At 40.2% G+C, this 287,866-nt stretch overlaps 7 protein-coding genes across 21 annotated transcripts; 3 read left to right on the top strand and 4 right to left on the bottom strand.

Annotated features, from left to right (window-relative positions):
* Positions 1–15,994: 15,994 nt before the first annotated feature.
* On the top strand, positions 15,995–28,320 carry thap7 (THAP domain containing 7). Its single transcript, XM_071535237.1, has 5 exons — positions 15,995–16,036; positions 20,706–20,785; positions 21,991–22,128; positions 22,381–22,491; positions 26,145–28,320. The coding sequence occupies exons 2-5, from the start codon at positions 20,706–20,708 to the stop codon at positions 27,748–27,750; spliced, it is 1,935 nt and encodes a 644-aa protein (XP_071391338.1). The 5' UTR covers positions 15,995–16,036; the 3' UTR covers positions 27,751–28,320.
* Positions 28,321–45,495: 17,175 nt separating this feature from the next.
* On the bottom strand, positions 45,496–85,381 carry tpm3 (tropomyosin 3). Of its 10 annotated transcripts, none has more exons than XM_071535229.1 (10): positions 85,164–85,381; positions 82,540–82,665; positions 70,186–70,319; positions 68,468–68,585; positions 67,946–68,016; positions 60,527–60,602; positions 59,207–59,269; positions 57,551–57,620; positions 56,913–56,991; positions 54,484–54,963 (listed from the first exon to the last, which is right to left on the bottom strand). In XM_071535229.1, the coding sequence occupies exons 1-10, from the start codon at positions 85,275–85,277 to the stop codon at positions 54,960–54,962; spliced, it is 855 nt and encodes a 284-aa protein (XP_071391330.1). In that variant the 5' UTR covers positions 85,278–85,381; the 3' UTR covers positions 54,484–54,959. The 10 variants fall into 10 exon arrangements, with proteins under 10 accessions (XP_071391326.1, XP_071391329.1, XP_071391333.1 ...); XM_071535227.1 differs by lacking the exon at positions 60,527–60,602 and adding an exon at positions 66,103–66,178 and having other exon boundaries at positions 54,495–54,963; XM_071535225.1 differs by lacking the exons at positions 54,484–54,963; positions 56,913–56,991; positions 60,527–60,602 and adding exons at positions 45,496–48,493; positions 66,103–66,178.
* An 8,273-nt stretch (positions 85,382–93,654) lies between these two features.
* arhgef2a (Rho guanine nucleotide exchange factor (GEF) 2a) lies at positions 93,655–172,134 on the bottom strand. Of its 3 annotated transcripts, none has more exons than XM_071535222.1 (23): positions 171,918–172,134; positions 141,499–141,661; positions 137,652–137,719; positions 135,138–135,201; positions 134,796–134,928; positions 133,176–133,285; positions 132,040–132,183; positions 128,928–129,178; positions 126,126–126,251; positions 125,077–125,194; positions 124,075–124,151; positions 117,560–117,731; positions 116,661–116,737; positions 116,222–116,394; positions 114,798–114,865; positions 110,224–110,412; positions 106,566–106,652; positions 106,099–106,148; positions 105,136–105,168; positions 104,986–105,036; positions 103,893–104,219; positions 102,960–103,131; positions 93,655–96,152 (listed from the first exon to the last, which is right to left on the bottom strand). In XM_071535222.1, exons 1-23 carry the CDS (start codon positions 171,978–171,980, stop codon positions 96,082–96,084), a joined length of 2,787 nt encoding a protein of 928 aa, XP_071391323.1. In that variant the 5' UTR covers positions 171,981–172,134; the 3' UTR covers positions 93,655–96,081. The 3 variants fall into 3 exon arrangements, with proteins under 3 accessions (XP_071391323.1, XP_071391324.1, XP_071391325.1); XM_071535223.1 differs by having other exon boundaries at positions 134,796–134,922; XM_071535224.1 differs by lacking the exon at positions 171,918–172,134 and adding an exon at positions 156,350–156,444.
* A 40,361-nt stretch (positions 172,135–212,495) lies between these two features.
* On the bottom strand, positions 212,496–254,887 carry LOC139657413 (death-associated protein kinase 2). Of its 3 annotated transcripts, none has more exons than XM_071535241.1 (12): positions 254,652–254,887; positions 244,763–244,879; positions 241,589–241,810; positions 235,717–235,855; positions 233,997–234,126; positions 229,034–229,082; positions 228,276–228,302; positions 227,562–227,714; positions 216,590–216,635; positions 216,396–216,485; positions 214,423–214,509; positions 212,496–213,487 (listed from the first exon to the last, which is right to left on the bottom strand). In XM_071535241.1, exons 2-12 carry the CDS (start codon positions 244,822–244,824, stop codon positions 213,407–213,409), a joined length of 1,086 nt encoding a protein of 361 aa, XP_071391342.1. In that variant the 5' UTR covers positions 244,825–244,879; positions 254,652–254,887; the 3' UTR covers positions 212,496–213,406. The 3 variants fall into 3 exon arrangements, with proteins under 3 accessions (XP_071391342.1, XP_071391341.1, XP_071391343.1); XM_071535240.1 differs by lacking the exon at positions 254,652–254,887 and adding an exon at positions 254,114–254,293; XM_071535242.1 differs by lacking the exon at positions 254,652–254,887 and adding an exon at positions 254,114–254,293 and having other exon boundaries at positions 244,763–244,876.
* LOC139657407 (zinc finger BED domain-containing protein 5-like) lies at positions 249,707–252,673 on the top strand. Its single transcript, XM_071535221.1, has 2 exons — positions 249,707–250,485; positions 252,283–252,673. Exons 1-2 carry the CDS (start codon positions 249,707–249,709, stop codon positions 252,671–252,673), a joined length of 1,170 nt encoding a protein of 389 aa, XP_071391322.1.
* An 8,317-nt stretch (positions 254,888–263,204) lies between the features above and the next one.
* LOC139657404 (uncharacterized) lies at positions 263,205–283,953 on the top strand. Its single transcript, XM_071535218.1, has 9 exons — positions 263,205–263,297; positions 264,078–264,223; positions 268,965–269,074; positions 269,795–269,884; positions 272,289–272,457; positions 277,492–277,746; positions 281,768–282,089; positions 282,791–282,906; positions 283,295–283,953. Exons 2-9 carry the CDS (start codon positions 264,116–264,118, stop codon positions 283,295–283,297), a joined length of 1,173 nt encoding a protein of 390 aa, XP_071391319.1. The 5' UTR covers positions 263,205–263,297; positions 264,078–264,115; the 3' UTR covers positions 283,298–283,953.
* A 1-nt stretch (position 283,954) lies between these two features.
* Positions 283,955–287,635, bottom strand: ssr2 (signal sequence receptor, beta). 2 transcript variants are annotated; one of them, XM_071535220.1, is made up of 6 exons: positions 287,591–287,635; positions 286,783–286,940; positions 285,291–285,389; positions 284,920–285,028; positions 284,731–284,808; positions 283,955–284,605 (listed from the first exon to the last, which is right to left on the bottom strand). In XM_071535220.1, the coding sequence occupies exons 2-6, from the start codon at positions 286,938–286,940 to the stop codon at positions 284,495–284,497; spliced, it is 555 nt and encodes a 184-aa protein (XP_071391321.1). In that variant the 5' UTR covers positions 287,591–287,635; the 3' UTR covers positions 283,955–284,494. The 2 variants fall into 2 exon arrangements, with proteins under 2 accessions (XP_071391321.1, XP_071391320.1); XM_071535219.1 differs by lacking the exon at positions 287,591–287,635 and adding an exon at positions 287,394–287,568.
* Between the last annotated feature and the right edge of the window lie 231 nt (positions 287,636–287,866).

The following is a 287,866-nucleotide window of genomic DNA, read 5'->3' as shown; positions in this document are numbered from 1 at the left end:
GTTGTATCGGGGTTGGCCTAATAGAATATTAGTTTGTGATTATACTGTGTTTTTTGTATTGAAGAATACCGAAACCAAATTCTAACATACAGCTAATACACAGTGAAAACAATTACATTACATGAGGTTTACACAGAGATTCAAGCACCTCACCACAACATTATCAATTGTAATTCTCCTGGGAAGAGAGACTGCATCCTCTTTTGAGTTTTTTTCCCTCAGGTGTGCCTCGAAAGAATTCAAGATATGATGAGAACACATATTTATTCATGACCTTGACCCTCCCAAAGATGTCAAGCTCAGTCTGCTGGTCATGGTCAACGCCGTTCATAATCTGCTTAGATTTGACATAGAGGGCATTTTCCTTCGCAACAATGTGTTCCAACCAAACCTGTCTGTCTTGTCTTGCAAACTCAAAATTGTCAACAGTGCAGCCGTAGAATCCTCGTCTCAGACGTTCAGGCCAGGGGTGGTCAGTCACCATGGGATGGTCATCTCCAACAAAGGCTGTGCACAGGGGGCTATCACTGCCCCGTGAGCGACCGACTTCACAGCCTATGACACTCATGAGAAAGAGAGAGTAGGTTCGGAAGTTGCGCACAGATGCGGAAAACACCGCTGCCATGAAGTAGTGACCCCATTGTTCACAATTGTAGGTGCACTCCTGTAACTGGAATGTCTGGCGACAGAAGTCACTGAATTTGGACGCCTTGAGATCCTGTCTCAGCTCTTGGAGGGAGGAGAGATCCTTATGGTCATTGAAACTTAAGAGGAAATTTTCAACTTCAGCTTGATTGTTGGGGTTTATGAACTTGCCCGCCAGAGTGACATTAAGGTTTGTCCTCTGAATTTTGTAAATGCAGTCATTCAGAACATAGTAAAGGTCTGATGGAGCTTCTTGTCTTGCATTGTACCGGATCTCCACAAGTAGATCCTGAATGTTGGTGATATGCTTGAGAACGATGTCTTCTGCATTTGTCCCTGGCTCTGATAGCCAAATTGCCTTCAGGTCTTTTTGATGGTTCTCTGGGGCATAATCAGGAGCACGCCTTCTTTCATTCTCCTCAAAGAACAAGCTCCAAGTAAGCCCCTCTAGGCAGTCGATGGATGTATACTTTTTGCGCAATTCCTCAGGGACAAACATTTGAGGATGGTTCGGCCACTCCAAAGTCTGAAGGTACAAAGCATTACCTTGATAGTTGGGAAACACTTGTCCTCTAGGGCCAAGTTCCACTGTTGTCACTAGATTACCACTTCTGTCAAGTTCAGCAATGACCATACTGCTGTGGTCATAGTACCTCCAGACTCCATCATTTTTAGCCATTATCTCCCCATCAGGGCTAACAGAAATGACTGAGTTGTGTAGGTGCAGCTTAGTCTCCACATTGAAAGATTTGAGTGCTTGTAGCAGCCCCATCACAAAACGGATGTCATTTCCGAGGTTGCAGCTGATGAGGCTAATGGTGTGAACATGACCGTTTTCAGTCTTTATGGTTGACACAACCCCGGCAAGTTCCTCTGGCCCATAACCCGCTAGCTGGGCTACTCCACTGCTGCCCTTGCTGCCATGGCCAACCAGTATGACATGGTGATTTCTAGTAGAATGGCAAGGTATCCCCCTGAGAAGATGAAGCGCCCCTTTGTGGTACATCTGTAGAGTTGATACAGTAGGATGCCTCTCAAAAAGGTAAGTGGCTGACTCAATCACTACAGGGTCCTGCTCCATGATCACTATACTCTGGTGGTTATATTTAGTTTCACTGCCCCACAGGGTCATATTATGGTGGTAGGACATCATCCCTGCCTCAATTGCTCTATCATGGCTGAATCGAAAAGTGTCTGAAAGAGTCAAATAAATTGGCATGGCCACCTTAAAGAGACGAGCACATAAATTAATGATTACTAAAACAAGTCCTGAGAGACCTTTGGCAATATCTTTAAAACAAGCAGCTAATGTCGGATTCAAGGAACACATTACTTGAAAACCAGAATCCCAATGACTAAACCTGATGTAATCGCTATCACTGCTTCTCTCATACAGCGTCTTCTGTAATTTGGATGTAATCTGAGGTTCTGTACACCGTAGGTCTGCTCTATTACTGACTGCACACATTTGTTTGGACATGATGTGTTTGTCAGGATCAGGTGCACACACTCCACCATCTCCAGGATCCAGGGTTAGGCGGGCTGGGAAGAGGACAAGCTCAGGCGGAATCATTTCGGGATATGGCCTGTGCATAAATAAAGTTAGTAATGAGCAGGTAGATCAAAATCTCACATTTACTAAATAGAGCAGTTCTGATCAGGTAAATTAGAATTAATTCTGATGTGTTGTTTGATAGGCACAGCAAATTGTCTAGTTTTAAGTGTTGATTTAACAACACTGTGTTAACAGTGTTGAGTAGTTTGTCCACTCATAGAGCTGATATGGCTCTGGAATGACTCTTCAAAACTACATAAAGTGATGGGTGTAGACTGATAGAAACACTGGTATAATGGTGATTTTTACACTCTAAGTTAAATTACGACTGATGATTTTGCTGTGCCTGCCAAAAGGAATTATACATTTCAATAACATAGTTATTGCCTGTTGTAGATCATCATAGTCTAAATTGCCATGTCATATTAATCACATGAAAACAAGGTACAGTATAATGCAGCATGTGATGTCTCACCTATATCCTGTGTTGGACCCAAATGGCGCTTTCTGAATACTCCAGTCTATAATAAGCAGTGGTGGAAGAAGTACTGAGATCTTTTACTTAAGTAAACACAACACAACAATGTAAAGATACTCCATTACAAGTAAAAGTCTTGCATTCAAAATCTTACTTAAGTAAAAGTACATAAGTATTGGCAGCAAAATGTACTTAGAGTATCAAAGTAAACGTACTCATTATGCAAACTGTCCCCATTTAGAGAGTTATATTTTTCATAAATTATTGGAATATTAATACTGATTTATTGACATACATGTACATTTTAAAGTAAAGCTAATCTTAACAATTTAGCTATACTTTTGGGTAGTCTATAACAATGCTATTTTGTAGTTATTTTATAAAGATGATCAAATGTTTTAAATATAAAATATTGATCTGAAAAGTAACTAGTAACTATAGCTGTGAAATAAATGTAATGGAGTAAAAAGTACAATATTTCCCTCTAAAATGTAGTGGAGTATAAGTACAAAGTAGCATAAAATGGAAATACTCAAGTAAAGTACAAGTACCTCAAAATTGTACTTAAGTACAGTACTTGAGTAAGTGTACTTAGTTACTTTCCACCACTGATAATAAGAAAACACTGCAAATGTCTAATGCCCAATCCATCGGCTATAAGGCAGTTGGTATAAAATGCTGGTGATAATATCATTAGTAAGATAATCATTAGTTTAATGGTAATCAAGTAACTGATGCATGTATGTCATATGCTTGAGTTGGTAATTTCACAGCTCGTATGATGTTATATCACTGATTATGAATACTACCATTGTAAATGAGATTTGACTCATTTGTAATGAATCAAGAAATAATCAAATTAGGTGCAACAGGTAACAATATCAATTGATATATATGGTTAGGTCAACTGTCAAACTTTACAACTGTTCTTTAATCAGAATGAAAGTCTCTCTATCCTTAGCACAAGGCTTCACTGAAATGCCACATATGAGGAGAGACACTGGAACATCAGCATATCTGTCCACGTTGTCCTGAATTGAATGGGAAAAACTTCATGTCATTATCATCTTAAAATGCATTGATCTTACCTGAATTAGCCATTTCTGGGGCCAAAGACAGCTGAAAGATGAAAAAAACATAACCATAGGCTTTCATCATGGCTTCAAGGTTCTCTGTAAATGAGGTGCAGGCTCGAAAGAGCTCACTGTGGATTTGCCATGCAGAGCAGGTTGAAGTGATATCTCATGGCACATTTAACTAGATAAGAATGGAAATGACATATAAACTGAAGTTTATGACTGCATAGTTCACCTGACAGTTAGACATTACTAGCTGAATATTTATGTCACTCTTTGTAACTGTTCCATTTAAGTTAACTTGACATTTCTGATCTATTTTGACTAGCATGCTACTTTTTTTTTTACAAGGTGAACTAAGCCCAATTGTCATGCATGTGTATGACTATGTAAACATATGTAGAATAGCTGTGTTTGAGATTTTTAAATCTTAACCAGTCAATAATAATTACAGAGGGCAATTTATTATTCAGTGAAGTATAGTGCAAAATGGCAGTCCATGAGTCTGAGAGTGAGATTAAAGGGGGATACCACTCAGTTTAAGGATTTATAATATGCCTAGGTCTAGGAGAGACCAATCAATATTTGTGACCATGACTAACTCTCCCAAAGCCAGAAACAATACAGTTGAGACTTTAATGGCATGTAAAATTAAATAACAAATCTGTGTGTCCACAAAATTTGTTTTCAATTCACTTGTTGACAACAACCTTCTATTGTGAAAAGAATTACATTTGATTGTTTATTTAAATTTAAATAAATACATTTAAATGTATTTAAATTTATACATTTAAATACATTTTCACAATAAGCTTAGATGTTCTTATGGATGTAGCCGCCACAACCAATGACCAATGAATAGCCTACTACATTTCTACAAGCAATGCTACCTGGCTAACTCAGTAATCCTGCTTCCTGAAATACACCACACATAAGCACTTTTCCAGTAACACAAAAAAGTTTGGATAATAAAAAAAATGTTATGAATGTAGCCCCATTCCCCTGGAAGGTCAGCCTAGGCCCCCCTCCTTCCTTCTGGGAATCAAAGTGATTTTCATTACCCTTAATTCCCATTCAGTCAATCAGGATCCAACTTGAGTATATCTGTTTGTCTATTAGAAACTGTTACAGCGGTGGGTGGTGTAACAGTGATTCAGCAGAGCATCCTCCAGAGGGTCAGAAGTCAAACAGCAGGTTGTCTAGGTGGGCGGGGTCGACGGCCATTTTCTTTGTCCTTTTGCTGCTCTGGGCTGCATTCGGATCCACATTACCATGTCGTCTTTCCTTGATGTCTTCCCTTCAGTGAGCCCCCTAGTGATGAAATGTGTGAGGTACAAGTAAACCCTTCTGGTTCTCAGCAAGGGAAGAAAGATGAGGGATCAACACGAATCAACTATATAGAAAGGAAGTCCTATACATTTACTCTCAAATAAAACTGCAGCTAAAATGATTAAGTCTCTATAAATCAAATTATTTGAGGATACTGGGTTATTGAAATACATAAAACGCTGCATCTTGCCCACTTTTGAATGGTGCAGCATTATAAAAAACTGTAATGCAGACAGTGGTGGAAGAAGTACTCTGATCCTTTACTTAAGTAAAAGTACCAATACAGCAATGTAAAAATGCTCTATTACAAGTAAAAGTTCTGCATGAAAAATCCTACTTAAGTAAGTACATAAGTATTAGCAGCAAAATGTAGTTAAAGTATTAAAGTAAAAGTAGTGGTTTGGTCCCTCTGACTGATATTTTATTATATATGACATCATTAGATTATTAATACTGAAGCATCAGTGTGTAAGCAGCATGTTACTGTTGTAGCTGCTGGAGGTGGAGCTAGTTTGAACTACTTTATATACAGTTAGCTAGTTTAGTCCAGTGGTTCCCAACCTAGGGGTCGGGCCCCTCCAAAGGGTCACCAGATAAATCTGAGGGGCGTGAGATGATTAATGGGAGAGGAAAGAAGAAAAAACAAAGTTCTGATACACAAATCTGTTTTCAGTTTTTGGACTTTTTCTCTAATCTTTGATTTTTGCTGAAATATTGGATCATTTGAACATTTATTGAAATGAAACCATGTGACATTTAGAGGGAAAAATCACTATTTGGTGGAGCTGTTAACAACTCATAGACATCTGAAATGTGACCCCGACTACACACTGCTTTTTGTAAGACGTCAAAAGCCAAAAAGGTTGGAAACCACTGGGTTCATCTTTAACAATGTGTTGTATTTTAAAAGCTTGTTATATTATCCATTGTGTCAAATCTCCATCTGAAAAGTAACTGTCAAATAAATGTAGTGGAGTAGAAAGTACAATATTTCCCTCTGAAATGTAGTGGAGTGGAAGTATAAAGTAGCATCAAATGGAAATACTCAAGTAAATTACAAGTATCTCAAAATTGTACTTAAGTACAGTACTTGAGTAAATGTACTTAGTTACTTTCCACCACTGAACGCAGAAACTATATCAAAACTGGAATGTCAAATCAGCTTACCATTATAGGATATGCACAACTCTATCAGCTATCTGCATGCATTTTCTACCCTTTGTGGAGGGGAGGAAAAAACAAGGGAATGAGGGAGTATAAACGCTTCCTTTCTTTTTTTTTTTTTCCATAATCGTTTTTTTTTTTCTGCTTCATTTAGATAGTCACAGTGGAGAGAAGCAGGAAAGACAGGGCAGAGAGAGGGGATGATATACAACAAAGGGCACGGGCTGTTGAACCTGTGCTGCTGCGATAAGGACATTTGCCGCTCTACCAGTTGAGCCACTTTGGCGCCCCCAAATGCTCCCTTGTTTAACACAGTGGTTCTCAACGTGGGGTCCTGGGACCACCAGGGGTCCTTGAGGGGGTTCCAGGGGGTCCCCAGCAAATTGATGAATTGTTAAACCTCACCATTATTTCATTTACAAGAAGGTAACACAATTAGAGAATGTAGAAGAATGACAGTTTTGGTCATAGTTTCACTGTTATCTCTCTACCCACAATACAGATAGTCATGGAATTCTGGACAAATCATATCTAACAATAAAAATATTCTCAGATTTGAGTCTGAGAGACAAAATCTCATCAAATGGGGGTCTGTGGCCCTAATGTGGACTAAATTAGTGTCCTTGATATGAAAAAGGTTGAGAATCACTGGTTTAACAGAACTTGGAACCGACTCCCACTTTATTTGTCAGCCATTTTTCATCCTGTCATTTTGGGGATTCCCCTCTCGATTCAAGGAAGAAGAAGAAAGCATTTTACGTCGTGGAACTGAATGCAGCCCTGATGTCATGCAGGTCTTTGATGGAGGGGAGCTGGCAGCAGACTACCTGTCTCAGCTGTTGGAATGGCACTCTACAGTCTGACCTCTTCAGGAGGCGGGGCCAGACCAGACTGTGATGGAGGATGAGAGGAAGCTTTTGGTGATGGATCTGGAGGATGGGAACAGGCTTGGTTGAGACACGTAGAGCTAGTGATGTTAATGCAGGAAGGTAATAAAAATCAAAATGATCAGGTCACACTAATACAATCAACCATACCTTACGAAAAGCAATAAATATCTGCTGTAGTAATTTGTGGTTGATTTTAAATTCATACATTCTTGGTAAATACACCCAGCATCAGTGTCGACTAAACAAACAAGTGGTCGGATACGTCAGTCACTAGTTATTGGTCAGGGGAAAATCCCCCCTTTTTTTTCAGGGATTGGAGACACTCATGATTATCAAGATTGGAAAGACTTCAGTGTTTGGAGCCTGTAAAACTTGGAACTCTAAAACCTAGTAAGGTGTTTCGAGAGCTTATTTTCCTCAACTCCAAACACCACTTCGGTGTTTTGATGCCTTACTTTCATGGACTGAAAACACCACTGTGCTGTTCCAATAGCTGACTGTCAGGGAATCCAAACACCATTACAGTGTTTTGATTGCTTACTTTATGGCACTCCAGACCACTATGGTATATTTAACCCCTTTTACTCCAAAAACCACTATAGTGTTTATCCTTGACAGTAACTCTGTTTTACACCCTCATGTATCAACCAATTATTTTACCTGTTTGTCAAATATTGTTCAATGAGTTAAAATATCTTTACCTCAAATGAGGACAGAAAAAGATAACTTTTTCAGGCATTTGTATTTATGCTTCATTTATGCTTCATTTATGCTTCATGCAGTCACAAATAAATCTTAGTTTCATCAATAAACAATCAGCAGCATACAAGATATTGTATTGTTGTCACGTGTGGGGAAAACTTAGGGACTGGACCCAATTGCAATGACCGGCAGAGAGAGAACTTGGTAGAAGCAGAGCTTTAATAGCTGAAATTAAGCAGAAGAACAAAAACAAAGCAGGCGATCCAAAAAGGCAAAACTAAAACAGGCCGACAGGCAAATGGCAAAACAAAGACTCCAAACCTGGCAGAAGGTCTAAGCAGACTAACATGAAACACTGGTGACAAGGCAGGTAACAGAGCTGGTGACTAAACTGGAAACACGGGGAACACAACAAACGAACTGGCAAAAACAACTGAGAAACACAGTCCATAAAAACACACTGAGGCAAATTACAAACGGGGAACAGCTGGCTGGATAGGGAAAAGTCCGGGAGCTGATTGGCAGATGACAGGCAGGAGAAGGCAGAACAAGGACACAAGGCTAACAGGCTGATGACAGACAGGTGTGGTGGTACAGGAGGGGGGAAAGGTAATGAGGGGAAGTCAGATGACATCTAGTGTATGTCCACAGGATGGCAGGACTGGGGAGAGAATGGAATGATAGACCAGGACCAGGAACAGGGGCAGAACATGCAGACAGGGGCAGATCATGACAATTGTAAGGCCCTCCATGTCCACCTGAAGCAATGAAATACATCATATGTCCCTACGTTTCTAAGTAAAGTCAAAGATATTGTGTGACAATTATATTGTATACTGTATAGACAATTACACAATAATGAATAAACATTGGTTCAGTGGCATCCAAAATGTTGGACAGACAGATGGATGAACAGACAGGGACTGATCCATAGTATACATATATTATCTGTTAGGGTTAGGATTATGCAGTAGTTGAATCTGTATACATTTTGTGATACTGCTACCACAAAACAAAGTACGAGAAAGCAAGGGCAGTGAGGGCATCAGAGAAGTTGTGCACAGAAATAGCTACCAGCAAACTAAGGTGGATATCTTAGATACTAGTCACATACAAAATGTAATAAAACAGTCTCCAGCAACATACTGTAGCGTCCCAGGGGATAGGGGCGGGGAGAAGCCTCCCAGCATGCATTTGAATTGTTAGTTTGTTAGTCATGTTGTTGGTGTTACATGTTATTGCCACATTACTGTAGTGTTGCTAGTTATTCCTTGTTATTCCTTGTTATTCCTTGTTCCTTCTCTTGTGGTAGAGACTTTTATGTTGTATTTCATTTTCACACATTGTTAAACCATGATGAAGGGTGTGTGTGAATTTAGTGACCTGCCCTCAATGCAAATGGGGGGTGGGCTGTTTTGATGGTGAACTGTGTGTTGCTAAGCAATAAAGACACATTTAAGTAACAAAGGCATGTCTATTTGTTGTGTTAAAGATCCACTGCTCATTACAGTACAGTACCATTGCAGCATGTTTGTCCAATCCAATGTTAGATGTGGGTGAACTTAGCCTCTGTAGCAGCACGGCAGGAAGCAGAGAACAGAACAGTGCCAGAAAAACAAACACACCTCAAGCTAGCTCCGCCCACCTGAGATCCTCCATTTTCCAATTCACAGAGTCAAAGAAGATGAATGAGAGGTGTCCTAGTGCATCTGCTGTATTTTCTGGCTATAACAGTTTTGTTCACATTAGTAATATTTGAAAACAATACAGTAAAACAGGCCCATGTGATATACAGTGGGTTAGAATGCTCTAAAGCCTTGTTCTCCATCTACAAATCAAACTCTTCAAGAATGTAAGCGAAAATTTCCCAAATTTATATGGCCAAAACATCCAGATTGGGCATTTCATTGGTAATTGAAACTGAAATATTTGGTTCAGTGATCATGGTGCTATTTAAAGAAGGTCTCGTATAAACTGACTTTCAAACTTTCAAAACACTCTTTGTGTGTCTGCAGACTCATGTATTTGTATTGAAACACTTAAAACTGGGTATAGCTTTGAAACCCTCACTTTACTATTGATTTACCATGTTTTGTGTTTCAAAACCAAAATATTGTGTTTGAAGTGCTCCCAAACACTGATATTAGTGTTTCAACCTCAGCACCCCCCAAACACCAGTCCCAGTGTTTCAATGGCTGCATAGCACTGCTTCTGGTGTTTCAGAACCTGATAAGTGCTGTCTCCGTACGGATCATGGTCCCACGAGGCCCCTGGGCACATGTCCTTGGAGGCCCCCCCTCCCCTTCCAGTGGCAGATCTAGCGGTCAGCTCGCACTGTTTGTGCCCGAGGTGTCAGGGGCCCTAGTGGTCAGCTTGCGCTTTATGCGCCGAGGGGCCCTTGTGGTCAGCTTGCACTGTATACACCGAGGGGCCCTTGTGGTCAGCTTGCACTGTATCTGCCGAGGGGCCCTTGTGGTCAGCTTGCACTGTATGTGCCGAGGATCCTGGTTCAACATCCTTTGGCAGTCCGAGGCCCCGGGGCACTGGCCCCACTGGCCCGGTCCATAAACCAGCTTGTCTCCGTACTCCCTTTGACTTTGACTTTATTAATTAATTCATGCTTGCAATAGGGTATACTGAAAAAGCAGAATTTTACATCAATAACATTAAGATCATAAAACATGGACATAAAAAGGACACATTTGTACATATGAAACAAGACAAGGTTAAAAAAATACAAAAATACAAAAAATAAAATGGAAATATGTTTACATACAAGATTACTAGGAATAAGTGGAGCTCAGACTATATTTTAAAACATGACAATGTAGCCTCTAGAGAGCTGTTCAAAGTGATAAAACAAAAACATAAACAGTAAGTAAATAAATGTAAATAGTTACTTCCTACACAGTTTATCAAACAAGAGGCAAGAATACACAAACAAAATTCTCATCACCTGCTTCATAAAAAAAAAATTGACAAGCTCTTTTAAGATGCTTGATTAATTAGCCTAACTGCAGTATGCAGAGTTGAATTTTTCAGTCGGTTTGTTTTGGCCCTGAACTCCGCCAGTTTGTTTTGGTTTCTTAATGTTCTTTCTTTACTGCCTCTTCAATATGAGTGTCCCCACTGAGCTTTGAGTCTAGGTGATAGCCCAAGTATTTCGTCGTGGACACAACAGGTACCTCTTGTCCCCCCAGTATCAGAGGAGGAGGTTGTGGTGGGTCCCGTGCAAAGCACATCCGCAGCTCTATAGATTTCTTTCCATTTAGCAGCAGTTGTTCTTTGCTGCCCATTCATCCAGTCTCTGTGCCTCCAGGTGCACTGATGTGTCCTCCATGATATTGGATAGGGGAATCGCTCATGACAGCCCTATATCATCTGCATATCCAGTGTCTAGTGTGTCCTTAAACACAGCATCACGAGTGGCCATGTGGAGCAGAAAGAGGTACAGGGAAACCACACCCCCTTGTGGCACTCCAGATACATGACCGACTCTTCTGGCTGAAAGTTGATGAGAGGTTAAAAGCATCGCTTCTTTCTTTTGTAAAAACATTAATGTATTGAAAATCCCTGACTGTTTGTATAGGCAGCTCACACATACCCCACCAGACATGCCATCAGTGGTAACTACACCCAAAACAAATTTGAAACAACGTGCAGTGCTGTATAGAGCAATGGTTGAATGGAACTCCCTTCCAGGTCATATTTCTAAAACTCAGAATAAAGCTAGTTTCAAAAAACAAGTAAAGCAACACCTCATGGCTGTTTGCATCAGATCTTAGTGTGCATTGCTGACTTATTATTTTAATTTTATTCATTTATTTATTTTTTGTTACTTGTTTTTTTTTATTCTTCCTTGTCATATGTTTTGTGTTGACCCCAGGAAGAGTAGCTGATGTTTTCTGCATCAGCTAATGGGGATCCTAATAAAATCAAATCAAATCAAATGTCACATCAATCCAAGGTCTGTGAGCACCATTTGCCACCACCCTTTGTCTCCTCCCTGTGATGTAGCTGTGTAACCAGGCTGTCAACATGGGACACAGTTCTATGTCCAATATGTTTTGCATCAATTTTGTATGATCAGCTCGATCAAATGCCTTGGACATGTCAGCCAACAGTACCCTCACCATTGTTGGTTCAGAATCAGTTTCAGTGAGCCAGGTGTGGGTTGCCCTAACCAATGCCGCTGTTGTGCTATGCAGAGGTAAATATGCCTACTGGTGTTTACACACAGTAAGGATAGTGGGCATAAGCTTCTTCATGATGAATCTCTCTTGGATTTTTCCTACACAAGAAGTTAGAGCGATGGGTCGCCACTCTGAGACTGAGCCAGGGTTCGAGACAAATGTGTGCCCCAGGTATGGGGCACACATTTGACTGTTTCCAGGCCTCAGGAAAAGTCCCTTGATAATAAGAGCTGTTTATCAGATGTGCAATGACAGGAGCAAGGTCCTCTGCATGCTCTTTGAGTACCCAGTTTGGAATGTCATCGGGCCCACTCACAAGTGAGAGCCTGTTTCACTTGGCCTATGCTGCAGAGATCATTCTGTACATGGGGTTGAGGTAAAGGGAAAAAAGAGTGAGGTGTAGTTTTAGTCCATGCTTCTGCAAAGAAACTGTTTAGGGCATCTGCAACTTTATTGTCCTCAACTCCCTGAATTTGTATTTTCCCATCGTTTTCTCTCTCTTCTAACAATGTAGGACACCTTGGATCCATGAGGTGCTTTGCATCTAAAAAAAAACCCAACATGAATGGGGAGGTAAAGTGGAAGCCTCCCTAAAGTCTTTTCACCGTCTTTTCACTGTCTATCACCGTCTATCACGGGCTAACTTCAACCAATCAGATCAACGAACCATATAAACAAACTCTTGCCGAAGCCAGTTGGGAGAGGAGCAAAAACATCTTTTCCATCAAGAAAAGCCTTCAGTGCCGAAATAACTGATGTTATAGCTGCTATAACATCTAAGCATCTACGCTAGCCTCTTTAGGAGCCGCCATTGTTGTGAACGAACAGTCGCTTCTCGCTGACGTTACACCTAAACCATGCCCGTAGCTGCCCTCATAGGATGCTGATTGGTCCGCAACACTGTGGTTCGGCCACAAACACATAACTTGAAGCCTGGCAAGATGGATTCTCACATGATCATGATCTTGCGAATCCAGCGGCCTCGCAAGGTAACTCAAATTCTGTAAATGAGAACATATTCCAAAATCCTGAAATAATTTATGCTGTATGAAGTAGAAGAGTCGTTAGGCTACCGGCTTTCTTATCTTAGCTTTATAGCACTGCCTCGTAGCACCTATGTCCTGTTGGACCAGAACTTAGCTTTATAGCACTGCCTCGTAGCACCTATGTCTTGTTGGACCAGAACTTAGCTTTATAGCACTTACTCTCGTTGTTCTCTCCTAACTAGAACCTTGCTTGTGTTGTATGAAAATCTCATGTGTAAGTCGCTTTGGATAAAAGCGTCTGCCAAATGTGAAATTGTAATTGTAATTGTACCAGATGTGACGTTGACTTTACCTCCCTGTTGGTTCACACTTAGAGCCTTCTTTAAAACAAAGAAAAAAACAAGAGGAGGAAGAACAAATGTCAGGAAAAAGAAAATATCATGAGGTGTCTAAGTGGGGTGGAATAGGGTGCAAACTTCTCCTCATTGAAAACAATATATATAGCATTAATCCAGTCAGTATTTGACTATGGTAGTGTGTCTTATAGGTCAGCTTCTAAAACACTGCTTGAAAAGCTCAATAAGATTCAGGCGCAAGCTATTAGGCTGTGTTGTGGAGCAGTGAAAACAACACCTATCCCAGCCCTGCAAGTCATAGCAGGAGAGATGCCACTAGGATTAGAAGGAAACAGCTAATGACTTAACTACTGGGCTAATATTCAGGGACATGTTAAACATCATCCTACAAAAGCAGTTTTGCAAGAATGTTGGGAACATGCAAGAGGGCAAAAGTCAAGTTCTGGGTGGGCTGTAAACCGATATGCTAAGGAGATGGGTGTACTCAATATGAGGTTAAGCCCAACAGCAATCTCGGAACCCATCATCTATCAGTCTGACGACGACTAGACTCTGGGGGTTTCCATGGTTTCCTTGAGATGCGAGAATGGAGTTGGAGTTAAGAGACGACGTCTCATATGCAGATATCTGTTTATAGAGATTAGCCGAAATGTCGTCTGGACCTAAAACACCTACAAAAAGTATTGATGTTTGTGTATTGTGTGGAGAAACGTTCGACTCTCATGTCTCAAGTTGCTAATCGGACTGTAAACAATGACCGGGGCATGGAAGAGGAAGTCTTGGCCCCGATGTCCGCTGGCTACACCGGAAACCCCGAAATATTGGCCGTCGCCCCAGAGTCTAATCGTTGTCAGACCGATAAGACGATGGGTTCCGAGATTGGCCCAACAGTAGTCATCCCAGATGTTGAGCCATGGCTGCTAGCATCTCCACTGACCGACATGCACTTGTTGGAACATAAGATGACTGAGAAAGATGAAGTGGACTTGGTAACAGCTTGTTCATGTCACGTTAAAGAGCTTTACTCTCAGTTCCTACAGGTATATTCACAGATCCAAGGAGCCAGAACATAAGGCAACAGGGGTTGCATTTGTGGTTCCTGATAGGAAAATAGAAATAATGAAGCGTACATCAAATGTTCTGGGAGTTTACTCAGTGGAGATGCTAGCTGTGCTTTTGGTGCTGCAGTGGATTGAAGAGGTCAAGCCAGGAAATGTTTTAATATGCTCCAATCTCGGAACCCATCGTCTTATCGGTCTGACAACGATTAGACTCTGGGGCGACGGCCAATATTTTGGGGTTTCCGGTGTAGTCAGCGGACATCCAGGCCAAGACTTCCTCTTCCATGCCCCGGTCATTGTCTACAGTCCGATTAGCAACCTGAGACGCGAGAATGGAGTTGGAGTTGAGAGACAACATCTCATATGCAGATATCTGTTTATAGAGATTAGCCAAAATGTCGTCTGGACCTAAAACACCTACAAAAAGTATCGATGTTTGTGTATTGTGTGGAGAAACGTAGACTCTCGCGATGTCCGCTGGCTACACCGGAAACCCCGAAATATTGGCCGTCGCCCCCAGAGTCTAATCGTCGTCAGACCGATAGACGATGGGTTCCGAGATTGAATTTGCTCTGACTCAGAGCCTGAGATTCAAGTCTAGTCGTCAAGATATTTTATTCAAGGTGTTACAGGTGCATTCCAGAATAATACAGCAAGGTGTTAGATTGATGTGGGTTCCTGCTCATGCGGGTCCGAAAGGAAATGAAGAGGTTGATTTATTAGTAAAGCATGCCCTAAAAAGAAACAATTGAGGTAGATATAACATGACAAGTAAATCAGAAGTTAAAGGAATGATCTGAAGGAAAGCAGTGGATAAATGGCAAGAAAGCATCCAACCAGTCTATGCGATGACTGTCAGGTTGAAGAGACATTTGAACATGTAGGCTAATTATGCAGTGTGGAGAATACAGAGAACAAATGAAACAGGGATTCAGAAAGGCAGGAATTCAGGATTTTACATTGAAGACAATGAATTTATCACTTATCATTCAGCACATGTTGCAAAATACTTTTCTTATTGATTTTATTAGTCAAACAGGATTAAAAGGTAGAATTTAGTCTCTGGTCCACACTCCGAAGCAGAAGGTGGCGGTAATGACGCTGGTTGCCAACTGCCGTTAAAAGACGAGACGAAGAAGAAGAGAAAAGTCGTTGCGTAAAATTATAACGTTAAGCCCAAAAATAAAAGGAATTTATTTATCTCTCTCTGCTCTCTCTTGTAGGGATGATGTTAAAAATCAAAACTGGGACGTGTGTGTTAAGGAAAGATCATGTAGGCTAAAGCTTGATATGATTGTGACACTTATGTGATGCTTAATTGTAAAATCTATGAAGAATAAAAGAGTATTCTGAAAATAGGAGTTGGAAGCTTTAGATTTTCTTTGAAAACATTGGCGGGGAAAGAAAAACAGCATTATGAAGCTTTATGGAAGTTACAAAAATGTCAATCAAAACTTACAAAAGAGTTCCAGCAGAGGGCGATATGAGCGATACGCCGAAGCATCTAGACTGCCGCAAAGTAAAGTAAAAGAAGAAGAAGGAGTCGTTGCAAGGAAGGAAAGGACAGCCATCTTCGTGAGGTCGAAAGCTTCAGTGCAGAGGTAATATTTCAAATATTTAATTAATAATGCAATTATCAGAGGAGTTACATAGTTGACTCGCGGTGTCGATGTTTTGAAGTAGTACAGAAACTGAATTAATCTATACAGACGCTGCGCCAGCTGACGTTAACGACAGCTCAGCCATTTTACGTTAGCTATCGTGGCAAAGTTGGTCCGCTGCGGATCAATACTGCCATATAGCCTTTAGGAGTGAAAATGCGTCTGTACATTTTCGAACATTTAGTACAGTTATCAATATTTTACCGATTGTGAATGTAACTGTCAGTTATGTAAAGTCCAGCTGGGACGAGGAGGCTCTGTGCTTCACATCAGCTCCACCTATACAGTCATAACAAACCAAGCATCATCTCACTTTATTCCCCTCGTCAGTGAGTGTTTTTTTTTTTTTTAGAAACATTTATTCTGCATTATACTCAAGATACAAACAATCGATACAGACATGGCATGGAATAGTCTACAGACAAGTAAATTATAAAAATCGTTGCAATTACATAATACACAGTACAAGGGACAGTACAATAAATTACAGAGGTAGAAAGTAACTAAGTACATTTACTCGAATACTGTACTTAAGTACTATTTTGAGGTACTTGTACTTTACTTGAGTATTTCCATTTTATGCTACTTTATACTTCTACTCCACTACATTTCAGACGGAAATATTGCAGCCTACTTTCTACTCCACTACATTTATTTGATAACTTAAGTTACTAGCTACTTTGCAGATTCAGATTATTAATACAAAATATAATCAACTAATAAATTATGATGTATTATTATAGATTACTGTAAGCTACCCAGCAGTATATAAAGTAGTGGAAATCAGCCCCACCTTTTCCAGCTGCAACATTAAAGTGATGCTTATACATTAATGCATCAATAATTATAGTTCAATAATATATTCAGTCTTATTCTGAAATGGGCCATTCTGCATAATGGGTACTTTTACTTTTGTTGCTTTAAGTACATTTTGATGCTAATACTTTTGTACCTTTACTTAAGTAAGATTTTGAATGCAGGACTTTTACTTGTAACTGAGTATTTTTATACTGTGGTATTTCTACTTTTACTTAAGTAAAAGATCTGAGTACATCTTCCACCACTGAGAAATTAAATGAAGACCATATAGGCTATAGATTTCTACCTGAGATAAACTTTATAGCGTTATTATTGGCAGAAAACTCAACGGATTTAAAATACTGTTCAGGTTCCTTGGCAAACACTGAAAAGAGGTTGTCCTCTTGTATACTTAATTTTGCATTTAGTTACGTAATAATGATATTAGAAAGTATTGTTTTATATATCTACTGTTGTAAGGAAGCCGGTGAAAACATTTTGACCAAAAGAGAGAAATCCCTACGAATGTTGTCAATTATGAATCTAGAGATGTCTTTCCATAGATTTTTGTAAATGTGCAGTAGCAAGATAAATGAAAAATAGTCTTTGGATGTACCTCTTGACTTTTATGCAGACTTTAATTAATACATTTCTATTTAAGTCTGACTTTTGGAATTGTGGTTTGTGTATGTAATGTATAACCCCAATTTTGCTGTTTATATCCTATTCTTTTGATATATCTTATTACTGCTTGCAGTTGACAGCCAAACTTCCCCACAGAAATAAATATAGTTTCATCCAATCTAATCAAACTTTACAAGGTAGCCATTATTGTCTTTTAAAACTTTTAGTTGCTGTCGGACGAAAATACATGTCCTAAATGTCAACTTTTCAGTAATTAAGAAAAACAGCCTTGATTTTGCTTGACCACCGGGCATTTGAGAGTTCATCCAGTGGGTTTTGAAAGGGTTTCATACACAAAGGAGTCACAGTTTTATCAACCCATAGAGGACCATGTAATCCTTCAATTTAAGTTAAATCATGAAAATCATCAAAATTTGAATTACGAGGTTTTCACACAACAGTGATATGTTACCTGTTACCCACATCTAATTTTCAATAATATAAAGAACTTAAAATCAGTGGTGGAAAGTAACTAAGTACATTTACTCGAATACTGTACTTAAGTACAATTTTGAGATACTTGTACTTTACTTGAGTATTTCCATTTGATGCTACTTTATACTTCCACTCCACTACATTTCAGAGGGAAATATTGTACTTTCTACTCCACTACATTTATTTGACAGCTTTAGTTACTTTTCAGATGGAGATTTGACACAATGGATAATATAACAAGCTTTTAAAATACAACACATTGTTAAAGATGAACCCAGTAGTTTCCAACCTTTTGTGCTTTTGACGTCTTACAAAAAGCAGTGTGTAGTCGGGGTCACATTTCAGATGTCTATGAGTTGTTAACAGCTCCACCAAATAGTGATTTTTACCTCTAAACCTCACATGGTTTCATTTCAATAAATGTTCAAATGATCCAATATTTCAGCAAAAATCAAAGATTAGAGAAAAAGTCCAAAAACTGAAAACAGATTTGTGTATCAGAATCTTAGTTTTTTCTTCTTTCCTCTCCCATTAATCATCTCACGACCCCTCAGATTTATCTGGTGACCCTTTAGAGGGGCCCGACCCCTAGGTTGGGAACCACTGGACTAAACTAGCTAACTGCATATAAAGTAGTTCAAACTAGCTCCACCTCCAGCAGCTACAACAGTAACATGCTGCTTACACACTGATGCTTCAGTATTAATAATCTAATGATGTCATATATAATAAAATATCAGTCAGAGGGACCAAACCACTACTTTTACTTTAATACTTTAACTACATTTTGCTGCTAATACTTATGTACTTTTACTTAAGTAGGATTTTTCATACAGGACTCTTTTACATTGCTGTATTGGTACTTTTACTTAAGTAAAGGATCAGAGTACTTCTTCCACCACTGCTTACAGTGCACATCTGCAGCCATTATTCTCAGTATGTTCAATAGCCCCTATCACACATGGAACTTTACCAGTAATGTTACAATGTCTTGAGCAGTGAAATTTGGAGGAAGACATTTCAACCCTCGCTCCTATTCACACATGACCCCTGTGCCATTAAATTTACAGAGCAGGCTGCATGTGTGAAAGGGGCTAATACTGTATGTTGTGATGACTGTCTGTATTATCTTCAGTACTCTGTATGTGTATGTAGGCCTAGTATGTGTTGAAGTCTTGCCCACTGCCAAAACCTGCTTGGATCCGAGAAGACAGACAATGGCGGTTTACCATAGAGGAAAACCCCAAAAATTGTATCTTCTTATGAGCAAACAATGACACAACCTCACTACAAAACAATGTTTTTCATATGTAAGTCTACTATGGAAAATTATTGTTTTTAACAGGGGTTTCCCCAAATTTTTGAGTGGCCAGCTAAGCAAATTTTTTCCAGTTAATCTTTTTTTTTTTTCACTTTTTCTTTCAAATTAACAATGATAATGTTACGTAACGTAACGTAAAGAGTGTTGCACCTTACGTCACATAACAACCAGTTCTCCAGTCCGGTTCTGCTACACACTACTCGGACTAACCGAAACCGCTCTCAAATTTGGTAGTCAGTACCTGATTTTTTCAGGTAGTGAGTTCAGTTGTAGAATGTGGTTGTCACTCAAGTTAATAACTCAACTGTGTGTGAACTTAAAGGATAACGCTGGTGTTTTTTATTGCATTTCTTACCATCAACAAATCCCATGAAAATAACAAAATCAACAATGCGTTTGCTCTCCTCCCGTTACTTTCCGACTTCCCACGTACCGTCTTTAGCGTTCAACCCGGAAGTCATTGGCTCCAATTGTAAGCTAAAAAGCTTTAAATACAGCTCACAAAGACATAGTTTACATTTTAAAAATTGCTAACTGTTACCATGAAAAGTCAGGCTAGTGTAGTTATTACCAAATCAAATTCAAATGGGAACAAATTCTTCATTACGCCGGGGACTATTTTCGGTGCTGCGGGACTACTTTCCTGAGATCGCAAACGTGTTTACGGTCGGCTTATTAAGTTGTTTGAGGAAAAAGTCGGCCGGCCCGGTGCATCGTGATGATGAAATATGTTGCCAGAGCAACGGCATGGCTCTTTGACGTGTTTTTAATCTTTTTTTAATCCAATGGAGTTCTATGGCTGCTGGGACATGGCTTCATTACATGGACGAGACTTGTTGGCAAAACAAAATCATTGCTGATTTAGTTATTTTCATAGGATTTGTTGACGGTAAGAAATGCATTAAAAAACACCAGCCTTATCCTTTAACAGGATTGAGCGCTCCAATGAGGAGTGACAACCCTGTTTAGGTGCAGTTAGTACGTGACCATTTCTGGAGTTAGGGGGGAAGTCTAAAGAGGCTATTGACTGAACAGCGTGATGTTAATTCCATCCTGGTCCTTGATTTTGATGAAAGATCAGAGGGGCTTCTGTTTTAGGAGGGTGTGTTAAAGCCCCAGTATGCAAGTGTTATGACCATCATTCCATCATTATTGGATCTCAGTTCTGAGTGCAGTAGTACTCAGCAGAGAGATCCAGTCTTGCTCTGAGAAGACTAAAATATTATTTTAGTATTTTAGTGTTCTCCGCATTCTTGCATAGTGTTCTAATTGTTAAATACAAGATTTTGTGACATGTCTATCAAAATACTGAGCAGTAAGCAGAATACATGATTCACTACAGTTTTATCTCTACTCTGTATTGCTTTCCAGATGCCAAGACATTGTTCAGCAGGTGGCTGCAAATCTCGAGACAATCGTGAAACTCGCAAGGCTGGTATCACCTTCCACAAGTGAGAATTTTTTTCCCATTACATCCTCACTTGTAGTGCATAAGCAGGTTCACATCTAGGTTTTAAAGACTTACGCTGTAGCTGTCTGTTGTGCCATCTCTGTGGTATTCGACTTTTACAGGCGAGCATTGTCACGATACCAGAATTTGGATACCAGTGATTCCCACACAATGTTAATATTTGGACCCCATAAATGTCTTTGTTTTTTTGTTTTGATTCATTTCGGGTGCTGTAATGCAGTGATTCTCAACCTTTTTCATATCAAAGACCCTAATTTAGTCCCCATTAGATCCACAGACCCCCATTTGATGAGATTTTGTCTTTTTATTGTCAGATATGATTTTGTCCAGAATTCCATGACTATCTGTATTGTAGATAGAGAGATAACAGAGAAACTATGATCAAAACAGACATTCTTCTACATTCTCTATTTGTGTTAACTTTGTGTAAATTAAATAATGGTGAAGTTTCATAATTTCACAATTAATCAATTTGCTGAGGACTCCCTGGAATCCCCTCAAGGACCCCTGGTGGTCCCCGGACCCCACGTTGAGAACCACTGCTGTCATGCACGGGCGTCTGCGTAGACTATCCTTTAGTGTGAACGGGCTCAAGATTTCCAATTTAAGATAAGATAGCACTTTATCGGGTCGTCTGGCCCGATAATTTTTTCAAACACAATTGATTTTGGTCGGGCTTGTCTAGTGTGAAACCTGAAATCAGAGTGACACTGGCAACAGCCAATGGGAGTTTACAGGGAGAAGAAAATGAACCGGAAGAGAAGTCACGTTTAACAGCAACAGTGCCCACTCATGTAGATAACTTATATCAGCAAGATTCCCAACTCCTCTTGCTCAACTATTAATAAATTGCTATACAATTTCATTTGGAGGGTTAAATCTCTGTGTAAAACGATACAAGATATAAAATGCCAGCATGCCTGGATCCGAATATGCAAATACAAATTCAAGCTGCAATAAGCAACATTTTCTGACCACTAGAGGGCGACAGAAACTGCAAAAGCTTTTCTCAGACGGATCAAAAAAATAGAAAATTATTAAAATGGTACAGCTTGCGTGTGGGAAACACTGAGTATTCAGTTTTTTGCAACAGTATTGAAGTGGTATTGAAATTCTGATTATCATGACGACACTATTGCTGGGAAAAATGTCATTTTGTAGTCAATTTGCCAATATTGTGACCAGATTACCAAAGGGAACAACTCGGAGGAACCTATGGATCACCAATTCCCATCGCACGGACCTGTGGGATCCCCAGACAGACTTTGTCTACTTCTGTTCTAAACACTTCACCCCAGAAAGCTTTGAACTCACTGGATGCAGGTCTGTAGTGCCATGTTCCATTAGAGACATTTTTTGTGGTAAAACATTCACTTTTAATTGCAATTAGTGTTGGAGTTGGCCTTTCCAAACTCCAATGAAACCAGATGTTAATAGTTTAACTCGCATTCATCTCTCATTGACCATTAATACAAAATATGGACCTGCAGTATAATTATATTTGAGCCTTTACAATGGAAAGATATCAGACGAAAATATGTATGACAGACCTTCTTACCCATTATCTTTTCATAGTGGGATCCGAAGACTGAGGGAAGATGCGTTTCCAACAATATTTGAATCCTCTCCAGAGGCCAAACGCAAAGGACCATGGAGGCCTCGAAAACGAGAAAACATTCATGTCAGGTACACAAAACCGATACAGTCATATTTTCTCATTGCTCATGAGCAGGATTTGGTGATGAATAAATAAGGCTCACCCACCACACTGGCCAGTAACTTTTTGAGATAACATTTTAAATCCTTGGTTATATACCGTTATATACCGTTCTCCACCGTACATTCTCTCGATTGTCAGGCAGGCTCCTTCACAAAGCATTAGTGGCTAAACAGGGTTTCTGCTGTTGACATTCTGGTGTGGCACACCACCACACCTGTATTATTGCCCCCACGGACACAGACCCGGCCTGTGTTGCACATTTATTGTGTAATTTAACGGTACAAGAACTTTTGGTATGATGTGTCCTTTTTACAGCTTTTTTAGATTTTGTTGATTGCTAATTTGATTCTGATTACATGCATTTTTGCCTGTTGTTAATGTAGTGAAATTAGTGGTATCAACTACAGACATTAAAACCATGAACTTACATTTTATGATTTTATGATTATTTATTTATATTTTCGTCTGTCCTGAAAATGAATGGACAACAGGGTCCTCTGGGAATTCTATAGCCAGTTTGGAATTAAAATGGCCCTAAAAAAATAGTCTCATTTGATCAAACTCTCACTCTCATTTGATCAAAAAGTCCCAGAAGTGAATTTGCACTGGTTCATTGAAATGTAACTCACATTGTAGCCAGTCCCTGTCTGAGTAACAATGTGGGTGTTCCTTGTCAATGATCATTTTTATGCTGTGGGAGAAGGCCTTTGAATAGTTCACTGAAGTGGCTACACCACCAAATTCAGTGCGAACAATGCCATTTTTATGACGATTATGTGCACATTCACAAAGATCTTGTCTACAATGAACCAGTTTTCTTTTCCTTTTGGGACTTTTTTGTTATTACCATCATGATGGGATGTGCGCCCTATCAAATATTCAGAATCTGAGAGCGCTGTTGGCCGGTGTTCTATAGCCAGTTCAGAGCGAGTTTCCCCTTTGATATCCTGCAGTCTCTTCCTTTTATGAATCTGTCAACAAAGGCATTGCATACTGATGAATTGAACTGCCACTGATGCAGCTAACCCTTGTATGGATATCAGCTGTTTCTTGTCGATTGGTCCTAGTTACAGTGTGGGAAATGGCATCTTCATATTTCACTGAGCTTGACAAGTAAACTCAGCATGGAGGACTGCGAGTGCGAGCCAAATCTCTTCCGGGGGCGGGCTTCACAGGAACAACACTGGAGTGGTAGGAAGGCCGTGAAACGACAACAAAAACACACCCTCGGCCCACTCCTGTGTTTTTGAATGCAGAAATCTCTGCAGCGCGTGCGCCGTGAGCTGTTCACTTTGTTTCACTACCATTCTTGCCTGATATCAGACAGAATTGTCAACTCTTTACACTCCATTTCCATCTTCAGTCTGACATTGCCTCCACTCTAACCGATTTCCGTGGGGGAGGGGGATTCGATTTTCCTTAACCAGTCGCTAGAGACCAACGTATCTGCCTGAATCTAACGTCATTTTAAGTCGACACTGATGCGTAGCCATGACAACACCAGAGACGGTTCAGAAAGATAAGATAAGATATACTTTATTGTTCCGCAGGGAAAAGTATAGAGCATCTTTGAGAACATGGAGCGAAGTAAAAACAAAGTACGCTGTTGGGCGATATTGAGAAGACATGCCGTCTAAGCAGCGTCTATCTTGTCTATAGCGGTCGCCATTGTTGTTATTACTCCTTGGTTCCGGCGCACAGCTTGACAATGCTTGACAACAGCTTGACAACGCCGTTAGTCCCGCCCTTGGCGCTGATTGGCTAATCGTTAGTCCCCCCCGTTAGTCCTCATTGGACCGATCATTTTTCAACCGAAAAACCGCTGTTTCATGTCACGATGCCAGACCAGAAGCAGTCTGGTGGAACTGGTGGAGTGGGCGGATTCAAAGGTCTGGACCCAGGCAACTACCATTCAGCAATCCCTGATATTTACTAGTCATATTGTCATGTTCTTTTCATTTGGGTTAAATCCCAAAGTGTGCCCAGATCAGTTAAAGGTCCCATATTCTACACTTTCCAGTGTTTTATGTCTTGAGACCCTCTGTTCTGATTGGCTAACGTTTCAAGAGTGAAATGTGAGACACCACTGCACTGGCAGCTACAGGTAGGGAAAACTCTCAGGTTAATAAACAATGGCAATCGCTCAACTGCTTTGGAAAAAAAACTTTGTTAGCCTATTATTTACCTTTGTGACGCCACAAAGTTACGGAAGTCCAAACGGCTCGTTTAGAGGCTCGGTTTGTGTTTTGATACTTTCACAATGTTTAGATAGCACATCCAACTCCTTTATAATCAAAGAGACAAGGGAAATTCCGTTTTCCTCAATATGGGACCTTTAAGTCGTATGTGACTTTGTAAGGACATCCAAGTTGCTCACTATGCCACATTGCAATAACATTGGACCAAGGGAAAAGAGCATTTATAAACTTCAAAGGGTTTGTACGAACACTAAAACAGCATCTCACCTCTCCAAGACCATTACCAACTCATACACATTAGGAGATGCACACATTTTCATGACTGTACCTGAAATGGCACATATACCTGTTCAAATTCTTGCCACTTTTAAGCATTTTAGCAAATCACTGCAACACCACATGGCCAATCAGCACTATACTTGTGGCCATTAGGGCTGCCCTTCTATGACTACCAAGTTTTGGAAAACTTAGCAGGGCAGGTATGTCTGAACTGGAAAATGAGCTCTCCAGTTCCCGGCGTTGTTTGATTGGGCTGTTAATGGAGGGTTTACATTTTCTTGTGTCTGCTGATAGGCACACTAGGGCTGTGCAAAAAAATTGATACAGCTGAGTATTGCAATATTTTTTTCCATGATACTGTATCGATTTTCCAGCCCCCATGTGTATTGCACTGTATTGCAATATGTATTGTATCGCAATGTATCGTGATACAATCATATCGTGACCCATGTATCGTGATGTGTATCGTATCGTGAGGTCCTTGCCAATACCCAGCCTTAAGGCACACAGTTTGATGTTACGTGAATCTGTTCCGACATTATATGCCTTTTTGTGAGAGGCCATGCCCACCACCATGCCCCCTTTTGGCCAGTTGGTATGATAAGTTAATCAGTTCTTACTTGCCCCATGACCAATCTTTCCACAAAGTTTTGGGGAAATCCATCGATAACTTTTTGATATATCCTGCTAACAGACAAACAGACGGAAAGGGGCAAAAACATAATCCCCGTCCAACTCCGTTGGCAGAGGTAAAAATTGGCCCATGCCAATTTCTGCCTCAGCATATGTTACAATAATGTGTATTTTGAAAAGACAGATAGTATTCCCTAATATTACAATGCGTCATATCAACCTGGTAGCATCAAGTGGTAGCATCAGAACATACTGATACACTAACATGGCAGTAGTCATACTGATATGCTAATGGAACATTACTTTCAGTGTTTCCAAGTGGAAAGTTGGCCTTAATGTCAACTCCTGCCCTATGTACTGTATAGAATAATTGTTAGAGTTGAGCATATAGTTAACATTTCACAATGTGGTTTTTAAATTGGAGCTTATAAATTAGGTTCTACTGTAATCTGAATGAGTGTCTCTGGATGCATGTGTGTCACAGCACTTTTGTTTTTTGTATTTTTTAGGAAGAATCCCCACTCATTGAAACCAGAGCCAGGTGGCCAAGAGAGCATGCAAGAAGAGACTGAGGAGGCTCAAAATAAAGATGGAGAAAAAGTTCAAAAGTCAGTGCCAACATATAGGGGAAAGTGTGACCCAGATGTGGAGACTAATGTAAATATGCTTGCCTCTTCTCAAGTTACTTCAGAGGCTGAGAAGCTCTCCCAGCAGGAATGTTGTCCTTCACCCCCACCGGTCTCTCGTCCCCTTTCCCCATCTCGTTACATGAGGCGCCTGCCCCCTCCTCCAGGATTCTACTTGCCAAAAGAGCACAGTTATGCTCAGCTCTGCCCCCTGCTGTGGAGGAGACGTTATGACCAGGCTATTGACTGCCTGGAGAAGGCCTTACGTCAGTTGCATGCAGCTAGGCGTCGGGAAAACAGACTACGGAGCACCCTCTTGCGGCTCCGTGAGAAACGCCTGAAGCACACTCTCCTTATTTCACGAGATGGATCCAAAAGTAGGGGAGGTTGGTTACCAGCGGTGGAGAACAGACAATGCAGAGGAGGTGGAGATGCAACAGCTAGAGGTTCTTGCCTGGCTAACCAGGAGGAGAGCGAGATTGATGTAAAGTCTGAGGATATGGGGCTATTTGAGGACAGATCTGGGGAACAAATGGACTGGGGTGGGCGTTTTCTTACAACCGACACCAACAACTGGCCTGAGGAGGAGGGGGGATACTGCTTTTATTGTGGAAGAGGTCGAGAGCACAATGGGGGCCGAGAACCACACAGAGTTTCAAAGACTAGGAAAGATGGACAGCCTACAGTGCGCGATGGCTCATCGGGGTCTCATGTGAATGAGAGGGGTGAAGAGTGTGGAAAATTCCAACAGCTGCTGAAACGGTGTAAGGGTCAAAAGAAAGTACCCATGGCTAGTGAAGCAGGAGCATCAGAGGAAAGTGGTGATAACTACCATGATTCTTGTGGCATGGCTGAAAGCGCTGCAGATCGGCAGATAGTTGTTGGAAAAGATATAGAAACGACTTTAAATCTTCACAGCGGCTCAAACCTACCCATTCCCCAAGTCCTGCTGCAAACCCAAGGCCAAGGTGGCCTTCAGCAGATGACCCCTGCTGGACTGTCACTGCATGATACACTTGTTCAGTGTTTGCATTCTGGCCAAGGATCTCGACAAGAGCTGCTCCTCTCAGGCTTGTGTGCAGGGGAGGCTGAACACACTGGTCAGGAACATCATGAAGAATTGCAGCAGCAGCTATTTTGGATACAGGACAGCGCAGAAGGACAGGTACTTCTATTGCCTGTCCCTTCTGAAGATGGGTTAAAGAGTGTAGTCAGGATGGAGGGAGTGGATGAAGATGCACAAACCATATTGGTGTCAGAAATGGGTTTAAAAAGAGACTTTGGACACATGACAGAGGACAATGGAGACAAATGCTTAGAGAATCTGTCCAGAGAGCTGAGAGTTGAAATGGCCTCTGATAATGGGCATGGTGAACAGCATTCTAATATAAACAGTACACCTATAGAAATTAGAGAAGATGTGAGGGAGAAACTAAAGGAACACTTGGAGGGATTTCACCTTCAGCTGAGCAGTGAGTTTATTAACTGAAAATATGCTGTTATGTTAAGACTGATCATAACAGAATTACGGCCAAGTTATGCCTCTGCATTGAAGTGTTGCCGTCGTCTTTGCGGTGCCATTGTAGCCACCGCCATAGCTTATGTGCACCTCACCAAAATGTAACTGCTCGTAGGGCGACGCAAGACTGCAAGAACTGCTATTGGCCCGCTTCGATAGTCCAGCGATAGTGAAGACAACGGAGAAGATCAAAGAGAGACTAGCTATGAATATATTCATTTGTAGGACACCTCATGTCCGATTATAAACCGATTATGAAGACTACCAGATGTCACTGAATTTGTGGCAAGAAATATCGCAGAACACGAGTTTCAGCGAATGTAAACACTACTACTTCTGTTATTACTTCCTTGTTAACAAAGCACACCACTGCCATGTAGCATTTCGGTGGTCTACATGCAGAATCACAAACGCAGAACCATAAATTCTCGCACTGCCATAGGCACCTACGGCGGCACTTTAACGCAGAAATGAACCTTGGCCTTCACCCTGTTGTTCCTGAAAAGTAACATTGATCAGTTTGTCATTGTCATTTTGTTGCCCCAGATTAAATATTTTTCTCTGTATGTATAAATTGTGCAATTTGTATGCCAGTAGAACATAGTACATGTAATGTAGATGTGACAATGGATGAACTGAGAACATGTTGAGAGGTAGTTGGTAGGAATTTCAGAATATAGGGGTATCTAGGTTTAGCCCAATCTTCCTTACCACCTACCATGCGTTACCATCATCCCAAAACCTGCAAGAAGACCCCACATGTGTTCAGATACAGCAATATTTAAGATGCAAAATGCAATCTTAAATTCAGAGGCTCTGGCTGAAGTTGAGGCACCAATTTGGCAAATCAATTATCGCAATAAAGATGATGACAAATCATGATGGTGGATGCAGTAGCATAGGTTGGTAGGCATACAACATAATATAAATATGTTCTGTGACAGATTTTATAGTGGATTAACTGGATGATGTACCAAAAACATTATCCCATACAGCACTCCCATACAGTCTATGACCCCCTTGCCCTGGGGCAAATCTTCTCTTTCTGCAGAGGGGTGTGCCATGAGGTTATCATAAATGTAACTGTAAATTAGACTGTTCCCTTTTGTGGTGTTCTCTCTATGAAAGACACTATAGGGTAGCTGGCTAAGTCAGATCCCCAGGTAACGTTGTGTGACCTAAGAGCCAATCTCAGCCTAAAGTAGAAAAATAATTAGTTTCTTGGGATACCAAGACAGAACTTTAAGTCTGGGAAGTCAAGAATTGATTGTTGATCATGTCTTTTTGAGCCGATGATTCCAGAGTGAAGGGTTTGCCACCTGACAATGAATTTAAATTATGCCAGATAGGGGTTTGCCATGGTTTGTATTGTGTATGATATTGTTCCATATTGCAAAGTACATTTTCGACAATTTTGCCCAGAGAAGGCCATGTCCTGCTGAAACTATTGTCCTAACATATTTATATACATTTACATACTAACATTATATATTTACATATTTTCAAGAGAATGCATCTCTGGATCAAATCAGTAGTTTAAGGAGCGCAACACAAACAACCAGTGATTTAACTTTAAGTGTGTGCAGGACCAGCCGCCTTGACTTCTCTCTTTGTGGAATTGACCACTTAATGCGAGGTTGTTTTCCATTCCAAACAAATTAACAATGAATCAAGCTTCCAATAATTTGCTGGGGGTGACAATGGTAGCATCAAGCTCACAAATTTATATGTGGGAGCACATTCATTTTTATTGTGGCAATATGGGCCGGCACAGATGATGAAACAGGCATCCATCTGCCAAGATTGTTCTCAATCTTAAATACAGGAGTAGTTGTTCTTTGCTACTGCACAAACTGAGGAGAGACAACGGGAGTTGTAGCAACATAAGCAACTGATTTTATTTGCGCCCCATTAGACTTTTCTTTTGACTTTAGAGCTGGACACTCGTTTTTCCAGTGTCCTCTGCATTGGCAGTAATTGCAAACAGAAACATCCCTACAGCCAGTCTCACCATCATTACGCAGCTCACCAAAACTGTTCTTATGCATCAAGACAAATTTGTCAGCCAAAACCACTGCTTCACTAAGTGTTTTGACCTTCCAGTTAAGTGCCAGGTGCTCAAACAGTAAACACAATGTGTCCGGATCCTTTTCATTAAATTTTGGCAACAACCTTAAATTACTGATGATGTCAAAACTATTAGGATTTGTGGAACCACCACTTCCTCGACACGAGATATCAGACAAGTTCAAGTTCCTTTTGCTGTTTAAATTTCTCATGCTCCAGCTGCATCATCAACTCTTTTTACTGTTCAAAATTTAAACCCACTGTGGACTACAAAGAGGAAATGAAAATTCAGTCATTATCACTCCCCATGCCAGTAGAAAATCGGGTAAAGTTTGTTAATCCATACAACAGTCCCAGAGATCCCAGGAAGAAGTACATTAAAGCTTTCTCCAAAACAACTGAAGTTGCTGGTGACCTCTCTTCAGACTTCAAAAAATAATGTCTCCATGCAGCTCTTACAGCATACTTCAAGTCCCTTGATGTTTGATGTCATAATAATAATGAAAAATGGCATAAAATGTGCCATTTTTAATTATAAATGCTGCATGTATTACACTGTGCAGAATACATACAGAACAGAGTCTAAAGTGGACATCAAACATTAATATGGGTGCTCACTTATTGAATTTGATGATTAAATACAAAGTAATTGGTTTAAACAGTATTTCTATCTTTTTTCAAATCTCACGCTTTTATTTTGAAGGCTAAACTGCCAAACCGGAAATCTTGTTTCTGCTAATTCGAGCTAGTTTTACCTGTCGAGGCCAGGGTGCGGTGACGTATTTTGAACAGCTAGAGTGGCAATTTCTGCTAAAGGTGTAAATATTGGTGTTGTCAAGTCACTTTGGGATTTGTTGGCTTCAAGAGACTTGGAGTGAGGCATATTTGGGCAAGGCTGACGTCATTCGACTTACAAGGTCGATAGGCCTATACGTATATATGTTTGGATTGTGCCATTATTGCACCCTAGTGGTTAAAGATGAACCAACATGCATCATTTTTAATTAACTCATTACTGTATTAGAAACAATCAATGTGATTCTGAAAATGCCAGCTCACATCAGCATCATGCATTTTTCTACAAGAAGCGTCCAAAGCGCAATTACATTGTGGGAGGCAATTAAGGGCTACTGAGACATTTAGAAGAACAAAATAGATTCCAGCAATATAATGAAAATAGCAACATTAAATGCAATACAATTATTGCTGCTTACAAAAACACAACACAAGTACAAAAACACAATCTTTATTATTAAAATATTCTTAAACAAGAAAAACCAAACAACTGATAAATCAACTGAGTGAGCTAAAAAGTACAAGAGTCCTAAATTGTCAAGACAGCAACATGAGTTTGAATTATTATCCTACGAGATAGTTCAACCAAACTGACAACCCCTCATTTGAAGTGAACGTTCACACCAGCCCACTCTAAATCAAATTTCAGATCCTCACTGGAATTTACTGTTTCACTTCACTCATGATTCCATTCCACTGCAAACTGATATTACGGCAGTCATACTGCAAAAATGCAAATGAGTTACAGCACTAAGGCTTTGTAAGAAGAGCAACCCCGTTGATTATCTTAACCCTTTGTTTAAGCTCACAACGATTGTAAAATAATAAATGTAATCAATCAAACTGTCACATTTGGACAAAACAAGATATTAGGCCTAATACAAAAAGAAGAAAAAGGAAATAAGATAAGGGATTAAAAATGTCTGTCCCAACTCATGACCAGAACGCACTCTGTCCTTTCCTGGCGAGTTGGGAAATAAAATGTACTTATCAGGCGCGATCTGCGTCCTCCCAATGACGGAACCACGCTAGAGCTTCCCCACTCGGCGGGGAAAAAAAACATATAACATAAAAAACATAAAACATATTGTTTCAAAGTATTTGCAACAAAGTATAAAATCTCACCTTTGTGTGGCTTGCCCGAGTTGTTTATATATGGATGGCTGCCACTCTTCTTCTACGCCTCTTTGCTCTTTGCTGCCCCCTTTGGCCACTGGAAAAAAAAGTAGCTGGTCAGCGTGTGAAAACCGCAGATGCAACGGGCGTTACGGGTGCAGCAAAGAGCACGTTTTCCAGCTCGCCGCACAGGGAAGAGGCATAGAAGAGTGGCAGCCATTTCCAAGACATCCATATGAAAACAACTCGGACAAGCCACACAAAAAGTGAGATTTTATACTTTATTGCAAATACTTTAAAACAATATGTTTTACTCTTGTAACAGAAAAGTGTTCAAGGACGTCAGAAAGCAAACCAGAATAACCACTCAATGCAAATTAAATAATTTTCACATTGTCAGAAAGACAAGGAGAAACAGAAAGAGAAATGGGACAGAGGATAGAGGATATGAAATGTTCAAGTTCAAGTTCAAGTTTGTTTATTTATATAGCCCTTTATCACAAGCATGTCTCAGAGGACTTTACAGAGAATGTGCCGAGCTAGATCTAACTAAACCAATCAGTGGTGAACAAAAAGATATAGTACAAGCATAGCGAAAAACACAAGGTAGACAAGAGCAGATTTTAGCAAGACAAACAATCTACCTATTCTACTGTACATAGCCTAACCTACCCGGCACCCCCAGCCTTAGACCCTAAAGCACACAAGGAAAAACTCCCGAGAAAAACCTTAGTAGGAAAAACTTGGAAGAAACCTTGGGTGGGCTGAGGCAAATAGGGATCCCCCCCTCCCCCCAGGGATGGCAAAACATTGACAGAATCATGGGCAACAACAATGACAGGAGAAAACAGAGAAAGACAAAAAGAAAGAGAGGCAGCATGCGAAAACAAAACAACACAGTCGTTGAGACACATCCAGGAGGGAACAGCATCAGGGATGGGATCAAGGCCGGTGCCGATGACCACCAGGGCCGGAGCAACACCTGTCCACTGGCAGGTGGAACACTGCACCGGAGTCTGAGAAAGGGGAGAGAGACAGCTACGCACAAAGACAACGAACACACAGAGAGAGAGACATCCAGGTGGGAGCAGCAGCAGGGATGGGACTAAGGCCAGCACCGACGACCATCAGAGCCAGGGCAGTACCCGTCTGCTGACATATTTTGAATATTTGAATTTTTTTTTATATGATATTTAGGGCTGCAACTAACGATTATTTTCATTGTCGATTAATCTGACGATTATTTTCTCGATTAATCGATTAGTTGTTTGGTCTATAAAATGTCAGAAAATGGTGAAAAATGTGGATCAGTGTTTCCCAAAGCCCAAGATGACATCCTCAAATGTCTTGTTTTGTCCACAACCCAAAGATATTCAGTTTACTGTCATAGAGGAGTAAAGAAACCAGAAAATATTCACATTTAAGAAGCTGGAATCAGAGAAATTTGACTTATTTGTCTTAAAAAATTACTCAAACCGATTAATCAATTATCAAAATAGTTGGCGATTAATTTAATAGTTGACAACTAATCGATTAATCGATTAATCGATGCAGCTCTAATGATACAAAAGAGTGCTTACGTTGGGGAAGGTAATTGATCAAAGCATTTGTAGATTTTGCTCTGAGGAGGAGGAGGATGCCATGCATTTATTTTGGTACTGTCCACTTGTTGCATCTTTTTGGCAGCAGGTGGCAGATTGGTTATTTGTACAAGCAATTTCCTTACCTTTGTCCCCTCCCACCATTATTTGAGGTTCACGATGGCCAGAATACCTTATTGAATACAATTCTATTGCTTCGCAAACTTTTTTTATTTAATATTTCAAAAAAAACATTTATCACTGGCTTAATTTATTTCCTTCCTCAAACATCACTATTTGTTGGAAAGGATAATTATGAGGGGCAAAGGTAAAGGCTTTGCTTTCAGTAGCAAATGGGAGAAACTGTCAGTCGCGAAGGCATGGGATACTGACCTTTGATGAGTTATGTTATTTGTTTTTGTATTCTTTTCTTCTTTTCCACTTTCCTTTGTCTTTTTTATTAGCCTTTATTTATAGACTGTAGATGGAGTTTATAATATATTTCATTATTTACTAAACTTTTATGTAACTATATGTATGTTTATATACAGTATGTATATGCATATATGATTATGCCTGTATTTTCATATATTGGTCAGACTTTTTCTACTTTTTTTTTCATAATTTGGCTGTGATTTCTATTCTGTCTACTTATATATTTTGTTCGACAGTTGCTATGTTAATAGATTTTTTTTCTTCGCTTTCAAGCACGTTGCCAAATGTACTTGAGTAAGCAAAATGGAAAAAGAACTGAGCAATTAAATGATAAACAGTAACAAACCATAAAATATTTAGAAAATATGACAGATCTTGAATTTATTGCATGGACTCATGCACTCATCTCACCTTTCCTATAGCCTACCTTACAGTGTTATATAGTATTAATTAAATATTAGGAAATAACCAGTATGGATAACATTCTCTAAATGTCAAATCTTTATACACATCAGCTCTGTCCATTAAATCCGTTTGGGAATTCAGTTCAGTTCAGTTCAGTTCAATTCAAACTTTATTCAAGACTCATCTTAAAAAGAGGTCCATAGCAGATAAAAACAATACAAGATAATTACACATAAAAGAAAAAGACACACATAAAAAGAAAAGTTAAGAATACAATTTACAATAAAATTACATAAATGTATTTACAATAAAATTTACATAAAGTCTCTTGCGCCAGTGTTTCCACAAATCTGAGAATCTGGTACGGCTCATCATCAGGTTAATCAGAACCTCAATAATGCTATTCTCTGACTCACCCACACGATACATACATCTGTACATAAGATTTCTTATTACTGCTTCACAGGTAGGTACTCCAATATTAACAAACATATGGCTAGCACTGTGAAATCTTGGCACATTAAGTAGCAATAGCATCATTATATGGCACTTAAAGTCTCTTCTATTGACAATCTTAGTATCCTTTCAAAAGGATTCTGCCAATTTCCTTCCATGTTTCGGCAAAAGTCATGATGAATGAAGGGAAGGAAGGAAGGATGAAAGAATGAAGGGTACTTTAACTGTTGTACTGAGTGTGAAGCGATCGTAAAATTCATGCCAGAAGCAGCTGAGAATGTCTCAGATCCACTGCCTGCCTCTTCTTTGTTGTCTGGAAATATGCATCTCACATTTAGGGTTTTCTTCAAAATCTTTGCACCAGAGAAGGCAATAATCATGCCTTTTAGTGTTAGCATGATGTATGGTGATTGTTACCACATCTTCTGGATGAGGTAGACTGGTGGGCATACGAGAAGCCTCATAGATCAATGTGTCCTCTGCGTCTTCTTCAATCCGGTGAAGGAGACAACATTTCAGAAACAACAGACATTTCTAAGGCACACTAGTCTTCAATTACTCCTGCAAAATCACCCATGATATCTCACACTGGTAGTTCTGCTGTATTCATTTCATTGCCACTGTGTGCCGAGACAAGGACCACTTCACATCTGTCGCTTTGCTTGCATCATCTTCAAGTTGTTTTGGGTTGGTTGCCATGTAGAAGTGTAACAAGGTCAGCCTTGCAACCTCGTACATGGTGCCAGTGGATAGGCCAGTGTTATCAGTACGGTTGTTACTTCTTGTCACTTCTGTTTTAAGTCCCTCACCACAAAACCAGATTTTGATCCTTTAAGTTAAAGACCAATAATTGTATGTGGACCTTTTGCTAGACCTTGTTACAGAATGTCCACAGTGACTAAAGGGATATACTTTTTGGAGTCAGTGCCCAAACATGTGTTGATCAATTCTTATCTAATAGTTTTTCTAATTACTTAATTACCTATCTACCATATAGACAGCTGATGATAGAAATTTCTAAAATGCAATTGTAGCAACAATAGGCCCTTTTCACGTTCTGTTTCTCAATGCTTCTGCATTGAGAAACCGGTGCATTGCAACTTCCTGTTGCCAGCTATGACCTTCACAAAATCGCTCCACAACCTGCCCAAAATGTTTTATTTGTTTCATTATGTATCTAGTCCTAGTAACCATTACAGCTTTGTTGTTTTTGTTGGATTGGTTTCTCAATAAGTCGCAAAAATAAACTTGCCACAGGAATTTGTATGCACCGGTTTAGCTGTTACCAAGACAATGTGAAAAGGGCCTATAGCACAGAGACTCAGGTCAATGTAAGGTTGTTCACTCTGGAACCTCCCTGCTCCAGGCACACAAAGGACCTCTCACCTCTCAGGTTGTAAAAGTGCTAACATTGACACAAACCAAACCTGGGGAGTTGATTCTTCCACAACCAGAAGACATACCTATATTCTTCACTAGTTGTGTAAAGGATTAAGTCAGGGGCTGAGCGTGAGGTTCAATATTTTTCAAGCATCTGCTTAATGCCAAAAATGCACAATAGATCTTATGTGCTGTATGTTACAAGCTAGCAGACATTGTCACCACCTTCTGCGGATTTGAGCAGTCTGGGATGGACCCTTATTCTGGGGATTGGAGCAGTCTCGGATGAACTTCAACAACTGGGCAGACTGCTACCAGCTGCTGCAGAGGTCTGATCAGTGCCTGATGAATCTCCTTTCATGGCACCCTGTCCTCTTTTGCCAAACCCTTCTCCTCCACCTGGCCAGGTGACTGTCTAGCCTGAATCACTTCTCATTTATTTATTGTCTATATTCATTTGCATTTGGTCAATAATTATTTGTTTTAATAATGATTACTTTTGTTTTACAGTGGCAAGAGTTTGAGAGGGCAAGTCCTCCTTCATGGCTTCAGCTCACTAAAATTACAAATTAGATTCGGAAGAATTTGCATTCACTTACAGATGACTGGGCTCTTCCTTATCTACGTTATCTATTACAGTACCCACCAACAGCACAGAGGGACAGGTACCTTTGCTGCCAAATTTGCTGCTTTGCACAGTGCATTCCAATAGTTGCAATTCGTTCATATCTCCTGCTCATTGTATTTTCCTTGATTTATCTATGATCTTCTAATAACTGCATTGGGTTCTCAGAGAAAGAATGCCAGTCTGCCAGACTCCCTCACAGTTGCTGTTATATGATTCTTACTGCCTCGGCATAGCTACACATAGTAAACAACACTTCATGTGACAGTTACCGAATACAACAAACATTCCTCTCTGATTTCATACAGACAGTATATACATACATAGTATTTCTTACTGTTTTACATGCTTTATACATGCCCTCCTCCTCCTCCCACAAGCTGGTTAATAAGCATTAACTAATTAACTAATTAACAGTTAACTAATGTGTAATTTACTAATGGTGTTCATGTTAACTAGCATTAATACGCATTAACTAACCCTTAATTAATACCGACCATAAGTATACAAAAAGGAAGTCACACACTCTTCTCTGGATTTGCTGACATTGCCTTGATGAAAACAATGCAGCTACAACATGGACAGGTGTGTGTGGCTTCTCCAGCTATATTTAACCGTACCAGGTCTCCATCCCTCCCACACTGGCACCTGTGTCAGGGTCTCCTGCAGTTGTTTGTAATTGCTTTCTATAATGTATTTTTTATTTTTTTTTATGTTTTACAATGTTTTAGAATCTATGCTGCTGCCTGCTGGAAAGTGTGACTGAGTTCTGTCAATTTTCATGTATTGTTGTCTGGTCTCTCTGGAGAGAGATATTAATGAGACTACCTGCTTGAATAAAGGATTCATGAAAATGTAATCCCCAAAGTTCTTATGTAGTTTATACTTGTACAGATGAGTGAGTAAAAGTAACATACAAACTATCTTACACTTTATAATCTAGTTCGCTCATGCAAACTTTTTTTGGCCTAATGTGACATTAAAACAGGTAGTCTATTTAAAGACTGCAAATTGGTAGCCTATTGTGCAATTTTGATCTTTGCATCTGGATCAGAATGGTCCTGATATTTATTTTGAAAACCTCACTCAAAATCATGAGAGCATGCAAAAAGAGGGTTAGATGTGTATAAATCCAGATTAAAGATTTTGAAACACTGGGCCCAGATATAAAATGCTTGCATGAATTTAGTACCAAAAGATTTGCAAGATCTGTGCTTTTCATTTGGACTTTTTTTTTCAGCTGAGACATTTGTAGAGGCCAGGAAGAACATATGACCTGGGTAAGAAAAGGTGGAATTTGGTGAGCTAACTGGATGAGCATCAGCTCTGAAATCTCTGGTCACCAATGATTTCACCACACAGAGCTGAAAGTTTGCCAAATTAAGGCAAGCAGAAATTAAGACGCTGATTCAATTTTTTTTTATATTCTCTTCTATTCTTCTCTAATAAAATCTAATCTCTTCACTCTGGGAAACAAATCCCTCCATAATCTCAAAAATCCTCTGTATTTTTTTACTCAATGTTTTATCAATGGTTTTTAAAATGTTTTTATACACCATACTAAGCACCCTTTGTTAGAAAAAGTGGAATTTGGGCTGAAATTAGACAACTTGAGCCCCAGCTACAACCAGGCCGGGACCAGGCTCCAGCAGTCGCTAGCCTTCACCAGGCCGGGCCCAGGCTCCAGCTACCATCAGGCTACCACCAGGCTCCAGCTACCATCAGGCTACCACCAGGCTACAGCTACCACCAGGCTCCAGCTACCATCTAGGCCAGGCCCAGGCCCAGGCCCAGGCCCAGGCCCAGGCTCCAGCTACCACCAGGCTACAGCTACCACCAGGCTACCACCAGGCTACAGCTACCACCAGGCTACTACCCGGCTCTAGCTACCATCAGGCTACTACCAGGCTCCAGCTACCATCTAGGCCAGGACCAGGCCCAAGCACTACCAGGCCAGGCCCAGGCTCCAGCTACCCAACAACAACAACCCAAACTCCACACTCCCTGGAGACTGATTCGCTCGCTCGAACTTGACATCCAGCAGAGTGGATCAAAATCCGAAAAATCAAGTCAACGAGCTGAAAAGGTAAACTACTTTACATTTCAACTTCCACGTGGTGAAAGTATATAATCATCAAACCATGCAGTCACGGAAGATCACAGACTTTGCTGTACCTACTTCGAGTAAAAGAGCACGTTCTGAAGTTGAAAATGGAGAGGAAACTCCATCCGAGGAAGCACCGGCAACAATGGAGGTTGACACTAATTTGTTACAGTCTATCAACAACAGACTTGGCAAACTGGACATGTTAGACTCGATGATGCAGGTGATAAAGAGCCTCAAAGAAAGCTTGGAGTTCAGTCAAATGCAAATCGACGACCTGATCCGGGATAACATAGAGCTGAAACGTAAAGTAGAATTCATGGAAAACAAAGTGGATATGATTGAGATAGACAATAAAAAGTTAAAGGATTCTGTTCTTGATGTACAGTGTCGTTCCATGAGATTCAACCTGGTTTTCACTGGGATACCGGAGAAGGAGGGCACGAACTGCGAAGCAGTCATACGGGAGTTTATGTCAAACCGGCTAAAACTGCCTATGGAAACTGTTCAAAACATCACATTTTCTCGTGTGCACAGAATGGGGAAACCTTCAAGTGACAGACCACGGGCAATAGTGGCTCGTTTTGAACACTATCAGCAGAAGGAGCTGGTCAAAGGAAGGGGCAGAGAGCTGAGAAACACCGCCTTTGGCATGAACGACCAATTCCCTCCTGAGATCAATGACAGACGTAAGAAACTTTTTCCTATTATGAAAGAACATCGGAGTCAAAACAGACGTGTCGCCCTCGTATTAGACAAACTGTACATCAATAACCAACTGTTTCGAGACTCCAGCATCACTCCCTGGTTATTTTAATGTGACAAACCTAGCTAAATAGTAGGCCTGAGGCCTTCTCTAGGAGACATCTGTCAGAACAAACATGCTGGTTGACCTTCAGTTACCAACTAAAGGACTGCACTTGGCCCATATCAATGTGTGTAGCCTTCCCAACAAAGTGCATGAACTGTCTAGTTTGTTGAACCATAACAATGTCCATATCTTAGCTGTCACAGAAACTCACTTGGATGTATCCATAAACAATGGCCAAATACATATTGAAGGATACAGTTTACTAAGGAGAGACAGAAATAGGAATGGGGGGGGGTGTAGCTCTTTATATACAGAACCATATTCACTTCCACTGTCGGGATGATTTACATGTAAACCAAGTGGAAGTAATTTGGGTGCAGGTGCAACTACCACACCAGTCACCCATTTTAGTTGGTTGTGTTTATAGGCCTCCAAGTTCCAATGCAGCCTATTTGACCGACCTATGTGGAAGTATCGACAGAGCAACGGATGAGAACAGGGATGTTTTTTTACTTGGTGATTTTAATGTAAACTGGAAGGATGAAACTAATGTAAATAAGACAAAACTGTCAAAGTTTGCTATCTCTTGTAATATGACACAGATGGTGGATGGAGTAACAAGATTGTCCTCTAGGAGAGGAAAATGTGTAGAGACATGTATAGATTTGATTTTTTGTAACATACCAGAACAGAGTTCTAAAGCAAATTCTTTTCCTGTTGGCTGGTCAGACCACAATATAACAACAATCACGAAATCTACTAAAGTCCCTAGAAAACCACCACATGTCACAATAAAAAGGAGCTTCAAACATTTTAATAAGGAAGTATTTGAAAGTGATTTGGCTGCCATACCATGGGAGTTAATATATCTAGAGGACAATCTTGATCACGCAACTGAATGCTTCACAAAACTTTTAACTGATGTAATGGACCATCATGCTCCAGTGAAGAAGCGAACAATCAAAGCACGTTCCTCTCCTTGGATAGATGATGAACTTGTGAAGATATTTAGTGAAAGAAACAGAGCTAAAGTGATTGCCTCTCAGACAAAGCAGGAATCAGATAGACAAAATTACAGAAAGTTGCGCAATCATGCACGTAATATAAATCGTAGGAAAAAGGCATTATTTTATGAAAATGCTTTTAGCAAATGTAAATATGACTCAAAAGCAACGTGGAACACTGTTAAGGGCCTGCTAGGGACATCTTCATCAATATTCCCAACCAATATAGAAATCAATGGGGATATATTGACAAAACCAGCACAAATTTCTAGTCACTTTGCTAGTTTTTTTGAAAACAAAGTCAATGATCTAAGGTTGAAAGTTAACTATACAGCATCCGAGCACAGTACTGTACAATTGATAAAGGAAAACATTTTGTGTGACAAATCTTGTTCATTTACTCCTACATTGGTGACAACTAATGAAGTTGTCAAACTCCTTCAGTCACTGCCCAGTGGAAAATCTGCAGGTTACGACTTTATAGACAATACCCTGCTCAGATATGCTGCTTCCCAGATTGTGTGTTCCCTTACATACCTGTTTAACTGGTCATTAGAATCAGGGTATTTTCCAAAGGTGTGGAAACAAGCCAAGTTGTGTCCAATACCCAAAGACAACAAAAAAACAATTACCACTGACAACAGTCGACCTATCAGTGTTCTGCCAGCTCTTGGTAAAGTTTTAGAAAGCATAGTGAGTAATCAGATATGGGACTATGTGGAAAGGAACGACCTTATCTCTCCAAACCAACATGCCTATCGTAAAGACCACTCCACTGCAACTGCTCTAATAGAGATGAGTGATAACTGGCTGGATTATATTGCTAATAGTAAAGCTGTTGGTGTGTTATTTTTAGACTTCACTGCAGCATTTGACCTAGTAGATCATGAGATACTATTGATGAAACTTCTTCAATATAATTTTGATCAGAAAGCCATGAAGTGGATGAGATCCTATCTGTCTGAGAGAACACAGACCGTCTATACCAATGGTGCATTTTCTCCACCTTTCTTGCTTCAATGTGGAGTGCCTCAGGGCAGCTGTTTGGGTCCTTTGTTGTACACACTATACATCAATGATATATCTCATGTACTAGCTAAATCTGAAGCTACCATATTTGCAGATGACGTAACAGTGTATGCTACAGGAAACACCAACAGTGAAATAGAGGAAGCATTGAAGCTGGATTTCGAAAGCCTCATAGAGTGGGTCAGGTTGAACAAACTGGTGCTAAACATGAGGAAAACCAAAGTGATGCTAGTTGGCTCTAGGAGGAATAGGCCACTTGAATCCTCTTTACAAATCAGTGCAGATGGAGTAATGATAGAACAGGTGAAGGAGAACAAACTACTGGGAATACATCTGGATGAATGTTTGTCTTGGACATCTCATGTTTCTTATTTATGCAAGAAAATAACCGGAACTGCATGTATGTTACGTAGAGTGTCAAAATATCTTCCACTGAATATTTTAAAACAAGTAGCTCAGGCACTAATAGGGAGTCAAATTCTTACTGTGCAGAGGTTTGGGGAAGTGCTAGAAAGGGTGAAATTAAGAGGCTGCAGATAGCACAAAATAAGGCAGCTAGAATCATACTTAAATGCTCGTATGATGCGCCAGTTGTTGAGCGTCATAATGCCCTCGGCTGGTCATCAGTTAGGGATACAATTGATAGGTCTGCACTTAATCTTCTTCAAAAAGCATATTAAGACTCTTTAGACGGTTATTGGGACTAATTTGTGTACAATAAATTGAGTGTATTGGTATGTGTTAATGTTATGTATTGATATGTATTAATGTTGTTATGTTTTAGATGACTTATTGATATGTATTGAAATGTGTATGTAATAATGATGATGATTTACTGATATGTTTTAATGTTCAGGACTCTTGGAAGAGTAGCCATTGGCTAAAAGAGGTCCTAATAAAAACTCAAACTCAAACTCTATGACGTCTATAGACCTCATAACCTTTGTTAATAGTCAACAAAGACTATGCAAATCACCTTGCCAATACAAGTCAGTTGTCAGTGGCCATAATGATATATTCTGCATAGTTTAATATACAGTACTGTGCAAAAGTCTTAGGCACCCAAGAGTTTTTATATAAATTGTGTCTTAGATGTTTATTCTTTTTTTCTGCATTAGTGTATCAGTAGACTGCTCTTTATAGTAAATTTTTTTGATATTTAGAAACTTTTCATTTAATTATTTTTGGAAGCATCTTTGCTTTACTTTTTTTCTTTTACATGTGCTTAAGGCTTTTGCACAGTACTGTATATCCAACTATTAAAGTCATTTTTGGTATCTCCTCTTAAAAAAAAAAGATACCTATTGTTTAGAAAGGTCACATTTAAACTTGAGTTAAAGCTGCAATAATTCACATTTAAACTTAGTTCAAAGCTGCACTAGGCAAAATTTTTAATCAGCCTAACTCACAAAGTGGGGCTACAACTGATCCTCTCCACACAGGAAGTGACTCTTCACCACATCCACCCCACCACTGGGTAATGAAGTCCTTCAAACATTCAAAACCATCATTCACACCTATGAGCGGGACCTTCTAATGGAATACATGCTTTGAAGCAGGCCTCATTAATAATAATAATTACACAGAGCAATAAGTAGTAAAATATTTTAGATGAGGTAATTTCATAGATAAGGTCAAATTCTCTGGATATTGCTTACTCTTGTTCCGCCATGTTGGTTGGTGCACAGGAAATTACAATCACAAAGCATTCTGGGCAAGTCACGTTCCTGAAATCAGTAACACCCTCGGCCCTCAAAGGGTCGATCTCATAAAGTTCACTTGGGTTATCAGAGTAATAGAATGGCACTTAAGATGGCATTCCCGTGAGGAGAAGTGCCAACAGGAAGGAATGTCAATTTGTCATCTTCAGCACTTGCACTGCTGCACTTCTTTTAAAATGTTGTATTTTACTAGATTTTATGCATTCTGTGTAGAGCTGAACAATTAATCGAAATTTTATCGAAATCGCAATATGGCCTACTCAATTTTCAAATCGCAGGAGGTGCAATATTTGTTAAAGGTGAAATGTGTGTCAAAATAGCATTTTAAAGTAAATATTGTGGTGCTGCAGAGATGTCCTGGCCTACACATCATATTCTACAGACTTAAGAAAACATCTTTGTTTGGTACAGATCCCCGCAAAAATCACACCATAATCATTTTAATACGTGAGAATGAGAATAATGATGTAAAAATTATCATTCCCTCTAATATCGCAAATCATATCGCAATTGCAATATCAGTCAAAATAATCGCAATTAGATATTTTTTCAGAATCATTCAGCCCTAATTCTATGTACTCTTAACCATCTTATGTTATGCATTCCTCATTTTTATCTTATTTTTACTATTATTATGTGTTATATTATGTGGGTTTTATTCTCCATCTTATTTTACATTAATTATGGCATTCTATCCCTGTTTTTATGCTCATTCTATGTCTATTTTCATGTAAAGATGCATTCTATGTATTCTATTCTCATCTTTATCTTATTTTTACTATTATTATCAAGTTTTATGTGAAGCATGTAATTTCTTTGTTGTAAAGCACTTTGAGCTGCATTTCTTATATGAAAGGTGCTATACAAATAGTTTATTATTATTATCATTATTATTATTATTATTATTATCTTGGTCAGTGGCAGTGTAGTGTATAACCACAAAGCACCAAAAGAGGTTGTGAAATTGTAATTTAGATCCAGGAGTCAACAAAAACAGTCTTTGTACTTCACCAATGTAAATTTTGGGAAGGTTGTGGAGCGATTTAGTGAAGGCCAGAGTTGTAAAGCACCCGTTTCTCAATGCATTAGCTGTTACCATGACTGTGAGTGTGAAAAGGGCCTATATACCCTCCCTGACTTTCCCTTGGTGCTTGGTGATACGTAGCACCGTACATCGCACCAGTGGCCACTTGTAGAGCAGGGGGCGGTGTCCGAGGAGGAGCAGAGTATTTGAAACGGAGCACTTGCCCTTAAGTGGGCCTAATATTTAATAATAATTACACAGCAATGAGTAGTAAGATGTCACAGATCAGTTCATTTCAGTCTAAATCTGAACAAGCTGGTGAGGAAGGCCCGCTCTGTTGTTGGACACGAATTGGACAGTCTGGAGGCAGTGGCAGAGAGGAGGATGAGGGGAAAGATCAATGCCATCCTGGAGAACCCCCCCTCCCACACACACACACACACACACACACACACACACACACACCCTGCACAATAACTTGGACCTGGACACCCTGCACAATAACTTGGACCTGGACCCCCCCTTCCCCTGATACTAATACTAATAACTGAACTCCTTTCCACTGATTATGTATACTAGAATTTATACATAATTCTCCTTTTCTCCTCTCCTCTCTCCTCTCCTCTCCTCCATGGTGGGACACACAAACCGCTGTCCAATTATAGTAGTGGGATATACAGTACATATATACAGTATATGTATGCATTTATTATTGTTTGCATTATTATTTTCATTTTGCACTGTTTCTATAGTTTTATATTATGTACATTACCTTTATTTTTTTTTAAATCTTATTACCCCTTCTCTTTATTATCTTCTGTACTTATTTTTCCCTGGTACTGTTCTGCCAGTTGCTGCTGTGGCACCCGAACTTCCCCAAGTGATATCTTATCTCATCTAATCTTAAATCATCTAAATATGTGTACTTACACTTGTATATCACTTGTTGTGGTTCATGCACAGGAAATAACGATCACAATGCATTGTGGGCAACAAGGGCTCCTTGACCGCCTACATCGTTGACGACTCATTTCTTCGGCCCTCGAAGGATTGATCTCCAAAGAGTTATCAGAGTAATGGAACTGATGGCAGCAGGGGTTCCCCAAGAGGAAGTCAACAAGGGCAGGTTAACATGACAAATGAAACAGGGCCATAGACTCCATAGTCCAGAGGGAACTAAATTTATTTACCATGCGTTTCATAAAACTACTTTATACAGGATTTACTCTTCAGGCTTAAGATCTAGTCGTGGATTCATTTATATCTGGGAAACTGGCTCTACACATTTCATATAAGCCTATACACAAAGGAACAGTTCTATCAAGGATTGGCATTTCCTTTTAACATTTACATTTATCACACTATGTTGGTGTCCAATCAGGTGTGTAGTTTGGTGTCTCTTAGGATGTGTAGCAGCCTCATCATTTTGGCCGCTAAATTAATTCAAGAAAATTCATGTAAACATAGTCTCATAAGCAATCTGGGCAAGACCTCATTCAGTCTCACCACACACTATTGAGATTAACTGGGTAGACCCAAACACGTTTTAAAAATTTTGACAATAATTTTGTTATTGTTGCTATTAATGATCTCTTTAAAGTTGCTATTGTCACTTTTCCCCACTTGTGGTGATTTTGTGTTTTTAAAGGAATAGTTCACCCAAAAATGAAAAATTCACAGAAGTGGAAGAGATAGTGAAGATTTACGCTAATTGCATAAATATCGGTCTTTTCCACTCACTGTGCGATCGTGGGCTTCAGGAGACTTGGGTTATGCTGCATGAGCTGTATGGAGTAATTTTTTGGATATTTTTTGTTCTTTTTCTGCTCTTTTCAGAACTCTAAACATCAGTCCCCAAAGACCGATCCTTTGGAGAAGGTTGCTACGAAATGGTGCTGGCAAGCTCCAGCTGTGTTATATGGACTTACAAACTTCATCTCTGTTTCAGCTGGTATGAGGGTGAGTAGATGATGACAAAATTTTCATTTTTGGGTGAACTATTCCTTTAAACACCTATTTGTAATTGTGTTTTGTGTGGACCCCAGAAAGACTAGCTGTTACCTTGGTGACAGCTAATGGGGATCCTAATAAACTTAACAAAAAAAGTTGTTGGAATAACAGTAAAAATCTTGGTCTTTATTCTTCATCAAAAATCATTATATAGGAACAAGACCATGACAAAGTGAATATAGATTTGCTGCATATTTTCCAGTTCAAACCATGTTTGTAATTATTAAAGTGAAGTTATTTTATGTCTTCTGTATAAATTACATTATACTATAGTGCACTGGTAATTGGCCACTGAACTGTGAACATGAGCCCTATATTTAAAGGACAAACAGGCAAAACTGTCATGGCAAATAATCAATACAGAGCACCTCACCACTTGACATCCAAAAATTAAGTGGGTGGCCAGTAGTTAGTCTATCAGAAGAGCACAGTTTTTGGTGTACTGCCATTTGTGATAGTGACTATGAGTCAATTAAGGGAGTGGGTAAGAGCACACTCAAACTGAAAAAAAAAGCAACACATTTGTAAAAGAATTGAAAAAAACATGATCAAATGTATGTCCTTCATCAGTCTTAACTGACGTGGTTTTGGTCCCATACCATACCAGAGTAAAATGGACAACAAGTATCAGAATGAGCGTAGAGAAAAAAAAAAACCCCAGAGCCTAGTTCCATCTCTGCTGCTAAGCAGAGATGGAACAATGGATCAATTGATGTGAATTGATGCAAGTGATAAACACAATCACACTGAAATCTCCAACACAGGTTTCATTTCACAATGTCCTTACATGCTCTCATCAACATATGTCATTGACTACATTTACATGGACTGCAATAATAGAATATTGACCTTATTCTAAAGACAATATTTCGATTAAAGAGTAACTAAACCCCACCTAAATCCGTGGTGAAGCCTGACACCTAATGGTGAAAAGTAGGGTACTGCACTGGTCATCTGCTATTGGCTGGTCTCTGCCCTGTGATGTCACCATCTATTGAGTACAACAGGTGGTGACATCACTTGGCACAAAGACCAGCCAATAGGAGAAGGCCAGTTCAGTACCCTACTTTTCACCATTAGATGAGTCCGATTAATGACTGAAGACGCACGCCCACATTATGTCCCTACGTCCTACGTCGGAGTTTCCTTCTGGAATTTAACCTGAAACCCTTTCTGTCATGTTGCTGCCGCGGTCGGGACAAAATGTTGGGACTTCTTTTTACCGGTGGCAGTTATCTTTTCTTCTGTAAACAAGTTGCGCAACACTCGCTGGAAGCTAGAGCATGCGTCGTCAAGCAGTTGGATTGCCATATGTGTCGCAAAATGCTGTGAAAACTCTGATAGGACGTCATAGTGCGATTAAGGTGTATACATGTCTACAATGCACTTCAATAATGAGACTAAGATCGGTATACTCCACATCTTAATTCGACTATTGCTTACTCCGACTATGACTTTATTCGGGTTAAGGTAATCAGAAAATGCTGTTTACATGGCAGTGAATTCAGAGTATTGTCTTAATCGGGTTAATATCGGAATATTGCAGTCCACGTAAACATGCTGATTGATGGGAGGAGATGAGGAAAAGGGAGGGACAAATGAGTGAAATCTAATCCCTGGCTCATCGCAGCCCTAATTAACCAGTTAGACTTGTCAGATGGGCTAGGAGCAGATGAGAAAAAGTATCTGCTCCATTTAAAGATAAAGATCTATTCAGCCATGATTAGCTTTTGTATTAAATGTCAACACACAGAACAGTCTTTTGGTAACAAGTAAAACATAACTGTATAGCACTTAGCATAATCAAGGTAGCTTTGTTCATTAGAGTTTAGCTGAATAAACCCATCTATGATAGTCACATCAATGACCAATACTAGAGAGGTTTGCTGATGGAGTGCATGTGAAAGCTTCTAAACCTTGGAAAACAAGTCTTACTGGTTTTTAATGGCATTCTAGTCTAGTACAAGTTCCCGGGTAGATTCATACATTCAAATATAATAGAAGACAGTGGAAAAAAAATAAGGAAATGAAGAGGGGTGGGTAAGGTTGAAAGGCAAGACTGGGTTCCTCAGAAGCTGTTGAGCTCAGCCAGGGTCTGCTCCAGGGTGGCGTGAATCTTCACATTCTCTTCCTTGGCAAAACCCAGATTATCTGGGAGAGGAAACAAAAACATAGACTTTAAAGTCAAGCAAAATGGTGGCTCTAGATAGAAGGCCTTGCTTTGATGTTTACTGTTGACCTTTTATTAATTTTTTATTTTCTGGTCTCAAACTCCAGTTTGGCCATTGCCCACAGCAATGAGAAACATACACCAACAAAATGAGGCTAGAAATGCAAGGTACATTGGCAATAAGGCTGGGTATTGGCAAGGACCTCACGATACGATACGTATCACGATACATGGGTCACGATACGATTGATACATTGCGATACGATACATATTGTGACACATTGCAATACTCTACATAATTTGCTGAAAATTTAAAAATAGAGCTGAAAATACAACTTGCTGTGTACCACCTGGGTAGTCTAATATGTACATCAAATTATATTTATAACTCAGCGGACAAATTGAGTTAAAACTATTTAATTCAAAGGGATTTGAGGGAAATGTAAGGACATTTTAAATCTGTTTAAAACATGAATAATTTTTTTTAATGTATCAATACGAGGGGCTGGAAAATCGATACAGTATCATGGAAAAAAATATTGCAATACTCAGCTGTATCGATTTTTTTGCACAGCCCTAATTGGCAATAGCTGTTTTTTCAAACATTGTTAAGTGTTTTACGGTGGAATTTATCTTTAACTATCCCAAATACACCTTCAAGTACATGAATCATTTTGTCATATTCGCCTAGTTTTGGTTGAGGCAAACCTCAGGTGACATAGGGGCTTCTAACACAGCTGACCACAACCTGCTCAGTTATCCTGTTGCTGAAAGGTGACAAAAGGTCCAAGCTGACATTATAACAACTGAATAATTGTCACATCCCGAAACCACAGAAGATTTGGTAAATAGTAGGACGCAGAGGCTATTGTCCATAATCTGGATTTCCTCGCTTTGTCTCCCCCACTGGCGGCGAGAAGTACTTGAAACGATGTTCGGACTACAACCATGGAAGTACTACATGATCAAAGGTGTAGTGTGTCGTGTGCTGTCAGCTCAGCAGTAAACAGTTCCCATCCTAGCAAAAATAACATCCCCAGACCAGCTAATTTGACTTTCAAAGATTCCAGTTTCAAAGGTCCCATATTCTACTCTTTCCAGTGTTTTATTTTATGAGGTCCATTAAAAGCTGTTTCTGTGGTGTCATGTACCAAAAACACACTCAATCCATTTTTACACGTTCATTTTCCAGCATCTCTCTGAGCCTTGCCAAGAACAGGCTGTTTCTGTCGCTGTGCCTTTAAGGCTCATTAATATCAACAACCCCTCTGTTCCGATTGGCTTGGCTTCCGATTGGTTTCAAGAGTGAAACATGAGATGCCGCAGCCCGGCAGTTACAGGTAGGGAAAACTCTCCTGTAAAAAACAATGACAACCGCTCAACTGCTTTGAAAAAAACACTTTGTTAGTCTATTATTTCTTACAAAAATGATAATGAGCGAACCTTTGTGATGCCACAAAGTTACGGAAGTCCAAACGGCTCATTTAGAGGCTCGCTTTTCTGATATGGATTGTGTGGATTTAGTTGGCTACCATACATTTTGATACTTTCACAATGTTTAGATAGCACATCCAACTCCTTTATAATCAAAGAGGCAAGGGAATCCTGTTTTACACGATATGGGACCTTTAAGGTTTTATTCAGATTAATCTGTTTACAAGAACCTTTGATAGCCTGTTTTTAAGTATCTCTGTTGCCATAAATAAACAAGTAAATTGAATAGTTCTCCTCTGTCTTTGACTGAGCAATAGATTACTTATAATACAGGGGAAAGAAATGATGATCCCAATAGTAATAGTACGTAGGGGAGACCAGGGACAGTTGTCACAATTTCCTCAGTAATTACATAACAATTTTCACTAGAACAGCCAATTTGTTGTTATAAACTTGAGGGTATCTACAGCTTAAAGAAATAGTTCACCCAAAAATGACAATTCAGTCATGTGTGTGTGTGTGTGCACGCACCCTGGAAACTCCATGGGTAACGCTACCGTGAATGACCAGAAACAAGACTTCTGGTTTTGCCGTTTAGCCTTCAAAATAAAAGCGCGAGAATTTTAAATCGGTAGAAATACTGTTTTAAACCAATTACTTTGTATTTAATTGTCAAATTCAATAAGTGAGCACCCATATACATGTTTGATGTCATAATAATAATGAAAAATACCATAATATGTGCCATTTTAACTATAATGCTGCATGTATTACACTGTGCAGAATACATACAGAACAGAGACTACCACTTTAGTCTCTGTCCTGTCAAACATTAATATGGGTGCTCACTTATTGAATTTGACGATTAAATACAAAGTAACTGGTTTAAAAGAGTATTTCTACCGATTTATTTTGAAGGCTAAACGGCAAAACCGGAAGTCTTGTTTCTGGTCATTCAGTGCAGTAGTGTTACCTATGGAGTTTTTCAGGGCGCGTGCGCACACGTGACGTTTTTTGTAAACAACAGAGTGGTGATTTCAGCTAAATAATGGTGGAAATGTCGGTCTTTTCAAGTCAGTTTGGGATCGGTTGGCTTCAGGAGACTTGCATTACGCTGGACGAGCGGTATGGAGCCATTTTATGGTCATTTTCCGTTATTTTTTAAAGCCTGAAGTCTGAAACGGTCCCCAGCAACGTCAGTTGTTTTGGAGAGCTCTGCAACTTACTTCACCTGGAAACCCAAGGGAAGCTTGTATCAACTAAAAAACTTGACTGGATTTTCTACTGGCATGGGGGTGAGTAGATAATGACTGAATTTTCATTTTTGGGTGAACTATTCCTTTAAAGATGTAATCCAGGACTTTTTTCCAGTAATAAATAGCTATTTTGAACTGTGGAGTCCGGTTGCACAATACCAATTGGCAACCATAGACCACTCTGGAATTTTTTGGGCCGGGTAGGACCAGAGATGTAGTGGAGTGTATATGTAGGGATACACGTACACCAACCTCTGTGGAGAGGGATTTACCGTATACGCACCTAAAAATAGCGAGTGATACGTGTTGGTGTCCATCAATCAGACACCAGACAATAAGATCATATTTCACTGTGTTTTCGATTTAGCAACCCAGGTGGGCACTGAGTATTTTGATTTGACCATGACCGATTGTGGAGAGCACTCACATTATGTCCTATATGTCCTATCGCGATTTGTATAGCGAACGCATTCTTTTCTGTCCTGCCTTTGTTCTTTTTCCCGCTGGGTACGCACGCTCAACACTCTCCTCGCTATACAGATCGATATAATGTTAGGAGCTGGTCCCATATCAGTTATGAGGCGATCGCATCAAAGCACATTATTTGACTTCATTAATAAGCGCCAAGCTAGGTCTGCATGGCACTGACAGTCAAGTGGGGAGCCAAAGCCACTCTTCTGAGAAAACTATTTTTTTTTAAATTTAATTTAAGTTTTATTATGCCATTTCATAGTGATATCAGTTGCTCTGAAACTAGACTTACTTTAGTTTATGATCCTTTTTAGACATGGTAGTGATGTGTATGTGTATGTACTGAATAAAACTTTATTGTGTTAACTTATTGACACTTTTCCCCACTCTGACTCAGGCTCTTTTTTTAAAGATAAATGTGCACCGTCCGCATACACATGCATTAATATCTCTACGTCCACTGGATTAAAATGAAGGCTCTGCCTTTTATTTACCTGTTGCCATGGTGAATCATAGTATCGGCGCTCCATTGATGATGGCTTTTTATTGTCATCACGCACGCGCTTAACTCAGGGTGAACATACTCAGAGTTGATTGAACTAACTCAGATCAGCTGTTCTTGAACCGAAAACTCGCAGTTTCCTATCTTGGGGTTAATCAACTCAGAGTTCAGGGTTAGAATCAGAGTTTGTTGAACCTGCTTTCTGGAATGGACCCCAGGTGCTAAGATTTCTGGCTTTCAAAAACGGGAATTTCAAGACACTCCCATTGTCACCTCGCAAGACATTTCAGCTATGACGGCTAAAACGCCTTGTCCTCAAGCCAAAAAAGCAAAATGACATAGCAGTATTATTATTATTACAGTATTCTGAAGATGTTACCTCTTCACCAGACATTTCTGTTGGACCTTTGCTCTAATTAGCTAGCTCACTCCTCTCTACTGTGAAACTGTGACTTTATGGCCATTACCATAAGCTGTGCCAGGACCTGTATATACTGTTGCAATTCCTTGGTCACTGACAGAGACCAATAAAAGTCATAGATTACTTAATTCCCCTTTAATCCTACGTATTAAATGATCACAGCAGCAGCTAGGAAGCAGTCAAGCAGTCGCAAATCAACAGGAGACTATTTTCAATCTAACAGAGTTCAATACATTATCATAACAGTCTAGTACTGTCCTGATGGATAAGGAGATGCGCTGTACAATGTCTCTGTTATAGATGTTGGTGCATTGGGGATAGGACTGGTTGCTGCACAAGACTTGGCCTTATGCACTCATCATACTTGATTTTGTGAGGACTTTTAAGATTACTACGACTTAGATGTGCAGAAAAACCCAAAAGGAAAAGTTTGCATAGTTTAGCACTTGTCTAATGCCATCTGGTCTGTAGTAACGTGGGGTCCGGGGACCACCAGGGGTACATGAGGGGGTTCCATGGGGTCTCCAGCAAACTGATGAATTGTTAAACTTCATCATTATTTCACTTACAAGAAGTAGAGAATTTAGAAGAATGACTATTTTGATCATAGTTTCACTGTTATATCTCTACCTACAATACAGATAATCATGGAATTCTGGACAAAATCATATCTAACAATAAAAATATTCTCAGATATTCTCAGAAATCTTATCAAATGAGGGTCCGTGGCCCAAATGTGGACTAAATTAGAGGTCCTTGATATGAAAAAGGTTGAGAATCATTGGCCTAAATGACATATGGTGATTGATTTGTTTCACCAGTGACAAATTGGAGGATGGATTTGCCTCGATCAGTCCATCCATTCTTACTTGAGGTTTGGACTGAAAACACCTGCTAGTCATCCAGTCTTTGTTATCTCTGGTCTGCAGCTCTAGCATTAGACAACTTACTGCACAGTTTCTGCTGTGCCCTCCCCCACTTTAGTCACATGAAATAACAAAATACAATATGTGAACAGAGATGAATAAGATGCACACTTCTATTATTATGAAAAGCTGAGGAAGATAAACAGGAGCACTTAATTTGATACAGTGGCCATTATAAGAATCTAAAAAACTATTGATGAAATATATGACTATTATTTGTTAAACCTAAAACCAAGCGGTAATATATAGTTAATATAAAGGGTTTTAACAAGCTTGGGGAAAACAGATCATATTACATCAGTCACTACATTGGCTGCCATTCAGCTCCAGAATCCAATAAAAAAAAAAAACTTTTGTTGGTTTTAAAAGTATTTATCGGATATGCTTGTTCCATATAAGCCTTTTATCATTTTCTGGAACAGAAACACTGAAACTCTAGAGGCTTTTAAGAGAAATTTAAAAACACCTTTTTTTACTGCTGCATTTGATTGTTCTTTTAACCAAAGTTTATACTTGCACTACTTGCACTCTCAATACTTACACTTTGCGAACCTCAGAATCATATATTATATCATAGAATTACCCATCATGTATATTGTGTATATTGCACTGTACTATTATTGCACTACTATTAGTATCATATTAGCATCATAATGGGTATAGCTTATTTTTGCACTGTATGCCATACAATGCATACCTCTAAATCAGCACTGTTGCACTGTATGTTATATGTGTTTTTTTGTTTTTGTTTTTTTTTGTTTCTTGTTTATTGATAATTGTTTCTTGTAAATTATACTACTCTACGTGCCTCTGCAATTGCCCCTCGGGGACAAATAAAGTGAACTGAATTGAATTGAATAGAATATCAATGTATTCTACTGAAAAAACAGCCATCATCTCAAAATGACCAATCTCCACCATTACAGCCAGTCAGCAAGTCATGAAAATCTAATAATGTAACCCACTATGAATATTTTAGATAGAAATGTGAATAAAACAACCTGAGAAAAACAAAACAGACATGGACACATATACGCTGACACATGCATTTCTTCCCTCCCTTTGTTCAACATTTATAGAGAATCACGACTACAATGGAGAAAAATAAGCAAAGAACAGAGTGAGATCAGAGACAAAGAATCCTTGAACAGAATACATACAATGACCAATGACTATTAAGATGACTAGAGGCAGATTCAAAAAGGAGCAAGTTAGGCAGATACATCAAGAAAGTGCTAAAGAGAAAGTACAATGAGAAAACGTAAAGGAAACAGGATTTTAACAAACAGTAAAGGAATGAACAGACAGACAAGGCAGAGTAAAAAGGGAGGGAGGAATGGGGAAAGAGACCGACTAAGAAAGATGAAACCAAGATGTTCAGACAGAGTTGAGAGTCTTGAAACCACAACTTGAGAGAGCGGCAGACCTTCCAGACATTTATCTGAAAATACAAGGAGCGAGAAACGATGATGACGACAAGTTGAAGATGTTTACGTATTAAGTCGTAAGTTATGAAGGAGGCCTAACCGTGCTTCAGCAATACGAGCAACGCGATCAACAACTCACTGGGAGTCCATTCATATCATATAGAGCAGGGACCGGATTCAGAAAACCCACTTCAGAAAAAGAATCTTCTCAAGTGCCATTTTTTTCCTTAACTTTAGTCTTAAGAAAAAAAAAATAGGAAAAAATGCTATTCTCAAAAACAGTTCTTATATATTTTCTTAACTTATGTTTCTTCCTAAGAAAAAACTTACGAATAAATGGTATTCTTAAAATGAAAGTTCTCAAATTTGTTATTCTTAACTTTAAGACAGCCCTTCACCTAAGATTCCTACAGTGAAAAGGTAAGCCTCTAATATCATATATTTTAACAAAATTTTAGACAAGTAGGTTATAGTTCAAAGTCTTCATAGGTTCCCCTACACCTAACATTAAGATGAACATTTATTGTAAGGCTTTATTTGGTGTAGGGCCAGGTAGGCCTCTGTCTCATGTTTATTGAAAATAAGCTAGCAAATTTTACAGTTACCAACAGCAACCAATGTTTAAATCTTTTCATATACTTCATTAGTTGTAGTTGCTCTAAATAGGTTTTTACCCAATTGTTTTGTAGATGGAAGCACTTTGGGTTGCCTCCTAGCCTTGTCTCCTAGCCTCAATGGCAGTAAGCCTAAAGTTTATTAACCAGAATTAATTCAGGCCCTATTTTGAGAAGTTCTTAAGTCAGGAAATTAAAGATATTCGTAAGAAATGAGACTGTTACTAAGAAAATATTGAGGAATTGCACTTAAGAGCCTTCTTAAGAACTTCCTAAATTTTCCTCTTATGTCATTTCTTAAGATCTATTTTAAGAACACATTGGTGAATCTGGCCCCTGAGCTACAAGGAAAGTCAGCCAACGTGCAGACGGTCGACAAGCTCGTCGGCCAAGAAAAGTTCTCATCATCCATCAGCCAATGAGATTTCTATGCTTCCTCGTTTCCCTACCGATGTGATTATGTTTGGTGAACAATAGTTCCGCCTGGTGCAAAATTGATGAGAAGCTGATTACAGCCATTCGAAGCTTCCTACTCATCTACAATTATTATTTGAAAGACTACAGGAATAAACATCTCAAAGCGATGCTTGGAGAACAGTTGCGTCCATCGGTAATAAAAGGCAATACCAACGCAACACAAAATACATGATTTGCCTGTTCAGAACTTTGTAGCTGATGTCAAAATAGAGTGACCCATCAACCAAGTTGCTCGCAATGTGAATGCACGGTAACTCAAGATTTTTTGAAGCAATTAACCATCAAACCACAAAAGTTGACCATCCACTACAGCTACCAGACATGACAACATGCCTATGAGAACAACATAGACAACATTTTCACAGCATCTCCTGGATCAGTGTGGGGTGGCCAAAAAAAAAAGGTTCTGTCTTGTCTGAGTCTTGATTTTACACCAACTTAGGAGATGAAAGTGAAAATTCAGCAGCATTTTTAGGGTACTTTGATGCTGAAAATTAATCTGGCATAGGTTTTAATAACCAGTTTTAATAAATACAGCACAACTGTCCAACTTATTATATTGTTATGGCTAAAAGCAATTGTTACTGCTGCTGGGAAGAGATTTAATTGTTCATTAAGCATCAAACCACATAAACGTGCTACATGCATATGCCAATTCATCTGCGGCCTCAATTAAATCGAAAAGTTGTTTATTAGCTACATTAGTGAGATTTTTTTTTTACTCAAAAATATTAAACACAATGGCAACCAGGCATTTCGTTGTACAACAAAGTTCTTTTTAGTCGTGTAAAAAAAATGTTCATGCTACACTGGCAAACTCAATGTGCATGTCACACACACACACACACACACACACACACGTCACTATTTACATGGAGGTCATGTCATTGAGGGCGTGGTCCAATTCCTCACTAATGGCCTTGTACTTGAGTTTCTGTGCATAAAGCTCATCTGTGGATACATCCACAGACAGACCAGAGTGTGTTAGAAAGGAAAAGGGCAAAAACATAAAAAAAAGAAATACAGGGATAACATGGAGAGGTTGAAATCGTTCACACCGAAAGGTAGGGCTTATGATAATATATTTAAAGTGTAATTAAATGTTGTGCAAGAGTTAGGGCTGGACGATAATTCAATATTATCGTTTATCGTCTTTCAGTGGGATTATATTGTGATGATATGGTGATTTTGGGATGTCGAGACGCACAATTCTGCTGTCTGAACTGATGAGAACAAGCAAATTTTATTTAGAAATTCAGACAAAATGAAGTATGGTAGGAATATTAAGTGAAAATTTCAGTTTAGTTTGACATCACACCAAATATTACCATTCGGTTCAATATGATGAACATGAATTTGATTATTTTACGAGATTTCGCGTATGTGAGCCATATCGTCATATATATCGATATCGCAAAAAATCCTTATGATTATCGTGATATTGATTTCAACCATATCGTCCAGCCCTAGCAAGAGTATTGAAAAAAAGAAAGTAAAATCAAGATTGTACCTTCCAGATCGTCGATTGTCTTTTCCAGCTTGGCCACAGACCTCTCAGCAAACTCAGCACGGGTCTCAGCCTGATGATGACAAAGCACAAGGCAGTAGGGTTCTGATCAGACAGGTCACCAAAAAAAACAATGCCTCCCGGTGAACAATAATGGCCTAGACAGAACAATTAAGTCAAAGAAAACAGACAGTGGATTTTCTAGGCCTTGGTAGTCTAGAGCAGTGTTTCTCAACGTGGGGTCCGGGGACCACCAGGGGTCCTTGAGGGGGTTCCAGGGGGTTCCCACGCAAATTGATGAATTGTTAAACTTCAGCATTATTTCATTTACAAGAAGTTAACACAATTAGAAAATGTAGAGGAATGACTGTTTTGATCATAGTGTCTCTGTTATCTCTCTACCTACAATACAGATAGTCATGGAATTCTGGACAAAATCATATCTAACAATACAAAATATTTGCATATTTGGGGCCGAGACACAAAATCTCATCAAATGGGGGTCTAAGGCCCAAATGTGGACTAAATTAGGGGTCCTTGATATGAAAAAGGTTGAGAATCACTGGTCTAGAGGTTAAAAAGGTGCAATAAGTCAGACTTCCCCATAAAATGACCATATCATACAGTATCTGTTTGCATGGTTTTTGTTGAATACCTAAGAAACCTGCAGAACGGGGGCGTCCTAGTGGCTCAGTGGTCTAAGGCAGTGATTCTCAACCTTTTTCATATCAAGGACCCCTAATTTAGTCCATACTAGGGCCACAGACCCCCATATGATGAGATTTTGTCTCTCAGACCCAAATCTGAGAAGATTTTTATTGTTAGATATGATTTCATCCAGAATTCCATCGCAATTAGATATTTTTTCAAAACCGTTCCCTACTTTGAACTATCAAATAAAGGCGAAAATGCCCCAAAAAATAATCTGTAAAAAAATTTAAAAAACAAAGACATTGGGAAACAGTGTTTTAGCCAAAAGAGGAAGTAGGCCTGACTCAGTTTCCATTTCTGGAGAGCTGTGGATGTGGATGATGCGGCATAGCTTGTCTGTGCATGTGCCAAAATGACAGCCATAAGTAATTTTGTTTCATCATATTTCAGTTTAAGGATACCTTTACTTCTAACAGTCCAACTACTGTTTAAGAGAACGTAAGCTTATTCTTTAGCACATCTATACATGGTCATATTATGAATAGGAGATAGCTGTAATATTGGCAACACTTTACAATAAGGGTACATTAATTAAGGGTTAGTTAATGCTTAATAAGGGTTAGTTAATGCTTAATAAGCATTAACTAACCCTTAATTAACAGTTAACTAATGTGTCTGGTAATAATTTACTAATGGTGTTCATGTTAACTAAGGTATTAATTTATACATTATTTAATAGTCATCTTTCTAAACTATTAAATAATGTATAAATTAATACCTTAGTTAACATGAACACCATTAGTAAATGATTACCAGACACATTAGTTAACTGTTAAGGGTTAGTTAATGCTTATTAAGCATTAACTAACCCTTAATTAATGTACCCTTATTGTAAAGTGTTACCGTAATATTTTATGAGAAACTGAATACTTTCTTTAATTGAAACAAATGATTATACAGGATCAAAAGGTCGACATCCTTCCCTCATGCTCAGACTTGTCCACTCACCTCCTTCAGCTTGTCAGTCAGGATCTTGATCTCTTCCTCATACTTGTCCTCCTTCTGGGAGTACTGTGATCAGAAACAACACTAGTCAGACACAAGGCAGTGATTTGACAGCAACTACAATACAACACACACCAAACCAACTTCTTGGCACTTGCTTTCACACACACACACACACACACACAACATAGATTTACATTATTCCCACCTGTGTTGAAGATGATATCTACAGAAACATTCTTCAGCATTCCAACCACATGCTACGCTCAAACAAAAATAAAACAATGTACAAACCAGTCATAAAATGCCCCCAGTCACAAGCGTCAGTTGTATCGCATTACTGCTTAGCTAGTAAAACTGACAATATTCCAAAAATCTGGATTTCATTCAAAAATAAAATGCAGATAATCCCCTATTGCATGATAAGTTTAAGAAACCATAATTTATCTTTACATCGTAACTTCATAGCCAGGCATACCACTGGTCTGAATCAATCAGTCCAAATTAAGTTTCATATTTCCACACTAGCAGCAACCTCTGAGCCTGCAGAACACTGCTTCAGCATATTCAACAAGCTGTTAGTTGTTGTTTGCAAAGAAACAAATCTGGACTTGCAAATGTAGGAATGCAGCGATAACGGTAATGGAAACGAGCAGCTAAGTGTTTCGTCATGTAACCTGATTCAACTGTAGGCACACTCAGGCAACTCAGGTACATAGAGATGAAACAGAACCAGACTCAAGGAAATCACAAATGGAAATCAGCTGTGCTTTTACATAATCACAGAAAAGCTATGGTTAGGCGAATATATCGGGCTGATATAGGCCCTTCAACAAAAGATATTGGCCGGTCAATGTTACCCACTGCTGATAGGATGGAGGTGAGGATATAGTTTTGGTGACAGCCCCCAAATATATAACGCAAATGAAAACATATTGGTATTGGCCTTCAAAAACCCTAATCTAACCCTTCAGCTGGAAGCAACCCAGCACTGAAATCACAAGTGTGACCTTTCAGACAACTAAATGTCCATGTTAGAAAAGGGCACCAATGACAAGGCGCTGACTAAAATGCTTTATTGCAATTGAAAATTAAAAATCTATGGAGCATGAAAGACTGCAGATGCATTCTGGTGTACTCATGCACACACACAAGACGAGTAGACGGGCGTTACCTCGAGCACATGAACAAAAGATTCCATTACTTTAGAGTCCCCCTCCATACTGAACTGATCTTGGAGATGGACACACACTAACAAAAGCATGCCGACACACAGTCATGTACCATGCTGGTTCAAGCACCGGCCCTGTCACTCGGCCCTACCTTCTCAGCCTGGGCCTCCAGAGACTTAAGGTTATTGGTGACGTTTTTCAGTTCCTCCTCCAGCTCAGCACATTTACTGGAGCGGGTTTTGATTTCAGAGACAGGAGGAGAGAGAGAGACGAGGCAGCAGAAAAAAAAAGCAGATTAGCCACGAGAAACCTGATGCAACGCTAACAGGAGAGTAGCGGGGGAAAAGTTGCGTGGGCTGAAAGGTTACGTGCTGAATGGGGAAGAGGTGATTAGAAAGAGAGAGAAATTGCAGAAATTGAAGGGGAAAATGTGCAAGGGCTGCACCAATAATTTGTAAGAGAGAAAAATTAAACAATTTGTAAAAGCAAGATTTCAGTGACCAGTGCATTTTTCCAACAGGATAGGCATTCCGAAACTGCAGTAAGCAAATAGGTTATTGTTTGACAGCAAATCAATCTGTCACATTTGTAGGGCATTCTGTATTGTGTGACAGTGAAACAATTTCTCCATTTGAAATGATTTTTCCATACCCTGTGGATGTGCTCCTGATAGATCTGAAGTCAACATTTGGAAAAATTTTGGTGTAAAATTAGACATTTGGCTGGCCGACGTCTTAGCACACACAATGTTAGGGTTGAAGTCAATTCACACCCATGCCATGTGGATAACGTAATATGATGTCAAGCCACTGTAACTGAAAATATGAGAAAGGAAAACAAGTAAAGCTACCCTATTATTCTATCTGCTTTTAAGAGACATTTTAATAAACTTTGATCAATTGTTATTGCTCTTTTACATGCTAGTGGTATTTTATTTTTTTATACTTTATTGCAAGAGTTTACGTAAATTTACATTTGCTCACATATGATATTGTTCGTACTTATAGCATTCTTACAATATTTATATATTTTATAGTGAGAAAAAAATTATAATTAAAAAAAAAAAAGAATTATAATAATAGTATTGTTCATTTGATTTTGTCAAACGTGGTTTCTCTTTTTGCTGAGGCGGCTTTGATAAAAGCCATCTGGATCAGTTGTCATTTTGGTTTCAATTTGACGCTGTACTTGGTAGTTTACTGAACAACTGAGTGGATTTTCAAGTCTAGTAAATTTAAATAAATTAATAAATTAAATAAATTTGTGTTCTAATCAATCCAATTACATAGTCTATTATTTCTGTTCTGCAGAGCAAGGCCACAGTTGATTTTTGAAAAGCTTTTCAGTTTAAACAAAACAAAAAAAAAGTCTTCAGCCATTTGGAACAATACCTGGTTGTATGACCTATTTAAATGAGTATGACGCCTTTTTTTCTGCTGTTAAATTAATGTCCATTCAAATTTATGATCCATCATAACCTTGACAAAACATCACATAATAGGTCCTAGATTTTCTGTACAAATCTTACTGTTGCCAACCAGTGGCTGAAAAAGCTTTGACTGAATAGCGTCATTTTGGTGCTTTACAGAATTCTGAGGGCATAAATAATATCCAAGGTGTTTTGAAGGCTGTAAGTCAGGGCTATTCAACTGTGTGCCATCGAGTGCATGCAGGTTTTTGTTTCAACCAAAGACTACACCAGGTGATTTCACTCATTACTACACCTTCAACCAGAGAGGAGGAACCCAAAGAAGATATTTTGCTCACTCTGTGCAATTTCACACATTTTGACATTATTTGGCTCGTCGCACCTCTAGTATTGACATTTCAACATGTTTACAACACAACTTGGCAGCTCTGCGGCTCAGATTAAACTGTCTGCACCTGCCATTTGATTGCGTGTTTGTTTAATGTGGCCCAGTTTCCCAGTTGGGTGGAGTTTTCTGTCTTTAATTACTGTGAATGGCCTGAAGGTCCAAAAACCGCCCAGCCAGTAAAATTTGGCACAAAAAACAAACCAAACTACCGTATTTCCTCTAATAGTGGTCGGTAGTCAATTAAAAGCCGGGTCTCCAATAATGGCCGGGGCCGTGGTCGACACAAACAAATAAAGGCAGGCCCCAAATACAGGCCGGGGAAAAAAACAACAGTGGATACCGGTAAACTCCTGGTGCCTGTTATATAATGTAACTGTAGTTTGTAGTAACGTACAAGTGCCACAAGACGGCGAAGTCTCTGGAGCATGCCGTCGTCAATTACCGTAATTATCGGTAATGCATTGCGGTAACAAAAAAACGGCTACCTAACGAACCCCAACAGAAGCAGATCAGAAAACAAGGAGGCTTCGTACTAAAATATGAGCAAATATACTTATCAAACAGAGGGAATTAGAAATGAAGTCCTGTCTCTAATATAAGCCTGCTTCCAATAAAGGCCTGGTACCCTCTGCAGTTGAGGTAAATAAAGGCCCGGACCAATATTAGAGGAAATACGGTAGTTGTTTAAATGCCAAAAACATTGTGTAACCACACACACGTGTTCCATCGTCAAATTTACTCCTGGAACGCCGCTCTGATGCGTTCCAGCCCAATGCAGCTGCTGTAGTTTTGGATTGGAATGAAAAACCTGCATACTCTCCATGGCACATGGTTGGATATCCCTGCCTTAAGGAGAACTACGGATTAACAAAAAAACAAAAAAAACAACGGCCCTTAAAAACTGTCTGGAGGTTAGCAGATAGGGGCTAATGGGCTAATGATTTGTTTTATATCTTGTATCCTGTATCTTTTATTATCTGTACATACATACTTGTTTTAACTGATTGTTTTTTGTATCTTGTATCTTTTATTAATTGTACTTATATACTTGTTTGAATTGATTGTTTTCTTTTATTGTATTTTTATTATTTTATATCTTTATACTCGACATCATTGTAAATGAGGGCCAGCCCTCAATGATTTTCTCGAGTTTAAATAAAGGTAATAATGTGAAATATAGTATTGATTCATGTTAGATTACATCCGCATCGCATGCTTGAGGTAGCAGTGTTTATAGGCTGAACTCTCATACAACTTCAAACTACCGTTTCCAGACTGCTGCTTGGTAGCAAAAGAACTGGATTTGTCTTGCCTAAAATTGGAATTTATACTATGAGCCCTTTGAATAAATAGTAACATAAATGTGGCTGAATGGGATGCAGGAAAGGCAGTGGCCATGACAACCTGATTGTTTTGCAGCTGCTAAGGCACTGAGGTAACCCTTTGTATGCAGGTGGACTGAACTTTAAGGTGGTTGCAAGAGTCATGCAGACAGAGTAACAAGACATGCATGGACAGACGGGTCTGTGTTCAAATGCAGAGAGACGGTTGGGGGGGGGGTCGTCACTCTGTCCTGAGTGCAGGCACACGCACACACACACACACACACACACACACAGTCTCTGTTGATCTCTTTGCTGCACTGGACATCTCCTGCCAAGCCATATAGTTCCACTAGAGCTTGAGCAACTAAAGCTGACGAGAGCTCAGCATCATGTCATCTTCCCCTTCAGCCTGCTGCTGCTGTATTTCCTGCTGTACTTCCTCTTACTTTTTTTTCGGCAACAAGATTGGTAGCAGGCGTGTCCATCATTTAGTTTACTATATTATGCACTTCAGGAAACTGCATCTACGGTACAAGGTAGCTTAGAAGCAATGCAAAAATCACTGGAATTGGCACTGTGGGCAAAACTGCTCTTTTCTTTAAAATTTCAATATTAAATATTTCAAAAATGTCATTATTCAGAGGGTAATAGAACATAACAGAGACACTGCTGCCTGTTCATGATTGTGCAGTCACTGAGAAAGATTAGCCATAGTGGTTACAAACACACATTGTGATACGGACATTGGTCGAGTGAGGCGGAGAGAGAAAGAACTTAGCAGTCTCCTTAGCACTGGCCAAACCTGATGAACCTTTTCTGCAAAACACAGCTCTGCTAGCTCAATGTAGCTGGAACTAAAACATTTGCCACGTATGCATGTTCAGTTTCAGTGCATGGTGATTAGGGCTGAACGATTTTGAAAAAATATCTAATTGCGATTATTACTCATTTTCATTGAAAAATGTATTAAAAATGATTATGGTGTGATTTTTGCGGGGATCTGTACCAAACAAAGATGTTTTCTTAAGTCTGTAGAATATGATGTGTAGGCCAGGACATCTCTGCAGCACGACAATATTTCATTTAAAATGGTATTTTGACACACATTTAAAAAATATTGCGCCTCCTGCAATTTGAAAATTGCAGTAGGCCATATTGCGATTTCGATAAAATTTCGATTAATTGTTCAGCCCTATATCACACACACTCACATATTCTTCAATTCTAAATATTGTTGGCCCATAGATCTGGATGTAACACAGACGAAGTGCCTGGGGCATAGCAGAGGCTGAAGGTGTTCAATCAGAGCTTCAGTGCCCTGTGGCACACACTCCTCACAAAGGAGCCTTACTGTCATGACCACAAGGCTGGTAAACAACGAAACTTTTTGATTTGAATTTCATGAATTACAATGCAGTTTCATGATTATGTCTGGTATTCTCTTTTTCACAGAACATTCTACATTTGGTAGAAAGTAGTGATCCTGTTCATCTCGGCCGCACAATGCGAGAGAGGTTTCTCAGCACAAAAACCCAAGAACTTGCCTGGGTCCAGACCTTTGAATCTGCCCACTCCACCGAGTTGACTGATTCTGGTCTGGCATCGCGACATGAAACAGAGGTTTCTCGGTTGAAAAATGATCGATCCAATGAGCGCTGGGGAGGACTAACGATTAGCCAATCAGCACCACGGGTGGGACTAACGCCGTTGTCAAGCTGTCGTCAAGCTGTGCGCCGGAACCAAGGAGGAGTAATAACAACAATGGCGACCGCTATAGACAAGATAGACGCCGCTATCCAGGCTGTTCTAAATCGATTAAAAGTCGTTGTACTTTGTTTTTACCTCGCTCCATGTTGTCAAAGATGCTCTATACTTTCTGAACCGTCTCTGGTGTTGTCATGGCTACGCATCAGAACTCCAACTCCATTCTCGCGTCTCAAGTTGATAATTGGACTGTAAACAATGACCGGCACACGGAAGAGGAAGTCTTGGCCCGGATGTCCGCTGGCTACACCGGAAACCCCAAAATATTGGCCGTCGCCCCCAGAGTCTAATCGTCCTCAGACCGATAGACGATGGGTTCTGAGATTGTTCCAATCCCAGTATTCAGTTTGGATTATGGCTGTTTCACAACCACCTCTTCTGTGGATATATTTGTTTTCTCTCTGCAGTCTGCAGGGCAGGCAGGACTAGACTGAGCTATGTGCGTGTGTGATTGACAGGCAGTAGGTACAGCAGAGGCCTGATCTTCTCTCAGACCATTTGAATTACTGATAGCTGAAAAGGTGTTATGAAATTTTCACCAAATAATACAAAAAGAAAGTTGCATACCCCCGCTTTAAGTGTTTGTCAAGTGTAAGTCAAGTCGTACCTATCCTTTTAAAACCTCCATCACACACCACTCTGGTTAACACACAGCTTAAGACATTAAGACCAACTAGATCAGCCCAGGACTGAATCCAAGAATGGCTGGTAAGGAGTTCTTAGGATCCATAAGGCCAATTCCAGCCAGCCAACTGAAGTCAACCAGTCAAAATGTTTGGCCTCCAAGACGCTGCTAAACCCACAGACAGAAATGATTCTACCTTGTCCTCAGAGGCCTGCAGGGACTTCAGTGATTGGTCAAATCCTCTCAGTTCCTCGTCCAGCGTCCTGGCTTTGCTGTTAGCGGGGGGCAGGGCGGAGTCATGGACCGTCATGCCGAGCAGGGAGGGGTCAGGGTGGGGTCAGGGAGGGGGGGGGGTCGGGATGCAGCAGGGCCATGCGTTGGAATTTAGGACACACCCCACAAACATGCACAGACATGGAGAGAAAGGGGGAGGGCATTGTGTTGGTTAGGATCCACATCCATTCTTATGCTAATGTTATGCAAACATGCTGCTCTCCTCTAGTGACCGTGGGAATCAGATGATGTACAATATAGGAGGCACTGATATGCTGATGCTTCAAAAAGTGCCTTCACTCAATATGTAAAACCAGTGCACATCCTAAATGAGTCCATGTGATCAATATACTTAATAAATGTGATGCTTGCATGCTACCTGGGACTGTCCACTCTCATTTGATCAACAAATTCAACTGAAGAGGTCAAATTGGACCATCTAGACCAGTGTTTCTCAACATGGGGTCCGGGGACCACTAGGGGTCCTTTAGGGGGTTCCAGGGGGTCCCCAGCAAATTGATGAACTGTTAAACTTCAGCACTATTTAATTTACAAGAGCTTAACACAATTAGAGAATGTAGAAGAATGACTATTTTGATCATATTTTCACTGTTATTGCTCTACCTACAATAGTGATAGTCATGGAATTCTGGACAAAATCACATCTAACAATAAAAATATTCTCAGATTTGGGTCTGAGAGACAAAATCTCATCAAATGGGGGTCCGTGGCTCTGATGTGAAGTCAATTAGGGTCCTTGATATGAAAAAGGTTGAGAATCACTGCTCTAGACCAGCAATCAATAAAAAAACAGAAGAAATGAACAATAAAAAAAGTTTAAAACAATTTACAGCAGAGCTAATTCAAGTATTTGAGGAATCCAATCTAGAGTAGGACTATTGGAAATGGGTTGCAATATGCAAAAAGAAATGTCTTCAGTTGGGACACCCTACCTATTTATTTGTCCATGTGTGTGTGTGTGTGTACTGGAGATAGAACTATATGCAAAATTATCATTATCCAGAACAATTTTGTTAAAACATAAAAAAAAGTACCAAAAAACAAAGGTTGATGAATCTATTCTGGTGAGAATAAAATCCAGTAGCCCACAGGAGGAGAGGTTAGCCCAGTGATTCTCAACCTTTTTCATATTAAGGACCGCTAATTTAGTCCACATTAGGGCCACAGGGCCCTATTTGATGAGATTTTGTCTCTCAGACCCAAATCTAAGATAATTTTATTGTTAGATATGATTTTGAATTCCATGACTGTCTGTATTGTAGGTAGAGAGATAACAGCGAAAATATAGTCAAAACAGTCATTATTCTACATTCTCTAATTGTGTTAACTTCTTGTAAATGAAATAATGCTGAAGTTTAACAATTCATCAATTTGCTGGGGACCCCTTGGAACCCCCTCAAGGACCCCTGGTGGTCCCTGGACCCCACGTTGAGAACCACCGGGTTAGCCAACATACTCGCTCTTCTTTCAGGACTAAGTACAAGAATAAACCTCCTCGCCTTTTGCCACATCTGACAGTCTGAGTGTTTATTCGTTTAAATCTAGTCACAGAGTTTTTTTTGAGATTGAGGGCTAGTTCTGATTCAGCTCACCTTGGGACCAGGTAGCACACAGCCTGAATAACTCAAATTAAAAATTCAAATTTTAAACAATAGCAAACAACCTGCAAACAGCTGTTTCTAGCAATGAAAGGGTTGTCAATAGGTTAATACGAGTTATGAACAGGTCAGTAGTTGGATACTCACGCCTCAGCAAGCTCTGCCCTCTCCTCTGTACGCTCCAGCTCCCCCTCTACGATAACCAGCTTACGAGCCACCTGGAGAAATACATTATCCATTATATACTTATTATTAAGGCATTTTCCATTATAGATCCAACCAGAATGACTTACCGCAGGCAACATCCAGAGGCGCACAACACCAATTTTTCAGAACCTTTGCAAGTATGGAGGACTATATTATGTGGACTGGCCATATCAGAGTACCACTCAATTGTCATTCATTCATTCATGCCACCTAGAATTAGCCTATTATGAAACGATTACAGTAACGAGTGCTTAATTTGGTCAGAATATGCACTGAAAATGATGTCTTCAATCAAATAAAAAGACAATAATAATCGCAAAATGGAAAGTGAGCAGAATGGTCTTTCTCACAAACGATATTTCAACCTCTACATATTTCTATGAAAAATGCATATTAATTAAATAAATGAGTCATGGCAGTATTTTAGTTGATGTTGCGACAGTGGAGGACTGGTTGTCTCACCTCCTCATACTTGCGGTCAGCCTCCTCAGCGATGTGTTTGGCCTCCTTCAGCTGGATCTCCTGGAGCTCCATCTTCTCCTCATCCTTTAGGGCTCTGTTCTCAATCACCTTCATACCCCTACACACACAGACACACACACACACACCATTACTGTTAGAGGCTTGTAACACATATTTCACTACAGTTCATCTTCTTCAACTTTCTTTCAACTGTAGTAATTCCTACAGTACATATGTTTCAGAGTTTGCCGCATCCAAAAGAAAATCTCAGTCACTATGACACACAGCTGTAATGATGTGTGTGTGTTACAGTGAAAAGGTTGAATTGGAGCACTAGTGTTGAACAAACCTAACCTGACTTGCCAGATGGTTTGTTACACAGAACCATCTGGGAAGTCGTCATTGGAAACTGTTTGGAAAAGGGCAGGCACTTTCAAAAAATACTTGGTAGGTGATTGGATGAACCATCTGTCTATCACCGTCTATCACGGGCTAACTTCAACCAATCAGATCAATGAACCATACAAACAAACTCTTGCTGAAGCCGGTCGGGAGAAGAGCGAAAACATCTTTTCCATCTAGAAAAGCCTTCAGTGCCGTTCTTTGCTCTTCTTTCAATTAAGTAATACTCTCCAGGTCAGAATCCAGCTGCCTCGCAAGGTAACAACAAACCATCATAGCTCAAAAACTACAAATCCCATCACTTAGGTATTTACATTGTGAGAGAGAGTAGGACTGGCTGAACATTTGAATGTGTAATATATGGATGTAGTGTTAAAATTGTGGGAACTATTACAGTTTAAATTCTGTATGTGCAAAAAAAAAAAGCTGTTGAAAAAAGGCACAATTACTGTAAAGCATTGTGAGTGGCAGAAGAAGTAGCTGAACAGTTTGATGTATATGTGTAAATTGTGTAAAAATTGTATGAATTGTGACAGTTTAAAAAATGTGTGTATTCACAGCACAGCCTCTAAAGTCTGTGGAGTGCCTAGAGTGTGTGATGACATCATCCACTCTAGCAGACTGAACATTCCGCCAAAAAAAAATCACTTTTAAACTTAAATTGCGAAAAAAAACTATAAATCGTAAAGCTTATAAAAATACAAGCATTCCATTCCCCAAGTTTGAACGCCGTCAATAGCATAAACGGTTCAAAAGTAGTTACACTGCAAGTTTTGGCGGAAGAATAAGTAAAAGTAAGAAAGATTGTTTAAATAAAAAAAAAGAAACGTCCCATGAGTTTTCACATTAAAGCCCGCATCTTACACTGTTTTAAACACTGAATGTCCAGTCAGCCTAGCCATTATAATATAGTACATTATAATGTATTTTGTCTCCACCAGGAACATGGTCAGGAACATGGTCTTGGCCATAGTGAGATGTCTATAGAATACAAAAAGTAGGAAAAAACTGTACTTTCTCTTTGGAAATGAAATTATTTGTGGATTTTTACCAGAGTGATTCGTTCTCACATGAGGCTCATTTGCATAATCCCACTGCCACAAATCCTGTCATGCTGTGCGCACGGAATTATTCGCTTCTCATAGACTATAACTAGGGGTGAGCTGTTCGTCTGGTGAAATCACATCTGATGTGTTGTTAGCGTTACCTCTTTCTACAAAAGGCAAAAAAGTGGAATAGTGCAAGCGCAACCAAAAGAATAACATTATCCTATAATACCAAGGCTTTAGATGCACTAAAGCAGAGGAGGAAGTCACCTCTCGCTCTCATCAGCAGCCTTCTCCGCCTCCTCCAGCTTCTGCAGAGCTGTCGCCAGTCTCTCCTGGGCTCGGTCCAACTCCTCCTCCACCAGCTGGATACGTCTGTTCAGGGAAGCCACCTCCGCCTCAGCCTGAGCAAGCACAGGTAAATATGGATTGGATTGGATAGTCTTTATTCCACAAGGGGCAATTTGGTTTGCAAACAGTAGTCAACACAACCAATACACAACATAGAATAATAAATAAAAGACATAAATACATATAACATACAGTAGATGTCATCACATGATAAAGTTGCAATGAGATATAAAGCACTAAGAGTCAGCAACTAGGCCTACAGCTTGTTTAAAAACCCAACAGCTGACAGAACAAATGATCTCAAATATCTGTTTGATTTGGCCCTTCTAGGGAAAGAGTACTTCCTCCCTGATGGCAGGAGCTGAAACTTTGCATGAAGAGGGTGATGAGGGCCAGAATGACCTTTGCCCTCTGAGTGGCTCTAACTTGATAAACATGGCCAAGACCATTCAAGTTAGTGCCAATGGTCTTTTGGCAGAGTTTAACAATCTTTCCTAGCCTGTTTTTGGTAACCATGCTGAGGTTGCCAAACCAGCAGATCATTGCAAAAGTTAAAATTGACTCAATAAAAGATGAATAAAACATTTTCAAGAGCGATCTGTCAACGTTAAAACCCCTTAACTTTCTCAAGAAAAACAGTCTCTGATTGGCCGTTTTGCAGATGGAGTCAGTGTTGGCATCAAAAGTCATTTTGTCATCCAGGATGGTGCCCAAGTACCTATATTGGCTTACTGTCTCCACAGCTATGCCATTGATAAAAGTCTGATAAAAGTCCATTGATGAAAGTGTGGTGGTGACACATTCAGACAAACATGTTAGAAAAGTTTCCGAATGCTTTTTGGATATTCTTACAATGTTAGGTATCATCGATTTGTGATGTTCAATGCATTTCAGGAGTAATATTATGAAGTCCACTTTCCCTCAACCTGCCTCGTCTGCTTCTACTTCATTTCCTACAATTTGCAGAGAAGGGGCGCAAACTTGTAGCTTTCAGTCAAAGGTGGTGTAAGCCAGTGGTTCTCAACGTGGGGTCCGGGGGGTCCCCAGCAAATTGATGAATTGTTAAACTTCACCATTATTTCATTTACAAGAAGTTAGTACAAGTAGAGGATGTAGAAGAATGAGTGTTTTGATCATAGTTTCACGGTTATCTACAATAGAGATAGTCATGGAATTCTGGACAAAATCATATCTAACAATAAAAATATTCTCAGATTTGGGTCTAAGAGACAAAATCTCATCAAATGGGGGGTCCATGGCTCTAATGTGGACTAAATCAGTGGTCCCTGATATGAAAAAGGTTGAGAATCACTGGTGTAAGCAACTGTTTGTGAACATTGGGGCATGTCTATGATCATGACCATACACTGTTCATAACTGTAACTGTATTATACAGCATCACTTTGGCTTAGCGATTCAACATTTTAGCTGAAACTAGAAAAGATTAATGACTCAATGAGACGGACAAATGTCATTTGATCTGTGATATGATATTTCCATACACTAATTATTCTTACCGATACCCATTTTTGAGGTAATTCATGAGTGATGGCCACCACAACAACTGATGTTTGCTTTCAGTGATGCCGTCTTTGTTAGGGTGTAACCATGGCAACCATTTTTTTCTGCCTTTTCAAAATGGCTGAAATGTTGAGTTCTAAGGCAGTGATTCGCAACCTTTTTCATATCAAGGACCCTAATTGACCTCACCAGAGCAACGGACCCCCGTTATATAGATATATTTGAGATTTTGTCTCTCAGACCCAAATCTGAGAATATTTATCTGAGATATGATTTTGTCCAGAATTCCATGACTATCAGTATTGTAGGTAGAGAGATAACAGTGAAAATATGATCAAAATAGTAATTCTTCTGCATTCTCTAATTGCGTTAAGTTCTTGTAAATTAAATAGTGCTGAAGTTTAACAATTCATCAATTTGCTGGGGACCCCCTGGAACCCCCCTAAAGGACCCCTGGTGGTCCCCGGACCCCATGTTCAGAAACACAACATCAAAAATGAATTCTGAGTGTAAGAAAGGCAAAATATGCAAAATGAATGAATGAACTAATGAATGAAAATGCATAATTTCTGTCTCTCAGACATTAAAAAAAACATAAAAACGTCATAAAAGTAAGTTTAGATTTGTTTTTTCTTTGGAACATGTTATTTATATCCCAAACACTCGTGAGATGTAAAAAATTATCAAAATTGCAAAAAACCTTTTTTCTGATGGGTCTCAGGAGGATGAGTGGCTGTTTGGGATTCAAAAAAACCCTGCAAATTCTCAACCTTCCATAGCAGAGGGTTGCCCATCCCTTATGTAGACCAGTGGTTCTCAGCGTGGGGTCCGGGGACCACCAGGGGTCCTTGAGGGAGTTCCAGGGGGCCCCCAGCAAATTGATGAATTGTTAAACTTCACCATTATTTAATTGACACGAAGTTAAAACAATTAGAGAATGCAGAAGAATGACTGTTTTGGTAATAGTTTCACTTTTATCTCTCTACCTACAATACAGATAGACATGGAAGTCTGGACACATTTTCAGATTTGGGTCTCAGACACAAAATGTCATTAAATGGGGGTCCGTGGCCCCAATGTGGACTAAATTAGGGGTCCTTGATATGAAAAAGGTTGAGAATCACTGGACTAGACCAACGTACAACTCCACACAGTAACTCACCAGCCCACATACTCAATGGTAGGGAAACTGAGATACATGACTGCCTCTGAATGAAGCATGACTTTACAGGAAATGCTACTGACATCGGTCTAACCGTCTGGAGGATGAACAAACTCCTCACATCGAGGACTTCTTTTTCAGATATTCAACTGTTTGCCGGAAAAAGCTCACATCCGTCGTTGCAAAACAGACATGACTTTGCATTTGCTTTGAGAAAAGCTTTATAGTAGGACATCTCACCTACATTCCATTTAAAGCCACGATGTAACAAGTAGCCTACCAACAACGGGCCCTGTTGTGCAAAAAATTGAATCCCCTTAAAAATGTGTTTCCCCGCCTCGACTTTACGGCACGAAAGAGATGAACAAAAAATTGTGGATCGTTTTCCTATCGCTAACACATTTCGCGGCTAGCCTAAAGTAACCTACCTAGTTGTTTCGCTTGTTTGTGACCGTACTACCTCACAGTGATAGTAATGAAGTTGTCATTAGGCCTGTACCTGCTCTCTGGACCTCTTCTCTTCCTCCACTTGCCTCTGGAGGACCTCGGCTCTCTCTTCAGCTTCATTCGCCTGTTGCTGTAAAACTTTGATCTTTCTCTTCACGGCATCGATGCTGTTGGCTCCAGCCATCTTGCTGCTGCTGTTAAGACTAAAGTTTCAGCTCCACTCGTGTGACTTCAGCCTGATGAAAGCAGCTGGAAACCGGTCACGGTGAGGCTGTGCAATGCAACAAGGCCTACAGCTGAGAAAATAGCGCCGAACGACAGCTCTTCTCGGGAAGTAGGGAAGTTGCCTTTTCGTTAAAGCGCGGCAAGCTCCGGTTCATCAGTTTCCTTCGTGGGGAAATTTGATTTCTGGATTCCACGCAAAACACAATGGTTCAAACAGATGAATAAAGTTGCGTTGCCCCCGCAGTCCCTCCCTTCTCCAGCTCAAATCACGCTACACTCTCCCTCCTTCCGTCCTGCTCCACCCAGTCTGACACACAATACACTGAATCACTGATCCAGGGCCAGCCACTCAGCACGACTGTTGCCTCTCCAGACAGGAATAAAGCTGGTCTAGGGTCAGAGCAGCAGAGTTAGTTCCAGGAAAGGCACTCCTTGTTTTGCGTGTCCTGTCAGCCAGGTGAAGTGACGTCAACTTGATGAATCGCATTTCCACCCGGGCCCCGCCCAGCCTGGCGGCCCAGGTAGGAGGAATTTGTGGTTTATCATCTACGACTGGTTCAGCTGTGTCAAAACCAGTGTTTCTTAACATGGGGTCCGAGTACCACCAGGGGTCCTTTAGGGCAGTGTTTCTCAACATGGGGTCCGGGGACCACCAGGGGTCCTTTAGGGGGTTCCAGGGGGTCCCCAGCAAATTGATGAATTGTTAAGCTTCAGCACTATTTAATTTACAAGAACTTAACGCAATTAGTGAATGTTGAAGAATTACTATTTTGATCATATTTTCACTATTATCTCTCCACCTACAATAGTGATAGTCATGGAATTCTGGACAAAATCATATCTAACAATAAAAATATTCTCAGATTTGGGTCCAAGATACAAAATCTCAGATCTCAAATCTGAGAATATTTTTATTGTTACCCACGTTGAGAACCACTGGTCTAAACGATTTAACCTTACAGCCCAGTTTTCACAACAGAGCTTCAATGTGCAACACTGTTAATGCAAAGAACCAAACAGACTTTCAAAGTCTTGTCTAAAGAGACAAAATGCCGTGCTTAGATACAAAGTGCACAACTCTAACTCACAAGCTCACTTCTCTGAATATATCTTCCTCATATTAAATGCTTATTCACATGCTTATTACTACATATGCAGTTCACTAGATCAACTCAACATGTAATTTCAATCATGTCTCACTACTTCCAACAACATAGTCCAGGTTAGTAACGCTGCAACACAATTTCTAATCACTTCACAACATAAAATGCTGTTAGAAAACCTATATGGCTCTTTCTAAATTGCAAGAGCATTTTTGGTCACTATTAGCCCACTATTTGTGTTAATGGTTTTCTTTTGGTTGAACATCACTGTTGGTTACACATCAATACCAAAACCAAAAACTACAACATTACATTAAGTAATAAAAAAAATAAATCAAAATATTTATCCAAATAACCAATCACAACATCATCTTCTGAATCATTAATATTGGCTACAAATACCATACATCAATATAAAAGTCTACAATATTATATTGAGTATTTTGGAAGAAGGTCAAAATGTTTATCCAAATGACTGATGAACCCCTTGTATCCACCTGTGTAGTGGTTCAGTAATAAAAATGCTATTGCACAGCAGTGTGCATGTAGATTTTCCATTCTAGTCCTGCTCTTATCACTTTTCTTTATCTTTTTAATCTTCTTGCACAGTCTTTTTAAATGTGATTTTAATGCACTTTCACATATGTCTCTATTTTTCTTTTATTTATGTAAAGCACTTGCCGTTGTGTATGAAATGTGCTATATAAATAAACTTGCCTTGCCTTGCCTTGCCTTATCCTTTTGTACCTGCTAAGAAGACGGTGAAGAAGGTGTGCAGATATCTTGACCACTAGGCTGCTGTTACTGTAAAATAGTATTAAGTTTCTGTTTTGTGTACACCTTACAGTATTGTGCTGATATAGAAATGATCACTGTACTTTATTTGTACACATTTTGAGTAGATTTTGTATGTTACAGCGTCACTTAATCTTAAGTGATTACAGTAAATTTGAGTATAGAGATCAAAATTTCGAATGGTGTCTTTACAGTAAGGTCGATGCAGAACAGAGAATGAATAGTGCATTTGTACCGGTATACAGGATTTTGATATCACAGGGAATGCTTACAGTAGATAATTTTGTGAAGTTGAAAGGTTGAAAAACTCTTGCTCATTGCGATTTGGATAATCTAAATATTAGGAAATAGCCATTGCATATTCTGTTTCGATGAGAATTATTTTTATTTGACGGCATGATTTAATAATGGCCATTTTTATTTTAAAATGCAGCAATGACCAAAATTCAACAAGGAACAAATCCAATGTTCTGATGCTAGGATAAACGTGTTGCATGATGTACTACCTCATTTGATGAGTGAGTTATTTTTTATTTTCCATGCTATATGTGATTTGGAGCTCAAAACCAGGACTACTGAACATTAATTGAGTTTTGCACTTTGAGGCTCTCTTGTGAAAATTGAGTCAAAGTATTCATAAAATCTGTACATATGTCAGTGATCAGTAACTGGATCATTAATGCACGTATGTAATAGTAACTATAGTAAGTATATTACTTGGTCTCCAAAATATGTACAATAAATTTGATTGCCATTTTGATGTTGAATTGATGAATTTTGTGTTACTATCATTATCCACAACCACTATAAATATATACTCTATGTATATACATAGTGGTTGCATTAGCAAATGTGCATGAAATTCTTTTTGGCCTCAGTAGAAGGTCTTATCAACTTGTACAGATAAGAAAGATAAGAATCCGTTTGTTTTATGGTTGTATTGCACAACACATACACACACACACACACACACACATGCATGCATTTGTGTTATAACTTCCACTATGTACAGCATTGAATAATGTACTCAATCAATGGAATGAGGTTAATGTTTGGCTTTTGAGGACGTTCATTCTAGTTACATGGCTCATTTGTCACTGCTATATTCCTCTGTTGTCATTGGTAGCTTTGTATTAAAAGCTGATAGGTAAGTGCTTCCACCAGGCCAGAGAACGTGAAGGATTGAGAAATCCTTCTGTGATCATCACTTCCTGTCACTCCCTTCCTCTTTCTCACTCCATCATTCACAGGGTGAAGTCCAGGCTCCAAGTAGTACCAGCTCTTCAGCTGGTTTTTTCAACAGGGTTATGATCAGTTCACTTACAGTACAATACAATCAAAATCTAAATAGAACCTGTATGTCACCCACTCATGATATAATAGCCTTTATTCTCAATATTTCTTTCTAGAGTAGTTGTAAGACCATTTTATAGCAAACTGCAATAGCAATTTCAAATTTCTTATTTTTTTATTTTTTTTTTTTGAGAAAAATGCACTTTCTGAATTGACTGTGTTGAAAGTGAATGGAACCACCCCTCTTCTTCAGTATGTTGAATGTGAAAGCAGTCTGATAGTCAAATTCTGATAGGCAAAGGAATAATTTAAAAAAGAAAAACTATCAACAATTCTGTACAATATGAGATGGAAAAAAATTCAGGAAAACGCCATGATGGTAGATTGGTCAGCATTTGGGCTTCAATATGGTTGAATATAGGATGTTGAAACTGTATATTCTATATACATGGTATACAGCATTGATAGTACTTACAGACTGTCAGTAACAGTTAGGGTTGTGTGTTTCTAAACACTTTGCAGACTGCCATGGCAGCATACTGTATGTGGGTTGATTTCCAATCTTGACCACTAGATGTCACCATAGACTTGCTACAGGTTTTGATTATCTCTGACCTGCAGCACTAGAGCAGGGATGGGCAACATGGTCCACTGAGGTCTGCAGGTTTTCAATTCCACCAATCACTACTGCAGTTGATTTCATTAAAGAGGAGGAACTAATTAGTTAAATCAGCTGTTGTCCATCCCTGCACTAGGGGATTGGTTCATTTCAGCCACTCCAGTGAACTCAGAGCAGTTAGTCAGTCAGACCGAGCAGGAGCTGGTCTGAGATCTGTTCATTGTCCCCCACCAAAGGGGGACTATGGAACGGTCTCCGTCCGTTAGTTAGTTTGTTAGTTAGTCACACTGTAACGCTGACTTTGTGCCGCTAGGGGGCAACATTGACAATGAATGGGGACTCAGTGGTAAAGCAGGTCATACAGTTAAAGTTATCATAGGTAACATAATAGTCTACACACGCTACACACTTGGAGACATCAGACTGGGTTGATGTGTTGAAGTGAGAGTCAATGGAGAATTTTTGGGCAAACCTCTAACCACAACACACTGTAGTTATTGTACAGTTGTTGGACTGTTGTACTGTTATTGCATCATCACTGCACTACCACTGTGCCTCAGTGTTGACTACTTATATCATATTACCACTTACCTACTGTGCAATACCATATATCACTTATCATTTAGCATTTATATTATTCATAACACTCACGCTCCTGGTGTTGTATGTTTATTGTATATTGAATTATAAATTGTATTGTAGTGTACATTGTGTAATGTACGGATTGTATTTATTGCGTATTGTAGTTCTTATATTTTGTCCTGTATTGAGTAAAAACAGGACAATCACAGTTACTACATTTCAAGATATAACTTGTTAGCCTAATTCTGAGGAGAGTAGGCAACAGAAATATATGGTCAATCTGTCCTTTCATTGTCCCATACAAAAATGCTTATACAATTTCACTCATATTTCAAGTTCACTCAGCAATCACTGACTGACCCAAGGGTGGAACTACATCATTGGTGGGGGACAACATGTTTACTATTTGCTTGTTTTCACTTTGCTTTTTGCTCTGAATATATTGCGCATTGTGAACACAAAATGGCCAAGTTTCCTTCGCTTTTTGCAACTTGGTTTTCAGTGCTTAAAAATCACACGATATCAGTCTACTGGAGCACAGCAAGACTGGTGGATGAGGAAGAAGCTCCTGCTCTCCTTTATATATGGAATAAGAGCTGTCTACAAGGTAGAAAACATGAAGGCTTTCCTCCAACTTTCTGAAAGCCAGGAAACTTTGAGGGGCTTTGATAGACCCCTCTGCATTTCACAGGGTGAAATGTTGACCTGCAAAGTGATGAAGGTATACTCTCTCATTCTTACCCATACTGGCTCTATCACAGAAGGGGCACAGACAGAGACATACTCTAACAAAGAGAAGAAAAGGTCTAACGTTGATGAATCCATCTTCCTCTGGACAGAACACTTACTCGCTGTTTAGGAGACACTTCACTCTTAAGTTTCGATTCATCACTAGAGAAAATTTCCCATGAGTGACCATAAAGACACCAGAATTTAATTTGGGTAAGTATAGGGTTTCTTCTCAATCATGGGGCATCATGGGGACGCTCGATTGCAGCCCCGCTTTGTGATCTATTCTAGACTGATGGCTGGATTTTTACATAAAAATCTTACCTAGTGCAGCTTTAACAGTTAGCATTACACAGAGATGGAAGTAGTGTTAGTGAGTCCAGTAACAGCGATGACCTCAAGCTTGACGGGGCTCCAACTGATGAGGGAAGGCCCGAGCCAAATCCAAAGTTACAAGTGCTCATGAAGCTATTATGTCCATATCTTTCTTTGGAAGTTTTCGTTTTGCTTTGTTTGCTTGGTTTGCAAGTTATCCAAAATATTACCATATCCGTCAGTATGGACATTTCATTTCAAGAGTGACTTAATTTTGATTTATTGTATTCATATACATTGCTTGCTAAATGTATGACCAGATATTTATACTCCAATTTATGTGTCTCATCAGCCCATGTATCTGTTTTTTCTACATTGTGTGTTTTAATAAATCACCATTCACCAGACTTATATTGAGCCTTCCTCATTCATATTCTGGCATGCCCCATGATAGTCACCAGCTTATCCTAAATTCCTATGTAGTAGAGGTGTTTTGGTTTTATGCTTACTAATGAAATCAAATATGTTTAATTGTTGTCAAATTCCGCTCTGGCAAAATCGATGAAGCGAGCTAGTAAACTTGTAAACTTGCTACCTAGCTCTTCACTTGTGATTGTGGGACATGTGACCTTCAGCGGGAGAAAATTCAGTCAAAGTGAGACTGGTAACCGGCAAGGCTTCTCAGCATGGACGTTTAGCTTAGCTATTAGCATTTATCCTTCAATTTGTCCTTATAGGCCTCCGTAGTGCAGTAGCTTTGCTGTGCTAGTTACAGATGTGTTGCGGTTTTTGTTGCCCTCTAGTGGTCAGAAAAATTGCTTATTGCAGCTTTAATACAGGTGCATTGCATGGCTTTTTATTTATTTATTTTTCTTCATTTGGTGTTGCCATATCCTGCAGCCAACATCCTTTTAAAATTACCTTGCAAATACAGTAGAATAAGACGCCTAAAATTAGACTAAATACAATCTCTTGTCACTCTCAGGAACACTTTTGAAGGTCAAAAATAATTTTGTGGTGGATGAAATTTGGTCCATGGACCCAATTTTGGGCAGCCATCATATACAATTATGCACTTTTAAGATTTTGTATTTTTATGAATCCCAATAGTGTGTGCATTTTTTTGTGCATATTTGCTGTCAATATATCTGGTCCCGGCTGTAGATGTCATACATTTACTCTCTGACATTTACTTTCTGTATACACACAATATCACGTTCCTCACATATGATCACATATCATAGCAATATATTTTATGGAATCACTGGCATCTTACCATATGTTTATAAGGACTATATAATAAAGCCCTGGAACCAAACTTTTTTGTAGCACATATATGTGTTGATACAGTAAGTGGACTCATGGACCTGACTGATCACAGGATGGTGAACCAGTGAGATCATCACACAGGAACAAACCCTATCTATAAAATGCTGTGATGATGCTAATCATATTGACACGGGTAACACACACACACACACACACACACATAAAAGAAGACATACACTAACAGACTGCGAGTTCAAGCTCTCCAAGTATTTTGTCCTGGGCATTCTGTTCATTCTCTGTAGGCAGAACAATGGCTTTGGTGACAGCTGTACTTTCTATATACAGTATGTAGAGTCTGAAATAAATTCTTGCGCACTGACTCAGGATGAACTCAGTCACAGACAGAATGAATAAAGGACTAAGAGATTAAAGACTGGACAGTTTTAAATTATTTTCTCCAGTGGTTTTCAAATGGCACAAGAGAAGCTGTGCCGTTTGTTCAACAAAAGTGTCCAGCAAGCTTCCTTATGGCAGAAACAGGCATGGAGCTGACCCTAGGACAATATGATAGCCAAGGTCATTTTTTCTAATCATACATGTTTAAGGCACTCTGGGTTAGCTGGTAACACTTTACAGTAAGGGTACATTAATTAAGGGTTAGTTAATGCTTAATAAGCATTAACTAACCCTTAATTAACAGTTAACTAATGTGTCTGGTAATCATAATGGTGTTCATGTTAACTAAGGTATTATTTTATACATTATTTAATAGTCATCTTTATAAACTATTAAATAATGTATAAATTAATACCTTAGTTAACATGAACACCATTAGTAAATTATTACCAGACACATTAGTTAACTGCTATTTAAGATAATGATAAACAACTTGTAGTGTCCATTGTACTCATATACTCAGTGGTGCCATTCTCAAAACGAGTTGGGTGACAGAGGGAGATGGTAAAAATCGTGTTCTGGGTGTTTACAGTACTTACATCTTCAGTGTTTTAGTGCTAATTCACTTAGTGCAAATGGCAGAGTGTGCCTAAGGGGAGACAAAAGCTAGCACATACTGTGACCCTGGAGGAAGGGACGTTGTCCCTAAAATGGACTGGGACCATGGTTAAGCTAACTGTCAAGGCTGAGTGGCTGACATCATGGCCAAAATAGGGCTCTGAATCCCCCAACAGCTGCGACGGGTAAATGGAGACAATGAGGGGAATGGAAGGGAGGGGAGAAGCAAGGAATCAGCCCTCCTTGTTTTACGCTGGCAACTTCAGAGTCCTTATAGTGTGTATGTGTTCGGGGCTTTACTTACAGTGTGCCATATATGAGCAGGTACTGAGCCTGTGATATTTTGGAGTTTGCTAAGGGGGTCTTCCCGTGGCATTGCCTTCCACCTTCTTTGTTCCTCTACCATATAGGCTCACTTTAGTATTGCAGGATAGAAATGATAGAACAAAATGGACATCAGGAGGGGGAAAGCATGGAGAAATGTCTTTCCTCAGGCCTGTTCTATGTAATATTGTTGGTGAGTGAGGAAGGACAGACATTATGATCCCAACAAGCATGACCAAAATAAATGATGTGCTAATATGCTCCAACGTTGAACAATCATAGAGGAAGAAATCCATCGTAGAAGAGGCAGAGGTACCAATTTCCCCACCAACAGTAACCTCAATACATACACTAATTGAAGTAGAACTAGACGAGGCAGGTTGAGAGAAAGTGGTAGACCAAAAAAGTAATGATGACGATATCTACCAGTGTATGAGTATCAGAAGGTGAGTAAATGGTAAATTGGTAAGTGGTCAATATTATTTGTTCATAATATTCCTGGTGAAAGAAGGTTAAAAACCAAAACGAAATAAAAAAACTACATATAAGGTACCTCATATTATTACATGTGAACACATGTCGATGAATATGTGTATATATGTAGGTCCATACAGGATATGTGCCAATGTATGTTATATGTGTGTATGTATGCATGTATGTATATGATATGTGTGTGTCAGCAATTATGTGTTGTATTATTATGAATTATTGTGCTTAAATGTTTTTAATGTGGACTCTTGGAAGATTAGCCAATGGGCTAAAAGAGATCCAAATAAAATCAAAATCATATGGAGTACACATTCTCCAGCAAAACCTGGTCATGGTAGTCCTAACTAGACTTCTTCCCATGCTTCATCGCATCGAGTATTACTCACATCAGCGGCCTTCTTGTCGGCCACCTCCAGCTTCTCCTGGGCATCCTTCAGGGCCTCTGAGTATTTATCGAGCTCATCCTCTGTCCCCTTCAGCTTCTTCTGCATCTGCAGCAGCTCATCTTCATGCTGAGGGAGAGGGCGGTCAAACACACAGTCAGCAGTGATTGCTGATTACCTGCTTAATTTTTGTAATCAGTGAACGTAATGCCCTGGAATATTCAAATTCTTTTATGTATTCCACTTACTATGAGGCACTTTTGAGTAACTTTGAATATCCAGTTAAACAATTCCTTTAAGTAGCAATATACAGATTGTAATTTGTGTTATTATCATCAGCATCATCAATAACCAGTATCAACCACAGAGATGTAAATTCCTTGTCATAGTCATTGTCTAATCTTACAATCTCAATGTCTTTTTCCCTTCAAACATGCCTTTGAGTAATCTAATACATTGAGGTGACGTCTTTTATTATATTCTTTACCATTATAATATCGGTGTGCTGTTTTCTTTCAACTTTCAACAAAGTAGCCTGTTTCTATTTTGTAATCTAATACGTTATTGCACATTTTTCCTGTATCTGTAATGTAAGTATTCTGTTTTTACTGTAATTGTAATGGATTAGAGTTATGGTTTTGTAATGAGATCCCTGTAAACTTATAACATGTAATTCCCTACTCCCCAACCCAGGGAGTTAGAAAGGTGTACAGAGATTAAAGGTTGACGTTCAAGCTGAGGTGTGAAGTTTTGTTTATAATTGTAATAGACAATTTTTGATTCATGACAGGATGGCAACTTTATGTAAGTGTTTTTCACAAGCTCAGACTGTCCTCATCCAAATATTTATGTGTACGTATCAAGGTTATTATCATTAACGAAAACTAACGAAATAATGAAAACTAGGTGTGAAAAAACATTTTCGTTAAGTGAAATAAAAATAAAAACTAGGCTTTACAAAAAAAATGATAACTAACTGAAACTGTATTGTGTGTTTACAAAACTAACTAAAATAAACTAAAATTACAGAGAAAATGTCTTTAGTTTTCGTCTTTGTCAATTTATTTCATACATAAGCCTAGTATTTTGAATTTTTGAATCTCACCCCTGACAAATACCCCATATTACAAAATAAGACTAAAACTAACACTGAAACTAATAAAAACTCAACTAAAACTAAGCATTTTCAAAAATAAAAACTAAACTAAACTAGCAAACCCACTTTAAAAAGTAATTAAAACTAAACTGAAATTGAAAACAAAAAAGTCAAAACAAAATAAAAATAAAAACTAATGAAAAATGCAAAACTATAATAATAATAATATGTATATATATATGTTCGTCTCTCTAAATAGATCACAAATGTAATGAAGAAGCCGTTGATTGCAAATCAGCCCTTTACTTGTTCTACTTAAGTCATTGCTAACTATAATCCTTAGTTCAGCGCATCAATACATTTATCCAAAAAGTTCATCTTTCCCCTTGCTTCTTCCCCAAAACACCTGCAAAATAGTGCAAAGAAGCCATAGCTGATATTGCAGTATTCATTTACCATATTGTTTTATGCTGCCTCAAATCGATATCAGACCAGTCGCTGGCCATCACAAAAGAACAAATGAATATTTTCACAAATAACAGATTATAGCCTTATAAGGCTCATCTACAGTAGCTCGATGTGATAGTTTAACACAAACTCCTGCCAGTCTTTCTGTCACTCATATACACATGCAGGGGTGATGCACAAGCTGGAGAATGGCATATGGCTACAAAGCTGCCATTCAGATGTCTCAGTATCCTCTCTTAGCTACCATCTCTCTCCAGGCATAGGTGACTGCTGCATCACTTACCCTTCAACACCAGGTTCTGTCTCTGGAAACGTAAATAGCAGCTAGAGTTTCTGGTAGGCAGCACAAGCACTGGCATGGCCCCAGTTTTCCAGGTTACCCCCCCCCCCCTTCCCCTTCCCCACTTGGGACATGCAGTTGCTACAGATTGATGACAACACCGACCTATTCTTGAACATAGCCTTGATCCAATCCATTGTTAGTAACACGATAAAGGTTCAGTTTCTGAAATGTACCCTTATCTCGAGTCAGAGATGTGATTTATGCCTGCCCAATCAATTGTTTCAAAAAATGGCATTACTCATTTTCTTACTCTTTTTACAAGTTACACTGACAATAATTATATCCATGTAAATATTCCTCCACAATTTGAATAAGTCACTTTGGAAAGGGTAACCTAAGTGCCGTGTTGACAAACTGATAACAACTTTACGGAGTGGATCATAAGTTAGAGAGTGGACAAATACAGTTTTGGAAATGAACTCTAGATATCATAGATGCAGATATGACTAAATTATACATTTTAGATTAGGTAAAGACATACATTGCTGTGAAATTATCATTAAGACTCTGACACAAAGATTTAAACTCCCCAAACCCACCCACAGGTTGGTACAATGATTATATATGATCACTCTCTCCTCAGAGAACTCGTATCCTGGACCATTTTGCCTCACACCAATTGGATAAGATTATTCTGAAGTAACTGCAAGATGGAACATGTGCATTGCTGTGTTGTGGATCTTTAAAATCATGTTATGTGCGACCGTCATCATGGCCCACCTGCTTGCTCCTATCCTCAGCTGCTTTCTTGTCGGTCTCAGCTTGTTCAGCCTGGTCTAGCGCGTTCTCCTTGTCCAACTTCAGCATAAGCATCTTCTTTTTGATGGCCTCCATTTTGGTAGGGGTTTGTCGGGCTTATCGGCCGAGTGCAAAGAGTAGAGGGGGGGAGGACAAATGGATGGAGGAGAAATTACCTGAGAGCTCAGCAGGCTGGAGGAGAGACCAAACTCCGACAAGGATAGAGGGAGAGCCTTTATATCACAGAAGAAGAGACGGACACTCCCACTTCTAAGCCCCTCATCCTTTATCCCTAAGGCCACACCCACCTCTATCCTCCAAAATTACAATTCGTCTGGTTGCTATTTCCTGTGACACCCCCCACCCCTCATTCCACCCACCACCTCTGACTTTTGCACCATCTTACTTTTTATCAATACATTTTTTTTTTTTATTATTATCGCCAAAGAACTAACAGACTAGCTCTTTTTCTATCTAATTCCATTAGCATTTCCTTTCCTTGTGCTGTTCCAAAGTGAAGAAAAAGAGAGAATAGGAAGATAAGAAATAAAAGGAAGCTGACAGCAGCTTTGACAGTGACAGAAGGCACCATAAAACAAAGTGGGTCTTTCTATTTCCGTCCGACACACACACAGTACTCAAATTACAGATTGAATTAAGGATGGATGTGAGTGCTACAGGAGAAAAAAGGCACCTGTTAGATGTGATTTGGTGGTCGACACCCTAACTACACCAAAAGTGTTGACGTTTTTAGTTTCCAGGTGTATGATTTGTGTTGAGATCATGAGCAGATTCAGTTGTTGTGTTATCTCCAAGATGTTTTGAATTCATTTGGCATCCTGAATATCTAAAAACAAGAATGCACCACACCACCGTTCGACATAAGACACTTACCATCAATTCAAAGTGAATATTACAAAAATCCATTGTTAAAAATAGCCTTCCTATTTTATTTCTACTTCCTTCTTATGGTCACTATGCAGTTAAACAACAGCTGTTACTGCCATGGAGCGAGCACTGTTACAGTCACAAATCCATTTGACTCCATTTGACTCTCAAGTTGACAGCCAAAGACATAGGGGGTGGGGTTAAGGTTTTAGTGGCATCTAGCAAGGTTACCATAACTGCTAAAGGTCAAGTATGTGTCAAGATTGGAAGCAAGGCTCAGAGGTCTAGCAAACATTTAGTTTTGGAGGAAGAGCAAGAGTCATATTCAAAGATTGATGTACTCATTTAATAGGTTCCATAGGGCAACCTATTAAATTCCATCTTATGTTATGCATTCTTCATTTTTATCTTATTTTTTACTATTATTATCAATTGGGTTTTATTCTCCATCTTATTTTACAATAATTATGGCATTCTATCCCTGTTTTTATGCTCATTCTATGTCTATTTTCATGTGAAGAGGCATTCTATGTATTCTATTCTCATCTTTATCTTATTTTCACTATTATTATCAAGTTTTATGTGAAGCACTTGGTGCATGTAATTTCTTTGTTGTAAAGCACTTTGAGCTGCATTTCTTGTATGAAAGGTGCTATACAAATAAAGTGTATTATTATTATTATATTATTATTAATTGTGGCCAATTAATGCTATGTACTGAAAGTGCACTAAGTGTTTACTTTGCAGTGTTTGAGGTGTGCAAGAAATGGCTGAGATTTCACTTGAGAAAAAGCGGTGTTCAAGATTGAATATGCTTTAATTCATGACCGAAACCACAAGTCTGCCCTCAGGCATAATGTAGGTAGTAATGGCCAGAAGAGCCTATATTTGAGGAGTACCTCAGGCACTTGCTTTTTTATTAACAGTCCTGGTGAGACAGAAGAACCCATACAAACTCATACTGGGGAGAAATGCCTGTCCCGTAACTCTATTCCATCACCTGGCCTGCCATGCCTATAACTGGGTGTATCCTAGTGATGGATAGGGTACAGGGGGGCTGGGAATCACAGTAAAGGGCCAGGGGGGCGACTATGCCAGTTATTCCCCCCACTAGGCCCCACTTGGGATATTAATACACATCTCTTGGCTGACATTGTCCGCAGGATTAGAATAAGGGAGTGTGTGTGTGTGTGTGTGTGTGTGTGTGTGTGTGTGTGTGTGTATGTGTGTGTGTCTGTATGTGTGTGTAAAAGACACATGCAGACATGAACACAGAAATAGAGAAAGACAAAGAGTCAAGATGGTGGGAAGTGGCAGAAATGGTTGTAATTGGCTGCCTTAAAATATCGCAGAGCATGTTTCACTGGGGTTTGAGATCTGAACTACTGTCTCGGCGACAACACTGCCTCCCCCCAGCCTCTCCATCTCTACCACCTAGGTGAGAAGGGAGTTATGGAAGCTCCAGGCATGAGGCTGCAAGTCATGATTGCATTAGCAAGGTGTCAGCCAGCTAGCAGAGGTTCTCCAGCACCTCTTCAACCTCTCCCTGAGTCTGAAGAGAGTGCCTGCACTCCTCCTCCTGCCTTGTCCCAGTGCCCAAGAAGAGTTGCCCCAGTGTCTTGTCCCAGTTGCAATGACACATATAATGAATACCTATGATAGGCTGGTCCTGCAAGCAACTCAAAAACCCTGGTGATGGACTCCTTGGACCCCCTCCACAATTTGAATACAACATACACAGGTGTGGTTGATCTTATACCAACCCCAACAGCCTTATTCTCACCTGGAGATGCCAGGAAGCATGTTGAGAATCATGTTCTTTGATTTCTCCAGTGATTTCCAGCTGCTCCTGCTCAGGGAGGAGCTCAGAGTGATGCAAGTGGACAATACCATGGTGTCCTAAAATATGGGCGCTTTCACACCTGAGAGTCCACTTGCTTGGTTTGCACCTGATGCAAGAATGATACATCGTTTTGTATTCAGCTGGTCCGGTTCGCTTTCACAAAGCCAAAAATCAAACGGTCCAGAGCTTGAAAACAAAGCCATGTAGTTGAAAATATTGTTTGATTATGGGTCAGTTAGCGGGTAAAAATACAACAAAACCCTCGCAACTTCTGCTTATACTATATCTTACATCATGGAGCAACGTCAGGGAATGTCGGTCTTGATTTGGTGGCAGATCAGCAGACTCTGCGCATATGAACGCAAGAATTGGTCTGCACCTGGGTTCGATTAGGATGTTCACACTACCCCAAGCGATTCGAACCAAGGGGGTAAACGCTGCTTGGTTTGATTCAAATGGACTAAACGAGGCTGGTGTGAAAGCACCCTATATGTCATATAGTCCATATTCCAGGACACAGTTTGTCCGCCTCCAGAGCAGTGTGTTAGACATGCTGCAGAGTAACAGTTAGTGGAACTGTGCTGTCATCTTTCCTGTTCACCTTTTACCCTCTCCCCAGTGGTGCAGTCAGTAAGTCACCTTCTCTCGGGAGACAAAGGTCCAGGATTCGAATCCCCAGGTGGCCAAGTCCTACTTGCCAACAATGTAGCAATTCATGCATGTGGTATGTAAATAAATAAAAATGTAATCAATTTCAATTTGGACGGTTTGGTGGCTCAGTGGTTAGCACTGTTGCCTCATAGCAAGAAGGTCCTGGGTTCGAACCTCAGTCCGTCCCATGGCCTTTCTGTGTGGAGTTTGCATGTTCTCCCTGTGTTTGTGTGGATTTCCTCCCACCATCAAAGACATGTATGTTAGGGTTAATACTCCTGTCAGTGGCACCCCTGACCAAGGCACTGGCAAAAGAACTGGAGTTGGTCCCCGGGCGCTGTACTGCGGCTGCCCACTGCTCCTAGAGTGTGTATAGGATGGGTCAAATGCAGAGGACAAATTTCCCACAGGGATAATAAAGTATACAAATACAACTCTGACTTCAGATCCAACTCTGGGTCATGCCACCTCCAGAAGTTCTCTGATGACTCCTCTATTATGGGATGCATGAGTGAGGGCAATAAGGAGAAGTACGGGAGTCTGTTGGAGAGAGTCAGGTAGATCAAGGAGAACCATCTGCAGCTCAACACCAGTATCACCAAGGATCTGGTAGTGGATTTCCAACTCACTCCTGTCACCATCCAGGTTGAGTAGGTAGAGATGGTTCAGTGAAGTACCTGGTGGACTGGACTGATAACATGAAGGCACTGTACAAGAGATGGCAGGGCAGACTGTTCTTCTTGAGGAGGCTGAGGTCTTTCAATAAATGTAACAGACTACTTAACATGTTCTACCAATCAGTGGTGGCCAGTACACTCTTCTTTACTGTTGTGCGCCGTGGAGGCAATATTAAAGATGGGAATGCAGGCAGGATTAACAAACTGGTCAAAAGGCTGGCTCCGTTATGGACTGGTAAAACCAACTGGTCAAAAGGCTAGCTCTGTTGTAGACTGCAGGGCTACTCAGAGAGGGATCCCCCTACCAGGACTCACAGGCCTGCAATGGCTGCAGAGAGCAGGGTTTAAATATCACTATCAGCAGACCTCAACAGGATACAGGTAGGAGACAATACAAAGCAGGCCAATTAAAGGAATAGTTCACCCAAAAATGAAAATTCTGTCATCATCTACTCACCCTCATGCCAGTTGAAACACAGGTGAAGTTTGTCCATATAACACACAGGGAGGTTGCCAGCACAACTCCATAGCAGCCTTCTCCAAAATAACTGAAGTCAGTGGGGACCAGTTCTTCAGAGTTCCAAAAAGACCTACAGTATATTTACACCATCATTTAGTGCAAATCTTAACTACAGCTGATTGATTTTCAACAAATAATGGTGTATAGGTCTTTCTATTCACAGTTTGGCTGTTTTTGTTTTGGAACTCTAAAGAACAGGTCCCCATTGACTTCAGTTGTTTTGGAGAAGGCTGCTACCAAGTTGTGCTGGCAACCTCCCTGTGTGTTATATGGACTAACAAACTTCACCTGTGTTTCATTTGGCATGAGGGTGAGTAGATGATGACAGAATTTTCATTTTTGGGTGAACTACTCCTTTAAGGGTAATTTATGCTTCTGTGTCGAACCTACATCATAGGCATAGTATAGGTACAGCGTAGGTACAGTGTAGTCCGCAGAGGCAGCCACTGTGCAGCCCCCTTTGTATTTCCTCCTACCTGTATCCGGTTGATGTCAGCCAATAGCGAAGACAATGGAGCAAATATATTCATTTATAGGACACCTCATCTCCAAATTATAAATTGAATTTGTGGTGAGAATTATCCTAGAACATGAGTTTCAGAGAAAGTTAGGTTACTGAATAAATCATGGTTCTGTTTCGGCTTTTTTACTAGGTGGAGAGGTGGGTCAGTGCCCAGTGATAACTAGCCCTCCTTTTTACCAGCATGTCATCTTCACACAAAATTTCTATTTTCGGCTTTATGCCGATATAAATTCTCAGTGTAAAGACGGCTCCAAAAGTATAACAGTATAATCCAAATGTTCTGAAGTGAAACGACTGCACTGTGAGTCCAAAAGTCCAATAGTGTCAAAAAGTACATTGAGCACATTAAACATTTGGTTGGGGGGGGTGACAGAATACGGAAACTTAACCAAAGGGAAGCTTTTTGGATCCATCGACTGGATGCATTACAGTATCCTGGTCTCAATGAGGATATACGTAGACTTCACATGTTTTCTGTCATTTTTCTCTGTATAGGCTCTCCTTTTTTCTCACAGCCTATGAAAAACCTATTTATGGGTACCTATTTCCCGTTTATGATTACATGTAACATTTCTGTGTAATCTCATCTCATGTTATTTCGTTTTATTTATATATTTTTGTCATTATTTTCAATTTGTTTCACCTGTCATTATTATCTGGGTCATGTGACTGCCTCCCATTGGCTGTTGCTATATATAGGTGAGGCCACATCCGTGTTGTCTGTGTTTAAAGCTTTGAAGAAGACCTACAGTGGCCGAAACATGTTGGCTTTTTTAATGATTTAACCACTACAATAAAGGCTTTTTAAATATTTTCTGGAGTGCCTGGATTGTCCTTTTGTTTGTAGCAATCCAAAAAACTGTTAAATACAAATGGGAAAGTCTAATTTTACATGATAACCAAGATGCCAAGATGTGACATTCTCACTCTTTGTTGAACATTTAGCCGAGGTGTCACGCATATACAACTTTTAGCCAGTAAACTTAAAGGTCATAATATAAAACACTGGAAAGTGTAGAATATGGGACCTTTAAAATATCAGTTACAAAACTAATGTGAATATTCTCTTCTTCATTCTGCCATGCCAGCACAAGTAGCTGAAACCAACTGTACCACTTGGTTTCTAAAATAGTCAGCAAAAACAGCTACTTTTGTGTCAGGGTCTGTTTTGTTATTCCTCACTAAAAAGTATTTGAATACACAATGAGTTGTAATTACGACTGTTAAACTCGGAAAAACAAGCTGATGAGGAGCGCATGAAGGCAGCAAGACTTCCACCAGATCGCTGACAGCCAAAAAGCCTGCAAGAAATAGTTTCCTTTCTGTCGGCTTGGCTGTTAATAAAATGCATTTGTTGGATGATTGCACTCAGATTGAACTCAGTTGCTCATTCCCACTCACAGAGACAGACACGACCAACATCAATGACCAGGTGCACACAGTCTGGGAAAACAGCTCAAGCAAACTAAATTCCCATTAGCAGGAACGTGAGCTGGAACTAGCTAACTGCTAGCTAACTCTAAGAAGAGACATTTCCAGTAATAGGATGACCAAATGGGAGTGAAAATAAATAATTTAAGTCTGGGTTTAAAGAGAGCTTGCCTCTCTAATTGCAAACAGGCAACTGTTCTTAAGAAAGGGAGCACAGTAAGCAAAAGGGAGTCATTCCTATGTTACCAGGGTCCTATGTTCCCCAGCTCTATATAGCACATAATGGGAACCTGAAAAAGATGTTCCCCAGCTCTGTATTCGCTTAATATGGTTAGTTAGGGTTAGGGTTAGGGTTTAACATAGGACCCTGGGAACATAGGACCCTTTGTCATGTTCCCATTATGTGCCATATAAATCTGGGGAACATAGGACCCTGGGAACATAGATACGCTCCCAGAGAAAGCTTTTCTACCTGTGGTTTTCTTTTTGACTGGTGGGATAGATAGGTAGCCAGCATCTTGATCGCAGGGAACGTGTATATGGTGCAATGAGATCTGATGTTGGTGCTAGCCCGTGTAATATTTTATATGTTAGCAGAAGTACCCTGAAGTCACATCTGGCAGGAATTGGGAGGGAGGGTAGGATAGGCATTATGTGGTCAGGATTCTGGCAGCAGCATTTTGTATAGAGAGCAGGATGTTGCAGTAGTCAAGTCTCAATGATACAAATGCATGTACTATGATTTCGGCATCTGCCGTGGCAAAATCTTTGCAGTATTGCAAAAATGGTAAAACACAGTTTTAGTAATGGCCTTAATGTGCTGCTCAAATGTGAGATTAGGATCGAATGTATCACCAAGATAGCAGCACTCCGGGTAAACTGTGGTGGTCTCAAACTGATACCTGTGTCTAGCTGGTCCTATAACCAACATCTAATGTTTGACTTCAGATAAGCACACCTCTAAGTTTAAGAATTGGGAGTGGTCATTTGGTTTTTGCCCCCCACCAAAGGGGGGACTATGGATCGGTCTCTGTCCGTTAGTTAGTTTGTTAGTTAGTCACACTGTAATGTTTGCACAAAGTGCCGCCCCTAGCGGCACATTGACAATGAATGGGGACTCAGTGGTAAAGCAGGTCATGCAGTTAAAGTTATCATACAATGTGGGGTACAATGAATGGGGACTTAGTGGTAAAGCAATACAGTTAAAGTCATCATAGATCTACACACACTACACACTTGGAGACATCAGACTGGGTTGATGTGTTGAAGTGAGAGTCAGTGGAGAATTTTTGGGCAAACCTCTAACCACAAGACACTGTAGTTATTGTACAGTTGTTGGAGTGTTGTGCTGTTATTGCATCATCACTGCACTACCACTGTGCCGTCAGTTTTGACTACTTATATCATATTACCACTTACCTACTGTGCAATACCATATATCACTTATCATTTAGCATTTATGTTATTCATAACACTCACGCTCCTGGTGTTGTATGTTATATTGTATATTGTATTATAAATTGTATTGTAGTGTACATTGTGTAATGTACGGATTGTATTTATTGCTTATATTTTGTACTGTATTGAGTAAAAACAGGACAATTACAGTTACTACATTTCAAGATATAACTTGTAAGCCTAATTCACTCATATTTCAAGTACACTCAGCAATCACTGACTGACCCAAGGGTGGAACTACATCACTGGTGGGGGACAACATGTTTACTATTTGCTTGTTTATGAGTATATTGAGTTGAGTGTCGTCAGCGTAGCAATTAAAGTTAGTGCCAAATTTACTGATAATTTCAATCAAATCAAACAAATCTAAGGTGTCTTTAAGTGTAACCGCTGTCATGAGAGAGAAAATAAGTCCTACATTTAAATGTAATGTAATGATGTAATGGTGTGACATCTAAGCAACTGAGAGCCTTGTTTTGGATTTGACATTCACATCTTTAGTATGGCTTCATGTATACAGCAGCAACAGTATACAATCTTCAAATATAGTCATAAAAACACAATATAACTGTCCATTTCATTCTCAAGCAAGCCATCAAAATATAGTACTGTGAGGCAAAGGACAAAGAGAAATTACAAGTTGTACTGTGTCAATCTGGCATTTAAACAGGAACATTTAAAGCTGCATTAGGCAACTTTGCTTGTTGGTGGCTTCAAATGACAATGAGAGGTAGCCTAACAGTTCGAAAAATGTTAACTTCAATATCCAGAAATCCTGTAAGCACGCTCATATTTACCAACCCTGCATGTCCGTGATGCTCAAAGGATATCAAATGGATGACAGAGGCAAAAGATCTAATGTTGGTGAGTCCTGCTTTCTCTGGATGGAGCTGCTGTTCAGATTTTGGATATTACTCTTAAAGGGCATTAAAAAAATGTATGACTTTTATTGACCTCTATCTGTGACTAAGGAATTGCAACAACACTGACAGATCTCTGCCACAGTTTATGGTGGCCTGCAATTGAAAGAGATGTCACATTTTCACAATAGGGACGAGTAAGCTAGCTAATTAGAGCGATATACAACTGACACATTGAGAAACGTATATTATGGTCATTTTGTGCTCAGGGACAGTATTTTTACAATAAAATCTTGCACAGTACACCTTTAAAAGGGAACAACAGCCAATTTTTGGAAATCATTCTTCTGAAGGTGATAAAACCTGAGTAAAACTTCTGAAACCATATGTACTAAAAATAACATGTAGGACATACACTTACTAGTGTAAACTCTCAACACAAATGATATTTAGACTGTGATAGAATATTGATTTATGCTGCTTATTTATGGTAGCTCTGGGCTCCAGCCATTATGCTATTGGACCTACTTGACTTCATGTTGCTGCCACTGAGAAGAGGCAATGAATGTGTGAGCTTGTGAGGGCTACCGTCCATTCTCTAATTCTGATTCTAATTCTAATTTTTTATTTATTCTTTAATAGAAATTGGCCATTGTTACCCTAACAGATGGACAAAAATACATCAAAATGTATCTTATTACAAATTACAAATACTCCTTCAACAAATGTATCAAAATGAACTACAAAATACTTGCAGAAAGAGACATATGTAATACATGCATTTAGTAGTTTGGAAATACAAATTAGATCTTTTAAACAGAAATTTCTAAATATACATGAAAAAAAAAATCCTACCCATTGTCTCATGCCAAGTGAAAAACTTGGAAGCCAAACTCGGAAACCAGAAAGTGATATAAATTATTCTCTTTTATGGGACATATTGTTTTTAATGTCTACAGAGCTGAGCACCATATGAGCTCAATCAGTGGAGAGGCATGAATCCCATCTCCACTGGTGTGATCAGTTACTAGTCTTTCTCATTAGCCTGCTGTCATAGCACTGAACAGTGCTTGATACCTCCAAGGGCTTTGGCTTTTCTAAATACTATTATAAATACTATTTTGGTATTTTCAAAATACAAATATTGTATGGAGAAGTGCCTTGTTCCAAATTACATAATGATTTTTGACACTGCACTTGACCTGTGTCTGCAACATAAGACCGATTTCAAATGCCTCTATTGGAAACACTGCCCATCTGTGGCCACAATCACTAGTCCTCGTGTTCATTTGGTTCAGATCTGGAGAAAGATGCAATTCAAGAGTTTCAAAGCTGATTTTTTTTTCTTATTCCTCAAATATATTACAAAATGCCTGACAAAGTCTTTTAAAGAAAAAAAAGAAACATGTATTACTGTTAGTTTGCCTCTATGTACAACGGTCATAGCATTTTAATTATCTTGACAATTAAACTTGCGTAGGTATCTGTTATATGTTTTTATAATTTTCTATGTTTATTTAGACTGCAGCTTAGCATTCATTAGTAAGAGAAAACATACTGGGTATCTGCTTAAATAAAGGATGAATAAAAAGAAATGATCACCACATTAAACAGCATTGAAATTTGGATAACTCCATTTATAGAAATTAAAGAATTCAAGTGTCTAAATATCCATTTGTGTATAGACAGTACATTTTCTAAATCTTTGTCAGAATCTCCAGACTTAATGCAGATGCATTTAAAGGAAATGCCCCCTAAATAGCCCAAAGACAATCAGGTTTGGTCGATCATTTTCTGCATGTTGTTCTTTCTTGAATCATCTTTGCAATATCTTCCTCCTCCTGTTATCCACGCCCCTTTGGTCCAGCAATAAAAGGAAGTCATAGAAATCTAAACAAAACTTCAGCAAAACTGAAAATAAGGCAACACACTGCCACAAATCATGTACGTGCTCAAAAGCAAAGCAACCCAATAAATAATTGTGGACCTGCAGAAAGATGGATTTTGTTGTGCATTTTGGGGAATCAAGGGAAGATAGATAGAAGCTCATTAGCAATGTGACACATTAGCCTGTCGAGGTTCAGCTCCACTTTCACTCTCCTCTGGGATATCTTGAAGATCTGGAAAAGAGACAATAATTCAAATTTCACTCATCTCTAAACCTTCAGCCATTAAAGTCACAAGGAAATGACATCTTGATTGTGTCTGGCTTTCATAATTTAACACATTTTCGGTTGAAGGAGGATGCTGCGGGCGAGACATAATGTGGGGAGGGACTGTTCAAAAGTGGTCAAAAGTTGGAAATGCTTTGCTCATAATCTTGAGCTGTAACAAATTCTGGATTCTTCAAAATGACTACCAGCCTCCGGGATGCAATGATGGTGACTTAGGAAAAGGAAACAGAGTTTTCACCACTGCACCATGTTGCCACTGGTGTCATGTTTCAAAAATCTGTCCAAAAAAAAAATCTGTCATCAAAAATCTGTTACTGGTTGGAATTTTATATCTATCTATTACTGGTGCACCATGAAGTAACCACTAAAAACATACGGTTTTCCTGGAAGTAAAAGTAATGGGATATAAATACTAGAAAATATAAACAATTATTTTATATAAAAAATATGAGAAATTAAAAATGCAACACATTGTTTTGGCATTTATTGTTAAATAGGTATATGTTATGATATAGAGAATGAGCTAAAAAGGTGAAAAAGTATTTTTTTATTTCATTGTAACTCTACAGAAATATGCATGCAATGAATTCAGAAAATAATTTGTTAAATCATGATAGCATTAATGAGAAGATTGAAGGCGGTTTCACCTCTATGCGTCCAATATGTATTTAATTCATAATGGTGCATATTAATGCTTTAGCACACCGTGTGGGCTATGCTTAGGATGTGCTGAAAAACATTAGCATATATGTCATAGCACACTACTGGACAAAGAGAGCCTGTTTGCTTCTCATGTATTATCACTTTGTAATTGATGAAGGCTACACCACAGGTTTTTGTTTTTCAGGTTTTAGATGCTGTTGTTAATGAGTAACAGGCTTGTAACATTCAGTATTCAACAGCACAGTGATCTATTTAACTAATCAGTATATTTACAGTATTACATCCCTTAAGTGTCATCTATTGATCTAATTTTTAATATCAGTATTGAATAGTGATGAGTGTGATGAGAGAGAAGGACAAAGAGAGAGGGAGGGAGATGAGTGCAAACCCTGGAAAAAACATTTCCACCCACACATGGAACACAAAGAGAGCTGAACTGATGCTACACACACACACACACACACACACACACACACACACACATACAGAGAGTACAAGAGGTGAGAAGTGAGCCATTGTGTGTGTCTTTGTGAGAATGAGCCATTTTGTGCCTCATCGCAAAATCAATGCCTTATGTAAGCCTGTATGTGTGTGTGCGTGTGCGTGTGTGTGTGTGTTTAGCATTATGGAGAGGGCAAAGTAGGCACATCTGAGACTGAGTCTATTTTGGTGAACTGATAAGGATATTCCTGCTCTGGACATTCATTTTCCTCCATAGTCATGAAGCTGATGTTTCACTAGTTTATATCTGACTGGTTTATATCTAGTTTATAACGTGAGCCACCACTCTCTTCCACAGTCCATGTTTTCAGAACATATGTCCGTACAATAGTCTTTACAATACCATCCCTAAAACACTGCACACACAAAAATTCCATCTTTGTGACATTTCCCCAAGGAAATAAAATCTAGTTCTACTTGTCAAAGGCAAACCATTGCAGAGCATAGATAACTGTTAATATATAACAACCTATAAAAACCCAAAGCAGGCAAAGCATCTAAAATATTCCATAGTGGTGTATATTATGCAGATGAATAAATGTGGTTGCACATCCAAAGAATAAAGAGTAAGGCAGAGAGCTTACATTTCACTGTTTTACTACAATTACAATTACAATTTCCCATTTGGCAGACGCTTTTATCCAAAGCGACGTACACATGAGATTTTAATACAACACAAGCAAGGATCTAGTCAGGAGAGAAAATAGCAGTAGGATCACCAGGGGCACAGCAAGTAGCAATTGTAAAATCGCACGGCGTAAGACTTCCTTTGGGCAGTCAGCTTTTTCCATAAAGGGCTCTCAAATGTGGAACACACTACCAACTGAAATAAAATTAACTCAAGATATTAAGGTTTTTAATAAAAATGTTAAAGGTTGGCTGAAGCAAAATCAGAGCTGTATGCATTTTTAATTATTTAATGATTTGACTTTTCTTTTCTTTTTTTTCTTTAAATAATGTTCTATAATTGTATGTAACCTGGACAGGAGTTGGAAACTAGCAATAGCTATAATCTCTGTATGCAGAACATCAGTTACATCAACTTGTTTGTAATGAGTTGAAGTGGTACTATGTTAACTTGCATTGTCCCTATCAAATAAACCATATAATTAAATAAAATAAGAACAACGAGAGTAAGTGCCATAAAGCTAAGTTCTAGTCCTGTCGGACTAGAACTTAGCCTGGGTCTTTAGCCTTTTCTTAAAGATTGAGAGGGACTCTGTGGATCAAATGGAGTTTGGTAACTCGTTCCACCACTGAGGAACCACAATAGAGAAGAGTCTGGATAGAGACTTAGGGCCTTGTTGTGGCAGCACCAGGCGCCTCTCCTTGGCAGAGCGTAGTGGGCGGGAGGGAGCATAGACCTAAATGAGGGAGTTCACCTGAACGGTCGGGCCCGTTTTGGTTGCCGCTTTGTAGGCGAGCATCAAGGACTTGAACTTGATGCGGGCAGCAACTGGGAGCCAGTGGAGGGATATGAACAGCGGAGTGACATGTGCTGTTTTGGGCTGGTTGAAGACCAGACATGCCGCCGCGTTCTGGATCATCTGCAGAGGTTTGAGTGTACATGCTGGGAGCCCTGCCAGTAAGGAGTTGCAGTAGGCAAGGCGTGATATTACAAGAGCCTGTACTAGGAGTTGTGCTGCATGCTCAGACAGGTAGGGTCTGATCTTCCTGATGTTGTACAGGGCAAATCGGCATGACCGAGCAACAGAAGCCACATGCTCCTTAAAGGTTATGGTCATCAATCATGACACCCAAGTTTCTGGCAGACAGGGAATGAGCTGAGCTGATTCGAGCTGGATACTGATCTGTTGTTGTATAGAGGGACTGGCTGGGATGACAAGGAGATCAGTCTTTGACAGGTTTAGCTGAAGGTGGCGTTCCTTCATTCATGCAGAGATATCAGCGAGGCTGTGGGGTCTTCTGGCGGGAATGATAGGAAGAGCTAAGTGTCGTCAGCATATGAATAGTATGAGAAGCCATGTGAGTGGATGACTGCACCAAGTGAGGTGGTGTATACTGAAAAGAGAAGGGGTCCAAGCACTGAACCTTGAGGTTCCCCTGTGGACAAGCAGTGCAATTTAGACACTTCCCCCCTCCAAGACACTCTAAAAGATCTACCTGAGAGGTAGGACTCAAACCAGAGGAGAGCAGATCCTGAGAAGCCAAGCTCAGCGAGTGTGGAGAGGAGGATTTGGTGGTTAACCGTGTCAAAGGCAGCCGATAGCTGATCGCAGTGTTTTCACTACAGACAAGAGCGCAGTCTCAGTGGAGTGTCCGCGTTTGAAGCCAGACTGGTTAGGATCATACAGGTTGTTCTCAGAAAGGAATTCAGAGACTTGATTAAAGACTGTGTGCTCAAGTATCTTGGAAAGGAAGGTGAGGAGTGAAACCGGCCTGTAACTTTCAACCTGAGATGGGTTGAGTGTAGGCTTCTTTAGCAGCGGGGTAACCCGAGCTTGCTTAAAAGCAGTGGGGAACACACACGTTGTGAGGAGTTGATGATGTGCGTAACTGCAGGGACAAGTGTGGGCGAAATGGCCTGCAGGAGGTTGGAGGGTATGGGGTCCAACTGACATGTAGTGGGACGAGAGTCAAGCAGAAGCTTGGAGACTTGCTCCTCGGTAAGATGGGGAAATGAGAGGAGTGAGGTCCTGTTAGCTGGCGGCGGCAGACTGAGCTGGTCAGGCTCAGACTACAACTTATTAGGCTACTGATGGCAGAAACCTTATCAGTAAAGAAAGAGGCGAAGAGGTCAGCAGTGAGCAAAGTTGAGGGTGGAGGGTTGAGGAGTGTGTTAAAAGCTGAAAATATTTCTCAAGCGTCTTTGGCACTGCTGATTTTCTCCTGATAATAAGTGGTCTTGACACTTTTTAAATGGGAGGAGAATGCTGATAGGAGAGACTGATAGTCACTGAGGTCAGTGGGATCTCTGGATTTGCGCCATTTCCTCTCAGCTGCTCTGAGCCCCGCCCGTTGCTCTCTGATGACACCGGTGAGCCATGGACTGGGGGGGTTTTACGAGTAGGTTCGGATGAGAGGGGCAGAGATTGTTTAGAGAGGAGGCTAGTGAGGAGCAGAGTGTGTCTGTAGCCTCATTGACATGGAGTGAGGAGAATTCAATATGAGGAGGAATGGTAGCCGAGACCTCATTGGAAAGCTGAGCCGGTGTGAGAACTGAGGTTTCATCGGAAGGGGACCAATTGCGGCGGAACGTAAGGAAACCGTGAATTTAATAAAGAAGTAGTCTGACAGATGTAAGGGGGTCACAGTTGCTGTGGAGCAGTTCTGAGTCACAATCAGATCGAGTGTATTGCCCACTTTGTGTGTGGGAGGGGTGGAGATCTGTTTGAGGTCAAATGAGGACAGAAGTGAAAGGAAGTCAGCCGCTTGAGGTTTGTCAAGATGGATATTCATGTCCCCCATGATAATCAGTGGGGTGCTATCTTCAGGAATGGCTGAGAATAGCATGTCCAGTTCAACTACAAAGTTCCCCAGTAGCCCTGGTGGGCGATATATGACAACCACAAACAGCTTAACAGGAGCGGTAACCATGATTGCATGGTATTCAAAGGAGTTGTTAGGGGGCATGTCCACCAACCGACCTGTTGAGCGCTTGAAACGCTGGTGCTGAGCGCTTTGGCCTCATCTGGTGAGCACTGGAGCGGGGAGTGCTGAGAACATGTCTCCTGGTGTTGCTGCTATGCTAAATGTTAGTCTAGCTAACGCTAGCTATTAAACGTCAGGATGCCGGCTCTTGGTCCCGCCCCTGCTTCATCCTCATTCGTTGGTAGAACTCTGAAGTGACATTGACGATGGGTGCGCTTCAGAAAAGTTGACATTGTTTCAACTCCAGAACAGGTTCAGCGCTCAGCACTAAAAAGAGGTGAGGTACCTGTTTTGGGTCGTATGTTGGCTAGGACTGTGCTTGTAAAATTGGGTTATGTTTTCTGACTAGCCCTTTTCCATGTACTGAAATGTGTGAATGAGAGACTGGGAAACTGGACAAATTGACTACAGGTGATTGACTGTTCTTGGGGATCTCCTTGGGTGGTTTCTTTCCTTGTTCGCCCTGCCTCATCTTCCTTTTCCTCTTTATGGTTGGCTTTTGGGGTGGAGTGGGTCCAAAAAAGTTGCCCTTTGAGTGATCAATCAAGCACTCACTGTGCTTGATTGATCAAGTAATTGTTATAATGTACCTATGTTAACACACAATACAAATCAGATGTTTTGGCATATCCAATACAAATCGGGTATTTTGCCATGTGTGAACAGCAAAAAAACACATAGAATCCGACCTTTTCAAATCAGATACAAACTACTTTCATATGTGGTTTGAAATGTGATTCAAAACACATTTGTGGACGTGCCACTCAGTTTGACTGCTGCGATCGGATTCAGTGTTTCTCCCCCAGCACAATGCATGTTTGATGTCACATGCTGTGACATGCTGTGGTAAGCAACAAAAATGAACAGCAACATTGCACAGTGATGGCAGCACCAAACAGTGTGGTATAAATCAACCTCCTCCATCGCTCCAGGAAAGAACATATTTCTACCATACAAATTGATTATCATCTGTAATTTTTCAGATTTTTCTGATAATCAAATGAAACAACCTGAAAAGGGAACATGATGGAGGTCGCAAGGTCCAAAGCGGCATACGCAAGCTGTACCTCGACTAGAAACTGCCAACATATAAGAAGCCAAAATCAAAAAAGGTGAAACCATGGCTAACTTGCTACTGCCTGTAACATTTAGAGGGTGTCATTTAAAACATGACACTATTCTGCATAAGGACGCCTGCGTTGTTACTATGACAACTAAGGTAGCTATGGCTGCAAAGAACTGTGTTGCTAGAACACACAAATCCAATCTGGTCACTTCTTCACCTCTCTTCAGCACCTCTTCGGCTCCTGCTGTGGCCTGCTTGTTTGTGTTGGAATGAGGCCTTCTGCCATTGAGAAACTTTTCTCTCTTTGTAGTCATGGGGATCTCTCTGGTCATTTTTGAGTTTGTACTGTTTCAACTGTAGCTTGAATGTTTCCAATGAGATTTAGTTTCTCATTGCATTGAGTAACGGCATGAGATCTGGGCAGTTCATTGATTTTAGTTTCCAGATTCCTACTTTCTCTAGCTTTTTCTGTTGTTCTGATTTTGTCTTTTCAATAATAAGCACTTCTAAATCACCAGCGCACTTACATTTAAAATCTGCTCCCACCTCTGGGTCATCAGTGCCAAAAGATGGAACTTTATTGATGCCTATGCCACAGGGGATGCGTTGCTGGCATCTACATTCAGACAATCAATTCATGCCAGTGCAGTCTTATCTTGTGTTCTGATTGGATGTCCAGTATGCTTGACCATATATACAGTATACTCTGACCTTGTTATTGTGTGTAAGACGCAAAGTAAATCAGTGAAATGTAAGCTCTCTGCCTTAGTCTTTATTCTTTGGATGTGCTGCCACATTTATTCATCTGGACATTTGGTCTAAGCACTCTACGCTCTTTTGTTGAAGCAAACCTTTCCTACCCCCTAGAATTAATGGTGTGTGTTATGTTCAGTGTGTGTATGTGCACTGACCTCTGGGGCTTTCCGAGCGAGCCGATGCCATCCCATCGTCCTCGTCTGACGTCACATCCACTTCCACGTCACTGCAGTCCTGGGGACCTTCTGATTGGTAGAGGGATTCCTGGCTGGCCAGTGGTGCGTCGGCTCCAGGAGTGGCCTCAATTCCTGGCTGCAGGGATGGAAACTAAAGCAACAAAAAAGGAGAGGGACTGAAGAAACCCAGTGGAAGGAGAGTCAGTTCCTGAGTTACTGTGACTAGCAGTGCCAGTGAGCGAGGCACTGAACCCTCAGCTGCTCAGTGATCAGGACTGGAAGACTGCGGTTGTACTGGAAGGCTCCCAGCGGCAGACAGTGGAAGACTGTGGGTGCACTGGAAGGCTCCCTGTGGCAGACAGTGGAAGACTGTGGTTGTACTGGCCTCCGCTTGCAGCCTCCAAATGAACAAACAGGTGGGGATAACATATTATGCTATTAAATGATCAGGGTCCACAACTGCACATACAGCTTTTGGTCTAGTTCTCAAATATGATTTATGAATTGACTTTGCTTTTCAGCACTAATCGATCGGACAGCAACCACTAAAGAAGGCTAAATTGTAATTTAGTCACTCACTGCCCTGTTTTGTGAAAGACTCGTCGGAAATCAGTGCAACAAGAACGTGCAAAATATGGCCCAACTCCAACTGCCAGTTCCTATTCGCGCACGCTTTGAATTGCGCTTTACAGGTTAATTATTTACCATTAAATTAGCAAAATAAAATGTCAAAAATCGCCCAAAAAAATCTACCGGTGATGGACTCAGCCAATCGCCTATATATTCGTCCTATCGCCCAACCCTACTGGCCAGCTCTCAGTGTGAATGCAGGATGTTGCTGGAAAAGTGCATGGAGTTCAGCCAACCTTCCTTGGATAAACAAATGTTTCAACAAATAATAATGGTTCTTACCTGAGAAGAGTGCTCCCCCGGCTGGTGGGAGGCTGTGGCTGCAGGGCTGCTGACCTTCATGTGTCGGACTTTCTTCTCCAGCTTGGCCCGGGCCTTCTCGCTGTCCTTCAGCCGGCCCTCGGCGTCCCGCAGCCTCAGCAGCTCCTCCTGCAGAAGGCTGTGTTGTCTCTGCAGTAGGGCCAGCTCTCCGATGGCCGACCCCGCGCTGGCCTCCCCCATGCCGCCGTCTCGCCACAGGGGGCGCCACGCTCCTCCTGCTACCGGCACCATGGCGCCCTCTGGCCGCAGGACCAGCTCCAATATGGAGTCCTGTTTAATGATGGCACCCTGCAGGAGGTGAGGGAGGATCCACAGCTTCAATGTCTATGTTGCTAGCTATGCCCTCCTTTTTCCAAGATGATTCTGTGACTGAGCAGAAATTCATGCCGCGGAAGTCAGAAATTCCCAGCCGGTAAGTAATGCTGTGTAGTGTTTACAGTGTATGCTATCATGTTGACAACATTAGGGTCGAGAAATCTCTATGTGGAATTCCGACTTGAAAACCTCAATTCGGAATTTCCAACTTTCTGACGTGGTAGCAGCATTGGCTTTTCTGACGGGTTGGGAAAGATGCAATCGCTGTTTAATTCAGTTTTAAAGATGTCCACTATTAAGGCTCAATCCATTATGATGGTGTTAAAACTGAATACTGAAGCCGAGTAAAATGTTAATCCTGGTTGAGTATCAAGCAAATCTAACCTTTGAGTAATAATAATAATTTAAGATTCATTTTACATTCATGATAGGAAAATATACAAAACTCTCATAAAGCAAGAGGAAAATGTTATTCTCATCCACCATTTTCCTGGAAACAAGAAGATTTATTAGAATAACACTACTTGGGTTTGGGTGGTAATATGTTGGGTTGGGGCATGTTTATTGTGCTTCTACATTTGATTGTGTACAGTATGTGTTTCCTGTGTTTTTATGCTGCACCCTTCGGGGACAATAAAGATGTATTGAACTGAAACGAATTGAATTGAATGTGTTGTGTAGCTATACACGGTTGTATATGGATGCAGTATGTTACAGATGTGTGTAGGAACCTACTAACCTGGAGTGCATGGAGATAGGCACTGAGATTCATCACCCTCTGACAGATCTCCTGTAAAATCAAAGGCAAAATGAAGCCAGCACTGTAAAGACACACACACACACACACACACACACACACACAAACAATAAGAAACTTGAATCAACTTACCTCGCTCGGATTGTCTCGGCTCCCATTGCGATCCTTTAGATGTTAAAAAACATATAGATCAACCAGTGGAGAGGAGCATTATTTTTTTTTTGGAAGATACAGAAGATACACTTGAACAGAATACAATGGAATACCTTTACAGTATAGTAGAAAGTCATCAATAAATTCAAGTTCACCTGTCTAAAACCAAGCTGAATAAAAACTGTTTGTTTTCAGTGGCACTATTTGAATTACACAGAACTGTTAACTTTTCTGAATATTTAATATAACAAATTAGTAATTAAGTGAACATAAATTGATAATAGCTAAAAAAAAAAAATTCCATACATTGAATCATTCTGGCAACTCAAATAATATGTTGATGCATATGTAAATATTTCCCATCAGGAAAAGAGTGAATTGAAAACAAAATTCGAGACAGAACATAAGAGAACACTCTTTCTCTTTTTGACTTCACTTTAATGGAAACAATCTATTGATTAATTTACCATGATTATTTTAAATATTCTGGCTTTGGGTGCCAGAATTGTCCACATGAAAACAACTAACCAAATAGGATTGATCATGTCATATTTGATCATTATGAATAGATGAGAATGCTGTTTACAGATAATTTAAGTTTATTCAGTTATATTATGACTAGACACTTCTGAAGTGCAGTGTGTCTCCAAGTTGTTTTTGATGTTATTAAGAATAAAACAGGACATACAGGACTCTGCAGTGACAAAGATGGGCGATGAAGACTGTATATGTGTATATTAAAATCTGCAGTGCTTCACACCTAGTGTAAACTGATGTTAATAGTATCTCAAAGGCACAATCTTACCAACATTGTGCTGTAATGAGTATTTTACTGTACTGAGATAAACAGCTGCTAATCGTGAGCTTAGAATTATAAGGTTCTATCTGCCTTCAGGATAGTTCTGAGATATTGAGCTTCAAAAGTCCATGCAAAAGGCCAACCTTTGTTCCAAGGAATTCGTGGGCTCCGTTGACCAACAGCTCCTGACCATCTGAGCACAGACAAACACAAGAGTCACTCAGCATTTGTCAGTACTTAAATCAATGCGGAACAGTTGAAGTTTGAATTCTAAAATGCTATATATCCATTTTCAAAAAGAATTACCTATTTACCTGATATTATTTATTCAATATTTCATGAATATGGATGATGCCAGCCTTAAAAATGTTATTTGGTAAGCAAAGGTCTTGGATTGGCTAATAACTTCAGTAGTTTTCAATAATGATTTGTACTTTTATACTAATGATTTTTAAGAGAGGGTGCTCGAATAGGATAGCTCATTTTGGAGTGAAAACCTAATAAATGTGACATCTAAAAGCTAGGCTTCTGTAGAAGTCAGGGCTCATAGAGGCACAAAGTACAGGCTCGTAAAGACAACTTTGGGCAACAACACTGGAAGATGACTCACTGATGACTAGCACCCCCGTGTGGTTATGGTGGCAGGGCAGAGGGATTTCCACACTGGAGCCCAGAAGGAGCTCACTCAGCCTGTCCACTGAGGAAACGGACAGAAACAACAATCAAAACCTCACACATCCATATAACACTTAATGCTTCGCTTTGAATTCCTTCAATGCCCTATTCACTACATCAAGAATATGAAACAATTTACTAACTTGAAAACTATATTTGAAACCTGTATTTGACAAATAGTATCCCTCACTTGAGTCTTCAAGCCATGCCATCTTTTTTCATATTCATTATTCCACTAGACTGTGTTTAAACTACATGGATTGTTTTCTAGATCAGCGGTTCTCAATGTGGGATCCGGGGACCACCAGGGGTCCTTGAGGGGGTTCCAGGGGGTCCCCAGCAAATTGATGAATTTTTAAACTCCGTTATTTCATTTACAATAAGTTAACACAGTAAGAGAATGTAGAAGAATGACTGTTCTGATCATAGTTTCACTGTTATCTCTGCCTACAATAAAGACAGTCCTGGAATTCTGGACAAAATCATATCTAACAATAAAAATATTGTCAGATATGAGTCCGAGAGACAAAATCTCATCAAATGGGGGTCTGTGACCTTAATGTGGACTAAATTAGGGGTCCTTGATATGAAAAAGGTTGAGAATCACTGTTCTAGATGATATCACTGACGGACAAAATGACTGTCAACAGCTTTCAAACCAAATGACCGTGTACAATTTTGTGATATGTTTGAGATGTGCACAATACATACATTCAATATCAAACCACAGGAAAAGCTCTCACTGAAATGCACAGCTACCTACCATGAATTCAGTTCTTGTGCAATGCATACTGTAGTTTGTGGTTACATTCAGGGTTTAAAATTAACATCAATCTAATTCCAGTGACTTAGGCTGTTGTCGGTGAATTTGCTTACATAACAAGCTATTGTGCCAGGTGACGTGATTGGTAAGCTCTATTCTTTGAGTTTGGTTTGGAAAGATGCTGAAAGTTGCTATTGAATTTTGTGATGGAAGTGGGAATTTACAATTTACAATTTCACATTTGGCAGACGCTTTTATCCAAAGTGACTTACACATGAGATTTTCATACAACACAAGCAAGGTTCTAGTCAGGAGAGAACAACGAGACTAAGTGCTATAAAGCTAAGCTCTGGTCCAACAGGACATAGGTGCTACGAGGCAGTGCTACAAGGCAGTGCTATGAGGCAATGCATAGAGTGCATAGAGAGCATAGATGCAAATAATTTTTTTTTTTTTTTTGGTTGGTTTGGTTACACGGGCCATTAGGTGAGAAGGTATTCGCTAAAGAGCTGGGTCTTTAGCCTTTTCTTAAGAATTGAGAGGGACTCTGCGGATCGAATGGAGTTTGGTAACTCGTTCCACCACCGGGGAACCACAGAAGAGAAGAGTCTGGCTAGAGACTTAGGGCCTTGCTGTGGTGGCAGCACCAGGCGCCGCTCCTTGGCAGAGTGTAGTGAGCGGGAGGGAGCATAGACCTGAATGAGGGAGTTCAGGTAGGTCGGAGCCATTTTGGTTGCTGCTTTGTAGGTGAGCATCAAGGACTTGAACTTGATGCGGGCAGCAACTGGGAGCCAGTGGAGGGATATGAACAGCGGAGTGACATGTGCTCTTTTGGGCCGGTTGAAGACCAGACGCGCCGCCGCGTTCTGGATCATCTGCAGAGGTTTGAGCGTACATGCTGGGAGCCCTGCCAGTAAGGAGTTGCAGTAGTCAAGGCGTGATATTACAAGAGCCTGTACCAGGAGTTGTGCTGCATGCTCAGACAGGTAGGGTCTGATATTCCTGATATTGTATGGAGCAAATCGGCATGACCGAGCAACAGAAGCCACATGCTCACATGAAGCCACATGAAGAAACAGTACATTTTTTGTCCTGGTAACATTCTTTTAAGGAGACTGAGTATTGCAGAGAATGTACTGTTTTACACTACTGCAAATTATTTTCCTGTGCTTTTATCATGCTATAAGATATTTATTATTTTCCCCTCATCTTAGTTGTGTTTCAAAGTAAATATTTTGAAATAAATATTGTTTACATGTTACAAGGCTACTACCAGCAAAGAAGAGGGCAGCGATTTAAAGACGTAATTGTGTAAAATCAAGCTTAATTTTCCATTTAATTTTACAGATTATAGCTGGCAGAAGCACCTTGCTTTGGTTTGTCTGCTGGCTTGAATGGGTTGTGATTGACAAAGGGTGGGGCCTAACGTAACCGCAGAGAACGTTAGCTATTGCCTGAAAATTGGAAAATGCAGAAATCAGGAAAAAAATAACTAAATAAATAAGGTAAGCAGAAATAGTAAGCAGACGCTCCCTCCTGTCTCGTCTCGGATCTTCCCAAATGTGCGCATTTATATGAAATTATGACTGGAACGTCTTTCAAAATGTAAAAGATTTTGCCTGATATTAGTGCTCTGATGCAACTTTGCAAAACGTGATTGTTGGCTTCTGATTCTGATGGATAACCTTTACTGATCACATTCAAAGTCTCCAGAGTTGTTTTCTATGCCGTTTGGAACTGAATGGGAGTGAATGAGACCGAGAGGTTTGGCAAAACTGATTTCAAAATACCTTATATACAGTATATATAAAAGAACTATATATAAAAGAACTGGAGTTGGTCCCCGGGCGCTGTACTGCGGCTGCCCACTGCTCCTAGTGTGTGTATAGGATGGGTCAAAAGCAGAGGACAAATTTCCCCACGGGGATAATAAAGTATACAAGTAACAAACAAACAAACAAACGTATCGTGACATGAATTTAAAAACTGTCGCAATTAACATGAAATGGGTGGAAAATGTAAAAAATGAGCAAAAACTCACACTGGAATTGTCCTTTAAGACATTTAACAGATGTGCTGTGTGTGAATGCAACTGAAAAAAGGTGTGAGGACGTTCAAAACACACAGCCTTGGGCTGATAAGACATTTGCATTATTACATCAAAATGTTGCCTAGTGCAGCTATCTCTTGTAATTGTCTTTCTGCCACTCATTGTATTGTGCTATGTGGCAAAAACCACCCATCTGGGGCCGGATTCACCAATGTGTTCTTAAGATAGTTCTTAAGAAATGACATAAGAGGAAATTTTAGGAAGTTCTTAAGAAGGCTCTTAAGTGCAATTCCTCAATATTGTCTTACTAATAGTCTAATTTCTTATGAATTTCTTTAATTTTCCAACTTAAGGGGAACCTATGAAGACTTTGAACTATAACCTACTTGTCTAAAATGTGTTTAAATATATGATATTAGAGGCTTACCTTTTCACTGTAGGAATTTTAAGACAGGTAAGGGCTGTCTTAAAGTTAAGAAAAAAATTTGAGACAAAATTTGAAACAAATTTGAGAACTTTCATTTCAAGAATACCATTTATTTGTAAGTTTTTTCTTAGGAAGAAACATAAGAAGAAAGTTAAGAAAATATATAAGAACTGTTTTTGAGAATAGCATTTTTTCCTATTTTTTTTCTTAAGACTAACGTTAAGCAAAAAATGGCACTTGAGAAGATTTTTTTTCTTAAAAGGGTTTTGTGAATCCGGCCCCTGGAACCTAAGTAGGATAAAATAAACCATAGCAAATATTTTTAGACGAGATCAAACTTTTGTGTGCGTTACCCTCGACTGTGGCATCCAGAAGGAGTTTCTCTGCACGGGGAGCCTGGGGGGTGTCAGCCCGGAACAGGTAGCGGGTGTTGGGAGGCAGCGTGGCCTCTTGACCCCCCCTCACCTCCGCCAGCTCACAGAACAAAGTCACCCTCTCCTGCAGGAGCTCCAGCACCTCCCGGTCCTTCTGCTGGAGGTCAGCTGGGGATGGGGGGGCGGGGATGTGGGGAGGGAGGAGGGGGTGGAGAGAATTAACCTACCATTCACTTGACACACACCTAATACACTTAACACCCCTAATATACACACACCTAACCCACACAAAGAGAGAGAGGAGAGGCTGGAACTCTCTTGAACGGTAGTGTAGCCTACTTGTGCCTATATCTCCATTTTATTGCTTTCTTGTGTTTTGGCATACACTTTTATTTAAAGTTCCATCTGTATTTAATTGTATCTCTGTTTGTTTGTTTGTTTGTTTGTTTTTTTTAGTTGTACCTGTTTATCTCTTGTATTACCTTTTTTACCTATTTTTTATTTTTTAAAAATTCGGCACACACTTTTATGTTCGATCTGTTTTTAATTGTATCTCTGTTTGTTTGTGTCTTTTTAGTTGTACCATAAATTACCCTTTATTCCTATTTTCTATTTTTATTTTTCTATCATTCATTGTGGTAGTTTCACATCACTGCTTTTGGGTTTTATTGTATGTAAAGCACTTTGGAAACATTGGTTTTAGAAAAATGCTATACAAATAAAGTTATTATTATTATTATATCTTAATAATCTTAATTAATATATATATATATTTTTTTTAGAAATACACTGTTGGTCACATTTGCACCACAGAAGCAACCTACCAATGTCTTTACTGTTGTTGTTAATTAATACATGCACACTGATAAGAGAGAAAGAGAGAAAGAAAGAAAGAAAGAAAGAAAGAAAGAAAGAAAGAAAGAAAGAAAGAAAGAAAGAAAGAAAGAAAGAAAGAAAGAAATGCACACCACCACAACACTTAACAATGGCATCAAAATGGACAAATATGGCTGTAAATTCAGCAATCACAAATCTAGGGGGGGAGTTGTCCAAGGGCATTATGGGAAATGTAGGAAACCACTAAATGAATAGCACTAGACGAGGCAGGTTGAGGGAAAGTGGGTACAACAAAAAGGTAAATTACAACACTTCCTCAAAAAAATAACTCCTGGAACATATTGAACATCACAGATTGACAATAACAAAGAGTATCCGAGAGTGGAATTTTCCTTTAATGATTAATTACAAACAAAACAGATCGGGCTGATGAAAATTTTTGGCAGGTACATTTTTGTAGATTAGTGGCCTTTGGCAGGTGACCAGAAAAGTTAATTTCAGAGACAATAAATGTTACAACACCCCCCTGTGGAAAATTTCAGCAGATTCCATTGCAGAAATATGCAGCCTGCTGGCTCAGTGTACTGAGTCATTTTTTCGTTTCTAACAACCTTTATCACATGTCAACCCCTCCCTCCCCCCGCCACCCTCCCATCTTTCCTGTCAGTGTCTAGTAATGAAGCAAAAAATGCCATAAAATCATATTTATAAATAGCTAAGAGGGAAAAAAAAGAGTTGAAATTCAGAGAGAGACAGCAAGAGAAAGAGAGAGACATAGCGAGGCGGTGATGGATGGCTAGAGGATAGATAGAAAACTTGATGAGCTTTTCCACTCGGCCTGAGTAGGAGGGAGGCTTCACACTTGTCCTCCCACACTGAGAGAGAGGAAGATGAATGGTGGAGAGGAGAAGCAATAGACAGGATGATTAGGCCTGGCCAGGAAAACAACTATTGGTTTCGAATGTGCAGCATAAGCTGTAATAGAAAAGCTTAAATCACCACCTGCTTTGTTTATAATAATTTATCTACATTGTGTCTCTCAATCTGCATATACCTTATATATAAAGATACATCAATGGTCACAGAATTTAAAAAATTCCCTGTGACCCTCTGGGGTCACATGGTAGAAAAAAAAACTCGATGTGTAAACTTGTGCGAACGGATTTGTAAACTGTGCGCACGGATTTGTAAACCGTTTCACAATCCGTTCGCACAGATTACAAATCCGTGCGCACGGTTACATGCACTCTTCTGTTCTTCAGCGAATGGACCTGCCTTGCATGGACCGCAGTGACCATATCCACCAAGTAAATTCAATGTTATCTAGATTTAACGGCAGATTTAACGATAGTGAAATTAGTTAACTTGATTTAGCTTTGTGTTTTTGGAGTTTCACAGCTTTTATGTGTAATTTAGCATTTATTGTGCTTTTTTGTGAATCCGAGGGCACGGTTTTGAAATCCGTGTGCACGGATTTACACATCAAGTTTTTTTTTCTACCGTGTGACCCCAGAGGGGCTCCATAGGACAGTCACTGTAGAGAGACAGGAAAGACAGAGCAGAGAGAGGGATGACATGCAGCAAAGGGTACTAGGACTTAAAGCAATATTCCACTTAGTTTAAACATGGGGGTTATTCGGCACTTGACCGCCATGAAAACCAGAATATAAACTAATCACCAAGATCGGATGCGGCTGGACGAGTTTGTAACGTTTGTAGTTTTTGAAAGGATCTGCGGAATGGCTGCGGAATTGTAATTGTCTTTATCATAAAAAAAATAAATAAATCAAAAAGTGTTTAATTTTCGCACCTACACCAGTCATGTTATTTCATCCAAAAGATCAAAAATTCGAAATTAGTTTCTTTGACTAGCGGCAGCCCTGTGATCAGTGAAGTTTTGAACATCAGCTTGGCGGTACAGTCCATGGACTGTTTCTTTGCGGGCTGTTCGGGTAAAAGAGATGGTGATGGATGGAGAAATGTTACCAAAAAGAAAAGCAAACAAACATCGCTGCAAGAAGGGCTTCATATCTCGTTGCTTACCGAACTGCCAAAGCTAAAAAGCCCTTTACAATCGGAGGGGAGTTCATTCTGCCTGCTGCAAAAGACATCTGCCGTGAACTTTTGGGGGAAAAAGCAGCTAGCATGGTAGGAAATTACTGCCACTAAGAACAGACTTAGAAGCAGTATGATGTTCTTGTGGCCGGCAAACAAGCCCAGGGGTCTCACTGACACGAATATCAGTAAATTGATGCTCATTAATATTTGTAAAGCTAGCTTGATCTCTACATTTACTTTTAGAAATGATAGGCTGAAATCACTGTGTGAGTTGCGTATTGAAGTAATATCTTTAGTGCTGAAAAGGGGAAGAAATGTCTAATTCTGAAGCGGTCTGACCGTTGAAATAGGCTGTTATTTACATAACATTAGCCTTTGTTGCCACCCGCTGATGAGTAAATATATGCAACTAAAACCATTGTAAATTAACCATTGTGAAACAATAATAATAGCCTAATAATAGCCTACTTTTTAAAATGCACTTTTTTTTGCTACGATGCATATTAAAATTGTCCACCGGTCCGCGATTGTTTTTTTTATGTATGCAATAACGGTTGGGAACCCCTGTTTTAGAGTGTCTTGGAGGAGGAAAGTGTCTAAATCCCACTGCTTGTGCACAGGCAGGGGGTCAGTGCTTGGACCCCTTCTCTTTTCAATATACACCACCTCACTTGGTGCAGTCATCTGCTCACATGGCTTCTCATACCATTCGTATGCTGACGATACCCAGCTCTTCCTATCGTTCCCGTCAGACAGCAGAGGCTGGGGTGTTTACCTTGTGTTTCCCCGAGAATTTTATCTTACAGCAGCAGCACGGTCTGGGGGAAAACACTATAGCAGTTACTATAGGACTGAGTTATTATAGAAACACTGTAAGCACAGTTATTATAGGAAATGACTGAATGATATTAGAAATGGCAGCATGTCAACATGGCGGCGATCGTAAACCAAATCTTTTGGCCTCAACACGGCCCTTCACTTATGGGTGATGTCACACTCACTATGTCCATCTTTTTTTTGGCTGAAATGCGTGCGCTGCTGTGCAAATTAAAAAAATACACACTATGTGAGTGCAGACATTTTTCTATAGCTTATGTTTTGTTGAGTTGGCACCAAGGTTATTATAGTTTTGCATTTTTCATTAGTTTTTTATTTTTATTTCGTTTTGACTTTTTGTTTTCAATTTCAGTTTAGTTTTAATTAGTTTTTAAAGCGGGTTTGCTAGTTTAGTTTAGTTTTTATTTTTTGAAAATGCTTAGTTTTAGTTTAGTTTTTATTAGTTTCAGTGTTAGTTTTAGTCTTTTTTGTAATATGGGATATTTGTCAGGGGCGAGATTCAAAAATTCAAAATACTAGGCTTATGTATGAAATAAATTGACAAAGACGAAAACTAAAGACATTTTCTCTATAATTTTAGTTTATTTTAGTTAGTTTTGTAAACATACAATACAGTTTCAGTTAGTTATCGTTTTTTGTAAAGCCTCGTTTTTATTTTTATTTCAGTTAATGAACATTTTTTTTCACACCTAGTTTTCATTATTTAGTTAGTTTTCGTTTCGTAGTTTACGTCCAGTATGTAAACATAGCCACTGTGTGCCCGGTGAAGTGAAATATGGAGGCGTTCCTTTAAATGTGTCAGTAATGTTTTGTTTTCTGACCTTTGAGTCTCCTCAGAAGGGCCTTGTCCTCAGTCTCTATGAGGGGGAACTCCTCTCTCGACGGGCAACTGAACACACAAAACGACAAAACATGTCAGCAGTGATGTGATTCACATTAATGTTATGTGTGTTTTTAAGTTGACATTAGCCTAAAAGCAATGTGCCACACTGCCACCGGCATGTGTGCAGTCCGGCTCCACAGCAGTCACATCACGTTGGGGTTGTGGGTGTAACAGCGTTTACAGTGCAGATGCAGCAGAGCAATGACAGCCGGTCAGTTCAGGAAACTGAACTCTTGGCACAATAAAGAGGTTACTTTAGGCACAGAGTTGACATTCTCAAAAACAGTTCTTATATATTTTCTTAACTTTCTTCTTATGTTTCTTCCTAAGAAAAAACTTAGTAATAAATGACATGAAATGAAAGTTCTCAAGTTTGTTCTTGATTTTTTTCTTAACTTTAAGAAAGCCCTTCACCTGTCTTAAAATTCCTACAGTGAAAAGGTAAGCCTCTAATATCATATATTTAAACGCATTTTAGACAAGTAGGTTATAATTCAAGGTCTTCATAGGTTCCCCTACACCTAACATTAAGATTAACATTTATTGTAAAGCTTTATTTGGTGTAGGGCCAGGTAGGCCTCTGTCTCATGTTTATTGAAAATAAGCTAGCAAATTTTACAGTTACCAACAGCAACCAATGTTTAAATCTTTTCATATACTTCATCAGTTGTAGTTGCCCTAAATAGGTTTTTCCCCAATTGTTTTGTAGATGGAAGCACTTTGGGTTGCCTCCTAGCCTTGTCTCCTAGCCTCAATGGCAGTAAGCCTAAAGTCTATTAACCAGAATTAATTCAGGTCCTATTTTGAGAAGTTCTTAAGTAGGAAAATTAAAGAAATTCGTAAGAAATGAGACTACTACAAAGAAAATATTGAGGAATTGCACTTAAGAGCCTTCTTAAGAACTTCCTAAATTTTCCTCTTATGTCATTTCTTAAGATCTATCTTAAGAACACATTGGTGAATCTGGCCCCAGAGCAACTTGAGGAAAAAAGGCTGTTATCATTCATTCATTGGTTTCAATCAGGAAACTTTTGGCGCATAATATATTGACTTTCTATTTCTGTATTTTGTATAGATACAGCCACAAGTCAGGTGTCATAGTGTATTTTTACGCAGATGCAGGTGGCACCGGCAAAAATAGACCAGAATGTACATGTACATCTAAAAACCAGATCAAAAACACGTCTGGTGGACATTGGGTTACTTTAGGATTAGGAGTTGGGTTTGGGGGTCAAGATTAGGATTACGTAAGTGGAGAGGGTTAAGGTTAAATTTAAGGATTAAGGAATAAATGTTGTCAATGGATGGTCCTCACAAGTATAGTGAGACAAACTGTGTGTGCCTGTGTGTGTGTGCACCCACTTGCTGACAGTGTGCTGGATGTAGCGTATCCAAACGTTCTTGTCCTCCTTCGAGGCAGCATGGACCTCGTACATTTCGGGAGGGGAGGAGTCGCTGATGAGAAACATGCCTCGCTCCTGATTGGCTATATCCCTCACTATCAGGTTCTGAAGGGACAGCACTGGCGGTTTGTCCTGATGGATGGATGGATGGATGACAGAGAAGAAGGAATAAGGATGAGAAGGAGGGAGAGGTGGGGAGAGAAAGGGACCAAGGCAGAGAGAAAGACTGCATGAATGGTTGCCATCCTTTGCAATCAACAAATTATAATTGTAACAAATTATTGTGACAGTTTTATGTGAGATTCAAACTTCAGCCTGAAATTATGCATGTTAATTTATCATGTTTTGTTGTATTGTTGGGAAATATGTGTGTGTGTGTGGTGAGTGTGTTTTCTTACCAGACATGGGAAGATATACCTCTGGTCTTTCTCCTGCAGGAATACCAGGACGTCTGTCATCAGTAGGACCTGTACATCTATACATGCACACACAGATATGTGAGTGAACACACGTAAACCTAAAACCTAAAGTACATCCCTAAACTAAATCTAACCTAACCCTTATCCTAACCTAAACCTAATCCAGATTTTAATCTTCAACCCAAATCCTAATCCTAAACTAATCCCATGAAGAAGTGAGGACCAGTCAAAGGCTATGTTCACACTGCCAGCCCAAATCAGATTTTTATCATATTCAGATTGTCAGATTGCTTTTATCAAGTCTGTATAGAAAAAAACACATGAAAACCGATTTTTCAAATCAGTTTCAAGCCACATTTGTATGTGGTTTCAAATTTCTACAGATGCGTCTCAGTCTGACCACTCTGGCCACTGGTGCCAGCTGTGACTGCAGCACGAAACATTGTAGTATACTGTATATAAATCTCCTCCGTCACTGATGTTGTCTGCTGCGATGGAGGAATTCTGCACCGCAACTAGATAGTCCTGTGGCGTGAAGGCAAAGATTATACATCTCTTTGTTTTGGTTCTGTATTTGAAAAACCTGTCATCAGTTAATGTTCGTACACCCACCTACCTCATTATCACAGCAACCAATGCAGATAGTTTAACGGGGCTTGAAGACAAAAATCCAGCCTGATCACTTGCAAATAACAGTGTGCACAGTCAGTACTAAAGATCGGATTGAGAAACAAACGGATTTGCCTGCAGTCTGAACAAAGCCGGTGTACAACTCAAAGCGCAGGAGTTTCTGTAAGTACCGGTCTTTTCTTTATTCAGCCATGGTGGCTAATGCTGCTCATGCTAACTTAGACCAGGCCAAAATGTGTGTTGTGTACCTTTGAGCCTGGATCCGGGGTTTTTCCAGAGCAGGGTTCCTTCATGGACGAGCCTCCGGCGGAGCAACTCTCCAGCCCTGAACAGCCCACCATCCTTCACCTTGGCCTCGGCCCGTGGGTCCAGCCTGGCCTGGATCTCCTGCAGCCGCTGGGTCCTCTCCAGATCCTCCACCTGCCAACCAGGACAAAACAAAGTCATCTTCAATCAGGAGTCCAAAACAGGGTGGTTCTGAGTTTCCAAAACTTTATGAACTTTATACTAAATTCATCTTTGTTCCTTTAATTTATAGTGGAATAAGGGGGACCTTAGACCTTAGGAATCCAGCCCAGAGCTGATCATCTTAAATGTAAAATCCAGTCAAAAATCCATTCATTTTTCAAGACTGGTAAATTCAACATGATGAGTATTTGAAGGTGGAAAAATTAGCATTTCATGACCAAGCTAGAAAAGGGTTTGCTCCTCTCTCATAAAATGGGCTTCTTTTCTTCTGTCTTTTACAAACTGCCTATTTGGCCAGTATTTGTTGTTTAAAGTATGGTCAGACATGTAACTATTTGCATATCATTTGATATGTTCCTTTTTTTGTTTTTTCTGGACTGGTTCATATTCACAGATATTATCAGTGCTTGAAGATATTGCTGAATCCATTGATAAAAGCATTGATCATAATGCTGGTTGATGTAGAAACAAAGAGGTTTAAAGAATTCCGATATCAGATCATCTTCAAAACCTAAATTTGAATGAGCAATGTGAGAAAATGAAATACTACTACAAAGTCTACATTGGCAGATAGTGTCCATTTGCCTTATAGTACTGTATTGGAGAGCCACGCATGCACCCAGGCAAGCAAGATGTAAGTAGCTCTATATTGAAGCTGGTTCAGATCCTATCGGTCCAATAGAACCTTCTATATCGTAATAGACAATTCATTATTCTGAGCAGACTTCACCTGTGTGGTGCCGCAGGATTCAATTCTTGGCTCCATTCTCTTCACAATATCTGTTACCACTTGGAATCACTTGTAAACACTTTCCACTGTTATGTAGATGATACCCAGTTATATCTTCATTTAAATACACTCAAGAACTGCCATGCTGACATTAAGTGCTGGGTGTCTCAGAACATCTGTCATTTTTAACCAAAGACTTAGAGAAGGTCATCCATGCTTTTATTTAATTTTGTTTAGACTACTGCAACTACCTCTATCAAAAGTCTCCAGCTTGATAAGAATGCAGCTGCTAGGATTTTAACTGTGGAAAAATGGAGAGACCATATCTCCCCAATTTAACTTTCCCTACATTGGCTACCAATTAGTTTTAGAATTGATTTTCAGATCCTACTGATCACTTTTAAAGCACGGCATAGCCTGGTCCCTAGCTATATTGCAGATCTTTTAGTTCCCAATGAACCAGAATGCAGCCTGAGATCTTCAGGCAGGGCTCTTTTGACAGCTCCACAGGCTAGACCCAAGACCAAGGGTGACTGTGCTTTTGCTATTAGGGCCCCCAGATTGTGGAATGCCCTGCCTGAAGAACTTAGGCTTCCTAAAGTATCATTTGAATGGGTTTTTTTTCTAAGCTCTTTTTTAATTGTCTTCTAAATATTCTCTCCTTTTATGCTTTTACTATTCCTTGCTTGTAAAGAACTTTGTTATATTCTCAATGTGACAACCATTTCGTTTCACTTTTGTGACTGGTAGCCTATATTCCTTTTTTATTTCAATTCCAACCTTGGTGATGAAGCAATATTTTTCACCGGGTTGTCCACGTTTATATAGCCTGCATGAAACAACACGGTAAGAACGCACGGGGCCAACTGTCTAAGATGCTTTTAGTAGTCCATCTTCGGAACATTGTAGTTTCACACGGCAGACCCACGTCATTAACATCCGCTGTCGCATAATTACGTAGCCTAGTGTAAGTGCAGTCGGATTCTCTTAGCACCGCGGTTGTCATTTCCTAAGCCCTTATGAATTCTCCTTCACATCTTTCCTTGACCTCATGACGTTTTCCAACGAGGTCAAGGAAAAGTGGTTAGGAACAGGAGTTAGGACGTATTTTTTTGACTATTCGACCGCAGCCCATATATACTATCTACTTGAAGAAAACTATGTGTATAGTGAAGCACTTGCTATTTCCAGTGTTGGGACACAGGGTTTGAACTCCTGGAATGCCCAAAATACTTATCTATGTTAAATGTCTAATTAGACTATTAATGAGCTCATTTTAAGAGAGAAATATGAACTGTTGCTTTGTTATTACATAACACCTTGACTGTTTTCTGGACCACTATAGTAGGCAGGCTATAACGATCAGATATAATTCAAATAGGGCATTGGACATGAGCTCTGCATTCAGTGATTGCAACTCATTTGGCCAAACATCAGTGAACCATTCGTTATTATCCAACACCCCCTAAAAACAACATGAGGAACATAGGGAAATATAGAGGTGTCCGATGACAAATTAAGAAACCATTAGGAACAAGAACTCAATACTGAAATCTCTGCAATCTCTGGGAGGCAATTCTTGATAATATTCATCTGTCACAGAGCCAGGCTAGACCCTGCTCTGTGTGAGTGTATGGTGTGTGTTTGCGTGGGTGTGTTGGTTTGGTTGCTCTCTCTCTCTCTCTCTCTCTCTCTCTCTCTCTCCCTCTGTCTCTCTCTCTCACTCTCTCTCTCTCCCCACTTAATTACAGGCCAGTGGCACGGGGAGGCGGCAGCTGCAATCAATTATCAATCAACCCTCCAGTATATAAGCCATGCTCATTCTCCCAGTCTCTGCAAGATCGTTGACTTCAGTCCTCGCTTCCAGCCACTTGCCTTGCTAGTTTCTCCATGCCTGTTCATTGCCTGCTTTGCCTCAGCACTCTAACCGGTACCTGCAATATTTATCTGCCATACTTCGCCTTGCCTGCTCCACACTGCTCTTTGTCTGCCCAATCTGCCTGCTTACCTGAACCAGCTTCCACCTGTATCCCATCTAAATCTGCTCTCCTGCCTATAGACCAAGGACCAATAACCAGCTACCCCATACTTCCTGCTGTTCACTTTACCTGCCCGGCCAGTCATCTGCCACTCAGCTACCTCAGCTGTCTCCTCCGTTGGGCCTCACCAATCGCCAAGTCGTCACCTCACTTGTCAGCCAGACCACTGCCTTTGTCTTGTTGCAATTGAGATTCAGTAAAGACCTTTAAATTTACCTGTACTTGTCTGAGTCCGCTTTGGGGTTTTTTTCCTGCCTGTGTGACAGAACAATCTTATGGACCCCGCAGACTGAGAGTCTATCCACCAGGCTTTGTCAAACCAAGAAGGCCTCATCGGCCAGCACAACCAGGTTCTCCGGGATGTCCTGAATCACATCCGCGACCTCTCTGTGAACATTACCAGCCTCCGGGATCAACTCAACCCCCCAGCTGGCCAGCCCTCTGCAGCCGCACAAGACTCACTGGCTTCCAGAGCTCCAACCCCAGTTTCCCCACTCACCTCGGTCCGAGAGCCCCATGTTCCTACCCCTGAATGGTACGGAGATCCAGGTCTGTGTAAATAATTTCTGACACAGTGCTCTCTGGTATTCCACTGACCGCTCTAAAATAGCTTTTATAATAGGGTTGTTGAAGGGGAGTGCATTATTAGCTTGGGCAACCGCTATTTGGGACAGACAGATTTCCATTTGCTCATTTTATGATCTGTTCACGGGAGAAATGAAGAAAGTGTTTGATCATCCTGTGCAAGGGGAAAGAGACTGCCAAGCGTTTGCTCTCTCTCCGCCAAGGTACTTGCAGTGTGGCTGAATTCTGTTGAGTTCAGCTGCAGAGAGCGGTTGGGATGTGGAGTCGCTACAGACTGCGTTCACCCATGGCTTAGTTGAGTCTAAGGACAAGCTTGTTCTTCTCCTTATTCAAGCTCCTTCTTTGCCCAGTGCCCGAGTAGTCACAGGGGATGCGCCAGTCCCCCGTGAAGCCCCCAAGGGATCCTCGTCAGCAGAGCCTGAGCCTATGCAGGTAGGGAGAGCCAAACTGACTGAAAAGGACGTGAATTCAAAGTAATTGCTGTTTGTATTGTGGTCAGACAGGCCATTATCTTGTTTCCTATCCCCATTGTCCAGCAAAAGGGAGGGCTCATCAGTAACAGGGGGAATACTGATGAGCCAAACCACCAACTCCTTAACCCATCGTCCACGCACTCAACTTCAGGCTACCCTTGTGTGGAAAGGTCAGTCTTACCCTCATGTGCTTTGATTCAGGTGCTGATGAAAGCTTCATTGATGTGAGGTGGCGTGCCAGGCCGGCCTCACACTCAGATCATTGGTTTGCCCTCTGGATGCCAATGCCCTGGATGGCAGCCTGTTAGCCCGCGTTACTGAGATCACTGACTGATCACTGATCCCTGCACCTCTTGGGTAACCACCGAGAGGAGATTGCCTTCCATGTCATCTGGTCGCTTGGTATTCCTCTGGTCCTGGGACATCCCTGGCTCCACCTCCACAACCCTCAGATTGACTGGTCATCCGGCACCATCTCCAGCTGGAGTGTCCATTGCCACCAAAAGTGCTTGCAGTCCGCCCTGGCAGCTGCCTCCCCTGCACCTGAACCCTGCAGTTCAGCCACTGACCTCTCCAACATCCCTGAAGTATACCATGACCTCTGTGAAGTGTTCAGCAAGCAGTGGGCTAGCACTCTGCCTCCTCACCACTCTACACCCTCTCTCGTCCGGAATGTGAAGCTATGGAGAAATGCATTCAGGAGTCGTGGGCCACCGGCTTCATCCGTCCTTCGTCTCTCCCCTCGGAGCCGGGTTCTTTTTCGTTGGGAAGAAGGGCAAGACCCTGCGGCCCTACATTGATTTCTGATGCCTCAACAACGTAACTGTGAAGAACAAGTATCCACTACCACTTATCAGTTCTGCCTTTGAGCCTGTATATGGTGCTACCATCTTCTCCAAATTGGACCTTTGGAATGTAAACCACCTGGTGAGAATCCACCAGGGGGACGAGTGGAAGACAGCCTTCATCACACAACTAGGACACTTTGAATATCTGGTCATGCCTTTTGGACTCACCAACGCCCCAGCCGTCTTCCAAGCCCTCGTCAATGACGTTCTGTGGGACATGCTCAATTAGTTCGTGTTTGTCTATCTTGATGACATCCTGATCTTTTCCAAAACCCTGCAAAAACACCAGCAACATGTCCGTCTGGTTCTCCAATACCTTTTGGAGAACAAACAGTTTGTCAAAGCCGAGAAGTGTGAGTTCCACTCCCACATAGTTTCTTTCCTTGGTTACATCATAGCGGCACCTCTCATGGCCCTTACATCCACTGCCACCCCCTTCCAGTGGAAGTCGGAGGCCGAACTAGCTTTTCAGGCCCTCAAGGACCAGTTCACCTCAGCTCCCATCCTGACACAACCTGATCCCTTCAGACAGTTTGTTGTGGAGGTTGATGCTTCCGACAGGGGGGAAAGGGCTGTACTCTCTCAGCATTCGTATGGCGACCAGAAACTGCACCCCTGCGCCTTCTTCTCTCACTGGTTATGACCCACCGAAAGGAATTACGACATTGGCAACCGGGAGCTCCTGGCAGTTAAGTTGGCATTGGAAGAGTGGAGGCACTGGCTAGAGGGCGCCGAACATCCATTTGTGGTCTGGACCAATCATAAGAACCTGGCATATACCCAGACAGCCAAAAGACTCAATTCTCGGCAGGCAAGGTGGGCTTTATTCTTTCGCAGATTCAATTTTACACTTACCTACAGGCCTGGTTCAAGAATGGCACACCTGATGCTCTCTCTAGACAGTTCTGCTCTAATATTCAGTAGCAACAAAAGTTGCTACTGAATATTAGATTAAATTACAAAACATTAAACATTAAAATAACTCTAAATACATTTTACATTGAACTGGCACCAGTACTTTAGGCAGGTTTCAGATTTTAACGTAACAGTGCAACACACATCTGTTACACAAGCAAAGGCACACAATCCTAGTGTTCACATGGAACAGTCCAGTCTGAATAGGAACAGCTCCAACATAATAGTCCAGTCTGAATCACAATAGTCCAGTCTGAATAGGAACAGTTTAACATAAAAGTCGAGTCTGAATAGGAACAGTCCACCATAATAGTCCAGTCTTAATACAAACAGCACCAACATAATAGTCCAGTCTCAATACGAACAGCTCAAACATGAGGATCTCGATCTGCTACAGACCCTACTTAACTTTATGCATTCTGAATCAGACCTCCCCGCAACCCACCATTTGTGGGATAGTGCATTATTATTTTTGATGTCTGAATTAGGCTTTTGTATGAATGCTCACCCTGGATTATGGCACAAAGGACTGCAACATCAAATCGTGTGCATTGGTAAATGTTTGAGAGATATAACATCCCTCTATCAGTGAAACAAATAAACCAAACCATTTTGTTTTTATTGGGAAATTCTCAGAAAGCGATACCTTATTTCAGCCTGGTATTGCCACAATATCTAATACCAGTAGAGGTAGAGAGAAAGTACCTGTTGGTCAATTGAACCGAGCAGTTCTCTGACCATGGACATAGCCTGGGCCAGACAGGAGGCCTCATCTTCATCTTCTGGAAATGGGAGAGACAAAAGTTATACTGTGGTTAAACATGCAGTAGACCAAATCCATGATACAAACACTGGACAGTTCTAACACTGAAAAGAATATTGTCTTCTAGCCTTTATTTAGCCACCATTATTTAACCAAACCGTTGTTTGGTTTAACCATTTCAGTCTTCTGTCTTCCTTAAACTGCTAAAATACGACATATCAAGGAATCTACTCTATGAATTAACCATATTTTCTTCTGAAATTCTATAGGCAACCAACAACATATCTACTAGTGAGCAGCCACTAGTAGCCACTTGCTTTTGCCTAGCCATTCGCTCTGAGGTGTAACACATTCAAAATGTAAGCTGTGAACAATAACACTGTAGCTAAGAATAAGTGCATATATATGCACACCAACTGCCTGTTAATTAAGATATTTTGTTTTTGACATGATACTTCTAAAGATCATATGCCATCTATAAAATGTATATAGAAATAATAATTTGTAGCATCTGTACATGCATCACCCCCAAAATGGCCTCCCTTCACTGACTACCAGTCAAATATATAACTGATTTTAAAATTCTTTTAATCATCTACAAGGCATTGCATGGTTTAGCACCGAGTTATATAGTATAACAGAGCTTTTAACCCCATACGCATAGCCACATACTCTCAGGTCCTCTGATAGAGCTCTTCTTGTGGTTCCAGGGTCACCTCCTGTAATCCCTGAGGTTTAGTTTTATTGTTTTTGATTCATTTGTTCTGTTAAATTAGATATGTAAATGTTATCTGCATGTATAACTTGCTTTTACTTGTGAAGATTTTATATTAATTTGTAGTCGAGTGCTTTGCCAACACAAGTCAGACTGGTCATGCTAACACAGCCATTTTGAGTCTGAAAAGTAAGACAAGCTGGGATAGTGATAATGACGGCAGCCTCACCGCTGGTGTTGTCCAGGATGCGCTGGATCAGGACAGGATACTTGGTGATTCGCTGAGTCACCAGCAGGATGCACTCCTGAACACCATGGCGACGCAGCAGGGGCCCCCGACTCACCCGCTGACCAGAGAGAGAGAAAGAGAGAGAGAGACAGAGACTGACTATAAACTGGAAATTGGCTATAATGTCAATTTTTTCATGTTGTTTAATTAGACCAATTTTCAAAAAATGATTTCACCCAATGAAATACTATAGAATCTGCATAAATAGCTATTTGAGACAAACAATTCTTAAGAACATGGAAGACGATTATGGCCACATGAAAAATGTCTTTGAGTTTTGAAATCAGAATTCTGAGAAAAACGTCAGACTTCTGAGAATAATGTCACAATTCTAAGAATAAAGTATAAAAATAATGGACACAGTGAACAGAGTCAGACAATAATTTATCAGGGTTTTCCTTCATGGTCCTCCTGTTAAATTTTTGCTTTGCTGAGTTATGAGCAAAGCAAAATTATTGTCTGATTTCACAAGAACGATAATCACATTTATACAAAAAATGTGACTTCCTGTTCTATACAGAGCATCCCTGTGCTTGGCATACCACCTAACTACCCGCCCTAATCCCTCGACCCTCCTTATACCACACCACAAGGGTACCACAAGAAGGAGAATATAGAACTTGACTTGCACATTTTTTCATATTAGAATGTCCCCCTGTCGTTGACTCCAGTAACTCCACCTCATCTTGTGCAGCAGTGACACTAGAGAGCAGACTGCTCAGGCCTAGAACTCCCAACATTTAGGCCTCTTGGTAGCAGATAACCTAAATTGTTTGTTGATAATAATAATAATGATAATATTAATAACAATAATATTGAATTGATTGTAGGTGTTATATGAGTATATATTTTGTAGATTTAACCATGTTATACACAAACACCAAATCAAATCACTCCACACACACACACACACACGCAAAGAAACAAAAGAGAGGGCCAAGTAAATAAATCATTCACAAGATTTACGTATCTAGATTTATCTATCTCACCCGTATGAAGTACTGGAACCTCTTGTCTCTGGCCAGCAGTTCCTTGTACAGTTTGACAGCTTTCAAGTGGCGGCTACAGAATTCAGCATAGGTCTTCCTCATCTCATCTGCACACTGGCCTGAGAACTGGCAGAAGAACACACATATGCACAAAGTCAGTTTGTGTATGTGTGAGAGAGAGAGTGAAAGAGAACAGAGAGAGAACGAGAAAAGAAGAGAGACTGTGTCAGGCTGTGATAAGATAGGAGATTTTTTCTCCTGCTAAAACTGCAAAGGTCAGCTGTGTGTGTTGCTAGTAACAGGGAGAGCAAGAGGAGTGTTACATCATCATCATCGTCAGCTACAAAAAATTTGACAACAACTTGCAAGATACATAGTTTGCATGAGCTAGCCAACCTAAAGTAGCAAAAGGGATAACATCGTTGAAAATAAAAATGGACAAGAAGAAGTTAGTGATTGTCTGGTCTTGAAGAAGAGGATGAGGAGCCCATTATTGGTACTGTTTTCCTTGATTTTAAAAAGGATTTTGATACGGTCAATCATAATGTTCTTTTATCCAAACTGTCAAAGTTCAATTTCTCTATTAATGCATTTACATGGATGGAGTCATACCTAAACTCAAGAAAACAGTGCACAAGAATTAATGGCATATGCTCATCTTTTTCTGACTGTACCATTGGAGTTCCACAGGGATCGATCCTTGGACCAATTCTATTTAGCTTATACATTAATGATCTGCCCTTGATTTGCCCAGAGGTCCACATTCAGATGTACGCAGACGACACAGTTATTTACACCCACGCTAAAACAAGAGAACAAGCTGCTTCCAAAGTCAATGCAGTATTGAACAAAGGATCAGACTGGTTAACTCACTGTTGTCTTACTCTTAATGTGAGCAAAACTGTGGTTATGTATTTTTCTATCAGGAGAAATGACACACATCAACCTGACATCCTAGTTAAAGGAGAGGTAATTCATGATCTTGCGCCACCACCACTTAAACAATTTGTGTCATTCTGCAGGGACAATGCTAGGGAGAGCAGGGCGTCAGTCAGAGGTGACTGCTCGGCTAAATTTAGGAAAACTGCTTTTGGACAATCAGCATTTTCATTCAGAGCAGCAGGTAAATGGAACTCAATTCCCACCCATATCAGAGAATGCACACGCTTCAGTATTTTTAAAACAACACTTAAAACATGGCTCAAGACAAATCAATCATGTGATCACTGTTCTAAACCCTTGTAAGGAACCAACTGTTTTCCAACATGGAGACTATAATGTATATTTTGTATGACATTGTTTTATATGTGATGTACTGTTTGTAAACTTTGCTAATTGTATTGTTTGTAATTGTTTGTATTGTACTGTATTGTTTTTAATATCTTACTACCCAGGGACTGCAGATGTAAATTAGCTATATAGCTAAATCTGGCCCAACGGTTGTGTTGTGCATGGCCCCTGTTAAATAAACTAATAAACTAAACTAATTCTTAAATGGAGGATGTAGCCAGAGTTAACGTTGCTCTCTGGGAAACAGTAAGAGGCTGCTTACTTCCCCCAGGCACTGCTAAGTTTCTCTCTGTCTGACAGTCATATAATGCGTGGTGTGGCTAAAGTTGAGACATGTTCAACTTCCTCCAGGGCAGCACCACAAAACGCTCCATGTCCACGACACCAGAAGCATAGTTTGGGGTAGATACGTGCCTGCCGTGTTATGCCGAATTCTGCATCCCCGGCGAGAATTGCATCCCCACCTCACAACTTTGTTTCTCTATGAACCAAATGGTGTTATCAGCACATGCTTTATTTGATCGAGTTTGGCAGAGTTTGGCATTTTTCCGCATTTAAAAACACCGAGTTCGCCCTCAGAAATATTGACAGATAAATTTCAGACCAATCGTATCAAGGAAATGCTACTTCTACTGAGTCTAATAAAACACTGATGACTCTAAACGTTCATAAACTATAGACGTCAGATCATTTCTCATCATTGATGAACACCCACAAAGAAGATTATATCGTTTTTAAACAGTACTTTGCCATAGAAATCAGGTGGGGATGCAATTCTCGGCACACTGGGACCAAACCATTGAAGATAAATGGAAAAAAGAAAAAGGTGCAGGCGTGTTCAGAAAAGGGTTTGATCACGGGCTTGTGGGTTTTTGTTTTCCTTTACACTCTGTGATTTTCCTAGCCAGTGTGTTGGTCCCTGCTGAGACCACCTCATTAAGAGGAATATGAAACTCCTTCTCATGTCACCCTTTAAGATTGATTGGATATTTCCTTTATTTCAACTCTCTGGTGCTCTCTAAAATCAGTGCATATATTAATAAAGCAAGATAGCATTGAAAGTTCAAGCAGTCAAGTGCATATAGTAATAAAACAAGAGCAGCAACCATCCATGACAACACACAAACAAACGTACAGACAAAACAAAACAAAATAAACCACGAAACAAATCCAAACAAAACACAAAACATTTTTTTACCAAATAAAACAAAACAAGACAAATAAAACAAAACAAAACAAATCACAAAACATTTTTAGCATGAACTCAAATACACAAATAATGACTAGTTGGTGTCATGATTACAGTTCTGGCCAAGTTTTAACCAGGACTTGACTGTTGTAGAAAACGTTTTAAAATCCTGAATCTGCTTTGAACTGGCAGGTAGGGAATTCCAGAGGGTTGTGCCTTTAATTGAGAATGCAGTTTGTGCAAAGGCACTTTTGAGGCAACAATTTGCTTGATCTGTGTTTATAGGGAATGCGCCGGTGTGTGTGTGAGTGAGTGGTAGCCACCTGCTCTAGCAATACGTCCCCCAGCTGGTGGATGGTGAAGTTGTAGGTGGATCCGGCCTGCAGGCTGTGGTTGCGCCGCAGGAGGAGCTGTGCCAGGAAGCGGGAATGCAGCGCCGTGAGTCGGTCCAGGCAGGGGAAGATGACGTGCACGGTGCCCGGCTCCAGCTGAACCTCCTCCAGCATGCCCTGCCGATACACCCGCTCCATGATGCGCAGCGTCCGCATGTGGTGCAGCTCTGTCTGGATCAGCTCTGAGGAGGACATGACGCCATACACATCAAAGTCATGTAACTGCATAAAACAGTCATGTACCTGTATTGAGAGGAGGCACCAAAGCCGAAGAGACATGGGAACAAAAGGCTCTTTGAACTATGAAAATGTCTAGACTAAATCCGAGGCACTCCTAAAATTTGCTAAAAAAAATCTGTTAAAAGCCTTTATTGTATCTCTTTTGTTTTTTCCAAATAAGGCACTTTGTCCAAAAACAATTTCCCCATTTCCCCAATCGCCCCCCTGAATCGATAATTTACCAGTTTCTCACCCTTCACTTTGATCAAAAGCGGCTGATATCTGTAATCTACGGCATAATTGACTCCCTAAATCCAGCCCCCACTGTATCCCTCAAAGACTCCTGGGAGCTCGACTTAGGAGTTGACATCTCAGACAGCCAGTGGAGCGACTTCCTAGGCCTGGATCCTAAGCCACTGCAGAGCAAGGTGCTTCACAGAGCCCACTTCCCCAATGCTAAATTGGCAAAAATATTTCCTGATAGCAGCGATGCCTGTAATAGATGTAAGCAATCTCCAGCTGACCATTTACACTGTAAGAAATCAAATTAATACTGTGTTTTTTTTATATGAATAACACACTGTTCTTTTGTTCTTTGTTCTCAGAGTAGAGTGTCTTTTTTTCTCTACATACCACAGTGAGGTAATCAGTGCATGTATGCGTGCATGTGTGCTATATATGGTTATGAAATGATTTTGAGTGTTCTTATAGGTGAATAATCATTTATGCTATTCATACGTGTGTTTCCGTGTGTCCCATATTAGGTGAGGTTTTTGGCTTTAAGTCAAGAAATCTGAACTGTGGGTTTGGCTTTATGCCGAGATTTATGTTTTTGTTTACTCTAGTGTATAAAAGCGAGTGTATTGAGCTTCACTTCTTTGTCACTTCTTTGTTATACGCTTATCTGTAACACTGAACTGAACCATGCATGTCTGAATAAAGAATCCACCATTGCTCATTCATTTTGACCCACAAGGGTGAAGCTTATTTTTCCCCTACAAAATATGTTTTGGACATGCCCGAGGCTGACAGACTTTTGGTCCAATGTATGTAAAACTCGAAAAGGCCCTCAACACAATATAAACCCCAATCCCCTGACTGCTTTGTTTGGTCTCGCCCCAATTCAGAATAGGCCCACTACAATACAGTGTGTCATTGCCTTTACCACCCTGTTGGCCAGTCGTTCCATCCTTCTTAAATGGAAACATGACTCGGGAAGTTTTACAATGCATAACACTTGAAAAGTTAAGATTCTCACTGAAAGGATCTCTGAAATCCTTTAACAAGACCTGGAGTCCTCTCCTAATCTTTATTAATGATCTCACTATCATTCCTGATGCTGATGGTGTTTCCTGAATACAGCTCACTGGAGAGAGGGAGAGAGACCCTCATTATTCCTTCCCTACAATCCTCTTTACCTATTGCCTATTCTACTAGGCTTTATGTCTTCTTCCATTTCATCTATTTTAATTATTATTATTATTATCACTACTTTATTTATTAATTAGTTATTTGGTGGTTTGTTGCACTTAATTGCTATTATTTATCCTTTTATTTTACTTTATACTTATTTTATATTATTATTTTTATTTTATCCTTTCTTTTTCCTTTCATTTAGTGGCCACGACCAACATGGGATTGGGGGGAGGGGTGGGAGGGTGTGTTTTTGGTTCCTCTAATACAGACACCTTGCCATGTCCTGTAATTGCTGAGCTGATTTTGTCATGTCTGCGGAAAATTCAATAAAAAGAATAAAAAGCCTTTATTGTATGTATTCCAGTGGGCACAGTTTTTAACTTAAAATTATGACCAGCCAAAAAGAATAAAGGCTTTTAAACAGATTTTAAAAATGCTTTTTTACCACATGAGGACCCTTTTTTATCCAAAGAGCATCCAACCCCACAACATTAGAAGCTGAGAAGTATTCCAGCCTCTTATCTGTTTTCAGTCATAATCCAAATGTCTGTAAAGACATGAGTAAACTAGAAATAACTGGCGAGGCAGTTATTTCTAGTTTACTCATGTCTTTACAGACATGTTGTATGCCTCCGCCAATAAACTTTGTTTTATCATTGCAAGGACAGTCTTCATTTATTGAACATATATAATTAATGTGATTATTAGGTCAACTTAAAGGATTTTGGTGTCTGCAAAAGTAAGTGACAGCACTTCCACCGTTTTTGTAGAATGACCCAAGATCATTTTCTCAGCTACAGTGGTAAGCAAAACATTCAGAGGTCACAGTGAAGTTGACCTTTGAACTTTTGGATATAAAATGTCATCACTTCATCATTTTATCCTATTAGACATTTGTGTGAAATTTTGTCATAATTAGCGTATGAATTCTTGAGTTATGGCCAAAAACGACCTTGACCTTTGACCACCAAAATCTAATCAGTTCATCCTTGAGTCCAAGTGGATGTTTGTGCCAAATTTGAACAAATTCCCTCAAGGCGTTCCTGAGATATCACGTTCACGAGAATGGGATGGACGTGAGGTCACAGTGACCATGACCTTTGACCTTTGACCACCAAAATCTAATCAGTTCATCCTTGAGTCCAAGTGGATGTTTGTGCCAAATTTGAACAAATTCCCTCAAGGCGTTCCTGAGATATCGCGTTCACGAGAATGGGACGGACGTATGTACGTACAGACGGACATACGTACGGATGGACGGATGGACGGACGGACGGACGGACAGACAGACAACCCGAAAACATTATGCGTCCGGCCACAGCTGTCGCTGGCGCAGAGGCATAAAAAAACAAGAGGTGAGTATGAAGCTAGCAACCTATAACTGAAAGAGGGATAATGTTCCTGTCACCATAGATGACGTCCTGCCTCTTGATGACTTCTTTGCGGTGTGTCTGCAGGTAGGAGTTGTCCACGGCCATGCTCCACGAGTCCGCCTCAAAGTCCCGGCCCTCAATCTCCATCTCCTCAAGCATTGACGCATAATAGACTTCTCCTGAACATCACAGAGAAACAGACAGATAATGTTATTAGAGTTATTTAATGCCAAGACCTAACCAGGCAGTGTTATCTTCCTTTTCTCATGCCTTTATCAAGATAAGCGGTGGTAAAAATGACGAGGGCCAGCATGCACATCGAGCTTAAAGGAATATATCAAATACGCTTTTCGATCAACCTGCTGTTGTGTGATAAGGAGACAATAGTAGCTAGCTGGTAGTTTCACCTCTGTGTTTAGCATTGTGTGCGCTATGATGCTTTTGATATGATGCTAAGCTAGCTTGTACATGTCACTAAACATACACAGTGTGCTAAAGCATTAGCATGCACTGCAGCAAATGCAATAAATACTGAACACTGAGGTGAAACTGTTTCCAATCTTCTCACTACACAATGCAATACAAAACCAAACCCCTTATTTTATTCCTGAAATGTCCTTAATTTCTCCATTACATAAACATTAATTATCTATTAAAAATAACATAGCTTTAAAAAAGTAAGGTTAGTATCATGGGTTTATAAGGGATTTATTCATGGGTTGATTCATGAAGACACTCATAATTAAGGGATTTTTCGTGACATTTGTGCATGGTTTACAGAGTTATTAATGAGTTATTAATGGAAAGTTCCTGTCTCTCTGATTTTTTCAGTAAATTAGTAGTCAAGATTAAGGGGGTGTTCAAGGTTGTTTCGATGGGATCTCCCCTATGAATAACTCCCTTAATAAATTTTAAGGGGATTTTGCATGAATTAAGGGGTGAATTAATGTAAATTACTAAAAATGTAAGGTTATTTTAAGGGATTACTGGTTCGTAGAGATGGTAGAATTATTTTCCACATTGGTTTCTGTGATAACATTGGGGAGCAAATTCATAGATTATAGTCAATGAAAGGTGGTTTTTAAAACCATCATTACTTTACTACTTTACACAATTGAGAATGTCTCCAGATTTCCCCTCCATTTGTGATGTGGTGTGAATGTGCTGATACCCTCATCATTGAGTGACTCCATCGACATGGCTCTGGTCCTGAAGCTGAGGGAGTCTGTGGACTGGGACAGGATCCTGCGCAGCCCCAGGGGAGAGTCATCATTCAGGTTCCTACAGCATACATCCATAGACCAGGACACATACAAATACACACACACACACACACACACACACACAGATATACATATACATGCAAACACAATCACATACATGCATCTCCACCGGGGTGCACAAACATGTGCATATAGACAGAATAAAATGGCCACCCATGCAGAGGTGTGTGTTTTCATACACACCAAGATGCACAAACATTCACCCAAGAATAATGAAACAGACAGAAATGCATTCACAAGACTCATCAGCAGAGAGTAGACCACACAGATAGAACACAAATACCATAAAAACATGAAACGAAAAACACAACACAACACAACAGATAAATGTCACAGTGAGCACAAAATACGCACCCATGGCGGCTCACTATCAACAACACTGTGAGTGTGTGCTGTCCTGACACGCTCGCACGCACGCACACACGCACACGCACACACACACACACACACACATGTAAACATATAAAGATGAGGCATATGTAATGTGTAGATTGAAGTGTTAACAGATCACAACATGCAACTCCAAATGACTGAATAAGACTATTAACTTTATTATTTCTATATTAGTGGTATGTTTCATATGATGAATATGTTACTGCTCATTTTAAATTTGTCATTTTACAACATTAGCTTGTTAGCCAAGACACTGAGCTAGTAAGCATGGAACTAGTGCTAAGCTTGTTTTCACTTGTTTTCATCTTTACTGCCAAGCTCTGGGTCCTGATTAAAGCATACAATGGATCATCATATATATATATATATATATATATATATATATATATATATTCTTTGGTATGCACTGATAAATATCTTGTAGATTGAAAGTTTGGTAATAAAGATGAAATACGATTCGGCTATGCAAATGTCTTTCTATAAAATATTTTGAAAAAGCAGAAAAAATTTAGAGAAATGGATAACACTTTACAATAAGGGTACATTAATTAAGGGCTATTTAATGCTTAATAAGAATTAACTAACCCTTAATTAACAATTAACTAATGTGTCTGGTCATCATTTACTAATGGTGTTCATGTTAACTTATGTTATTAATTTATACATTATGTAATAGTCATCTTTATAAACTATTAAATAAGTTAAATAAGTTAAGGGTTGTTTAATGCTTAATAAGGGTTAGTTAATGCTTAATAGTTAATGCTTAATAAGCATTAACTTATTAATAAGCATTAACTAACCCTTAATTAACAGTTAACTAATGTGTAATTTACTAATGGTGTTCATGTTAACTAAGGTATTAATTTTATTAATTAATTTTAACATTATTTAACAGTTTAAAGATGACTATTAAATAATGTATAAATGAATACCTTAGTTAACATGAACACCATTAGTAAATTACACATTAGTTAACTGTTAATTAAGGGTTAGTTAATGCTTATTAAGCATTAACTAACCCTTAACTTAGTGTACCCTTATTGTAAAGTGTTACCGAGAAAGGTTCTTTCCCAACAATGTATTGTAGCTGATGGCCAGGTGAAAGTAAGACTCACCCTGCGATGTTATTGGTGGAGACGCTCTTGGACAGGGACAGGCCGGAGCGACCACGGCGGGAGCCTAGCAGGGATTGGCGGAGGCTGTCCGAGTGGTAGATGGCTGAACTGGGACGCTCCCGCATTACTGGAGCTATGCAAGAAGAAAGGGAGGTAGAGAAGGTGGAACAAGACAAGGAGGAAGAGAAGGACAAAAGGAGGGAGGAGGAAGAGGAAGAGGAGAACCACAGGCAGAAGAGGAGGGGGAGGAGAATAGCAACAGGCGGAGGAAGAAATCAGTGAGTGTGTGTGTGCGTGTGTGTGTGTGTGTGTGTGTGTGTCTGTGTGATCAAAAGGTCTCACTTTTGCTGCGCAGTGTGACATTCTGCAAGGCTGAGTTATTCCGCATTAGGGCCATCTTCTGTTGCTGTGTTGATGAAGGACACAGATCAGTATGTACAATAGTATTCTAGATAAGACATATATTCACAATCTTACTTAATATTGGTTTGGTCAGTGGTGGAAAGTAACTAAGTACATTTACTCAAGTACTGTACTTTTTGAGATACTTGTACTTTACTTGAGTATTTCCATTTGATGCTACTTTATACTTCCACTCCACTATATTTCAGAGGGAAATATTGTACTTTCTACTCCACTACATTTATTTGACAGCTTTAGTTACTTTTCAGATGGAGATTTGACACAATGGATAATATAACAAGCTTTTAAAATACAACACATTGTTAAAGATGAACCCAGTGGTTTCCAACCTTTTTGGCTTTTGACGCCTTACAAAAAGCAGTGTGTAGTCGGGTCACATTTCAGATGTCTATGAGTTGTTAACAGCTCCACCAAATAGTGATTTTTCCCTCTAAACCTTACATGGTTTCATTTCAATAAATGTTCCAATGATCCAATATTTCAGCAAAAATCAAAGATTAGAGAAAAAGTCCAAAAACTGAAAACAGATTTGTGCATCAGAACTTTGTTTTTTCTTCTTTACTCTCCCATTAATCATCTCACGACCCCTCAGATTTATCTGGTGGTTGGGAACCACTGGACTAAACTAGCTAACTGTATATAAAGTAGTTCAAACTAGCTCCACCTCCAGCAGCTACAACAGTAACATGCTGCTTACACACTGATGCTTCAGTATAAATAATCTAATGATGTCATATATAATAAAATATCAGTCAGAGGGACAAAACCACTACTTTTACTGCTAATACTTATATACTTTTACTTAAGTAGGATTTTTCATGCAGGACTTTTACTTGTAATGGAGTATTTTTACACTGCTGTATTGGTACTTTTACTTAAGTAAAGGATCAGAGTACCTGTACTTCTTCCACCACTGGGTTTGGTGGCTCTTTCACTTAAGTAATTTTCCAGACAAGTGCTCTTACTCTCACATTTTACTGGGACAGCTGTGATTCTACTTGAGAAACATATTTCAAGATTCTTTCCACCTCTGACATGTAGGATTTTAAAATAGTGCATTTTAGCTGCAGTCAGAACTTGTTTAAATGTGACTGCTGCAGCAGTCCCTTAATAGCAGTGACATATGTCTCCTCTCTGCTGCTTTACAAACTGTTACTTGCCAGTCGGATGGGAAAAACACATGCTGAAAACCTCCCAACTGAATGAAGTAGGTTATTGATGCAGCTTTTTATAATGACAGTAGTCATGTGGCGTGAAGTTAATTGAGCTCATTTCAAAAGTGCTATATCCATTTGTAAAACAAGACCATTGTTGGCTCCTCTCGGCCTCGATGTAGAATTTGACCTCAGACCTTTCCTGTAGTTTTCTTTTATAGGCCTATCTTACGTATTTTATATTTTTCATGTAGGCTTATTCCTGATAAATTGTTATTGATTTGTTTCCTATTGGTTGTAATTGTATGCCCTCATATGTATACACTGACTTAACGGGCATTACTCATGTAATATGATTATATGATGATATTTTTGCTCTGTTCTTGATGTAACGTTTAATGCAATTTTTGTCGATATGCATTATTGAATCCTCTACTGTTGTAGACGTATTACTTTTTTCTCTTTATATTTACTCAATTGCATATGCATTTTAAAGCCTTTCTACTGTTTTTACTACTCTGTGAATCTTCATATTGAACCTGGTGCTTCCTTGAATATTATGGACAAATGCATGTGAACGGCCTCTCTAGACATTCTAGCTCTAGGCTTACGCTGATTGCCCTGTGATGTCATTTATTTGGAACACCTGCCCTGCGTTCAGCCCCGACAAAACGTAGCAAACCGTTTATTTAAACGGAAACGGTGGTGCGTTGAACACCCTGTTGTGTTATGCAAGCGTTCCAAATATGGCAGCTGAGAAGGCCATTCTTTGCGTTCTTTTCGAAGAATTTTCGGAGCCTGATGAAATCGGTTTAAATACGTGTTTAATATTACAAAACACGCTTGATGTTACAGTCACTGCTCTTGCCGTCCAGAATAGCAGAGAACATCCCAATGGAGTGAAGGGGTTTGTGGAAACTATGGTTCCTAATTATAGTGATCCAACATTTGCCTCATTTGCATTTCAGGATGACAAGGCAAACATTTCAGGTGAAGGATAATCCACTTCTTACCTACCTTAATTTTTTACAAATTACCTACTATCTTTTAAAAAGTACCATAATTTGTTTAATTTTTTGCTATCACTGATTCTGTAAGAGTAGGTGCTACTTTTTTCAAATGCTGGAAATGTAATTTTGGAACAAACCTCTTCTAATTATCATACACCATCACAATTTACTGGGAAATAATACAACAATGAAGAAGTCCTGAACATACTAATAATGACATGTTATAAGGGTTGGAGTTGTGGAGATTAGTGGTTCATGTTGTGCCTTACCCGCTGTTTCATTTTGACACAGTTTGGCAAAGTGTCTCGGCATCGGTTGTGGATGGTGACGTTGCATGCTGGGAAAAAGAAAGGGAAACATGTATGAGACATAAACATGATGTCTAAACTTCTCCACTCTCTTCTCTTTCTGCATTGTAGCCGCTCAACTTCCCCAGCTCAACTGAAATCATTTCCTATTTAGGGCCTTGCAGCAGGATGTCAGTTGCTTTTTGTTTTTGTTTTTGAGGGCCTTATTTTCCTAGTTTTTGCGATCGTAATGATTTATTGTGTTCAAAATGTTGTCACTTTACATACCTCCAGTTCATTACGCTGCTCTCCAATACACATAAACACAGTGCCAACGTAATCTCCAACAGTTGAACCCAAAAAACGATTAAAACGCATCCTTTATACACAATAACATTCAATGGGACCTTTGTACATCCAAATTCCGATTACCTATTGCCCAAAACTTGCGTATATTGCAGTATTAGATATTTTTTAAAGATTTTTTAAAGAAGCCACATACAACATACGCAATACAAAGACAATACAATACATAAACAGTACTTGAGAACAACCCCCTTAAAAGGATAATGCATTGAATAAAGTAGACTTATATCTAATGAGAGAAAGGGAGGCATGAGAAAATATTTGCAGTGCAAACAAAACTTAAATAGTAACAAACAACACTGATAAAAAAAACCCCCCAAAAACAACATGTTTTTACAATGGTACACAATGAGATGGAGGACAAGAGAGTTAATGGTGAGTCAAACTTCCATCAGGGCCCTTAATGTGGGTTTCCCAATTATTCCATTTCAGCATGTAAAGGTCTACGTTATTCATAAGCCTGAAAGCCAGCTTTTCCAGTGCTGCCAGATGTCCAAGCTGGCTAGACCAGGAATTCACAGAGAGAGCATTGGGGGCCTTCCATTCACACATGATTAGGGCTGTTTGAATCCAGTCTGGATCTGAGGGACATAGATCCCTGAGAAGAGAAGGATCACCTAAAACAAATAGTCTAGGAGAGAAGGGAATTAAAACCTTATATAATTTCGATGGTGTCCAGTAAACTCTGTTCAGCATCTTAAATTGAATGAGTCTGGTTTTCTCTGGACATCTTTTTAAAATTTCTTAATATCAGGTTCCACTCTCCTCCTGTGAATGATATGCCCAGATCAGACTCCCACACCACTTTAAGGGCAGAGGCCGAATTATCTGAGCAGCGTAGAAGCATTGAGGAATAGTAAGATGCTTTGTGTCCTAGCCCAAATACCTTAAGTATCTGCGTGAGGATGTCTGCAGTGGGGGGTGGTGTGGAGGGGGATCCAAATGTTTGAACAAGTAAATGTCTAAGTTGTAAATAACGCCAAAACTGATGTTGAGGTAGCGCAAATGACTCCTTTAGATTATTAAAAGACCTTGCAGTATTAGATATGTTATTTTAACTAGAGTGAGCAAGTTGGCAAGTAGACCAGTACTGCCTTCATCTGCCTTTCATGTTGCCTTCATTTCATATCAGATTTTCTGTAAATATGAATTGCCGACTGGGAAAACCATTAACATCAACCTCCATCCAACAAGTAAAACACGTGAAGGACATTTTCAAGCTGAAGCAACGAAACCCTGTTCTTCCACTTCTTCCACTATGACCAGAACGCAGCAGAACTGGCAGCCTGCTAATAGTGCCACGGCACTATTTTAGCTCTCATGTGTATGTTTCAACTCTATGTACAACGAGCATTGTGTTGGTATCGTTTCTACAAAAGAAAAGGCCAGAGTGACGTGTGATTCCAGTGAGTCACTTCCCTGGTTAGTTTATTTTTAAGAAAAAATAAAATAAATACATAAAAGTAAATATGGTACTGGTATGGTATTGGTACTGGTATGGTATTGCACTTTCACTGGAGTTTGACCTGTCCAATATCTGAAAAGATAAACTCCAGTGAAAGTGCACCTGTATGTATTTTCCATATAGTGGGGGGAGCTTGATAATTTGAACCTCATATTCCACACTATACTCATGTTTTGAGATTGAATCCATCCTACACCCTAAAATCCATTAAGATTCCATTGAGACCTGTTATCAGTTTTTGTTGGCTAAAAAGGCAGAATAATTACAATTTTTTATGGTAAATAATGTTCAAAACCCATAGCTACAACCTGATAATGAGATCTGGGGCCATATCCACAAAGCTTCCTAGTACTAAGAGTTGGTCCTAGTGGTGAAATTGTAAGAAAACTGAGAGTGATGACGTTTTCGAAGAATTTCCCTTAAAAGTAAGACTAAATCCTAGTAAAGATAAAAGCTATTCACAAAGCATCTTAGCTCTTAAGAGAGCTCCTAAGGTGGAAAACTGTTAAGAGTAGAGAGGAGGACTTTCAGGAGCTTAGGAGTTTCTTAAGGATAGAAGAAAATGGCTGAAAGATGCAGAAAAGACGCATTAATGCTATTACTATTATGAAAGTTATCACAATGTTAAGATATTTAGCAACAGGCAAACAGTGCAGCAGTGATAATTTAGGTTTATGCAACCACATAGAATAATCACACAAACAATCACAGCTCCTTCACAGACTCATATTGTGACGCAGACTGTTTAATTCCCACTGACCAGTCACACCGCCAACAAAACAGCAGCTATGGATACAGGGAGTTTTGTCTGTATTGTCTGGTCACTGATGGGACACACGTCCGCATCATCTGCAATATACTCTTGTTCAAAAATCCTATTCATATAGGCTTGCCAATATAGTCTATAAATTATACTAATACTGCTAAGTCTTGAGCCATTTTCACCAAATCTTAACATCAAATTAGTAAAGTATAATAACATTACTGCATTCACCCAAATAAAGGCATAATGCTTCAACCTGTGAGGACCGTACAAGTATTAAAATGTACGGTTCGTATGGTTTTCAAAGATTTTGTCCAATCAGCTCTATTTTGATAGTATAAGCAAACCACGTGTTAATATCGAGTAAATTGTGTTTTATCTTGTGTGATTCCTTGTGTGTATTCTGGATGACAAAAACAGGCGTGTTGATTTTTCTTGATCAACCAATGACAGTGTCCAAAAAAGTTCTTGTCCATTCCTTGCTCAGAGTTGCTCTGAGAACTTTCCTAAATCACTCCTAAGCTAGGACTCCTTGCTAAGGAATTTTAGGCTAAGATAAGAGCTCTCTGAGAGGACTCTCAGAATGTTTGTGGATACGGGCCCTGAGCAGCACAAGATATGAAATGCTGATCAAATATTGTCAGTGACACAATTTAGCTCAAAGGGTGCACTTACTTTTGCACACCCTATTTTTCATTTACTGTATTTGAATTTTCTAACTTTCATAAAACTATATAGAATTTTCCCATTTTAGTGTAATAGAAAACATTGTATAGGTCTCAGACAAAACATTTCCAATAATTTAATTTAACTGTAAAATCATTTTGTAGTGCAACAAACTGTGCAAAAACTTCAAGGGCTGTCCAAATTTTTTTCACTGTATATAGGCTACACAGTCTGTCCAGTTTTGATGCAAATACTTAGCATTTATTATGCCAGAGTTTATGCAATCTATCCATTTGGTGATTGACTGCACAGGTGGTATAGTGTTGTGAGAAATGCTTTTGCGGTTTTAGGAATTACACTTTGAGTTTTGAGAATGAGGTTAGCATTTAGGAAAATGCATCTAAGTGATTGAGAAAAACTGTAAGCATGCAAATTGAGTGTGTATTTGAGTATATGTATACGTGTGTGTGCGTGTGTGTGTAATACATTGATTTACAGTACAAGTATGCACTCATTAAATGAGACCATGAAATCTGCAGCAGCACCAGTGCAGCAGCTATGTTACTCACTGGGGCAGCTGAGCGCCTCCTTGGCAGTGATGCTCTTGTTGCAGGCTGAACAGAGTGTGGTTCCAGACACAGTCAATGAGGTGAAGAGGTGGCCATTGCTGTAACGTGCCTCCCTCTCCCTCGCCTCCCTCTCTCGCTCCCTCATGCGCTCTTTCTCTTTATTCTGGAAAAGAAGCAGAAAGCATGCAAATTACATTAAATGAGTTGCATAAAAAACTCAGAGATAGTAGCATATGTGGCAGTGATGTAATGAGGGAAAGATTTATAGGCCTTTGGTAGGTCCAAATGTTACACAAAATAATCTAATAAAATAGCAAACAGATAAGCCTAGCCAATCCCCCTATACAATCTCATTAAAATAATATCTAGTTAGTGCAATATTTGTTTATTTGTTTATTTAAGGATCCCCATTAGTTGATGCCGTGGCAATGAGCTAATCTTCCTGGGGTCCACACCTGACATACTGTACATAACACATTACATGATAAACATTAAATTACATTAATATACACTAAATTACATCAATATACATTAATATAAAAAAAAAGCAAAAAATACATTCATATACAATTCAACGCCAGTCAACACTGAAACGTACATTTAGGTGGAATACTAATTAAAAATCAATATATAGATAATATTTTTTTTAAAATTTAAAAAAATGAGAATAATACAACCCATATGAAGCGGAACACGAATATTGAAAACTGGTACAGAGTTATACCTCCTACTATTCAGTCTGTCATCTGCATGCCAATAAATGCCTTTTCATAATCTTTTTGAAGGATGATTTATTTTTTATTAGGTGGATATTAACAGGTAAATTATTCCAGTATATATCCAAGCACCATAGAAAATAGCAAGTATCAAGTGTTTTTTGATGAGTTACTGAGTGAATAGACCAGATCCACGATGCACACACCGCACCGCAAGTCCGCGCTGACTCGAAAACTTGCGTACACGAGTTGAGACTTGACGTGAGATTTGATCGTAGCCTCCGCTCACGTCCAAATTGATAAACGCCAAGCTTTGCGTGGAAATGACCGTGTGGAAATGACCGCACACCCAGTTTTCTGTACGTTTGTTTCGTAAATGTGGGTCAGTTTGTCCTTTGCCTTGGTCTTGATCTCCATAGAGAACAAACTCCTCATGGAGTTGGAGTTGAAGGCAGACAGTCAGGTCAGCCTGATGAGTGGTGTTCTGACAGTAGGTCTTATAGTGCATCTGAGAGATGAAAATGTCTGACCAGATAGGCAAGGAGGCACAGCTGAGACAAACTCTCAGTCTTATTCTAGAGGAAATGGAGAAGGACATCATGGTTTGCTCAGGTCAAAATGGCACCTATGGCACCACAGCCTCAACACCACAATTTTAGGAAAGGTATCTCTGTATCCAATGAACTTCTGTGGGTCCTCGAGTGCAAGAAACAGGAGTCTTTCGTGGTCCTTGACTCTCCTTCATCTGAGTCAGAAGGTTGTCAAGATTCAAGATTCAAAATTCAAGATTAACTTTATTGTCCCACAAAGTGGAAAATTTGGCTTGGGCTTTCACCCATGCTGCAGCCGTAAAAGACAAAACATTCCACATACAAAAAACATACAAAGATGAAACAAACAGAAGAAACAAACACATCAATAAAGAGATCTGCACAAATCTCCAGTGTCCATCTTGGCCTCGTCCTTTTCTTATCTGCCGCTATTTAAAGGTTTTATTGACACAGGGATAAATCAATTTTTAAATCTATTTAATCTGCAACAAGGGACTCTGAACCTCCTCCCAGAGGGCAGTAGCTGATACTCAGCGTGTAGAACATGGGATGGGTCAGTAACTATCCTATTGGCTTGCCTTAGAGTAGCCTGTTCATAAGTAAACTGCAAGGATGGATGCTGTCTTACCCCTATAATCTTCCATGCAGTCTGCATCAATCGGACCAGTTTGGACTTTAGTTGCACGGAGAGGTTACCAAACCAAGCTATGATGCCGTATCTGATAAGGCTCTCTAAGACTGCCTGATAAAAGACTAACATCAATTTTTGATCAACACCATGAACTCTAAGTCGACGCAGGAAGTGCAGTCATTGTTGTAATCTGCTACAGAGACTGTCCACATGGGTGTTCCAGGTTAATGAGTTGTCAATAAAAACACCAAGCGAGATGGTTTCATCGTGGATGACCACAGGCCTGTGGTCGCCAACTCCCCTGGGGTCAAATACCATCTCCTCAGTCTTTTTAACATTCAAGACAAGGTGGTTATCATCACACCATTTTACAAACCTTTGTATCGCTGAATAGTAGTCGGATAGATCGCTATCCTTTTTCATTAAAGCTAAGATGGCAGTATCATCTGAGAATTTAATGATGTGATTGTTAGGGTTATAGCTTCTACACTCGTTAGTGTATAAGGTAAAAAGGACAGGTGAACTGACACAACCCTGGGAGGCTCCCGTGCTCAAGGATCTCACCTACTGAGCAATTTTATGTTCATTAGCCATTTTAAAGACTAAAATGGTCGTCTAAATGGTTATAGACGTCTAGGCTAAAATGAGGCTACATAGGGTTTAAAAGTGAAAGTTTAGTAGACGTCTACATCTTAGACTATGTCTTCTGAGGTATATGACAAAAATAGAGTATTATCTTGTACATATGGACTGCTCGGTCTAAAACTGGACTATACATAGCCAAAACGATCCTGGGCTATATGAGAGCTAACGCAGAGATGCAACATTGTAGCGCTCAGTGGGCGGTGAGGAGCTGCTGTTATCGAGCGTCTCCATGCACCTGGATGGCCTCGGTCTGATGCATTGTATTCTCATAAATGGACCCGAAATTCCCTTTGATTGTGCTGCAAAACCTGTTCTTTGATCTGCAGAATGTCACACAGCACACAGTGTGCAGGGACGGAGTCGAAGGATGCCAAGACGAGGCAGAACTCAAAGCTGGGCAGAGAAGCGATGTATCCATCTGCACAGTAAACACTATCAGCATCAGAGTCATCACGATGCTCCACTGTGTGCTCAAAAACCTCTTGTCTCTCAATTATGATGCAGACCAAGTGGGATGAGCAGTATCACTGCATAGAATCCACTCTCCAAAGACACCACTGACAAATCTCATCCAATAACTGCATGTGTTTTGTCAATCTAGAGAAAAATGCCTGCTTGCTTGTCATCAGTGACAACTTCAAATTTGATTCACCACTCAGTAAAAAGGGCATTTGATGTCGGGCCATTACTGATGTCAGTAGTCTCATCAAACATGACAGCGATAAAAGGCATTTTCATCTGCTCCTTTATTGCATCTAATGTCACATTAGTAACTGCCTTGAATTTGCTAGATGTGCTAGACCTTTGATGTTGCAAGGTGGCAAAAAGTTTTTAGTATATTCCTGCTCTGACTTTTCATTGAGTGGCAGGGTTCCTTGTGTCACTGCTCACTCAACTGGAGAGTTCAGGTTGACTGTAGCCTGCAGGTGTCTGGGTGTTTCAGGATGTTTCCCAGCTGCTTTACTCAAACAGCAAAGGCTTCTGAAACCTGCACTGGCTCTGGTTAAGGGAGAGGAGCAGACAGTAGCTGGTGGCTAGTGGGTCAAAGATGCACAGAGAGGCAACAGTATTTACAAATTCTAAGGGGAAGCATCCACCAATACATATCAAAATACGATTGGATAATCCACCTGTGACATCACAAATATGCTTCACTTGAATGGCAAGGACCTTTGCCTCAGCTACTGAAGACCCAGACAGGAGAGTTGCACTAGCCAGTTGAAGTGGCTGTTAGTGATTGTCATTCTGCCCAAAATTCAGATTTTTTTCCCTCTTCATTTCCCTTTTATGAAAGCAAATGAAAACGCAAAAGATTACAAGATATAATTGATGACTAAAAAGATTTTAAAAAAAATATTTTTTATTAATACAATTTTTGGGGCATCTTTGGGGCCTGAATACCTAGAAGGCCTGAGGGGTTCCCCTGTACGTTTAGTAGCATTTAATGATATGATTTTTACTGGTATGAAATCACTCTTGTTATGACCTGTGACCTTTAACAAAAAGTAGTTACTGCTCTTTGCATTTGTAGTAGACATGCATTTAGACTGACAGAGCTCATTCTGAGTCAGCATGAGCCATTCGCACATCTCAGTTTCATTCCTATCAAGAGTAAGGCCTTGTGTCCTCTTTTTTAGCTGGCAGTGCAGAACAGATGCACGTGGGAAGCTCTGTTTGTGGCTACTGTTGTTGCTATGCAACCACTGAAGACCCTATGAAGCACAAGGTCTTTCTCCATCTGCATTCCTGTATCCTCCATGATGCATTGGATGTTCATTTGCAATGCCCAAAGTACGATTCTAAAACAAAAGAACACCAAGGACAGAGAAGTTTAGTTTGCCAACTGCAAAATAACAAGGATGCATCAGATGATGACTTGAACATGACATGTTGACATGAACAAATGGGAAGCAGAATTATGCAAAAACGTTTTTATAAACATAGCATATGAATTACCATTAATGCAAGAGTATGATAACTATTACTGGTTTTAAAAAACAAAAAAATCCATAGATAAATTCACCCTGATGTAAATTCAGTACCCTGATGAAGGCTATGAGAGCCGGTTTACTTTCAATAAAGGCTTTCCTTCTTTTATGTTCACTAAGTGTGGCTGAACACTTACTTGAATACACCCATATTTCAAATGACAAATTTGATTATATAAGTTGAGGAAAGTGTACCAATTGCTTTTCTAAACAATTGCACCAGCTAATGGAAATTGATTAGTTAGCATTAGGGCTGGGCGATATATCAATATTATATCAATATCGTGATATGAGACTAGATATCGTCTTAGATTTTGGATATCGTAATATCGTGATATGGCATAAGTGTCTTTTCCTGGTTTTAAAGGCTGCATTACAGTAAAGTGATGTCATTTTCTGAACTTACCAGACTGTTCTAGCTGTTCTATTATTTGCCTTTACCGACTTAGTCATTATATCCACATTACTGATGATTATTTATCAAAAATCTCATTGTGTAAATATTTTGTGAAAGCACCAATAGTGATCCCTACAGTATTGTCGCAATATTGATATCGAGATATTGTGATATTTGATTTTGTCCATATCGCCCAGCCCTACTTACAACTGAACATTTAGCCCACTTTGTAGAAAATACCGAGATATATATCGTGTATCGCCATTCAGCCCAAAAATACCGAGATATGATTTTTGGTCCATATCGCCCAGCCCTAGTTAGCATTAGTTTTAGTGTACAGTTTTTATGCTGGACTGAATGTAATCCACACAAGGTTAGTTTTTCAACTGATTTGACCATTTTTCCATTTCACCATTTTCATGACTTCAAACACAGTCATTGAAACAAACTCATTTTGCAAAACAGCCCAATTTCATTGAAAAATACAAACCACATATTGACATCAAAACTACACACGTCATCTATTGATTAGATAATACCTTATATTCAGCTATATCCACAGTATCCAAGTATACTAATGGTAAAAATTATTTATTGAAAAGCTTCACAATCCTTTTTTCCATAACTCCTTACGTCATGGTGTTTTACAGTAAGCAAAACCTCTGCTCCTCAAAATTTTGGTGATGTCATATGTGATATTTTTACATGTTTGTCTATGTGTGATAAAGTAAATAGGTAGAAGTATTGATGAGCATGATAAATCACAATTTCCTTCAAAAGAAATCAAGTTTACTGTTGTAACCAATGACCTTATTCGTCATCAGCCCTTTCATTTCTGTCCGGACATAATATCTATGGTATATTTAGGGGCCGGCAGCAGCTCCACTGCTGGTCCCTGTTGTGTTTGTATGTATGATTATTATGCTTTCTTTCTTTCTTTCTTTCTTACTAAAACTGCCTTCCCATGCATGAAAACTCACCAAACTTGGCACATAGCTCCAGTTCCATACCAAACAACACTCACTAATGTCTGGGGCAAATAGTCCAGATGGTGGCGCTACAGCAGCGGTCTAAATTTTAAAACTTTAAAAAATCATTAAAAAATCAACAATACATGCTACAACTCTGTAATTGTCTGCAGTTATCGATCCAAACAAGACAAAACTTTCATCCACTGGTACCTATACTAAATTATGAAGTCCACCAATCTGTTTTTATTAAAAACTTTAAAACGAATTAAATCCAACTAGTCCCACATACTTCACATCACATAAATCACTACAGAGCATCATAAGACCTGCCCAAATAAAACTATTGTGGGGTTTTTCATTTAATGAAAAATTGAGAGCACAGCTCATCAAAATGTCTGACTGTAAATGGTACTGTACATAGCCACGGTCAATGTTGCTTACTCGATGTCCAATCTTCATGTAAAAAATAGAAAATATTTTCCTATGTTGGTAGATGAAACGTACAAAATTTCAGACTTCTATCTCAAAAACTGAATTTTGAAAAATTATTTGAATTCTGCCCTTATGCCCTCCTCACTTCACTCTCCTTTACACCCTATTTAGTGCCCTTACTATTTCCTCAGCACCCCTTACTAGCACCTTGGTCTCTGCCACTATCAGCCTGATTGTGCTCACCTGTTCAGCACTATTTAAGCTGCTGCAGCACTGCTCTCTCCCTCTCATTCTCTTTGTCATGGGGTGGCAGTCAGTTCACCTCTGTGTATGAGTACTGGTAAGTCAATTGAATTTCCTCTTAATTGTTTAGTTCTGTTTGTTATGTCCATATCTGCTACCTTAGTTATAAGTTGTCCAAAATATTACCTTATCCTTAATTATGGACATTTCATTTCAAGAGTGAAATGATTTGATTTATTGTGTTCATGTACATTGATTTTTTAATCAATGTATATTTGTTTTGATCTCTTTTCTTTGTCTTTGACTGCTTTCCAGATAACTACCACTTGAAATCCTCTACTTCATCAGCCCATGTGTGTCTTTTGTTTTCCACATTGTGTTAAATAAATCACCACTGGACTTCATTGAGCCTGGCATTCTAACCGATGCCCCCTGATGATAGTCACCAGCCATTCCTAATTCCTATTTAATACTGAGTAAATATGCTTTCTTTGCTGTAGCTCTTTTTCCTCTTACGGTACATCTGCCGGCCCCGTCCATGACTGCTTGCAGTCCTAGTTACTTTTATGTGTGAAAGCAATGAAAAGGTATCATTTAACTAGTACTTAAAGGCACTATGATTTTACAAGTTATAAAGAATTGAGACTGCTATGTGAACTATTTTGAGTGTGAAAAATGACGTGTTTTGCATGAAAACAATAAATGTACAGTTTTACATAATTATCAAGGGTTCAGAGAGCTGCAGTAACTGTTCAACTGTACAGTCAAATCAATTGAAGAAAACCGGAACCACTTAGCCTAAGAGCTTCAAATTAAAGAGTTCATGACAAGAGAATGCAAATCGACTGCTTTACATTTATTGCTTTTACTCGTTAAGTTCATGGTTTCTGCAGTAGAAATCAATAAAACAGAATATGGTAAGAGTAAAAAAAAAAACAGTGATAGCGATGGCATCATCAAGAGAGCGAGTTTTTACAGTTGATGGATGGCTTCTACAATGGATTTCTCTCTGTGTGGCTGATGAATGAATGGTGCAAAATCATGGGTCTAGAGAACTGAATTCTTTGCACCAAACTGTGCTTAAATGTACCTTCTCTTTTCCCAGTTGCATCCTATTATTTTTGCTACTGTAATGACCTAATTTCTCTACAGGGATCATATAAGTTTCATCTAATTTGATCTAAAGAGTGATGCTGCTCTACCCCACCCCTGGTAACCTGGCTCTTCTAATCCACAGGCCGGGTGCAGAAGTCAGTAATTGCTCGGAACACCAGGGGCCAAATGTATAAAACTCTGTGTATATTTAGGTGTAGAAATCTGTGTACGCCCAAAACAGGAAACATGCATACGCAGTCTTTTCGTCAGATTTATAAAACCCCACGTACGTCTGTTCCTACGTGTTTGTTCCTCATAAAACTCAATCATCCTGAAATTGAGCGCACATGCACGAGCCTCTCACCCCACCTTGTCTCCTCCCAGAATTAACTATGCAAATGATTATAAATACGCCCCTCTTGTCACCTTCTTGTCAAAAACGATGGTGAATGTGCCTGTTTTCAGTGCTTCCCTCTCCAAATATGTCCAATGTGCTTTTATGCATGCAGTGTTTTTGTAATTAAAGGTAAAATTGCACAATTGAACTGATTCAAAGATTAAAAACAAAACCATATAATGTGACATGTCCAGTGTTCGCAGCACTGACGCTCCAAATATGGCAATTTGTGGCCTTTCCTTTCTTACCGTTCAGTCCCGCAGTCAGCGCACAACTGGTTTGTGTGAGCAGGTACTACACACAGATCGTTTGGACGTCACACAGTTGTTCCAGGACTTATTCCGAGTGCATCTGCCCACCCGACACTGCGTTTTCTTCCCAGGAGAGATGGATCTGTGCGCCTCGCCTCCTGTGCGTCATGGATCTCTGTGCACCTCGGCAACTGTACAGTCCCTGACGTGCGTTAACATCTCCATGTCACATAAACAAAGAAAACTGTCCAGTTTACTGGCGATCTTGGTTTTGGCACTGTGAGTAAGGCCTGATGTCATCTGAGGGAAATTAGTTTGACTAGGTTTTCATTGTGCTCCATAAGTCAGACCTACTTGAAGCGAGCCGGAGGAGAGAGAGACGCGCATTCACACAAACCAACGCGGCGATATAGCGGAGAGTGCCTGTATCTATTTCCTAAGTGTTTTTTTTTTTCGTTCATTTAAAACCCTCATATTTAGGAAAAGTCATGGAGGGAGGAAAAAATACCATTTTCCTCCAGTGCTGGAGGAACTAAAAATTGAAAATAACAATGCCAGATGGGTTTTGGCCTTTCTAATGTTAAACATTATCCACATAAAATAACCAAACTATTATGGTGTATCAGTCTTACCCATCTTACTGTATATAATGTTTAATAATGTTTAATAATGTTTCAGATGTCTATTTTATTTTATTCTATTTTATTCTATTGTCACTTATTTTGTTGTGTGGTTTGTGATGTGAGCTGCTGTAACGCCTTAATTTCCCCTCGGGGATCAATAAAGTAGCCTACCTACCTACCTTATTTGTTTATTTATATAAAGATCATTATCATTATAATTATTATAATGCATAGTGGCAAACATATTTACTCAAGATTTGCCAACTCGCAACATCACACTAATCGGACTCAAAAGACTGCGTACGGTACGCATGGTGTGAAAGATGTGTACCGGTACGCACATTCTCACCGCCCGTGGATTTTTATACATTCGGAAACCTGCGTGGAAAGTGGCGCAGCACACTTTTCGTGTGTACGCATGGTTTATACATTTGGCCCCAGATGTTGATCCGGAAGGATTTAAATTGTAGAGAACGATCTTGGTGGCATATAGGGCTGTGCAAAAAAATCAATACAGCTGAGTATTGCAATTTTTTTCCATGATACTGTATCGATTTTCCAGCCCCTCATATCGATACATTAAAAAAAAACAATCATGTTTTAAACGGGTTTAAAATGTCCTTAAATTTCCCTCAAATCCCTTTGAATTAAATAGTTTTGACTCAATTTGTCCACTGAGTTATCAATATAATGTGATGTACATATTAGACTACCCAGGTGGTACACAGCAAGTTGTATTTTCAGCTCTATTTTTACATTTTCTGTAAATTATGTAGAGTATCGCAATGTATCGCAATATGTATCGTATCGCAATGTATCGTGATACAATCGTATCGTGACCCATGTATCGTGATACGTATCGTATCGTGAGGTCCTTGCCAATACCCAGCCTTAGTGGCATATGTGTATAACTTTACTAGTCCAATAAATTACTAAGCGTATCATTCCTGTCAGATTCCCTAGTATATTCCATAGTATAGCCCTTACTCTTTGATTCTGAGGGACTGACACAAATACCTAACCTTTAGAACTTGTTCACACAGGACACAGAATAGATGTATATTGGCAGCGTACATAGCCCAATTCCTTTCGGCGGCCATGTTAATGGCAGGAGTGAACACACTGTCCAGTGAGAGAAAGATAGGGATAAATTCTATGCTTGTCCAAAGATTATCCAATCACAAGTCACAACACTGGCTGAAAAATAATCCTAAACAAATCAACGAGAGAAATGTATGAGAGAGGCTGTGTTGAATGAAGATGGACCATATAAAGTTAATCACCACAGTGGAAAAAAACAGGGAGCTATATGACCCTCAGAGTTTTTTCTACAAAGACAACATTAAAATAGATAAGGCTTGGATGTTGTTGCTTCAGCTCTTGGAGCACAATGTAAGTATAGCCTATTTTCATGGAGTATTTCTCCTCCTGTGCATTTTCAAGGAGAACTGATGCATGGCGCAAGAAAGACTCCATTGTCTGCAACGGGCCCTTGCCTCTGCTAGGAAGACCTACTACTCCGACAATGTTGCTCGACTGCAGTCTGCCAACCCCAGACAATGGCACCAAGAAGTTATGGCCATGGCTAATGTGAAAAGAGCTGAGCGAGTAATTAATGTACCTGGATCTGGTACTGAGGACACTGAGACAACTGCAAATATTATAAACAGTTTGCTGAGATATCATGTGCTTTGCCAGTACTCAATACCACCCAGCTACCATCCTTTCTCCCCTCTCCTCACCAGCTGCCCACCATCCCAGTATGGGATGTCTACAAAACCCTCCAGGCTGTCAAAGTCAAGCAAAGCACCTGGCCCCGATTTAATCCCCCAGAAAACCTTGAAGGAGTTTGCTTGTGAGATCAGTGTTCCTCTTTGTCATGTTCTAACAGGAGGGCTGCGTCCCTAAACAGTGGAAAGAGGCGGTGGTTATTCCCATCCCCAAAGCTTCCCGCACTGTTAAAGCAGTTAAGACCTATTTCCTGACCTCCCAGTTTGCAAAAATGACTGAAAACTTTGCTCTCCAGTGGGTTCTCAAGGACATCTCATTTGACTGGGGAGTTTGAAGGGCAAATCCACCACCCATGCCCTTGTCAGCCTAGTTGACTGTTAAAAACACAGATAAACCTGACTCTGTCTGTTCACTGGTAGCTACTGATTTTAGTAAGGCCTTTACTGGGTTAATCATAACATTATAATCAACAAGATCCTGACCATGGGAGTGAGCCCTGAACTAGTCCCTTGGATTTGTAACTCTATTTCCAATCGGAGACAAAGGGTTCGCTATCGTGGTGCCTTATCGGAATGGGAGTACCTGGCCCAAGGAACTCTCCTTGGACCCATCCTCTTCCTTGCCCTGATTGACGACGCTGCCCTTAGTTTGGAAGTACGTTGATGACATCAATTTACTGGAGTCCAGACAGTGGCAGCAGCCCTCTTCCATGCAGAATCAGCTCAATGAGCTAAATATCTGTTCTGCCCAAAACAACATGCTCCTTAATGAAAAGCAATGTGTCACTATGCACATATCATTCAGTAAAAATCCACCACCAGCACCACCTCTTTCCATTAACAACATCCCCCTGTCTGTCCTGCCTAAAATCAAAGTGCTGGGACTCTCCATCCAGCACAACCTCAGGTGGAGTGACCAGGCAAACACCATGAAGGCAAGCGCTAGCAGGAAGCTTTTCCTCCTCAAGCGCATCAAGCGTTTCTCCGTCACTCAAGCTGACCTACGAGCCATTTATATCGGCTCCATTAGACCAGTGCTGGAGTATGCAGTCCCTGCTTGGCATCCTGGTCTCACCCAAGCCTTGTCCACCCAGTTGGAGCGTGTGCAAAAGAGGGCATGTCGCATTATCCTGGGAGCATCTTACACCAGCTACCAGCAAGCCCTAAACACCTAAACACCCTAGGCATCCCCCTTCTTGAGAAGAGGAGGGAGCAGATCTGCCTGAAATTTGCTCTTTCACTGCAATCCTCCCACTCCTTTGACTGGCTCCCCCCACCTAGAGAACAAATATCTGGACGTACCACCTGCCATGGTCACAAACTTAACACCCCGCTGGCAAGAATAGGTCGTTACTACAATTCTCCCATCCCCTACCTCACAAGAACAACAAACAACAAACATACATCATAGTTTTCACTCTTCTCATTTTCCCCTTCTTTTCCCCCAGACTACTGATATTACTACAGCATTCCAGAATCCCTTCTTCATAGGATTTGCACTAGATCTGGCCTGACTACCCTATTTACATTTCAGTGTAGATTGTATATGCTACTACTTTCACAATTATTGAAAATGTATTTTTATCTCCCTGCTGTTTTGATATACTATATGTATGTAAATTGCTGTGTAATTTCAGTCTATAAATGACTGCGAAGCACTAATAAAAAGCTACTACTACTACATTGTTGCTGCGGCGGAAATATCTTGAGGTGACGGCAACTTGTCTTCGTTCGGAGACTTATCAACAGGAGTAAGAAAAATACACCAGCAAACAACAAAATGGGCCCGGGATCGCAAGGTACATTACCAATAGCTGGTCAATGTATTTTTAGGGTACATATTTCCAAAAGGTCCATACCATAACAGGTCCATTCGGTAGAGTTTTAATATGACCAGCTTAAGTTCCAATATGATCTGAATGCCAATATACTCGGCAATATTAGAGAGCACAAAGGTTTAAGGGCTTTAGACACTAAAAACACATACACAAACATGAGTGTCAGATTACAGCTCAGTAATGTAATCTAGGCCTAATATCATGGCTATTACAGTATAGTACAGCCTGGTTAATTTTTAGGGGCAGATTAACCTTACATATGTGACTGTTATATTATGAAGATGAGAGCAGCTATGCAACAGATTCTGACATTACATTACATTATGTCATTTAGCAGACGCTTTTGTCCAAAGCGACTTACAATAAGTATATTTTGTCTGACAAGCTTGTTATTTGTTCCGTAAAGCGTTAATATCCATTTCACTCATAGAGCCATCATTAGTCATCTTGCAGGCTATCATAATATATCATAATATTCTCCCTTGAAAGTTGCAAGTTAAATTAGTAAAGCAGCTGATAATGCACAAGTCCAGTCTTGTCCCGTCTCAAATTAAGTTTAAGTTTAAGTTTATTTTTATAATGATAGATACTTTCTGATGAGTCTGAAGCAGTTGAGATTTGATTTAACTTTTTTGCAAATATTATTCACTTGTTTATCAAATCTTAGATGTGAGTCTAAGATGATTCCTAAGTACTTGACATTGTCAACCTCACTGATGACCTCATTCTTTATTTTTACCATGAATCTTTCATTTTCGTGTCGTCTGCGTATAGAAAAACAGATTGAAACAGTTTTTTTTACATTCAGTGTTAAGTGAGAGGACTCAAGTCATTGCAATACAGAATGTAAGGATTCAGTGAGCTGGTCAGCGGCCTTGCTAGATGTTCTGGCAGATGTATAAATGACCGTATCATCGGCATACATTTGGCAGCCAACCCCAGGACAGCTCTCAGGTAGGTCGTTGATATATATGCTAAATAGCAATGGACCTAGAACTGACCCCTGGTGTATCCCCATGCTATTGTCACGGAGGGTGGACTTTTCCCCATTGACTCTCACACATTGTACTCTTCCCCTGAGGTACGAGTCAAACCATTGTGAGGCATGATCAGAAAATTGGAATTTAGGAAATTTGGATATCAACACACTGTGGTTAACAGTATCAAAAGCCTTTTTTAAGTCTAAGAAAACTGCTCCCACAGCATGACCTTTATCCAAAAGACCTTTTATCTTTTCAATTAGATAGCAGTTTGCAGTCTCAGTAGAATGTTTGGGTCTGAATCCAAATTGTTGATGCAGTAACTGATTTGTCTCTAGATGTATTATGAGTTGCTCTGCTACAATTTTTTCCAGTATCTTGGAGACAACTGGGGGGATGGCAATGGGTCTGTAATTACATGTCAAGTCTTGCTCACCAGATTTAAAGATTGGACTGATAACGGCTGTTTTCTAGGTCTCAGGGTTCAAAAGGTGTGTTATTGGCTCAAGTAGTTGGGTTCTGTATTTATTTATCAATGCAGAATCAAGATTATGGATGTCTTTGCCCTTTGAGTTGCTGAAGTGACTCATAATTTTGCTGACTTCTTCAAGATTAACCTCTTTGATGTAAAATGGATTTTGAATGTTCTGGTCCACTGTGTTGGGTGTCAGCTCTACTGGTTTAAAATTAATTAATTAATTGATTTCCTTAATAAGACAGTTGATGGTTCATCCATGTACTATAATACCTAAAATACAGTTGTTAGATGTGCATGCTGCAGTCCTCTGAATTTATAGATGAGCACTGGGGTAAAACAACTTCTTCCAATTAGCCTCAAGGACCTCAAGTACACAATCCATCTGAAACTGAAAAGATGTTCTCTGTTCTTCAGTCCATCTGAAGCTGAAAAGATGTTCTCTGTTCCTCAGTCCATCTCAAACTGTAAACATGTTCTCTGTTGTTCCGTATTTATATATTTTTTTCCCTTGTTTTTCACCCTTTTTCCTATATTTTCCTTTGGTTCTAATACATGTATATAGCCATATGATGAGAGGCTCAGGGTCACCATCCACACAAAGAGTGTATCCAGAGGCTGTGTGGCATGTATAGTAATGGCATAGGGCTGTGATAGTACTGTGCTAGGTGTTAAGACTATTGAATAAAAAGGAAAATAGGGAAAAACATAAGTATATTTAAAGACAAAACTTTCTATAAACCTATCATTGTCAAATCTATTTGATAATGGCTATTGACACCACATTTTATAGTTTCTGTTCTGTCAAGTTATCTTTTCTCCCATTTCATTAATTCCCCTTCCTTTACACTCTATGAATGGTCATAGGTAATGGCTGCTGTTACTTACTTAAATTCACAGTGTTGGTTTCCATTGCAAAAAGTGCCCTTTTTGGCCAGGTCTAAATTTAATGCCCCTGTTTGTGCCCTCAGCCAGCCCCTGACACAAAAAACACTGGCATAGCTGTCAGTTCCAAACTGCTTATGTAAAAAAAAAAAAGGATCCACCCATACAGCCCCCCCTCCTATTTCTGTGAAATGGTTTAGTCCTGTCCTATACCAAACTTGTGGGCACGTAGCGTAGGCCTACTCTACATGATCCCTGTCACATGAATACATAGCTAAACAGGTAATAATAATAATAAGATGATGGACATAATAATAAGAAGAAGATGACATTTTATTTGTATATCACACTTTAAAATACAGTGTAATCTCAAGGTGCTTAGGGCAGTTGAGCACCTGCCCTCCTAAAAGTCTGTGCACGGCCCTGTGTGGCCTGGTGGTATAATGCAGGGGAAGTAGTTTGCAAAGACTTCCTATTTTTAAAGCTGCTGTGGGGAAAGGAAGTTGCTGCTAAAGCAACACTGTCAAAGGGTAAGGAGGGGGATACCACGAAATAGAGTTTCCAGACATTACTAATCTGCAGTGGTGTCATATAGTCTCTACATTCAAGTGGGCTGAATAAAGGCTTATGTCTAATTTACAATTTTATACCGTCAGCATAAAAAGAGGCCTAGAAATGACTTTTTGGTTGAGGTATTTCAAACTTCATGGGCAGCATGAATTAGTATATTAACATAACGTACTAATGACATTTTTATTTTCATAAAGGTTCCACATTGATATTTTCGTGTTTACAAAGTTGTGTTTATACATACCTATATTTATATACTTATATTAGCCTATATGTGCTGCAGAATTTTCACATTTGCTGCGGTTTTTGCTCTGGACATATTTCTGCACATTCTCTGTGCACTTTTACATTTGTACATAACTGCACAACATAACATAACCCATTTATATTCTATTTTATTGCTTTTATTATCATTTTATTTCTTTATTTTTTTTATATTCTTGATGTTTCTACTGTTTATTTAATACCTATTTTCTCATCTATTCTTATCTTATCTTATTATCTTATCTATACTTATATTGTATTTGTCTTTTCCTTTTCTTCTTAGATGAAGGCTGCAACTCAGAAAAGGAGAAGCCCTTGTGATGGTCACATGGACTCTATGGTAAAAGCAGAAGTCAGACTGGCCTGATTGGGAAAGGACAAACTTGCAACTCTTCACCATGAAGGATCTTATTTTTTCATTGATGCACATGCATTTTTAAAATTACACAGTTGGGTTTCAGCAGTTCTCAAGGGCCTGTGATGAAACTCACTCAACAAATACAGTTCATGACTATGTAAAATTATATTCAAGTAGGAAAAACGACAACACCAAAACTATAGTTCCCTGTTTTTTCCATAACATCAGAGATGGATAAAATGAAAAGTGTATCATCTAATAACAGTACTGTGTCTGTGAGACTGAGCTGGCTGTACCTAAGTTCTTCAGATAAGACAGGCAATCTGTTTAAAAAGCTATTTGTATTCAGACTTGGACTACATGTATGCTCAATTTTCAAGATAATGAAATCAGCCATTTGCAACCAAGCGGCCAAAATCACAGGCAAATTTTTAAGCCAATAAGGAAGTGTCGCCAGGCGGCAATTCCTCTAATGTCCACTAGGGGCTGGCTCCAAAAAGACTCTAAACACAGCCCGACATGCAAGTCAACCACAACCCAACTATTATATTTATCTATATATCTAAAATAATTTATATTTTATATTAACTCACCCGGCCTCCCAACACCATGGCTGACGACCGGGAAATGGAGTAGGCGCACTGGTATCCTCTCCAGGTTCAGGAGGCGCCCATACCACCCACCACTCCCAGTTCTTTTGCTGTCTAATGTCAGATCAGAATAAAATGGACGAACTCCGCCTTCTGATCCAATCTAACAGAGACTACAGCGACTGCTCTGCCATCTGCCTGACTGAAACCTGGCTAGACCAAACAGTGCCCGACCAAGCGGTAGCGCTCCCAGGATTTACACTCTACCGAGCCGACAGGTCAGCCAAACTATCGTTCAAGACTAAAGGCGGCGGCATATGCATTATGATCAACCATCGCTGGTGCACAAACTCCACAGTACTCAGCCATGTATGCTCCCCACACTTAGAGTACCTCACTGTCAAATGCAGACCCTCCTACCTTCCCAGAGAATTTGCCTCGATAATCACGGTCGGTGTTTACATACCACCGGAGGCTAACGCTAACTCCACCATAGGCGAACTAGCCAGTTACATCTTCTCTGTGGAAAGTTCACACCCCGATGCTGCAGTAATTGTGTCAGGCGACTTCAACCACACCAACTTCTCCTCTGAACTCCCTAGCTACCATCAACAAGTAACCTGCCCCAGCAGAGGGAACAACACATTGGACCACTGCTATACTCCATTCAAAGAGGTACAGAGAAGTACAAAGAGAAACTTGACCTAACTCCATTAGGTCCTGGTCCACAGACGCCATCGAGAAGCTGAAAGATTGCTTCGAGAGCACTGATTGGGATGTATTCCGTGAAGCTGGTGACCTGCACGACTATACCGATACAGTGACGTCATACATTCATTTCTGTGAGCAACTATGTATCCCAACAAAAACAGTTAAGCTCTACAACAACAATAAACCCTGGTTCACTAAAGACATCCAGAAATTAAGGAAGGAGAAAAACTCCTACATAATGGGAAATAAGGAGGATTACATGGCTGCCAAATATATACTAAGGTCTGCAATAAGAAAAGCCAAATCTAATTATGCCACAAAACTAGAACAACAAATTTCAACCAATGACACAAGAATCATCTGGAACAAACTTCATGACATCACCAACTACAACAAGAGACCCACCCCCACACCTGATAATGACAGTCAGCTCCCGGACAAACTCAACATTTTCTATGGGAGGTTCGAACAGTCACCAGTCCCACCACCTTCACTTCCCATTCCTCCTCCATCCCCCCCATTTTACATCCAGGAAGATGAGGTGAGGACCACTTTCAAGAGACTGAGGAAAAATAAAGCAGCAGGCCCAGACAGCATCAGCCCAACTGTGCTCCATCACTGTGCTGCGGAACTGGCCCCTGTTTTCACCAACATTTTTAACACCTCCCTCTGCCGATGTTCAGTGCCCCACTGCTTCAAACAGACTGATTGCCCTTACATCCGTGGCCAGTCATTTGAGCGCATCATCCTCACTCACCTGAAAACCAGCACCACTCCCCTTATGGATCCATATCAGTTTGCTTACAGAGCCAACAGGTCTGTGGAGGATACAGTCAATTCAGCTATCCATCACATGCTGCAACACCTGGAGACCCCCAACACCTACGCCCGCATCCTGTTCATAGACTTCAGCTCTGCCTTCAATACAATTAACCCGGTCAAACGCTTCAATAAACTACTGGACATGAACATTGACCCCTGCATCTGTCACTGGATCCACAGCTTCCTCTGGAACAGGCAACAGAGGGTAAAGATAAACAACACCACATCTCACCCTCTGTACCTCAGTACAGGAGCACCCCAGGGCTGCATCCTTTCACCCTGGCTATTTTCTCTCTACACAAACCATCTCACATCCCACTACAGCTCCGTCAACATCTACAAATATGCAGACGACACAACCATCATAGGACTCATCTTAAACAACAACGAAACAGAATACCGTGCACAGATAAACCATGCAGTTAGGCCTACCTGGTGCACAGACAATAACCTTCTACTCAACTCATCAAAAACTCAAGAACTCATTATCGACTTCAGATGCAAGTCACACTCCAAAACCCCTGTACTCATCTCTGGCAAACCCATATCCATCACTGACTCATTCAGATTTCTTGGCACTCACATAAGCAATAACCTTAAATGGAAGACCAACACAGACCACATCTTCAAAAAAGCCCAGCAAAGACTATTCTTTCTCCGTCAGCTCAAGAAATTCAGAGTGAGGAAACATCTCCTGCTCCGTTTCTATTCAGCCATCATAGAAAGCATCCTCACTTCATCCATAACAGGCTGGTACAGCAGTTTGGACACTCACTCCCGGAATAAATTACAGTGCATTGTCAACAAATCATCCAAAATCATTGGCATCCCCCTCCCATCAATCGAATCACTTCATCACAAACGGACAGTGAAAAGGGCAAGAAAAATAATTTCTGACCCCACTCACCCAGCACACCATGTTTTCCAGCTGTTGCCCTCTGAGAGGCGCTACAGTTCTCTGCTCACCAAAACAACCCGTTTTAAAAACAGCTTCTTTCCAACTGCCATACAAACTCTGAACTCCCTCTGACAATTCCATTATGTCTATGCTGTGTCTATGATGTTTTGTCTCATATTCAGTTATCTATTACTATGGCTATGAAACTTTGTGGAATATATGTTATGTTTACTGTACTGTGATGTGGGTCCTGTACTGTATATTGTACTATTTATATTGTACTGATTGTATGTTGTACTGATGTTTTTATGTTTTTATGTTGGAACCTAGCTTAATGTATTGAAAACAAATTCCACCAGCCTAGCTGTGTGGTCATTAAAGAATCTAATCTTATCTAATCTTCTCACTCAAAATATAAAGTCAATAAATTTTTTCCACAAGAGGTTATGGTCTCAGTAGCTAATTTCACTTCTTCTAATGTGTGTCCTTATTCCGATTTTAAAAATAATTGTGTCATTAACAGGATATAATGGATATAAAACGGGGTTGTTTTCCAAGTGATTGACAGGTCGCCTGTCCAGTGATCCAACAGGTCGCTGATTATGGGCCAATAGTAGGTAGCGCTGCGGCTTTACGGGCAACCCTCAGGCTCGCTTTGGCTGCACTGGCTCCAAAAAATGTCAACATGGCGGCGATTGTAAACCTTCAGAAACCTATGGGTGACTTAAAATTTGCATCCCTACCCAAGACCTTTGTCACATGTCATCCCCCTCTCTGTCCCAATCTTTCCTGTCTATCTCTACTTTCAAATGTCGAATAAAGGCAGCAATTCCTAAAAAAATTGCCTTGGATGCCTGATGGAGATTTGTATGACTATAGGCTCACTTGGTATGAACACACCGATGCTCCAGTTTGATTTAAGCGGCATAGGTGGAGCTAATATTCGAGAAATTACAACAAAGTTTCACCCTACTTTAACCCTAATGTAATAGGAATTCCAGCAATAGGCATATGGAGTCAGGCTATGCAATTTCAGTCAATGAAATTCAGTGTCAGTCAAAGTCAGTGAGGCACAGCCTCTTCACATTAGAGATAATTTTCATATTAATTCTTTGTCCAAAATTTCAAAAACATTTAACAAACAAACAAAATATGAAAACATTTGGAACATATGACTAGGGTTCCTGGAGTCATTGTTCAACAGATGTTATCTGTGTGCCAAATAGGACAAATCAAACCCCTGTTTATAGCAAAAACTGACTGTGATCCCACAAAGTTGTCCTCCTAAACTAAAATTGTAATGATATCTTGAAAATTGATCATAAATGTCCATCTGCAAATAGTTGTGACATGTAACATTGTCAATGTTACATTCAATGTTAGACCAATGATTTCTATACTCTCAAGATGATGTCTGTAAAGCCATGTTTAAATTGATTGATGGGGGGCACTAATAAAGTTATAATATTCTTTCTGAGGCTTTCAACATAGGTTGGACTATCATTTTTTTTTGTTTCCCCCCTCTGGCACACCAAAGTGGGAGTTGGCCTAGTGGTTAAGGTACATGTCTTCAAAGCACAAGACTGAGTTCAAATCTCAAACTTGCCATCAACAAGTCGTGAATGGCCAACCAACAAATGCTTGTCAGAGTTATCAGGATGATGTATACTGTATGTTAGTAAAATCGTCTTGAGGTTGATTGATGAGTTATACTTTATTTATCCCACAGATGGAAATTCACTTGTCAAACCAGCTATGATCCTCTAGCATTGTCCTCCTAGACCAGTGATTCTCAACCTTTTTCCTATCAAGGACCCCTAATTTAGTCCACATTAGGACCACGGACCCCCATTTGATGAGATTTTGTCTCTCGGACCCAAATCTGATAATATTTTTACTGTCAGATATGATTTTGTCCAGAACTCCATGACTATCTCTAGGTAGAGAGATAACAGAGAAACTATGATCAAAATAGTCTTTTCTTCTACATTCTCTAATTGTGTTAACTTCTTGTAAATTAAATAATGCTTAAGTTTAACAATTCATCCATTTGCTGGGGACCCCCTGGAACCCCCTCAAGGACCCCTGGTGGTCCCCGGACCCCACGTTGAGAACCACTGTCCTAGACCATAAGTTGCTGAAAAAACCCCCAATATGATTTCTGAAATCTTCATACCTTAAAGTTAAGATGTCAAAAATTGAGCGTACAGTGGATCAAAATGCCCTACTCTAAATGGTCCAGGAAATTGACAGTGTCAAATTCAAGATAGTTTGATGAATCTTCATTAAACTAAAGCATAATGAGGTCAATGCTCTTGTGATGATGTTTGTAAAGCCATAATGAAATTAACGGGAGGTTTTAGAACTCTACTAGGGTTCTAAATCAATCATAGGCTGCAATATCACAATACTCCCTTTAGTTATTTTCACCTCAAGAAATCTGTCAAAGGTGTTTACCTCAATAGGTAAAGCATCTGTCTCCCATGCTGAACCTTGTGGGTTTAAATCCAGGCCTGCCCTTTTCAAAAGCATAAACTGACAAAAACAATAGGCATATTTTCCAATAGAAACTGTACCATTGTGTATAACTTAAATGCTAAAATTGACTAAGGCCATGACCTAATACAAAATTAGACATAACTTATTGGCTGTGTTTGTCTGTCTATCTTGATTGTCTTCAGAAATGTTTTGTCTGTCTGTCTGTCTTTATTCTGGTAACTGTAGCTTTTACAAAAAACAGCATACGGCTAATGGAAACTGGTGGAATATTTGTGGCTCTAGAATTCCGCTATGCACTGACACGTGTTCAATTTTTCATGTTTAGTTTTTTTAAATTTCACAACTCCGCTGGTTAATGATTACTGATTTCCCCGAGCAACACTTGAGTGTGTACATTTCACATTCACACTGACACAGTGCATAAATCATTGCATGCAAAATACTATGTACAACGAGCATTGTGTTTGTACATAAAAGGCCAGTGTGTCGTGTGATTCCAGTGAGTCACTTCCCTAGTGAGTTTATTTTAAGAAATAATTAAATAAATACATAAAAATGAATACATTTTAAAAATGTATATGAATTTGTATTATGAATATGTATTTTCGGATATAGTGAGGGTAGCTTGATAGTTTATTTTTTCTTTGAAACATGAAGACCTGGACCCCAATGCTATCCATAAGTGAACCTCACATTACACACTACATGTTTTCTGAGATTGAGTCCATCCTACACCCTAAAGTCCATTGAGATTCCATTGAGACCTGTTATCAGTTTTTGTTGGCTAAAAAGGCAGAATAACTACAATTTTGAACGGCAAATAATGTTCGAAACCTATAGCTACAACATGGACATGAGATCTGAGCAGCATAAGATATGAAATGTTGATCAAATATTGTCAGTGACACAATTTAGCTCAATGGGTGCACTTACTTTTGCACACCCTATTTTTCACTTGAATTTTCCAACTTCATAAAAATGTATACAATTTCCTCATTACTTTATTGTAATAGAAAAACACTGTCTGACTTTGTGTGTTTTGACATGTGTTGTTAATGTTTGGAGTGTTTTCGGGGTTTTTTGCACGGTTGGTAGTGTTGTGAGAAACACTTGGAAATTGCACTAGATTTTTGAGATTGAGATTAGCATTTGGGAAAATGCATCTAAGCAATTGAGAAAACCTGTAATATAAATTATAATAATTCAATAACGACCAATAAAGTTTATATTGGATGTTTTGTGGTGTGGTTAATCACTAATTAAATCATAAAATAAATGACTATGATGTTTAATTTAAAATGGATGTTGTGGTATATTTTTCAAAGGGCCAAACATTACCCCCAGATTTATATAACCTACTCCAGTAATAACAAGAGCACACTCAGCTAGCAACACTTGAGTATTTGCAAAAAATACTAGAGCTTAGGGCTGGGCGATAATTCAATATTTATCGTCTTTCAGTGGAATCATATTGTGATGATATGAAGATATTTTAATATTGTGACACACATTTCTGCTGTCTAAATTGATGATGACAAGCAAATTTTATTTAAAAACTCTCATAAAATGAGGTATGGTAGGAATATTATTTGAATATTTCTGTTTTGTTTGACATCACACCTAACATTACCATTCGGTTCAATGAGATGAACATTAATTTGATTATTTAACGTGATTTTGCATACATGAACCATATTGTGATATATATTGATATCGAGAAAAATCCTTATGATTATCATGATATTGATTTCAACCATATCGCCCAGCCCTACTAGAGCTTTAGGTCTACTGCTAAGACTCAAAGCTAGATCCTAACCTTGCCACCTATTACCACTGGTCTAGGGAAGATTAAACCTACCTGACTTAGTCTGCCTAACCAAGTTAGCCTAGCATCATAACCTAAACGTTACCCTGTGTGTGTATTAAACATGGACTTGAGCCTAACTAAACCTAATGAGTGAAACTGAAGTTTAGCTTGGAGGGGAGAAACAGTGTTACTGGGGCAGGGCAGCAGGTGGGCCAGGCTGGTGGTTCCTCTGGCTAGCTAGGCCATGGCATGCCGTTCCACTCCTGGTACTGTGTGAGCAGCTAGCTCTGGTCCTTGGCAGTTTTATGGTACGTTTTCACAGGGGCATCATTTCACGCGAGGGATCGCACTGCTTCCCAGTATTGGATGCTTGATAGGCGTGCTTCCATATTGGTTCCTTGCTGCACCTGATTGGACGAACGCTGTCACTCAAACTGGAAAAACATGGCGGCTCGTTTGCAAACTTTCTCTTATATTACGAAAATAGTTCACCGAAATGTGTTTCTGAAAACATTTGAGGTGAGAAATAAATCGTGCAGTTGCTGAATCTGTCTTCAGTTTAGATCGACAATGGTTAGTTTAAAATTTTGTACATGAGTTTCGGGAGTCGCGCTGGACGCCCCTGATTTGCATAAAGTAGCCTAGACCTCAACTTTATGCAAATGTGGAGCGGCCAACGTGAGGCCCCGTCTCTTGAAATGCACCGCGGCGCTACCAGAATGCATTGCACGGCTGCTTACATAGAAAATGAATGGGAAGCGTGGAAATGACGGATCCTGTGGAAACGTACCATTAGAGTTCAGCTTTTATTGTGGTGCTGTTTGTCCTTAAATATGTGGCAGTCTAAATGATGAGGAAAACACTCAAGTGAGGCCCACCACTCACTGCTAAAACCAATTAGCTACTGATTGGTGAGTTGCCGCCTCCCCTCAATCAGTATCACTGTCTGTCCCTGCACCAAAACCTACAGTATCACCAAACCTGTCCTGCCTCTGTATAAAGAAATTCCTAAACATCCTATCATAACAGCCTACCCATATAATATGGCACTAGTATAATCACTGTTCCCCCTTGCTCCTCTCCAAGTCCAAATAACGCAGCAAAGTTGAACGCACTCTGTGGAGCAGGTACGGCATCACAACATGACGCAACATTGGTGGCAACACAATGCAACTCAAATAGTGGAGCTCTGTCATAATGGCTTCAACATTGCAAAACGCCTTGTGTATACATCTTTGCCATCCCCTATTATGGCTGAGTTTACCCAATTTATTACCTTCGCCAATGAGGTTATGTATTCGGTGCCGTTTGTTTGTCAGCAGGATTATGGAAAAACTACTGGCCCGATTTTCGTGAAACTTCATGGAAGGGTGTAGCATGGGCCAAGGAAGAACCCATTACATTTTGGAGAGGATCGTATATTGATTGCGCTTGCACATTTGCATATCATAGAAGACTGGACTATTGGCCTTGGCGGAGGTCTGCGCTCTCCGAGTGCCCTTCTAGTTAATACTATTGACTGTGAATACGCTATTTTATTGCAAATGAGTGAATTACTTGTCTCCCCTTAACCTCTCTGTTAGGCGTGTCAATTCTCTTTTGCCATACAGCACCAACAGAGGAAGACTAGATAGACAGAATATGTCGCCTGTCAAGGACAGTCTCCCACTGGCAATCTCCCACTGGATTGCAGTTAATCATCGCTGATATCCGACTGCGTCACCATATCGCCCACCTGGTAATTTAATGGTTTAGGGAATGAAATGAGTTGGCTTCTTAAGGAAAGGTTCAAATACAGCATTAAAGCAGACTGAAACAAAGCCAGAAAAAGTACATGCAAATATTATTTGGCCCAGGTCTGAAAAGGATAAGGAATGCTTTAGCTGCAGATGGCTTTAGCTCTTACACCATGTTAAAATAATGGCCTGTCTGGATAAAGATTGCCGTCTCCTGGTTTATTACCTGTCCCACAGGTATCTAAGATTACTCTACTGATGCACTTACATGCTACTTACTTAAATGCTTGCACATAGTTGTGTATGCATGCATTTGTGGTGTGTATGTCGGGTGCTCCACTTTGAGGACAGCGGTATGCTGCTGTGAGGATGGAAGTGGCCCCGTAACCCGGATTGATTCCTCAGGGGCAGCACAGCACCCTTGGGTAGTTTAAGTTTAGCCTCTCTGACCGACATATCACAATGCCAAACACTGAAAGGAGACTAATAGAGGATGGAAATGAATGAAAACAGAGTGATAGACGAAAAATGAGAAACACCACATGAAAAAGGATTTTAACTTTGAAGTAACCAAAAAGAGAAAAATGCCATCTGCACACTTCTGTAATTGTTATAGGGCTGGGCGATATGGTTGAAATCAATATCATGATAATCATAAGGATTTTTCTCGATATCAATATATATCACGATATGGTTCATGTATGCAAAATCCTGTTAAATAATCAAATTAATGTTCATCTCAATGAACCGAATGGTAATGTTAGGTGTGATGTCAAACAAAACAGAAATATTCAAATAATATTCCTACCATACCTCATTTTATGAGTTTTTAAGTAAAATTTGCTTGTCATCATCAATTCAGACAGCAGAAATGTGTGTCCCGATATCAAAATATCTTCATATCATCACAATATGATTCCACTGAAAGACAATAAAGGATAATATTGAATTATCGCCCAGCCCTATTTAGTTACACAACTTTGAAGTACCTAAATCACAATTACAATGAGAGCTACACAGTCCTGTCATATACTATGTCAGACAAACTTCCTTCCATGGGGGAGGGGCAGGTTCCACTCTTTAGCATGCCGCCAGTGGAAACCAGGCAGGGTGAGAACATTGTATTTACATGATGCAGTTAAACACACAATGGAGAGTTTTCAAATTCTCTGATAAAACATTGAAAAACTACAAAGCACATTGCCCGAAAAACGTTAGAAAAACATTGTGAATCTCCTCCACTTCCTTGTTTACACTCCTAGTCATAGGGCTACATCACACAAAGCTTCACTCGGATCTAACGTTACTTTTTCGGTCTTTGGTCTGTTTCCTAGCTGTTGTAGCTTCTCTCCCCAGTACCGATATTTAAAAAATGATCCGAGTGAGAGGTCTTCCCGTATGGTTCAACAGAGAGAAGCCTGTGAGACTTAGTGACTGGACGTCATTAGTTGTGCTTGTGTCAGCAAGTAGTAGTACAGGTTACTACAGCAACAGCACTACAGTCCTGGAATAATCATAGGGTTGCCAGACTTACATCTTGGTAAAACCGGGCATGTGCACAGATGTGCGAACATGCATAGGTAACCTAAACGTAATTCAGTTTCATCAGTATCATTCAGCAACAATATTATACTGTCTATGCCTGTTCATTATTATATTCGATATTGAATTTATTTGAAACAGTCATCCTATACACTCATCCTCCCTTGTAAAAAAAATTCTAGGGGAAACCCTGAAATAATCAGTCAGTGTGTTGCCAACTGCCAAACATGTTGGTGGATCTGTAAGCAGCCATCTACTGGTAGTCATTAGGTGTTATGATTGTTCTGCAAGGTTGTAAAATGGACAAGGAAAATGCGGCCATTTTACAGGCCCAGGAGTATCCTAGGGTGTTACACACTGCTGCTTTCATGAACACCAGGATGTAGTCAAACTCCTTCCATGGCCTCCCCAATCAGCGGATCTAAATATCACTGAACCTTTATGGGAAGTAAATTTCACCTCCTTCCTAGTGCTAGAGTCATGTCATATGTGTCATATGGGATTCAAATGTGAGAAATGGTGTATATGCATGACAGACTACGGCTGTTAACAAACACTGAATCCAGGGTATGTGTGTGGTTTGTAAGGTGCTGGCAGGGCAAGGGTTTTTGAAGCCTTCTACATTGCCAAAGAAAGCAGTAATATCACACCAACCCACTGGCATTTCTATGGCAACAGTTGCTATAGTCGAACATTCAGCAAGCAAGCATACTCTGTGTGAACAAACACACACACAGACTATTATGAAATCTACATTAGAAGTACAATGTTTTCATTCATTCAGCAGTGGTGCAGGGCAGTGGTAGCCTTTTGGCTAAGGAAGCAGGCTTGTGACCAGAAGGTTGCCTATCTGAATCCCTGGTTCATGTCACAAAGGATTTACCACAAGTAGAAGCTACTGACTGGAAAAATCCATACATATCTGTCTCCTAGTGGTAACAAGCAAATAGTAAACATGTTGTCCCCCACCAGTGATGTAGTTCCACCCTTGGGTCAGTCAGTGATTGCTGAGTGTACTTGAAATATGTAATTATATAAGACCAAATATTTCTGTTGCCTACTCTCCTCAGAATTAGGCTTACAAGTTATATCTTGAAATGTAATAACTGTAATTGTCCTGTTTTTACTCAATACAGTACAAAATATAAGAACTACAATACGCAATAAATACAATCTGTACATTACACAATGTACACTACAACAGTGATTCTCAACCTTTTTCATATCAAGGACCCTAATTTAGTCCACATTAGGGCCACAGACCCCCATTTGATGAGATTTTGTCTCTCGGACCCAAATCTGACAATATCTTTTATTGCTAGATATGATTTTGTCCAGAATTCCAGGACTATCTGTATTGTAGGTAGAGAGATAACAGTGAAACTATGATCAAAATAGTCATTCTTCTACATTCTCTAATTGTGTTAACTTCTTGTAAATGAAATAATGCTGAAGTTTAACAATTCATCAATTTGCTGGGGACCCCATGGAACCCCCTCAAGGACCCCTGGTGGTCCCCAGACCCCTCATTGAGAACCACTGCACTGCAATACAATTTATAATACAATATACAATATAACACGACACCAGGAGCGTGAGTGTTATGAATAATATAAATGCTAAATGATAAGTGATATGGTATTGCACAGTAGGTAAGTGGTAATATGGTATAAGTAGTCAACACTGACGGCACAGTGGTAGTGGGGGACAATTACAAGAAGGACATATAGGAATTTTTTGTAGGCTCCGATATCTCCCACTTTCACAACGTAAAACAAACAGGTAGTGAATCCACCAAGGTCAGCAGTCCATTCCACTGATGTGGGCAAAACTTATCAGTTATATTCACATGAATACAATCAACTCTACTTACCAAAAGCGAGCAATATCTGCTGTACTTAATTTATGGTTGATTTTATAATTGATTTATGGATGTGGGCGGATGGGAGTTATTTAACTCTGAATGCCCACAACCAAAAATCAGTGAATGCCTCTAAGTTGTAGCAACGAGAGGTCATCCCTTCTTTCGTTAGGACGTGAACGTTGAACACTGTCCCCTCCCTCAACAACTTCTATCAATGTGCCCTTGAGCAAGGCACTTAACCCCCAACTGCTCCACTTTAGCCAGTCAGCGGCCACTAGTAGAAGGCAGTGTGAATGTTAAGGCTGGGTATTGGCAAGGACCTCACGCTACGATACCTATCATGATACATGGGTCACGATACGATTGTATCACGATACACTGCAATACGATCCATATTGCGATACACTGCAATACTCTACATAATTTACTGAAAATGTAAAAATAGAGCTGAAAATACAACTTGCTGTGTACCACCTGGGTAGTCTAATATGTACATCACACTATATTGATAACTCAGTGGACAAATTGAGTCAAAACTAGGCCTATTTAATTCGAAGAGATTTGAGGGAAATTTAAATACATTTTAAATCCGTTTAAAACATTAATTTTTTTTTTTTATGTATTGATACGAAGGGCTGGAAAATCGATACAGTATCATGGAAAAAGGGTTATTGCAATACTCAGCTGCATTGATTTTTTTGCACAGCCCTAGTGAATGTGTGCCGCCCTTCCACCTCCAGGTCGTTTTGTGTGAATAAAGATGTTTTGTTCACTGATACAGCTTTAGAAACTATGCAAGCTGGAGGAATACACTGTGTCTAACCACTCTATTGGTATCTGCATCCACAGCCTGATGTTTCACTCATATCACTAAACCTTCAGTCTAAATGAATACCTGAAGCCTTGAATCTGAGCACATATCCCAGTGGAAAAACTTGTGTCGGGTTCTTATTAGTTATTTTATTACTACTGTCACAATAGGCTACTGACACTATTCTGCACAACTGAAATTTGCAACTTGTAAGAGGAAACAGGTAATTATTTAATTAACTGGGGAGGTCATTATCTGAGAACTACCCAATCAGAAAGCATACAGTCAGCATCATTATCAGCCTTGTCGCTGTTGCTTGCGGGTTGCTTTCTAATTGTCCGATTCTCAACAGTGGACCATTCGCCGTGAAATCAAACGGTTATGTAGTTTGTTGTGCTAAGACAATGGCAAAATGATTACATAACATCTGTCCACAAATACACTTTTAGCCCCAAACTAACGCAGCAGTCTTACAGGCATACTGTGTTGAGATTTAAGGACGAAAATAAAAATCGTAATGCATAAAACTTGCACATAATAATAGAATGTGTAAACACAACCCACAGTCAATTTAGCACATTTGCCAACAACGTAGTCATCTTTCGGTTCCCGGAGAGAGAGAGAGAGAGAGAGAGAGAGAGAGAGACAGAGAGAGAGAGAGAGAGAGAGAGAGAGAGAGAGAAACGGAGACGAGAGAGAGAGAAACGGAGACGAAAGAGAAAGACACAGACAGACACAGAGAGAGAGAGATCGACAGAGAGAAAGAGTAACGGAGACGAGAGAGAGATAGAGAGAGACGAGAGAGAGAAACGGGGACGAGAGACACACACACACAGAGAGAGAGAGAGAGAGAGAGAGAGAGAGAGAGAGAGAGACAGAGAGGGACTAGCGTTGGCAATAAGTGAGCCTCTTCCTCTTGTAAATGAAGTCACAACATTTGCGCTAACTTCCTGAAAAAGAGCGGTTGTGTTGTGCTATTAAAACATATGTTTTAGCCAGCTGTCGGTGTCTGCTATGTGACCGTCAATGTTACTGTCATTGGCTGTAATGTTATAGGCTACTATAACGTTAGTTGGTGCTCAACATAATGCCAACTCACCCGCAGACTGATCTCTTTCATCCTCTCTTGTCGGAGTTTCGACAGATCCGTAACTCTGGACATGATGACACTTGAGTATCCTTACAACGATAGCCTTGATCCCTGAGCAAGTCAACACACGAATATTCAAATATCCAACGATAGCGTTTGGAAGTAATCGAAACGTCTAACTAACGGGAAATGAGGAGAAACGGCGTTTCCTCACTTGGCCGACAGTTCTTTGCTTCTGCTGCTACTGCTGATTTTCCTGCAGGAAATCTGACTTAAGCATCATCACCGCCCCCTCACACACACACACACACACGCACGCACGCGCACACACACACGCACACAGCCGTATGTAAAACACCGCGAATGCCTTTTGTACGGGTCTGAACTTTGCAATGCCTGCCCTCCTTTACATATTTGAACATTTAAACATTTACAAAACATTACATTTTTAGAGTAGCTTTTATTAACAGTAGGTTAAGGCAATAGGAAGTAGTGGCTTGTATGACAGTGACTCAATTCAAACTGAGAACTGAAACTGGATTAAAAACACACGTTTCCCATACTGATGGCATCTGTAATGACAGAACCTCAAATCGCGCCACAAGCATTTGAAAAGTGGAACTCCCATAGGCGCTATTCAGTGGGTGGGCTGGTTACTTGTGGCTCCAAGTTGCTGCCCTTGTGATGTTGTTTCAGCAGCATCTGTCTCCAGCACTCCCAGCAGAAGGCAGACAGACCATCCTCCTGTAGCCTCATTATGATTAGTGGTTTTGGGTGACATCTTTCTGTGGTCCAGCCATTATGATTTGTGGTTTTGGTTGACATCTTTCTGTAGTCCCAATATGATTAGTGTTTTTGGCTGACATCTATATAGTCCCGATGTGATTAGTGGTTTTGGCTGACATCTTTCTATAGTCCAGCCATTATGATTAGCGGTTTTGGTTGACATCTTTCTGTAGTCCAGCCATAATGATTAGTGCATTTACGATGACGTCTTTCTATAGTCTCATTATGATTAGTGGTTTTGGCTGACATCTTTCTATGGTCCAGCGATTATGATTAGTGGTTTTGGTTGACGTTGAACCAAAACCACTAATAAATTATTTCGGTTTGATCCATTACACACCTAGGAGACCTGGGACTATTTTTTTTTTTTTTTTTTTTTTTTTTGCTTAATTTGATTGGCAGAAGTCTCATGATGAAATACATAGTTAGAAATGTTAGTACAGAAAAGTCAGCATGCATTTTGTTTTATTGTGTCAAACATCTGTATTTTCTGTCTTAATGTAAGAAAGCAATGAAAAAGAAATGATTTTAAAACAAAGAAATACTAAATAGAACAGACAGACTCCATGCACACTGCCTTGCAATAAATAGCAATTTAATGCTGAGCTTTCAGCCTTAGGCCATCATCAGAGCAAAGTGGATCATTTTGATGGTGTGCAGATAGCTTGACTACTAAAACAAATAAATACAAAAGCAACATGGAATCATAAGGCATTAACTATGCATCTATAAAGAAATAGGAGTCTTTATCTGTCAGTGTCTTTCTAATTCTTCAGGATGTGACAGAGTTGCGGGTTTGGCAAAACCAGAGAGCCCATCCACTTTTCTGTGTTGCCATTGGTTACCACTCGGCTACTGAGATGAGCAACTTTGAACATTCTATGCAAGTGTGTATTTGTCTGCAGTAGATGTGTGTATGTATGAGTGTGTATGTATGTGTATATGTATGTATGAGTGTGTGCATGTATGTGTTGTTATGAGTGCTTTACAGTACAAAGGGGACACCCTTCTGACGAGGGAGGGAAGACTGCACTTACAGTATAGCAGCAATGTTTTGACACAATGCCATGCACTCTTAGTATGACACTGCAGTATGGTAGATAATCAGATATACTATCACACACACATCCAATTTAAAGGCACACACAGACACACACCATTTAATACCACAAATGCACGTCTATTGAAAAGCTATGATGAAAAAAATGGTAGAAGGACACATGTTGTCCAGATGTGTCTTGGTACATCTGTTACACCTGTTAATGCCAGGTGTAAAGGGGTTTACACCTGGCATTAACACGTGTCTTGTATTCAGATTGTGTCTAGATCTGATACAGGTGGGTTACATTTATGCCTAGCATTAAAATGCGCCTATGAAATTTGATTTCTCTCTCCCTCATCAGATTGCCACTTATCGCTTTCTCTCATATTTACATATTTACGTCTTTTTAAATCTTTTTACGTCTTTTAAAATTTACAGTAAACACTTTTCTCTCTTGTTCCAAATCCACAAGTATCTGGATCAGTAGTGGTGCCCGGATTCCAATCTTGGGTGGGCCAGAGAAATGCATGGATGGGCCATTTTTTCTAATTGTTCTACTAATTGAAAAGGTTTTTAACATGATTGGCTTGGTGGGATACTCTGACAAACATTAAAGACAAAGTGAAATGTCTCCAGACCTACTATGATAAATGTTAACTTGCTGTGACCACGGCAAGTTCTTCTTAATCCCCGCAAACTGTGCACGATATTGCCTATGGCTTGGCTGCTGCCTGCTCCTCTGCTCTGCTCTGTGTTGATGTAGCCTATAGTTCTCATAGACATGACAATGTGGGCAGCATAGTATTTAATTTTGTATTTATGGAGGTATATTTCCCCCCCCAAAAAAATCATACATAAACTCAACATTGTGAAATGCTTCAACTGTAAAAAAAAATAAAATAAATAAAAAACAAAAAGTGATTTGAAAAACCAAATTCAGTTCTGTAAATTTGTAAACAGGATTATAACCCACATTTTGCAGGTGCAATCCTTAGGTTACGATTATGTATCATCATTTATGTCATGGATTGTTACGGAAAACTCCAACAGAAAGGAGTCATAAGCAGAGAGGAAGTTGCTGGGGTTTTACAAGTAAAAGTCTGTTTGCCTCAGTTTTTCCATTGGTGAAGATGGCATAGCAGCTGCGGCCACAGGGATACGATGACGTTATATGAATTGTGTAATAATTTGTTATATGTATAGGACCAGCAGGTTCTAATTTTACCACATCCCAGATATATGAAAGTATGATTGTACTAATATTTTGCAAGGTAAGATATATTTCTTATTTAATCATGTAAATACTATTACTTCTACTACTACTGCTACTACTACTACCACTAATAATATTAATAATAATAATAATTATTATTATTATAATAACAATAATAATAATGATAAAAGCAAATAGGACAACGTTGTAGCCTACTGCCATCTACTGGTGTAATGAAAGTGCCTTGGTTAAACCACAGCGCAGTCGAGGGCATCAAGAGGCAAATTTAGGTCAGGCAGGCACTCAGTCAGGCAGTCAGTCAGTCATCTGTCGCTTGGTGAGGTGATGTGCTTCGTGAAATGGCCTCTAGAGGGTGAGATGCAGTGTTTCCCATACAGAGGCACAAAATCAGAAGTTGGTTTGTGTATAGAAAATGTTTGTCATTTGGAGATGCACAGACCAGCAGAACAGCAGCATTGTACTCAATCCAACGGTCTTTCAGTGTGAAAACAAAAGTGAAACTTAACATTCCCGAATTTGCTCCAAACTCACCTGTGTTAATAACAGGATTTGTAGATAGTGCTGCTGCAACAGTAGGTAACATTGTTATCTTGTGGTATTATGTAACGTTATTGGAATCAGGTAATTTAACAGTGTCGCAGTGCTTCAGTGCATAGAATTGAACACATGTGCCCTGGGTCTGTACAGGATCTATGCTTGTTGTTGAAAATGTGGAAACAACATTAAAAATGCATTACTTGCAGTCCAGAATCATAAGAACGCGGTCTATGTAAAAATAGTGTTTTATGTGCGAGGATACAAACAACCAAAAGTCTGAACGGAATAAAATAAAAACAGAGATTCAAGAACTGAAGGTGTAAGGATAACATAAGGATTTCATTTGCAAAGCATAGGTTACAGTCGCGTTCACAGAACTGAGTTTGGGCTTTCAAATTACTTTTTTTTTTTGCAATTGAACCATTTCACAATCTTGGGTTACATACGATTTGTTCTGGTGTAAATATAGTTCCATAATCACTTTATTATGGATAGACATTCACACAGACACAACAGACATAGTGATGAACAGTGTTGGGGAAGTTACTTTAAAAATGTAATATATTCTTTATTACTAAGTACTCCTTATTAAAAGTGGTGTGATTAAGTTCCTTTATTATTTTACTTTATTACTTTATTATTATTAAGTACTAGTTATATTACTTAAGTACTTTCACTTAAGGCAATTATGCTGATAAATTCAACCAGTGGTAGGGTACTGAAAATCGGACACAGTAAACAAGAGATTACGTCGGTTCATTCAAGATTTCTAGTTTCACTTTCAAATCACTATCCAAGCTATGGAGCATTTAGATATCATCTGTTAATGATGAACAAATTATTTGTTCATCATTAATTGAGAACAATAATGACTACATTAGGTAATGTTTTACAAATTATGTATTAGCAAAAATATTCTTGACTTATACAGTAAATCAAATACAAAGATTTTACTGTCAGTACTAATGATGTACTAATTTGTTACAAATGATTCATATATTATTGATAAATCATTGATAATAATGAATTGATGATTAACTCCACATGAACTCATCATTAATTAATTGTTTATTAAGGGCTTATAAACATTCATTATTTTAAAGTCTTACCCATATGTACACACACACACACACACACACACAAAGCTGAGCCAATGCCTGAAGGCCAATTCTCTCCCTAGCATGTGATGTCATTTTAAGGGCTGTGGTGCTCAGTACATCATTTGATCATTGCTCCAGGCAGCATCCTTTCATTTCCACAACACCAGCATTGTCACAACTAGTTCTCACAGCAAGCTTCACCACTTACATCCAGAACTGAAAACCACTTTGAAGCAAAATGGGTCATTTGCCCACAACTGCTAGAAAAATGTAAAAAAAAAGAAAAAGGATGTGTCATCTGACCTCATTGCTGACCCAAACAGGGCAATTACAATATAATTATTCCATTCAAACCACAAACACTGGAACTGAAAATGGGTGTGATCAGTGTTTCCCCCACTGATGCATAAAATTGTAGGGGAAGCAACATTGTGCATTTGCATGCCTAAAAACACAGAGCCTGCCAGCGGAAAAGACAGAACTAGACAAAGATTGCACGTCCACTTTGTACCAAAGATTGAGGCAGGAAATGAAGTTTGTTAGATGATGCTTGATTGCTTGTTGAATGAAAATCATAATGATAGGAAGTCAAGGCATTTCTTTTACTGTATCAAACATATACACTGAGAAAGTCTTTTATAGCTGAGGTATTGCACATAACTCACTGGGGCTACATTGGGGCTACATTGTAACCAAAATGATACAAAAGTTGAATAACGCTGGTGAAAGAGACAATGTAGCTTGGCTAATAGAGGAAAAGGGGCATAAATAATATGAAAAAAAACTGGTGGATTGGGATGCAGCAGCGACAGGTATTTCTCCAAGGAGGCGACAGGAGAGAGTGTGTTTTCTTTGCATGTTAAAGTGAACATAGGACAGAGGAGTCAAGATATGTTTTTTCTTGCACTTGCGGCTGCCACACCTATATCAATACAACGTGTTGTGTCTGTTTACCTTTTACCCCGGAGGTGACATATTCACTACATCCCTCCTCTTCTTAGATATGAACCAACATCATCATTTAAACTGTTTTGCAGGCAGTACATACATACACTTCAAATGTCCATGAGTATCTCTCAACTAAATATCCCGGAAGTAAGGCTGTAGTTCCTTTAAAATATTTAACTCCTTTTCAAGTACTCAACTTAATGTAAACAATACTACTTGGATGTACACAGTGCAATTTGTTAACAGTTGCTGACTTAATAAACTGGTCGACTTTGCTGCTTGCTGGTTTCATTAGATGTTGGCATTGTAACAGGTTGTGTGTTAGGGCTGGTTACAGCAGCACCAGTTGGAGCAGTTTCTTGTCCTGGCTGTATCCACAATTTGGCAATTGAAACATGACGCATCATCTGCCTGCCATCCTTCTCAAGGATAATAGAATTCCCTTTTCTTTCCACGACAGTGTATGGGTCACACTGTGAATAGTTTGTTTTGTTTCCGTTGACGGAGGGGGACTCTGTCACCTTGCTGGATTTTGCTCTCTCTTGCTGTCCTGGATTTATCTGCGTTCGCTCTGCCTTTCTCCTTCCTCACAGCATCTGTGAGCCAAACAGTAGAGTTGCGACTTCCAGCATCTAGCTGGCAATTTGCTGACAACTCAGGCAGTTTGTGGCCCTGGCCCTGGTTCATATACAACCTTAAACCTGTAAGGCTGTAATCTCAAATAGTGGGGCGGCATAGCTAACCTATTGTTCATTTTGTGATAAAAGCACCAAATTTGGTACATATATAGCTTAATATATGTAGAAGAAATCTGGATATTGGGCCATTGCAGATTGGCATTCTGATGACCATGGCAGCCAGCGATTACTGGCATAGAACACTTTGGCCACCCCCAAGCTGCTGTTTCCATGTTTTCAGCACCACAAATATTATTTACATACAAGTTAAAGTGAAAAATCTGTTTTATTACAATGTAAGGCAATAATAAATGAAAGAAAATGCAACAAAATGGTGAGATTGTCTCTACATGTTATAGTGATAACTGGATTAAACCGTAGCAGTAGCGAGTACAGTTACGTATTAACATAGGCCATGTAACAATGTTCAGTGAATGTACTGAAGCCATTAACTATGCTACTTAAGTTATTTGAAAAGACAAGTGTAATTGCTGTATACTATTTGAACCATTCTATGAACACATCTTGATCATGTTAATTGTTCATCACGGCAAGACAACTTGCCATGGACCATGGCATGGCATTTTATGTTTGAGTAAATGAGAGATCTTAGAGTCAGCTGGCACATTCTCCCTCACAGAAGCAGAGGCCTGTGCACTGAAGTGCAGCCTTCTTGCACCTGCAGGGTTAGGACCGCTTTCTACAACCACTCTTACAGGGACAAGAGATCAGCTCGTGGCAGGATTTTGATGCTTGTGGCAACGTCGTCCAGTGGGACTCATACATTCCTTCTGTCTTCACCCACCCCCAGTCAGTTGGTGATGGCAGCACAGGGTCTGGTAGCAGTGTCTTCCCCCAGATGTGACCACCCTGGCAGACTGCTCTCTTGACGTGTTCCACCAGAGCAGCTCGGGTGGAAAGAGCTTCCTTCTTGCATGGTCCACCTTGGTGCAGGTGCTGGTTCTGTCAAAGAGAAGTATGACAAACCTCTCAATAATGTTCATTGCATCATCTGGGATCTCCTTTGGTCCATTTGCCAGCATCAGTAGTGCATCTGTCAGTTCCGGCAGTGACTTCCATGTTGACCATGCTGCCTTCTTCTCTTAACCGTTTTTTTAATACAATGGAGTTCTATGGCTGCTGGGACATGGCTGGATTGGGCCCCGGCTACATGGACGAGACTTGTTGGCAAAACAAAATCAGTGCCAGCACCATAGCTCCTGCATCACATCGCTAGCTTGCCTGGGAACCTAAGCAGGTTTGGCTGTGGTTAGTCCTTGGATGGGAGACCACCTGGTGCTGGAAGTGGTGTTGGAGGACCAGTAGGAGGTGCTCTTCCCTCTGGTCTCGTGCATAATATCCCCAATGCCCCAGGGCAGAGACAGGGACTCTGTCCTGTGAGTGAGCACCGTCCTTCGGATGAGACGTTAAACCGAGGTCCTGACTCTGTTGTCAGTAAAGATCCCATCGGCACTCATCGCAAGAGTAGGGGTGTAACCCTGGTGCCCTGGCAAAATTCCCAAACAGGCCTTCCTTCCATCATGGCCACCTAATCATCCCTTGTTACCTCATTGGCTCTTTCAGTCCTCTACTCTTCACTGAGATAGCTGATGTGTGGTGAGTGTTCTGGCGCAAACTGGCTGCCGTGCATCACCCAGGTGGGTGCTACACATCGGTGGTGGATGAGTTGAGTCCCCCCCCCCATATGTGAAGCGCTTTCAGTACCTAGAAAAGCGCTATATAAATGTAATCTATTATTATTATTGCTGATTTTGTTATTTTCATAGGATTTGTTGGCGGTAAGCAATGCATTAAAAAACACCAGCCTTATCCTTTAAAAGTTTTGCAGGGATCTTGTCTGTATCGTTCAGTAGTTGTATCTGTACAAATTTAAATGTGCAGTCACACATCATGGGACACTGCAACCACAAAATGAAGCATGAGAAAGCAAGGGCAGCGAGGTCATCAGAGAAGTTGTGCATAGCCAATAGTTTTATTTGCAGCAACTATGTAAAATCTTTGTGTTGTAAGAATGGGGCCAATGGCTGAAATGTAGGGAGTTGTTGGGCCGCTTGAAACATCTTGTGGGGTTGATGTTTCTTGAAAAGGAGAAAGAACAAATATCATTATAGGGGAGAAGAGTAAGTCAGCTATGCTAGGAGAACTATATAAATTGATGGCAGAGAGAGAGAGAGAGAGAGAGAGAGAGATTAATTCAGTTATGAAGGGACACTGGCTAACTGTTCCTTGGAAAGAGGAAACTGATAAGGAACAATGAGTTTGATTCCACAGGAACAAGAAGCAGCTAATTTCTGTCTCCTTTCCTACCTTCTGTTCCTCTGGTACAGCATATGCTACTCTGACCTTCTCATACTATAATGTAGAGGTCTACCATGAGTGGGGGCAGATGATGGTCACACTCACTCATTCACTCACTCACCAGAATTAGTTATGATTCCACTTATATTCTTCTATTGAATCTGCAAAGGCACATACATGATGACTACAGCAGTAGCTGAAACAGTGAGGTTCTAACAGTAACCTATGTATTTAGCTATTGACACAAGCCACTGTAGCATTACTGCACAGACTCAGCAGAGGCTACATTTGGCAAACGAATGCACAAACATGATAGAACAAAGCAGTGACGGACTGGCCATCGTGAGGACCAGGACAATTCCCGGTGGGCCGCTTTATGGGCCGGTGGCCACAGCCACAAAACGTTGAGCCGCCTATTTCATAAACGACAGAGAGAGAGCGAGAGAGCAAGCGAGAGAGGTGCGAGAGCGAGAAAGAGAGAGAGAGGGGTGAGTGAGCGATGCCATCACCCCTTGCGAACGGAGCGTCAGATGAGCCGATCAGCGCGATCAGACAGCAGTATTTTGGAGAAAAACGTAACAAAATGGAAAGGAATCCTTCCAAAAAATGAAATGGTGGGACAGAGAAATTGAGTGACAAAAAAAGATAAAGGCCCGTGAGGCTGAGGCAAAAACTACTGACCTGGCCTCAGTGCCTCTCTCTCCACCTTCCCCCGTCCTCTACATGCGCACCCCTTAACTCCACCTTTTAATTGTTTATAGTTTATTGTTATTAGACAACATTATACTTTATTATAATTGATTGTTACCTGGTGTCAGTTAATTTAAATATTTGTTGTTGAAAGTTACCAAATTAAAGTGATAAAAATGGCAATGGCAATCCCTGACTGATTTCATCTGTATTGATATAGATTATATCGCCTTTTCAAATATAGCCCTTTATCATGATGCACTAAATGCACAATATAGCAGCCTGTATCTGCTGTGGTATCCTCACAGTGGTGGTCTGCTGGCGACAAACTGTATGTAGTACTATAAAAAGTGACACTAAGTCTTGCTGTATTCATGTAAGGCTATGTGTCAATGGATGGTGCAATATTCACAGGCTGGATGTCGGCCGGTCTGGGTTAAAAAGTCCAGGGCCATTTTCTTGTCCCAGTCCATCCCTGGACAAAGCCAAGGTTAAATAAAGAACTGTTATAATAATAGATAACCCTGGTTTTTTGGTCTCACAAAGGTGTCTCACTTTTAACCGGGTTAGATCACCATGGTAACCTATGTTGCACAGCTAACCTGCTCCGGAGCAGGTTAAGTTCAGGCTATCAGATCAAAACATATGAAAGGCCTGCCTCCTGACCAATCAGCTAGTTAGCTAGTCAGTTACCATTTCTACAGGATCCCGATATGGACAATTCAAATTAAAACAGTTAGGCTACTATTGAATTAACAGACAGTAAGAACGGTTCGCATGGTGATGTGTTAGTGGGATCACTTTGCTTTCCATTATAATTTATTATGTCAGAGCTATAGCAGGTATTTAATTGACCATATTATCAATTTTACTGTTGCATATTAAATGCACTCATATTTTTTCATTGGATTCCCAATAGTGTTTGGTTCAATGTAGCCTATTGCATTCATATTCCATTACTACAGCCCTGAAGAACATGAGGCTGACTTTACAGCCTCAATGTGTCCACAAAATATTTTTATATTTTTATATATCAATGGAAAATATACTGTGTCCTAATGACAGGGCAGTTCCTCCAGTAGTCCTATCTAGCCTTGGTAGCAGAAACAGCGTTACGTTTTGCTGTTATGTTTTGTAATGCTGACATTTATTCATTATAAGAGTTTGTTCTTCTTGAGAGAAGAACCCAATGTTAGTAATCCATTTCATTCTGATACCAACATGTTAAAAATGTCAGCAGTATATATCAGGGCTTATATAATCCTATAATTAGGTCTATTTCTATGGCGTGTATTTTTTGATTGTTTTAGCCTATTTCTATTGCCTCTTTTTATGGTTTTGTGCTTATATTCCTATATATCCTTTTCCCTGCTGAATTACTTTTGCCATTGCAACAATCTAATTTATCCATGGGGATCAACAGTTTCATCTTATCTTATCCAAATTGTCTGATCTGGATCTGTCCATGTTGTGACTCACTCTGGAACTGCAGGTTAGGTAGAGATTGGGCATTGATCAGCAGTGTTGTGGGGAGGGGAAGTTTATTTCTCTGTCTCTTGAGGCTTGCTTTATTTCTTCCTCAAACAAATGGTGAGCAATCGTAAGACGTCTTATGTTTTGATATGGATGGCCCAAAGAGCTTATGATCATGATGGATGAGCCTGCAGCAGCTTGGGGAAAGGCGTAATTTTAATGGTAAGGATTATTTGCCAGCCATTGACTATCTGTCTAATTATCCTGAAATAGCTTTGCTGCCCAAAACTTCAGCCAAGGCTGTGATAATGCATTTAAAGTCATTATTTGCTACATATGGGATTCCTGTCACAGTTGTGACTGATTATGGGCTGCAATTTGCTTGTTTGGCAAGTTTGCTGACCATTATGAATTTCAACATCTAGTCAAATGTATCCTCAGAGCATTGGTAAACCTGAAAAAGGGATACAAACAGTTAAATGGCTCCTTAAAAAGGCCACATACAGTGACACAGAACCTTACCTGGTACTACTCTCTTACAGGATAACACCAGTAGAGTGTGGGTAGTCCCCCGCAGAGATTCTCATGGGTCGCAATTAGTGTTCAAATAGGTATGCAATCCTCATATAGAGCGCTGTGGGATAAAGTGGCGGAACTTAAAACAAAAGCAGTACTGTGAGCAGCAGTACAAAAGGCGAAGGCATTTCCCCTTTGTCCCCTTAGGAAGTGGTGCGCACGGAGGGATCAGAGTTGGAGCGGGAGGGCTATAGTGCTGGAGCAGGCGGCGTCACATTAAAAGCGTCACAGTAAAAGAGATATTCAATACATGTCAGGACCAACCAGAGGTGAATTCCAGCCAGATCAGGTTGAAAATGGGCCTGCCCCTGACACAAAAAACACTGGTATAGCTGTCAGTTCCACACTGCTTATGTACAAAAAAAAAAAAGTAAGGACCCAGACAGCCCCCCCCTCCTGAAATGGTTTAGTCCTGTCCTACTCGAACTTGCAGGCGCGTAGCGGGCATAGTGTTTGGAGGTGAGATCACGGTGCAGCGGTGCTAAAACACACACACGTCGTCATGCACCCCTCCGTAAGAGGAGAGATTAGGAGCCTGACAGGTTAGTCATCAACCTGAACTTGGTCCTTAAACTAAATACGTATTTAAGGTTTTCAATTAATTTAACAGACCGGGATGACCTGTTGCCAGCTGAAAAGTAACTGAAAATAACTTGGGGGGAGCGGGTTTTTTTGTTTTGTTTTTTACAGTTGAGCACCTGCCCTCCCAAAACTCTGTGCACGGCCCTGCCACCAGGGTTAGTAGGCCACCCCAATCGCTTTGTGATTAAATGGTTAGGGGCTACGTGATGTACTTGACTTGGTTAAGTCAGTTGTTTGGGAAATTTTAAGTTTTGCACAGAGCGGGAAATATCCCTTTGTTCTTCTGCTCTGTGCACATTCGAGGCACATTCGTCCCAGGTCACTCTCCAGTCAGTTGGAATGGGGATCTTGTGAAAATGCTGTGATTTATTTAAGTCCTTTGATCACATGGGCACAGCCTGAGCTTGGTTAGGTTTGCTGGGGTCATCTGTATTTTATGATGAGAAAGAGTGGTTGGTCAGCTCTTATCACAGCACTTCATAGGTGATCAGTGGGGCCAAATGACACACGAGTGTAGTAGGATAACTCTGCCATGAAAGAGGGTTGTCAACCTTTTGACATCCCTACATGTAACTCATCGTAGTTACTACTTAATAATTTTGATATTTTAGCGTCTGCTTCCTCTACAATTACAGGATATTTTTCCAAACCCATCATCAGTTTCAAAACATGCCCTAGTCTACCAGTATCACAAAACACTTACCTTGTTGATCTACATAGAAATAGATCTGTCTCTATCCAAAATGTTGTTTTTCATGCAGTTTGGTGTCCTATCCCCTAATGAAGGCCATGGCATAGCTGAAACATGCTGGAGTACGTTTTTAATATTTTTAACTAGCCATGCAATAAAGGATTTTTCATTTATTTGTTTGAGCAGTAACATGGAATCCGTTTTTTCACTGAAAGCAACCCAAACCAAAGACCACCACAAATGTCTCTGCACAAGGAAACCCAATAGAAGCACACTCTGCTTTGAACCACTCTGTAACTTTGTTTATAAGTCAGGTTATTGATTATCATATTAAATGTACTTAAGTATTTAAGTAAATGCTCAATCAATGTACTCATATTTAAGTGATAGGAAGGGTTTCATCCTCAATTAATCTTCTATGGATGAGGCTTAAGCTGTCAGTGGTCCATTTGTGCTTGTTGTGATTGCTGAGTCAAAAGTAGCATATGTCCTTCATAGTGAAGTGAAAGTATGCAGTTGTCCTGAATGTAAATAAGCACAAATACCTCAAAACTGTACACAAGTACACCAAAATTATTTATGTAAACGTATTTCATTATTTTCCACCCCTACTTTGCTTCTAGTTTCCACACCTAAAGATAAAACCAGTGCACTTAAAGTAACCAAAATGAGCCCGGCCAATGTCAAATAGTTTAATAGTGCCATTTGATAGCCATAGGCTATTTGTAGCTGATTTTGGCCCAAAATGCCTTGTATCAGTGTTTAGTTATAGTGTGGATAGAGAACTGCCAGTGGTCTGTTGTCATGGCAATCAGCTGAGAGAGAGAGGAGAGAGCATGTGTGTGTGAGAGAGTGTGTGTGTGTGTGTGTGTGTGTGTGTGTGTGTGTGTGTGTGTGTGTTTGTGTGCGCGCACTCAGGTCTGTATGAGGCTCAGGATGTTTCCCATTTGGGCAAATTTGAAGCAAAGAAGCATGATTCACATTTAATTCTCCTCAGTGACTGAGCTTGTCAATGTCATTGCTAAATGTCTGATGAGTTTGTAAATGTTTTGTGTGAATGGTGCAGAGGTGACTCAGCAGTTAGGCTTTGTCCTGTGCTGTGAGTGGTTGTTGAATTTAATAGCTACAGTTCACTGTACAACCAACACAATATGCTTGTAAACACACTGGACACTTCAAGAGTAGAAAGTCACGTCCAGAGGTGGGAGGAAAAATGAGGAAGTGTATCAGGAAATAGCCAAAAAAAAGCTTACCTCAGACATGCTGGCCACATCCTTACATTGTGCGATTGGTTGCTTCAACAGTTCCACCAAAACAGGATTGCCATGGACATATTGTATAAGTACAGTTCTCCAAGCTCTTTTTACAGGAGAACCTGGGTATGAGCAAGGTTAGTCTGGTTAGGCTCCAAATTGTAATACTGCAGGTGCCCTATACTGGACGCTGTTGGTGGCTTAGTTTCCAGATTTTCTTTGTTCTTCTTTGATGACAGCAGTTTTAATAATGTCCTCCATTTCTGAAAAAAAAACCCAGAGTACATGGTTTTATTTGCATTTACTTTACTCTAGATACGAACGTTAATGACGGTCCTGGGTTAATGTCACTTGATGGTGGGCCTGGACTAACACTGATGGTCCTGGGCAAATGTCAGAGTAAACGCCTAGCTGGCCCTGAAGTTACATTGATGTCCGATGCAAACGTTATTAGAAGTTATCAAACTAAATAAACCTCACTTATGTGAAAATGTTGTGTATACGAGTGTGTGTATGTGTGTGTCAGAGACATAACGTTACATAAGAAATATGCTATCAATTGTGAAAATGAGAAGGGTTAATGCACATGTTGCTGAGGTGCAGGTCTGGTCGGTAATGTCAATTATTCTGAAAAATACCGCCAGACACACACTTGGCTCCGATACAAATTACAAAAGAAAAAACGTTTCAGCAGCAAGCTGACTTAGATAGAGGTAGAGCTACCACAAGTCGTAAATATCTAGTAACGTCTATTTTCACACATATTTCTTTCCCATTATATAGAACCCACAGAGGTTATATACATATAATGATTCCCCCACCAAAAAATCGTTTGTAAAATCCAAGCAAATCTCACAATTTCTGCGTTAGGACAGCCATGCACCAGCTAAACTTCACGCCAGGGCACCTAAGATGAAATGACGATGTTGCCTGGGAACGCAAAACTATTGCAAGGGAATGCAAAAGTATTGCGAGGTAACACAACAGTATTGCGAGAGAACGCAAAATTTATTGCGAGAGAACGCAAAACATATTGTGAGGTAACGCAAAATATTGCAAGGTAACGCAAAGCATATTGCGAGGGAACGCAAAAAAAATTCTCGCCGTGACCCTTGGGGGGCTCCGTAGGAAAGTGCGCCAGAGTGGAGACACCTATGTGGGAAATACAATAACTGCAAAAAGCAAACTGCAGAACATTTATCTAGGAAATAATTCAGGGGGCAACAAGTTAATTGCACTTACCTCTGTATGGAACTTCAGAGTTGGCAGTGTGATAAAGTTTCTGGAACACAAAACAATACAGACTCAACACCGACTCCTGCAAAACACACTACAGGACACATATAGACACCGTGCTATATAATAGCCATGAATTATATCACAGAAAAAAACATTCAACACTTCAAAATTACAGCGTGTGCATATAAAATATCAAAATGTTGTGTTCACCTGATGCTCATTCAAAAGCTTGTGCATTTGTCAACTTGTCGAACACAGACAGCAGTTGAATAAAAGCAAAAAAGAAAGCAAAAAAGAAAGCGTTGCCACTTAAGTTTAGTGAAGAGGCAAGACAGTTGTAGATGTTATTAACAAAAGGTTAGACGTCACATTAGTCGTGTACATGGTGAAACCTCAAATTGTGTTAAAAAGGTTTTTGTATGCAGCGAAGTAGTTGAGAGATGACTGAGAAAGAAGTGGAAATGTTGCCGGGCTAATGCCAGCAGAGCCAGACCAGAACAATTACAGGAAGACGGCTTCTGCGCACACACACACACACACACACACACACACACACACACTTACATATACACACACACAAACATGGTACAGGAACAATGAGAAGCGAGCACAAAGAAAGTCAGGGGGAGAATGAAGCAACATAGTCTTTTGCAAACAGCCAAACACACTGTACCAAGTATTGGTGAGCACAGATACAGTGTGATATCAATATTGGCTGAGGTTACCACTATCATCATGGAAAATAAGTACTGCAACATTGGTTATGTCTCCTTCACTTCCTTGTACATGTAATAAAATGGAAAGTATAATTTTGTATAAATATATACAGTACACTCTCAGAAATAGGTGTACAGTAGGAGTCCATTTCTGTTCCCCAAGGCAGTAGTGCCGGCAGGATTCTATTACCGCCCGCCCGCTTGTAGGCTACTTTTAACGTCTATGTTCATGAGGTAATTAGGTAGGGCTAGCTCATTTAGGTTTGGCAGTAAACAGGATGGTGTATCGGTCAAGACACAGGAATGAAGATGAGGAGACGTAATTTCTTCTCTGAACTGTATTGCGTTCCAGTAGTATTTATTGGTGCAGTTCAACACCCAGTATTGTCATCAGTCTGGAATAACAAATAAATTACCATTAGGCACTGGCATCTTAACAGCAACAGGGCATAAACTACAGTTAAACATGAATAAAGAAATGTCTCTGTATACGTATATATTACCAAATCAAACCACCAAGACTCATTTAAACATAAACATATCAATAAGCATTGCAATGCCCATTTTTAACAGAAGCAGTAACCTAGAGTTGCATACAAATAAGAATATTACTCTTCAGAGAAATAAACAAACTTCACATATGTATCATTGACCAGGTCACACAAAGGACTATGGTGCCACCCTTTGGTTAGACAAGGGTGCTACATAATGGCGTCCACACACAATGGGCATTTCCTCCCCACCTGGAGACGTTATTAACTCTTCACAACAGCATAAACAGTACTACTTTAACTTAGACATATGAAGGGTCACAATAACTAGCATGAGCATCGTGACAGTATTATCTCTCATCACACTGGGCACATATATATACGTGGTGAAACTTGCGAGATATAAACATAACAACGAAGCAACAGACACTTACTTTCCATCATTGACTCAATACTCGGAATATCACAAACTGGATCACACAGGAAGGACTAAGGATGTTAATCGTCACAGGTAAGTGAATCTAAACTATAAGGTGGTGCACGCTGAACTTGAGCACTCCCTCTTTCCACACACAAATGGCAAAACGCTAGCGAGGTGTATGCGTCATCTCCTATAACCAGATAACGCGAGTATTAAAGTGATAAGCACCCAGAAATGTCCGAGCCTTTTATACAGTCTTCCCACAGTCTTTTATACAGTTCCCACGCGCACATACGCAGTCTACTCAGCGAGCGAGTGAGCGAGCAAGGGAGAGATTGATTCATGTTTTTTTACACTAACGTTACCGATACACCACCACCATAAAACTCTGATTAGCCTACCGCACGCATTTCAAAGACCAGCCAACAGGCCTGAAAAACAACAACAGCCAGCTAAATAATAGGCTACAAAAAGCCCAGAGAAACGTGCAATAAAAGTCGGCATTAAGCGCAAAAGCAACGGTTTCCCTCATTTAGCAGCATCATCATAAGAATAGTTAGGCCTAAAGATAGTAAAAACAATACGCAACAGCAAGACCAAACCAAGCTGCTACAATAAACAATCCGAAAAGACAGAGGAGAAAATAAAATGAAATAGTATTCCTACCTATTTGAAGTTCATTCTGCGTCTCCCCATTGCATCAAACTCTTGCAGAACGGCCTCCACATCAATTCCAATATCATGATGGATGTTCATCAGTGCAAGTCCACTCAGTCGTTTGTCAGTCATCGTATTTTCAAGCGGCGTAACCAGCTGAAGGAGCGCTCAGCACTGGCAGTGGATACAGGCATCGTTAGGAGAATCTTCATGACAGTGTTTATGTTTGGGTAGAAGTCTGCAGACAATAGCTGCGTTCGGAATGGTTCACTCATTCCCTCACTCACTATTCCCCATGTAGTGTTTATCATATAGTGAACTATATGGGCAACAACTGAACGAAATTTCGGACACTACAGTAAATATCATTGCGTCAAAAAAATGTGCAGGATATTCGTGTGACGCACCAGGACACCCCCAGCATCACGTTAACAAACCAAGCATCATGACAGCAGGTTGAAATGGACTCAGGTCGTATTGATTTTGACAAGTTTTGAACATTAAATTACAAATAAATTGTTGATATTCTAATCATGTGCAAGTGTGGTTTTGTCAACTTTGGTGCTGTCTGCTACTGGCAGCAAGCTGTTTTGGTTTGGTAAACAAGCTTGTGAGCTAATGACTAGCACAAGCTTTCATATCACCCCCGGTATTGGTGGATAAAGTAGTTAGCTGACCTGTAACGACGATTCCTGCAGTTTTGCTGCTCTTGGTTCAAAATGGAGGCAACTCGAATGAGGTGTCTAATACGTCTTTTGTTGATTTGCCAACGCTGTCAACTGGTAAATAGACCAGTTTCTATTAGCTAACAAGTTAGCTAGCTGCTGCTTCTTCTTCGGTAAGACACGATCACATTGCATTGTGGTATTGTAACGGAGACTGTCCGTTACTATAGGACACTGTATTGATTGAGCAGTACATTTGCACATATAGCACACTGTTTGCAGAATACAATGATTACACATGGCGATTATTTTGCAGTGATATTTATTGATTATATGTGCACATGAATACATTCTGGTTGCTTGTTAAGATGTGTTGCAGACACCGCGGCAGGTGGAGTTGGCCAATCCACCTGTAACAAAAATACGATTAGCGCTCTCGCAAACAGGAGACTGAATAATTTTGTGTTTGGGTGGTGAACTGCTATGATGTATGTAGGTGTTGCCGTATTTAACAAAGCCAGTCTAGTGTGTAAGAGTAACTTGAAATAGAACAATATCTCTGCCGACTTACCTCTTCCTGTTGTCTCCTACTCCCAGGGTGTTCGGGCAAAAGACGTCCCCGGGGCCTGCGCACCAATATAAAGTTCCGGGAGGGTTCCATTTAGCGAGGTCGCAGGGAGGGGGGGGAAGTGATATCTATAGGTGGTGTAATATTGAGTATTAATATGTCGTTTATTTATTGATGTATTAATGAGAAATGTGTATTTATTTAAATAGTAATTTTGTATTGTATTTATTATTCATTAGTTTGTAAACTGGAGGTGTTTGTATGCGTGTGGGAGAAACCCCCCATTGTTGGTAGCGCGCTCCTAATTACCTGCAGCAGAGAACTATAAAGGCTGCCGGTAGCCACTCAGTCTCTGTTCTGGTAGGTGGCAGGATGCTGTAACGTCATGTGCACGGGTAAATAAATGCCACGGTGTGGTTGCAACCGCATTATGTCTCTGTCTCCTCACTAAAAGTCCAGCTGTTTTGCCAACCAGTTGACAAGTGGTGTCAGAAGTGGGATCCTACAACATAGTGAGGAGATAATGATGACGAGAGGCGGGAAAAAGACTGACGAGGAGCCAGATGATGGTGGAGCAGGGTCATCAGCTGACCAGGGCGCCAAGGCAGCTGGCAACCCTGGTGATAAGCTGGAGGAATTGACAGGCCTGGTGAAGTCTTTGATTTATTTATTTTTTATTTATTTATTTATTTGTTTATTTGATAGGGACAGAGCACGTTAATGAACATCAGCATAAAAATACAAGATGTAAACATGCCGGAGTTAGCAAAAATGCAAATTTACATCCGATTTAGTCTCAAGCAGCCAGAGACCGACAGACAGAGAAGGAGTCTACCCGCCAAGATCAGAGATGGAAAAGTATGCAGCATCAGTTTCAACTAATACAAGCACAAGTGAATGACATGAGAGAGGAGCGGCAGGTGGAGTATGACGGGGAGCACCGTTACAGAGGGAGTGAAGGTGGTGAGGACCCTGGGAAGATGACCAGCCAGGTTAGCCAACGGGCCAGGTATTCACCTCGACCGATGAGGGAACCGCCAGCCCACAGAGACCCCAAGTTACTGCCACTGTCGCCTGAAGATGACATTGAACGTTTTCTCACCACATTTGAACGGCTCTTGTCTGCCGTTGGTCGAGAGAGGAGTGGGCTGTCCGTCTGGTCCCTCTGCTGACAGGTAAGGCACGTAGTGCCTATGTTCATATACCGGAGAAGGTTTCGTTCCCTGGACATTCATCAAGGTGAATCTCCACGGGAACTGTATGTCCGTCTCAAGGACATGTTTTACAAGTGGGTCAAACCAGAGAGATCCACTACTAAGGACATTTCAGAAATGATGATTCTGGAGCAATTTCTGAGGATGGTCCATCCGGAGCTGGAGGTCTGGATCCGGGAGCATGACCCCGAGAGTGCAGAAGAGGCTGCTCGTCTTGCTGAAGTCTTCATGTCAGCCAGGAAGGGGAGCAGGAGCACCACCTTTGGCCGGGACAACTACTTCACTGGACGGAGTAAGTCTAATGGGGGTGAAAGGAGTGGTGGTCAAGCACAGGGTAAGAGTTTTTCTAGTGCCAAGCAATTCACTCCTAGCAAGCCTAGCTCTAGTAAGAAATCACCATCTAGGTCTAGACAAGATGTGAGGTGCTACCAGTGCAATGAGATAGTCATACTCAGTATACATGTCCAGCAAGCAGGCAGAGTCTCTTTTGTGCTCAGTCCCTAGACCCACTAGTGTAGGAGTCCCTGAGCAGGAGTCAGACCACACAATCCCGGTGCTGGTTAATGGTCAGCGTGAGGAGGCCCTCCTAGACACAGGAAGCTTTCAATCAGTGGTGCTGTCCAGTCTTGTTTCTAGGGAACAGTGGAGGGAAGGTAGTGCTTGTATAAGTTGCATCCATGGTGATGAGCGAGCCTACCCCACTGCTGAGGTGTATATAACTGTAGGAGGCCAGACTTTTCTCCTCCCGGTAGCTCTAGCCCCCAGATTACCATATGCAGTTATTCTCGGACAAGATATCCCCACATTGCTGGACCTGGTGCAGCAGCCAAAATCTAACAGGGTAACAACTGAGATGCAGGATGCAGAGAGAGCTCTCATAGAGCTACCAGTTCATGATGAGCTGTAGGCAGACCCAGAGACCTTGACAAAGTCTTGTAATGTGGTAACCACCAGGGCCCGAAGTGCAGGGAACACACTTAGGGAGTTGCCATTTTACAGTGCCAAGTTGGAACCAGGCCCAGACAAGCCACCCAAGTCTAAAACTCAGAGGCGAAGGGACGTTTTTGGGTACAGCAAGGAGAGAGGGTGAGGAGCCTTCTAAGCCCAGTCAGCCCTTAGATCTTGACATTCCACCGGATGTAGGTGCACTGCAGCAAGGTGACCAAACTTTGAAACCCTGGTTTGAGAAAGTATCAGAGGTTGAGGGAGAGAAGCAGAGGACTGCAGGTTGTTTAGAGGACACTACATATGTCATCAGAAAGGGCATCCTCTATCAGCGCAAGGGCAAGGTTGGGCCTTAGCTTTGCCCCAAAGTTTAAGGCAGAAAGTCATGGAACTTGGTCATTGTGTTCTTTGGGCAGGGCACTTAGCGTTTCAGAAATCCCTCCATAGGATTGCTAGTCCGTTTGCATGGCCAGGCATGTACACACAGGTTTCGCAGTTCTGTAGTACATGTAGGATATGTCAGCTTACGGCAGGTAAGGGAGTAGCACGGGCCCAGTTGCAACCATTGCCCATTGTAGGGACACCCTTTGAGAGGATAGGCATGGATGTAGTGGGTCCCTTGGAGAGAAGTTCCTCTGGGAATCGGTACATATTAGTAATCTGTGATTATGCAACCCGCTACCCTGAAGCCTTCCCCCTCAGATCAGTGAAAGCCAGGCAGGTTGCAAATTGCCTTCTGCAGTTGTTCTCCAGGGTAGGCATAGCTAGGGAGGTCCTCACTGATTGTGGAACAAACTTCCTCTCCAAGCTGTTGCGGCAGGTCTATCAGTTGTTAGGAGTGAAGGGAATTAATGTCAACTGGGGGGACGACCAATCAGGCCCCCACCAAACCTCGCAACTCCCAGATGCACAGCACAACGCAACTCAGTGGTAGCTTTCACAAAAATGTCTTCTTTATTCAATTTATAATTTCCACACACAACCAAAGATTATAGGTAGGCTGGGGGGGAACCTTGGGGAACCCAGCAAGACATTAGCCCTATCTGCCCAGGGTAGGAGAGAAAGCTCAATCACAGGCTTGCCTACAAACAAGAAGAAGAAGTGCAAAACCAACACACCTAAGGGCGGCGACACAGCCCGCCGGTACGCTACGTAATTCATGCAATGTACTCAATTATTCCACCCCTTTCCATAGGGCACACGTAACAAGCCCCACTCGTTACAACATCAGCTACAATACACAGTTAAGGCCTAACGGGCTATATGAAGCACTGCATGAGATTAAACCCCCGCCCCCACCCTTAGCACGTTAGCCCAAATGTCACGTGGGTGAGGCCCAACCAATAACCCGCACCCCCAGTCTACCATACACAAAAAAAGGAGACAATAAAATAAGTCCGTGAAGTCTCGGTCGGTCACCACCTGACCGAGACATAAAACAATAAAACAATCTCTCTACCACCGACAGTCTTTGTTGCAGCGCCTGTCTGGTCCCAGCCTTGCATGCCTCAATTGCGTGCCCGTCCCGCTCCCCGGTCCAATCCTCGGGGGGGAACGGCTGAGTGGTAGGTGCTCCGCCGGTGGCGTAGTTTTGGGCAATCTCTCGGACGCTGTGTTCCTTGCGATGGTGATGGCGGTGGCGATGGTCCGTGGCGGAAGAGCAGCGGCGGAAGAGACCGGACCGCCAGACTCCGTGACGATGGCTCGGCAGACCAAACTGGAAGGGAGACAGAAAGACCGGTGAGTGAGCTAGCTGGCCAGGCTATTAAGCTACTCACACGCAAAGGAGCCAGGAAACGACCGTCCCTTTTTCTGACGGATTAGAGAGCATTGTTCCAATCTCTGCTCCCAGAGCTACGTCTCCCTCCGGCCCGATCCGCTGGCGTCCTTTCCACCGTTCTTCCCCCCACCACCACCACCACCATCATAGAAGAGGGCCGGGTCCTGTTGCTCCCAGCCAATCGCTCCACTCCCCAGTTGGCCCACAGGTGTGACTCATCTACTCATCATGGAGAGAGCAAGAATAGAAAAAAACCCCACACATTTCCTGGGCAAAACATCAATCCTGATGTATAAGCCTACATGGCTCAGTCCATATCAAAATACACAATACATATCATACACAGGTGACATTAAGACCACCCCTTACCACCCCCAAACAGACAGGCTGGTAGAACGCTTCAATCAAACACTCAAGAACATGCTGCGCAAGTTTGTGTCCCACACAGGCTCTGATTGGGACCAATGGCTGCCCTATCTGCTGTTTGCTTACCATGAGGTGCCACAAGCATCAACTGGGTTTTCGCCATTCGAGTTGCTGTATGGTCGCCAGGTGAGGGGGCCACTGGATCTCCTGAAAGGACACTGGGAGAACCCAGAAGCAGCTGGGGAGAATGTGGTTGCCTATGTGGTGAAGATGCGGGAGAGGCTGGAGGAGATGACCGCTCTTGCACAAGAGAACATGAGAACTGCCCAAGACAGTCAGAAATCTTGGTATGACCGGAAGTCAAGAGAGCGAGTCTTCCAACCAGGACAACAGGTTCTGCCCAGCCCAGCAGCCAGTCCGTGAACCAGCCCAGCAGCCAGTCGGGGAGCCAGCCCAGCAGCCGGTCCGGGAACCAGCCCAGCAGCCGGTCCAGGAACCAGCCCAGCAGCCGGTCCATGAACCAGCCCAGCAGCCGGTCCAGGAACCAGCCCAGCAGCCGGTCCAGGAGCCAGCCCAGCAGCCGGTCCAGGAGCCAGCCCAGCAGCCGGTCCGGAAGCCAGTCCGACAGCACCTGCTGGTTCGAGTTGTCAAGGAGGAGGAAGAGTCGGAGCAATTCTTTCCCACCAGTAGGTCGGAGCCCCGGCCAGTGGATCTGTCACATCTGGCGCCTTCCCAGCAGGAGGAAGTGAGATGTCTCCTTGATCCAGAGCTGTTCCAGGAAAAGCCTGGTTTTACGACACTGGTACAGCATAAGGTCCACCTCAAGAAGGATGCTGATCCTCGACAAAAGTGCTACAGGATTCCAGAGCGGTTGGTGCCTGTATTGAAGAAGGAAATCGAGATGATGGTAGAGTTGGGGATAATCGAGACGTCAACCAGTGAGTGGTGCAGCCCCATTGTGCTGGTGCCTAAAAAGGATGGCTCGCTAAGGTTCTGCATCGACTTCAGGTACCTAAATGCGGTGTCCAAGTTTTACCCTTACCCCATGCCCCGCATTGATGAGCTGTTGGAGAGAGTGGGAAGTTCCAAGTTCATCAGCACTCTGGACTTGAGTAAGGGATACTGGCAGCTTGCTTTAGCACCGGAGAACAAGGAGCTGACAGCCTTTAAAACACCTTTGGCTTGTTCCAGTTCAAGGTGATGCCGTTTGGCCTTCAGGGGGCACCTGCAACATTTCAGAGGCTCATGGACCAAGTATTGAGGGATGTGCCGGAGTTCTGTGCTGCTTACCTGGATGACGTGGTGGTCTTCAGCCGATCCTGGGAGGAGCATATGTCCCATCTGCGGCAGGTTCTCCATCTGATTAAGGAGGCTGGACTCACGATCAACATCCACAAATGTGCGTTCGCTCAGAGGCAAGTCGAGTATCGCGGGTATGTGGTCGGACATGGAGTCGTCAGACCACAGGTGGGGAAGGTGGAAACCATCCACTCTTATCCTGTTCCCACTACCAAGAGGAAGGTCAAGGCCTTTATGGGGCTGGTGAGATGGTACAGGAAATTCATCCCCCTTTTCTCAAAGCGAGCAGCAGTTCTGACTGACCTGACAAAAGCCTCTGCACCGAACAAAGTCCATTGGACTGACGAATGTGACAGAGCCTTCAACGTCCTCAAGGAGGCCATTGCCAGTGATTCAGTTCTCCACAGTCCTGACTTCTCCAAGCCATTCACACTGCAGACAGATGCCTCTGGAGTCGGCATTGGTGCGGTATTACTCCAGGAGGTGGATGGAGAGAAGAAGCTGGTTGCTTTCCTGAGCCGCAAACTTCTGGACAGGGAAACGCGGTACTCAACGGTGGAGAACGAGTGTTTGGCGATGAAGTGGGTGGTCGAGACACTGAAATACTACCTGCTTGGACGACACTTCACCCTGGAGACGGATCACCGATCACTCCAGTGGTTGCATCGAATGAGAGACTCGAACATGCGGCTGGCAGGGTGGTACCTCTCCTTGCAGCCCTACGACTTCACGGTTCAGTACAGAACAGGGAAGTCCAACGTGGTAGCTGACTGTCTCTCTAGGATTCATGAGAAGTGAGGTACTGTACTCTCAGGGGAGAGGGGGAAGGAAATGTAACGGCGTAAAGATGTAAAGACGTCCCCGGGGCCTGCGCACCAATATAAAGTTCCAGGAGGGTTCCATTTAGCGAGGTCGCAGGGAGAGGGGGGAAGTGATATCTATAGGTGGTGTAATATTGAGTATTAATATGTTGTTTATTTACTGATGTATTAATGAGAAATGTGTAATTATGTAAATAGTAATTTTGTATTATATTTATTATTCATTTGTTTGTAAAGTGGAGGTGTTTGTATGTGTGTAGGAGAAACCCCCCATTGTTGGTAGCGTCCTCCTAATTACCTGCTGTAGAGAACTATAAAGGCTGCCGGTACCAACTCAGTCTCTGTTCTGGTAGGTGGCAGGATGCTGTAACGTCATGTGCACGGGTAAATAAATGCCACGGTGTGGTTGCAACCGCATTATGTCTCTGTCTCCTCACTAAAAGTCCAGCCGTTTTGCCGACCAGTTGACAGGTATACAGGAGAAATTGTAGGGTACACTGTCCGTTCACTACAATTTGTAGTGCATTGTGGGTATCTTATAGTGGACTATTTAATGAATCAAATGAATCAAAAATGCGAGGTTCAGGTTGTGCCCAAAGCAGCTCAACCATGGCCAAGTTACGAACAGCCGCTTTTATGTTGCTTCCACTGTCGGTCGTGAGACAGGACACTTTACCCTCTTCTAATCCCCATTATTGCAGAGCCTCCTGCAAGGCATCGGCCAAGTTAGCGGTGTGGTCCAGTGTCATTTTTGTGCTGGACCACATGTCTGTTGTAAGGGAAAAGTGCTCAACTGCTGAGATGGCCTGTTGCAGCTCACTCCGGACACGGGTGTAGGCGCGCGGGATGGCTGTTGTGGAGAAATATGTCCGCCCTGGTACCTTGTACTGGTGGTCGAGTGTGGTTAAGAGGTCTCTGAACGATTGCTTTTCAACAGTGTTGAAAGACACCACTTATTTGCAGATATATTTGGTCACCGCATCAGTGCATGCGTTCCACCTCTCACTGTCCTTATATTTAGTGCATCGTGCAAACACACCACTTATGGACGGCTGTGTGTCTGGCCTCTGTGTGTAGATTAGAGGTGTTGCCTCCAGATGCTGCCACCTTCATCAGACAACGTTTACAGATTGCCTGATTAACATTATCAGGTTCCTTATTAGCACTGGGTTTAAATCTGAAATATTGCCAATATTGCCTTTTGCTTTTCGCTTTGACACCAAAATCCTCCTTACTCCATCCATCCTTACTCTCGTCACGTGATAAGTGAAATCACGTGAAAAAAGAGGAGGAAACCTCGGAGGCCGCAAGATGATGGAACTGTTGGCACTGAAAAAGAATTGAAAAAAATTGTAAGAAAAAAAAAGTGTAGTTTGATATGGTAACATTGCTAGGTGATGATGAATGTTCAAGATAACATCAATATCTATTACTATTGCTATGAAACCAAACTGTTAAGCAAACAACATACCGTTCAGAACAGGCGATGGAGAAGGAGAGGTGGAGGGATGGTGGTTTTCAGGCAGGTGACTGTGTGGATGGCAGTTAGAGGCAGGCATCTGGGGACTGTGGGAGCGTGAAGAGGGGCCCGAGGGGGCTGAGGGACCGGCAATGGAGGGGCCAGAACTGGCGGGAACAGCTCTGAGGGATACTCTTCTTCTGTGGCTGGGGAGGGTACACTGAAAGAGCCAGTAATAACACTGACTTTAGAGCATGTGCCTCCAGAGGAATGGCAGCAATCTACTTCTTCAGCTACATCAAGGCAAGTGTGTGTATGATGTTTTCAGAGCATCTTCCTGAGTTATGTTTCATCTTGGCATGAGTGACCAGCTTGAAGCTTAAGAGTACTGTTACCATAACTTTTGTTCTAGTTATTATTGCCTAGATAGCAGTTAATATTTAGGGCTGACATTGCTGTTTTAATGCCGTCGAAATTTTCATACCTGACCTGTTACAGAATACCTTCTGTAAACAAAAAAATGTCATGAAAGACTTACTTATTGGTAGGTAACCTACTAACTGGTAGGGTCATAGCAATGTAAATTGTGTATTTTAAGTTGATTTCCACCTAAAATTAAAAGAAAAAAAAATCTCCTATATTACAGCAATGGAGCGAGTGTGAGACTGCCTGCCAGTTTTGACATCCCAACGTTCCTCAGACATCTTCAAACAAAACTAGACAACAAAGAACCATGTCAGAACCTAAAGGATAGACACACAATAATCAGAGTTCTCTATGAAGCTGTGGCACAATACACAATGTAAGTGTGTTGAAGGTAATGTTAGACTTGGTAAAGCAATAGAATGATTTGTAATATTTAAATATCACTGATGTATCAACCATCTATCTTAGGAGATGTCACCTAGACTTGCAACAGTTGAGCTAAGGCTAAGCTAACCTTTCCGTCCGTTCAAATTGCATCTATGAGTTCATCTGATTCTAGGAAACTACAGAAAATAGCAAAATTCCCCAGAAAAAAACTATTTATTTGGAGTTTTTTTTTTTTTTGGAGGTCTTAATTAGAAGATTTTTTTATGTTAAAGTGTTTGAAAACTACGGAGCCCCTAAGGGGACATGGGCAAAAAAAAAAAAAAAATCTTTAAGTTTCTGGTGCGCACGGACAACTATCTGGTGCGCACCAGAAACTATCCCGTGGGCACAAGAAAGTTTCCCGTGGGCACGAGAAAATGTACGGTGCTCACGAGAAAATTTACCGTGCTCATGAGAAAGTTTCCCGTGCTCACAAGAAAGTATTGCGTGCGCACAGGATATCTGGCACGCACAGGAGACCACCCAGTGCATTTCGGCCTGCTATGTTTCTGTGTGGAAATGACAGTACAGGAGTTAGTTGAGCTATATTTTAACCTTGGACTTCATTATAAGGACATTACTGCTTTGCTTGCAAGTCGTCATTTAAAATGAATTTTGAAGTCTTGTAGTCTGTTTCGGCGCAAGGGATACGCCAGTTTTGATCGGGTAATTACTTTCGTTTATGAACAATTACAAACATCTGGCCAACTCCATGGGTATAGGTGGATGTACACAAAATGCAAGGAGAATGGATTACATGTCAGGAAAGAAGACGTTCGTTTAATTCTAAAAGAACTAGACCCAAGGGTTGTTGAACTCAGAGGAACCAAACGTCTCCGAAGCTATTTTGCAAAAAGGCCCGATTATATTTGGCACTTGGACTCCTATGACAAATTGAAGCCATTTGTTATCTGTATCAACGTTTGCATTGAGGGGTTTTCACGGAAAATCATCTGGATGAATGCATTTACTACAAGCAATGACCCAAAAATTGTTGGAGGCTACCGGGGCACAGAGAACGTTAAAGTCAGAGACTTTCAGGGTTTTCTCCATCGCAATATACACAACGGCTCTGCTAGTGACAGCTACATTGAAGGGGCAAGCACGGCAAATCAGAGAATAGAAAGTTGGTGGGGCTTCCTCAGGAAGGAATCAATGGAGTTCTACATTTCTCTGTTTGTTGATCTGAAGGACCCTGATTTATTCGACAGTGCATATTTGGACAGAAGTCTAATTCAGTTCTGCTTCATGGGTATCATCCTGGTAAGCTACAAATGTTGTATCATATCGTTATGTTGTTATTGTTAAACCTACTTCTATCTTGAATTGTGGCCCGCACAACACGTCACAAATCACTGTGTTTACATTCTCCAATTAGCAGACACTGCATGGCTGTTTTTATATGAATATGGCTGAATGTGCTCACAGTAATTTAGGGCTGCAACTAATGATTATTTTCATTGTCGATTAATCTGTCGATTATTTTATCGATTAATTGATTAGTTGTTTGGTCTATAAAATGTCAGAAAATGATGAAAAATGTTGATCAGTGTTTCCCAAAGCCCAAGATGACGTCCTCAAATGTCTTGTTTTCTCCACAACCCAAAGATATTCAGTTTACTGTCATAGAGGAGTAAAGAAACCAGAAAATATTCACATTTAAGAAGCTGGAATCAGAGAATTTTGACTTATTTTTCTTAAAAAATTACTCAAACCATTTCATCGATTATCAAAATAGTTGGCGATTAATTTAGTAGTTGACAACTAATCGATTAATCGTTGCAGCTCTACAGTAATTACTGGGCCAAAGATTACTACTTAGCTATTTGGCAGAAGTTGATATTGCTTATCCATGATTTATCAAGGAACCCGCAATTAATAATTGTGTGATGGTCTATTGTGAATAGGCCTACCTAAAGTAAATTCTGTAGGCTATTCAAAGTCAACTGCTGCAAAATAAGCTCAGAGTCCTGTGCTTCATTCGATGGTATGCAACAGAACAAGTTATCGATGACCAAAAAACAAGGCAGCATTACAGGTCATCACAACACATTAAACCTTCAGTATATTTTATACTGAAGTTGTGATCAGTAGAGAACACGCTGATACAGATCCCATCTATCACTCAAAATCTTGAATTATGAATTTGAATATAGGCTACATTATTACTATGGTAGAAAAGATAGAGTAGGCATTTGAAGCCCTGCTCATTGTTTCATCATACAGTGAAAATGGGGTTGTTTCATACGATCAGTTAACTTTGTTGGCCTTTTTGCTTATCATAAATTAACATGTTTTATTTCAAGCCCTCTCATAACTTATCTAAGGCCCACATGAGAATACCAAATTGTATTACTGATATCAGTTAACTTGTTTTCTTACTTTCTAATATACTGTTTTTCCAGGACGAGTTAGATGAGACCACCTGTGTGTGGGATTCACGTCATCAGACCATCAAAGAATGACAGAGTACCCAGCAGTCGACCCAGAGTCATGTGCATGTTCCCAGAACTCTACACAACTGATGACTGCGTTTCCCCAGCAGAAAGAGCTGATGTACAGCTGTGTCGGAGCAACTGCTCATTTCGACCAACAGTGCCATGTGACACAGACATCTACAACATCTGCAACATTCTGATGGTGGAGTCACAGTTGCATCTTCCGGCTGATGCTTATCAAGCGTTGGATTTGTACCTGCATTTGAGGAATAAGATCAGATCCTCTCTCTAATTTGAGATGGAACTACATGTGTATCCATCTAAACGAAACACATCACACAATTCTTCTCCAGTCCACTATGCTTTATTCACCAATCATTTTCAGCTTGCCTTAATCAGGGTGGTGTCTGAGGTTGTTTCAGGTTTCCTTATATACAGTTAATCAGTCAGTCATGTGTAGTATACAAAACAACATTACCATTACATTTCAAAATAGTTTTCACAAAATACATTTACTTTAGAGGAAATATTTACTTAAGGGTAAATAAGTCATATGACGGGTGAACTGTAAATAAGGAAACCTGGAACAACCTCAGACACCACCCTGATTAAGGAAAGATAGTTGAAAATGTTTAGTGAATAAAATTTAATAAATTAAAAATAAAAGCATAGTAGACTGGAGAAGAATTGTGTGATGGGTTTTATTTAAATGGACGTGCATCGAAGCTCACACTGGTATGCTCCTCATTCTGTGCGTACTCAAAGTTAGACAATATTGGAACTAGATGTATACCCGTTGTTAAGTTTTCCCAGGAACTCTGTAGAAGTGATATTTGGAACTTTGGACTATATTGCCTAGGAGAAAGGATTGATGTGTCGCTGTGCGCACACTGACTGCACTAGAAACAGTGCTATGTGACAGATATTAAGAACATTTGCAACATTATTGTGGGGCAGTCACAGTTGCATCTTCCAGTGGTTGCATGTCAAGAATTGTATTTGTACCTGCATTTGAGGAATGACAGAGTATTAGCTCTTCTCAGTAATTTGTACTGGAAGTACACACTTAAATTTGTATATGTATATAGGAGTGTTGTCATAAATGTTTTACTTTGCCTTTACATCAGTCATGAACAGGCAACAAATGAACACAACCACAACTAAGAAAATCAAGGGAGGATATGAATAAGGACAACATTTTTATTGAACAATATTCTGCTCTTGACAGTTATTGGCAGCATGTTTCCCATATGAGGCTCCAACAAAAATAGCCATGGGTAGACATTCGAAATGGTATGTGCATCAAACAGGCATTATTTTGTCGAACGCTGACATGTACTTCTTTCTGAATAACAATTGCATAAAACATGCACATGGCATGTACATGCCTGAAAAAAGGGATATTTACACATGAGAGCAGACCTTTCTGACTCACCAGAATGATTAATCTAAACCTGTCTTTTGGAGTTGAGCAAAGTTTCAAACTCAGTATGCTTACAAATATTACAGGAAAAGCAGACAATAAACATTAAAATGCCAAAACCGTTTCTTGTTTCAGTTTTTATAAGTCTAATGAAGCAATCCGGTTAGATGATTCATCTGAGCTCAACTCTTCTGCCTGTAGTACAATGTTTTCTTAGTTGTAATACATTAATTGGTCACTTGCAAATTAATGATTTATGACAGGGTTCTCCACGCATCTTCCAGCAAAATGCAGCTGAATCAGGTGCTTCTCAGCTCGAGGACAGCATAAATCCATTATCAATCCTCCCCTACGCCCAATTGTTGCAAGTATTGGTAGTCTTACTCAGCCTCTGTCACAATTTGTTGACTTCTTCGCTAAGAAATTAGTCTCAAGCCTCCCTTCTTTCCTTGGGGACACTGTTAATATACTAAATACTATTAAAGAGTTTATATATGAACAAACTGATATCCTATAGGTCTTGATGCTCTCACCCATTACCTCAACAAATGTCCAGACGGGATTTTGCCTCCTAATGAATTCCTACTTACACTGTCAGAAATGATTCTCACCATGAACTTTTTTAAGTATTTGGATTCCTATTACTTGCAATCCTGTGGCACAGCTATGGGCAGTGCTTTTGCCCCATCCTATGCTTGTCTTGTTATGGGTCTATGGGAAGAGAAATTCATTCATAACCCACTCCAAAACACTTTTTTGTCCAAGATTGCTTTGTGGAAAAGATACATTGATGATATTGTGGTCATATGGAGAGGTGATGGAGGAGAGCTGTCTGACTTTATGAAATATATAAATTCTACTACTATCTCTCTTTCACTATGGAACAGCATGAAACCTTTGTCCACTTTCTAGACCTAACACTTTACAAGGGAAACAACAGTACTATTGAGACTACAATCTATCGTAAACCCTTAAGCAGAAAAACACTTCTAAAAGCTGAGAGTAACCATCCAAAACAACTCATTCGCAATATTCCAATTTTTTGAGATTGCGCAGAAACTGCAGTACTGTTACAGATTTCCAGTCTAAAGCTGTTGAAATGAATGAGCGTTTCCAGCGTAGGGGTTACCCTACATCATATATCTCTTCGGCCTATCAGAGGGCCCTTCACACAGAGGGAATCCCCCAGTGGATAGCCCCAGTGCCAAAAATGAAAAAATTGGAATGGGTGTATACTGCTCCCTCTTTAATTGACTGGCAGCTATTGATTTGGCAGGTATCAGTAGAGCAGTATACACCCATTCAATTTTTTTCATTTTTGCACTGGGGCTATCCATTTGTTTAGGATTTAGGTTTGTATTGATGATTCTTCCTTTAACTATAGCTCAACCATTGTAAATAGTTTCCTTTTTCAACTAAGCATATAAGCATTTACTGTTTGTTGCTGGTCTGTGTGCCTATAGTGGCCAATCATTTTTTTTATTTTCAACTGTTATTCAAATGAAAGCAGTTGTATAGCTTTTCTGTTGTCTTTCAGAGTATCACCAATGGACACTGCAGCTCTGACACTCATTTGTCTTCTTTTAGAGTACGTTTTTTAGTATTTTTGCCTTTATTGGACAGATCAAAGTAAAGTATATGTGTATATCAACTCCCACCACTTATCCTGAAATTTGAATGCTACACTTATCTGCAGGAGTTGAAAAACCCACCTACAGGGACAGGAACAAACAGAGGAGAGGACTCAGCATCCTCATGGCCCTGGTTCACCCTGATGGATGAGGTCTTGGGGCAGAGGCACTCGATCAGTCCACCAGTGGTGCGTGCCTCAATGCCCCTGGCCGCCTCCTCAGATGAGCCAGGGCCATCAGATGCTGTGGCCTCTGCCATGAATTTGAATGTAGAGGACAGTGAGCCAGGACCCCAGCGCAGGGAGAGGAAGAGAAACTCCTTTTTGGCGTTTCTAAGGGAGGAGGCAGAAAGGGAAGAAGCCAGGGAGGAAGCCAGGCAGAGGGCGGCTGCTGAGAGGGCAGATCGGCTCTTCAGCCTCTTGGAGAGGCTGATTAAAGAATGATTAGTAGATTAGTAGTGTTATTGTTAGATCAGTTCTAAATTTGTTAGTTATTTTCAATTTTGTTTTCATTCTTAATAATAAAAAACCCTTCAACTTTCACATTTTGTGTATGGTTAAAGTCAAATTAGGTAAACTGAAGAGGAAGAACATAGACAAGTTCAGTAGGCTATTACAGTTGAATATTTGTGTAGTAAAGTTACACATGGAATATTACAGTTGAACATTGAAACACTTAAGTGGTGACGCAAATAGGTAATCAACATGCATATATTTAAATATTATACAAATATTTACTGTACATCAATTCAATTGAACAGATAGACAATAACAGTAAATATAAATAATATAACATTTTAGGGATTGAAAAGCATTTAATACTGCTACTACCACCACTATCACTGCCACTACTACTACTGCCACCACTACTACTACCACTGTTACTACTACTAGTGCTACCACCACCACTACTACTACTACTACTGTAAGTAAGTGCTCCTACTACTACTGCCACTGTTACTACTAGTACTGCTACCACCACTACTACTACTACTACTGATACTACAACTGTAAGTAAGTGCTCCTACTACTACTGCCACTGTTACTACTACTACTGCTACCACCACTACTACTACTGATACTACTACTGATACTAGTACTGTAAGTAAGTGCTCCTACTACTACTACCACTGTTACTACTACCATTACAACTGCTACTACTGTTACAATACTGTTTTATAAACATTAAGAAAAAAAGATTAATGACAAAAATAGTCATGGTCACCCACATGGTCCTACAAGGCAGACAGCTGAGCAGCAATCTGGTCTCTCAGGTCACTGCCACTGACTGTCTCTCCATCTCCTCCTTCCTCTTCGCCAGGTTCTCCATCCTCCACCGGTAGGACATTCCCATTGGACACACAGATGTTGTGGAGGATTTTACAGGCCATCACAACATCAGGGACGAACGTGGTGTCCACCTCCAGGGCGTGGAAGAAGATGGCCCTCCACCTGGTCTTCGTCATGCCAAACGCCCGCTCAATGACACAGCGAGCTCTAGCATGATGAGCGTTGAACCTGTCAATCCAGGTAAATAGGATAGACTCCTCTCCGATACAGGGGACCCTGGAGTTGTGCACGGAGCCAGGGAAACTATCAAAAACATCAATGAACTTGGCTCTGTGGTCACACACGGCCTGCAGCTGGATGGAAGGGAACAGCTTGCGGTTCCGATAGCACTGGGCATCTGGCTCTCCAGGGGGTTTGATGCGGATGTGACACCCATCGATGGCACCCATCGACTTCTGGAAAGCAGGATGTAATCATCCACTTTGACAGGCATCACAGGGATCTCATCTTAGCTAAAGCTCTGATGGTTGAGTCAGAGAGTAAGCAAAGCGATAGATGGGTCTCACTTCCGACTACTTCCGTCTTCACTGCTGCTTTTTTAGCTGGGAATGTGTCTCATTCAGACCATTATCTTTTTTTCTTATATATGTTATTTGATTCAGGCAAAATATCGTAAAGTTTAAGGTCATACGGATCGGCGTGAGATCCAGATGTGTCTTTAACGTAATAAAAAAAAACCAAACAGCTTAATTTAAGAGCTCCCGTTCCGCGCATGCGTAGGATGATGGAATGTGATAGGGGTTTCTTCATTCATTATTATATAATAATTATTATACATATTACAGTATAAATGTAATGATTATTATTCATTAATATTGTAAATTTAGACAGTTGTACAAGTGTGCGAGATGAATTCCCAATCCCTACGCGTTTCCGCGTTAATGGATAGAATACCGCGTGCAGTATTTTCCCTCCTCCATTATTGAGAGTCTGCCAAAGATTAACGACGATTACTACTGCGTTCGGTAAGACGGCTGTTTATTTGAAGTGTGTGTGTTTTCAGTTGGAATGTATCTGGAGGTAGGCTCCTGCACAGTGCGGTTAGAACTTTTTCATGTGCTGTCCTCTGGTCTACTGGCAAGTCATCTATTTTACCACTACTTTATTACTTTGTGGTGTACAGTATTGAATTATACAAGCCTGGTTTTGGATGTGTTCGTTGGTTGTTGTCCACTTTGTAATTTGTTGTGGTGTATGGTCTATTGGCTATAAGTGATCTATTTTGGCATTGTGTGTGGCGTGGTGCAGCATAGTTGGGAATTGACAGGGTAATAGTTTTTCTTTTGGTGCCCCCCCCAGAATACAACTCAAACTCCACCTATGGGTAGCAGTATCCCAAATTGTGTACAGATACAACTACTGAATAATCCTAACCGTAACAGATAATATATGGATACTATGTATCAGTCTCTGTCTGTTCATCCATCTGTCTGTCTGTCCGTCCGTCCATCACGCACATTTTGGATGACACTGAACCAATGTTTATTCATTATTGTGTAATTGTCTATACAGTATACAATATAATTGTCACACAATATATTTGACTTTACTTAGAAACTTAGGGACATATGATGTATCTCATTGCTTCATGTGGGCATGGGTGGCCTTACAATACCATATCTTGTATGCTACTGATTGTTTATTGATAAAACTAAGATTTGTTTGTGACTGCATGAAGCATAAATGAAGCATAAATAAAAATGCCTGAAAAATCTTTTTCTGTCCTCATTTGTAGTAAAGATATTGTAATTCATTGAACAATATTTGACAAATAGGTAAAATAGTTGGATGATACACCATATGAGGGTGTATCGTTATGAAACCATATGAAACAGTGTAAAACAGAGTTACTGCCAAAGATAAACACTATAGTGGTTTTTGGAGTACATGAGAAAAGGGATTAAATATACCATAGTTGTTGGAGTTGTCTGGAGTGCAATAAAGTAAGGAATCAAAACACCATAGTGGTGTTTGGATTCCCTGACAGTCAGCTTTTGAAACACCATAGTGGTGTTTTCAGTCCATGAAAGTAAGGTATCAAAACACGTAAGGGGGCTTTCACACCTACCCTGTTTGGTCCATTTTAATCGAACCATGGTGCGTTTACACGTAAGTCCGGTACGTTTGGAGAGGTGAGAACACGCATTCGAACTCTGGTGCGGACCAAACAAGCGAACCATGGTCCTCCTGAAAAGTCGGGACTCGGTCCGTTTCCAAGTGAACCATGGTTCGGTTCGCTTTAGGTGAGAACGTAATCGGACTTAATATAGGACCTAATATAGGAAGCAAACCAAAATACAGTGCATTGTGGGTTGAAAACGGATGTTGACATCAAAATGTCAACTGCGTGAGTCTCAGTCAATGCGTGAGAGTTGGCAGCCCTGTGAACTTGCTTGTCATTATTATGTATAAAACTGCCAATCAGATTTATTTACTTATTAATCGAAGGTGCCGGAACGCCGTTCCGGATCATTCCGGCCCACTTTAACCCCTGGCTGTAGACTGCTAATACAGAATAATAGTCCATACATCCATACTGATCGTTCCAGCGCGTCCCGTCTCTCTCTCCACCGCTGTCCTCTCCACCACGCCCACGGCCCGCATCGATCCTGTTGATCCAAGCGCCAGGCGCTCTGTTACCCGTCGGTGCCGAAAATGCTGTTCGCCGGACACCGGGACCCCGGCCGAAATCTCGGCCGGATCATCGGGAACAAATCGGCGCCCAGCTAGTGGCGCCGGCCGGAACCGTGGCCCCGGGAAACTTCGGAAAGGTCGGCAATAAGCCCTCGGCGTGATGAAACCTCCATGCTTGTTTGTGTCTCTCTCTCCCCTGACAGAACAGAGGACTTCAGGTGGACTGAGCTCACGCATATGCATCGACATAAACGGTGATATGATATAATTGTATAGATTCTACTTTAGCTTCAGCTTACATGCATGATATTGGTCAGCCTGCTTACTGTGTGGGAGAAACGGGCTCCCGATCTCAGCGGAGAAACTAGACGGCGGAGAAAATTAAACTTAAATTTCTGGCTCTGCGATACTATGATGTGCCACGTGCCACGGCCGACCAATGGTGTAACTTGATCACTCAGTCACTCAGTCAGTCACTCAGTCAGTCACTCAGTCAGTCAGTGACAGACATTCGCGTTTGTAGGGCTGGCCCCGCTGTTGCGGTCCAGCCAAAAAGGAATATAGGCTACCAGTCACAAAAGTGAAACGAAATGGTTGTCACATTTAGAATGGTTGCTCACGCTCACCCTCCTCTCCACTCATATTTATCGACATGAATCCCAATTAGTATGATTGTATGAAAATAATTGTTAAATTCATGCAAGATAGGCATAACATGTTAGGCCTACAAATCATGTTGAATTAAAAACATCATCTGGCTAAAAACGTCTCATATCGCTTTTTCTTGAAAGACAGACTTCTGTGTTATGGTCGATATGCTGATTATGATCTGATTATAAGCCTATGCATATAATAGCTTAGGAACCACCACACAACTCAGTAAACACCTTGAAATGTTGACTTTATTGTGCTTTGAATTTGTTATGGCTGATACAGGCCTTTATTACAGTAAGGCAAGGGTTTCAGCATCTGTGCAAAAATTAATGAATGATATTCTTAATGGCTGGCAATACAACAACGCTCAGAATGAAGAAATAACTAATGCAAACTGAGCATAGGTTACGCTACAACGTTAACTTCACTTTGATCATTTTACAACAGCAACGTAGCGTTTATAGTTCGCCTATGGGTTTAACATATTGTTGAAAGTTCAAAACATATTAGCAAGTTATGGCATAAGATGGAAAATGCTTAATAAGCAATGGTAACTTGCATGATGATCTGCATCCCTTGTCGGTCATGAACGTTTGTTTTCGTGAATGGCCGAATGGTGCGTCGCAAGGAATTGTGGAGCGGCACTATCTCCTTTCGTAAAGGATGGTCCAGTGTATCCTATGCTAAAGGAGCTAAGTAAGGAAGCATTGAAGCACCTTTCCTTAGCGTTTAGAGAATTCGAACAGCTCTAATCATGGCTGCCACTTAGATACTTCCGGGTCATTTCACTCAGTTAGGAACCTTCCTAAGCAAAAAGACTATTCGACCGTAGCCCAGGTTTTTGTTGGTCAATGGTCAACGCTTTCTGCTGTCTCGATAGCAATGCGCCAACAATGCGCCTGACCACACCTCATTTTAAGACCAACATTTGCTATTTAACCAACGTGGGCGCGGGGGCGTGAAAATGACAACTGCGTTGGTCGGAAACTAGCAATGACACCTGCGCTGCGCTTTGCGCCAGGTGTAAGATAGGGCCCTAAATGTTGTCTTGAAACGCCAGTGGTGGTATAATGGTGGCAGCAGAGTTGCCACCACTTTTGGGGTTTCAAAACACTTTCTTCTAACAGTGTACTGTTGATTTTAAGTTGTTTCAAGTGTAGAAATATTTGTTTCTACCATACTTGTTTAAATGATGATATCTATATTCATTATTTCTTTATATTCATTGTAATCTTTAAGATTACAATGAATATAAAGAAATAATGAATAGGCAAATCTTGTCATACCAATAAAATAAAAATGTGAGGGCCTATACTGTCCATTGTTACTTGCTTAAGTTCTCTTACAACTGTCACACTAATCACTATTACTGTAATAGCATTAAATCACATTGGCCTATTTTTTGTCTATCTATATATTTTTCTATTGTGTGTATTGTTTCAGTGTTTGGTGATATTCAGTTGTTTCCATCAGTCTTTCTGTTGCCACAACAATAGATCATTCCAGAGGGTTTTACATTAAAAATAATTCTCAATCATAATTTTATTTAATACATCTACTCAGAATACCAAAGAAATCTGAGAATGATTAAGTCATCTTGAAAAAGGATTCATAGTTTTGTAAATTAAATGCACCATTAAAATACTTGTTTGAAAACATGATTAGCTCACATAGTTAAACTATTGTTATCTAAAAACTACAAAAATGACATGTTTGGAACCATTTTACCCAATCATAGTTGTCTTGCACACAATATGTTAAATAAAAAATAGTTGTGATGTTTCAATAAAAAATATTAGCATTATAGTGGCAGCATAAGCTACTTTCACTATTGATTCCAATTAGAGCAAGATAAGTGGACCCAGGTAAAATGGCTGCCATATGATCAAATTCCAGAATAGGAATTCTCTATGACATGTACCCTCTACTGTTTTATCTCTATGGTAGTAGCCGTATCGAGTTGATAACGTCGATAACCGATCCAATTCCAAAAGACTAAATACAACCCACATGAAAACACAAAATGAATGGAGAGACACGACCCACACACAATATCCTCACCGAGAATCATGCCACGCGCTGCAATCTTCGTGTGATTGGAATTCCCAAGGGTAGCGAGGGCCAGTCTCCTCTGAAATTCATGTCTGAGCTTCTTGTTGAAGTTTTGAATGATGAAAGCTTCACCAAGCCCCCCGAGGTGGACCGTACAGAGCCCCTCTGGTGACATCTCATGTTAATAAAAAAATGCATGGCCACGACTTAGTAAGGCGTGGGAACGGGATCCTTATCTTTGATACTAAGGAGTAGACGCTGCACAATAAGTCCGCATACAGCACTGTGTGGCCTTTCAGCACCGTGGAGGCCTGGAGAGCGAGACACAGAAACTGGAGGCAAGAGCGGGGCACTATTTAATTCAATAATAATACTAGTAAACTTTATTTCTGATAGAAAATATGTTCAAAGACAGTTTTACTAATCGAAAGTCCTGTCTGGAATAGCTTCACCTTTCTATTCCTGCTGCAATGGCTCTAACAAGTTCATCTTCCTCCTTATCCTTTTTTCTCCAAGCAGGATTTTAATTCTCGCGTAAACAGGTTTACATAATGTCACCAAATTGTACAGTAATGTGGAAGTAAGAATAACGCACATATCATCATCTTAAATTATCATAAATTCATATATCATAAATTAGACCTACTCATGTGTGATCAATCAATAAGCTATTATGGCTCACAATATATAGTGGTGCATAATGGCTGTGCGTAATGATATAGTGGCTGCTGTGGCGCTGTTAGTAAGCAGATAACTAGTCTGATTTTTCTGGCTCTTGATGCTGGTTGGTATTTATGTCCAAACCAGGTTAAATGGGTGTGCATGCAATAAATATGGACATAAACACCAAGTAATATGTATTATTTTGTATATCCTCATGTATGTAATCACCCCCTTAAAGAGACATTTAAACATAAAAAAAGTTTCAGGCTTAAGAAAAAAAGCGATTCATCGTGATTAATCACAGAAAATTGTGTAATTAATTAGTTAATTTTTTTAATCAATTCCCAGCCCTAATACACATACAATGAAAAATATATATATACTGTGCATACTGCATGTGTTATAGTATAGTATTTTCCAGATTCAAGTTTCCTACATGAGCACAATACCTAGATTTTCACTTTTAAAGGGAGCACACACTTCACATTGGTGACTGAATGAAGTGCTACATCTCCTTGTCACTCTAATTTTTTGTCATTCATTTACATTTTTCACAAATTTTTCCATTGATAAGCACACACACAATGCTTACAATAATTTGTCAAATGTAATTCCTAACCAAATGTTGTCTAATCTATTTTTACATGCAAATCATGTTGCCAATTAGTATTAGAAATCATGATATGAGACAAAATTTACTAGAAGAATTTATATTTCTATTTGGCAGATAATGGAAACTTTATCTAACATATGGAAGACTTAGACTTAAAATTAATTTCAGATTTTTCTTTAGAGGAAAAACAGTTCTACTCCTAGCTTTTTTCTGCATCTGAGGTGTAATATATCAGAGTATCCCCAAATCAGTCTTCAGCAAAATAACAACATTGTCATTCCCAAATACATGTTGACTTTTAAATCAAGCAAAATAAAAGGCATGTAATAATCCACAGTAATACTGAGCTGAGCTTTGGCAGAAACCAGCCGAGTTTCCTCCATTTTATCCTTCTAAAGGATAAACATAATGAAATACTCCCTCAGACCAGCCAACACTCACTTGTATTACACCACCATCTTCAATCCTAGTCAGTTCTGAGACAGTTTTTAACACTCAGGTATTTAGTAGTCATTTTACTTCAACAACATAAGCCATAAAACATGAGCACATAGCCCAGTTTCCTTCAGTGGTGCTTCTGTAAGCTCCTCGGCTCCAGATCTGGGCATGCTGGGACTCTGGTGCCTCCTGTTGGTGAACTCTATGAACTGCTACTGAGTCTTCGACGAAGGAGAGTGGCTGGCTTGGTTTCTGTGTCCTCTACATCACTTTCACATTGTCTCTGGAGGAAAGGAAAAATGCATTTGGCTTCAGAGTCTGCTGGATATTTTTGTGACTTCACTGAATATACCCAATTATATCTAGTAAAAGATACAATGTGGATTTTACTATGACTATCTACACCTATGCAGTGGTGGAAATGGCCATGTTTTACTGGGGGAACCATACTTCGGTGGGGGGGGGGACTCCCCGGAAAATTAAGATAATCACTAAACATGTTTTACATTCACAGATTTTTTATAAACAAATAAATGCTAGTCAAGTGCATTTCATGCATTGCACAATAATGTAGGATATTCTTTCTGTTAAAATCAAGAGCTGAACTTTCATTTTCTCCAAAACTGCACCAGGTTACAGAACCTTCTCTCACTCTCACTCAAACAAATCTCAAAATAAAAAAGTGCTCCAGGTTACTGGACAGTACGGAGCCCCTAAGAGGACATGGGCAAAAAAAAAAAAAATCTTTAAGTTTCTGGTGCGCACGGAAAACTATCTGGTGCGCACCAGAAACTATCCCGTGGACACAAGAAAGTTTCCCGTGCGCAGCAGATAGTTTTCCGTGCGCACCAGAAACTTTCTGAAAGAGTTTCTCGTGAGCACGGTAAACTTTCTTGTGCCCATGCAATACTTTCTATTTCCCCCTATAAAAAACATTGAATAGATTTTCGAAATCTGAGCAGGAACGTCGTTCCCTCCCGACTTTTACTCCCAGAACGGCGTTCCCGTGCGTTCCCCCCCATTTCCAGCACTGCACCTATGGTCTATTCATACATGTGCTGGAGGACTTACAAAATAATGTTTTTATTACAGCTGTAGCTGCATGAAGATGCAATCAAAGCCCACTGCCCACAATTAATCAGAATAGCGCAACCCATCAACCAAATTGCTCACAGTGTAAACAACTAGTTACATACAGTGTTTATACAGTGTTCTCACCTGTTGTAGATCTGGATCTGAACTGCTTTTACACAGCAGCCTCAACCGATACAGCCGGTTACACACCGACACCATGTTATAGGACATCTACAGAGAGAGACAGCGACAGAGAGACAGTCAGACATCTGGCCAGCTGGTGGTACTACCATCCAAGAAATGTGTATGCATGGCTTTGAATGCAATTAAGGAACTTGGATACACTGGTGGAGGAACTACACTGACTCCTTTATTTATTTACTTTTTATTTGACCTTTATTTAACCAGGCAGTCCCTTGAGATTGAAATCTCTTTTCTGAGGGAGACCTAGCCAAGACAGTACACCAGTTACAGTTTAAATAGAAATAAAACACAACAGACAGGGAATACAAACATCAGTTACAGTTATAGTTTAAATAGAAATAAAACACAACAGACAGGGAGTACAAACATCAAACACACAAGGAAGAAACTATATCCAGCTCAATTAAGGCAGCTGCATTTCTCAGTTACATGGACTTTTAACATGGCTTTAAATCTTTCTAAGGGGACTAGTTAATTAAGATGTAGTATGGTCTGGAGATTATTCCAAGTCCAGGGAGCAAAGTAGGAGAAGGCTTTTTTCCCCAGCTCAGTGCAAACCCTTGGAACCGGTCTTGGAACCCTTGGAACCTCCTGTCTTTATTCACATGACATCAGTATTAGCCTGGGATTCATTTAAATACATGATTATAGGAAAAACTCCCTCTGATCCTCTTACACTGTAGACATCAATTTGTGATGTTCAAAATATACCCCAGGAGTTTTTTTGTGATGAGGTCTTGCAGTTTACCCACTTTTCCCCAACCTGCCTCATCCACTTCAGATAGTGATTTCCTTTTGCCCCATTTACACTTACTTACACAATGCAACCAAGACGCACACAACACACCAAGGTTTTGAAACAATAGCTGCATACAACAGCCGCTGCTGCCTCCTAAAGCAGATGAGTTGGAGCTGGCAGAGACGGGTTGTCGGTCTAACTTTAAGAATACGCAGAAATTCATACAAAAACAGAATTTCTGTGGTGCCTGCTGTCTTCACACAATCCCAGACGATTAGGGCCTCCCTCATTGCATACATAGCGGGAAAGCAGGGCGAGATAAAATCGGCTTTCTATCTATTTTTTATCTATTTTAATTTTTCTATCTAATGGAGACACACTGAAGTGGCCAGGTGTAAATGGATATTATGGATACTATCCGGATAAGAGATGCATGACATGACAAGTGTAAAAGGGCCTTTGTTTCCCAGAATGCCTTCTGACAACCTACAGAGAAGGGGCATGAACTTTACATAGCTAACAGTGTTAGGGAGGATTTTTCCCTTAAATTGTCAATAATTTTAGTACCATGCCAGTATAGTATTTTGTAAAGCAAAAACATTCCACTTTATATATTGTTTTACTGTTTCTTTTTTTCTTTTCTTTTTTTGCAGAAAAACAGAGCTCCCGTGATGGTTTTAGTATGTTTTGAACAAGTGATGAATTGGTACTTTTTGACCACTGTTTGAAAACAAGTCAAAGGTTGTACAGTAGTTCAGTTTTTGGCATTGAGTTTGGTGTGAACTCTTGTCAAGTGCTATTTGACATATCCAGCCATTGGACATGTAAGGAATTTTAATTTGTGACATCTTATGTTAAGGATGCATCATATTTATGTATTGATGATCGACATCACAACCTTATTTTTTATGTGTGAGTGGAGCCTACCAGTGCATCATAGGACTTCCTGGTGAAAACTTATCCTGTACAAATACACCACTGCAAAAACTACATTTAAGTAAGTCATTCTCTGTCTCATACAGTCCCTGGAATATTAGTCTTATAGAAACAGGGCCTTTGACTTGCTTTCCTATGGTATGCAATACTCTTGCAGTGCATACATGGCTCAATAAGAAAACAGACCATGTGGTTTATATAACACAATGTTTGGTTTGGCATACATATACACACTCACTTTCCATTTCCTCCTGGCGTTGAACTTTTTGAAGTTCTTCATATTGATTGAGGAGCGATTCCTATTGGCCACCTGTTTCCGTGTGATGGGCTGAAAGAGAGGACAACATTTATGATTCATTATGGGAAAGCAAGCATGAACACATATTGTGAGCAGGGCTGTGGGCCTTAATGTGGTGGAAGATTTGAAATAACCTTGATCCATGGATGAAGCAGACATTCCTCAGCTGTCAGTCTATCCCTGCAAGAGAGACAGATCAATATGAACTAAAGGTAATGACAATACATCAATATGAACTAGAGGTCATGACAATTATGTACAGTGAGTTGCAAGTATTTCATGCTATTTTATATTTCATATGCCATTGGTTAAAGTAATAATCAGTGACATTTTCATGTAAATAAATTCCTATTTGTCTACTCTCTCTTGCCGATTGATATAACACAATAGTGACTCAACCTACAGCCAGTTCATGAAAGCTTTTATATTTGCTGTTCTAAACACCTGGGGCTTTCTAGTACTAAGAGTTGGTCCTTAATTCTAAGAAAATTTGTGGAATTCGAATTTCCCCTTAAAAACAAGATTCAATTCTAGTAAAGATAAAAGCTATTCAAGAAGCATCTTACACCCGGGCCACACAGCCCGCGTGAGCAGCGCGGCTCAGCTGCGGCTCATCCAGAGATTCGGCATCTCGCCTATTTTTTCAGCGTGACGCGTGCGGGTCTCAGCAAAAATAGACAGGGAAAATGATCTGTTGGTAGTCATATTGACATCATACCAGCAACATTACACCTTTCAGTACAGTTTCAATGTCTCTATCTGTAGAATATGTCACAGACATGAAAAAATATATATATATACACTTTCTGTTTCCGTTTCAAATTAAAAGCCCTCTAGCGTTTCTGTGGACAGAATCCCTTAATTTGTTAACACAAGGCTTCTATTGTTAAATATTTGCAGGACGGTGTTGTAGAAAAGTCAGTGACTTGCACGGCTAAATTAGTGGAGTACCGGCTTTTAATTGTGGAAATACGGTAGTCATAGCAGAAACTCCACGTAGGCTATAATTATATTATGTTAATAAGTTAAAAGAACATCAGGTGAAGGGCAGTATTTTCCCGGTGTTCGTTCTCTCTCTCTCTCTCTCTCTCTCTCTCCCTCTCTCTCTCTCTCTCTCTCTCTGATGGTAAACAAAAACCACGTATTTTTTATTTATTTATTTTTATTATTTACAATTGAGCACACGCTTCTAAACCTTTTTCTGTCTAAAATAAATATAAATGACATTTATAATGACATGAAATTAAACATTCTATGGCCATTATCAAAGGCAAACTCAATGTAGAAAGATAGGGCTGGAAGGCAGCGCCACAGCAGCAGCGCTGTCTGTGTGGACACCACAGGCGTGCGAGCCGCAGCAGTTCAGCGAGGTAGCACAGGTAGAGGTAGGCGGTGTGGCCCGGGCGTTAGCCCTTAGGAGAGCTCCTAAGGTGAAAAACTATTAAGAGTAGGGAAGAGGACTTTTAGGAGGCTTAGGAGTTTCTTAAGCAGAGGAGAAAATGGATGAAAGACGCAGAAGCAGGAGAGTGATTAGAGATGTGCTGAAGTCTCCCAATCAATGCAATAACGCTATCTCGGCTGAAATTAAAGTGATCACAACATTGAGATATTTGGCAACTGGAAAAATGCAACAGTGCAGAAGTGATGATCCATACAAGAATTACAGGTAGTACTTAATAAGGTAGTATAACAGTTCAACAGTTAATGCATTAATTAATGGTGCAACAACAATGCAAATGAATAAATTTCTTCATTTTAACTGAGTAATTAAATTCATTTGTAAATGCAGTAATTAAACTGTTCATGACCTATTTATGACTGATCTGTCTCAGTTTTGGAACTTTTTCTTCCATTAATACACCATTTACTAACATTAACTAAGCATGCCCAAAACTGTACTCATCACAACTCCCTTTAAAAGAACTTCATCCTTCATTAATGGTTTCCTGTTGATTAGCAGACATTAATTAATGTGTCTTAAATACACATTTACTAATAAAAGACCTTAAAAAGTATTAAATTGTCTTAAATTCAGATTGGATGGGTCTTAAATGTTTTTTAGTCACGTTGTCACCGCGAGAATTTCCGATATGTGCGCAATGCCATTATTTTCGCCCCCTCTACGCGTTTAGATCACGTGACGCAATGGGTCTGCAACGTTAAACTAAGGCCTTGCTAGCCAGCCAGCCAGCCTGCTTGTTAGTTTATGGAAATGGGAAAATGCAAGTTTAACAACAAATGGCTTGAGAATAACGATTACTTGTGGCGGTTAAAGCCGGTGCCTGGAAATGCTTACGAAGCAAACTGCGCTGTATGTCGAAGGTGTTTCAAACTTGGGACAATGGGGATCAAGGCGGTGGAATCGCACATGTAGAGCAGGAAGCACAGAGAGTATGCAAGAGCCCGCCAGCAGACTTCAATTGCCCATTTCTGCTCCACTCTTTCCACCGCTAGCAAGGATGTTACCATGGATGTTACGATGGGAAATCCACAGCCAACAACGTCATCATCTTGGTTGGTCATGGACTGCTGCTCGCTGGCTGCTCGTTAGTGGCTAGGCGGCTACCGGTCACGGATTGTCCGTTCGCGGTCTGCTGTCCGCTAGCTGGCCGTTAGCAGCCCATCTGGCTAACACTAGCGGCTTAGCATCTGTTTTTGTGGACTATCTCGGTATTTCATGGACTATCTGTAACTTGTGCTGTACTATCTGCGGTCTCGACATGGCTTGCTGTTATCTGCTCTCTGTTTACCTGGTATTCATTGTCTCTCTCCCGCTCTCTCCCTCTGTTGCATGCTCGGAGGAGATGACTCCTTGGGGCTTTTCTCTCTCTCTCTGTTCACCAAACAGTGCAACAGACTCTTCCAGTGACCACAACAGTGACTTTGCTTCTCTGCTGCTTACAATGTCTCTGGGGTTACCTCCACTTGCAAACTTCTCTATTCCTCTTCTGTCTTCTTGCCATGCTATGAGCCTGCTTCGCAACATGATTCTGTTACCATCTAATCTGCCTGCTTATCTCAAATGTAAAAACAGTGATTCATCTTCTCTTTGCCGTGCTCTGATTGTGTTACTACTAATGATTTCTGGTAATGTGCATGTAAACCCTGGTCCCCCTGACTTTGTTCCCTACTCAAATGGACCTCAGTCCCAAAATCTCTGCTTCAACGATTTTTGTAATAGAAATTGTATAGGTTTTTTACACGTAAATGTAAGAAGCTTGGTGCCAAAAATGGACCAGCTCAAAGTATGGGTGGAGTCCTCCAATCCCCATGTCCTTGTTATAACGGAGACGTGGCTTCGAAAATCTGTCCCTTACCCTGATACCAACATTACTGGCTATAATCTATTTCGCCAAGATAGATCTTCTAAGGGTGGGGGAGTAGCGATCTACTCTAAAGAACATTTACACTGCTCAGTGGTATACTCAAAGTCTATCCCAAAACAGTTTGACCTCCTGGTTATTCAGATTAGGCTAGCACACAATCTTTCTATCACCGTGGCCGGCTGCTATCGCCCTCCTTCCGCTCCTGCATGTACTCTTGAGGCCCTGAGCTGTGCATTAGCACCTTTCACTAAGTCCGAGTTTGTTCTGCTCGGGGATCTCAACTGGGACATGCTTAAGCCTCCAAAGAAAGTTACACTCCAGCTCGACTCTCTCAATCTTCATCAAATTATTACCCACCCGACCAGGCTTAACCCAAACTCTCCAGATAAGGCTACTCTGCTGGATCTGATTCTCACCAACACTCCCCATATGTATCATTCTGGTGTGTTCTGTAGTGACCTCAGTGACCACTGTTTTATAGCTTGCACTCGTAAAAACACCCCTGCTAAACAGCCCATAACTATCAGTGTTAAACGCTCACTAAAGCACTTTAACACTGAAGCTTTTCTTCATGATCTGGCTAACATTAATTGGCACAGAGTCAGCCTAGTCTCCACTGTAAATGATGCTTGGCCCCTGTTCAAAGAGCAGTTCAGTGCTGTGGTCAACAAGCACGCCCCCCTTAAGAAATTTAGAATAAAAAATCGTCACAGTCCCTGGTTTACCCAAGAGCTCACATCCCTTCTTAAACAAAAAAATGCTGCATGGGGACAAGCTCGCCTATCGAAGTCCCCTTCTGACTATCTTAGATTCCGGCAGCTTCGCAATAAGGCCACACAAGCTGTACGACAGGCTAAATCTGGTTATTTCAAGGCACAATTTGCTCAGTGTAGCTCTGATCCCAGCGCCTTCTGGAAAACTGTAAGAAAACTCCAGAGCAAACCTTCATCCCTGCCCGTTTTGCTCAAAACAAACAATCTTGTTATTTCGGACAAGACAGCTATGGCAGACACTTTCAACAGCCATTTCACAAAGTCTGGCTCTGTCTCTGTCTCTGCGCATACTCAGTCCAAATGCTCTACTATACCGCCATCGACAGCCCATAGTTCCTCTCGAACTCCCTCCCCACACAGTTTCTCTCTTCGTCCACTTGCTGAGTTTGAGGTTCTAAAGGAGTTATCTGCGCTAGACCCTCATAAATCAGCTGGGTGCGATGATCTTCCTGCATTTTTTATTAAAACCGCGGCTCCCATCATTGCTGCACCCATAACTGCAATCTTTAACCTTTCTCTCGACACGGCTGAAATACCCTCAGACTGGAAAGAAGCCATTGTCCTCCCTCTGTTCAAGGGTGGTGAGCAGTCCGACCCAAATAGCTACAGACCTATCTCTATTCTGCCATGTTTGTCTAAGGTATTTGAGAAGCTTGTGAACAAACAGCTCACAGACTTCCTTGCCGTCTCTGGTATTTTATCCGATGTACAGTCTGGTTTTCGAGCCGGGTATGGGTGTACAACAGCTACTTTAAAAGTGTTAAATGACATCACCTCTGCCCTAGACTACAAACAATACTGTGCTGCCATTTTCATTGACCTTGCCAAAGCCTTTGACTCTGTTGACCACTCTATTCTTATCAGCAGGTTGAGCAGTATCGGGATCTCAGATCACTCACTGGCCTGGTTCTCTCACTATCTCTCCCATCGGGTGCAACGTGTAAGGTTTGGCAACTCACTTTCTCACCCCCTCCCAGTTACTAAAGGTGTCCCTCAAGGCTCTATACTTGGCCCTTCACTATTTTCCATTTACATCAACAATATTTCCCAGGCTGCTGGTAACTCACTCATTCATCTTTATGCTGACGACACAATCCTTTATGCCTATGGTCCATCTCTCTCCTCTGTCCAAGCCACACTCCAGGATAGCTTTCTCCAGGTACAGCAGGCTCTATCATTATTAAAACTCTCACTCAACACATCCAAAACAAAAGCCATGTGGTTTCACCGGAAGGGCACTCCCTCTCCGTCTCCACTAATCATCTCTACCTGCGAGGGAGCTATCCTGGACCATGTCTCTGCCTACAAATACCTCGGCATCTGGTTAGACTCCACGCTATGCTTCTCACACCACATTTCTCAACTACAGGCTAAGGTCCGGGCTAAACTCGGTTTCCTTTATAGACATCGTCTCGCCTTCACTTCCTCTGCTAAACAGACTCTCATTAAATTGACAATACTCCCTACACTCGATTTCGGTGACACCATCTATCGCACTGCTTGTAAAGGCACTCTTGCTAAACTGGACACACTCTATCATTCTGCTATCCGTTTTGCCACTAACGCCCCTTACAATACCCACCACTGTAGTCTTTACTCCCTGGTAAACTGGCCATCACTTCACACCCGCCGTCAGATCCACTGGCTCACTCTCATTTACAAGACCCTTCTTCAACGTACACCCCCCTACCTGTCTTGCTTGCTGCACCGACTTCCTGTCACATACAACACTCGGTCCTCTCATCTCATTCTGTTAACAACTCCTAAAACCAGATCTACATCCGGCCTTGCATCTTTCCAGTCAGCTGCTGTCTCTGACTGGAATGCATTACAAAAACACCTTAAACTGGATAACTTCATCTCCATCCCGGCCTTCAAAGACGCCATCTCACACCTTTTTACAGATTCTTGCAGCTGCTTCCCTATTTAACTACTCAACTATCTAACCCTTTTCTTCAGTTTCTGCTTGTTGAACGCCCATACCTACTGCCGTTGGCCTAGGCCACTTTCTGTGACACACTGCTCGCTAATGAATCCTGTAATATCTGTAACAGACATTTACTCTCTTTTATGCTTGTAATAATCTTGTCTTCTATGCTTGAATATCCTTGTTATTAACTTTTATGCCTTGTTTCTGCTAAATGTTTGTATTGTTGTGTATATTTGCTATTGTCTTTTAACCTATCTTTTCTCCCTCACAGCCCCCCCCCCCCCCCCCCATCAAGAAGCTTATGCCTCTTGTCAGGCCATCATTGTAAATAAGAACATGTTCTTAATTGATTTCGCCTGGTTAAATAAAGGTTAAATAAAAAAAATCTGACCTCCGAATAATTTGTGGCTCTACGCCAACACTCAGAGCAGAGGTGATTTGGGTGCTGAGGACGGTGACAAGCCACCACTCATACAGGTCAAATGAGGGGCTTTTTTCATGATTGGCGTTCTAGGCCAGAGAGAAAGTTTATCATAATTACAGTTAATATTGTGGTGTGACGGTCAATGAAATGACAATGAAGGAAAATGTTAATGCTTTTTAATTGTTGCAAGTCTGTTGAAATTTTTAATGCTCACTCTTTCGTGGTGGGACGAGGGCATGCTGGTGCTAGCTGTTCATCAACAGCTTCTCTTGAGCTTCAGCAGGGTTTTCATTAGACTTCTGTGTTCATAGTTTTAGGTAATGGTTAAGTTTAAACTCCCTGGACCTTTCAGTCAACATACAATACAAATGTGATAAACATGAAAATTTGGTATTGGTACAGTCCAAAAGCTGCTGAATTGTTTTTGTTTTTTCCTTCAAAAGACAGTATTATTCTAGTTACTTAATTTGATTAGCATTTTTTCAGGGGACCTAATTTTAGACCAAGGCTCCACATATGGCATTACATGGTGAAGGATCTGGTAAGCACTTTGGCATTTGGTTTGGTTTCTGGGTTATTGTCCACTGATATTAAATGTTCTGAGAATATTGTAATAATAAATATCATTTAGGACAACAATGATATTTTTGTGTTTTCTTTTCACATTCATAAACACATTTGGACAATGTTCTTAAACTCAACCAATTATTGTCATTTTACCTTAATGTTCATTTTGAACTGACATCAATGTGTTTACTTGGAAAGAGTATATTTTCACTTTTGGTGTGTATTTCCATCGCAAGTTTGGTCTTAAATTTAATTTAAAGTGGTATTAAAAAGGTCTTAAAAAGTCTTAAATTTAACTTGTTTATACCTGTAGACACCCTGTGTTAACTATTTGCTGTTCTCTTACAATAAATTAATGTTACATATCATTCACTCCACAGCTATGGAGGACCAGAACTGTCATTTTAAGAAATCAATAAATGAATGAATGAATAAATAAATGCTACAACAAATAAAGGAATGAATGAATGAATTACTACAAGCAATAACAAATAAAGTAATAAGTTAATCAATGAATGAATGAATAGATAAATAAATGCAATAACAAATTAAGGGATAAATAAATCAACAAATGAATGAATCAATAAATGATAAAATAAATGTGGGAATATTTATAGAAAAGCGTACATTAATAAATAAAAAAAAACAATAAATTAATACATATCTCACATTTTTATTTATTAATTCATTTTATTCATTTATTTATTGCTGCACATTCGATTTCCATTTCTTCAAGCATATGGTAATGAGGTGAGTCAGTGGGCATGGTAATGTGTGATTAGGCATTAGTAATCAAACTAGCATTGTAGATAGCTCAATTGGTCATGAACCAGAACCCACCCAACAGGCTATTGCAGCGGTTGCAACTAGCAAAGAATGGCGGCAACAACTTGGGAGTCTTGGCGGGAGAGCGACCACTATTGGATGATCCATGTAAGGGTGCAGTGATCGATTGCACTTGCCTTGCTGTCACATGCTCATTAGCATATGCCTGACGAAATGGGAAGGGAAATCGAATGTCCCAAGAAATAAATCAATGAATGAATAAAAAATATGGTATTTATTAATTGATAGATTTTTGAAAATATGTATTAATTTATGCATTTCTATAAATGTTCCCACATTTATTTTACCACTTATTCATTCATGAATTTGATTTGTTTATTCCTTTATTTGTTAATGCATTTATTTATTTATTCATGCATTTATTATTTCATTCATTTATTTATGTATTTATTTATTCCTTTATTTGTTATTGCATTTATTTATTTATTCATTCATTCATTGATTTCTTAAAATGACAGTTCGGGTCCTCCATACATACCAATGACTCCTTAGAGATCTGAAAAGCACTGCTGAATAAACGGATGGTAGTCATTTTCTAAAGGCAAAGGTGTGTGTAGCAAGTAGATCTCTGTGTTTGTGCATGTAAAGGGGTTCATACTGAACTGTAGAGGTATTTTTCATAGGTGCTTATGTTAAAATTGAATTACAACTTTAAATTTTATATTCACTGTAAAGTGTAATCATGTAAAATTACTCATTCACAAAACGGAATTGCATTTAGTCCATTTTGTGAGGGTATGTTTTTTTTGTGTGGGTATGTTGGAGTACGGGGTTGTGCTGGGGTAGCGGAGCCCATAGCAGTTCTTGCACTCTGCCCCTTGTGAACCTCTTAGGCCTGTGACTTCACACACAGAGGAGTTCTGGAAGTTTGCGTGATAGTAACTACTTCATACTCAATGTAAAACAAAGTCAAAGGAACTTGTGGTCAGCTTCCATTTAAATGCTGTAAACCTGGTCCCAATTATCATTAAGGGGGAAATGGTAGAATCAGTGGACAAGATTTAGGGTTCCCAAATTATGGAATGGCTTTTTCCCACTTGGCAAAAAACTGTTCCTCTATAAAATGTTACAAAAGATGCTTAAAAAACCATTTAACTGCTATTTTGTAACTGCTTTTCCCCATGTATTGTTGTCCATGTATCCATGTTTTATTTGTTTCACTCATAGTGACATGTATTATTACTATTGCTCAGGGGCCAATACACGTGTATAAACCAATATCTCCCTCACAAACATACGCACACACTCACACACACACGTACGCACATTGGCACGCACACACACGTGCACACACACACACATTGTTTGCTTTTATTTTTATATTATTTTTGTTATTATTAGGGGTCCAAGCACGTAGTGCGAGGAACCCTATTGTAATTGTTCCGATTATTATTATTATTTTTCCGCTTTTTCTCGTGCCCTAAAAGTATCTGGACCTCAGAAACCATAAGCCCCACAGCAGCCAAACTTTCCACATGAGTTGGAAATCTCACCCACTACTCAGGCACAAAAAATGACACCAATCCACCTGATGGTGGCGCTATAACAGCCCCCTTCACGTTTTGGTCTATAACTTCTGAACCGTGAGTCATAGAATCAAAATTCCACTTCTCCTGGATTCCTTGGATCATTATGCATCTAGCCAGATAGGCCACGCCCATTTCCGTCTGACTAGATTTTCCGCCATTTTGAATTTTCTCAAAAACCTATTTTTGCGAACTCCTCCTAGACCGTTAAGGCAATCATCTCCAAATTTGGTGTGCATCATCTCTGGATGGCCATGATTAAAAATCATTAAAAGATTTTTGATATTCCAAACGGTTCTGATTTAATTAGCTTCCAAAGTTCAGTCAACGGTTGTGGGCGTGGTCTATTTTACAAAAATTGCCGTAACTCATCAGTGCATTGTGCTACCTGCACCAAATTTGGTAGACATGTGCAGATGTCTACTCTGTGATGGAAGCCCGAATTGTCTGTCATTTAACCCATAGGGGGCGCTACAGCAACGTTTCAAGTTTTAAATGGCTATAACTCAGTAACTATACATCATAGAAACAAAATTCTTTTTTTCCTGTATTCGTTGGTTTAAGCATCATTTTGCTAGGCCCCGCCCATTCCCGCCATATTTGATTTTCCGCCATTTTGAATTTTCTCAAAAACCTATTTTTGCTAACTCCTCCTAGACCGTTGATGAAATCATCTCCAAATTTGTTATGCATGAGCTCTGGCCTCCCCTGATTAAAATGTATTAAAAGATTTCTTGTACTCCATATCGTTTGGCCGCTATAGGCCAATCAATTGTAGGGCGTGGCACATATGTGACAAAATGAGCCACAACTCATGAATGCCTTGTGCTATCTTCACCAAATTTGGTGCACTTGTGCAAATATCAACTCTGAGGAAATGTGCAACATTTGGTGTCTACAACACGCATGTACCCTAGAGGTCACCAGATGCTTGGACCCCGTCATAGCCGCATGCGGCTATATTTATTATTATTATTATTATTATTATTATTGTTGTTGCTTATATATATTTTGTTTTTATTCATTTGCCATCACTTGTATGTCGTCATATTATTTTCTGTATGCTATTTTTGTGTTCTCTATAACATTGTGAAATTTTAACATTTTTAGGTGGAGGCTTCAAATAAGCCCATTGGGTTTTCTGCCTCTCCCTGCACTGTATATTATTTGTTTATCTTTGTCATTTGTGTATTTTTGTGCAAAATAAAACTAAAATAAAACAAGTATAAATATTTAGGCGTTACTCTGGACAATAAGTTGAACTGGAAGGACAACTCAATACAAGAAAGCACAATCTAGCCTCTATTTCCTGAAGAACCTGAGGTCATTTCATGTTTGTAACAAGATGATGATGTTTTATCATAGTGTTCTTGTTGGTAATCTCACTTGACATTCTGTACAATAAGAGAGCCATGGCAAAAAAATTCTGAGCATCTTAGACATTATACAGTTGATCATGCACTTTATAACACATTGACACAACACAGAAGCCATTTCAGTAATATATTCATACTTCCCAAAATGGGAAGGACAAAGTTAATTTGTTCTCAGTGTGATGAGATTGTGGAATGACATTAATGGTCAACAGTAGGTCAACAGGGGAATACAGGATAATAATAATAATAATAATTAAGTTTATTTGTATAGCACTTATGTTCCAGAGCTGAGGGGCCCTGACAGGATGTGTCCAGTAAGTAACAAATATTTTACTTACTTGGGATTTTTCACTAAGAGTTTCTCGATGAAATCTTTGGCCATGGCGCTTGTCGTGCTGAAGTAGCGCTCTTCAAACTCGTAGTTCATGGCGATGATGTTCCTCTCAGTCTCTTCATCAGTCTCACCTTGGAACGGCGACAGGCCGCTCAGTCTGAGGAGTATAATATATAGAGCCTGTCAATGTCCAAACCTCAACCCCTCCAACAGATAGAGCTTTTAGTGATCCTAAACCTGACAAAAGCCCCAAATCTGGTGTATTCGTTAAACAGATTGCAGCATATTTGAATAGTTTTTCAAGCCCAAGGCTGACCCAAACCCAACCAATTAAATGAGAATTTCAGCCCAATCTGGCGCAAGCCCATGAGACATAAATGTAAAGCTCTAGAGAGCAGACAAGTGTAGACTGGCATGGTTATACTGTAGATCTGAATAGATTGTGCAGTCATATTTCCCCAACACATGATGGTCTCAACAATGATGGTGGAAAAATAGTCACATTTCCCATTCTTTCATATATTGGAAACCAGTGTCAGACAACTGGTGTGTCCCCCTGTGGACCTCCTGATCATTACATTCACAGAAATATATTTAATGCCTACAGCGTGCACTGTGCATACATTCATTCCTCCATGCACCGCTTCAGTTGATTCCCAAACACTTCTTCAATGCCACCACACACACACACACACAGACACACACACTTGCAACTTACAGTATGTAGGTAATAACTCCAATGCTCCTGGAGGAATAAGCAGAATGCAATAAAAAATCTTGACAGGAAGCCAATTAGGTTTCACCTTTACCATGTCATACAGAAATTAAACATTTTAAATTTTGATAATTTCATTAAATTGGCTAACACAAAACTCATCCATAAATGTGTACATAATCAGGCTACTCAGGTTCTCACTGACATGGTGAAATCTCTGCTGAAGAGCAACCAGTCAATCATGGGTGACCTTTTCTCTCTCCCTTTCTGTTTTTTTTGGGGGGGGGGAATACCTGTAAATAACATCTTTGGTACCATCTTTCTTATGTTGACAACATCCTTTTGTGTGTGTATTCTATATCTGTTGTATTCTATATCTGTTTTTAACAATACGTTTTTAACAAAAATCTAGGGACAAATGTTACATGTGACATCAGACTATTTTTTCTAAAAATGTTCTATGTCTGTATCTCTCCCTACTCACATAAACTTGTGAAGTCAATGGAACACATAACAGGCCCTAACATGCCACAAACAGCAGAGATTACATCCGGATAGACAGGAGGAACAGCTGAGAGCGACTGTGTTTTTATAACGTTACAGAGCTGCATAACAGCCTGTGTGTCTCTCTGTGTGTACTTCCTGCATGAAAAACAAGCATGAATTTATGAATTTTTTTTTTTTTTTTGGAGACTAGAACATGCATCTTGCATGTGTTTATGCATAATACACCTATGTGAAGGGAGAGCCAACATACTCACCACATATCTACTGCTGTGCTGAGAGGTTCATGGTTGATCACCTCAAAGGCTGAGGGAGAGAGAGACAGAGAGAGCGAGACAGAGACAGATACAGACACAGAGAGGGAGAAAGGTTACTTTCAAGGCAACTGCATGACCCTGTCCTCAACAGAATGTGCAATAACGTTAACCTATCAAGTACATAACAAAGCTAGAGGAGCTATTGCATGTATTCAAATACATGCAGAAAAAAGTTTGCTACAAGGCAGCAATCAATAAAGCATAACCTGCATTATCATGAAATAACTGTACAAAGATTAATATAAGTTCATTAAAATCCAATGTGATGCATAATTCATCCTCATATGCAGAGGTGGAAAGTAACTAAGTACATTTACTCAAGTACTGTACGTATACTCCACTACATTTTAGAGGGAAATATTGTACTTTTTACTCCATTACATTTATTTCACAGCTATAGTTACTAGTTACTTTTCAGATCAATATTTTATATTTAAAACATTTGATCATCTTTATAAAATAACTATAAAATAGCATTGTTATAGATTAGAGTACCCAAAAGTATAGCTAAATTGTTAAGATTAGCTTCCCATGGACAACTTTAAAATGCTGCTTACATGTACATGTATGTCAATAAGTCAGTATTAATATTTCAATAATTTATGAAAAATATAACTCTCTAAATGGGGACAATTTGCATAATGAGTATGTTTACTTTGATACTCTAAGTACATTTTGCTGCCAATACTTATGTACTTTTACTTAAGTAAGATTTTGAATGCAGGACTTTTACTTGTAACGGAGTATCTTTACATTGTTGTATTGCTACTTTTACTTAAGTAAAAGATCTCAGTACTTCTTCCACCACTGCTCATATGAACTCAATTTGGCCAGCACTGGTGAACAAATATCTTGATACTTGGACGATGCTTTTGTCAAATGCGAGCACTGTACCATGTAAAACCACAACCACTGCTTAGAAGACACAGTCAGGAAATAGTTTTACAGTGTTGTATCCATTCCACCCTTATCAGCCTCAACAAGTCACCGCTGTACTGTGCGTGTGTTTGATAACAGTTTGACATTGAACCTAATGGCAAAATAAATAAATACCTGTATGCGCATGTGCATTTCAACAAAGTTGTATTTGTGTTCAAGTTGCCTTTTGCTCATGTTGTAGTCATCCATAATGATTGATATTACACACAAGATGAAATGGTGTATTTTCACTGGAATAACTGTTACCCCTCACATAATCATTCAATAAGTATCTAAAGAACTTCCCTTTTCACCAGTAAGTTTAAACACTTTTTCTTGCACAAACACAATTACACAGCATTTCCTGCATTTTCTCTGTCTGGGACTCACTGCCACTGGGGAACCAGTCAGAGAGACATTATTGCCAACAATGGAGACATGGCCAAAATACATTCACTGCAAGTTAAGCAGCAGCCATGTTATTCAAAACAGTTCCTTTAAGGGTATAATATCTTTGCTACTGCAACATTTAAAGAGACATTTCACTTTCTTCTCATGGTCTCTGTACTACCTATGGCCATGGGGAATTAACGGTGGGGAACCTGGAAAGTACATATTGCATAAATCTGCCCAAGGCTATTCTAACATTAAAAAGCTCAAAAAAAATTTATACATGTACAACATATTTGTTTTTCATGTAAAAGTAGTTTAAACAAATTGGCAAATTGGTATGTTGCAGTATTGTAAAGAAAGCATTGGCTCACAGATTTGATCATGCTAAAAAGGTCTAAGTTTTTTCATGAATGAGGATCAATGCCATTGCAACTTTAAAGGTATTTTTTCTAACTGCTCTATAACCCTTCACTGTGACAGAGCTATCATGTATAATCATTGTGTTCTCAAAATTTTCCACCTCTTCTAACAAAGCTGCTCATAAAAGCCTTACTTACTTGACAGATAGGAGTGTGCCTTTGCAAAGATGAGGCCTGTTACATACTCCATGCAAGGCAGCATACACTCGTAAGTTCTTGACCTATGCAAGCTGTCTGCTTGCATAGTACACACACGTCCAGCAGCTTACTAGAGCCCTGTCTGAGGTAATACTGCATTTATTCACAAGGGGGACCAAAGCCACTAGTCTGGAGCATGGAAGTATTATATTATCTGGAGCACTAACTTATGAGCATAGTTTTTAAAATGGCTACTGTAGAGGAATGTGTAGGCCTAGTTTTATACTTTCTCCATTGCTGCCAAAAGAAAAAGTTGAAAAGAAGATGGTAGATCAGTCTCTTCTGACTGAACCACTGCCATTTTCTTTTTTTTTTACACAGGAAATTACTTATTCTTTGCTAGATGTCCATTTAGCAGTAATTTTCATTTAGCGTCGCTACCTAAACGCATGATATTGCACCACGCTACAAATTTTGGACCATACATTTTGCTACGCAAGAATGTGGGAAACACCTCTTGCATTGCCCTTTCCGTTGTTGCATGTGTTGTTTACATAGAGTATGTAACAGGCCTAACTGACACAGAACGGTAGGCTAGATTTATCTCAGTTTTCAAACTGCCCAATTTCGAAATATCCTTTTGTTGCAATATGTTGCACTGAGGTTCAGGGGTTCAAGCTGCCCAGGGTTGGTACCAAGCGGGGGCATTGCCCCCCCTCACAACTTTCTGTGCCCGCCCTCAAACAAACTGCCTAAAAAAAAATGGGTGATAAGTTTTTTAGGTTGTCATAAAGAAGCAATTCGATGCATTATTTATGACATTTCATATAATTTATTATATTTAAAAAAATACAGGTACAAACCTGTGACTGAAATGCGTCATGGCCAATCAATTTTGTGTTGGCACTGGGGGCAGAACCATAGCTGGTAAGGCAGAACCTGGCGGACCAGCATAATTTACCACTTGGACATGGACACCTGAGGTGACAATTGATGTGACAAGCAGCCTAGTGTTTCAAGATTAGCCAGCTTGCTTACAAAAATGGACATTAGAAAATGGTGTGTTGCGCCTAGGCCTAAACCTACAGCGAGCACTGCGCCTGATAAAGCAGGCAAAGATATAGGCACTAAGGCAAGGGCTCGACATCAGCAACAGTGGTACACGTGCTAGCAAAGAACGCTCAGTGCCTCAGTGACTGTGGATACAGGTCAGGCGGGAGACAGCATTCCCCACCTCCCTCTACTTCTATTGTGGGACAACCACCTACTACAGCACCTGACCACCTTGGAATTGATAAACCAAACCAAGTCATCCTACCACAGTACTCTAACCGCATGTACAGCAGTAAAAAGCATTCATTGTAAGTGCATGGTATCATGGTATAATCGAGACTGGCTTGAGTATAGTCTCAAGACAGATGCAGCTTTCTGCTTTCCCTGCTGACTGTTCAGTACCAGTACCCGGGCAGCGGACTCAGCCTTCACAGTCACCGGAACCAGCCATGTGGAAGGAGCGAGAGAGTCCTGCTTGCACTGGAAAGGAAATATCAACATTGGTTAACGAAAACCAGCAACCAATATGTACTACATTTCCTCTATTATTAATGTTATCATTTCTCTAAGGGGGTTATTAGATGCTTTTTGAATGTCTGAAGAAAGCAGTGGGTTTTTCCTTTCATTACTAGACTACACAATGAAAACAGACCCGGAATTGGCCAACGTAGTGAAGTCTATTCCCCGCAATGCTACTTAAACTAGCCACGACATACAAAATGAACTGATTAGTACACTAAGCAGTGCGATGACTGAAGCAATAGTAGAGGAAGTTGGCGACTCGTGATATACGATCAAAGTTGATGGAACCCGTGATCCCACAGGATGTGAAAACATATTCATTGTCATTCACTTAGCACTTAGCGTAGCTGAATCAATCTTACTATAGCTAGTGCTGATGCAGCTGGGTTGAGCACCTCAAAGATTCTAAGCCAGGTGTCCACAAGCTGTGCCAAGTTAAACTAGAATGAGAAATACAGTACCGTCACTGTTTAAACCACCAGTTGCATTTAGTGGTTGTCCAAGCCATGTCAACAGAAGCAGCCATAATGGATTTCTTATATATCTGTGGTGCTCTGTATAAATTCGGTAAGAAGCCAACCATTAGCCAACCATAAGCGGCTCCTTCTCGCCACTGTGTCTGTCATATTAAAAAGTTTGAGGACATCACGTCATTGCCCATGGCCCATGGCCTCAGCTTCTTATCTATTGCAAATTTGATGCACAATGTGCTTCTCCTACTGGATCCCCCGCACAAACTTCTACAGGGAGAGGACACAGACCGGGTGACTGGATTGGGCCTGGTGGCAAGTGCAATGGAGTGTGTTTGCAAACTGCAATGTGAGGAAAAGTTCTCTGAGGTGTGGAACGCTGCCAATGGTGCTTACGCATCGCTGACCCCCACCGCGCCCCCGAAACGGAGACGCACAGCAAACAGAGACCTGGAGCAGATTGTGGTTGAGGAGACCACTGAAAACAGGGTCCAAGGAGAGGCAACTACAGAGGCTGTACTACAGCACTGCTGATTTGGTCCTTGGAGAAATGGACTGTTTTAGTGAGCGCAACACGCAACTGGCTGGTGAACTTGCTGTCACAGTCACCTATCATTGAAGCAGAAGATGCAGTTGCAAAGCAGTTTATCCGCATATAAATGGATAAAGAGACAGTGGAAGTGGATATTCTCTCTACACAACACAAAACTCTTCAGGCTATGCTAAGCAATTGCATTCAAACATGCTTTGACATTTGGTGCATCCATGGCAATGTGTGAAAATTCATTCTCTACTCTGAAAAACATTTTCATGGACCACAGACCATGCTCCATGTTTGCAAGGCCCAGTTAGTTAGCCTTTTTGAGTTTCCTGGCCTAATCTATTCATTCTGTGTTGTTATATTAGGTGAACAGCAGTCTGGCTATGCCTTCCCATACAGAAATCATACAGAAATCAATCATCTAGAAATCAAGGACTATTGATACACACGTATGTACTGGGGGGTGCCAGCCGTACTCCTGTACTCCTCTCCCTGATGGAAGTGGTGGGCCAGACCGAAGTCGATGAGCTTGATGTTGGGGTGCAGAGCCTCTTTGTCTGACAGCATGATGTTTTCTGGCTGAATGGAGATACAAATGTTATTCTGCAAAAGTATATATTTTCTTAAAATTTCATAAAAATATTTGTAGTTGTTTTCTGAGTTTGGAGTCATTCGCTCATACCAAGGAAGATCGTAAAATTGTATTTTTATTCTTTTATTTTTTATAGGTATGTTTTTGTACCTGTAATAAACAGATTTTAATAATCATTCTAGATATTTCACATTGGTATAAGACTGTCCTAAAAAAATCTTAACAGAAACAAATTTGATTTTGTTGGAATTCATCTTTGAAATGTTTAAAAGAATTTCTTCAAAACATGGTATCATTCCTCTCAATTAAGCAGGAGAACCAATCAAATATGCTCATTCCTATGTTTGTTCTCTATTATTCATCAATAGGAGTTTCTCACCCCCAAATCTGTAATGTCATACTAATGTATAACTCTGTGGTATGGAGCCAGGAAATGTCTAAAGTCTGGCTTTAAAAAATCTCACAACTTTGAAAGAACTTGAATGTAAAACTGGTAGGACACTGTCATTAGCTTTACCTCCACACTGTGACCATTTCTATTTTGGTTTCCTAAAAGGAATGTTAGTGGTAAGACCATCTCCATTGTGGGCCAATGACTGAAGATTGTTTGAGTGCTAAAATGTAGACATTAATAAAGAAGGAAATATTTGCATCGCCAAGGATGCAATATGGATACGTTTTTACTGACAAATATTACTCAAGCTCAGAAATAATATATGACGTGGATAATCATTAGTGGGAAATCCAAAGAAAGACAGCATCATGTCACATGGTGACTCCAGAGTAGCTCTATATATTCCTACAATATATCATTATAGTGTAGCTAAGGGTTTGAAATTGGAGAAATTAAGTTTTTTCTTAATTTCTTAATTAATATTCAAAGTTATGCAGCTAGGTGCTCCAAAATGTAATCAGAGCATCTGCTCTATAGGGGGTACCTGTGGTGCACATATGAAGTTTCTGTCATGTATTGTTGAGTTATTGTGTTACCAAGAATGTGTCTACACACAGACACAAACACAGACACCACCACGACAACATAATGCCCCACATTAACAACATAATGTCCAACAACATAATGTCCCCCATGGTGGTGGCGTACATAAAACAAACATGCAATATATTCAAACATCTTGAGGTTGAAAGGCCCAAACTGAGAAACATGTTATGGCCTGCCACCTTAAACTAGACAGGGAAGGCAGGATCAAATGAGATGGATTTTAAAGAGCGAACATTTTAGAAAATAATGTTCAAGCAAACATTTTAGACATAAATGCAGTGCTTTTCCTACATTTTTTATTTGATTTTTTAAATAGCATTACTATTTAATTACAATTGCTAAATAAGATTTACTGAACATTTGTGTGTGTGTGTGGGGGGGTTATAATGATGATCAGAAACCACTGTAAAACACAGCTTCTCACCATTTATTACTTACATAACCATCCTATGGGTGTTCGTTTAGGGTGAACAATAATCCCACATGATGAATGGTCATTGTTTTTTTGTTTTTTTTGGGTGCCACTGTTGAATAAATGTTGGGGAAAACACAAAATTGTCAGTCCACTAAGCTTTACCTTGAGGTCAAAGTGGGCAATGTGCTTGCTGTGCATGAAGCCCACTCCCTCCAGTATCTGCTCCATGAACTTGATGGCCTCACTCTCCAATAGATTCTCCTTCTCAGCAATGAAGTCAAATAACTCCCCTCCACTGATACTGAAAACGGAATCAAACAAGAAGAGGGTGAGATAATAATAATTATAATAATGACAATAAAAATACTAATACTAATACTAATAATAATAGCAATAACAACAATACTAACACTTAATACTAATACTAATACTAATACTACTACTAATAATAATAAATATGGCTGCAAGCAACCATAAGGCTGCCAGGATCAGCTTAGCCGTTTAGACATGAGGAAAAAAAGGGAAAAAGGTGGAGAAAAATCTGTTAGGCCTAAATAATGTCTTCAAATTTAAAACTTAGAGATCATAACAATAGGCTGCATTAACACTGGCATATCAGCATAGTCTATTAGCATTAAAGATTAGCATAGTAGTATGAGTAATCAGCAGGCATCATACAATGAACAATTACCATATAACCTATTAGCAGAAGTAAAAATGATATGCAGTAGAATAAGATCATACTGTGAATACAGCAACTTGTGACAACCTAGGGCTATCAAATGATTACATAATCCTATATTTATTGGCTTGTCTTGTTGATGAACATATGCCTCAGTCTATCATAACTGAATGGGTGGCCCCTAACTGTGGCCATCCACTGGACAGCCCGTGGCCCTGTCACTGAATGAAGACGCTAGGGTTTTACTAGGAAGTTGCGTGTACTAGGTGGTTGAAGTAGCTGTAGTGGCAGTAGTAGTAGTAGTATTATTCATAGTAACAGTAGTAGTAATACTACTAACAGTAGCAGTAGTAATAGCAATAGCAGTAGTTGCAGTACTGACAGGGGCAGAACGAGAGGTAAGCTCTTTTCAAAACAGTTCCTGTGATGTAACATTAAAAACTAAATAAGTTAAAAGGAGCTTTTATTTTGAAGTTCGGACTTTTATTTTTGTAATTTCCTGTTGTATGGCAGGCGCAGCCATTTTGTTGCTTGAGGGCACCTGTGAGGGAAATATTTGACTGTTTGTGTAATACTCACCTGTGTAATTGTTTTTATTTACAGTTTTACCTTTTCTCCATTAAAAACCCATGCCAAGTACAACACATGGCCTGTTCTTTGGAGGAATTCTTTGGAGCGGTTTCATTCTATTCGTACACTGGATGAGAACAGTATAGTTCCCTAGTCTTGATAGGGGAAAGCCGTCTAAAGGATAGTGAGCGCTGGAAGAGGGAGGCCAGTTTAGTGATTAGATTAGATTGAGTTAACAAAACCAGTTAACAAAACTAGGTGCTGGTAGATGGACACCAGCTAACTAATACTGAAAGCTGGTAGATGGAGGCTTACTCACACTGAATACAGAGAGATGGAGCCCAGCTCAAATTCAAAACTATGCTGAGAGGTGTTATAAAAGCGTACAGCAGTGAAAGAAGAACAGATTTTTTTTTTTTAAATCACTGCCACCAATGATACGCATGATTCACTTGGCAACCATTATGGTTGGAGAGATCTTTGGATGGACAATACTGGAGAATGATTGGGTCTGATGTATGAAGAATAAGCAGTAGAAGACCAGCACTCTAGTTGTTGAAGCGAGGCGGAAGAAACCCCCTGCATCACAACTGTGGTGGCAGTGCCAATCCTGCGCCAATGGCTTGAAGGGGAGATTACATTTTTGAAGAACCAGTTTGAAGTGATAAATAAACAAAGACCTGGTCACAAGAAGAGATGTGAAAAGGGGAGAGGAAGGGTTATTATGAGGTCTGACCCTTATGAATTGAAGCATGGACTTATACAGGCAAAACCAAGATTCGATGCGAGTAATGATTACAAAGGAAGCACTGCCAGCTTTTGAATGTTTGAGTGAGAGTCTATAAAAATCATGATGAAACATCAATCAGTAAGCAGTAAGAAACAAGAAACAACATCTCCACACGTGAAGTAGGTCAATGCTTGGCAACCTCCAATTAGCATAACTGAAAGTTCGGTGTCTAGAATGGACCAATTCAGATGGATGTTAGACTGGGATATGTAGAGGGCTGCCTTGCTTGAGAAAGCTTTATGTACTGGTAAAAAATGTTAATGATGCAATGATGCAAATGACATTGTGTTGGCTTGAGCTGGAAGGGCAGCTAGTTGGACTGGGAAGGCAGCAGGTTGGAGTGGGAAACATTTGCAGAAACTGAGATTGTACTGCAACAGTAGGAGGTAGGAAGTAGGACATCAAAATCGATACAAGTGTTTTTAGCACGCATATATAGATCCAATACGAGACTGCATGGTAGCTATCGGGGAATGCTGAATTCCTGGACCGGCTGAAGTTTCCTGCCAAGGTGGACAGGGCAGCAACCAAAGTGAGCAAGGCTGGTGGGATGGACACGGACATAGAGGAGCCATCTTTGCGGCATTTTGGCAGCTAACCAATTCTTGCAGTTAGAAAACCTGGAGCCCCGGAGATGGAGAAATGCCATCACACTGTAACCCAGCGGTTAAGCGGTCCGCAATACAGGCACTCCTACGGCAAATAGAAGAGCTGGTGGAGGCTGATTCCACTCTCTACCTGGAAATGTAATCCCCCTAAGAGAAGCTTGTCCTCGGATTTTAACATGGCGACCAGCATTATTAATACTAATAAAACTGTAGTATATAGCCCCAAATATAGTATAGCCCCAAAGGTACGCTAGATGGCATTGATTTAGATGTGCCATTACTAGCATCCTAACGACCTACCAATTCCTTCATTTTTATGTGCTATATCACAATGGCTGCTCCATGGTGATTCAAACTTTCACTTTTCCTAATCAAAGTTCCAATAAAGCCCTTTGTTTTCCCAAAATGCAGCTTTCGGGAGTCCTGGATGACTGTAAAATATTTTAAGTAAAACAGAACTTGCTTCTTAACCCATAAAGTACCGTGTGCATCCCTTCTCTCTCACAGGTTTTGCTGTATTGCCGAGGGACTTTTATTCTGAAGGGCTGTGTGCGGTAGCGTAAGGCATCAGTGAGCTAGCATTTGAGGGTACCGTCGACACGAGGGGTATTTAACCATGTCCCACGGGACTGTATTCAGGTTTTCATCCCAACCACAGACTGCTCCAGGTGATTTCACTGAATAGTTCCTCTGCTCTGGTTGAAGGTGTGCTAATCAGTGAAACTGCCTGGTGTAGTCTTTGGCTGGAATGAAAACATGCATACACTCGGCCCTCCATGGTACATGGTTGAATACCCCTGGTCTACATGATACTAACGCAAGTCCAAATCAATGCAATCTAGTGTCTCTTTCTGGCTAAACACAGTAGGTGATGTATACTCCCAAGAAAGCAAGAGAAAGCATGAATGGAACTAGAGGGAGAGAGGTGGGTGGTATTGGATAGTCTTCCTGACTGAACTTGTGCATAAGCTTGTGCTGGGAGTTCACAGTAGGCTCCATCATTAGAAAATGGAAAAAATATGGAACTCGTCAGACTTCCTACAGTTGGTCATCCAACCGAAGTGGGAAACCAGGCAAGAAGAACCTTTGTCAGGGAGGAGACCAAGACCCCAAGGACCACTCTGACAGAACTACAGAGGTCCTTGGCTGCAATGGAAGATCAGGTGGTCAAGGTCAGTGGAGCATTTCACAAATTTGGGCTGGCAAATTTGAGTCGGCAGAAAGGAAGTCACTGTGGTCTGATAAAACCTATAGTTCGGTATTTTGAGCCCTGGGCCCAAATAACATGTTTTCCATCATGATCCCTATTGGTAGAAACCATAACTTCGCTAGCCGCCTGCTCCGCCCGTCTGGTAACACCGGGCTGCCCCCTCCTACTCTACTGCAATAGAAACCTAGGGGCATATGCGACAGTCTTTGAAAACTATGATAAACATTATTTTGCAAAACATGACGCTCACAGTATAATCATACTGGTGTCAGTATGTTATCTAGGGCTGGGCGATAAAATGATAATGATATCTATCGCGATAGAACTTATACTCAATATAAACATACTGTACATGCTCGATAGAAAGGTCGATAGAAATCATTGCTTGGTTGGTTGAGTAAGCAACTCCACACAGCGAAGAGAAAGCCTTAGAACAAGGTAGGTTACACTAAAGACCTGTGAATGAAGCGCTGGCGCTGTTTCTTCATTATTTCCTATGGAAAAGTTGCACTTTCAGCGCTTACGACCCAAAACAGGTACCTCATCTTTATTTTTAGCGCCGTGAGCGCTGGACCTGTTGTCAAGTTGAATCTATTTCAACTTCGTCTGAAGCACCGCTAATCAATGTCACTTCAGAGTTCTACCAACCAATGAGGATGAAGCAGGGGCGGGACCAAGAGCCGGCATCCTGCGGTTTTGTAGCTAACGTTAGCTAGGCTAATGTTTATTATAGCAACAACACCTGGGGTGCATCCCAAGTCTCTTAAATTGCATCCACGTTTCCCTCACTTGCGTCTTAGTCCCTCCCACCGAGGATGCATGGAGAGACGCAAGGAAACCATGCAAGGAGAGAGGAAACGAGGAAATATGTTTTTAGAGAAATGAGACGTCCTTTCCTCTGAAGCGTCATGTGAAGCGACGTCCGTTTCTGCATGACAAAACGGGTTGTGGATGAAATAAACATAATTTAGGTTCCCCATGTTCTTGCATTAACGTTATATATCACAACGCATAAAATAACGGGCACTTACACTTGCACTGTTTCTCTGCCACCTCGTTCAAATTTGCCAGATGTAGGGGCGGAGTAATTGACGTCATGGCGTTCAGCTGAAAGTCTTCCGGGAAGGCTGCTCTCATGTCTCCTCGCTCATAGCTCCTCAGAGATCCCTCCTCGCTCCTCGCTCCTCGGAGCATAAATAAGAGCTTTGGGACGACATTCAAAATGGCGGACCAGAACGACTTCCGGTTCAAGCGAGGATCGAGGAGCGAGGAAATATCAAATAAGAGACTTGGGATGCACCCCAGGAGACGTCGTCTCAGTTCCCAGCTCCAGCGCTCACCTGGCGCTGCCAAAGCACTCAGCACCAGCGCAGCCCTGCCTCGCATTGCGGTGTTGCTGTACAAATCCTACACCTGCGAGAAAGAAATTAATGTACCGTTGGAGAGGTTAGAGCGTAGGCTCAGAGGGAATCTTTGTAAATCATGTGAGTTGGCAGATTTTAGATTTCAGGCAGTCAATATCTTCATGATTATGTAAATGTTGTATTTTGCACAAAATATATATGCTGACCAGAAATGACAGTTTTCTTCTGAATATTCTACCTCACAGTTCTTAAATTGTACTGCCTTGAATTTGTTTTTTGGCAGGCACTTAACCCTTTTTGTGTTCTCTTCTGATTGAAAAAAAAAGCCTCCAAATAATATTGGTATCTTCAGTTTTCATTCAAAAGGTAAATTTTAAGCCTGACAAAAATGACTTTGTTTATATTGTGATATATATCGATATCGACTGATACATTTTTTTTATATCGTGAAAAAAGATTTTTGCCACATCGCCCAGCCCTAATGTTATCTTGACAAAATTAAAAAAAAAACAACAGTCTTTGAAAACATACTGAACTATACAAACATACCAAACTATTCCTTTAAACCTCCCCATGCAGTGCCTTCAATCTTTCTTTACCAGTTCCTGCTATGCATACGCCAGAAAGGAGCAGAAAATACTGTCATCCTCATCACCATCCTGTTCTAAACTCAACTATGCACTCGCAAACACACACATACACCTATATACACACACGCCGCCATGACAGACATATTTGTGCATGCACAGAGACACCCCCCCCCCACACACACACACACACACACACACACACACACCCTTGTCAACTCACAGCTCCACAATGAGCACCACCTCAGCTCGGCTCTCGAACACATCCCTGAGGGTCATGATGTTTGGGTGTTGCAAAGCCTGGAGGACCTGCACCTCACGCTCCACACTGGTCCTCTCAATACCCAGACGGCTGCATGAGCTCTTCCGGATCTTCAGGAACTTCCCTGCCCAAGGAGTCCCACTGGCCCGCTCCCGAACCTCCCGAACCTGACCAAAATTCCCGCTACATGGATAGGGACACAATTCAGAGTAAAACAACGAGCTTCAGATTCAGCAAGATTGCGGTGATAGGACAATATGCAATTTTTTGCACCTCAGTTGCTTGAGCTAAGAAGGGTTTTTGTCTTATTCAAGAAGTTTATGCAAATCAAGTTGCGGTGCACATTAGAATTGTCGCAGCAGGTGGTGTTCCCGGTGGCATACGGTATTGGATTCGTCACTGGTCTAGCCCCACACCGGGAACACCGTTGTTAGTGTGCTTGCTGAAAGCAAGTCCCACTTATATACTTATTAGTGGGCTTGCCGTAAGCAAGCACACATACATATTGTTCTTAGTATAACTTATTACTAGTGTGCTTGCTGTAAGCAAAGCACACTGTTATTATCCTGCATACTTATTAGTGTGCTTGCTGTAAGCAAAGCACACTGTTATTATCCTGCATACTTATTATTTTTATTTTTATTCTGTCTTCCGGAAAGAAGTTGTGCATGCTACTCCTCCTACAGTTTTCTACACTACAAAGTGAGTTCAAGTCCCTGGTGAACTGTAGCCATTTTGAAGTTTCATGAAAAGTAAATCAACACTAAATCACATAGTGCAGAAACCTCACACACACGTTTAGTTACTACAACATCTACAGTGACTGATGCTACTTCCATTAAAACAACTACTACTTCTACTACTACTACTTCTAATACTACTACTACTACTACTACTACTGCCACTACTACTGCTACTACTATTACTGCTACTACTACGACTTCTAATACTGCTACTACTACTACTGCCACTACTACTACCAGTACTACTTCTAATACTGATACTACTATTGTTACTACTACTTCTAACACTGCTACTACTGCTATTGCTACTACTGCAAATAATACCACGACTACTACTAATTGTGTTACTCCAACAACTAATATTACTAATGGTATTACTGCTATTACTTTTTGCTACTTCTACTGTTTCTAATACTGATATTCCAAATACTACTACTACTGTTAATTGTATTACTTCTACTACTGAGTGCTACTTTTATGACTTTTACAAGTCCTAGTACTGCTGCTACTACTTCCACTACTAGACCTACTAGTACTACTACTACTACTTACGCTGTTACTAATACTGCTACAATTTTAAACTAATAATTCAACTACTTCAAACACTGAAACTACTACCACTGTACCACTGTGGTACTACTGCTACTACAACTACTACTACTACCACTATTGCTACTACGACCAATACTACTGCGACTGCTAATTGTATTACTTTTACTACTGATATTACAACTGCTGCTTTTACTACAGCCCATGATACTATGACTTTTTAAAACATGTTTACCTATCCTTCCATGTATTGATAACTACAGGACTTTTGGCTGTCAAATAAATTGCTTAAATATTCAAAAAGAAGAAGAAGACCTTGTTCAAATGAATTCAACTGTCCCCTTTTTACTGAAGCAAGCACACAAATTTTCTTCAGAAAATGTAGCCTTTTCTAGTTACACATATTGACACATATTCAGAGCTTCCATGTTCAAGTTAGGCTACTAAATGATGAACGGACATACAAAAGATGTATTTTTTAATAGAATTAATTACCCGTCTTTACCTACAGTGATAGCAATGTGTCCGGTGGAATCTACTGGTAAACAGGGGCAATATGACAGTCTTTGCACTGCTATCGTGTTAACTGTTAAGTGTTGAGCAGTTTGACACATCTGTAATTAAAAATTGTTACTATTTACAAATGCTGTTACAAAACACAATCGAGTTTGGAGCGAATTGTAGAATTTTAAGTTTCACTTTCATTTTTGTGACTGTCTTTGATAGTGCTTAGACTACTGGCAAAAGGCGGTATGACCAGGGTTGAGGAGGAAAGCAATACCAGTGTAGAAATAGCACCACCTTGACAACTCTAGTGCACACAGACCCTCGAAAAGAGCACTGTGCAAGCAAATAGCCCCACTCAGTACCAACTGCAAGTGCAAACTGGATGCTAATCCACCAAGGCTGTCACCGTTGTGCCATAAAGCCCCTTTGTAATTGAAGGGTTTTCTGATTTGATCTGAGAAAAACCCAGAGGTTGTTGATTTATCCTAACCTTATTTGCACATTAGGTAAGCTAACCTACAGTCTGCCCAAAAAATTTATCTAGTTTGCATATAGGAAGATCTATAGAACCCAAAACAACCCACAGTGCAATCATTTGGCTTCAGAACTCTTGGAGTATGCTGTTTGTGGTAATTTTATTGTTATTTTTTGCCCTTTTTGGAACTCTTAAGTCTTCACTCCAGTTGTTTTGGAGAAGGTTGCTACAGAGCTGCTCTGGCTAACTTGCTGTTAGTTTTATTGACATCCAAACTTCACCAGTGTTTCAACTGACATGAGGGTGGGTAGATAAATTAAAATTTTTGGTTGAACTAACCTTTAAGTTAAAGGAGCACATGCACTGGACTGCACTGGAAGAATGCATTTACTGAACACACCAACATGTGGAAAAAAGATCAGTAAAAGATTTGTTGTGTCGGTTTTGGTAAATGTTCGGTAAACCACCCAGCCCTAAACCAATCCTTTACTTTTGGGGTAAAATCAGAAATCATCAGAAAGCTACCGGAACAATTATTATAGTATTTAGACCACAAGATAATAATGTTGCACATTTGTGTGATACCTCAAATATCGTAATACTGCATTTTTTCATATTACAATTTTTGACATTTGACAATAAAGAGCTGCAATCATATCCCTCAGGGCAATAACATGTCAAAGTCAATTATACTCATGAAAAAGATCATTCAAGATCATCTGATAGAAAATTTGTATAGTCTTTCATAAAAAAAAAAACCTTATAATGTGATTACTGAATAGGCCTACTTGACATACCAATACATTATGGGGGAAACTATCATAATACAGTTTTCCCCACTTCACTCAGTCATATCCATACCTTCCCAGAACTTCTCCAATCTCATAGAGGTCTTCCACATTTTCAAGCTTAAAGACCGCCATGTTGACTTGCTTCTTCCTGATCCCTGTTGGTTTCTTGTTGATCCACTATTGGCTACTGAGCGGTCAGGTAGGTGATAGGTGAGGGGGATAAAAAGAAAGAGAGAAAGGGAAAGAGAAAGAGAAAGAGAAAGAGAAAGAAAAAAATAACAGGTCAAAATGAATGGTAGAAAGGAAGGAACACAAATCGGGTCTGTAAGAATTAGTACTGAAAAGGCAGACTGAAGCCAAATGATGGCAGATAAATGGATGACAAAAACATTCTACATTCTAGATGAGCAGACACAAGTATCTGGGGTGACACTGACCAATCACCACACAGATGAATGAACATTATCATGTCTTTCATTTTAGATGCCTAAATATTGTGTCTTGTTTAAACTGATTTTGAATGCATTCCCTAAAACTTAGATACTCAACATAGTCTATTTTAAGGGCCACTTTTGCAAACTGACAATTGATATTGTATATTTTCACTGTCAAACCTCAACATTTGCTATTGTCATTCATCTTTGGTAGAAGAAGGAAGTAGAAATGTAGGAGGACGGAAGTAGAAAACCTGATCACATTATTCAATACCTGTTGAACAAATTAAACAACATTTTGGATAAAAAATTTGGATACGATTTACAAATATTATGAAGATACAAACTTTGACAATGTGCACTGTCTCCTGCACATTCTGTAGGGTGTGGTCAGTAATATTCCCTCTCAGTGCACTGCAATACCTTTAGATGCAGAGAAGGCGTTTGACCAGCTTGAGTGGCACTATCTGGCACTTTTTATGGCAGGTCCTGGGGCATATCTCACTGCTGTGATCCTATCAGGTAGTAACTGCTCAACCAAGTTTGCCATTTCCTGAGGTACATGGTAAGGGTGTCCCTATGTTTGCTCTCTCTCTGGAGCCATTAGCAGAGATTATTCATCAAAACCATGGTCACATCTCCATATGACTTTATGATGATGATATTCAACATCTCACCATCTCATCATCTTACTAATGTTTACTCCCTGTGTTATTAAATGCATTCTCTGTTTTTGGGACTAAATTGGAATTGCTATCTCTGAACACTGCTACAAACTCTAAAATCTCACTCAACAATGGCGGAAAACCTTGATTGTGGAAATGGGCATGGCCTATATACATAGATGTGGCTTGACCCAATGAATCCAGCAATAAAAGAATTGTCTTTCTATGATTTATACTCACCCAGTTATGGCCATTTATATTTAAATCTAAAATGTTGCTGTAGCGCCCCCTATAGGCGCAATGACGCTGAATCTGGCACCTATCTGCCAAGACTGGGAGCTGTAGCCCTTATAGTTTCTGAGCTGCAGATACTTTTATGGCAGAATAATAGAATAAAAATAAAAGGCTACATTTTCTGAAGAAAATGTAAGTGTGCTTGCTGTCCTAGCAACAGTCCCTTTGACTTGGTGTTTGTATATGCACAAAGTAGTGGTAGTAGTTGCAGTAGAACTAGTAGTAGTGATAGAAGTATCAATGTAGTAGTAGTAGTAGTAGTAGTAGTTGTTGTTGTAGCCTAGTAGTAGTAGTAGTAGTAGTAGTAGTAATAGTAGTAGCAGTAGTAGTAGTAGCCTAGTAGTAGTAGCAGTAGTAGTAGTAGTAATAGTAGTAGTAGTAGTAGTAGTAGTAGTAGCCTAGTAGTAGTAGTAGTAGCAATTAGGGCTGGGCGATATGGTTGAAATCAATATCATGATAATCATAACAATTTTTCTCTATATCAATATATATCACAATATGGTTCATGTATGCAAAATCACGTTAAATAATCAAATTAATGTTCATCTCATTGAACCGAATGGTAATGTTAGGTGTGATGTCAAACAAAACAGAAATTTTCAAATAATATTCCTACCATACCTCATTTTATGAGTTTTTAAGTAAAATTTGCTTGTCATCATCAATTCAGACAGCAGAAATGTGTGTCACGATACTAAAATATCTTCATATCATCACAATATGATTCCACTGAAAGACGATAAACGATAATATTGAATTATCGCCCAGCCCTAGTAGCAATAATAGAACTGTTCCCCCTCCATGTACATATTAAAAGGAAAACATATAAATTCTGGCAACATTTAAACCAATCAGACCAGCAATCATTAAAATCTCAAGTCCTTCTTTGCAACCAGCATTCCCTACAATGTGGTTCCCTGAACCAGCTGATATCAGACCTCAGCAGCATGTCAACACCAAGACACACACCAACACACACCTAGAGACCCAACACACACCAAGAGACCAACACACACCAAGAGACCAAAACACACCAAGAGACACAATAAAGTGCCTTGACCTCCACTTAAAACAGCGCTACACAGATAAGTGGAATAACGGAATTAAAAAACAGAATAAACTTCAGCGCCATCACACACTTAACAGACAAATGAAATAGGCCAAATACCTTTGCATTCATGAAGTTCAAGAAAGAAACATTTTTAGGAAATATAGACTTGGGGACCATAACCTGGAAATTGAAAAAAAAAACCTTCCAGGTTTTGTCTTTAGGTTTCCAGGTTTGAAATAAAACTGGAAAACCAAATACCAGAGGCTCTGCAGCACTGCAATCTCATGAAAATAGAGACAGAAACACACCTTCTGTTCTCATGTCCAATGACAAGGGAAACCTATGACCCTAAATTGAAAGAAATATTCTCTGCTCTCTCCGCTACTATGAACCTATTTTTTTTTTATTAATATTGATTGTATATATTTGCAAGCTATCTGAATGAACATGAACAGATAGCAATTGTCGTTGTACAATATGCACTATTATAATATATATATAATAATATTTGACTTCTTAATATGATTGTGTATTGTTGATGATTATATTCTTGCTTATGCTCTGGCAACAGAAATTGTCTTGCCCTGACAGTAAAGCTCATTTGAATTTGAGAGTGAGAGAGAGAAACAGAGAGAGAGAGCTCCCACTCTGTGTGTGTCAACAACGTGAGAGAGACAGAAAAAGAATTAGGACGATACCCACTAATTATCAAAATCCAAAAGAAAGCATTTAAATTTTATAATCACCTAATAGAAAGTGACACGCTCCATAACAAAGCCCTCACCTACAGAGAGACTCTAGAGTAGTGTTTCTCAACGGGGACGGTACCGCCCCCCAGGGGCGTTCAGAGAACGTCGGGGGGCGCTGGAAGCAATATTTTTGAAAGGGGGGCATTGAGGTGTTCTTGGGGGGTGTTTGTTTAAGGCGAGTTTACACCAAAGATTCACGACGAGACGAGTTGAAACTTGCAACTACTTGCAAAAGAACGTGGTCTGCAACATTCTAAAACCTGCCAGTTTACACCAATGAGACTAGACGAGACGGTGTATTGTTTCCATACTCTTTACTTCAGTGTTTCTGTCAGCTTTCTGTAGCGCAGCTTCAGGCTGCCTTCACGGGAACGGGACGTCAGAGTATCATCTATAAAATTTCACCAACATGGCGTTTATTGTGTCAACTTAGGAAAATGGACGCTCTCTTCCTTGGTATTCCCCGTGGAGGAAATTAAGAGTTTCTTCCTCTTGAGAGCAATAATTTCTCCCAAGGATAACGCTGTGTTATCGCCATGGTTACAAATTTACAAGAGGGATATTCCGCTGTCGGACTTCCCGTGAAAGCAACTTAGCGTCTAGCATCCAGACACACACTTTAACACTATTCAATTCAAGTGGCTTTATTGGCATGACTGCATACAATACAATGTTGCCGAAGCATATTAACACAAACTATACAATCATAACAAACATAAATAAACAATTTTCTAAAACAATATTCTAAAACCAGACACCTGCCACCTGACAAGCTGAGTCACAGCAACACCATCAGCCGGCTTGATTCCGGCTGAGACGGGGGAGTTTACACCGATGCAACTTTTCTCTGCAGTGTTATAAAACGGTTTCGTCTAGTTGTGAACTTTAAAGTCTTCATTAAACATCTTTAATAAGTCTATGAATAAAAGGAAAAGTGAAATCCCAAAACATGGGACATTTACCAGGTTTACCTATAGATATCAGGGAAGCCAGCTTGCTAAATATTTTTAAAAGAAAGCTAAAAACTTATCTCTTCACTAGCCTTTAACTAGCTATGACTTTCCTGATACAGGCCTGAAACTCTTTTTTGCACTTTGCTTCGCACTTATGCACTGCTGCACTTCTTTTAAAATGTTTTATTTTACTTGAGTTTATGCATTCTATGTAGGCTACTCTATTTTTTAACTTTATTTTATTCAGTGGGTTTTATTTTCCATCTTATCAAGTGGGTTTTATTCTCCATCTATTTTACATTAATTATGGCATTCTATCCCTGTTTTTATGCTCATTCTATGTCTATTTTCATGTGAAGCTATGTATTCTATTCTCATCTTTATCTTATTTTCGCTATTATTATCAAGTTTTATGTGAAGCACTTGGTGCATGTAATTTCTTTGTTGTAAAGCACTTTGAGCTGCATTTCTTGTATGAAAGGTGCTATACAAATAAAGTTTATTATTATTATTATTATTATTATTAGGTTTAATTTGCCTGAAATAGCACAAAACAATATCAGACCAAACTCCATTGACATAGGCTATGTGACATATGTGACCCGCGCAAAAATATTACTTTTGCGCGTTTTTTTTCTTTTTGCACGTTGGAAAACCACGAGCAACATATCAGCAAAATGGCACAGAACAAGAAAAAATGCCGCCCGTATTCTATTGAATACCTTAGCTATGGATTCGTACCTTCTCCCACCAATGCACAACTTTGTGTGTTTATTGTGTGAACAAGTGTTTTCAAATGAGGCCATGAAACCCTCATGTTTCATCCATCCCACTCAGCAATGACACCGTGGCACGCAGGATAAATGAAATGGCCGCCGATACAGAGGAGCAGCTGTGTGCCATCCTGCGGGACTCTCCATTCAGCCTTCAGCTGGATGAGACAACCACCTCTGACAACAACGCTCTTCTGATGGCCTATGTCCTCTATAAGGCCTCCAACAGTCAGGAGATGGCTGAGGAATTTTTGTTTTCCAAATATCTAGAAACAGACACCAATGGCCAGACCATTTTTAATGCGCTTTATGCATATCTACAGAAGAAGTCAATCCCAATCACCAACATCCTCGCATGCGCCACTGATGGTGCCCCCTCCATGGTTGGCAGGTACCGTGGCTTCACCGCTCTGCTGAAGGAGCAGGTCCCGCATGTCCTCACAGTCCACTGTGTCTTGCACCGCCACAACCTTGTGGCCAAATCTAAAAGTCCACCTCACCACGAGTCTCTCAATGTTGCAGTCAAGGCAATAAACAAAATAAAAGCCCATGCCCTGAATGACAGACTGTTCAGACAGCTGTATCAGGAAAACGATGAGACATTTGAGCGTCATCTTCTCTATACTGATGTCCGCTGGCTCTCAAAAGGAAACTGCCTTGCTCATTTTTGTGAGCTGTTTGACAGCATCGTGGAGTTCCTGGAGAAGGTTGATGCAGCTCTCGGGGAAAAGGTGTCACCCAGCCGCTGCGACATCATGTACCTCGCAGACTTTTTTGAAAAGATTAACGAAGTCACGCTAAAGCTCCAAGGAAATGGCGTTACTCTGGTCCAGTGCAAGGCGGTCATTCACAGTCTCACCTCCAGGCTGGATCTGTACAGGCAGAGCATAGGCAGGAGGCAGTTTGCTAATTTCCCGTAGTTGACCAAGGTGATCTACTATTTTTCAGAAACAACGCTAAATAGATATAATAGGCCCGCTATTATTATAATTAATATATTTTATTTCTATGAATACATTATGTTGTAATGTTTATTATATTGACTTGTCTGAAAATATAGGCCTATATTAGAGATGCACCGATCGATCGGCCGGTGACCGGAATCGGCCGGTTTTCAGCTGATCGGCCATGACCGGTGACCGGCCGATCAGTCTCATATATCCGATTCTGTGCCGGTCAAATTCAAGACAACGGTAAAAACTCAGCTGTAATTAAGCAATATTACACGAGAGGGTGTGCGTTACCGTGATGCTTACTGACCGCATCACTGTCGTGCCAATAATGACGGTAACGCACACCCTCGAGTGTAATATTGCGATTATACAACAGTTACCAACAAAATAAAAGATACAAACAAAATGTATTCATATTGTGGGGCAATTCGCTCTCAAAATAAAAAAAAGTTTGCTAGTGTTATCTCCGTTTCCCTGAAAATACATGGGGTCTGACTAATAACTGGAAAACAATCAGTCACGTCAGTAGACTCCTATGTAATGGAACCTAGTTTACTACTCCAGCAAGTAGGCGGAGCCTTAGTACCGACCTGCAACAGAGACGATTTCTAGTCCCTGTTGAGTCAGCAGCCAACTGGAGCTAATGCTTTCTAGAGATCGCGGGATTTCCTAAACTGAATAAATACCACACATATAAACACAAAACTGCCTTGCTAGCTCAATCTTGTTGTAACTAAGATATCTGCTGAAAAAAATAATTTTTCCATGGACAGATTTAGCTACTATGTCCGCGAACTTCACATGTATTTTTAAGCTAGTAGCGCCGTGTCACCGACTCACCGGCACAGCTGATGGATGGCAGAGCGTCTGGTAACATCAAGGCTGAACAGAGTTAGCGTAGCGTTATATTTAAATACAACGAACGCATAATATAACGAACCCATTCCGAACGCAGCCAATTGTATGATAATATGGCGGAGTAATATTTAGTGATGAGGCTAGGTGTGCTGTCATGCTGATTTGATCACGTTCTAAATGTCTAGTTGACCAATCAGATCGCTTGGTCGGAACTACCTGTTGTATAATAGTCCATAATAGTAATAGTCTGTGTGTTGTTATATAGATCTGTTGCACCTGTTTTCTTTCGGGAAAGTATAAAGTGGGATATACTGCAATTCATTTTCATTTGGATTTTATTTGTTCAAAAAAGCTCTGTCCAGTAACCTGGAGCACTTTTTTATTTTGAGATTTGTTTGAGTGAGAGTGAGAGAAGGTCCTGTAACCTGGTGCAGTTTTGGAGAAAATGTAAGTTATTAATAGTCAATGTTTTATTATGAACATACAATTGAATTTTAATTTTCCATTAAAGAAAAGTTACAAAAATGTTTGTGTGTGCTGTCAATTATAGTTCTTAGAAAGAAAATCGGAATCGGCCAAAATCGGAATCGGCAGGTCAGACTTTTAAAAAATCGGAAATCGGAATCGGCCAAGAAAATTGCAATCGGTGCATCTCTAGCCTATATCCCTATGCATTATAAAAATAAAGAAACATTTATTAGTAGACTAATTAGAAATAAAATAACCAGTTCAAAATCGTCTAAAAATCTGCACCAGAGAACAATTTGCTGGTTATACTCATTGCAGGTGTCTGAGGCTCCACCTCCTCATTTACACCGACCACCTGACGATGATTAAGGCTGACATGGAGTCCACTTCAGGGACCTCCTGAACCTCGATGTTCCCATCTGGGTGGTGCAGCCCTTTCAGGCAGACGTGACCGGATGCGAGCCCGCCATCCAGGAGCATCTTGTCGACATCCAGTGCGACGACGAGGCCCAGGCTACTTTCCGCACCTCTGGCTGGGGCAGCATCTGGGTCAAATATGCCCAGCATTACCCGGCTCTCTGGGAGAAGACCAGGCTGCTTCTTCTTACTTTCCCAACAACATATCTAGTTGAGCAGGGATTCAGCCAGGTCCTCCACATGCAGTCCAAGTACCGCAATCGCTTAGACTTGATGGCCTCAGGCGCAATACGGCTGAAACTAACTTCTCTGCAACCCGCAGTGAAGAAACTGGCAGAGAACCACCAAGCGCAGGGCTCACACTAACTTTCAAAGCAATTTAGCTTATTTCCTTTGAAAGTTAAGATAAATCCTTCTGCTTTTTTCCAGTAGCCTCAGACTTTTTCCTTGGTAGGCTGCTCTTGTTTTCCGTTGGAACAATTAATAAGAATGCTTCTTGTTTGGCATTTCTGATTGGCTGCTGTTTGTGATAGGCCACCTAATTAAAGTTTGAATGTCAAATTTCTAACCGTTGCATTTGTTTAACACTCATTCATATAATTTCTATTCACATGGCTTTTTTGCTCCCTGGGAAACTAATGATAATGATATTCCAACTGTCTAGTTAAATCAAATGTTATTTGGCATTCAATGACATGCTTTTTAATGATATAACACAGAATAATAATCAATCTAATAATAATAATAATAATATAATAAGAATATAAATAAATAATAAATATATAGGCCTAATATAAATATAATACATAATATAAATATAATCATCATCATCATAATAATCATAATAATAAACAGGATAATAATCACCATTAATATTAAGGGAAGACAATTAGCCTACATTTTATTTGATGGGGTGGGGGCGGTAAGAACCACTGGTGTAGCATTAATTCAAACATACGGGCTGACAAGTTTCATTGCCTCCCTCGTCTCTGCCATGCTCTCTTTGGACAGGAAGAAATTACTTTAACAGCAACTTGGTTCAACACTAAGGCTTTTAACCTGAAATTGAGGTCCGTCCTGTCCGGAGTCAAAGCTGTCCTGCCCACTCCTCCGCAACACGTAGGCCTACTGCTATTCTGTATTAAAAGCAAAGGAAAAATGCACATATCCTGTGTAGGATCTAGGTGACATCACGCAGCAACACTAAGGAAAAGTGAATGGGTATATTTGTTTCCAAATTAAGGTTACTGTGAAAGTAAACTATTGTCTTTAGCCCTATAGTCTACTCCAAAACACTGAGTTGGACAAGAGTCAACTCAGTGTGACAAGCTGTTGGTTTTTGGCTTTGTTAGCTAGCTAACTAGCCAACAGGCTGATTTATTTTGATAGTGTTGGGCTACGGGTAGCTTAGCCTAGAGGAGTGACAGTTTGCTAGTGTACAGGAGGTTTGACAGCGGAGGAATGATTTGACAGTGCACAGCTACAGAGGAGCGATAGTTTGATTGTGTACAAGAGTGAGTTGTCTGAGAAAATACCACCATATGACCAGCAACAGCTGCTTGGTACAGTCTATGGGCTACTGTAGGCTACTGCGACTGTCTCAGAACAGCAGCAGATTCACTACCAAGAAGTAAGACCATCCCTAAAATAAGCCTACAAAGTTAACCTAAAACATCTACAAAATAGGTCTATTGGTTATTCTCTGTCTAGCTATCCGACCAGTGACACAAGTAAAGCAAATATAAAGTAACCTAAACAATGAAAATGGAAATAGAAATCAATCTTTCATGAACATAAAGCACTCACCCACATCCAGTCTATCTGGATTGACAACGCACTTGTTGGTCTGCTATTCCCAATAAATGTCGATACTCATATCAGTCCTCTATTCCCAATAAATGTCATTCGTATGCGTTCTACCCTGAAGCTTGTCAAACTGCAGGTTCAGACGCTCGCGGATCTGACACGAAATGCGGAAAAGATCCTAACTTCATGACGTTTCCATGTCGTGTCCGATTTACCTGCCGACTGGGAACACGTTCACGTCAGCCTCCTAGTCGATTGCATTATTCGCTGGACTGTCTTTGCTTTTAATGACAATTGATCCGGTGATCCATTGATTCGAAATTTTCATGTTAAATTTCCTAGCCGTGCAGCTGTTTTGAGGTGCATGGAAAATGGGTCCTGGTAGTCTTCATTGGAAAAACGGATTTTATTCTGTAGATTATAGACCCTTGTATGGCAGACAATATGAATACATTATTGTCTGTGTCGTCAGTAGGCTACAAACTGCAACATCAGTAGACACATGCATGTGGTTTTATCCTGTTATGGGTAGGCCTACCTGGTCTCCAGGTCGTCTGGATTGGTCTCGATCACGCAGCTCAAAATTCACGCCAGTGCACCCAGTTTTCCAGACAACACAAATTTACACGAGTCAAAATGAAATCAAATTGGTTCTTGTGGCATATTATATTATTCCATAACCCATAAACTACTGCATGTCCATGGAAATAGCCTATCTGTAACCTGTCACCTACAGACACACAGTCTGCTCAACAACGTCTATAGATCACACAAAGCTCTTCAAACGCCACTAATGAATTTTAGTTTAGAATTTTAGGACTGTTTCCAGCCATGACTTTTCCTGCTGGTCCAACCTTAGTCTGGCAAGTATTTGATGGCTTGTAGCGCCTCCCTGTGGTCATACTGCATGACTACTTCATTCCTCCCCTTTCTCCCATTCTCACCAGTCAATCATTCAAATCATTAGGCCTAGCCCAGTGGAATTTCAAGCCAGTGGCGTGCACAGACTCTGAAAGGGCCAGAGGTAAAATTCTCTAAAACGGCAATGCCCGGACTGTCCTGGTGACTCAGTTGGCAAAGGCTGGGCACACATTACACCAGTGGTTCTCAACCTTTTTCATATCAAGGACCCCTAATTTAGTCCACATTAGGGTCATGGACCCCCATTTGATGAGATTTTTTCTCTCTGACCCAAACCTGAGAACCCAAATTTGTCTAGAATGACTATCTGTATTGTAGGTAGAGAGATAACAGTGAAACTATGATCATAACAGTCATTCTTCTACATTATCTAATGCTGTTAACTCCTTGTAAATTAAATAATGCTGAAGTTTAACTTTTTATCAATTTACTGGGGACCCCCTGGAACCCCCTCAAGGACCCCTGGTGGTCCCCGGACCCCACGTTGACAATCACTGTCAAACACCTACAATCTCTCCCAGTGAGCACTATCCCTGATTTCACTGTCTGGGCTACATACTAGCCCTCTTTTAGCTCTAAATAGGTCCGGCTAAGTAACGCCCATTTCTAGCCCAAGTGATGAAATTAAGTTTTACTATAAGATTAATAAAATGCATTAGAAAAGTATTATGACGACCCTTCTTTTTTAAAAATGACGACCAACTCCGCTGGTCATCTTTAAAAAGGGTTCAGAGTTTAGCTTATGGTAGCTATAGCTGGTTATTACAGTATAATGTTAGCTATAGGTAAAGTGGACAGACACTTGTTGCACTGTTGAATTGTATCCTCCATCCTGTTATTCCTAAACCTTTTAGCAGCTAAGTAACATAACTTTAGTTAGCTGTTTAAGGTAGCTAAACTAGTCATTTATTAATTGGTCCAACCCTTGCATGGTCCTAGTGCAATTTTATTGGTTTGAAGCGGTTTGAAGCATAACTTTCATGTTTGTTTGTTTGTTTTTTTGCTTTTTTTATTAATGCCATAAAATTATATTGTACAGAACAATAGTTTGTATACAACAGTATACAAAGAGGGTGATACAATAATAAAATAAATATTATCAAACACTGTAGTGCCATAGCAATCAGTTCTTGATAATAAAAAAAAATGTTCAAAAATCCAAAATGAGGCTTGGAGTCCACTTTTTCTTATGTATGTGAAATTTTCCAAGTATTATTAATAATTGTATGAAGAAAACAAAGTCTTTTTCTACCTCTTCGTCTATAAATTATATATATCTCTACTTTTTATTATATGGTCTTTTTTTCTTTTTTTGGTCTTTTTTCTTATAAAGTGTTTAACATCAATCCAAAATATTCTAGTATATGTATGCACTGAAAAAATAGGTGATAGACTCATTCTCTAATCCACAGAATTCACAAGAATATACACCAGCTTTTCTGCTTGAATTTCCCAAACTCAGTTTGTTTGACACGGAGGTCTGGCTATGCCAGATTAGCAGGCTGCAGATAGACCTACCTCAGAACCTCTCAATGGGGACGGAAGTCATGTGACCTCAGCTGCCAAGGAAGAAAGTATGGATCTAAATGTTGAACCAGTGGCTAATCGCTTTGGTTAGTGTGTTGTTTAAACAGTGGAGGATTTATTTAATTACCACTGATGGGTAAAATGTCTCAAGCCGTGTCCATTTCAATTGCATACCAGTTTGAATTTGTGGTTGATAATTGGCTGAGCTAAGATAACATACCTTAGTGGCAACTAGCTTGGTAGTAGCTGTAGGCCAATAATAGCAGGGATTAATTATGGCTTTAATGTATTTATATTATTTTTCAGTAGTTTTCTCTCTTTTTGAATATACCCCCCCCCACACACACACACACACACACACACACCTCACCCCCATCCCCTGCTTCTGACAACAGTTAGTTGTTATACTGAATTCTTCAAATGTTCTTCTATTCTTCAAATAGTCTACTATAAGCAGACACCAACATTTGACCATAGGCCATTTTGTTCATTCAAACTTGAGTCCTAACTGTGGACACTTAAACCCCAGATGTACCAAACCAACAGTACAAACTACATTTATGCATCTGAACTCACTGCAAGATTTTATATCAAGTAACATAACTGAATACTTTGTCACACCACTAGGATTACATGAAACATTTATTCTTACTACATTCTGTGTATGAAATGTCCTAGGATAATAAAAAAACACAGACAATTGTTTTGTTCACTTCTTAATACACTTTAGTCAGCAAAATTTATTACACTGGCCATGGCAATTTCTTCCTGGTATCAGCTGAAACTTGCTTGCGTGGTCGGGTTTGACGTAGACAACATAGGCAGATTAGCTGCTAAAATAAAGTACAAAAAGGCACCCAGCTGCAGTGCGTCACATTCTCCACAACAACTAGATGACTTAGGTGAAAGTAGCCAGGGCTTACCTAAGGACATGTCAGATGAAGAAAAAGAAAAAGCAGCAGTTGGTTTGATCATTGAAAACAAGGTCTCACTGCTGCAGAACAGCCCTAATGTCAACAATTATCTACTGGCTGGTCTTCTGTATGTTAATGATTCTATTTATTCTAATGCTATCTTACTTCTCTCTCTTTCACTCTGTCCTTTTCTACTCAAGGTGTTGGGTTCCACTTCATCATTAGCCACATTTCATGTACACAAGAGAATTGATTTTGGTGACAATGTTATACTTACACTTGGAGTGTCTCCATATCCACAGTCCATATATCCTCCAATAATTCAGATGATTCTATAAAGCCTTAATAAACAATGTCATTTTTTAAATACAAGAACATCATAAACAATAAAGATGAAAATCAGAGAGAGAGAGAATGTGGACATATTTTATCTTACTCCTGCAGCCTTGTTATTGTTCGTAAATTAGCTTCACTGTTTGGTAGTAGATGGTACTGGCATCAATAGAAATCATTTATTTATTTAATTATAAAATACATTTTATACGCTTAATATTGATAATACTTAAAAATGCTCAATGTTGCTTGTTGATATTACAACAAAAAGCATTATTTCAGTAGCAATGCATGGTGTAACCATAAAACATGTTTGCAGTAGGATAGAAAAGTATTAAAAACTAAATCACATCTTGCAGGAGAAAAGGCAAACGCTCACTCTTTGTTGCTCAACTCAGACTTGAGTGTTTTTTCTATTTTTTACATCAGTGCCAAGTTGGAGTGGGTCATACCGCAAACGCTGTGGCCTAGCCCGTTTTTCCTGTCCTGACTCCACCTACCCGGGCCAGTTTCGGTGTACACCAGTGGCAACTACAAGTGGACCCAATAATACGGGAGGGGGAGGTGGAGGGACCCTAGGTGGAAGTGTGATGCAAAAATATATGCAATTGTTTGGTTTGAATAAGTGTCTGGTGAGGGGTCACTGGTTTGTAGTCTGGAGTCAGAACGGCTATCTTCTGTATGCAAGTGCTGTACGATGGACAAGATGTTGGGCTTGCTAGAGATGGCATTGACCAGTAACACCCAGTCAGCTCGTAGCTCACCCCTGAAGGGCGCCCCAGACTCTCTGGTGAATGTAAAGTCTGTGGCAGCTCTGAACACAACACTAAAACCCATTGCAGAATGAACAAACTGTGCTTCAAGTGCTTCTCCCCAGGGCACATCAGTACTAACTGTGACCAGTCAGCTCAGATACATTCTCTTAACCCAAACCAGGCTTGTCTCTCCCAGGGAAATTAAAAAGCCTCCATTTGTAAGAGGGAAATGTGAGGCTGTGTGGTTTTCCCTCCACTGATGATCACGATATTTATTATGTGTATACTACTACTTGTGAGTCAGTGCCCAAGGACATGACAGTCATTTTTCAGAACACAATGAGAACTGCCAAGAGCGATAGTCTGTTGAGCTTCAGCGAATGTTGGACAGTGGGTCCATGGCTACTTCTCTGCGTGCGGATGTAGTTCCTTGGCTGAGGGAGGCGGGAGCAGTGGGTGAGACCCAGATTGTCCCAGTATTGATTGACTCATTCTACAGCGTCAGCCTGTTGTCAGCCTCTGCACACAAAGACTAGGGAGTCTATCTGCGGGAGTCAATCGAGGGAGGGCCAGGGAATAGGGACGGCTAGGGTTGTCTAGGAATTATCTTATAACTTCCACTACCTTTCCTACTTCTGTTTTCCTGTCTGCTACACTATGTGACGCTCTAATTTTTGAGAGACTCCCCTCTGGCAAGAGACTGCAGTCTATCAAGACCAGAACCTGACGGCACCACAACAGTTTCTTCCCCATGGCAGTGGGGCTTACAAACAATCCCCATCTTTCGCAGACCCTGGACTGAATCTCTGAGCACAACTCCATACAAATTGTCTTGTTATTATCTGTAAATACATAGTCATATCTATCTGTCGTATATATTTGTATTCCCTCTATAGTGACACTATTTATTCATATTTGGTAATTTGGTCAGACACTAAATGCAACTTACTACTGAGCCCTTGTAAAAAAAAAAAGCCCCAATTATATTGTATATACTGTATATATTTTCAGGAATCTCTTCTTTCTTTTCTTCTTTGTCCCTGACATTTAAATTAAATTTGTAACCTGTTTCCTAACTGAACAACTATCTGATAGCAAGAATAAGTGCAGCTCTTAGTTTCATGTATGACGTTTACATCACTCTAAAGCTATACACACATTACACAGCTGTGATTTATAACAGATTGCAGAAACGGCGGTCAGTTCACACTAGCCCACCAGTCCTTTCAAAATTTCTTGTTATGCCTTGAGAATAATGCAAACATTAGATAAGACAAACACGAAAGAACACAGGGCTCAATGACGATCACACACTAAGCCACAGGGACATCTGACACATACATTTCTGTTAATTACCTTTTATTCCTGATTTGTTCTCTCTTTTTTAGCCCTCCAGTGAACCATCATCTACACCTGTCCCTACTGCTGGACCAGCCCCTGCATCCTCTGCCCCCCACTGCTGCAACATCTTCTGTCTCCATAATCCAACCCAACGGATTGTCAGTTGATCAACACTTCCGTTTTCATTTTTACATTTTTACCATGTTTTATGATTTTATCATCCAGATGAGTATTCTGTGTTTGATTTAATCTTATGTAGAAATCGTGCATTTTCTTCAAAAAGCAATTATGTCATGTTGGAGAGAAAATGTGGTAGCCACACCCACGAGAGGTACACACTCTGCTCCCATCAATTTTACTTTGTCTCTTAGGTTGGATCTCCACTGGGAAGGTATGCAGTCCTCTGCTCCGTTGTTACTTACCATCGTTGGTATGAGGATTTTTTGTAATTAGTTCTTAATGTGAAGTTGCAATTCTGTCAGCGTAATTTTATTTATGTTCACGTGAAAACCTGTTTAATATGAGTAGAGTCCTCCAGAGCATGTGCGTGCAGAAACGGCTGACTAGCTTGCTAGTGCGAGGGTGCACTGTTGAGAACATGTCAGTCTCTGTAAGGTACTTAGTGACATTGTTGCTGGTGTCTGACAGGCGCTGAAAGCATTGTTTAAGAGAGCCTGTTAATTCATAATTGATATATGCTCTAGTATTACAAGTATGCGGCTTTGTGTATTTTATTTTCATTTTTCTTATTTTCATTTTAACACATGCTCTATTTTTTTGGTGAATTGCACTTTACTGTTGTGGTTTTCTTTTTATTGTTTGTAAATTCTGGGTGTCTCGTGTGAGTATGTAACATGCTCTCTTGTGTTGGATCTCCAGAAGGCGCAGAGAGCATTGTGTAAAAGAGCCTGTTTATTCAACATTGATATCTGCTCTACTATTACAGGTGGCTAATAATAAAGCACCTGAAACAGAGATCCAGAGTGACAGTGTCATCACTGATATTACACAATGCAGAATAACATCTGCTATACCTGGCCTGAATATGCTTCTTAGGCCCGGATCTACTAACAAGTCACAATTCCAGTAAAGCTCTGTGGAATAACATGAGTGGATGTAGCGATCATCTTTCTGTGGACATGATGTGGTGGTTTGCTTCTGAATAGCGGATACAACCACCTGTAGCTTCATAGTAAGTGACTCTGTCCTACTTCTCCTGATGAGTAGGCCACTGTCAGTCAGAATCAGAACGAGAGACAGACAGTATTAAACAGCTGACTTGTTTTGCTAGTCGACTACCCTTCACAAAGTCATAAAAAGAAATACTTTCCCTTTTGTTTTCTAAAATTAATTATTCACCATGATGTAATACAGAGATTAAAGTACCTGAAAAATCTCAAAATACCCCCAAAACCTGTTTTTGACTTATTTTGGCTCAGTGCCAAAAATGTGTAGCAGTGACATCCAACACGTTTTCCCAGACCACCACACATGTGAATGTCACCACCTATATGACAAAAGATTAGACCTGTGTTATAGTAACATCTCTAATCCATATACAGCTAAAGCCGCTAATACAGCCATACAGCTATATCCGCTGGGTCTCACGGATCATAATAGCATGCTGTTGCTTCTGCTTTACAGACAGGCACTCAAAAGGCTCAAACTCACGACCCACAGCACCACCCAGTGGTTTGGGGATTAAATCACATATCTCCAAGGCTGCCTAGCCTGTAAAGACTGAGAGGGTTTTTGAGTCAGGGCTGGAGGAGCAGGCCTCAGTCATTGTGGATTTAATCAAATTCTGCATGGCAATACTAGAACTGTGAGTAAATATCCCAACTCCAAACATTGGATTACTCCCCATATTAATCACCTTCTAAGAGAAAAAAGGAACATTTTCCAAATTAAGGACTTGTCTGCTCTAAGGACTATTAACCACACAATCAAGACTGAAATTAGGAGGTCAAAACGTGAATACAAGGAAAAACTCAAACATGATTTTGACACCATGAACAGCAAACAAGCTTTCCAGTGGGTCGGGGCACTTAATGCTCAGACAGGCAAAGCCATCACTACAGTGGATGACCCCCTCTCCTTTGCCTGTGATCCTAACACCTTCCTTTCATGATTTGACACCATGGACTTCTCCAAGGAGTCTGAGGCTCTTCTGTGGGCCTTATCCCTCTCAGACACAGGTCTGGCTGCCACCCCCCTTTCACAGAGGCGGATGTCTGGCTGCAACTAAGGAGGTTCAAACCCAACAAGGCTCCAGGCCCAGATGTAGTCTTAGGGATGGTCCCTAAGCACTGTGTCCTGGAGCTCTCTTATATCCTCCACTCCCTGTTCATCAGACCACTGCAGACAGCTACAATTCCAGAACTCTGGAAATCATCTACCAATTCTCCCAGCTGTAAACCACACCTAGACCCATACTAATTTGCATATAGACGCAATAGGGGGACAGAGGACGCTGTTGCATACCATCTCCACACTATGCTTCTCCACACCTAACAAGGATACTCATCATCGCGCTCAGCTCAGCTTTCAACACCATCCAGCGTCACCAGGTAATCATAAAGCTCCCTTACTCACTCAATGTCACTCCATATCTCAGTGAGGGTGAGCCACCATCACCCCACCCCCCCACCCCCCCGAGGGCTGTGTTCTGAGCCCCTTCCTGTACACACTCTACACAAATGACTATCTGAGCCCAACACCCACTACCGTATATTTCAATTACTTGGATGCAGCCACCGTTCTTGCACTTCTCAAGGACAATAACTCCATAAGCCTACAAAGAAACCATCACCCATTTCACCACATGGTATAACTACAGTTAAATGTTCTCAAAACTAAAGAATATTTAAAAAAAAAATGAAAACAGGGCCCTCTGTCTCGTGGTTTCTGTTTTCCTGTGTGCTGTTGGCATATGCATCACTACTGCTTGTGCAACATTCACCTCAGGTCCCAGCTGAAACTGAAATATTTTTCACCACAATAATCTATACAGTCAGAAACAAGGTGAAATACATAAATGCATTGCAATTGAAATGTTGCCTATAAGAGATATGGATTCAGGATATGGATTCAGTTTCATGCACGCTTTTTGTTTTATTAATTGCTACAGATTAAGTAGATATAGGTATAAATTTCGACTATCAGTTGGCTTGACAGTGAAGGAAGTCTAAGAGGACTCCGTCAAAACAATGTTGCCATACAACAAGAATGCCTTAACAGCAAAGATTCAGGTCCCTCCCCTTAAAGTTGTTATTGCTGTTACCAGTTCCGTTATCTCATTCTTCTTCCTCAGTATCTTGTTCACAGACACACAGATAGTACAAAAAGACAGACATACAGTAAGAGACAAAATTGGTTGCCATCACATAAAAGGTCAGGATTTTTTTCAATGTCTCTAATTGTTATAGAATGGTATTCTTTATAGAAATCATACTAGACAGGCAGTACATTGTGATTAAAACAAGGTTAATCTTGAATTGAACAATGCAGTTTACAGCCTATTGAAGGCTTAGCTGATGAAGACTGTGATATACGGTCGGTTTGACTACTGTTGACAAAATGTATTCGCTTTGGACAAGTGTATGCTAAATGACATAATGTAAATGTAATATATTGCTTACTTTTGTGAATTGTTCTTTTCTGAATTTTTATCATGAAAAACAACACGTCCACAACCAAGATTACTAGATATTCACACATGGGGTACTTTCCTATTTATGCATGTTTGATTGCACTTATTTAACAAATTATTAAACAATTTGTCTTTGTCTAATTATACATTCACTGTTGGTAATTTTGGCAGGCACAGAATTGTGCTATTGACTCTTTGTGGCTTGACAAACCACAATAGAAATTTTTAATGATGTACTATCCTCTTTTATACAATTAATCATTTTGTAAGAGGAGGTCACTTTTTTCAGTGGTGGATATCTCATTTTAGAATAAAAGTCTTGTGTGGTGGAAAGGACCCTCAAGACATTTATGATAAGGTACAAAAACGAAATAAAAGACAAATCTGATTTTAAAAAAAACCCAAAAACATTCTTCTCATTTAGTTTAGCCTTTAATGTTTTGGGGACTTACATACAATAATTACAAGGTAAATCAATGTTTTTGCCTTTGATGGCTTTTCACACTGTATGTGGTGGGCAGATTTTGAAAAGCTGTGCAGAGAGGACTGGGTCAACTCTATGGCCACACAACTACAGCAGCCACCTAATCAGAGGACTCCTCCAATTAAACCCAGACGAAGCTTAAAGATGGCCAAAACTCCCCAAGAAGAGGGGCAGAGGAACCAGGTAAAGGTCAAAATACACGACCGCCGATCAATGAGAGAAGGCAATAAGGCTGCCTCTACCGGTTAATGTCCGTGCATAACACCCCTGACATTTGACAAGGCTATGCTCGAAAATAATGGTCACCTCAAGGATGACACAGTAGGTGTGTTTGTTACAGATGCAGGTTTTGCTTTCATAGTATTGTTGCTTACTAAATAAATACCGAATGAATGTTAGACTAGAAATGAATAGAAGTAAATTTCTAAGCTCGCAAATTCTGGCCATTCACCTTCCCATACTTCCCATGCAAAATTTCTACTCTTGCTCTCATTTCCCTCCTAGTGAACATTCACAGTGTTATTTTTAATGTAAAACCAGCGATATCTAGGCTGGCAACCACGTGCATCTAGTACATTTTCTATGGAAAAAGACCAGTGTGTGCAGCATTGGTTTAATTAAATTTTTAAAACTTCTATATTTTTCTGTTCAGACAATAACCATATAGAATGTACTGTATATATCCATTTGTTTATTTTTTTTACCAACCTGCTTTTTATTGTAGTTTTCTAGAGGTTGGTCTATTTTGACAGTATATAACCTGTGTACAAATGTACAAATAGCACTATCATCAACAGTTATTAATAGCATAGATAATAGCAATAGATTTAGATTTTTTTCCAACACAACTTTTCCATAACTCGCTCCCTTGCTTTCACATCCCATTTCTCACTGCAACTTTCTGCTCCTCCACACATCATCCTGCACCTCATGTCAGCTTTGATTGTGTCTAACTGGGGGTACACCAACATATATTTTTTGTTTTTTATTAAACAATTCTCAATGGATACAGAATCATGTGCACCAATCTTGAATAAGATGAAGATAGTAAAAAATAATAGTAATAATGAATGTTTGAATGTGAAAATGTATTAAAATGAATATATATATATATATATAGCCTATATATATATATATATATATATACACACACACATATATATATACACACACATATATATATACACACATATAAATATATATATCCTATAGATGAGTTTCCTGTTTACAAATAGTCGAGGATGCGCTCACAGTTTAGGGGCAACAAATGGACAACAATGGCGTACCTCGCTACTTTGATCGCGCAGGTGAATGACTGCTGACCCTTATTCAGGCCCAGTTGATGAATGGCTTGTAGACATGGCCAAGTGGCCACCGATCCAATGGCCAAACATACTGTATACACAGTATGTATCTGATTGAAAAGCCTAGCGTATACAAAAGACAGCCTCCGAGCATACAAATCTCTCGATGCTGTAAATTGCGTAGTATGTGGGCATGTGCAACAAATTAGACATTAGATCTCTGGATGAGTTTTGTGTGTTCAGAGCAGAGGTCTTACCCAGCCAGTGTCAAAGTGTGAAGGCAAAGCCCTGTGATGCACGGGTGTACGTACTGAAAAAGGCGACATCCTGACAACAAATTGTACATGTATGGCCGGGTAAGTGTCAACCAGGAGGTATACTATGAAGCTAGCTAACTGAGTTAGCTGGATTGTTAGCACCCAGCTGTGCAGAGCCGGAGAAGCCCCCGGCTAGGCGAGGCGAGCTTAGCGATAGGGGTTAGGTTGGTCTGACCACAACTGTTTCACAGAACAGAGGGGCTTTTTACCAGAGCTATCCAGGTTAGGCACTGGCCGTCCACCGTAAATAGTTTGCACCTCGCTTCTTCTGCTTTTGAAGTAGGAAGTAGTAGTAGTAGTATCCATATGCAGGGAAAACTCAGGGTGTTTCAGTCATATGGTCAAAAGCTAAATTATTTTATTAACACTCAGGGGAGAGGAGCCCTTCGAGAAGAACCCCCTGGTCTGGGCATTCAACTTGCGCGCCTTATCGCAACATCTGGACCTTCCTCTTCCATGCGCCGGTTATTGTTTACAGTCTGATTAGCAACTTGAGACGCGAGAATGGATACAAACAAAGTAAATACACAAACATTGATACTTTTTGTAGGTGTTTTAGGTCCAGAAGACATTTCGGCTAATCTCTATAAACAGATATCTGCATATGAGACGTCGTCTCTCAACTCCAACTCCATTCTCGCGTCTCAAGTTGCGAATCTGACTGTAAACAATGACTGCCGCACGGAAGATGAAGTGTTGGCCCGGATGTCCGCTGGCTACACCGGAAACCCCAAAATATTGGTCGTCACCCCCAGAGTCTAAGCGCCACCGATAGACAATGGGTTCCGAAATTGCTACGATGCTACGATAGCAAGGTAGCTACTTAGCATATCAGGGCCGGTTTTAGCCTGCTATATTAGGGTGGGCTGGTAGAAATAATAGGTGGGCAACTTGGGTGGTAGGTAGCCCAGAGGTTAGAGAAGCAGACTAGTAGTCCGAAGGTTGCCGGTTCGAATCCATGGCCAGATGGCATAAAAATCTGGCAAAAGAACAGCTGGCAACCGGAGGTTTGTCAGCGTCAAGATCAGATGCAATCTCCTGCCATTGTGCCCTCTCCAGTTTATGGCTCTGTGTTTGGATGGGTTAAATGCAGAAGATTAATTTCCCCATGGGGATTAATAAAGTAGTACTCTATTTTATTCTAATTTATAAAGAACAATTTGAAGCAGGGAAATTGGGAGGTAGTGAAGCAGCATTTCTAAGTTTGCTGTTACCCTATGATTTGAGTCAGTGGAGGGCAGATTGATTTACCCTAAAATATATTTTTTTTATTTTAACCCTAACCCATTTTAACATAATCAACTCCATAACATTTATTTTCATTGGATGAGCTTAGTTCTCAAATAAAATTAAAACCTAATCAAGTGAGACTTCTCACCATAGCCAATATTTACAAAACTAGAAAGTAGTCTTATTCAAACTCAAACAACTAAATCAACTAACACAAGCCTATACTCAAACTTCAATGTAACTGTATGTATATATATATATATATTTTTAATGAAAATGCATATTTCAAGCTGTTTATATTTTTGTTAATTTCAAAGCAAATGTGTATTGATAAGATAATATTTATAAGAAAGTGAGCTGTTAAAAGCTCACTTTGTATCTGCGAGCTCTACCCTTCAAATGAATCTAGCCATGATATACATAAAACAAATTTTAGATTGGGGATTTAAAATGATCCAACAATCATCAAATTATCAAAGCAGATCACACTGCCAATATCATTTCATCCGGGTGGGGAGGTGACGCACTCTCCCCAGCCTCAGCAGTTTGAGAAAAGTAACTTCTAGCCGCTTCAGTGGAACCCCTCAGTGGAACCCCTCGGTAGCCAACAGCAGTGGCCCTATATTCTCTATCATATCAAATGAGATACCTCTTACAATAAAGAGCTGTACAGAAATGTGTACATCCAGCCTCTGATAATAGTTGACTTCAAGGACAAATGTAAAGGTATATTACCACACTGGATTCAAGCTTTCCCTGCTTTATGGTTGTAAAATTTCGTCCAACAACAATGCTGTTATACAGCAATGTATCACTAAGACAAATTTACCTTTGTAGTCTAGGGGTAGGCTTAATCCATGTAAGAGTAAGACTAGCCCAATTTTTTATTTATTTATTCTGCAGCACTAGGCCTATCTCTGTGGTCTTGTAGCTTTAGCTTTCAGTCACTTTGTCACACAAAACCAAAACCACACAGTGCAGTTAAAAAACGTCTAACTTCCTGTGTCTATGTCGAATGAGACTGAGTTGTGAAGTAACTGAGTTACTTCACAATCAAATGGCCACTTCTCTTAGGACTTTCCAAAGACGAAGAAATTAATATTGTTTGTCTTATTTATTGTCCAAGATACTAGCTTATCTAAACATGCCGTTGTATTTTATCTGTGCCTATATGGCTGATGATCTGATGTCTTTTGTAGATTGGCATGAAGATGCAACATCCTTTCCTTTCCCAATTTTGTCTACTCCATTTTTCTTCATGACTTCCTCCCTGTCTCCCTTTCTTAGTTAGCAAACTAAAATTCCTCATAGTTGCACAATAATAAGTTATACAGATATTTGAACATAAACACACGTTTAGTGTCTTGGTGTCATACTCTTATAATTTTAATGTGAGATGACATTGTGAATGCAAGGTTAAAGAGCACATTGTCAGCTTCAAGAGAGGATTTTCAGCAGTAGTGTTTTCTTCTGTTTATTCTTATTGCTGTCTGGGAGTCGAGAGAAAAAAACTCCCAGTCTTGAAGCTCTGATGCAGCATCATGTTGACTCAGAGCTGGATTGATAACTCAGACCCTTATTTACTTGTTCTAATTTACCCCAAGTCGCTGCTGAATTTGCATAGAAACACACTGAAAATTCAAAAAAGTCTAGAAAGAGAACCTGGAAATATCAACAAAGGTTTGATATTAATTATGATTTTCAGACATCTAGAAATCATTGCACCTTAAGATTTTTTGACTACATACTTAAAAATGTTATTAAATTTAAACATATTATTTATATGATATTTAAATATATCAGATATTTTTACATTTATTGGTATGATAAACCCCTTGAGTAGCATCTAATTTTCAAGGGGATCCTACAACCCAAAAAATGTAATACATATCATATATTAATATCAATTGATATAAATATCATATAAATGCTGGATAGATGCAGTCCAAATACAAAGGATTATAGCTCTCAACAGTATAAGGTCAAAAAAAAAAAAAAAGTATGTTATTGCAATGTGGATCCCCAGTACTATTTTGCTGCTAAACCTTTGACTTCCTAACTCTCAACTGTCAGACTGTGGTGAAGAGGGTTTCTCCTGCTGCGTGTGAGAGAAGCCAGCTGTCCTGCCTTAGCCAATCGGGACATGAGCTGCCCTGCTGGCTGCGTGGCTGCACTAAACGCAGGTCAGACACATTACTGTATCACGTCAGCTGGCTTTATGGGGTTGTAGCAGAAGATTGTACTCTTCCTAGGAATGTGGGTCTTTTTTTGTTTACTTCTGAATGTGCATGTGAGAGGCAGACAGAGACACAGGAACACACAGACACAAAGATACACAGACAGACAGGAGGCAACAACAAGCAATGGAGGAATCATGTAAAACAGTGATACATATTCACACTACAATCCTGATATACCACACAGCAACATCCCTCTTGGTACAGGGTTTAATTCTTAGAGAAATAATACTAGCTTACTACAACTTAAAACAGCTGAAGCTGCATGTTCTTCAGTTCTACACACAAGGATCATAATAAGATGATCATAATCTGATCATGAATCAGAGCATACGGTACTACGGTAGCCTCAACTGCCAGCTACCGTAGTTGTTTCTACATAAATCATCACTGAAGGTAACATACATCAACATAAATCTTCCTTAAAGCAGACTGTACGGTGCTGGTCAAGTGTGGTAAATAGTTTGAATGAGTGTTACATCACAGTCTTCCCAGACTATTTTCCTGTTTTGTGATTCTGGTTAGAGCCAGACAAACAATATGGACATGTACAGTAGCTATGTGTTTACCTTACATTTGTACAAAGCATAGTCATTTTGTTTGTTGGTTTGGCACATTCATGCTGTTGTCACAAATCTTTTTCTGTCAATGCTGCTTAATGGACAGAGAGGCTGAGGAGCTTTTAAAGGGCAAACCACAAGGTTGTTTCCTGCTTCGACTCAGTGAGTCACAAATTGGATTTGTCCTCTCGTATAGGTAAGCACAAGCACACACACATGTATTTTTGTGGTCTAGCATTCAGTCACGTACACACACCTCTTCATGCATACTGCACATGTATACACAGACACACACAAACACACACACCCACCCACACACACACACAGATCAGTTGCATCAAAAACATGAAAATATAGCCTCCATCAGCCATAAGCGGGGTCCAAGCCCATGGGGCAAATTATATGACAGTGAGAATATAAGCTTGATTCATTATTTTGAACAAGTTCTACATCTCAAAGATAGAGCATTTAAGTGAAAGTCCTGCGACTGCTGGTGAAACAGTGCCTAACCAATTGAAATTTTGAACACATGGTAAGGCTATAGAGCACAACCCAATGTGGTCTGTGGTCTAAGCCCTTCACAGTAATTTATATGAAGTTGGATTGCTTGAACATTTAGGTGTTAAAGCTGCAATAAGCAATTTTCAGACCACTAGAGGGTGACAAAAATTGCAACGCAATTGTAAATAAAGCACAGCAAAGCTACTGGCCTACGGAGGCCCCTAAGGACAAACCTAGTGAGGGACTGTACATAAAGGCTAATCGCTAAGCTGAACATACCTACGGTGAAGTGTCACTGGTCTGGCTTCGCCCGATTGTTCTCCCGCCTGAAGGCTAGATGTCCCACAATGACAAGTGAATAGGTAGCTAACAAGTTTACTAGTTTAACAAGTTTACTCACTCGCCTCATCGATTCCGCCATTACAAGTATTTTATTTTTCAGTAAGCTGCTAGTTTAAAAAAACAATGAAAAGCTACTGAATGGACCAGGAGGTATGGAAGCCTGTTTCCGCCACCAAAATTGCATAATCGCAAAATCACGTGACAATTTTTTTCCCAATAGTATGACTTAGTATCTCATAATTATGAGGTACTAAGTCATAATTATGAGATGCTAAGTCATATTTATGAGATGCTAAGTCATATCTATGAGATACTATCTCATAATTATGACTTAGCATCTCATAATTATGAGAAAGTTTCTCATAATTATGAGCTACTATCTCATAAATATGACTTAGCATCTCGTAATTGGTGGTTTAGTATCTCATAATAAATATGTTTTTGTTTATATAATATATAAACAAAAAACATCCAGTGAGCCGCAGTTCTGTGGCCAAAAAAAGCTTGTTAATGAGAGAGGTCAGAGGAGAATGGACAGACTGGTTCAAGCTAAGAGAAAGGCCACAAATGCTTCAGTAACAGTCTTTACAACAGTGGTGTGCAGAAAGGGATCTGAACACACAAGTAGTTGGCCCTTATGATAAATGGGCTACAGCAACAGATGACCAGCTGCTTCTAGATAGGTGTTAAAGTGCCTGGTGTAAGTCAGAAATATGACATTTATTATGATTTATTATGAGATAGTAGCTCATAATTACAAGATAGTGAGTCCTTTCTCATAATTATGAGATGCGAAGTAATTATTATGAAATGGTATCTCATAAAAATGACTCAGAATCTCATAATTATGAGATACTAAGTCATACTATTGAGAAAAAAATCTCACTTGATGATGATGAAAAAAAAAAAGAAAATCCTGATTTTTTTAACAGGTGGTGGAAACAGGCTTCCATAAGGAGGAGCTTCGTTCCAGAGCGGAATTTGACAACAAGCTTTAGAAAAGAGGTGAAAACACACAGCTAGCCCACGAGTGTGGTATTGATTTATATCATTATGTGTCAATGAAACCTCCACATAGCACAGTTTCAAGATTGGTTATAAGGTCTGATATCACTTATTGCAGGTTTAAGGAATTATGCATCCCTTCTTGTTTGTGTTTTTTTGCCATCAACTTCTTCTGTATGTCATAAAAGGTTTGCATAACATTCAAAATGGCAGAAAACAGTTAAGACTAGAATGAAAACCAATATGTGAAATGGATTTGTGTTGAGCTACGGAATCTGAGGGGAAAAAAAATCTCTTGTTAGCTCTTAAGGAATAACTAGGAACATATTTGCGAACTTCCTCAGCTAGTTTCTCTTCGATCTGCTCCACATTGTCTTCTCTATTGGTGGACGTTAAACAGGTACAGGTAGGAGGAAATACGAAATTGAGTCAACTTTGTAGGAGAAATAAAAATAATGTTGCTATTGCAAGCTTGGCCTGAGGGTGGAGCTATGGAGTGCAACTAAATTTAGTCTGTCACACTTTGGGGTCCATCCCAAATATGTATCTGACTTTTGGCTGCTCTAGCATCAAGCGTTTAGGAATTATGGCTCACTTCCTGTTTGCATGTCTTTGTTGTCAACTTAATTTGTGCAGTTTGGATTTTCAAAACTCTTGCTCTATCGGGCTAAATAAATTGATTCTAGGCCTTATGATTCAGGAGCTATTGACACCTGCGATGCTTGGACCCCTAATTATTTTTTCTCCTCCAGAGGAAAGGATAGGTGTCGTCATTTCATCATTGAGAAGGAGGAGGGCAGTGGGACCTACCTGATCGCTGGGGAGGAGAGTCGCCACGGCAGCCTGCAGGAACTTGTCAGTTTCTACACCCAGAACCCTGTAGGGCCCTTTAACGAGATTCTCACTTCCCCCTGCACTGAGGTATGGTTTCTTTATATGCAGCACAGGGGCCCATGTTCATATTGTATAAAACGTAATGATTACAAAATTCATCAATATCAGATATGGAAACTATCCAGATCTGCCTTGTTATCTCTGAGTTTATTTTATTGGTAACTTTCTTTGTAAACGGTTTGTACATTCACAGCCTCACATGTTTCATGACACCTTTTTAAATGAACAATCAACATTTATAACTGCTTCTTTCACATTTATGTGGCAAGCAATTCCACAAATAATCTATTTTGCAGAGGAGATTAAAAACAAAATACCCTCTATCAATGCACATCAATGTGCCATCATCGCCTAGGGGGTGGGACAGAGATATCTCTACAGATCTTGAATGGATAGAATGGTCTTTCCCATTCAAATCAACCTTCCTGGATGGTCGGAGCGGCAGCCATCCGACCGATCCATACTGCTGGGCTAGCTTCCGTATAAACCGACTTGTGGCAAGTTGCTGAGGCGAGAGGTTTTGTAGCAAGGAACAAAGTAGTGGAAAACTGGCATTGCAGCTGAATTAAGTTGTCAGTCATGCCACCACTAGGTGGTGGTCTTTTACAAGTTGCTGCTATCTTTTTAAGTAGGTCAGAGGTTTTGACATCACAGTTAGTGACAGTGGTTATAGTTGCGTTAATCAGCCGATGTCCATTAGCTGTTTGAAGTTAGCGAATGCTTGGAGTTAGGCTAAGCTATGTTAGTTTATATAGCATTTAAGGGGCTATATTAAGGTACCTGTTTGATGATGCTTTCCAGCTAGGTTTGCTAATATGCTGATTTTGGAGAGAAAGGTCTATCTGCAGCTTGCAGACTCCCTACAAGGCATGCCCCCACATGCTACGTCAGTACAAGAAACGCCCCTCACTGGCTACGTCAGTAAAAGAAACACCCCTCACCCACTACGTCAGTACAAGAAACGCCCCCTCATCACAACGGCTAACTGGCTATCAAAAGACCTCTGATTCTATGCTATTTTGGTTAGCAATTTAACGTAGCAAAGTCGACTCTGATGCTAGGCTATGTGGTTGAAGTTGAAAAACAATCGTTTTCATAGGAAATGTTTTTTGCCTTCTGCAAAGTAAAGCTGCGTGAAAATAAGCGTGAACAAGAAGGAAACTCACTTCCGGTAGAATTTCTTAGCCTTCAAAATAAAAGTGTTCATGTTTTAACAAAATGGTATTTCTCTTGTTGATAATAAATAAAAACATGTTACTCACAGAACCCCCTCCAAGAAACTGTCATAGTGACAATGCAGATGCGGTTGATGTATAAACTGCAATAATTCACACAGAAAGAGGGAAAAAAGTACACATTCAGCTAGTGTGGCTGGGAAAACTACATTTTGTGCCTCCTTGAAATGGGCGTGAAATTGAATCTGCAGGAGGAAAGGAATAAAAAAATGTATAGATATTAAGAAACCTATCGTCATTGTAAGTGTGGGGGCCTTTGTATATTCTTACTTCTTGTACCAAGAGCTCTATCCATGAATTAAGTATACAATTAGACTACTTCAATCACAATTTGGTTTTTGGTGGTGGGGCTATTCTTTAGTTATTTAGGATTAGTTTTTAAACTGAAGTAATGTTGTTGTTTTTTTGTTCTACATTATTTCAAAATACATTTATTTGACATTTTCAATTCCAAGTTCTATGAAAAGTACTCTGTTATATTAAAGTGATGAGAAAATTATACTATTAATTATAATAAAACCCTACAGCAGTCATCCTCAAAGTCCGGACTCCGGTCCGGATCCGGACCGAACCACAACTGTCTCCGGACTCTGAGCAAATTATACTTTTCATATGTATTATTTGTATTATCTGCGAGACTTCGCCGCAACGCAACGAGTCAAAATTATCCGCTTTCTCCACTGCAAGCAGCGCTCTGAATGCCCGACTGCTCCACTGTCTGTGTGAGGACGTCTACTCTGCTTTGGTTTGGTCCAATCACATTCAGCGTCCCGTCATCTCCATGACAGCGGTGAGTCGCGGACGCGACGTCATACTGTAGAGCCGCACTTTTTTTTTCAAACTTTATTTTTACAAGAGAAGAGAACAAAGACCGGTGTAATCAAGTTGACAGCGCAGCTCGTTTCGTCAGCTGTTAGCTACTAGCCTAGATTTGGAACGTGAATCAATCTAAAATGGCGTGTTCAAAGGTGGCCAGCCTACAGCAGTGAGTCTGCATTCTCAACAATGAACACGGTGAAGAACGAGTACCGCAGCCGACTCACCCATGAACACTTGCATCAGTGTCTCTGCCTGGTCATCACACCTTTTGTGCCAAAGTTCAAAGTCTTGGCAGCAGACCAAAGGTGCCACTTCTCTCATTAAGCAACAGTGTTTGACACAATGTACAATAGTTCTGGACTTATTTGGACTTTGATTCTTAGGATGGTTTGATTCACCTTTGGTGGCTGGGTGTGTGAACCGGGTTTGGGGGATGGGGATAATGGGGAAATGGTGATTTGTAGCTTTAATTTAATTTAATTTTACATGTAATTTTATGTTTTATTTAATTTAATTTTATATATTTTATATAATTTAATTTTATATTATATATATTTTATATTTAATTTTATATATTTTATATAATTTAATTTTATATTATATATATTTTATATTTAATTTTATATTATTAATTTAATAATTTAATTATAATTCGTTAAAAGCTTGACTGACCTTAATAAACGGACCTTTGTCTAATTGAAAATTTTCTTTGTGGACCTTTAAGATTTGTATTTGAGTACCCCTGCCCTACAGCATACCCCCTACCTTTCTATTTGTTATGCCAGCGATGCAGTCAGAAACAGCCTACGTCGTCCTCTTAAGCATTTTGCTACATTATTATTAGTTACAGAGATTTCACAATTCACAACTGTGTTTTTAGTGCCAGCCTCGTATGGGGCTTTTATTTTGAAAAGAAAATGCATGTCACCGACAAAACTGGAAATTAAATTTTGCCCAGTTTCACAGAACTGCAAAGTTCCACTGTCCGACCCATTTCGGCCACCATAGTCTCAGGGGGCGTTTTGTACTGACGTAGCCGGTGGAGGGCATTTCCTTTCCAAGCAAGAGAAGCACAATCTTTAATAATGCTACCTTGTCGTAAACAGCAGCCTTCAGTGTTGAGTTTGGACAATTCTCAAGCAAGTGTGACACACTTTACAGCCTTAATGCCCAGACTTGCGTTGTCACCATAGCAAATATCCCTTAAAACGCCATTTTATGCTGTACTAGCCAAATTACCATGATAAACAGTGGAAGGACTGTTCTATCCATTCAAGTTCTGTGGTTATCTCTTTTGGGCTATAGGAGACAGTAGTGTACGTTCACTAAATGAAGACTCAATTGTTTAAAGACAGAACATAAGAGAGTTGGCTGCTCCACCACACGTTTCATGCAATTTCATTTTTGATGAACTGTATTCCGTGTTATTTATTCTATTAGTAGTGAAGAGGTTTTTAGTGTCAGTTGTTCATGATTCATAAAATCAGTTTGATTCATTTAGAGCTCCTGACTCAAAATGAGCGGATCACCAAAAAGACTCCAACTGCCCCGCTACAGCTCAATCTGCACTCTGACACTACTGCCATGTCTAACAGAGAACATCATCTCTAACTTGTAGAACATGTACTGTAATTTGTATTTGAGTACAATTTGAGTATTGGATGTAGGGATTGAAGTGGATACTAATTCTCATTGTGGTTATTACCTCCGACAAGGAGGTTATGTTTTTGGTGCCGTTTGTTTGTTTGTTTGTCTGTTTGTCTGTTAGCAGGATTACGGAAAACTACTGGCTCGATTTTCATGAAAGTTCGTGGAAGGGTGTAGCATGGGCCAAGGAAGAACCATTACATTTTGGAGTGGATCCGGATCCGACTCACGAACAAGCAATAATAGCATGAACCTTGGTTCCCTTCTAGTTATTATTTTCATTTCAAGTCATTTTCAAGTCAATTTGGCTCCCTCAGGTTTTATTCTATAGCCTCTCATCACAAACATGTCTCAAGGGACTTTACAGAGAACAAGCCTACCTAGATCTAGCTAATCAACAATCACAAAATGAGGCTGAGTGTGCAATAGGTCCTGGGACAGTAACAATAACATGGACAACTAGAAGGTCACTTGGAGAGCGCAGACCTCCGCCAAGGTTGTGCTATTATTGCTTGTTCGTGAGTTGGATCCGGATCCGCTCCAAATTTAATGGGTTCTTACTTGGCCCATGCTACATCCTTCCCCGAAGTTTAATGAAAATCGGGCCAGTAGTTTTTCTGTAATCCTGCTAACAGACAAACAGACAAACAAACAAAACGGCACCGAAAACATAACCTCCTTGGCGGAGGTAATGACAATGAGATAAGAAAACAAATAAGACAAAGAGTAATAAGATAAGGCAGAAGGCAGATGGGACATGCCAGTTAGGGCAGCACCATCGTCGACTGTCAGGTAAAATCACTGCGTGCAACAGGCGTCTGAAAAAGGAAAGACAAACAGACAGCCACACACATATACAGCTGTTCTAAGCACAACCCACACATATTATTAATGCCGTCTAAACTAAAGTAAGAGAAGAGTCTGTGTCGGTTTCAAACTAGCCAGGCTAGGGTTGGTTGTAGTGAGAATAGCATAGCTTGGTAAGATGTTCCTTCAACTTCTGGTTGAACCACTGATTCATGCTTCACGTGGAAACATGACAGTGTTGACGTAATTGCAGCCAAAACAACTGGGAACGGTGCCTGCATTTGGGAGCCACTGCCACCTGAAATTTCTTTTTTTGTCGAGGATTTGGAGAGATGAATTTTCCTATAACACCATTAAAGTACTGAAGTTTTTAACTGCAGTCATTGAAGGCACTAGAGGCATGAATGCCAAGCTATGCTGATGGCATGTTTTGGGTGTGATAACATCAATTTGGCTGTGCACTGTCACGTCCGTTTCTGCATGAACCATGAACTAGCGGTAAGGCATCCACCAAAACATATGTGCAAAAGCAACTTTCCCTTTCATTCAGCAGATGGGTGCTCCATGTCTCTTGACCGCTCTTTCTCAGTCCAGCGATGTTTGTGACGACGCAGGGAAGTTGGAGGATGCTGCTAAAAGAGATGCAACGAATGCACATAAAAATGAAACCCAGTCATCACCATTCAAGACTATAGGCCCTGAATTGGACAGGACTCCAGAGTATGCTGTGGTGAGGAAAGCACTGAAGAAATCCCTCTCAGTGCCTGAAAATCAGCTGCAGGAACGTGTGCCGCCCTCTAGGGTAGAGGTAAAGCATCATACATTACCCTGTGGTTTAACAGTATTGCCAGATTAACATTTCGCATTGTGCATGCCTGGAGGCGTGGCCAGAATGGCCCGGCCATCATTGGGGACCAGGGATGGACTGGCCATTGGGACTATTGGGAGAATTCCCGGTGGGCAGCTCTATCTGTGGGCTGGTCTGTCGGTCGGCCCACAGACAGCCGGGAATCAGCCCAAAATAATATAGGCAAATGTAACCAAAATAATAGCCTAAACCAGTCCTCATGTTACATAGCCCACTGGCAGACACCATGACTTTTATAGTCCACTTGCTAGAACAATATGCACTCAAGGCTAATCTGACACTATCTGACTTTTAAAATTAGATTATTTTACTACCCAAGAAACTACAAAGCTCACCTGTAAGCAGTTCTTTAATCCTAAATCACAAATGAATAATGATAATGATAAGCTAGGTGTTTTGTTGCAATGACTATAGGCTATCTGTTCTGTCAATGCCCAAGACTGTAGCCAGCATTACAAAATGCTGTCGTCATTTGTGCTTCTAATAAGATTATTTCCTCAAAACAAGCATGCAAACAATCATGTGAAATCAATCATTAATGCCAAAAAATAGTTCCAAAAAGTTTATTTTAAGCCGGGACTGATTTTCTAAGTGGCTTCCCCACCACTCCATGACTGTAGTATACACATATACTGTTGCAGAAAAATATTCTGTTGTAGATTTGGATCAAGGAAATCACTCAGGGTCAGTGGCGGATTAAGATGATCAGAGTCCCCTAGGCTACACTTTGTGTAGGCCCCTATACCTATCCCATCACAAGAAAAAATATAATAATAAATAATATATCATAATAAAATATACAATAATAAACAATAAATAAATTATAAATACTATAATAATAAATAATGACACATTACATGCCGGATTCGGAGCAAGAGTCTGCTACTGCCAAGTCAAAACGGAATATGAGGGAATACACACAGGAAACGCACACACTATAAAGGGAGCACAGATACAGACACTTCTATAGTCTGTAATGTAAACACAATAATGCAACCAAGATTCGCAGACAATCTGCGAGCTGACATAAAATCATGTACACGCTTGCTTTGAGACTGAACAACAGCAGCAGTGGCATTAGAGCCCTGTCCCGGTGAGCCATTCTTTCAACAACATCAGCATCAGCAATCACAGGACACACCCAACTCATGCAATTCCATTGCAGCCAACAAAATAGACTCACTCAGATCAAACAATACATATCTACGATTAGCCCTATATAGCACAGATCCTTAAAAGATACAGGCAACAAACCAAACAGCAGTGCACAATTATAAAACGCTATAGTCCTTAGAAGTTTGCCGACCATAACAAAACATATTCTTACCTTTAGAAGGTTTTCTTTCTTGTTTTCCTTGCGGAAAAGTCTTTGATGAGGCTTGTAAAATCCATTTTGCGCAGGATATCACTTTCAATGGACATCAGAGCCTATTTTGAGTCTCTTTTGATCCATGGTTGATCTTAGTCTATTTTTGACCGGGGCCAGTTTCGAAAAAGAGCACTCCCCGCTCGCATTGGTTACTGGCAATGTCAAGAACAGTCTGAAAGCAATGTCAACATTTGGAAATATTGACTGCAGGTTTCTCCTTCTTATGAGTTGCAGTAGTCCCCTTGCTGATGTGTCCTCGCGAAATATGCCAATTCAGAGAATTGGCATATTTCATCCACAAAATCCCACTCCAAATCACCTGCATATTTCTTTTGAAGATTAGTTGCTGAATTACGTAGATCATTTTGGGCGATGGAGGGAATATTGTTCAAAAAGCCAAATGTCTCATGAATGGTCTTGTATGATTGGTACCTCCGATCCATTTCGGCAATGAGCCGGTCTATGACAACAATAGACAGTTGTTTTGAACTTCTCTCGGCCTGATTTCTCACACTCAGGCTCTGTGGATTCATCTACTTGTTTTTTTCTTTTTCTCTGCCTCTGCGTATCTACCCTGTACTGTTGTGACACTGTTGGAGACATGTTTTTTGCTCTCTCTCACAGGTGTCAAATTCATCACGTAGGCCTGCCACATAACCCCTTAATGACCTAACCAAATCAGCAGCATTGCATAAGTCCAATTCAGTTGCCTGTAAAGCAGTACTTGTCCTCTGACATCGCTGGAGTATGTTGTTCCACATGTTACACAGAAAGGCGTTTTCTAGTTTTCTCATTTTTAGGTTGAGCATCCTGGCTTCATCACGAATAGGCAGATTCTGGTTAGGGTCATCTGCTTTCTTTGTCAGCGACTCCTGAATACTGGCATAATTCAGATCCAGTGCTTTGGTTGCTTGTGCGTGTGCTGACCATCTAGTATCTGACAGAGTTTTTAATGTCTCTATTCTTTGGTTGTCATTAGGTTGTAATCCTGTCGTAATTATCTGCCAACAGGAGGTGGATTTTGAGGAAAAATTAAAAAGTGTCTGAACAAAGTAAAAACATTCCTCTGTCTCAAAGCAGTAGTTCACACAGTTGACTCCCACTAAATTGAGCGTGTGCACAGCACACGGTATCCACTCAACCAAAGGGTTAACCTCTCTAATACGGGCTTGCAAGCCTTTATAGACGCCAGACATGTTGGATGCATTATCATAACATTGCCCTCGGCAATTGTTAATATCAATGCCCATTTCCTCTAAAACAGTTAGTACTGATTGGCAAAGGGACTCCCCTGTATGACTTTGAATTGGCAGAAAGTTGAGAAAACGTTCCTCAATGCAACCATCAGGTGACACATACAAGTTTCAAGTTTATTTGCCATTTACATAAAAATGCATTGGAATTCTTGATCACGAGCCTCGCGTCATTCAGCAAAAAAAAAAAAAAAAACACATGAGAAACATGGTAGAAAAAGGACAGAGACACATAAGAAACTAAAATAAAAGAATGATAAAACATAAAACATATGCAGCATGCATTGTCAGCAAAGTGTGAGCGTGTGCTTGTGCTGTAGCACAAGCAGTGTGCTGTAGTTAGTAAAGTGCAGTAGTGCTATTCATTTAAAAACCAGACCGCCTCTGGGTAAAAACTGTTTACAAGTCTATTTGTACGAACTGCTTGCTTTACCCTTCTGTCTGGGCAGCGCTCCCAGCGGTAGCGTCTACCTGATGGTAGCTGAGTGATAAGGCCACTGCCTGGGTGGCTGGGGTCCCTAACTATTTTCTGGGCTGATGGGCTCATTGCTGATTTTGTTATTTTCATAGGATTTGTTGACGGTAAGCAATGCATTAAAAAACACCAGCCTTATCCTTTAAGTATTCAGTGGCGTTTGTGTTGATATATTTTATAATATTGGATAGGAAAAATGTATAAACTGGGCATAATTACCACTTATCAATGATGTATTTCCATTTCTGCTTGTGTAGGCTTTGTGCTTGATTTCACGCTTTTGGATGCGCGGCTAAAACAACTAAAACGGAAACAGTGTGGAAACAAACTCGCATGCTGCTCATGTGCTGCTGACATGACCGGTGTAGACTTGGTGTAGTCTTTTTTGCCAAGATGCATTTGATGCATTTAAATGCTGATATCATAAATCTATGGAGTAGAAGCAGCAGGCTCCATCAGGTTGTCAATTTGAAGACAGAGTGGACAATATTCTATTATAACCTCATTTGAACTATGCTAGGGGCCAATTTACTTAAATACCACTATATTCATCTGCATTTCATATTAATTTCATATTAATTAAACTAGTAATTGTTAGCTACTGTGTAATTTTATAAATATATATGGATGAGCAGGTGCAACATTCTTACTATAAAAAACTGAACTATATATGGTGGCATTAAAAACATTACATTTGTGTGTCCTGGTGGCTCATCTGGCTAACAACTGATAGGAAAAGGCAAACGCACAGTATGTAGGCCTACAGTGTAAGTAGTGCAAGGACGTTGCATCTCTATTTCAGGTAGCAACTCTAACCTTTTCACTTATAGCTCTGAATCAAACCATGTGGTTTGTTTTTTCCAGGAGTTCAACATTCCAGACCTTTTCACCAGCAGAGGACCATGTGATAGTGACAACCTCATTACTGATGCCCAGTATGCCAGGGTCAACAAGCCTACCAGGGCCATGAGGAAGGAAAATAAATCTCCTTATGTCAATGTCAACACCCTGCCACAGCAGCAGGGGGCGACAGATGCTTCTGTCCCAAGGGATCTGGGATATTGGAGGTTGGAGTCTCTTCATACCTATGAGGAGACTCCTCATCTAGACCAGTGGGAACAGAGGTCCCATGAGGAGATTGGCTTTTATGCTACTGGAAGGTGGCGAGACACTGAAGCGAATGCAGGTGAGAAGTAACAGACAGTAGTATTTGTTTCGGGGAGGTTCAGTCTAGGAATGACTTGGAGAAAACTATCCAATCCATAATCATCTCATTACAGCAACTACCAATCCACAAGTACAACTTAAAAATTTGTGTTTTTAATTAATTCTGACCCTCATGGTTAAACAAGAGTAAGAGTCTATCAGCCCTGTGGCACTGAATTCTGTGGAAGCGTACGTGCCGGGAATCGACCTCAGGTTTCCCGACTGAGAGTCTGCAAACTAACTCCCTGCAGCATTCTTTTGGTAACCCACGTGACTAAAAGTGGTGAACTGACTGACCGATAATGTGAGTCCCTGCTGTCGCGGGGCTAACAATAAATAGGTGGTAATTATAGGTGCCTCAAAACAGACTCAAATATTAAAAATGACTAGAAATATTTGCTTTATGCAGCATGGAATGATAGTGGGTGGAAATGGAAATTTGTGATAACCAAAGCTGGTTAGTTGCTAGACAAGATCAATCAATTAATAAAAAGATAAAGTCTGATAATTTGACTGAGGTCTGGTTTTCAAAATAAAGAGCTGTACTGTAAACAACAGCATATCTTTCATAACCCATGTTGTGCTTCTTTGATTCCATGAAAGGGGTTAGCCTTTGCATGTAAATGCATTTAAAATGTCTTTGTCACAGTAGTCCTAACAAGACATCTCCCCTAATCTCAGCATGCACTCAACATCACATTTACTCAGAGGTAAACCTGAGAGGGACTAGAGGAGACCCTGCTCATATAGCTGCCCAAAGCCTGCCTTCAAGGACAGGAAAGGATGCAAATGCTCAGGTAGGCTACAATTGAGTTCTATGCTTATATAACCCTAACCCTAAGAAGTGACAAATATCGACAACAAGAGATTGTTTAATTTAGAAGTTGTTTAGGTTTGTTTACATTTGCAATGTAAGTGTTAAGAGTGAAAAGGGAAAATAGGCTATATTTTGAGTTACAATGTACTGAAAAAAAAGCAAAAATGTTCAAAATGTACATCATGTGTCTTTCAAGACTGAACCTGACTCAATACTACTTCAAAGCACAAACCTTTTACCATCAATTAATCACTGTTATTGTCTCAACCCAAAGCATTAGCTCTCAGTAATCCTTCAAATCCAACATGCTGAATTTTCAGTATCATTCCAGTTTCAAGTTTTTCAAACATTGCTCATTATTTTTCTAGTGACAGATCCTGTGATGCAGATCTCCATCTCAACATGCAGCATGTCTACTGACAGCAACCTTTGACCAATGACACCACCTAACCCCAAACCCTCTCTGTGAATAAAATATGCAGACAGTTTACTGCACATGTTATGCATATCGGAAGTCTATAAAGCCTTTCAATGAACTATTCATTCTAACTCGTTTTTATTGCCTTTCGATTGTCGCTCAATATAGTAAACAGCAAAATTAGGGTAAAAACAAAAGGTTAGTCAGGTCAGAAAAAAAATATTTACTGGCCATTTCAGCCCGCAAGGCAATATAAACTAGAAAGTTTGAAAGGGTGTGCAGACATACTATGTCCACTATATATACACACACTGCTGCCTTGTTTGTCTACAGTACTAGAACTTCACTAATCATATAATGTTGGTGTGTTAAATAATTTAATTCAAAAGACTTAACACCACCATTGGACTGCAATGCAGATGTATTGTCAAAAAAGACTTTGCTCAAAATCAAGTGATAACCTTGAGGCAGCTACAATTGTTTGTGGTCCCCTGCGGTGTAAAATGTTACAGAAACTGACTGAAAGCTCAAACTACTTACAAAAGTAATGTAAAACCATGTAACATTTCAAAAAAAGATTGTTTCAACAATAAAAGAAATCAGACACACCTTTGTAAAAACCCAGCTTGTTTTAATTGTTTTTTTAGTTGCACTCTAGCTAGACAAGAGAATGCAGTTTTATAAGTAATCAACTTGAGGATCTCAATCAAATGAATTACAAAAAAACCCCAAAACAATTAATGTCACTAACACGCTGGTGGTTGTCATCTCACATGAACCCAGTATCAGTACTATGAATGTATAAATATGACAGGATGACCAATGCTGGTAAAGCCCAGTCCATTATCCATAGATTACAATGGTTTAATGGTAAATTGACTGCTAAAGTTTTTTGTGAATTCACTACACCAGCGTAGGAACTAACCACCAAAAAGAAGCTTTTCACATTTCTCTTGGTGGTGTTCTTCTAATGCTGATCCAAAATGCCATTAATTACTTGCTTTTTTCAAATAACCAAGTTCCTTGATCAGTGTGAGTTTTATTTGATCTTTCACCCCCAATATGGGTTATTAAGATATTCAAATACGCCATTCTGTCCATCCATGAGTTCCACCCCCAATCCCTGATCCTTAAACCCAGCGGTGCATCTTCAGTTTTTCTTGGCCTTTGGTGAGTCATACTTCCTCTTGCTGGAGTACCAGAGGAGCAGTGGGATGCCGATGGAGGGCAGGGTCATCACACCGAATGCAGCCCAGTCCAGCTGGAGAAGGGGCAGGTGGGAAATCAAGTGAGGTTACAAGGGCTAAAGGGGCTGATGTAGTATTCCATTTTAAGGGAACAAAGCAGTGTCATGAATGTGTGAGGCATTTTGAATGCACTACTTACATAGTGAGGAGAGAAGCGCCGGTCAAACTCCCTCTGAGCCAGGATGCCTCCCTGGCCAGGGGCACTGGTGTAGCCAACCTGCAGGAAGGACAAGACGCTTCAGCTCATATAAATTTTAACTGCATCCAGTGGAACATGGAGATGTCAGGTGCTATGTTAGATCCATGAAGGGAAATTAACTTATCTTACCACAACTTGCCCTCCCTCTTGGGCCAGGTAGCTGACAGATGCAGAGGTGAAGTTAAAGTAACCAGCCTTCAGGGGGCGCAATACCACAGTATGAGAGACATTGCTGGCACTGAGAGTGCAAGGGTTAAGGTAGACCACAGTTTGAAAAACAGGGATAAGACTGAAACAAACCAATTCAGGTAAATATAAACAATTATGTGGTGATGATTTCAGCTCTACTGACAAAGGTTCTGGATGAAGAGTTAATTTCAAAAGCTGAAGAATCAATCAATGCAATATTTGAATTCAAAATTGCTATTGTAAAAATTAGAAGACCCTGAAATAATGTAGCACTTATAATGGCCCAGGTTGGGCATTCAGGTTCAGGATACGGTGCAATCCTGTCCCATTTGACATTCAACATTCCTGAAACAATCCCGAAATCTTCTGGGGGGAAGGAATCGTCTGACAGCTCAACTTCCAAGGCAGCACTGTAGAGCAGAGACGTACAAGAAGAAAACAAACAATGAGATATACAAGGAGTGCAGCCAGCTGCAAACTAGTAGTGTTGGTCATTACAAGTCCCTTTGCTGATTCATGTAATTTTGTTCAGTTCAGTACAAAAATTCAGATCCACTTCTGTTCAGGGTGTATTGTTGGTTTTGCTGATGGTTTCGTTCATTCCTGTCATAAGCACTACAATTGAAAGCATCTTTCCACACGTAATCCTTTCATATTATTCCTTGGGTACTAGCTGTAGTGGTAGTGATAGTCAACAGTTTATCAGTACAAGATAGTCATTAGTTTATCAGTGGTTCCGGCACTTTCAGTAACTTTTTTTTTTAGGCTACGTTCAGTGACGATTGAGGTCTTGTCAGTTACGTTAACTGAGACACGATACATTAAATCATTAAACACTTAAGTTTCATTACGGTAGATGGAAGTCTTTCAAATGCCAATTCACCTCTCTAACTCTGACAATTTTGTAATGTTGGATACGTCATGCCTTTACAACAGGGTTTTAAATGGGAAAGTGTATCAAAAATGGTGGCTAGGCTATCATTAATTATATCTATTCATACCGCAGCTACGTTTTTTCCAGCTGACAGTTGGTGCTTTCAGTCACCTGTAGGGGGAGCCCACTATGTAGAGTTGTAGACTGAGTTACTGATTCAGTTGACATTACTGTACTGCAATCCTGCCCCTTGTCCTGGTCACTCAATTGTGATAGGCTGCTTCATATAGCCAGCCTATCGCATCTTAGGTTGCTACAACACAGCAGGATTTTTTAATTAAATCTTTCAGAGTGGTGACTCAGTACACTCAGTTCATTAGAAAGATCTGTTCCTCAACGTTATCTATTCGTTGGCTATTTAGTTGGCTGCAGAAAAATAACCAACCTCAAAAAGTTAATTCAAAATGTTACAGGAATTCCTTTAAGTCCTATAAAATGCTGCTTCTCCAAAACTAAATTGTTAGAACAGCACTGAAGAAAATCTGTTTATCAGCTAGACAAAGTGAACAGAGCAGACCTATAAAATCTTGGTTTCCCACTTGCATCCACTACCTTGAATTAAAAAAAAATGACCACAAATTTATTTTTCTAATCTTCATTTTCCATCAAAGTGAGCTTCTCTCTAGTTAATGATTCAGTTAAACCCTGTTTTGCCCAACAGGGAGAATTATATTCAGAATGTCCATTCATTTTCTCTACTTGCTAAATCCTTTTCTGGGTAGTGGGGACATACACAATGTCCCTGAGGTTATTTACGTTTTCACTAAATCAATGTCAAACAAAAAAATTAAGTCGAGGACACAGCCAAGCCTATACGGAAAAGGGATCTGCACAGAAGAGCATCCCAGCGTACTCCATATGCTCCTCACCTGGTGCCCACATTGTAGATGTTGTACTGCAGGGTGAGGTCGCGGCCCTCCACAGCGTAGCGGTTCAACAGGGACTTGGAGGCCAGCAGACGGGCTCCCTCCTCTCCTGATCCCAGCCCGAGCAAGGCCAGCACAGCAAAGATGTACAGCGTCCTCATCTGGCAAGAAATTAGGCTGTAAGGCTCCATTCAAAACCTGACAAACTATTTTAGAGATGGACCCATAATGTTACCATGACAAACTCATCCTGGATGTTACTTAGCCCTAGCCAACTAACGTTAGCAATTTGCCAGAATAAAACCGCCAGGGCAAATTCACTTCCGTACATATAAGGCATTTTTTGCAGAAACAGTAACTAGGTTAACGTTATGTTTGACTATTGACGTTGAATAACTATTAACCTAGCAAAAATGGCTAGCCTACGTGTACAATCTAACCTCTGTATATCTCATCTTAAATTAGCTGTTAACTAGAAAAGCAACCACAGCGCTCCTCTTGGCAAATATGAAAGCTAATGGAAGTGCAAAAACGAATTATGTTGCTCGCTGGCTTCTCCAAAAGCCCAACCAAGATGCTGCTAGCTGGAACATCATGTTAACCATTACGCTTACGTGTACTTCACGGGCCATGGCAGACTTCAACCGCATAGAATTAGAGACTTTAGAGCTTTGATTTTACATCAAACAAGGAAAGATAGAAATTCTGGTAATATTACGGATTAACTTGGTTTTAAAATACCAAATCGGATAAATTAGGATTGGTAAAGTAAAAAAAGAAAAAACCATCAATAGAAAAGTCAGACTGTTACCGTTGACAATTCCTCTCCGAGTCCTTCTCAGGTCTGTAAGGAGCTGGAGCCGCGCATGCTCAGTAGCTTTCAGCTGGTGTTTGGATGACGTGTATTGAGGAGAAACTCAGAGCAGGCTTGATAGCGCCCCTGGTGTCTTGGAGGAACAACGCACAAAGCAGCAGATTGCAGATTGCACTCTGAGAAAACCTTGCCCCAAATGTAATGGCCAGCACCTAGGCATATTACATGATGTGAATAGAACTCAAACAGCATCTAGAGTGCTGTACATGAACC

The sequence above is a fragment of the Centroberyx affinis genome, unplaced genomic scaffold (genome assembly GCF_046629955.1).
Source record: "Centroberyx affinis isolate AG114_WGS23_722 - 3 ecotype Tasmania unplaced genomic scaffold, CSIRO-AGI_Caff_v1 ptg002680l_1, whole genome shotgun sequence".
Lineage (NCBI taxonomy): Eukaryota > Metazoa > Chordata > Actinopteri > Beryciformes > Berycidae > Centroberyx > Centroberyx affinis.
The sequence above is the reverse complement of the archived record's forward strand: the minus strand, read 5'-3'. Positions and strand labels throughout refer to the sequence as shown.

Bases quoted from the DNA above. Each gene is read 5' to 3' on its own strand.
- thap7 (XM_071535237.1), top strand. From the start codon at position 20,706: ATGCCAAGACATTGTTCAGCAGGTGGCTGCAAATCTCGAGACAATCGT. The intron at 20,786-21,990 runs GTGAGAATTTTT...TATTGTGACCAG, and splicing joins GCTGGTATCACCTTCCACAA to ATTACCAAAGGGAACAACTC. The intron at 22,492-26,144 runs GTACACAAAACC...TGTATTTTTTAG, and splicing joins CGAGAAAACATTCATGTCAG to GAAGAATCCCCACTCATTGA.
- tpm3 (XM_071535225.1), bottom strand. From the start codon at position 85,277: ATGGAGGCCATCAAAAAGAAGATGCTTATGCTGAAGTTGGACAAGGAG. The intron at 82,666-85,163 runs GTGGGCCATGAT...CCTCTCCCTCAG, and splicing joins CTGAGGATAGGAGCAAGCAG to CATGAAGATGAGCTGCTGCA. The intron at 68,586-70,185 runs GTGACTTCCTCC...CTGTGTGTGTAG, and splicing joins GCTGCTGATGAGAGCGAGAG to GGGTATGAAGGTGATTGAGA.
- arhgef2a (XM_071535222.1), bottom strand. From the start codon at position 171,980: ATGTCCAGAGTTACGGATCTGTCGAAACTCCGACAAGAGAGGATGAAA. The intron at 133,286-134,795 runs GTGAGTCTTACT...TGTATGCTGTAG, and splicing joins TCCACCAATAACATCGCAGG to GAACCTGAATGATGACTCTC. The intron at 124,152-125,076 runs GTGAGGCTGCCG...TCCCATTTCCAG, and splicing joins CATCCTGGACAACACCAGCG to AAGATGAAGATGAGGCCTCC.
- LOC139657413 (XM_071535241.1), bottom strand. From the start codon at position 244,824: ATGGCGGTCTTTAAGCTTGAAAATGTGGAAGACCTCTATGAGATTGGA. The intron at 235,856-241,588 runs GTGAGTTGACAA...TTCCGTTTTCAG, and splicing joins GTGGTGCTCATTGTGGAGCT to TATCAGTGGAGGGGAGTTAT. The intron at 228,303-229,033 runs GTGAGTATGTTG...TTATTCCTCCAG, and splicing joins AGCACAGCAGTAGATATGTG to GAGCATTGGAGTTATTACCT.
- LOC139657407 (XM_071535221.1), top strand. From the start codon at position 249,707: ATGGCCGCCGATACAGAGGAGCAGCTGTGTGCCATCCTGCGGGACTCT. The intron at 250,486-252,282 runs GTACAGGCAGAG...AGTCCACTTCAG, and splicing joins CTCACCTCCAGGCTGGATCT to GGACCTCCTGAACCTCGATG.
- LOC139657404 (XM_071535218.1), top strand. From the start codon at position 264,116: ATGGCCACACAACTACAGCAGCCACCTAATCAGAGGACTCCTCCAATT. The intron at 277,747-281,767 runs GTAAAGCATCAT...TGTTTTTTCCAG, and splicing joins TGCCGCCCTCTAGGGTAGAG to GAGTTCAACATTCCAGACCT. The intron at 282,090-282,790 runs GTGAGAAGTAAC...CCCTAATCTCAG, and splicing joins AGACACTGAAGCGAATGCAG to CATGCACTCAACATCACATT.
- ssr2 (XM_071535219.1), bottom strand. From the start codon at position 287,429: ATGCGGTTGAAGTCTGCCATGGCCCGTGAAGTACAC. The intron at 285,390-286,782 runs GTGAGGAGCATA...TCTGCTCTACAG, and splicing joins ATCTACAATGTGGGCACCAG to TGCTGCCTTGGAAGTTGAGC. The intron at 284,809-284,919 runs GTAAGATAAGTT...TCCTTCCTGCAG, and splicing joins AAGAGGGAGGGCAAGTTGTG to GTTGGCTACACCAGTGCCCC.